Source organism: Poecile atricapillus, chromosome W (assembly GCF_030490865.1).
Source record: "Poecile atricapillus isolate bPoeAtr1 chromosome W, bPoeAtr1.hap1, whole genome shotgun sequence".
In the NCBI taxonomy this organism is placed as follows: Eukaryota; Metazoa; Chordata; class Aves; order Passeriformes; family Paridae; genus Poecile; species Poecile atricapillus.
This window is the reverse complement of record NC_081288.1, coordinates 8490111-8778468: the sequence shown is the minus strand read 5'-3', so window position 1 is coordinate 8778468 and position 288358 is coordinate 8490111. Positions and strand designations below refer to the sequence as shown.

General features: G+C 38.9%; 2 protein-coding genes across 5 annotated transcripts; one reads left to right on the top strand and one right to left on the bottom strand.

Moving 5' to 3' along the window:
* Positions 1–64929: 64929 nt before the first annotated feature.
* LOC131592053 (semaphorin-3D) lies at positions 64930–199920 on the bottom strand. 4 transcript variants are annotated; one of them, XM_058863308.1, is made up of 18 exons: positions 199804–199920; positions 158652–158842; positions 140382–140542; positions 128076–128138; positions 126330–126449; positions 121914–122007; positions 118524–118652; positions 112606–112748; positions 100584–100698; positions 100072–100141; positions 98596–98740; positions 88126–88348; positions 84997–85085; positions 83156–83197; positions 81781–81938; positions 79703–79767; positions 77399–77538; positions 64930–67778 (listed from the first exon to the last, which is right to left on the bottom strand). In XM_058863308.1, the coding sequence occupies exons 2-18, from the start codon at positions 158764–158766 to the stop codon at positions 67365–67367; spliced, it is 2286 nt and encodes a 761-aa protein (XP_058719291.1). In that variant the 5' UTR covers positions 158767–158842; positions 199804–199920; the 3' UTR covers positions 64930–67364. The 4 variants fall into 4 exon arrangements, with proteins under 4 accessions (XP_058719291.1, XP_058719290.1, XP_058719292.1 ...); XM_058863307.1 differs by having other exon boundaries at positions 199776–199914; XM_058863309.1 differs by having other exon boundaries at positions 199841–199859.
* An 84052-nt stretch (positions 199921–283972) lies between these two features.
* Positions 283973–286331, top strand: LOC131591567 (uncharacterized). Its single transcript, XM_058862384.1, has 2 exons — positions 283973–285745; positions 285794–286331. The coding sequence occupies exons 1-2, from the start codon at positions 283973–283975 to the stop codon at positions 286310–286312; spliced, it is 2292 nt and encodes a 763-aa protein (XP_058718367.1). The 3' UTR covers positions 286313–286331.
* The last annotated feature ends 2027 nt before the right edge of the window (positions 286332–288358 follow it).

The window sequence follows — 288358 nt, the reverse complement described above, 5'->3', positions numbered from 1 at the left end:
CAGGCCAATATTAAAATATTCACCATTGGAGCCAAGCTTTAGTTAGCACAAAACCAGCAAACTAAACCTTTCATTCCTTAAGTGCTTTTTTTTATCTATGAGACTAAAAAATGTCTTTTTAGCTGGCACCAGTGGCTTTGGGGAGTATTTTGCAGCACATTTTTGCAAGTGCTTATTTCAGGTTTATTGGCCTCACAGCAGAGGTTGCAGAAGACCACACAATTGGAATGATCATTTTTCTTTACATTAGCAGCTTACATTTAGAATGGCAGCAGCTAACCTTAGAGGAACCTGGACTAATGAAAGATGCTTCATGGAAAATGATTCAACATTTAAGAGGGAGTATGGAGGAGAATCTTCAAAAATAAAATTAAAAAAAAATTACAGTGAAAACAAATTAAATTGTGCTCCATTTTACCTGTGTTTGGGTTTTGATCTAATGAGGCCCTGTTTCCCCAGCTTTAATAATTTGTAACCACATTCTATGGATAAAAAAAAAAAAAAATTTTTTAATAGCTCATGGATAAAAAACTTTTCAGATGCAGTGAAACAGGTGTCAACACATGAGAGAGACTTTTCTTGTCCTAGTATTTGGAAAAATGTAAGTTTAAGCAAAGGATACATCCACAAGAAATATAGATCCTAAAACTCCTTCAGCATTTAAGAGAAGCTTGTGTTCTCCTGAATTGATGTGTATGTATGATGTGATTTCTTTTTCTGCATTCTTTGAAAACATATATGAACAAAAGCTATTCCTTTAAAAGCTCTTTTTTTTTTTATTATTTATCTTTTGGCAGCTCACTTCATAATCACATCATAAAGTATCATTGAACTAGAGTTAGAAAAACTGTTATATCATCTCTTTAATCCTCTTTCAAAGTTAGCATGTGATACAGTTCTCCCACAGAGACCAGCACAGACAACTGTCTTTTGCAGAAATTATGTGAAAATATAGGAACATGGGTCAAGATCATCCATATTCATTGCCTTTCTAGGCACATCTTACACAAGGAATGAATTTGGAGCCGTAAACAGTAGTTAAAAATAAATGCTTAAAATCCAGCCCTGTATACTTTTTTCATTACATGTCTCAATAACACAAAAACAGGGAATGAAAACGCAAAGCATATTGCCATGATCTGCAAGTAGCACTGTTTATTAATACAGTCACTAAAACAGTTCAAACAAACTGTCAGCCAGCCAAGAACATCTTCAGTGAAAATACAAAAAACACTACCCCATTTTAAATAAAACAAAAAATTAATCTATGGGTGTTCTGTATGATGTCTCACAATCTGGATTAATGAAAATCAAAAGCTAAAGAATTGGAATCACTGAATTATATGAGTTTTCCCATCTAGAAATCTCAGACACACACAGAAAAGGAAATAAGATAAATCTAGAAGCCAAAGACTTTGTCAACCCAGTGCTCCACACAACAAAGACTGGATAATTTCCACAGTGAATAAGCCTGTTCTGTATGTTCTGAAGAGTTAAAAAAGTGTCTGAAAAACTTATATTTGCTCAATGCTTTTTTGATGTTCAGAACAAACTAACCCTAGTACATACACAGCTCTTTAACAAATAGATCACAAACATTCCACTGTAATCATCTAAAAATAGTCCATAGCCTCTGACATCAATCCCTTGTGCAAGTCAGTTTGAAGGTTTGGAGTAAAGACATCATATTACACACTAAATTGTGTAAGTAGAACTTCCACCCACTCTACATTGTAGTAATTAATTGTTTTTTATACAAGTAATTTGATTATGATTCCAATTTGATCACACTAAACTCTTAGAAATCTTCTTCTCAAATGAGGACAGATCATCCTAACAGAATAAAAGATACCTCTTTCTTTATGTTAAATTGTTCCTTGCTCTCTGGTGAGACTGGGAAGATGATAGTAACATCTACTTCCATTTAGCTCCCATTTGCTTCCCTTTGGAGATTAGGGAAAAGGATTATGAAAACCATATTGTCTGGATGATGACTTTGAGTATTCAGAAATATTGATTAAAATAAACAAACAAAAAACAAAACAAAAATAAAACAGAAAACCCCATAATAAACAAACAAAGAAAAAAAAAAAAACAAAACCCAACCAAACCACAAAAAAACCCCAAATCCAAAATACCCACAACAGAAACCTATGAATTCAACATCAGTCACTCACTTTATTAGTCATCTTACCAATAATAATTCAATAAATATTTTAAAAGCACAGCGCATGATTTTTCTAAACTTAAAAAAAAAAATGTTTGTACAGCAAAATTAACTCAGTTTGTGATTTTGCAACTCTATGAAAACTACATTTATGTCTTAGGAACTTACATTTTATTACTTACGGTTTGCTATTTCTTTAAAAACTAATGCCGTGTAATACCCATCCAGGCCATATATAGGTATTTGATCTAGATCCATCTGTCAAAAAATAATCATACTAAAAAAAACCACCTCAAACCCTAATACTTAAGGTATGTTGAAAGATAAAATAAACATAAATGTATTTTGTGAAGCTATATTTTAGTTCATGAGCAGAATTAATATGACACAGTGAGATTTAATTGTCTGTTTCCTATAATTGGCAGCAGTTGAAGAAACAAAAGTAAGTTCACAACTTTCTTTGATTTTCTGTATACTAGGGACAGATCAAGTTAGGATTACCAGAAAAATACGGCCAAATGAGAACTAGTGTAATTCCTTTAACGTTAGGACCATGACTTTAGGCCATTAATGAATTTTAAATACATTTGAAACAGAAATTTCTGTGTTTATCATGGAATCATTTTTGCTTCTATTTTCATAGCACTCATAACCTCTGTTTATAAACTGAAGAAGCCAAGGAAAAAATTTGCCATATTTCTCAAACAAGCAATAAAATTATTCATTTCAAAAATCTAAGTTTTTTCTAGCATTGAAAGTCATAGTTAATCAAACTTTTGGAGTTCTTGCTTTAAATCCAGGAATTATAGCCTGATCTTTTTCCTCATGCAAAATATTAACCTTTGCCAAGTACATAAGATGATAATTAAAACCAGGTCTAAATCCTTTATCAATCAAGATTTCAAAGATGTTGCAGCAGACAGATGCTATTTCAAGCTAAGATGAAAGTGTCACATTATCACGATCACAATTTATGCAGTATATGGCTCTACAGCCACAGTTATACTGAGGGAAGATCTAAAAATTGTGGCTTTGTTTGAAAAAGGAGAACTTGCTCCCTGCTTGCAATTAGTAGGTGAAAAGCCAGGAGAAGAATTCTGCTGATCCATGCTTTGAAAAGGTGCCTTACATCTGTAGCTGCTAGGCTGGAAGTGAATCAAAGAACCTCCAGAGAGAACAAGTGGTTGTGCTTGAAAAATGGTCGTGATTCCTCAAGGGAATGAACCTCTTCCAAAGACTGTTTTGAACTGGGGTGGCCAATAGGCAACAGAACCTGGAAATACAGGGGTGTGGAAGCTTTTTTATTTATTTTTTTTTTTTTTTGCAGGGGGGATTGGGGGGTTTCTTTGGTCTCTATGACCTTCTGATTTAAACTGTAAATCAAGAGATGATAAAGAGCACCCTTCCACTTCAGGAATCAATATTAAAAAAAACTTCATGTAGCTTATCAGGTTATTTTATATCCTTTAAGGTTAATAAATACCTCTTTTATTAATTTTTATACATTATGCATTTCAATATTGATGATAAAGTTAATCCACCCATGGCTCGGTCATTTAGCTATTGGATTCTCTGATGGCTTGATTTAAACTGGAATTTTTATTTCTGTTCAGCTTCTGTGACAATTTATTGCAGACTTTAAACACAGTTTAAATAAAATATGTCTGTAAAAATAGATTTCAAAAATGTAGGGCTGTTTTGTTAATTTGTCATTATAGTTTGCCAGTCGAATGCAAAAGTAATTAATTTGCTTTAAAAATTTGTGGTTTATTTCAAATTATGAAATAACATTTACTAGATTTTCTGAAAAATCCTTGAGCACTGTATGAACTGCTGTCCTAAATTACCATCTCCTGATGATACCACGAACAAAGCACTGTATCTGTTGTCTCACTTCTCTCTGATAATTTCTGTCTTAAGTATCTTATTACTATTTCATTGTTTAGTGTTTTAAAATATAGACAAAAGTTTTTTATTGAAGTTTTAAAATTTGTTTTATAAATTTTTAATTCCAGAATGAGTTTATAACACGACTGTTTCTTAGTATTCAACCCTAATCCCTTCTGTTTTGTAGGGAAAGGGAACATTTTTAACATTTACGTCCCTAGAAGAACTTTTTTCTTTACTTAAATGTGACAACAATTTGCATGATTACCAAGGCTGCTATGTACAGGTTGACATTATTCAGTATTCAGATAAGGTAACCCATTTATCACATTGTTGAGCTCTTCAGCCAGTCTACAGCTGAGCAAATTTCTTCGGCCTGCTTTTCCCAGGACGATTATTCTAGATATATTGCCTTCATGGGAGATGTTAACCAAAAGCACTGCTTTCTTTCAGCCTTGCCCTGAAAGTCCCTCTTGGCATATAAGAAATATGAAACACATTGTTTAGATTTCACCAAACCTAAATCACCACAAGAAGGATGGAAGGGGCAACTCAAACACTGACTAGAAATTTAAGTTAAGAAAAGGCAAACCACCCAGGAGGGAAGCTTTCCTTAGATATTTTAAAATAATAGATAAAGAACTACTCTCTTATCAAATGCAATTCCTTCAGCTTGCCAACCTAACAAAGCATAAGAATAATACAGGTGGCTCTTCAAATCTCATACAGTTTGAGAGTTGTCAAATTCAAGCTTTCTAATCCTGTCTAGAGCTGCTGTCTACCTGTGAACCTGTTATTGAAAGGAGATCCAGAGGGACCACCCATCCAGAGTCTGTATCACCAAGCAGGGAAGCGCCATATTTAGCTCTTAGGGGAGCTTTTTACCCCCACAGCATATCCTATGCTTCCATCAACCTGCAGGATTGAGTGACAAGAGATTTAATGTTTTGTAATGAGAGGCTAATTCTTCAGGAATTATACTTGAGGGGCAAAGGGGTCTCTACAGCAGAGCTGTGTCAATGAAAATGCCACAATGGTGATATCACATCCAGGTTGCTAAGATTACCACCTACTGATGTCCCAAAGGTGGGGGCTAAGGAATGGAGTTCATAGATTTAGCCATGAGTTCATGTTACAGAATGCAACCATATGTTGGCACTTAGACTGAGGAAGCAAAACTCCCATGGAATGAACTGATAAGACAAAGTGGGGAAGACAGAGATGTACAGGTATAAGAATTTCAGTCTTAAATTTACATAAAGGTCAGGGGGGAAGATTCATTGGATTTTTCAGAGTGAAAGCACTTTTCACTTAAATATGTTGAAACACCCACATACCAGATATTCTAAAGATTTTAATTTGTAATTTATTATTCAGTATATAGTGTCACATGGTAAGCAGAGGCTAGAAAATAAAGTGTAATTTCCTGTAATTGTTTTTAGCATGATTTTTTTTTGCCTAGATTAAACATGTAGAAAATTATTTATGATGAAAAACGTGTTGATGGTAAGTTAAATGCATGAGTACTCTGGTTGCCTCAGGGTGGGGTGAATGACTCTATTCTCACACACCAAAGTACTTGACCCAGGGAACGCATTCAAAAATTGGGGTCAAATGTGCACCGGCTGAGTTAATTTATAAAAGCTTCATTTGTCAAAAGGAAAAAAAAAGAAATCAAGAAAATGATGGGAGAGAACCCCCAAAACTGATGAGATCCTAGATTTGTACAATAGCTTCAGGTGTAAACAACAGCTGCTAAAGCAAAGCATTTCACTATGTCTCAGTAACAGAATGTGCTTTAAATCTCCTCAAGTTCAGTTGAATACTCCAGTGTAAAATTCATTACTGAAAACAATGTCAAGCTTTTGTTTCAGCCAATTCTTCCTTAAATGTTCCATGAACAGTTCTCTTATTTGGTGTTTAAGTTTAGAAAAGAGATCTATGAAAGGTTGGTAAAGGTTAATTAATAGAACGGTGTTGCCAACAGGGCAAATACATGGAACAAAAAGAAAGAATGAGTTTGGAGAGTATTTTTGAAAGCCTTTGATTTTGTAAAGAAGGTAAAATCAGAGCAGCAGAAAAGGTTACAGAATACTTTTTTTTTTACAGAATACAGAATATAGAAAGGAAAGAGGCACTGGACAGTCATAGTGACTCTTTTTCTGTCCAATAGGGTTAGTGAGTCCTTATTTAATATGGAAATATAATCATTAGTAAAACCCATCAGCTATGACTCATGTTCGTCTGTTTACGTATGTGCTTTAAGGCATGAGAGGACACTTCTTGCAGGGAATTAAATTCTTTTTGTACACTTGATCACATTTTTTCTGACTTATTTATTCTTCTGGGGCTCTGAATAAAAGAATCACTGCCTAAAATCTATAAAAATAGAGCTGAAATTCATGAGATCTGAGTTAATAACATTCCCTAATGGCTTAAGGGAGTAATACTTTTCTAAAATTACATGAATGCTGAGAATTCAACATCTTCTGGTGACCACTGCATGCTTTGTCTGTGGTATTTATACCAAATTTTAAGATAAATTCTTTGTGACTCTACCCTGTAACATTTTCCCACCTATACAATGAAACCTACGCAGAAATGCCCCCATATTATTTCCACACAGCATGCTACACACAGTGAAGTAAATTTCAGTTAAAACAGCTTTATTGTTCCTAAAGAGTGTGATAAAATTGCACAGGCATCAATGGGTATGATTTTTTTTCTTGTGAAACAGAATGAGACAGAATCTGATTATTTTACTTCTACATTTTCTTGCCTGGTCATAATCCAGTTGAAGAAGCATGAGATAGGTGCATCTAGCATTTTAGACAGCTTTATTCTAGAAAATCAAGGTAAAAGAAAATCTCAATCAATAATATTTAGTTCAGGTCATATTTATATGTACATGTTTATATATATCTATATGCTCACACTGCAGCAGTTACTGAAATGCTAAAACTAGACAATAGTTATACTGAAAATAAGTACACATATATTTCATTTGTTCATCTAAATTCGCTGTGGAAATAGGCTGTTGTTTTCAGTTTGAATATAGTTCTCATTTCTTGATCCTATCAAAATTTCATTTTTTTTCTCTTTTGGTGGGTGAAAATAGCAATAAAACTGAAACACAACTACATGCATTTCAGATTAGATGTGGGTAGTGTTGCTTTCACACTGAAATAATGCAGAAAAATATACTCAGGAGGACTTGATTTTATGAAGATAACTGTGCTATAACTCATGTCTTCTATGGATTTTACACATTTCTCCTCTTTCTCAAGATATTTATGATTTACAGGGCACTATAACTCCCTTTGGATTCGTATACTTCCAAATCCATCAAGCCTGAGAGGCCAAATTTAATGCATTACTTCCAGACCTAGTGTATTCAGCATTTAAGCGGGATAAAGGAATAAGACAAAAGGAAATATCATCAGTGACATTGTACAAGCAAAGGACCTATAGCCTGGCCAGGGTGTGAGTGATACTGCCCTTCATCAAGCTATTGAATAATATCAAGGTCAGTGCCCTGATTCAGGAAAAAATAACCATCAATAGAAAAAAAGTGTAATTTTAGGACAATGAAGGGTAACACAGGTGTTAAAATTGCAACAGAATATGAAAGTAAAATACCTAATCACCATATTCATCCTGCATTCTGGATTCCAGAGAGACAAATAATTATTCTGTGCATCTGATTGTGGTACCACCTCATCAGATATCTATTGGAAGAATAGACTTTTATAGAGAAAACTCATTAAAGCCCAGGGACAATGCAAAGCTCTTTGACATCTCTACCTATTTTACTACAAGCCATGGCTTTAAGGACTCAGTACATCCACTAATCTTTTAATTTTACCCTGAAATTACTTTCTTATTACTAAATGTTCTAAGAACGTGCTAGAAGAGTAATAATAGTTTTGAAGATGCCCCTGTTGTGTTTGCTGACCCTATGAGACTTTAGCCCATTCTCTCCTCTATTTGCAGAGGCTTCTCAGAGTTCACGAGAATCTTGGTTCCTTAGAGTACCCTCCAAGGACAGAAAAAGTCTTTGAGCTGACGACTCAAAGGGCAAAAGGGAGAATATGTGCTGCATCTCTTCAATCATTACCAAGATGTCTTTCAGCCATGAATAAAGTGTGAAGCCAAATTTACTGTCTTATTAAGTACTATTTATATTTACTGTACATTTAGATTTAATATATGGTGATGTGAGAGGCTTTATTTGTATCTGTTCTGAATTTGCATAATTGACAATTGCAGTTTGCCGAAACACATAAAAAGCAGTAACAATAAAATGATGAACAATAATTCAGTTTTGTAAAGTTAGAATTAAGAAATGTGACTTTGGAGGTAGAAATAAAGTTTTAATTGGTTTAGAATAGCTCATAAGAAACACCAGGTTTACTATTCTTTTTCTATGAATAGACAAACATGCTTACATCTAGATCTACAAACCTTTTCCTATATTAATTTAGTGCTATCATCTCAAGGAAATGCAAAACTGAAGATGAAAATTTGTGAACTTTATTGGTTGTATAAAACAAGCTTTTTTTTCAAAAAAAGTATTTCATATTCTAGTTGTATCTGAATTAATTTATTAAGATACTAACTTTTGTAGATGAGTACTGGTATAGCAAAAGGTACAAGGGTTTTATATTTAACCTCAATAACCTTTACTGCTAATGTTCTTTTTACAGTCATATCTGAGCAAAGTTGTCATTACATCTTCTCTTGCAATAAAGAGTGAAGAGAAGCAGAATATCACAAACAATTATAGAAGCTCATTTTAAAGTCATAAGGTAACATTTTGAAGTTTGGTAAGTTATAGGGTAAAGCCCAGTCTTGCTGAGGACTTTTGCATTTGGCTTCAGAAGGAAAGAATTTAATGCCAGACCTTTTACAGATGTCTATGTGTGCTACAAATAAAGAGAAGAGAGAATAAAAACAGCATAATCCTTTAATTAAAAAAAAATCACGTTTTGTGAAGGAAATGCAAAGGTTTATTTGTTAAATTCCTTTTCAATGTCCATATCTGGGTTTTGGAGAAGTGTTTATGACAATAAGCTTTTGATCTATAAATGCTTATGTAAAATTCATGTCCCTGTTTTTTTGGTTTTTTTTCCAAAAAGCAATAAGAAGAAGCAAAGCAATTGATTTTTAATGTTCAAGTGCAACAAAAACTAAATAATTTGAGGTTAGGAAAACATCCAGATAATTTAGTAACTATTCAAGTTTGCAAACTTCTTTTATACATGGACCTGTGAGGTTTTTTTGAAGGTAAGTGTAAAGGCTTCTCTTAGGAGTTTCATGCACACTGAATACTGCACAGCATTGTTGTTACCTATTGTAGACCCTTGAAATGCAACCCACTTAATTTCTCCATATCTAAAAACATACTGATAAATTAAATGGTACCAAGAAACATTTCCAAGCTCCATCATTTATGCTGTTAAATTTTCAAAACTTGATACGGAGAAGTTAGAACTTCCCAAGTATCTCCTGAGCATAGCTCAGAAGACAAGATAATGTAATATTTCTAGTTGGTATTTTACAGTCAGGAACCTTAAGACAATGAGATTTTTTCTTAGTATTGATGGAAGTATTGATGCAACTAGGACTCAGGACTAGAGAATCATCTCTCCATATTTATTATGCTGATATAGAGAGAGTTTCAGAGTCTTAACATCAATTGCTTCAACTGAAAAAGGGATATAATAAAAAATAACTGATGTAAAAGTAAATCTAGCAGTCTGTTCTACATTGATGGAACAATGTCCAAAAAATTTAAAAAAATAAACACATGGGATGGTACAGAGTAAGATAATGAAATTACATACCAAATGGAATCACAATGTACAAATGCCAGTTTTTACAGTTCTAAGTAAATAATTAGGAATGTCTTTTGGAGAATCAGACTTTACATGGAATAAATTATGAGCAGGCTCAATATGAAACAAAATATTTTCCCTGTGCTCCAAATTTTATTATGAATCTATTCATAAACCTTGTTTTTACAGTCACTCTCAAGTTTGAGGGGATCTGGGTAGTTTTCAAGGGCTTGTGTAGAATAAGAATTTTTGAACAGACAGAAATTCTACTTGTATGTTTCAAAAAGCAAAGAACTTAAAATTGGCATTTAGGATCCAACAGAAACTGAAAAATATGCTGCATAGAAAGAAATTCCCCCCAAAAAAAGATGGCTATCAGTTAAAAATATTGAAATTGTTTTGAAAATCAATTAAGGGTTCCAATCAGTGTCTAAAGTCATTGTATGTCCATCAAAAAACAAATCTCATGGAAAAATATGTAAACTATTAAATGACCTTTCCCTTTGTACTCTCCCAGTTTGTGGCTGTCATCAGTTTAGAGTATTTTCCACAGGGCTAAATTTTGGTTATAACTGTATTAGCTGAGAGTGCTTCTGACAGGACAGCAAACTGCAGTCAGCTGCCAGATGTTGCATCTCCTGGTTTTGTACAGGCTATTGATGACTTCTCTGACAGAAATCAGTCACCACCAGCTACAGTTCACAGCTTTTAGAATTGCTTGTACAAGCTTTTAGCTTGTAGATGCTTCCAGACATTACCTATATTTTTATTTTTTCTAAGGTAGGTTTTTTTAAAAAAATGTCTGGGTGAATAAACATGTTTATGTGTGCCTGCCCATAAAAAAAAATTTAAAAAAAAAAAAAAATTCAAGAAACTATCTTGCTATACGGTTATCTGCAATTTCTTGTTGTAAGAAATTGGGCTGAATTTTCTATTTTTTCTTTCTGCATCCTAGACTATCAACATCAACTTAAAGAAGGAGCTTCCTACAATCCTTCCATATAAAATTTCACCTTTCAAGGAATATTTTCATATTAGAACATTTAATGCAATACATGACATTACCAACTAATGATCTATATTGCTGCTATAATGATCTATATGCTAATGATCTATATGCTGCTGAAGGCACTATGCCTAATGCAAATGAGAATAACATCTTGACTTTTATTCTGAGTTGAAGTAATAGAATAAAACTTTTCATCACTATTAATTTTAATTAAGCAAGTGTTAGGTAAGGTGTCTTCCTGGAACCTATCTATACTTTAAAATTTACCATGACAGTTTACTGTGTTTGTATGTGCTTGGACTCAATGATCTGAAAGGTCCTTTCCAACTCAAATGAATCAATGATTCTACACCTGACTCTTTGATTCTGAATTCAAATTATTTACACATTAAATGAAATAATGCTATGACACCTCATAAAAAAATCAGGGAAAACTCTGATTGTGGTTCTTTGTGAAATTTATTCTCTCAGATGCAATGATCTGGAAAAGGAAAAAGTAGCAAGGTATAATTTCTGATTATCATAAGAATGTGATTTTGTTCTTTAACACTGACCAGCTTGTATGTTGCTATCATCTCAATTCATCTTCATTAATTGACTCTAGGCAATTCATAATGCGTTACATAAATAAAACCTATTAATGACTTGGACACAGATTCTTAAAAGCACTTAGGCAAGTTAAATCTTCTGGATTGCAGAGGGAACTGCTATTCCTTTTTATAGTGCTGAATAAATAATTGAAAAATTAAAAAATTTTGAATGCCTACACAAATTTAATTTGCTTTTACTTCCAAACCACACCTTCCATTAACTCAGCTAGAGCTGTGCACGTGTAACTACACCAGTGGTTTGCATCTACACTATCAAATAGGTATGTATTGTGATGAATTTTGGATTATTCCTTCCTTACATAAATGGATGCAGGGAGATAGAATGTGTGAATCAAAACTGGTGTAATCTCTGACTAAACCAGAATTACAGCAGTGAGATCAACATACACTTTATGGGAGATTTGGGTGATAAACAAGAGTTCAGAATTTTATTACCAGAAATTCAGCAGAGGCCTTTAATTCTTGTGAAATGATACTATGGTACTTCCTCAACAGGGATGAAACAAATTGATGTTCAAATACAGCAAAGTGGTTGTACTTCAACGCATGCTCTGTGCTAGAAGAGTGCACATTAGCCAGCTAATCAGAATGGAGATTTTGACCTTGATATTCTCTCTCTAATGCAGAAAATAATGAATCTGTCATATGAACTTGAGTAGAGAGGTTAAATCTCAAGCTTATTCCATATGTTTGTTGCATATTCCAGAGGGAGTTGAGATAAGTAGCTTTTGCATATTACAGCCAGATTCCATTTCACCTAATCCAGGTTTTGTTTGTGCTAAAATGAGAAAATCCACATCTATTTGCCCCGGTTGTCTCTAATTTTATCTGAATCTATTTCACTCTCATCATCCGTCTTCAGTCAGTGCTCCCAAAGGCCAGAGCACATCAACACTGTAAGAGCAGTGTCTTGCAAGGTCTACAATTATCCAATGACTTGGTATGGCAGGCTAATCGCATTAAATTGCAGCTATATCCTTTCAACTGGATTCCCCAGCTCCAAATAATCAACATCAAAGAGGGTCAGGTTCTCAGTCTTAATTCTCTCTGGGCAGTCAGAATGAGCTCTGTATCCTTCTCAGAGCACAGTATTTAGCATAACTCAGTGTTTGAAAACCCCAGTATTTTAAAACAAGTTACTTTGATTCTTGGGCTTCTTACTACAACAATACACTTCTTTCATCCTTAATTGGTAAGCTAATTACAATTATGACTTGGCCAGGCTATAAAATGGCCATTAGACAAAGGATGCATATCCAGAGATAAGCTTGCCAGCAGAGGAATGAGAAGCAGAAGCAGGATTCATACAGCACCTGAGAAACTATTTCCAGCTATTACACATGTATCTCTAATTGATATTTTAATCTCTAAGACAGTCTGCTATTGTTAACCTTTCAAAACTTCCAATTACTCTATAAAAAGATGTAAAGAAACAGAAAAAATGTTCCAATTCTTGCAAGTGAATAATTTAGGCATTTTAATACAAAATAGAATCACAATAAATTTGAAGATTTCCTTGGAATATTCCGGTAACTTTGATATCCAACCTATTTTCCAGGAAATATGAAATTAATATATGGTAAATTAGATCTCTTTAGTAGTCCTAAGCCATCTGCTTCACAAAATCATTCAGAACAACCCCTAAGTACATGGGATTAGTATTTAAAAAGTTCTGGATAAATTATGAGTAAACAGTAAAAAAATTATACAAATGAGTAGGCATCTATCAGCAAACTGCTAAACAGAAGGTTTTAATTCATTTAGGCAGACTCCAATGCATTAGAAATTTTGTAGCACATTTGTTATTTTTAAATTACAATTTTAAGAAATAGATATACTCTGAACTAAGGTGATTGTAGTAGTGATATTAAATTAAACATCTGAAACGCTGCCACACATGCAAAAAGATTTTAAAATTTTCTCATAGAGAACATTCAGTGGTGCTGTAGAACTTTTGGGCATTAATTTGGGGATACTCAGAATCATTTACTGAGTGTCAATCAGCAGTAAAAAGTTTAATATTGTCATTTAAGTGTTCAGCAGACTACTGAAAAGAATGAACGTAACTTATGCCTTCAAATATATAAGATGCCTTGAGGAAATATTATGCTTAAATCATTTCAGAAAAAAATGTCTCTTTCTTCCCCAAAACAACCTCAATTACTAAAAAGCACTACAACAGAACCAAAAGATTTGTTTAACTGCTGAGATATTTGACCTTACAGATGTATTTCTAAACTGCTTAAATACCTGTGCACAAAGTAAACCCATTCTGCATCAGCAGCACCGAATAGAAAGCACAGGACAGCAGCAGCATCATTTCTCTCACAGCCAGACATGCAGAAAATGGCAATGACAGAGAGTTTTGCTTCTCTTTAGCAAGGTGAGGTTATATCACTGCTGTAGGAAATGGGTACTCAGCTTGCTTTGGGCTTTTTCAACCTCCAAAAGATGAATGCACATTTCTTTCACAATAAGGGTGTTCTGCAGGTTTATGGGTTTAGTTTCCAAATGTGCTAGCTGGATACATCCAGTTGGTGATTAATCACTGTATTAAGAAAAAGAAAATTGCAGAGCAGGGAGGGAGATGAGCCTAGAACAGGGCCTGGAAGAAAACAAAGAGAACATGCTCCTATATCATATTTAGCTTCTTTGGGAGAGAACTGCCTTGACTTAGTGTTGTTTATGCAACTATTTTCTTGTTTGTATTTCTAAAATCCACAATAAATAAAAAATCACTAAAACATAGGCCAGAACAATATGGTATGTATATACATAGCAAATAAAGGTCTCAGAGGGATTAGAAATAAAGCAGTAGTACAAATCACTTGACATTATTTTTTAGCAGGACCTTTTTTTGAGTGTAAGAAGGTCTGAAACAGCTTCATTTAAAACACAGTTGATTCACTATGGCAAAAGATATTTTCACATCACTCAAACACTCATACATCTTCTAGAAAAATAATGTCTTGATGGCAGCTGTTACCATTGAATGGTATTATGACATTAAAAATGGACAATTGAATTAAAATATCTGTTATTCCCTTTTAGCAACTACTTGGCTACCTGGAAAACCTCTCTAAGTGATTTTCTCATTAATCTTACTGTGAAAAGGGAGATAAGGAAAATAGGAAACCCACACACCTGTATTCTGGAATTGAGCTGTCTAAAAAAATGAAGGGAAGAGCAAATAGCAGCTACAAAGCAGGAGAACTCCTCTTCAATTATGTAATAAATTCAAAGAAAATTACAAGAGGATGAGAGGCTGAACAACTCAGGAGGAAGAGATAAAACAAGAAAAGCAAGAAATAAAGACATTATGTGACCATCTTGGTAGAGGTATGTTAACACCTTGGGAGGAGGAAGGAAGCATTAAGAATCATTCCACCCACTAGCATTTATTTCTCAAATTGCAGGTTTGGTGTTAAAGGAATTTAAAACATCCATTAGCTCTTCACAGGAAGAATAGATACTGAATTACAACTGCAGGGAAAGCAGTGAAAGGAAACCAATATTTTTAGACCTAATTTAAGGATTTATGCTATAATTCAGGTCATAGAGCATCTTACACTGGATGAATTAAAGATGTAGATTTTGGATCTTCTTATTCAGGCTGATTAATATTGCCTCATTGAAATATGTAGTGCTATTAGGAATTGTCATTTATATTTTTAGAATTGGAGCAAATAAAAACTAAATAAAATTGCTATTTTCACTCAAGGGGTACCATAGAAACCTTTCTATTTTAACACAGCAGTGTTGGAAAAGCATACATAAATTTCACTATTGAAGCAATTTTTAATTTTTTTTTCTGAAAAAGAAAAAATATGTCTCTAATGGCTCACTGTAATGAAAATAGACACAAAAATAAATATTTGACCAAATTCTTCTGTCACACTGACCCCACATAAGTGATTCTAGTGGGGGCTCTGCTGCAAGAGACAGAATTTAATGCATTACACTAATGAATGATAGAAATTTTCTTCTCTTCTCCCTCTTGTTCTGCTTTTGTATTACTAAGGCTTCTGGTTCGGCCTTTTCCATTATTTTTCAGTCTTTGAAAACACCAATAGAGTTTGCTGAGAAAGCAAACTCTGCAACCCCACTTCACTATTCACAGAGAAAGTAGATTTGTAACATCTCAGCAAATAAAGATTCAGTATTTGGCTCAAGCTATAGAGTTTTTGGTTTTTTTTCTAGTTCTTAATGTGCTGAGTTTGCTGCCTTGAGTGGTGGCTGTCAAGCACATGGGGATTCTACATTGTAAATCAGGCCCAGAGAGAAAAGCAAGGACTACTAGCTGGCAGATTGCATGAACAGAACTGTTTAGCTGCCCTAAACTCTTCAAAAGAGATTTTAAATTCAACCCCAGTTATGTGTTATCCCAGCACAGAAGAGTGAATTTCACCCTCAGGGAGTGTATACTAGCTCATATAGTAGTCTTATTGTGGAAAGTTCACTTCAGACTCAATTTACAGTATCCCCTTCTCTCTTCTTGTCTCCCCTTCCTATCCTCAGGCCAACAAAAGGAAATCTGGTTTGTATTTCTCAGCACAAGATTTGTTTTCACCTCTGACACACACAGAACAATCCCTCCATGCAAAGGCGTGTTTCGGCAGTGCCACACTTCTCGCCTCACGGGCTAATCCCTCATGGTCTGCAGTGCCTTCTGCCCAGCTCTCAGCCAAATCAGCCACACCTCTCCTGATAAAGGCTTATCAGCAGTTTTATTCAGGAAAATGAAAAAATCATAAAGGATCATATTTCTTGACTTAAATGGAATTTTATCTCCCCAAAATTATAAGGCACACTTTCCTAAAGTGGATGATTTCTGTTACACATCCCTGTGTAACCAAGTGTCAGAAATCAAAGATAGAATAACTTTCTCTAAACAGAATCAACTTTGCTTCAGCAGTAAAACTTTTAAAATGTAACAGCTGAGTTAAACATAAGCAAATGGAAATTATGAGTGAATTAAGCTTCTAGGAATAATCAGTGATGGTGTATTAAAGGAAACTAAAAAATTATGATAAACCCTATGAAAACTTCAATTTCAAAGGTATCTGAGCCCACAGAGGTGTGTTAATTGAAAAGTCATGTTGATGACTTGATCCACATTGGATCCTAATGGAATTTACCTTACACTCCATAATGAAAGTGGTGCTCCACAGGCTTCTGTTATGTGTTTGAAAAGCAAACACATATGATTCTGCAGAATCACAAACCTGTGAGTTAAAAAAACATTCATGTCACTAACAATTCAAGATAGACCCTATTTTTGGTTCATTATAGGACCATGCTTATCCTTGCCTCAGCACAGAACCAGCTTCCAGATAACCCCAGTGTAGCCATTCCAAATTTTACTCATTTTATGTTGCCTTTTCAGGCATTGGGAGGCTCAAGTCCCATAAACTTTTATGCTCATGCGTAGTATTCTACAAATGGCTTTGTAAATGGCCTCTCTGAAACAATTCCTATTTTTAAAACTCTGCATGGTAATGCAGTTGGATTAAATATCATTGTTCTAAACACTATACAGACAATTCCTCCTCAAGGGTATATAAGCCAAATAGACTAAACAGACAGTCTTGGAGGGGAATCAGAGGCATAACAACCTGTATTTAGCTTATAACAGTGCTACATTTCCATCTATGAAAGCTTGACTTGTTTTTCTTAAGAATTTTTAAGCATTGGTCTAAAGCAGTCTGACTACTGTCAGAAAACTGTTTGAAAGTAGAATCAAGAGATTTTTCCAAGTTTCTAAAGCAGCTCCCTGGCACAACTGGGAACAAGACTGAATTTCCTGGAGCTCTATTTTATTAGTGTGCTCCCAACTTTGACAAATTACTGTTCTGGTGATAAGAACTGAAATATTAAGCAAATGCATTTTTGTAGGAGCAAAGCCTTTTATAATCTGAGACCTTCCAGTGTTATTGATATTAATCTTGCCACAGTGTCTCCAAGTCTACAGCATCTTTCAGTTGCATTAGCCTTACATTTTCATCCCTCAGATGCTGACTATGCATAAAAGTGACTCATCTTTTCCTGCATGTGCTGGGTTAATTCTGGCCAACAAACTCCCAAGCAATTGCTCCCTCTCTTTCTCCCTCAGCAGCAGCAGGCAGAAAATGGGAAGAACATGGAAGAACAAATCCATTAATTGAGATCAAGACAGGGAGGTCACTTACCAGTTACTATCAAGGCAAAAGAGAGTGATTTGGAGAAAATTAACTTTATTGACAATTAAAATAATAGGTAATAAAAAGACATTTTCCCTGTTTGGCCAAGGGGCTCAGCTGTGTTCTGCTGTGTCCTTTGAAGCTGACTGGGATCAGCTGACTCTGCTGCAGGACAGCCCCATCTTCTCCCCAAAGAGACTGCAGGCCTGCAACCCTGTTGAAGTTAACTTTGAGATGTGTCAGGTCTACTGCAAACTTATGACAAAGCACAAATAAATATGTTCTTCCAGCTAGTTCACCCCTTTGTACACTGTGCAGTCAAGTTATACTGAGATCAATTAGATAGTTTGGTAGGCCATTTGATAAACACCTTTGTATTCTACTTTTATAAAAACATTCAGAAGACCCCTTCCAACAAACCCCTCAAAAAAAATACCAAAAAAAAATCTAAGCTGAAAAAAAAATTACCTCAACCAACCAAATAAAAAATTCATGACCCAAAAATCTGTTTTAAATGAGTGCAAATGTTGAGGATTTTCACCGGTCTAAACAGACATCTACATACCAGTAGCTGAAAACCTGGTAATGTTTTCTACAACTAAAACTTGCTATTGTACATCATATAAGACTGACTAGATATAATGAATAAATTATTCAGAAAACTAAGATGGAAATGACAAAGAAGATCATTCAAAGACTGAATATGATGTAATTTTCTTTCAACTCTGTTTAAAAGTTTTAACAATGCAGTGTTAAAATGAAAGCAATCTGATCTTACACGTGTTGAACTTTTTGAGATAATGAATTCATTAAACAGAAATTGCAATACTGCACTGTTGACATATGATCATAAATTTGATGCAACTGAAAATACACCATGACATAGCTGAAAACAGACAAAATGTTTCATTTAATTACATACATCAGCTCACAAATACTCTAATTTATGTTTCACTTCAGTAAGACCTGAGAATTTCATACTTCATGTTAGAAATAAATTGATTTTTGAGAAAAATTCCAGTATTTTCAAAATGTTTCATCAAAAACAGATATGAAATCTTTATTTGAAAGGCAATCTGTCTTGTTTCAGTGACTCCATGGTTCTTACAATGTAGGTATTAGGAAATGAGATGATGTACTTTCTTCAAAACCTTTCTCCTCTTTCTTTTTTTCTAATTTTTTTTCTTTTTTTAATGATGGTATTTATGCTATCCTAGCTAAAGCAGTGGAATAGATATTTGCCTTTTCTAAGTAGGCTTGAATAGATCACAAAAGCCTTTCAAGGACTGAATTTTCTAGACTAGGGCCTAAATTAGAATTATGTCAGTTTTATATTTAAATCTGTCAAAAATAAAGAAGCACTGAAATGAAATCCACTGTACCACAAATGTTATTTTAAACACAAGTCTGTCTGAATAATGCTGTTCATGTCAAGCAAGCAGAACTATGACTATAAGACAAATATACACAATTTATTATTTATTATACACAATTTATTTTGTGTTTTCCCAAAACATTAATTAAAATACAACTCTATTTCTTGTTTTTCATTAAAAAAATAACTCAAAAAAAAAAGCTTCCATATTTGGCCATTGAATCCATCAACCAGACCCAGAAATACCATAATTTCCCAAAACACTTTGTAACTAATTATTGCTGCTATTTTACATTACACAGTTATCAAAGATTGAGGGGGTCTGAGGGGAGGAAAAGAGTAGAGATAAATGAAGGGATATGAATAAATGAATGAATGAATGAATGAATGAATGAATGAATGAATGAATGATAAATGAATGTAGAAACAAGTGTCCAGGGCTGCTTTTTCCCATGTCAGTGACCTCTTAGCTGTTCTGACATCACAAATCCCATAGTCCTTTCTGCAGAATACTCCACCCAGAATGGGACCCTGCAGAATGTCCCTGTTCAGAACAACCCTTAAACATCAGCACATTTTACATGGATTTGGTCAGGAGGGCATCAGCCCCTTGTCTCAGTGCTGGATAAGGACACCAAACACCAAGCTATTATGGAGTAAAGTGGTGGGTTGATAACATGTTTTAAAATAAACATCCTGGCCTGCACTTTCAAAATTTAACTGCAGTTCTCTTTCCTCGGGAGACATTTCCCTACTCTTGTCTCACATATCCTGTTAGGCTGCATAACCAAGGGAGAAGGAGTCAAGAATCAAGGCACAAAACTTTGATGCTGTGGGTGCATTTGATAACAAATGGTCTTAAAAGGCAACTTTGCAAGGATGGCCCAGCAAAGTGGAAGGAACACCTCAGTGAATTTGAGATTCTGCTGCTGCCACTCACTGTGAAGGTTGTTTGGCCCAAATCCACAAGGATATTGGTTTGATTCCCATTAAAAAAACAACTGTTTTAAATGATGACTAAATGATTGAATCCTTCTGCAGATTTGGGACCCCACTTCTTCTAAGTGTTTCAGCCTACCAAGCATTGATTTATGATAGCTGAAATTTTATTGGATTTTAGACCTAATACCCTACTAATAGAATTAAATTTTGTCAATATATATTAATTCATATTGCTTTCCACTGAAGCATGAATTATATGGTAAATATCACTTCTATTGTTAACATATTTCTATATGCTAAATGCTGTCATCCCACTGAGTATTTGCTGTAGGTTTCTAACTTCTTTTACACAGCAAGAGATGGTTTCCTCAAAAACTGATATTAATTTTAGAGATTAGAGCACCCGTATGTCTATGTAGGCTCAAACTTTTTATGTTTTCATTCTTCAGCATTAAAGGAGACATCTTCCAGCATGTCCTCTGGAGTCAGGCAGAAAGTAGGTCTAATTCTCTAACAGAGGGAAAGAACTGGCAAATAACCACAGCCATGTCAGCAGATTCAAGTCCTAACTTTCCAGGCTGCTACAACAACTAAAAACAACATATCCATTTCACCCATGCTCTATCCTGAAGGTTCAGGAGGTGAGAGGCAAATCTTGCTATGTATAAACAGTCATCTACAGTATATTTGACAAAGAAATTTTATTGTCTTAACATGGCTTGGCTTCTACCACCCACAGTGTAGAAATACAACAGTGAAGCTTGTAAACCAGCTTCCATCCTGTTCTAATGATAGTTTAACAACCAGAAGAACTATAATGTTTAAATATAGAATTATTTCTGTTTACACGTTTAACTATCCCTGGTGTTATGGGGACTTTGGCAGTTTACATAATATCCTCGGAACAATACATATGTGCAGCCTGAACTGAGTGAAATGATACAACCATCCTTTAAAGGATTAAAAATTGTAACATTACTGCTGATTTTTTAAATGACAGCTAATTCTGTCTTTGATATGCAACGCCTGTGTTGGCAGCTTCTTGATGCTGACAGCATCTAGATTCAGTTCAGGATCTCCAGTTTAAATTTGATGCTCCATCCAGACTTAGAGGCACCAGGCACTATGGTGATGTCTCTGCTGGTAAATAAAGCAGGGTACAATGCCTGCAGAGCAGTGGGTATTTAAATAAGAAATGCTAAGGTGAGTCATGCATCTGAAATGCTCCCTTTGTCCCTCATGGATTTAAGTTCTAAATATAAATGCTCCTATATTATACCAGTGATAAGAAAAGGGATTCCCTCCTGCCCTTTTGGTACCTCCTGTCCAAAATTAGTTACTTCCTTTAAGTGTGACTGGCTAATAACATATTTAGCTATTACTTAGTAACTTTCCCTGGAGATTATCAATGGTTTGGTTTTTTCTTTGAATTGCGTATAAAGCATACTCACAGTTAGACTGAGGCTTAAATGTTCTTATTTCCTCGAAAATTCAAAGCACGATTTAGTTTGACTTCTTTGAGCAAAAAAGAGTTGAACCAAGACTAATTTTTTCAAGGAAAATTGTGCTCTGCTTTTTTATGTTCATAGAATTATATTGTACTCTATTTATTTATAGCACTGACTGGATGAATGACACATCTTTAATAATATTGTCTTCAGTTCACAGTAGGGTTTTTTGTTTTGATGATATTTTTTGGTTTTTTTTTCTTCCCAGCTTTTATATTGATGCTGATCCTTCACAGATGCATTCAAAAGTACAACCAGACTATCCCATTGCTAAACTGATAGGAAAATAAAAGCTTTTATTGTTTTTCTCACTTTTGAGAAAACCTATACTGGATGAGTCAATTTCATGATTTCCTTATAGATGTATGAACTGTGATGCTTGAAATATGGTCCAAGGTCATGTGAAGCACAGCCAAGTCTCACAGCCTAAAGGGTCAGAAGGTCAATCTGAGCCTCCATCCTGCTCAACAGAAACCTGAAGACTCCTGACTATCATTGAACTAAAACTTTGACATCCTTTTTGACTCAACCCCCAGTAACTACAGTTGGAGTATGAAGTAAAGCCCTTTGAGAATTGGCTTTGCTCTCTTTAGTCATCTTTTCTAAACCCTTATGGGTTCTCCTTGGAACACCAGGGGCACACAAGGTATAGGTTGAATGCCACTAAACTAAAATGAATCTTCAACACGAAAGGAAATCAAAACATGAACCAGTTTTAATTTAAGGAATCTGCTTTCATTTTCAGTTATTAAAAAATCCCTAAAATATGGATGATACTTCCTGTCTTCACTTCTCACAAAAAATACTTCAGAGAGATTAAAAAGAAAAAAAAAATCTTCTAAAATTATATGCATTTTCTTCAGATTGTTAAAGTAAAGTCAAAGTTCTTGCATGATTTCCAAATCAACAGTGACAAAATTTTCTTTAGAAATTAGTCAGTTTGGGATCTGTTCAGGCACTGTGCTACATAGCACGGGTAAAATGCATTTGGCCTACGTGTGCTCTTGGTTTATATCAGCACATATATTCTCCAGCACTAAACACAGCTGTGAAGTAGTGAGTGAAGGAAGAAGGCTGTGTGGTAGTGAGAGCACTTCTCCATTTCCTAACCCAAAGCACATGTTTGCCTTGAGCACTGCTAACAGGCAACCACAGCTCCATTAGCCACTTCTTTCTCCTCATGCTTGTTGGGTTCTTTTTAGGGATGCCTGAGAGATGCAGCCTAATAAAGGAGCAAATGAGGAAAAAGAAAGAAAACAACAAAAACTGTTCAGAAATTCAGTACAAGAAAATGTGAGGATAGATTTCTGTCTCATGCCCTAGTAAAGCTTATTGCCACAGGTCAAAGGTGGAGTCATTTAAAATTGTGATTTTGAAGGGTGGTGACAATTTTGTATCTCTGTGTTTATCACTCATACATCTGGTTTATATCTGGGCATGGTTATAATTTGTTAGCATCTTGAAGTATTTTTCTTTTCTTTATTATACTTTAGTACACTGTGTACTAGATGGATGTCCTGGCAGTTAATTGACATAACAGAAAGGATTGCAAATATTAACATAAAACAAAGCAATATATAAACTAATCCTAGGAATGTAAGGAAGTTGTCAAAGATTGTTAAAATGCAGGGTGAATAAAACGATAAATAGACCATAGGACACATTTAAATTTGAAAATAACTTGATACAGAAAATATATAATTAATCAGTCACAACTAAACTGCAAAAAATTGAGTTATATCTAGTTCTTTCTTGTAAAGAATACTTTCACTTTAGAAGTGTCTACATGACTGCAGTTAATCTCAAAGATGGCAAGGAATGTATATTTTTAAGGAAGGTTTATTTAGGGGGTACACTAAAGACTTGTAAGATAAATTTAGTACCTAAATCTGTGAACATAACACAAACTCAACAAAATCTCTGTGTTGTTACACAGCAGTGTGACCTAGCAATTAAGACGTTTAAATTATGAAATTGGGAAAACCAGTCTGTCTTTGAATTTGAAGACATTAAATCTCATATCTAAACTTTCTGCTAAAGACTTTCTGGGGTAGAATATCTCTTTGTGTACCCACTACACATCTGAGCCACCACATTCGAACCAATAATACTTCTCAGCTCTTTAAATTTTGCTATATGTCTAGTCCAAAAGCTCAGTAAAAGCTATATATATATATTTTTTCCCTTATATGCACTCACTGTTCATGTTTTTAAGAACATGCAGTAAAATTACGGATTATGACACTTTTCTATTCTCCTTGAATCCAGTGAATATAAAAAAACGAGATCTGGCAGGGAATTTGGTGTTGATTTACCAGGTAATATTCTGACACATATTTCTGAAGTGATTCTAGATTATTTTGAATGTAGGGAATATGTGTTCTAAAAATTGTATAGCAAAGGCAAAATAAAGTAAACCAAAATTCTGTTACCTAGAACAAAATCTTGTACAACTAAATACACTTTGTTATAGGTCATTCTCATTTATTTATTCCATACAAATTGACATATTGATTGCAATAACCAAAATGATGTAATAAAAGTTTGTCCTCTTTTGAGGAAGAATTCAGTTATTATAATGAACTAATTTTTGAGTAAATATGTCTTCCCATTACATCGTGCAAGTTATTAAAAGGTCATGCAGCTTGTCAAAAAAGATATATAATGGATGTTGCTTTAAAATCTAAAGTACCATATACATAAAAAGGTTTAAAGTAAAAGTTGGAAATCCTTAGCTTTCTGGTAAGTAAAAAAATATAGCCAAACCCACTGGCTCCTCATTAATCAGCCCTAAACTCCACTTTCTCTCACAGTTACAAAATTCAATATATTTTCAAATAATGCCCCCAGAAGAATTTATTGCTGTTTTGTCTATCCTCATTTTTAGACTGGTGTATAACATACACAGTCTTAAAATACAGTAAATTTTGAATAGAGTATAGAACTCTTGCATCTTATCAGAAAGCTGTCTGCATGTTAGGTTTTTTTCCCTTTCACTCACTGATACTGTATTGCCAGAAATGATGTCATGCTATTCATATCACATCTCACAATAACACTTTTCTAGAGTAAACCTTAATCTCCTAAATCCAGTGTACAGTGGCTGTCCAAACAGAATAGATCTCTCTCTTTTTTTATTTTTTTAATAAAAGCCAGGTGATAAAGTAAGTGCTTCTGATAAATGAGAACCCTGCAGTACTGTGGATCTAATCCTCCCATAGAGAGAAATATTTGACCAAGCATAATGTGTTTCTTATGAGGAAGGTATCTTTCACAAAGGAAACAAAGCATGGAATTTCTGTAACATTCCTTGCATAAATATTCTTATAAATATAATGCATATGGAAATAATAATAGAAAAACCCAGCTATTTTCATCACTCTTTTTGGCCCAGGAAACAATAAATAGGTAGGAATCCTGGCCAATTTTTTCAAAGCTTGATGTCTGAAGGTAGCCCTATAAATTTTATCTATGTGAAAGCAATTTTCAGAGGTACTGAGAATTCACAGTTCTCACTGATTCCCACATGGATATAGGTACTTATTTCTGAACACACAACTTTGAAATTTTTTGGCATGTAATTCAGCTATATAAACTCAGGATTTCACCCAACAAAAACATGAATGAGATTCTCTTGATATTTACTGTCTCTATCTAGCTACTAGTATGGTCCCATTAGTACAGGTTTTGAGCACCACCCAAGATTTAAAAATTAAAACCCATAAATCTCTCTTTCTTATTTCCTGTCTTTCCAGTCTAGAGAGCATGGTTTGATTCATTTGTTTGGCCTTTTTTTTTCTTTTTGAAGTTTGCTTGAATAAAAACTCAAGGAAAAAAAAAAAAGAAAATATGCTCCTTCTGAAGAATAATTTACAGAGACCCAAACTAGTTTTTAAACAAGCTGGAGGCTGTTATGCACTCCTGAGAAGCAGAGCTCATACCTCTGAGTTGCATCCTGCTGTGGCCATGCTGTCTCATGCATGAATTGGTTCCTTTACAGCTACCTTGGGCTAATCCTCTTCTCCAGTGTGGCCTGTAGAATAGAGAAGCCATAAATTAAATAGGGGAATTTCAGTGTTTTGTTCCAAAAGTGATGAGGCCTGCAGCCGTGTTCTCCCAGGGGGTGAGCCGCACACACACATCTCTCCCAGACTGATCTTGCCTGGACCAGATCCACTCAGTGGAGTCACATCCACTGGCTCCTGCCTGGCCAGCACCACTTCCTACTCCACACCTTGCTAATCATCTTTCAGGGATATTTCTTGTGCTGGGGGGCAGACAGGGATTAGGAATTTTTCCGGAGAGCTGAAGGACATGAACCCCAAAGGAATGTCCTGTAGCTAAGCAGAATGCTCTGAGGTGCAGCATCATTTCTTGCTACAACCTGTCTCTTCCATCATCAGGGAATTTTTCCTCAGTTTTCACTGATTTCCTCAGTCTTCTTTTGTCTTTTTTCCTCCAGAGATTATAGTCTCTATTTTGGAAAATTACAAACATTCACAGGTACCTTATAACCAATTAATTTTCTATGAAAATGATAATAATTAATCAAATCAACAAACCAACTCTTGGTTTGTATGTGTACATGAAAACCTCATGAGGGAGGTCCTAAATATGTTGCTGTGATCAGCATGATCAGAGAAGAACCTGGTGGTGTGTTCAGGGTAGCAGGTTGCTAAGCAGAGCCTGCTGTTGTGCTTCAAACAAATATTGCCTTCCTTCCTTCCTTCCTTCCTTCCTTCCTTCCTTCCTTCCTTCCTTCCTTCCTTCCTTCCTTCCTTCCTTCCTTCCTTCCTTCCTTCCTTCCTTCCTTCCTTCCTTCCTTCCTTCCTTCCTTCCTTCCTTCCTTCCTTCCTTCCTTCCTTCCTTCCTTCCTTCCTTCCTTCCTTCCTTCCTTCCTTCCTTCCTGCCTTCCTGCCTTCCTGCCTTCCTGCCTTCCTGCCTTCCTGCCTTCCTTCCTTCCTGCCTGCCTTCCTGCCTGCCTTCCTGCCTTCCTGCCTTCCTTCCTTCCCTCCTCCCTCCCTTCCTCCCTCCCTTCCTGCCTCCCTCCCTCCCTCCCTCTCTTCCTGCCTTCCTGCCTCCCTCCCACAAACCTCCACTGACAAATGAACCCTTTTTAGATATCGATAACAAAATAATAGAGAAAAGGATGCACAACTCAGAATTTACTAGCACATAGCTCTCTATATAGCCATGGTTTGTAGAGGGTTTTTCAGTAGTTCAGCAGTCATCTTTTGTTCTCTTTTTCAATAATCATAATGTGAAGAAAATCTGCTATATTTTACTTGTCCCTGAACTGATTTTACACCAATTTTTAGTAATGTCTAGAATTTTAGCAGCAATATTTAAGTAAGAAAGGTACCAAAAGGCTCTTTGCAAAGCAGTGAGAACATCTAATGTCTTACTAAACGAGACAAAACAAAATATAGATAGGAAAACAAAAGGATGTGACATTTTGTCTAAGTGTTGAAAAATTAAATCTAGAGACTGCACCACTGCAGCCATCAAGCATGTCCAAGACTCTCTATTAATTTTCTACCTTGTGAGGGCAGGAGAGCTTGGCTAGATCTCAGGGACACCAGCGCTCCCACACCAGGTTGCTAAGGGCAATACTGAGCTGTTTATGCAGCCACAGCCATGGGCAAGTCAAGGATCTTAAGAGGAAAAAGACCCAAGAAACATTATTTTCTGAATTTTTCCTATATTGCATGTGAAGCTTGAGGCAGAGTCAAGATTTTTTATCTCAGTCAATACATCTGTTTGCTACCTATTTTTTTTTTCCTTAAACTCCATAAATATTTCTGAGATACACTCTCCACAATCAAGATACTTTTAATGGAGTTACACAACTTGCTAAATAAGGCAAGTACCTGATGGATGCTGTATAGTAAAATCTTCTGTATCTCATATTTTGCCATATTTAAGTATGCAAGTATAACATATTTAAGTATGTTTAAGTATTGCCTGGTATAAGAACTTGGATTCATTCCACATAGATTTCCACAAACTATTTCTCCCTTTTCCTATATTTATTTTTTTTAGCCAGCCTAGAAATTTATAATATTTTCCTATCCACGGGACTTAAGCCAGCACTGGACAATATTTCATCACAATAGCAGATCATGAAAAATAATGGTTGTGTCAATGTTTGGAAATGGCACATTTGAAAGTGAAGTCATTATTTATAGGATCAAAAGGTGTCCATATACAATGATCTCAGAGTTAGAATGCAAATTAAATAGGTATGGGGTGATTTTCTCTGATGTGATGCCCTGAAGCTCAGAGAGGATAAAGCAAGCCTCTTGCCTCCACATTGAAATACTTCTAAGTAAAATCATGGGCAGTCAAGACACCAACTTTAAAATTTTCTCCATTTTAGTTAGATTCGTCCTTGAGCCATGCATTATCCTGAGTATGCTTTTGAAGATCTTAATGGTCTAACTGGCAGAGGCTCCACAATACATTATACCTGTATCCTCAAACACCTATTTCATTTCAACAAGCTAGGGAGACAATTAGAATAAATATTTTACTAAAAATGTTCTAAGCTAAATAGCTGTCTCTGCACTATTCTTTCTATATATGGCTTCCTAATGAACATTAAGACTGTGCTGAAAGTATTCCAACAGATGGATCACAAGTAAGTTCTGTACATAATTTACATTAGAATGCTTAAGTTGTTCACAGCAAAGCAAAGATTTCCGAAAATACAAGTATTTATTTTATTTCTTAATATGAATTTTTTGTGTTGTGGAAATCAGTCTTTCCAGTTCTTGTGATTTTACTTCATTTCTCATTATAATTGTCGGTCAGTCAATTTGGCTGCTCTTAAAACAGAGGCATGCAATTAACTCACTTTTCACTGAGAAGGAAATAGAGAAAAAGGAGGAAGAGGTGATTTTACCTCCTCCTTGATTGGAAACAAACATCAAAGACTCAAAAATCAGGCAACACATGTATCTATATCTTGAGAAACGACTGTAAAAGTCAATCTTTTATTGCTAAGAGTATTTCAAAATGCTGTAAATCTGAGAACATTTCATGCTTACACTGAGGATGGTAAAGATTGTAGAGTACTAGGGCTCTCCAATATTACAAAAAGCAGCTTCATGTCTTTAGGGAGTCTGAGTATGTGCCAAACAGAGACCAGACAAAGTCAGTAATTACTGTCTTGTCTCTAACAACTGATTTTTTTTTTTTAATTGGCCAACCATCATACATTGCTGGGGAAATATCCAGCATATAGGTAATTCTGTGGATTTGACTAGGAAAACAAGAAGAAACCATAAAATCAGAAAATTAATCAGTCAACCACCATTTTAATTTGAGAAACTTCTAATTGTGACAGTGACTCACTGTAATTAGCAGCCTTTTCCTTAGTTGTAAGAATGGCCTACAAGCAAGAAGACTGATTCCCTGTTCACTGAATCATCATGCAGTGTTTTCAGTGTAAGGCTGAAGAAAACCCAGTGCATTCCCTAAGCATAGAATTCCCTGATTCCTTCTGAAAATAGATGTTTACAATGAAGCAGATGAATTTGTCCCTAAAAGACCCTAAAAGAGCGTATTTCTGTCCTCTCACATGACCTTGACCCAAGAAGGAGTGTCTCAGGAGGAGATGTGGGTGTCTGTAGTAATGAGGCTGCTCCTACATAGCAAAGTCTTGTAGACTTGTGAGAGACAGGCCTGTGCAGAATACTGTGCCCTGTTTTTTGGTAATAATGATGCTTCTGGTACTTGAGTTAACACTAGTAAAGCTGAGCTGTTTTGCATCATGGATTGTTTTTATCATTTCTGTGAGTAAAAAAAAAAGAGATAGGTCTTTTCTCCCAGGAAAAGCTGATAGGACAAGAGGAAAATACCTCAGGTAGCACTGTGGGAGGTTTAGAGTGGGTATTAGGAAGAATTTCTTTAGAGAAAAGGTGATCAGTCATTGGAACAGACTGGCCAGGGAGTGATGGAATCACCCTCCCTGGAAGTGTTTAAAAAACATGTAGATGTTGTACTCAGAGATATGATTCAGTGGTGGCCTTGGCAGTGCTGGGTTAATGTTTGCACTCAGTGTTCTTAGAGGGGTTTTCAAGCTTAATGATTTTATCATTCTGTGGAGGTGGAGAATCATCCTCAACAGGGGTACATGTAGTTTCCCAGCAGCACATGACATCTAAAATCTAAAGGAGCCGGAGACTGAGTGGTTTCTCATGCAACTTTACACCTTGGAAAGTCAGGATATTTTTAACAAGATACCAGTATTTTCAAATAGCTGTTTCATATCAAACACCTATCATTTCTATGTTGGCCTTAGTTCTTTCAAACAGATTGTGAAATAGAAATAGAGAATAAGTTTCATGCCAGCTAAAATGGCTGTTGACATAGAATAACTCAGGAATGTGCTTTTGGCCTCTGTTTTATAGTGTAAATGTGTGATTCATTTTGACAATCTAAGTAATCCTTTCATGATCTTAATTTTTTTTTGTCCTTTATGAGACTGATCATCTTCTCACTTGTTTTGATCAAAAGCCTAAAAGGTATGTTCTTTATTTGTTTTAGGCAGTTTGGCCATCTTCTCAAGTGGCCTGGGAAAAAAGAAGGAAAATCCTAGCAGTGCAGGGAACTGACAGATGGTTACAGTTTCCTGACAAATTATTTATTTGAATTCTTAAACACTCAGCTCTTACTTATAACTTCTTCACTTCAGTTTTAAGAGTCCATTTATCAACAAGAATGATCACATATTGACCATACCAGGATTCAAAAGAAAATGTATTCATTTGTTCGCTATACGGAAATGAGTTAGTGACACGTGAACTGATTCAGACAAAACACCCAAACTAAGGCCCTAGTCCAGCATTTGAACTCAAAAAAAAAAGCTTGTGTACATCCTTCCTTCCTGCCTTTTTCTAAACCATGCTGTAGGCCCTTACTTGATATCACATTCCTTCATGTGGATTTTTCCTTTCAGAAAACCGATTTTTAAAAATCTAAATTTCTTTATATCTATTTACACACACCAAGATCAATTTTTCCAAATGTGGTGTTTTCAACAGGAAAAACTTTCAACATGCAATGATTTTTCATTTAATGAGAAATTTTGCCACTGGATTTGAGGAAAAAAGTGGTGATCATTGGCTGAAATGTTTGCAAACTTTTTTTTTTAATGAAAAGATTTGACTTTTCACATACAAAAATAAATTTTAACTGTTAAGATGAGTTTGTTAAAAATTTCTGTTCCCTCCCTTCTCTCTGGTAAGTGACATCTTTGTACTTGGCAAGTCCAGCAATGCTAACTGGTGCCCTCCTTGCCCTGGTACTCACGAGTCTGTGCCTCAGCCAATAGCCAGATATTTCAGATGAAAATAGTAAAAGTTGAGCCTTAAAGTACTTCAAAGGTAGGTTTCTTCATTATTTATTCTGCAGTTTAACGTGACCAAATCTCTCAACTTCTTGGTGTGAAAAATTTTTTAGAGGTAAAATTTTATCTTTGCATTTATCTTTGCACTGATATTATAATTTTAAGTGAAATACAGTTTACCAGGCAGCATCCACTATAGAACTGACAAATCTGTGGATTTGTCATATTTTCCTTGCCTACTTTCTTCTCCAGTACAGTGAAGTTTTGCTGTTTTTTGCAGGCATATGGTTCAGTGTTTATTTTGTAAGTGTATCCAAGATCCATTTGGACCTTCAGCTTGTATTTTATCTCATTAGACACTGGTTGCAAATACACCAAATTCTCACGCTACACAAATGGAGTATCTTCTGTCTCCCAAATGGAAACATTTGGGGGTCTAAGCTGGAAGCAATCTTTCCTAAATGTAATGTTAGATGAGTGAATGTGTGTGTGTGTGTTTTGTCCTAGGCTGCTGTCTGTCGTAGGATGTGAGCTGTAGTCTCTTTGTTCCTCGAAGCCTCCATGAAATCTGCAGTAGCATGAAACAGATGAAAGAGATTTCAGATTGAGGGGCAAAAAAAGGTGTTCACTATGAGTGTGCCAGTATCTTAAAAACTAGGTCCTCCAGATGAAAATTTGTCTCACATAGTGATGGCCATAGCAGTGAAAATTAAAGGCTTGTCAAAGACATCCAAATCCTCTCAGCCTAGTAACAAAAATATCCTTTATTGACTCTGTGAGTAACCAGCATTTCAGCAACACAGGACCCTAGCTGCAGAATCAATATTTAGAGCATGATGGATGTGCACCAAACTAAGAAAACACACCAATCAGCCCTGCATCTGAAGGTTTTCTCTAATGGAAAAAATAACCAAGTGATGTAAACAGAAAGGGCAAACCAAGTGACAATCTACAAGACCACCCATCTGGGCTAGGCAGTGTGTTTCAGGGTTATCTGGCTGCTTCCTTTGTGCTGGTTCACACAGTGACTATTGCTCTAAGTTTTGTTGACAGTGACCACAGCACTTTCTTTAAAAGTAAACATTCCCAAGTTCCAAGACATAGTTCTCAGTGAGTTTGCTAGAAAACCCCATATCCCCATAGATGGCTTAACTATTGCATTTCTACAGCACAACCTTCTTTTGGAGTTTCTGCCAGCAGAATATGAGCCATAGACTCATATTTATTTCTGTAGTATACTTTTAGAAAATTACTTTTAAAACAGTGCTACATATTTTTGATGAGAATTAGACAAAAGTATCCAATGTCAACTCAAAAAAGAAAACTAAGCAAAAGTTGTGTGCAGCCAGTGTAGAAGAGGTACATCCCTGTAAGCAAAAATAAGCATACTAAAATATTTAATTGAACATAAAAAACATTGCTAATCCTCTTTACGGAATATAGGGCTTTGAAATAGAGTGATCAGAGGACTTGAATAATTTCTTTTTATTGTAAGCAATCAAAAATTCAGCCATATGAGTCAGACTCTTCACAAGAAGTAATACTATGCTTCAGTAATAGACCTCACTATTTCAGTGGCCTACTTTTAGAGAAAAAAGTACTCAGCATGCGTCACAAGCCCTAAATAATGCAAAGAGCTTTTGCATCTCCTGCTTTTAGGTATTTGCTCTCTTCCCTAATCTCAAGTGCTGGCTGCAAATTGCTGGTGAACACCTGAGCTGTCCATAGCAGATAGATCTGTTACCAGCAAAATGCCTCATTCCTTCCTTGAAACTGTTGAATTATTACCTTTACTTCCACCATCTGGAGCCCAAGAAAAGTGCTAGAGGGTAGTGATTGAAAGCTCCAACAACCTATTTAATTGTTAAAAAGCACAATAATAAGGGTCTTGGGGAAGATAACTGCCCCTTTTTTTACAGTTTGGGAAAGTCCTTCCTTAACAGGCTCCAAACTGCGTTGTTACTGACTATAGAGGGGTGACCCATAAATGGTTTTACTGATCACTGGTTGAGAGCTAAGCTATACAATTTTTCCTGTGTCTCCTGAGGCAAGCACACAAGGGAGGGATCAGCAGTACACTAGGAGCCAAAGTAACGCCCTTCTCCTTTTGAGAATGATATCCATCTCCGACAGCAAATATAAAAGCAGTTGAAACAAGATTTCATGGGCCTCAATTCCCACAGCTTTTTCTGGGCATCAGATTTGATCACCATTGTAAAACATTCTGTGTGAGTAGCAAGAAAAAAATCCCAAACCCCTTAGTTCTGTTTAATTTAGAAAGTGGAATGAATCAGTTTTGTGGACGACATTTTGATGTGAACCAGAAAGCTTTTAAATCAGTTTTTCACTAAGTAAAGAGAGGATACTACTCCTCTTTGTTGACTTATTACACAATTCTTTTACCCTGATCTATGTATTGTGACTCCACTTCTTTTCAATTACTAGAAGAGAATAGTGGCTACTATTTAAACCTGGTTGAAAGTCCAAAATCACTGTAGGGTTATAAAAAGAAGGGAGCTGCCTTAGTATAAAAAAGTTTTAGGAATATGACATGAAAGAAATAAAATACCATTTAAAATAGTTTTTCACAGCCAATATTTCTGTTTGGTTTTTTTTTATCTTAACAAAGCAAGATTGGAAAGCTTAGAAAATCTTCATGAATATTTGAATTGTTCTTTCTTTTCAAAATACATAAAACTGAAGTTTAAGCCCACAGACTCCATATGTGCATTCATTCCTGGGCCAAACACACAGATCATTTTTTATTATTACCAACATGTATGCATAATGGATGGCTATGAGACAGTCTAGACTCATGTCAGTGACAGATGTCAGCATAAAAATTCAACTAGGTTAGCCTTACCACATTAAAAAAGAATTTTTCAGTTTACAAAACATCACAAGCCATAGGCACTTCAGAATATATTCCTGCAGTGTATAAAGCAGAGTGGAGATGTATCTACAGCTCACACATAACTCTGGGAATGTTCTCCAGTTCTCTAAATGTCTTACAGACATTTAGTATGTCGGGAAAAAGGGGAATGTTCTGCAAAAGAAGGGTGCAGGGGATTAGAGGCTTTCACATGGCAGGCATAGGCAATTACAGAAATATTTACTTGATTTATGGCTGGACAAAACTTCTGGGTACTCCAGGCAAATGGGCTCAGCCTGAAGAGCTCAGCCAGGTTTAATACTTCACTGAGTCATGTACAGGGGTTTCTATCATGGTGATACTGACCATCATCCTCCAATAACTACATATGTTCTACATCAAGGTCATCTTTCAGCACAGATAAGATTTTGACTTACTGCAACAGTAAACAAGAGGTTAAAGATAAAAGCTTTTCAGTCCTTAAATTAGTGCTATTTCCACTTCACATCCACTCAAGCACCAGAGATTTCTCTAAAGCTGCCAGTGCTATTCTGCTCTACTGAGCCATAAGTAGCTGAAATTTGGTCCTACTCCAGTGTGTGATTTAGGGGTTACCCTCTCACTTACAGATAGCATGTGGTCTTTTTTTTTGCCATAGAACTCCCTTAGCAACCCACACTTCTCCTCTGCCAGGCTTTCTCTTGTGGATGGTGAGGGCTTCAAAACACACAAAGTCAAAAGCTTGGAGTTCAGAGTTGACAAACTGTAATCAGCTGGGCATTCAATTTTTTCTGGAACTCCAGAAGGTGAGTTTGTCTTTTAAATTCCTTGATTTCTGCTGAGTTTTGTAGGGAAACAAGTAATTTCTCTACATTTGGAAAAATATAAACATTTATTTTCCTTTCATCTTTGTGAAAGTGAAGTCTTATTTTCTCACAAGGTCTTATGGGATTGTTTCAAGGTAAAAGCAACATTTTGTTTTTTGATCATTTCATAAGGTACTCTTGTTATATTATTCCACCAGGCAATTTAAATTTCCTGCTAAGATGCATAATTAATATTTAGACTACCTCTAGATACCTTGCAAAACTTTGGGTGTATGACACATATTCTTGGTAAGATATTATCTTCAAGTTCAGAGAACAAACACTACCATAGCCATAGAAGGAGCTGCTGGATAGGGTATTCCTACAGCTCGTCAGAGTCTGGATTTACACACTGAATGCATACATAAACCTACATAAGGAGGCATATTTTTGTTAAATACTTATTTGTTTTCAAATTCTCCAGAAACTTCAGAGAAAGGTTGACAGGAAACTTCCCCAAGAAGTCATCAATTGTCATCAGTCAGCAGTACCCAAATTGGCCTATCTGCAAAAACTTGACTTTTATTACAAAGAAAACGACCTCTGACACAAAAGTCTGGGTCCATACACCGTTGGACAACCAACTTTTTAGCATGCAGCAAGGGCTTTGCTGGCCCATTCCTCTGCCTAGGCACGAGGTAGGGGAGAAGAATGGGTGTTCTCCCACTGGTGTGGAGCTGGAATGCTCTGAGCACGCAGCACAGTGCAGGAACTGGGAGATGCTCCAGCATCCAATGATATTAGGCAGAACACAACCATGTCTGCTCTGCATGTTTACTGCTTAAGAAAATATAAGAATTGTTTTAAGACTGTTATTGCTTTGAGATTATCAAGACCAAAAGTCTTCTGTGAATTTATCATACTTCTGTATAATGGTGAAACATTTTTTTTCTCCAGTTGTGTGCACCTAGTGATGCAGTAGCTGACATTCAGGGAAAAAAATATGCTATATACAATCATGCATCTCTAAGTAGCTGAAGTTCCCATGTGAGAACCACACAGCCAGCATCTGCAAAAGTGATCATACTTAGAAATGTTATAAAACATAATACAGGTTATATGGTCAGGGGGTTATTTAAGACTTCTTTGTTATTCAAAATTCTATTGTCTTTAGTAAGCAGTTCATAATAAGAAAAAAATAAAAAAAGGATAAAAGCTTCCTCCAAATGAAAGTTAAATTATTCAGGCTAAATCCTGGCACAAATTAAGTCAGTAGTAAAATTCCCGCTGTTTGAAGATCATACACAACCTCAATTTTCGAACATTTCTCAGTCTTCTATTTATTTAGCTTTACAGTCTCCTGCTGAGGCATAGAACAATGTCGATTTTACAGATGGGAAACTAAGTCATGAAGGATTCAGTTAACTGGTCCCACCTACTGAAAATTAAGTATTTAGTCTAACCTGATCTCTTGTGCTGCTCTGGTCAACAGAAATAGATTTTTCCTTCCAGTAGTAAAATTAAAAAATATAAAAATAATAATAACAATAAGAAAAATAATCAAAAATACATAAACAGAAAGGAGACTGGTTTAAACAGGGAGAATTTCCTTTAGGAAGTGACTCTGACATAGCACAGCTATCCTGGGATGTGGTCACTGTCCCCTGGAGCTGCGTGTCTGTCTCCACTGATAATCTGAAGAGCCCTAGATGAATACTGTTCAGAAATTAATGTTAAAATTGAGGAATTAAGTTAAAATCTGAGTCTGCAGAGGAACGTAGAGATTCTCCATTTGCTGATACAATGCTTAACTTCAGATCACTGTATTTAATGGTACAAAACTTCTAAGTGTGTGCCTATGATGCAGTCTGTGGCAAGACTTTGGTTAGATATTTGAGTTCTGTGTACAATGCTCCTCAAGACAAGTGCAAAAGCCATCTTAAATCACCAACCAAAACAGACAGCAAGAGATATTTAGGAAGAGACCACCAGAGCCTCCTAAGGAGGCTCATATTCTATGTTCATGATGAAATTAATCGTAATGTTCAGAGCTCAGAGTTTGGATTTGTCTCCTGGGGCTGCACACTCAAGCTGTGTCTTAAAGCAGAATATAATCTCTTATCTTCCTGTCCAGATAATTCAGGGCAGAATCACAAAACCTGTGTTCAAAGCTCATCTTCTCTCAAAAATTATTGATTACAAATCCACACCTCTCACACCCAGGCAAGAATTGTGAAACTGTGTTTCAGGTGAAAATACTGACTTTGTTCCACTCCTTAGAAAAAGACTTGTGATCCAGTGAAGAAGAGTGATTGGACAGTCATTAGGCAAAGTGGGGACCTGAACTTTGGTCCCTGCTTTCTGACTTACAGGTTGTCCTACTCCAGAAGCAGAAATCAAGTTTCCTTGTCTCAGGTACCACCTTGCTATTCTCTCCAATATTGTTCCATATCTAAGGTATTGTTAAACTTTCTGGGGTGGATTACAGGTCTCTGAGACACAAAATAAAGAACTATACACCTTAGAAAAACCCCAGAAATATTAAAAATGTCATTAAAGCATTTTCTCTGGAAAATAATGTGCTGAATCTCTCTCCTCTGCCCATAAACCTTTCCAACAGTGCAAATGCTTGTAATTTTAATGCTCCAACATAGACAATAGCAACTGTTTCTTCTGAATTACGTGTGTTTGCTAACTGGTGGCTGCAGGCAGATGTGCTCACCCCATCAAGAAACCAGTGAAAACTGGCCTGGAGGTTTATTTTCCAAGGTGATTGATAACCACAAACACCTGTATTTAAGCCAATAGTCAGCATAAGAATTATGTGAAGTAATGAAGAGGCAACAAATCATATCCTTTCTGCTGAACTCCTTGACAGTTTAATTCTCTGTGTTATTTTAATCACAAGACTGGGTGAACCTGGCCAGACAAAGAAGAGGGTCATCTTATATCAGTTTTATTCATCTATGACACCAAAATTACATGTTTCTTCTCACCTGCACAGGTACAGTAGCTTCCTAGTGTTACATTTGACTTGAAAAATAAGAAAGGAAAATCTAAAAAAATCACATATGATTGGTTATGTGGACAAGTACACAGCCATCAACAGCTATGAATTCAGAGATATTTGTCACTGAGGATAAGGTGCAGTTTGACTACTCATGAAAGTCCTTGGGTTAGTGCTCTATCATTCATGCCACATGTTTTAGTATGGAATAAATTAGATTTTTGTCTAATCTTTTTCTGCTATGTCATGCATAAATGTTACATATACAAAAGATAATGTAAGGCTAACATTTAAAAAAGAAATTGAAATATGGGCAGTAAGGTGACTTTGCTCTATGTCTGTTATTTAATGGTGGGAAGAACATAACACATAAACAATCTCACCAGCATCAATGTATCAAACTTTTGCTTACAGGACAACTATGGAGTGGTGAAGGTTCTTTCATTGCAATTTGATACTGAAACAGCATTAGGAATGCAAGGCCTATCCAACTTAATAGCTGGAAAACTTATGTGTTACTATGATCCATAATTATCTATGCAATCAGAGCTTTAAATTAAGGTATTCTATTTATAAGGCAAGTACACGAATGCCATAATACAAAGACCAGACACTAGGATACAGTACAAACACTATCGTTATTTGTCACTGGAAAAATTTCCCTAGGATTGTGGTAAAGTTTTTAGAACATTAAATATAAAGTAAGAACAAGAAAAAACATGTGCTTGGGTTGGACATGGTGGACTTTGCAGGGCAATTTGTAAATAAAGTGAACACCAGAAACACATGACCATAACTCCTCTTTCTGGTTATAGGACCAGGAGCCAATAGGCAGCTGTCCTGGCTTGACTGCTCTGAGGATGCTGCCTCCACTGCTTGGTGCAAATGGGGTAGTTTGTCTGTTTTTCACTTAAGTAATTACTTGGTTTGGATATCTTAATGTGAGGAACTGAACAGGGATTTTACCACTGCCACACAGACTTTTAAGTAGACACCAAAGTAAGAAGTAAAAAATCCACTGTCTGTCACTACTGATTTGGTTTAGAGTTGAATTAATTACCTTTTGTATAATTCATAAAGTACATTAGAATATTAAGTTAATGTAATGCTCTGCTTTCCTGATTAGAATATTTTGTCAATCTTTCCTTCATCTAGGTTTACAGAATCAGGTATTCCAATCAGTGACATTTAAACATGACTAATTTCAACTTCGATGTGCAATCAGTAGTTTTTCACAAGCAATCACACCAGTAGATTAAAGAGGCTGATTCTCTTCGGGAATTCATTTCCTTCTCCAGCATTTTCTGAGAAACAATCTGGTTTGAGGGTAAAGCAGTATTTTGAATAAAACCCAGTAGTCTTGGCCTCTGGTATTTAACTGGAGTGTAATAAAAACAGGTGCTAATGTCAAGCACATTATGTACTCACTCCCCTGCAGTTGTTAAGGTGATAGATAGTGTGGCAGAAAGCACCTCCTGGCAGATGAAATTTCCTGAAATGTCCTTGCATTCCACACCAGCTGTGTAAAAGTGGGGTCAACAGCCATGCCCTCTGGGCTGAGATGAGCAATTCAGTTATGAATTTCTCAGCTACAAAGCTTGGAGGCCAAAGTAAGAATGTGAAGAAGAGGGTGGAATCCTGGCCCTGGAGGATTCCAGGGGAGGGCTGCTAACAGCTTTAGGAAAGACCAGGATTTCATTCAGAGTGTTTTAGTAACTGAAGTCAGGTAAGGGATTCTCAAAAAGATAGAAGCTAAATGAACTATTTTGTTGGTTACAGGGCAGTAGTTTTTCCACTGAAAATCATTCAAAACATTACTGTGGAAAACCTTTATCTTCTTCACATATTTGTAACTTCTAAACCTGGAAATAGCATGAACTAAACCATGATTATATTAAAATTCATTCTTGTTTCATCCACAAGAAATAATGACTTCAAAATTTCTGCATTATACAGTTTGGCATTGGGCATTCTGGGCAGAATCGGGGCAGGTAAGGAAGGATCCATGCTGAGAGCAGGAAAGAGCAGCTTATGAGCAGAATTGCTGGAACAGTTGCATGGAGCAAACGAGCTCTCAGATTGCAAGGTCGGTGCCAGGCTGCCTCTCATTTCACATGAAGGGTGGTACAAGGTCACTCCTCTGTCTTCAGGCTGCTGCTCCTGGTGCAGGAAGCACCGATCCCTGCTCTCAGACACTGACTTCTCAGGGACACAGAACTGAGATCAGAATGCAGCTTTCTCCTGCTTCAAACATTAACACAGCTTTGTCTTACCAGTTATGCCATGACTGGAGCGGGGGCTTGCATTATTGCACAACACAAACACCGATGGTGGAACTTGTTCAGCTTTTCTGCCCCTATTCTCTGGCCTTTCATCAATGCTTGTGTCTAAAAAAAGGAATATGGACAAAAGTGTGCCTCACATTCACAACATTAATTAAAAATATCCTGTATAATAGAACAAGGATGCTGTTTCAGAAGACATTTATACTAACGGAAAAAAAATAAAAAAAATAAGGACAGCAGATAGGTTCCTTCCAAGGTATGCCTGCTGAGAAGCTATTTCCTAAAATTTGTATTCTAGAAAGAATATTCATTCAATATCTCAGCAATAGCTGGAGTTTTTGAAGTATCTGAGAAAGGAGAGGTGGGGCAGCGGCATTCAAATCTAGAACATATTCCTTTACAGAACTGATTGGTGGCTAGAATATTCAGGATATCAAAGCTATCTTGCCTGAGCTTTAAATAAGAGGACTCATTTGACCTTTCACAGTTTATTTTTACTGAGCCAAAAGCTACAGTACTGCTCCATGAAACAGGGATTTGGGTTTAGTATTCACAGCCCTGACCCTGTGGCTTGCACATTTGTATCATGAGTGACTCTTCCATTACATGATCACATAACAAATTCACACCCCTGTTCCCTTTAGATAATTTGCAACTGTTTGAACCCGGGAGCTGCTCGCTCTTCCGCCAAGCCCCGTGCCAGCCAAGCACAAGTGTGCCCCACTTGAGCAGCTGAGGCTATTCCTGCTCTGCTGGCTGCTCCAGGATGCTGGGATCCCCTCTGCAGGCAGCATGTCCTGCTCTGCACTCGGGTACCTCGGCTTTCAGATGCTTGGGCAGGTGGTGTGGTTATGGCCTGTGAAGCAATTGTGCGTCCCTGACTAACAGATCATAAAATGTGAGGTTAATAAAGGCATAAGAGGTGTTGTGCTGGCAGTATCAGTGGGAAGGGGGCTCGACAGGAGTCCAAGGTGTGACCATTGTTTAAAGGATATTAAGTGGTTTGTGAGGCTTATTAAAAAGTAAGAACTGTGTCTCAGTATTTCTCTGCAGTTCTCTCTCACCTTTCCCATTGTCTTTCCCCACACTTCCCATGTATTGACAAAAGAATTTTATGACTATTGTGGCAGTTATAATATTTTTAATAGGTATTTAAAGCATAAAGCAGGCTTAGTTTGCATATTTACTTCTAAGTAATCTAGTAAGAAGCCTGAATGACCACTGTAATGTTCTGGTGCTTTCTCTCTTTTCCTTCCTCTTCTTTCCTTCTTATTTATTTCAGAAGTGAAAAGACTAAGCATCATGTAATGAATATAATTCAGATTAGATAGATAGGTAGATAGATAGATAGATACAGTAAAATTATTTGATAAAGTGAAATAACTCAGGATAGCAAGTAAGAAAATCCCACTTCATTACACTAAAAGTGAGTTTCAGCAGTCCCTTCCTGGAGTTCTCTTCAGATCTATTTATGCTTAAGAAATAGTTAATATCAATAACAGAAGCACTAGGAATTGATCATAATAGCGAATTAGATGTGAAGAAAAATGTGATTGTAATGGGAGACCAATGGCAGCAAACTCTGAACTGTTTACTGCAGTAGATTAAGGGTCAGATTTTGAAGTGGTGTAAACTCTCCTCATTTAACGGATTTTGTCTCCAACACTTTATTAGCTCTGCTTTTGTCTTTGATTCACAATTGGATTTATGGTAAATTTAATCTCAGTTTTTCTCTGCCTCTGTTCCATGGTTATTTCTGAAATACTGCTAGTTCAGTTAGAAGCTGTATATGCCTAAAGCTTTGCTGTGTCCAGAAAAGTTTCAGAAAGCAAATGAATACAGCAGTGTTTTATAGATTTTATAAGAGTCAATAACTCATGTTAAGCATCTCTTCTCCAGAAATGATTGAGCTTACTTTTTTTTTTTTTTTTTTAATGTACTCTATGGTAAAGTACAGATATATCATATAAAGATATACTAGAGGCAGAATACTATTAAAAATATTTAAGTTACAGGTTTGAGCACTCAGCTTCAGACTGGTACAAGCTTAAAGAACAACTTTAGACACTGGGACAGCAAAGGGATTAGATTTGATCTCCCTTTGGCTTTATAATTTAAAGGTGCCATCTTGCAAGTTTAAAGTCACAGGCAAGCAATAGACTCTTAACTGAATTAATTTAAAATGCATATTTAAATATCTTACTCTGAAACTCAAACCAGGAAACTTCCTTTAAGCTGAATCAGCAGCTACATCTATAAACTAATAGCTGGAAATCAGTCTTTGAAGATTTTAGGGAGCTATTAATCCACATCTTCTAATTCACTGGACACAAGAACATAATTCAATAACATTCCAGCTGACTCAGCAGTCCCCAGGAATGTGTCAGCTATTTGACTTTCAACCTTCTTAAACAAAAAAAAAAAATAAAAATAGGAAGACTTTTAGCTAAACATTTGATTTCAAGGCCGGCCAAAATACCTAGACTCTCTGCCTTCTCTCCTGAATTGTATTTAATTTAAAAGAGGTGACATGTTTGGAGTATCAAGTGTATCCTGCAGAAAATATATCTAATTACAGAAAGGGCCTGAAAGCTGGAGCAAAAACGACACCAGTTGACAGTCATTCCAGCTCCCTGGCTTTGACACAAGGTTTTACATTGTTCAAGTACTAAATATCAGCCCAGAAAACCTGATGCTTCCCCTTTGGACTGTGCAGTAAATGAGTTCCGTCCTCCAGCACATGTGCTCATGCAATGTTTTGCTAATAAAGTGTGTGAGTAATGGAGTATAAGAGTATCTCAGACATAAATCAAAGCATGTGCCCTCTCTATGATGTGCAATTTTGCCCAGACTTGAATGACCAGGAATGCCTGCTGGCAAGCAGTCTGCATTTTCGAGATAACACCAACTGCACATGGCATAAGTGGGTGCCACGGAGGGTATCACTTAACCCCACGTGGGAATAATCCAGTATGCAGCACATCATCTGAAACTTATTCCCCTTCAAGACATTGCACTGCCATTTTAGAAGGCTTGTTCTAAATTACTGCTAGAATGTAAAGATAAACTTTGAGACGGGGAAATGCGGAGACACGCGGAGCATGTTTTCCAGTTTTGACACTTTGCTATTTGGACAGGACACAAGAGATTATGGTCAAACCTGCTTGTTTTGCTTTCAGCAGAAGTTGTGTTAGGCCTGTGCTGATCGCTCCTGAATATTATCCCTCCTTTAACACCCACCTTTAGTACTTCTGGAGCGCAAAGTTCTCTCATTTGTGTTATTCTTTTTTAATTGCAGTGGGACCACATATCTTTTTACATGTTGATTAAAACATAACTGTAGGGCTTGAGAATGAATCTCATCTTTTCATACTTTCCTAATTTCTAGATATGCCACGGAGGTTGTAATGGGATGAGTCAAATGCATTACACCATACAGAATAGAAGTCTTAAAAATAAGTTAATTTTCACATGTCATTTGAAGAAAATCATGAAAAACACCTTCTGGAACTAGTTGAAAGGCTTTATGTTTTGGCATTGTTTCTTTTTCAATGGAATTTGGACTAACATTTCAACAATTCAGATAAAGGCAGAATACTCTTTACTTGCAAACTGCTTTGGATATCACCAACATTGCTACTTTATGAAACAGTTAAGCAAGAATAGACAAGTCCTGCCTGTATAACTTGAAGTGACTATTTAGATTTATGATTGATTAGTCAAGTTTCAAGTAATCTGTATTTTAACAAGAACATCCATGACAATAGCAATATAAATTTAATCCTTTTCACCATAGTTTGAGAGTCCAACACTACAGTGATCAGCATACAAAGTAGGCATTATTATTTTCCTAAAGGAACAGTTTTTTAGCAAAAGTGTTGATTAGATGAGTTTGAAAATTTCACAGGAACATGACATTTTTATCAACAATTTTTTTTGAGGATGACATCAGAACACTTGCTTTATCTGGCTAAATAACCTTTAAAATACAATCTACCTTAAAACATTTTAATAAGGTCAGGACAGAAATATTTCAGCAGTTTGTTTGACATAAAGTTTCAAACTGTTTGATATATTGATGTAACAATACAGAAGGAAAACAAATGTCAAAATGTCAGAATTTCCTGTGAGCTGGGACCCAGTTTTAGAGCCCAGTCTTAAGACAAGCATTTGCTGTAACTTGTAAAAATGAAGACTAAAGTGCAGTTTGGAAACACACCCTTCTGGATAAACGAGCACTCTTTTCAAAAGTGATATTGCGACCTGGGAACCACATACTGAATTAAATGGAACTAGATCACAATCATCCTTCAACTCCTTTGAAACTCTTGGTGACAAAGAACAAAGGAAGGAAGACCTTACAGCAGGTTGCACCCTCAGTTACAACAGATTGCTGAATTTTTGGCCCTAGAATCATGAAGACAAAAAAAACAACAAAAAACCAACATTTAATGTTCTGATTCCACCCAATAAGTAGAACAACTTCATTGACATTTAACCTTTATTCCTCTTTCATGTAGTGGAAACATGAGTAATTTCACAGTGTCACAACATTGGTTAAAAGAACATGAACATGATTCAGAACTTCAGCTTGAAATGATTGGAAGTTAATCCTTGGATTACTCAAAAAAAAAGCATATTTTAGAGTAGTTGCAGGGGTTTTTATCAAGTATAATTGAAGAAACTAGTAAAAATTTAGATCAAAATGTTATTAGGCTATTTTCCTAAATGATCTTATTTCTACTTTGAGGCTGGATTTTTTGATGGTATGTTTTGATTTTATTGTCTGCCTGCTTGTGTTTTGATTTTGATTAGGTTATTTTTTTCTTGTTATTTTTGTTGTTTTTGTTTTTTTAAACAAAATGCTACAGGATATTTGCTTGAAACAACAGATTTGCTGTGTCTGGCAGTCAGATGTAGCAGCATTTAGAAATATATTCTTTCTGGATCTTGAAAAAGAAAGTATTGAATAGTTCCAATCTGAATTCAATCCATAAGCCTCAGGGTATAAATTGATCACCAGATGGGGTAAGGAAGAAATATCCCCTGTTGTATAATATCACATGCACTAAGTGGGTTTAACACCTACTTCTGAAATATTCTGAATTGAGACAAGATGCTGGATAAGATGGATTTTTGATCTCTTCTGTTAAAACAGTTCCTCTGCTATTATACTCCTCACCCCAATGACTCAGTTTGTGCAATGGAATCCAGCAGCTCCAACTTGGGTGTCTTAAATAGACAACACAGTGAGCCATGGAAAGGGATCAGGAAACTTCCTTGCTTACTTCAAATGGGAAATTGTTACTTTTTTGATAATTTTAGAAACCATTAGGAACTTTATTAGCAGAAGAGTTAAAGCCTCCAGCTAGTGTCAACAGAAGCAGCAGGTGTTCAAGTCCTTCTGGAAATTCAACCCTTTGTTTGCAGCATGTGCTAATTATACTGTCAGGTGTTTGTGTGTGGGGAAAGCAAAAAGAAGGGAAAAAAACTTTTAAAAAGATAGAAATGTATCCATTTGTTTTCCACTTGTATATACTCAAGGATGAGCTCCAAATGGACATCACAGGGGCATCTAAGAAATCAGAAAGGAGACCTTCTCAAGGATCTAAAAGTTTATATCCCTAACTGAAGTTCATACAAAGTTTGAGGACATGGTCAACAAAGTTTGATGGCATGGTCAATGCTACCTGTAGCAGTCCCACTCTCTATTTTTCTTTCCAATTGCTGTCTCTATAGTCTTGTTTTCTCCCTTCTTAATCTCTTGACTTTCAACACACTCCACGTTGAACTATCCTGAGCGTGTATTTTGCTCCTATTATGTGCACAGGGAATTTGTTCTATTGCCTCTGATGGCATTAGAGTTTGAAGGAGCAACGATCTTGAGGCATTCCCCAAGACTTGGCAAAACCTTCAACTTCTGAAACCTCCAGCTGATTACACAGTTTGCATATACATAGACACATTAATTTGTGTTGTAAGGCCAGGGAAGGGAATCAAGTGAACTCTGAAGATACAACCAACAGCTTGAGAAAAGCTTTTCATTCTGACCTCAAAATTTTATCCAGTCCTGCAAAAGCAGTCTGAAGTTACTCCAATCCCACCCCTCCCTCCTAAGGACCCTGTGGAATGAGGGATAACTGCATAATTCATATGCAAAGTTTCATCTCCAACTCCAACAACTCCAACCATTTTTTACCTGCTTTCACATTACCCTTAACCTTCAAGCAATGCCATGTCTCTAGAACTGCTTTATTTTTATTCAAAACCCAGAAGGAGGACTGATATCAGACACAGGTAAATTGTACTGCATGAGCTATTAATTTCCTCCCTTCTGTTCTATTTCTCCCAGTACTTCTGACAGACAAATATGTTAGGAGCTGTTGAGGAATGTGTGATAGCAGCTTTTTTCTGAGGTTCTGTGGAAACCAGCATCCAAAGTACAGATCTGTACATTCAGGAACTTTATCCAAGATTCCATTCAGCTTGGCACTGATGTTGACTGATGTTGCCTGATAAGAAGCAGGACTGCAAAAATAGACATCTTCTTGCGCTGGGATATGAGTGCAGCCAACAGTTTTTCTGGTGTTCTGCAGCAGAACATCCTTGGCAATTGGAGTCACATTTGGTGTTCTGTGCTGGAACAAAAACTAAGACATTGTTTCTGATCTGACAAGCTGGAACTTGAACAGTTTTGCACTTCCTGTTCAACAGCACATCCAGCTTTCAGAGAAGTAAGACACTGGTTTGTATTTCATTGTAAAAAGGAGAATTCTTTAAATGCAAATCTTATTCGCTGAGGAGAAGAAAAATAGGAAAGAGGAGAAGCTTACTCACCTACTTTCTGTGGAATTGTTCAAGTAAAAAAATATTGTGGGAAAGATTTTCCAGATAAGACAGTTCTCCCTGTTTTTACACAGAGACCTTGCATTCCCATTCACATCATGCTTTTACTGAATCCCCAAACACAACAAATAACCATGCTTTAGTAAGCACCTGCTTGGCTTATTTGAAGAATCCTTCTGTGATGGCATTAAATCCTGACCTTTGACTTTTCCTGTCTGATGCCAAAATGATTATTTCTGCTGGTTCTCAGTTTGACATCAGGGAGCAATTGGTTAAGCCTCTGATCCTTCATCCTGTTATCTGCTGTTCTTATAGGTGTCCATCATGCTTCTGTATTCAGATTTATAAAGACAGATTTGATATTCCAATAACTATAAAAATGTGTCTCAGTTTCAACTGATATTAGCTCATTCAATGTAGAAAAGCCAATAATGCTCTTTTCCCCTATTTACCCACAAAAACTGATAAATGGCAAAAAGATCATTCAGTCCATTGAAGCCAGTCACAGACAAATTTGAAGCCTGTAGAGTTTAGTTTACCTCCACAGAGCAAACTGCTAATGAGGATTCTGTTATTGCTTGTCACACCTAGATTCAGATAGAAAAAAAATGAAAATATTTTTCTAATTAACGCATATTACAGATTTGTGCTGTCCTAAGTTATGAAAAAACCCTACTATTGAAAATTAAGCATTAAAAACATGAAAGCATTTGTTTCACAGGAAAACTTCCATTTTTCAAGTCACTGAGACATTTGATTTCAGATTTATATGTTAACAAAAGTGAGGTTAATGTATGTCATACCTTAGGTTAATGTGCATGTCTTACCTTATGTAAGTGTATACCTTAGAAATTAAGCATTTTTTATAAAGTAATTACTTTTAAATTGAAGTCACCATATTTTTTCAATCTTCTGTACCAAAAATGCTGACAAACTTTCTTCTAAAAAAAAAGTTCAAAAGTAACAACACAAACAACTAGTAATTTTGGTTGCTAATAAAAATAGAGCTCAGTAAGGACATGTGTTTTCTATGTAGCCAGAATTCTGTGCTAGCCCCCTTCTGCTAAAGAGGAGACCCAGACCAAAGACTTTGGCCCCCACAATGGAGCAAATAGAGCTGTCAGGGTCATGCTGCCAGAGCTGATAACCTTGTGCCTTCCTGGTGTCCCAGCAGGGACAGTGTGGATCACCACCAGCTCTGGCATCCTGTTACATGCTCCAGTGATGGGTGATCCATGCTCCAGTGATTGTGCATACCAGGGAGATTTCCATGAAAAGCTGCTGTTAGGAATGCTTGGGCCCTTGTAGGAAGTGGAAGTTAATAGGCTGAAGAGCTCAAACACACATCAAAGTCAAGAAGTTAATGCCTGGAATTAGCAACAACAATGGCATTGTCCTTGGTGATTTCCATTTGTGGTGATTTCCATTTGTTGTGCTGTGTTCCAAGGCAGATCCATTGTGACAATTTCCTGATGCATTCCTTCAGAGAAGCATAGGTTGTCTGTAATGTGACATTTTAATTTAAATTGTTCAATCAAATCACATTACATGTCATTTGTTGTTTGGACAGAGTGTTGAGGTTGTTTTTATCATTGCTGATTTCCCTCAAGTGCAGGTCACAGCATTAGCTGACATCAGTGCAGGAGGTCTATTTTACATTAGCACTTTTTCTTCTTTAAGAAAATGGATTTGTGCCTTTGTTTTTATTCCAGTGTTTTCTTCAGTGTTATAGTTGCTTTCAAACCTGCAGTGCTCTATCCCTCCTTTCAGGTAGGCAGATCTTTTATTCAGAATTTGTACCTGATTATTGTGGTTTATCCCAGTGTCCACAAGAGTAAAGTGTTCCCTACCAAATCAGCATATTTTTATTTCTCAATCATGCCTATACTAACAGAAATAAGTACAATTGATTTCAATATTCCACTGAACCTCTCCTCTGCAGGGCTGCTCCAGCACCCCATTGCCACTGTCAGCAGCCAGAACACCTTTGCTGTGCCACTTGACTGGCTGGAGAATCAGAATATTCTCTTACAAGTAGATGTTGATGCTCGTTTCAATCTCTTTAGTCCACCTTATCTTCTGCAACTACCTGCTGCCACTGACTCTCCATCCTGGATTGTACATTATTCCTTATCCTTTGGTTTAGATGTTTTTTGGGGCTTCTCCCTACCCTTCTCCCTTTTCTCTGGCATAAAAACTGCAAATTTTATTTCTAATGCATCGATTCAGCACTTTGTGAATTCTACTTGCACAGTAGCTTCTGGCCTAAGTCTGTTCCCACTGAGGTCAGCTGGCAGCTTGCCACAGATTTCAGTGGGAAGAGTCTCAAACTGTTAAGAGTAAATTCAGTCCCAAATCCGCAGTTTGAAGGATGACATTATGTCTCAGCCTCGCTCTGTTTGATCTGTTGATATTTTAGCCAGTTTAACATCTTATATCATGTTCTTGGCATGTTGCTCTGAAGCTGAACACCCCCCCATCTTTTGTTACCTTCGTGATTACACTCTCCATGGGTTCTTACAGTGCTCTCATCACTGTTGTATCTGAAGCCTTTCCAATTATTCATTGAGTAACTAGCATCGCTCACATGCAATTCATTTCTGGTCTCCCAGGAGGAGCTCAGTGGAGAGTTTTTCCATGGTTTCCTCTTCCCCACATCAAACACAGTCTATCCCCTGGCCTACCCATCAACTAAAAATTAGGGTTGGTAAGAACACACTGTCTAAAAAAATCCCTCTCCAACCATAATGAATGTTTCCAAGGTCAAGACATTGCACTGTTCCCTATGTAAGGGTATGTTTTTGCTCCAGGATGTATCCTGATACAGATGTCTGGGCTACCTAACTCTGCAGGAGGCCATCTACATTCCAGATGTGGATTCTTGTTCAGCTCATACTGGCATTACGTGCCATAGTCCTGACTGTTTCTCAGATGCAGCCTGAGGGATGTAGCATAAAACACTTAGAAGTGCTGAAAGAATGGGTTGCCTCACAATTTCAAGGATGTGCTTGTCTTTGTCCCCAGGCAACATCCTTGTCCCCCAAGCCCATCCACAGAAGTTTCTATTCCCTCACTGTCTTCACATGCCCCCCACTTCTATTGGCACAGCAGAGATCTGACACTGCAAAATGAAATAGTGACTGGCTCATACCACATCTCCTGCTCTGTATTGTCCAAAGGCTGGGAAGTAAAAGAAAGAAGAGAGAAATGTCATGGGTTAGAACAGCAAGTGATATAAAAATTAGAGCGCTTGTTAGATTGTGGAAAAAGTTTAATAAACTGTACTAGCATGTTTGTATCTATTAGGAAAATATTAATTCACTATAAAAATACCTTAGAGTCATTGAATAGTCCAAAATATAATTGAGTCCAGTGGGGGTAGGAAATATTCAGGATTGGGTCTATATGGGAGATAGGAATTGCCTCTCCTGATGTTGTTCACAAAAGTTTATTCAACATTAGAAAGGAAAACAATGCTTCACAGAAGCTGCAAAACTCCAAGTTGTATGAAAACAACACTTTGGAAATTAAATCTTTATGACCTTGTCTCAAAGGATGATTTCAAATGTTAGTCTGAACTGAATGTGCACATGGGGCATAGGATATGAAATATTCAGACTTCCAAATCATCTTTTTGGCTCTGCACACATGCAAGATCTGTCAGTTGAAGATGGATTAGATTGAGGTCTCATCCCTCATCAGTGCCATTGTGCATTAACACATAAGAACAGTAGGCAGAAAGAAAGGAGGGTTAAACAGACCTCTGCTTTCTTTTCTTTCCATCTAAAATCATCTTTTGTGAAAATAAAACTGAAATTGTTTGAAACTGAATAGCAAGGCTTTTCCATCTTAACAAAATATCATATTTTAACAAAAAAAAAATAATAAAAAAATGTTGCCTATCTCTTTGTGAACAATTGGCATGAGAATCTAAGGGTTGTTTTGATTTGGTTGTATAAACACCATGAAAAAAGTGAAACATATGAAAGTAAAACCCATAATTTTTAAACAGTTCATCATTTCACAAATTAATCATGGTTGTGATAAATAAAATACTTCTGGATGATCCAGTCTGTCCAAGGGAACAGCAGATGGTGTAGAATGTCACTTGTCCTGCTGGCCCTCAGAGGTGCCATATTCATCTAAAAGAAGATTGGTAACAGGGCAAATGTAAAATATTCTGATCCCAGACAGTCACCATATTGATTTACCAGTGGTATGATTCTTTAGAAACAGAAGGCCAAACCACAAACCAAACAAAAATCACTTGAAGAAGAAGTAGTGTGTTTTGAAGCCCTTTTATTTTTTTAAAGTATAAGCTGAAATTCTCAATATTTTACTAAATATCATGACTTTAAGAAAACATTTGATTTTGGGAATACCACAAGAAAATCTTGACAACACTGGCAAGTAAAGTGGAATAGTTATACTGGGAGTAAAATAATCAGGATTGGTTAGAGTAGAACATACTGGATACCCTGAAGGAAAACATTATTTTCAATAGAAGTTTTTATTTAAAATCTGGACAAGTCTAGGAGTGATATTTGTATAAAACTTTCATATGTTTCTTTTCATTAAAACAGTTGTAACCTTTCTCTGTCCCCAGTGTTTATGCTTTTAATGGGCCCCCTGAATAAAGCACTCAGATATTATAAATAATCACTTTTGCAATTAGCTTTCCAGCTTTCAAAGAAGTTATTGGATGAATTAGGAATGGAATGGGACCAGTTAAGTTATTATGGAATCATAATAGGCAAATAAATTCTGAAACAGCATGGGAATGAAAACTTCTTCTCTTTCAGAAATAGCCTTTATTTTTTTCTTTTTGCTAAAGTAAATTGCTTTAATGATTCATTCCAAAATAGTCAAATGTCTGCAGGAAAATATTGCCTTTGAGGGTTATCTAAATAGTTTCTCAGCTTAGTATAAGTTCACAGTGGAAGATGGAATCTACATTAATAACATGAATTATGAAAAAAACCCTGTCTCTGATCTATAAAAAAAATCTGTGAGTGAGATTAACTATCCTAGACTAAGAAGCTTCCTCTTGTTATAAAAATCAGAATGAAAATCCATACATATATCAGTAATGGAAAGTTTTTTGCTATTTATTATGGCACATAAATATAATGAATGTTAAATTTTACTCCTTTTGGAAACCCGAATTTTACATTTGTTCCTCTGAAATACTGCATTTCTGAGTACCTTACTGAGTTCTAGTACTTTCTCTCCACCTAAGTCCTTCCCTGCTCAAAAAACTTACTAGAGAGCAGAAATCCAGGGTAAAATTCATCACAGAGAAAAAAACCCAAAAACAAGCAAAAGATATTTTGTCTTTCTTCTGCTTCCATACTTTTACCTGATCTGTTTCTTAGTTTTTTTCTTTTTCATTGTCATTATAGCCACAGTGCTGGATTTTGGTAAAGAAGGCAGAAGAAAGGAGGACATTTAAATAAACTTAAAAGTATTCTTTTGAGATTTATTTTTCACATTATTTTTGCAACTAACTCAAGGGACATTTTTATTCTTGTAGGAATTGCCATACTAAATTGATTAGCCACTCATCCTGACGTTGTTCTTCGTCTCCAGAAGTTGAGGGGTTTAGTAAAAGGAACTCATTAGAAATGCACTTTACAATTCCATACTATTTTATAGAAAGCAAACAACAAAAAGACTTCTTCTATCAGCCACCATTTATCCTGCAAGGATAGTAGGAATTAGTGAAATTGTTCTATATTGGATAAAGACAAGTCTAATTACTAAATTATTCTCTGTTACTGGTGGACATTTGGAAAGACTACACACTAATGCCTGGTCTTTTTCTATTTATAATATGTACTGATATATCACCATGCCAGACTCACAGCTACATAAGCTGAGAAAATTGCACTGTTGACAGTCACATCTTTTACCAAGTAAGAGCAGAAATTCTACGCCACAAATCCAGATTCAAGGGTTATATACCCAAACCTTTCTGTACCATATGTTTCGCCTGAGATTTTGATCTAACGCAGTGACAGTTGGATATAATCTTTATTGGTCTTACCTTTGCAGAGGTTAAATGCACAAATGAAACCAACCTGTGTGGATTTAACTAGATTTTTAAAATTATATGAACAGGGTGGCAAAATGCACACACAGAAAATACAAGCATCTTTCTTTTACTGACCCAGGTTTGATTTGATTCAGCACAGAAGCATAGAAAATGTTAAAGGTCTGGGTTATGTTTTTGAAAGAAGACTCCATAGAAAATATGCACACAAATTACTATAATGAAGGACAGTTGGCAAAAAATGATAAGAATGATAAGGGAAAAAAGTGAGCATATTTCAGTCTGAAATAGTCTTTCGCTATCACAAACCATCTGTTTCCACAAAGAGTTGGAATGATGCTTAACCATGTTTTCCTAGCTGGAAATAAGAAAAAGGAAAGTATTTCTGTCAAATCCCCATGATCATGCTAGCAATTTTTTAATGCCATGGTTCTGAAATTCTTTTCTTTGAAGTCAGACTCCCTGGTAGCACTGAATTCATAGTTTGTGGCAATGTCTTAATGTAAATCAACAAATCATTCCCCTGGATTCTTACTCTTGCACTCCAGAGCAAATAGAAATATTCTGTGTTCAAAACAAAATCACTGCTTTTAGGAAAAAATAAACAAAAACATGAAGAAAGTGCTTCAGAGCAAGCTATTTTTTGATCAGCAAATGAGAGATTAGTTTTTACAATTTTCTTCCCCAATTCATCCCAGGCAACACAGGAGCTGTTTGATTTTTAGACTCCTTGGCATGTAAAACAATGAAATAATGAAGCACAGCACATTTAAAATTTCTTCTGTAGGAGGAGTTACAAATTTAAATTGTTAGCAAATAGTTTTAAGTAATTGGCAGGAAATTATTTTTTTAAATTTTTTTCTGGCTACATAGTTCAATCTGAAGCCTTTAAACTGAAATTGGATGTATCTACAGTTTGTGAAGTAATAATCCTAACTCTAGGTTTAAGTTCAGCTGAAATTTGTCCAAGGCTTTTCAAATGCTGCTATAGGAGAGAAACTGCCTCATTGGAACTATTTTCTGATGCAGAAGCTACTTAGTGAGGAATAATGTCAGATTGTGACTTATAACCCATTTCTTCAATGCCACTTACATCATCTCGTAACTAATCATGGAGAGGTCAAAAGATTTCAAGAAGACAACTGACTTAATAGAGTCCTATTAGCACAGGTCAGACAGCAAAATGGGATTCTGAAGTTATGCAGTCCAAGTGTGTCTTTGGTCAAGTCACATGGAATAGATGTGCAGCTCTGGGCTTTTTTCCACTTTCAAGCAAAATGAATTTATGACCATGCCCATGTGCTGCATTATGTATTAAATGAATGCACCAAGCAGCAATCTCTCAGTAGCACAAATAATTCTGTACTTTGCTGACACATACTGCCTTAAGGTGGAAGAAGAATGTTCTCTTAGCTGATAGGGGCTACAGGTGTATTACATATTGCAAGCTCTCTTAAATTACTTAAAACAATTAATTTGGAAGGAATTTTGAGTAATAAAAGGACATTTCTTTAGTCATTTGTCCTCAACACATGATTTAGGTAATTTTGGTATGAAGTCTGAGAGATCACTGGTTGTGTACAGTTAACAGGCAACCACAGGCAGCAGCATCTGGCCATTCTCAGCAGATTTATGTGTCATTCAGGCATAAATAATGTTCACTGGTACCTCAGGGGTGGGTTCATCAGGAGAAGGTTTTTGAGTGAAAAAAACTGAATAACCATTTTGGCTAAACAGAGCAGATAAATCTGTATTGACAGCAGTTATCAAAAGCAAAGTTGTTGATAGGTATATCCAAAAGATTCTTCAAAGCTCCAAAACATCATTTTAAATTCTGGGAGTTTAGGATATTTATAAGGTTGGACAAGTGGTTGGGGAGAGGGACAGACAGTTAATGGCTGTTGAATTGGATGAAGTTTCAGATAACCTGGTGAATCACACCAGGGATTGGGAAACTTCCCTTCTTGTGGCTTGAATTCTGGCTGTGTACTATATCACTCACACAAATCAGAGTGCAAAAGACCAGATTTTTGGTGCTGACTCCACATTCTCAAGCCAAACTCTAAATAAAGTTTTCTTATTTAGAAAATGCTACATACAGGCGTCTTGGAATTTGAGAGCAGATCAACGTGGCAACAGAGAAATAACTTACACTTTCCAGTGACATTCAAATTCTTTTAGTCTGTGACCAACTTCCATGTGGCTGTTTAGTGATGGATTCAGTGCTTAGTGTGGCAGATTTCATAGCTATGATTCTTCAAACTCAGTGACACACTCATTTTAAGATTAAACAAAGCAGTCTTTGCAGCACAGCAGTAAGCTAAAACACGAGCCAGACTCACATGTACCAACACAGCACCAGAATGGAGCATCAATGCAAATAGGCTATTACAAAAAAAAAAATAAAAAATTAAGGAGGATGGGAATTTTAGGCATGCCTTGGAAATTTCAAGTGGATCAAACTGAATTTACTGAAGCTGGAATTCAGTCAATACACTGGAGGCATATCAGCCTGGCCTAAATTAAGCTAACTATGAATGATTTAAGAAACTGACCAGGGGTTGGGATTGTACTCCATCACATTTCTGGTACTTTCAGATATATCATTTATGATAAGCAAGTGGGAATGATGGCTGTTATCCTGTGATCAGTGAGCAGATGGATCCCATATTTCAATAGGAAGTAAAGCTACAAATGACACAGCCAGATAATGATGGCTTTTGCCAATAGCCTTTGATACAATATCTTTTGTAATAAAATAAGATCCTTGTGTATGGTCTATAAAACAGCATTTCAGAAAAGGCTTTGAAAGATTTTTATTTTTTCCTTTTAAATAATGTGCTTCTGCAACAATATCTACAAAGACACAGGCCAAATACTCAACATCTGTATATCTTATTTCTTATTTTGAACAGACACTTGGCACATTCACAGATGTATTTTCCCCCAAATAATACAAACCAGAAAATGTATTATCATTTCCATTAGTTCTTTATCAAGAGAAAGAAAAAAAATTCTATAATTTTCATTTCAGTGTAAAATTTTTTATCCATTCTTCCACCCTTAAGACACTAATGTTTATGACACTCATTACAACACAGTCCTAGTCACTCAGTTAGTTTAGGACTCACCTTGTCCAAATTTATTTTAGGATCTGTCAATAAAAGTGTATCACACATTTTCTCTTATTGTTCCCCAAAAGCTGTGATCGAGGGTCCACATTTTGGATTTCTCTCTCATGCAAGTATCATATATCAAGTCACTGGCCTAGAGCACTAAATCTTAAATCTTCTCAACTTTCCTAACACATATATTGCTGTCTCTATGTTCCCAAAGCTGCTCTTGTTATTGCAATTATTTATATTTGTGCCTCAGCCAAAGTTCAGATTTGTGATTAAAGGTATTATGCTAATGAAAAGATTCATCTTTGAAAAATCGTGGTGTATGACACAATGCAACATAGTATGAGACATGAAGCTGCCTTCCACACATGCTTTCCTGGTCTTTGAGTTCCTGTAGCTTCATTTAACCAACTGGTTGCACATTGCATAAAACAAGCTTCTCGTGTTATGTCTGAAATTTTGTCAGTTTCTTAGTATTGTTTTCCTCTTCAAATAATGTCTATACATGAATGTAATCCTACATTCTGTTATGAATAAAAAAGGTCTCCTTCCAGTCTAAACAAAAGCAGAACAAATATCACAAACAACAAAAGCTAGAAAATAAAACCCAGAAGTTTTAGTGTTGTGTGTGGAGAAAAACACTCATGATGAAAAAATTCTTTTAATAGGAACAGAATGGAGTTGCATCAGTGCATAAAATAACATGTGCTTCCTACCACTCACATTCCAGAGCATTTTCATTTGTCAAAGAGGACCTTCACAGGCCATTTTAGTGACATGGAAAAGGAGGCAAGATGAAGTATGCAACAAGTGAATTACGAATTCCTGAGATAAAGGCACCTCTACAAAATGGAGTTTAGACTGTATTAAGTGAAAACGTTGTTACCCTCTTCAATGTGTTTTAAGTCCTGCAATCAGGAATGCATACTGAAATTTACCCCATGTGAGAATATGACATCTCCTCAGAAACAAGTAAGAGAAAAATATAACAAGAAGTAAAAATACTTACCAGGTGGAAGGAAAAGATACAAAGAAAACAATATGCAGATGCAAGTTGATTGTTGCCTGTTCCTGTTCTCCCACTATTTCTTTTTACAAAAAATAATATGAAGTGAAAGGTGCAATATGCCCCAGCTGAAACCAGCACAGCCTGTTTCATGCAACATACTTTACTAAAAGTACATTCCATGAGAATATGATTATGATTTGCTGACCTGGCAGCAAATATCTGACGTGTATCAGATTAAGAAACAGGGAATTTCTAGTCTTCTCTTCATTAAAGGAGAATGATCGGGGTTTCCCTCAACTTATCTACTATATACTAATCTGGAAAACCTTTCTTTGAAAAGTGGACTGCAGTCCACTGCAGTGCTTAGGAAAATAGAGCAGTTTACCTCACTGTTGACATCTGAGGGCTTTTCCTTTAAGGACAGCAAAAATTTCATTCTGCTACCCGTATTCCCTGTATGGCAGCATCACCCAAATATATATATTACTTTGATTTAATTAAAAAAAATTGTGTTTCCATAACTAATAAACCATAATTACAATGACTCTCATGTGAGTGCTTTTTAAAGCCTCCTATGTGCCCAAGCTGTCAACTTCCAAATCTAAAACAACAGTTTCAGTGCTGCACATGCCAACACCTGTGCTCAGCTTGAAATCCCTGACACTGATCCATCCACAGAGACAAGCAAGTCTAGTACGTGTTAGTAGATACAGTCCAAACACTGAGTGTTTATGGTTGTTTTCTTCATGAAGGAAAAAAACAACAGCCAAATTTTCTTGAGAGAAGGTTAAGAACCCCACCTAACCATGAGAGAAGCAGAGAAGAAGCAACTTGGTCCTTCCTTCATGTGGAAGTGCACCCAACACTGGAAGATGTAATGAAATGTAATTGCAACACTGGAAGATGTTAAGAAGGATAGCCATTAACACTTTTATTGCAAGGGAAAGAATCAAACTTTGGCCAAAGAGTCAAGATTTGTCATTTCCTGTCCTAACAACACTTCAGTTTCATCTAGCAACTCTTAAAACTGCTTGCTAACTTTTTCCGTTTATATATTGTTACAAATTGTTATAAAGAATTTAAAGAAAAACCAGGGAGAGAGATAATGTGTATTAGCAATTCATAAATTGTCCTGTCTAAGCTGGTGTGCATTTTTATTCAGTATTTGATGAGCATTCCTGCAGAAATGTGCTTGGGAACTGCATATTCTGTCATTCTGCAACACTACCCCTTGTTCCTCTGCACAGTAACTACGTGGACGCAGTGGTGGAAAATATATGAACCCCTAAGTATCCCCTAAACAATGTTTTACACTGCAGAAATATAAATGATTATGAACAGCCTGTTAGCTTGTTTTCACGGTACACATGGACCTTGTGTGTGAGCACGTCCCAGAACACTTCCCGCCATTTGAATCATGAAGGGCCGGATTTCACCTCATAGCTCTTACTTTAAGCACAGATTTCCTCAGCTAACAGCCCTCCTGAATTCCAAGGGCCTGGAAAGAGGCGTCACACGTGGAAAAAAAAGTAGAGCAGGGGGAGCTCAATCAGCGCTGGAAATGTTTCTGAGCAGCTACAGAAGAGCTTGCGTGCATCTTCCTGAGACTCATCACTAATTGTCTTGAAGTCTGACCCTGCTAAACTCTTACAGAGAAGATGACAGATTTCAGCTTAATTAGCTTTTGTTTCCTTGAGTGCACACAAACCAGTGCTGCATTTAAGCTCTTACCGAGCCTGTGGTGTCAGAAGGAAGCTGAAGGATTTCTCTCGTTCTTTCTCTCCCTGTGACACCCGCCTCTGCTAATGAACACGGCTAATCAGCCAGGCTGTGCGGAGCACCTCTTCTCCTGCAGGAGCTGCAAGTGCTTTACCAGCTGGATCTGCAGAGCCAGATCTGGGACACGCTGGCAGAATTCCCACTTACTTCAATGGGACCAAGATTGATCCTACATGAGACATTATCAACTGCAGCCACCTGCGGGGAGGGAGTGGGGGAACACAGGGGAGGGAGAGGGGGAGCACAGCAGCTGTTTAGCAGCGCATGCTAACACAGAAACAAGAGTTCAGGCTCGGAAATGAAGAATGCCGTATCCAATTGCAACTGCAGGTGGAATTTAGGTGAGCAGAATGCTACTGCCGCAGTTGGGATTTGGCATCAGCTTTCAGGCCAGCAGTACCCTGAGACCTTTCCCAGCAAAGGGTCAGGAGCACAGTGGTCTAATGGACACAGCATGGGACTGGGAAACAGGCATCCTTGAGAGCAGCGATGCGGCTGTCCTTGGAAATAACACGCTGACCGTCTGTTAGCAAATTAGCCTCTTTAACCTTCCATAAATCCCCTGAAACACAGGGTGCTGTGCTGAGGGCTAGAACAGGAGGTGGACCAGTCAGCCTATTTATTTTCCTGCCTAGAGATATTTTTTTTCTCGAAAAATTACTTTCTGCCTGTAACTGTGGACAGATGCAGCAATGCCTGACTGAAAAAATGAACAAAACTTCCTTCCCCCAGTTACCTCCATCCTGAAAACACTTTGATGGAGACATTCACACTCTAGAGCCAAAGGTGCTCCAGGGACAGCCCAAGATGGATGGGTGATCATTTGGCTTGAGGCTAAGTTTAAAGCACAGTGTCAGAGTAGACTTTAAGGACAATGACTGTTGCTAATCATCTAGAAATGCATGCATTAAAAAGCTATTATTTAATTTAAATTAATAAGCACAGAGCTACCTATTGTGTATTGCTCTGCATCGACCACTGTGCAGCTCAGAGCTTCTTTAAGCTGTCTGTAAAGTCACTCTGTTGGCCTTAAGCACATTCTCAGTGGAGTGGTGGATCTCACTCAGTCCTCATTCAGGAAAGACTTCTAAGAAAGACACTTCAGATTACTGAACCTTGCCTTAACACCCTTGCTAGTTCCATAGCATGCCATGGACCTTGTTTCTCTGAAATCTTACATTTTACACTGTAGTTCTATATGGGTTTAAAAAAGAGGCAAAACCTCAGATTTTTCTGTTTATTAGAGTACTGATGAAACATACATTTGCTTCAGCTACCTTTGCATGTAAAATTGAAATATGTAATAAGCCAGAAGGCATGGCAAAAATATAGATTATTTAAGCTGTATTTCTGTAATAATGTCAACTCAATGAGCTGCAACATGTACAAATAGATACTTCAGTCTTATTGCTGTATAAATTGCTGTATTATGGAGTGAAAATCACCCTAACTCTCAAAATAAACCTGAGAACCATTCATGATTTACAAATTAAAAAAGAAGCCCAATGGCATGCAAGTCCTGTGCTGGGAAGAGCGACAAAATTCACTTTAAGTGAAAACATAGTCTTTCTTGGTCAAAAGTGAGATATTAATCATAATCCTTGCAGCCAGTCCATTTAATGTGACTTTTCTTTTTTGGAATTTATAATTTGGAGATAATATCCAATCTCTTCCTTTCTTCCCAGCCAAGCAACGTTCTGAGACAGTCACTGGGGAAGATGGGATGGAGAGGTATCAGCATCAAAACCAAAAGATAGTGTAAATATTTGGAAATGTTTTGAATTTTTTTCATTTGTATTTTTATAGACTCATATGCTTTGCCTCCAGATTTACAGCAAAGACATGTTCACAGGCAGTCTTAATATATGATTATTACAATTAATTTCTACAAAAACCATCCTGGGAGAAAGTTACATGAAGGAGGATAGGAAAAACCTCTGATGCTGATTTGTCTTTGGGCTTCTGGCAATTTTTTTAATTTGTTTGTCTTGATTTTTTTATTTATTTTTTTTTGTGCAAAGAGACGTCTGAAAGGGCAGATTAAAAAAATATCTTAAGAAAAAAAATCATAAATTAAATAATATACCTTCTATAAATCTAACTGCAGTTTCAACTCAGGCCAGGGAAGTTCACTATGATCTCTGAACTCTCAGCATAGTCAGTTAAGCCTTAAGATTCTGTGTCTTGCAAATAGACTGTGCTGTCTCCATACCAAAATACCTGCCAAGCCTTCTGCTCCTCTTATTGCTCTGTCATATAGTACAGCACCAGAAAGCATCTGGCCTTGGGCATGGTCCCTTTTAGTAGGAGAAATAACATGAAAGAACAAAAGAGCAGAACACAAAAAGCAGACCAAACACACACATGCACACAAAATAAAGCAAACAAAAAACAACCAACCAAAACCCAAAAAGTCTGAAAAACCCAGCCCACTAAAAGAGGCCCTCTCAAAAAAATCAAACTGACAAAAAACACTCTACCACTAAAAGAAAAAAAAAAAAAAAAAAAAAAAAAAATCCCAAAATCCAGCTGAAGCACTTCTATACCACAGAGGGAAGGGAGGATATGAAATACCACCAAAACTGAATGTGTCTGGGATCCTTACAGATATCACAGCCATCTGTTTGGACACATTATTTTCTTGGCTTGTACTATCTGAACAAATGCATAGACATTGGACCAGCAGCCCATATCAAAATAAAAAACTAATCACCTGGAAATGTTCTTTTGTTTGGGTTTTTTTTTTTTTTACATCATGTGGAAAATCTTATGCTTTTAAGCACAAAATACTTTAATTTTAAATTTTACACAGCAACCACATGAGCAAAAAGAGAAAGGAGACCTCTCAGCAACAGCCCCAAAAAATTTCTTTGTGAATGAAAACTCCATCTGGTCTCCAATTTACCTCACAGTGTCTGGTTTGCATCTGAACTGAATGCTAAAGTTAACGCTAAGGAAAGTCCTCACCTGAAGGCAGACTGTGATACCATGACTGTGCAGGGGTGTTTATATGTCACAAAACACCTGATTCCAAAGTTCTCCTCCATGTAAAAGTGCAGTTATCTGCTAGACCAGAGTCTGAAAGGCAGGAGACAATGGACTTACTGGGAAAAGATCAAGCAAGTAAAAAATGAGCCTTGCCACAGCTGTCATACCAGCTGTTTCAGACACACACTGGCAAGTGAGACCCTCAAGGTTACAATTTGTTATCTATCCTTACCTGCACAGAAAGGGAAAAAAAATACTGGTTTTTCTCACACATTTTACTATAACCACTATTTTGATATATGGAAATTAAATCTTATAAATCTGTTCTGTAGAATTAATAATTTAACTCTTTTCATACAACTTCATTTTTTCTACTGTAATGAATTTACTTTACAAACCCCAAAATCTAGATTACAACTGCAAAGAACGTCACACTTCAGCTAATGACAGCAGCCCAGTTCGGGGTAACATTAGCAGCACTACGGCAAAATATTACCAGAGAGACCATTTAAAGTTTATAAAATGCAACAGAATATATTAGAGAGACATATGGGCTTAATTTTCCATTCAGGTAGTTGTAATTCCTTAGACCTCCATGTCTCATCTATAACTGTGTACAAAAAGAACCAGGCCAATATATTCCACAGAGCAACACATAGATTTGGGATTTGACTACCAGATTTTAAATAGATTCTAGTGTACTCAGGCTTCAGTTCCAGACAGATTTTAATCTCTGCTGTCAATGGAGGCTGAGATGAACCTTGACTCTTGAAATCACATTTGCTTTTTGCAAATTAACCTCTGTTACAAAATAAACAGAAAATAAGACATTTGTATATGCACTCCTGTACACATACGCTTGTACGAAAAAATGTCAGCAAACTCAATTTCCATTAGGTGTTATTAAATATTGAGACATTTTTATGGACACAGGCTGATTACACAATCAATGAGTAATGATAACAAATAATTATTCATTATCTGAAATGTTAAATGAAGATCAATATCTATAATGGTTCGAAAAGCAGTTCATACCATTTGAACTGTAGGGATCTTCTGATCTCAAAAGCACATGAACCAGTGTATATCTGTTGCATTTAGCCTAATTATTTCATTATGAATGACATAAGAACAGGGGACAAAATCTACATATGAACTGGAAAGTGCTCCGGTTCTTAGATACCTCAAGCAGCTTAACTGCTTAGAGGGGAAAGTATTTGCTTATGGCACACATTCACACCTGTTGTTGGAATGGTTTCCAGTAACAGAACCAGTTTATCAGAGTAAGTGTTAATACTTTATTCCTTTTTCTGCTAATCCCATTTTCTGGTTTATTTTAACTGACTGCAAGATTGCTGCAAAGTTTAGAGCCCTGTTGGGCTTTAAAGCTTGTATCAGTTTTCAGCATTTTTATAACTACAGCTCATATTGTGTTGGTTATTCTAAGAATCTGCTTGAAACCACTTTGGTTCAGTCAAGCACTGACCTCTTGCTGAAGTACGGTCAACAGAAAGGTTTTGTCGAATAAAAAGATAATGTATTAATAACTGTAATCCCTGTTGAATGCATATTCAAATAATTATCCTATATCATATAGAAGCAAAGATTAGAATCATAGAACCATGAAATGGGAAGAGACCTTTTAGACCATTTAGTCCTGCTGTCAGCCCAGCACTGCCCCTGTAACCCTTGAACCACTAAACCACATCACCAGATGTGCCAGATCCAGGTGCCTCTTGAACACCTCCAGGGATGGTGACTCTACCACCTCTCTGGAAGCCTATTCCAATGCCTGACCACCCAGGCAGCAAAAACATTTTTTCTAATATCTAATTTGAATTGCCCCTGTCTCAGCTTAAGACCATTTCCTCTTACCCTCTCACTTGCACGCACAGCAGAAAAGGCTCACCTCACTACACCCTCCCTTCAGGAGCTGTGGAGAGTGAAGGGGTCCCACATGAGTCTCCTCAAGACTACACACTCCCAGCTCCCTCAGACATTCCTCAGATGTTCTGTAGTAGCTTCACAAGCCCTGCCCATTGCTGGACACACTCCAGTATCTCCCTGTCCTCTGCAAACTGGGGGGGCCAAAACTGGACACAGTACTCGAGGTGCAGCCTCACCAGTGCTGGGTACAGGGGAAGATTCTCTTCCCTGCTCCTGCTGACCACACCATTCCTGATCCAGGCCCGGAGCCACCGGCCCCCTTGGCCCCCTGGGAACATGCTGGCTCATGTTCAGCCACAGTGGACCAGCATCCCCAGGTCCTTTTCCACTGGGCCACTTTCCAACTCCTCTACCCCAGACTCAGCACTGCAGCGGTTTTTTGTGGCCAAAGTGCAGGACCTGGCACTTGGCCTTGTTGAACCTCATGGCATTTGGATCAACGCACTAAGGGATCTGTTCAAAAGCTAGTTATTAATGTAGAGGCAACTTTTTTCCACTCTGTACCAAAAATCCATTCAATTTAAACTTTTACAGTGCTCTTGAAAGAGGCAGGGCTGAGTTTCATTTTCACTACAGGCCTGTTGTGGCTCATAGTACAGCTCACAGCAGCCCAACTGACCCCCAAATCATCAAATTGAAATTCAAGCAGACTTCAAGTTGAGCCTCTAAATTACACAAAAGATGAAACATTTTTGAAAAGTTGGGGGATAGTCCTCTGTTACAGTTTCTGGTCTAGCTCATCTGAACTCCCTCTGGGACTGAAGGTTGTGGAAAAGACTCCCTGCTCCTCCTGTTCCTGGGTCTGCCTTGCTGAGTCCTGCCCAACAAAACCCTGCCTTACCTCCAGTAGTGACTGAATCTATCCCTCTTATTCCTGGGTCTCCAAGGTCCTCTGGCTTCCTTGCATGTGTATTACCTGCACTGTATGAGATGTGCTACCCCTGGCAGCTACAGCATTCATTTTACCCAGTGTATCAAACCACAGATTTTTATCTATGCGGATTATTAAATATATTCCCCAGGGTGGCATGAACCCAGTGCAACACACTGGTTTGGAGAATATTGAATTTATTTCCCATGATGGAAGAGGTCTTATATCTCGCTTGGGCTTTTATGCTACCACTGTATCCCAGACTGATGAGGTCATTTCTTTAAGAAGAATCTCATTGCAAGAACATTTGAAATAAAAGAAATGAAAGTAGTTTTTAAGAGCAATAACATTTTAATTCAACCATTTAATTCGAATGTTCCCAGTACTGAGACCCTTATCCCAGATTTCTACTAAAGTCAGTTGGAGGGGGGTTCATTTGTAGAATACAAACAGCAAATCATACCCAAACAAAAATCAGATTATTTTGTTTTCATGGAGGAGAAAAAGTATGAAAAAAGACCCTGCTTTGCCTTTTTTATGAAGTAGGCAAACACGTGATGGGAGCTGTCAACTGATGTACCATGTCACCATTGATGAGAAGAGTGGACCCTTTGCCAGTGCCTGTGAATGCAGCCATTCCATAGCCTTGGTGCGGCTCCACTGATTTCCCTTATGCCCAAGCCAGTAAAATGGGACTTTGTGGAGTGATAAAAATCTAATAAGGAATAACTAGGCAGGTTCTGTATGGTGACAGCATAATCTTCTAGCCAAGAATATTAAGTATCCCTGCGTAGTAGTTTAATACCCCCCATACCTTCCCTAAGTAGTCTTAATTGGCCCTAAAATCAAGGTACCCAAATTGCTGAGCCTCTTGTGAAATGCCTGGTCTACATTATTTGCAGCAAAAATGCCAAAAAGTTCTCTGCATGTTCTCAAAGTACTGTATGACTGGTTAGTATCTTCAGCATCAGTCTTTCTGCTGATTAAAGGTCCTGTGCTGAGAAATTCCCTCCTCCCCACAGATGTATTTTATAATATTTAGCACTCAGTGCTTTACACTATCAAAGCATTGTACGCATGCTATCTAATATCTCCTAATTAACTCATACATCTCCTATTAAAAAAGCATCTAAAATTAATGACATATGGTATCGCTGGCTTTTGTACAACACATGCAAATGCAGCTTTTGGGTTTTACAAGAAATGTGGGTAAGCTGAGATTCCTTTCTGAAATCTGATGAACACTTTGCCATATCCGACTTTCAACACAGAGGAAATGAACAACGATGCAAATTGGACCTTCACAATTTTAGATCTGTGACTGTATGCACACGCAAACACCAGCACGGGCAAGGGCTTCAGAGCCAACAGTTTTGGTCCCTTAATGAGGTGCACATCAATTGCACGGGTTTCCCACAGACTTTGCTCTCAAGATCTGTAGAATGCATGAGAAACAAGTAAAGTCTGTCATTTTGGTATCCATCAAAGCTGTCTTCCATGTGAGGAAGTGGTTAATTTGTCATTTCACACTCAAAAAGGCGTGAAAGGCAAAACGGAGGGAGGTTAGATGGAAGAGAGGAGAGGGGGACTGTGACTCATGAGAGAAGAGAGTAGGACTGATTTTGAGCTCGTGTTTGTTGCTGCATATCAGGAATAAAATTAATTGAATAATATTGATGTAAAACAGACAAGGATGAGGCCAGAATTTCTTGCTTAGGTGTAAAAATTTACATTATTAAACCCAAAATATAAACCAAGGAACAAGGAACACTTTACAAATGAAATTATGGTATACAGCAAATTTCTAACTTACAAGTTTTATTTACACGTGGACATCTCTTATTTAATTATAATAAAAGTATTAATTCCAACAATGCAAATTTTCAACTTAAAAATACATAAGACCTTTGAGAAAAAATCCCAAAGAATACACACATCTGAGGAATGTCAGCTCTGTGTCAAGAGCACTGGTCTCAGCCACTACATATTTCCCTCATCGTCTTTCATTTTAGCCTTGTTGTTGTCTTTTAATTTTCTTTTCCTCTGCATAAAACCAAGCCAGCAAAGGGCCAGAGAAACAGAGTCAAACCTTTAGAGACATAAAAGAGGTGCAGGCAAGAGTCCCATTATTTGTTAATAGGATTTGTGCACATACCTCCCATGGACCACTTAGGAAATTTACTCCCAAGCATCTTGGTGGCAATTTCAATTAGAGTCAACATTTCATTTCAGCAGATGGACTGCAAACTGGTGGCTACTCAAACACTAACGAGTAACGCTTGGTAATTCCCCTCTCTTAAACTATGATTATACTTTCTCTTTTTTATGGGGAGAATGAATGCTGTGCCTAAGCCAAAACTTAATTTGATTTTTTGCTGTGCCTCTCTGTGCTAGCAAACCCTACCCGCGTGCCTGTATACAGGCCCAGTGGGTAAATTAGTGGGTATTTTTGCAGATCTGTCACACATTTCTACCATGTTTCTTATTCAGAAAGATGCCAAAGAACTAGAAGTACATCTGCCTTCCCCTGAAATGTAGCCACCTCTGGGGTGGAATGTGGCAGCAAATGTTAATATGGGAACACAAACACTAAACCCTATGTGAAAATTATGCAGGAAGTAAAGAACACAGCTCACACCATCTAAGGCTACCCAGAAATTAGCTAAAAGTGTACACTTTTTCTTTTTTAATGAATGCATTTGAAATTATTGCCTGGCTTGTGGCATTCCAATAAGGAACATGTCATTTGTCATTGAATCCCACCGTACATTCTCACACAGATTAATAGTGATGGTAAGTTTTCTGATTTCAAGAAGAAGCAGTACTAATTCATAGGCAAGATGCACAAAACCAGAACACAGTATTTTTTTTTTTTTAATGGAAAATGTCCTTTCTTTAAATAGCATTTACAAACTACGTCGATGGTGGCCTGGCTGGCTCATGGTGCCTTCGGTTTCGCTTTTTTTTCATCTCCTGCACATGCTTCCATTTGGCACCACCTTTGTTCCGCTGCCGCCGCTTCTCCCGGTGCCACATCTGTTCACAGTACTCATCCAGGCTAAAGCTGGGGCTGCTGACGAGCTGGATGTAGTCCTTGTACCTCAGCCGGGACTCCGTCAGCAAATCCCTCACCCGGCCCTCCTCGTCCTCAGTTTTCTGAGTGCTTTCCATCTGTCCATTCTCGATGACGTTTAAATTCAGCTTCACGATGGTGTGGACAAAGGTGTGCTCCTGGGCTTTGCAAAAATAGGCTCCCGCGTCCCTCCTCTGCAAGCTGCGGATCAGCAGCCCATGCTCCGTTTTAATGATCCTTTCATCAGCCTTCAGCTGTGGGGTTGGAAAAAAAAAGAACACAGGAGGTGAGTCTCATTGTGAAAATGAGATAGATGTGTGTCAGTGGCTGGGACATGGAGTGACCCATCCCCAGGGGCCTCTGGGACAGATACCAGAAGTTCCTTCAAGGCCCAAGTCCTGTTCCTAACTGCAACATCTGGATCACGGACACTCAGCAGGCAGTAGCAAAAGACACATGCTGTACAGCTGACAGGACAGACAGCAACACTCATCACACCACAGTGCAGTGAGTGTGGCTGCCTTCTCCAAGGAAGGGGAGCTATGTACTGCCACAAATCCCATTCATTCTATTAACTGCTCTTTTTAAGGTATCTGTAATACACCCAAAACACCAGAGTGCTTGTATATATCTGCAGTGCTGAGGCCCTGTTACAATGAATATGAATACTACTACTGATTTTCCAGTGAAATGCTGTGTTTCTGATCTTCAACCAAGTTTTACAAAAGGAAGTTGATCCTGGCTTTGACTCACTGAGATGTGATTAAAAGCAGGCAATAAGGCTGGATGGATACAACAAAGTACAGTTCTTTCACTGCTAAGATCTGGAAAATAACTTGGAGAAAAATAAGAATTTAAAAAACCCTAAACCCTAAACAAAAGAATAAGATTGTAAGTGGGAGCTGAAGTCTGACAGCATGGAGGTGTAATTTAATTTACGAATAGAAATATTTTTAAAAATACACGTGTTAAAAAAACCCACATGTTAAAAGTAAGGTGTACCTTAGATGACTAATACTGTCAGGTAAGTTACCTTTCTGGTAATCTGAAAATTATTTCTAAAATAACCTAAATCAAAAAATAGTGTCCCCCCCCTCAAAAAAAACCCAAACCAAAACCAAACCAAAAAACGGGACGGGGCACTTGGCACCTAAGTATTTTTGCATCTGGGAAACATAGAAGGTAAGTGATTTGCCAAAGACCATATAAAGATTAGGAGCAGCGGTGGAAGTAGAAAGCAGAGCCTTTACTCCTGACGTCCAAGAGCAGCATTTCCTTTGAAAATGATGCCGGATTGTCCCAGGCTGTTCCCTCCCAGGCGCGCTGTGTTCTGCTGCCACACAGAGGCTGCAGCACAGCTGGCACCCACAGACCTGCGCTGCTGCTGGAGGCAGCCTCGGCTCTGCCGGTGGAATCACTGCCAAGGGGGAAAACTGGGAAAACTTGAGCTTAAGGCTGGGTAGTGGGTTTGAGAAGGGGGGGTCTGGGGGCAGAAAGAACCAACACAGAATCTGCAAAATTTCCCCGAGTGCACATCTGACCCTCCAGCAAACTTCAGAGGATGAAGATCAGGGAGGCATAAAGATGACTAAATTAGATTTATTCACAGTGGGTAAGCTACACACTGTTTCTTTATGTAAAAAATCTGCACACAATTCCCTCTGCTACTCCATGGGAAAAAATTTATACATACATATGATTCTCCATCTGTTATGATTCTAGCTCACTAGTACTTTATCATAATAGAGTCTCTTGGAGCAAAGAGATGGATGAGATGACCTTCCAGGGCTTTTAGCTTTACCCTTTTCTAAGTTTCTATGACAATGACTTTGAAATCATGAAAAAAGTGTGAGAGACCATATTGAAATCTCCAGAAAAAACAATACACATAAATATAATACAACCTGAGACAGAGACCATTGTTTCCTACTGCTGCAGCTGTAACAATCTTCAGTAACGGATTAAACAGGTATGTAGGCAAGTCATCTGCATGGATGGATACAGGCCTGTGTACTGCCATGGATATGAGAGAGGCAGACACAAGAAATCAGCTGCTACAAAAGAAGGTCAGATTGCAGCTCTGGTTGCCTGTCTCTCTGGCCAAGTATTTTTTGGCTCCTGACCCCAGTTGTTGGTGTTGGGAGCTTTAGTTTCATTGTTTGTAAACTGTATATAAGCATGTCTACTCAGTACCCAGAGGGTGAAATGATACAAATTTCAGGAAATTCCTGGAAAATCGATTGTCCTGACAACAGGTGCCAAATGAGCACAAGCTACTTCTGATTTATCACACTGTGTTTAAACCAGAGGAATTATGGTCAAGCCACAAGCACTTGCACAGAAGGTAACAGGGAGACAAACTAGACTGCTCTTCTTTCACAGAACCCATGGAACAGGGCACTAGTCCTCAACTGAATCAGCCAGTGACACTTCACTCCAAGTAAACGTTCCTCTTCTACAGTAAAAACAGGAGCATAAAATTTACAAAAGAACCTGCAAATAAGGAGCTCTAGGCAGAAGTATGTCTAGGGCAGGTGTTTCCTTGTGGTGCTGTACTCCACAGAGAGTAGCAGGAGCAGGGGCCAGGTGGAAGTGCTTCGAGGCCTGGCTTTTGCAACTCGACAAGGAAATCCCTTTCTTCTGCCCAGACTTCACGTCAACATGAAGATCTGAGTTTGCGAAACAGAGGGAAAAGCATGGGAAGAAGCAGCTAACTTCCAGACATTTGGGTTTCATAAGCATTCTGCAAAGACCAAGTTCCCACATTGTTTGAGTGAAAACAGGACTGATGTCTTTGAGCTTGGGGCTTGATGCAATCACAGCAGTAGCATCTGCCTGCCGGTGGCTCTGCCAGTATTGTAGTCTAGAGCGTCTTGACAGCTGTGCACCTCCCACACTTGGAAGGGCTCCAGCTGGCTCTTCTGGCTGGCTGGGTGCCAGTCCAAAGTGCCCTCCCTAGGGCTTTGCCTCTTTTCAGTGAAAGAAAGGCAGAATAATGGCAGATCTAAACTTGGAAAGATTGCTGGACCCCCAAATCCAGCACCCTGCTACTCTTAACTCCTTGCCATTTGTGTGACAGTCATCACTTTTTAGTCATAAACGTGTTAACTGATGGAGCTGTCCCCCTCTCTGCCTTGGGATACTGCATAGAAAGAAGTAGAAGTCTAAATTGGTTATGTCCCTTAATCCCAGCCCATCATAACTCCTATTTTTAATGAAGCAGTGCTCCTACACAGTGTCCTGTGTTAACCTTGGACATTGATTTAGGGTGACTGTCACCTCCTTCTCTGTGCCCTCATTGTTCATTCCTTTCTTATCCTCTGGAAGGATAAAATTATGGCTCCGATTTCACACATATTGAGAAACACTTCATTACTGCTTTCCCCCCTCACTTCTCTTTTTGGTATCCTGTTTATGTTGTTTTACCCATAGGTTCAGAACTCCTCCTGTCTTTCCTCTATGCTTTCCTCCCCACAGGGCTCTGGAGTTTCATAAACACCTGGCATTTCATTACTTGGTAGTAGATCTTTAACCTTTCCCTTGAATGTTTAATGTGGTCTTTGGTTCCTGACCTATAGATGTAAAATGTACTTTATTAAATTCTGAGGAAAGTTAAAAGACTACTTAGATGAAAGAAATTTTATTTTGTTCAACTGTTTCACCCCCCACCATGTCAAAATCAGTAACTCTTCTAAAATATTTCTAAATAGGATTTAACAATTCAGAAATACACATACTTAAATTTACAGAAGCTTGCTGACATGTCCTTAAATTTGAGCGTACAATAAAACTTTAAGAGGAGAAACATAGTTTTGTTCCATAGGAAACAATTTAAAAATCACAAAAAATGAAGTAATTGATTACCAATAGCTTTCTTTTCTTACTGAAGTGGGAGCAGATTTTTGACGAGATTGTATCAACAAATTGTACCTTCATCCTTTATGAGAAGCATGTAAGATTTCCAAAAATTACATTACCTGAATTATGGCACATGCCATAGATACTGGCAATGTATAACAAAGGGAAAAGATCCCCATGCAAATCTAACACTTGATTTTCACAACCTGAATTTAACAATGGAGAAAAAAATAAGTACTGCCAATAATGAGGGCAAATCTTTAAGCAATCAGTAAGTTGGAAAACACCAAGGATTTGAAAGTGCTGTGGCACCAGGTTAGGTCAATGCTTTTTGTCCTTTGCTAATGATGTGTTTAGATGGCTCCCTCTTTACAAATAATTCACATGTCAACTCTTTCACAGTTAAAACACTGCACCTGTCTGGGAGAAGAAAGTGGCTTCAAAGCCTGCCTTTCCTCATTAATCAACATGTGAAAAAATGTTAGAGGTAAAGCTGGACTAATCATGGGTTAGCTGCAACCCCTGAACAAATTGAGAGAGGGAGAAAAGAAAATGAGGAACATTTGCAGATAATTCACATTCATCTTTGTTTTTCTATTGTTCTCTTTTACATCCTCATAATTTGACTGGAAATAAAGATCACTCTAGGGTTTTTCTGACATTATTGTTACACATGACTGTTTCTCTCGTATGGGAAAATAATAATTTAACTACAACACAGCTGTAGAGTTAATTTCTTTTTTTTTTTTTTTAACATCTTTTTTTATTTACCAACAGCCTCAGGAAAAATGAAGAACATGTTGCTGATACAATGTCATTATGGAAATGCATGATTCCTATTAGCTTCAAGGTGAAGTTTACTGCTTACTCTGAGACTAAACCTTAAACTACTCTATTCCTGTCACTCCTCCAATATATCCAAATCAAATCAGAAATGTCACCCAGTTCAGAGTTAGTTCTCTTCTTTCCCCATGAAACTGTCGAAAGTATTTGTCTGACTTAAGGCACTCAAGGTAAAAAAAATGCAATTAGTTATATAATAAAAAAAAGAATGAAAGCATGAGAACTGTAAGTAGTCCTTAGGCTGCAAAATCAATATATTTTTCTTTTTCCCAACTCTCTTGACTTTCTTTCTCATTGACCTAAAGATTCAAACATCAAATTACACTCCCCTGACAGAAGGTACTACTGGAATTCAGTCCTTGCTGTGCATCTTCTGCCTTATTCAGCCATCACCCAACTCTTAGATTTCAGGGCTGGCACTGAATCTATGGCCTTTTTTCTTAAGATTCTGCTAGGCCAGATGTTTATAACAAAGAAAGTTGCCATAATGATGCAAAAACCTCCAGATGCAAAAATATATGGAAACTTATGTCTTGGATAAACTGAAAAAAAATGCCTAAAATATGGAATGAAAAAACATCTCCCTGCTCTGATGGGGGAACTGGGTTGCAATGCTGTGTGCCTTGTAAAATGTCCTGTCCAAAAGTGGGTCCAGCTCAAAATATCAGATAGTCCTTATGCTTCGTCCAACAGGGAAACATAGTCTGAGCTGTGGGGCAGGAACGTGGAAAGGGTGAAGGAGAAACTGGAATGTCACCATGAATTTTGGTGGATTTATTTTCACCGCCAGGTGTGAGCAGAGCAGAAAGGAGAAACTTAAAAGTGGTCTGCACCTATTCTGTCACTTCAGACCATATGGTTTGTTCTGTCCCCTGCTGCTGGGGTGGCAGCTTGGCAGATCGGGAGCCACAGGAGACTCGGGGTGAAGTGCAGCCTAAAGCAGAGCTGCTGATGCTTTTCAGAGCAACAAGGCACCAAAACTAATGCCTTTGTAGGGAGCCACACACTCACTTTTTGCAGTCCTGACACTTATTATATACATAAAATAACACAGGACTTTTTCTTGAGAAATAACTAGTATCTGTTTAAAGCTTCAGAGAGCTTCAGCAGTTTAAGACACTATGAACAGATGACGCCCCCTGAGTTTTTTATGAACTCCAGGCACTGAAACACTTTTCGTCATCCCAGTGACTAACGCCGCACGCACAGGAACAAACATGATCAATTGCGTGAGCAACACTAACCACAAAAGCACTAGATATTTGACTCCTGACCTTAAAAGAGCCCTGAACTACAGGGAAATGTACTCCCACTGGCAGCAAAATGACCTGGTGACAGCTTCTGTACCACAGGAGATCCTGTCCCTCCCCACAGGTTGCTCTGCCTGGAAGTCACATTCTGAACCATGACCTTAAGGGTGAAATGTCAGGGACATCCTGCTGCACCAAATGCTTCCCATCTAGTCTGGACTTTGCCCTTTCCCTTCCCTCAGGAAGCTGCAGTGCATGTCTGGGACAGTGCAAAGCCATCTCTTTGTAAAGCCAAGTTTAAAGACTTGCTGAGACATTACAGTTCCAGCCCTGGAACTAAAAGTCCGTAACCTAAGTTCCAGGTGCATGGAGTCATTTGCAAAGCATGGTATCGTCATCACAATAAGTTACACTGCTAAGACATGCCCTAAAAGAATGCACAGTGTTATTTGAGAAATCTGCTGCAGGAAGGGAGACAGAGAGAGCAGAAAATATAATTGCAATGGGAAAAGTTATGGTAATGAATTGGTTGAGCAAAGATCAAGCTATACATTAAATATGACCTCACTGTTTCTGTCACATATGGTATTTTTGTCAAATTGACGTATTTTGAAAAGAAAGTCAATTACTCTGCTCTTTGGATTTTCTAGGAAGGTCTCCAATCAGGTTTTCATATTGATGAATTCATTTTCACTGGTAAGTCAAGTTAAAAAACCTGGAAACCTCAATTTTTGGATCTGCAAATTATCAAGGGATTAACATTTTAACCACTTCACACTTATTCCATCAAATAGGAGGAATGATTGTTCAGCATCTCTACAGACCTGGTCAATCATTTAGGGATCCATAAATGGAATTTAACTTTACACATTTGAAAACATGTAATTTCTACATTAATATAGTTATCTTAAAATATAAACAAAAACCTTTTTTTGTTTCTTCAAAAATGGTATCTAGCAATAAAATATATAAAAAACTAGTTTGTTCAGGAGTTCAATTTCTTAGGATCCTGAAACTAAGCTGGGTCAAAATATTAGAAATTGTTATTATTAGAATTTTCTGGCAAGCTTCAAACAAAACTTATACATTATCTTTAAGTGACCTAATCTAATCATCAGTGTGTGCATATGCATTTCTATAGGCTATTATCTTCAGACTGGAAAAAAAAAACCCCAAAAACCAACAACTTAAACCCCCTCCCAAAGGCCCAACACCCCCCCCAAACCACCCCAAACCACCCCAAGAGCTAATTTTTACAAAAACTAGATCACAGAGGCACTGTTGTGGCTTTAGGCACTGTGTGGCAAAAGCTCTTTGCCTACTTTTAACATTCATATTGTAGAAAATCTGTGCACATGTCTCCTTCAAATTTTCTACTAAATTTGCCTCAGAGGTTAATCCAGCCTTTTAGAAAAGATTTACTTTTCTCATGCAAACAAATGTCAGACTGTGTACACAGAGTAAGCCCAGTAAACATTTCTGTTAATGTGCTAAGATGAATTCTGTGTGTTTGCTGGGGCTTCTAATGCCACCACACATGTGCACACATTCCCTAACTCCCTCCCAACGTGAACATCCTTGGCATGCTGGGCAGTATCGAACATCACCAGGTCTGGGTAAGTGGCATTTGGCTCAGAACAAGTAAGGGGGCCAGGCCACTGCCACAAGAAACCTCTTGGAAATTCAAAGTGCGTCAAGAAAGAGCATAGCCTAAATTTAGGCCATGCTATACACATTAGTATGCCATAAATTTGCTCAAAAGTTGGTTTGACCTGCAGTTTGTTCTGCAATCAAACATGAAAGACAGCTTGAGTTTGGTTTCATGACCTTCAGAGGCCTAGCTGAACCTGTGATTTATGAGAAAATCAACTGATAATATCTTTTTGCTTAAATTGGCACAGATAAAGACTCAAAAGCTGCCCTTCAAAAGAGGCTTTTAAGTCTTGAAAGTGTAATCTATTATGATATAGAAATATTATGTTCTACACAAGGAACTGGCTCATTTACGCAAAGTTTGTAGCTCATGGTATAGCTGCAATACATTGTTTTTAAAATGATTGAGTCTTCTCAAAACTTGACATAACTTCTCATTCAGAAAAAAACCAAAAAACCACACACACAAGAACAGAAAAACAGTAACAAACAGCCCTCCCCCTGTCCTCCAAGTCAGAAACCTTTTAACTATCTGCTTAAATTTACTTTAAAATTAGTCTTAAACACAGAGTAAGGATTAAGAAAGTACTTTACTTGTTTCCCTGATCAAGTATCATTTACAAACTACTGCCTTAGGGAAGGTAAGCAGAGTCTCCTGTACAGGAGAGTAAAGGTAACTCCATTTCAGTAAAATGAATGACTGTAGGTCTTTAAATTCCAATACATTTTTAGCTGGGTGTGCATTTCAGCCTCCTGTGGCTGGGAAGGTGCTTGTCCATCTGATCAGAAGACTTTTTTTTTTCCCCACGTATGGGCTATAATGGGGGTTACAGGTATTATTTCAAAGTAGTAATCTCTTTCTTTTGGTGTTAATGCACCTGTCTTAAAATTAACTAAGCTTTTTTTTTCCCCCAGCAGAGGAAAAAAGTTTCATCAATCCAAAATAAGTGTAAGAGAAGTGGAATAAATTAAAAGTACTGAAGTTTTGTAGTCAATATACAGCCTTGTAGGTTTTTGTCTTATCTGGTAGGGAATCAGAAGTATCCCCTAACTCTGGGTTTCTGAGCCAAGACACAACCAGGGCTGAAACTCTGGGCTGACTACCATGTGTCACATCTCAGCCAGAGATGATTCTCTCAAAGACACCTGCCCTGGCCTGAGTCTCCCCAGCCTTTGGAAAGGACCAGAACGTTCTCTGCACTCAGGAAGTCTCACAGGATGAATTATCACTGAAAGTGGAAGATCTGTTGTATGTTTGATAGTTCCTGTCATTTTAACTAACTTCTGACTTGGATGAACATTTAACAGAAAAGCGTATTTAGCACCTGGGACCAGATCCTTTGAAAGGGCAGCTCATTTCCCTTCTCTTTCCCTGTTGCCATGGTTGCCATCACAGCAGGACTTGGCCTCAGACACAAAATCACTCATGTAAGAGAAAGGCTATGAAAACTCCTGAGGTTTGAAACTCACTCACAAACCCAGTCCAAACCAGTCCCAGGACACTGACCTTTTAGTCATGTTGGAGAGCCCCTTTGTCACTAGATTAGAGAGGAATCATCAGCAAATTGTGCAGGGGGTTTGCAGCAACCTGGAGGCTTCTCCAGAGCTTCTCCATCAGTGAGGACCCCAAAGCTGCATCTCAAAGGAATTAAGGGCCATCACAAATCTCACTGCTTTCTACACCAGATGAAAGGAGCAATCCTTAACCTGAATTCTCTGCATCAGTGCAGAGTGCCATTTAAGCAAAAAATCTCAAACTCCACTAACAAGAAAAAAGCAAATAAAAAGCCTTTTAACCACACAGACCATTCCTCCTCTGGGGAGAGATGGAGAGAAGCAGCAAACCATACATTTAATTCTTAGCTGTACTGCTTAACATGGTAAGGGAAAACCATGAGACACTAAACAGAGCTGAGATTTTATTGACAGATAGGGTTATGATCATACTTTTGCCTACAGAAGCAGATGTGTTAATTATGGGACAAAACTGCTTTGACTTTTCATCACTGATCTATATTATCTCCCTTTTTAATTTTTTTTTAATAGGATGAGCAGGTAAGTCAAAATAAATATCAAAATAAGCTTATGATACAGTGCAAATGGCTGCTCTCTTCCCCACTGCACGCCCCAAATGGTGATAGCAGAATGCTATGTGATACCTAAGGTGAGGCAGGGAAAAGTAAAACATCAACTAGTCCCAGTAATTCCTGCCTCTCAGTGCTCAGCTGAATTCTCTATGGAGGAAACCTGCCTTGATGATTATAACTTACCTCTTCTCGATGTTCTTCTCCAGAGCGCTGAACATACCACCTAATAGAGGCTTGCTGGGACTTAGGAGTACATTCCAGAAAAGTTGAATTAAATTCAATGCCAAAAATCACCTTTTCATCAGCAGTTTCATGACTAATGCCTGGAAAGCAAACATGGTACAGGAGATTAACCCTGACCTGCTTTTTAAAGCAATGGGAAAACAGCCTGATTCGGAACAGATGCTAAAAGAGTGAGTGAATTATAAAAACACAAAAGGAAACTTCACTTTTAGCTTAAACTATAACTATAAGGATTTAGAGGCGGCTGCTAACCTTCCTTCAGTGCAACTGGTTTTTAAAGAGGTCAATAAAATCTGTATCATGAGCTTGCTCCATTTTAAAGTTGGGGCTTTCACCTATGAGGAATTTAAAATCTGACCTGTATTTTTCCTTTAAGTAATGCAACTACTAAACCTGAGCTAAATCTGCTGAAGTTAGATTGTATGGTCTGGTTTGTTCACCCAAAGGAGTCACAGGGATAAAATAAACTCAAGTTTGCCTCCCTTCAGTGTATGTTTCAGAGCAAGCACTGAAGGAGCCATGAGGAGGTCTGAAATCCTTCCTTGGTCTTCTGTAACTCTGACTGCGTAATTTTTAATCTCTGCATCTTCATTTTTCTTTCTAGTCTGTCTCATCTGTGTCTTATCTACCTTAGCAAGAGACTAAAGCTGTTTCTTATGCCCCGTGAATAACAGAATGGAAGGTGAAAGAAATGGTGTCTCCTGACTCAAAAGTTAGCTCCATTTCAAAATTAAAACAATTTTGGAACATGCTTTCAATTTAACAAGTACCTGTATGAGATCTACAGAAAGTTGAGATCTCTGCATTATTTCCCTGTGCCACTAAGATTTCCGTAGAGCCAAACAACTTCTTTCAGCCAACAAAGTGTGGGAGAGAACCACACACAGCAGAGCACTGAATTTAAATAAGTTTGGGGGCCATAATATTACTAATTATAGCAAATGGCCTAAATAAGCCAAGAGCCTGGAGTGACAAAGGTCAGCTTCATGGGTTTACAGCACACAGGAATCACTCCCAGGTGGATAAAATTGCTATTTTATCTATGTCAGGGCAAAGAATTAATACCAATTTTTGTGCTATGAGACTGTAGGTTTGTCTACTAAAGCTAACTCTTCCAGTATCTATGCTTCCAGGAAAATGTGACACTTTCAGCCTTTCTGCTGGGGTTTCTATAACCCTGAGCTTTGCACAGTCTCAGATATCAGTGTTTGGAGAGTCATGGCAAGCAGCAAGCAAGGAAATTCTGGCCCTTGGGATGAACAGAGTTTTGTCATTGACTTTGATGGAAATGAGATCTTACCCTGACTTTTTAACTATGTCTGCAAGCACACACGTACAATCAGAGCCCTCTACACTGTACAACAGACTTGAGGCTTTGATCCTGTGGCAAGCAGCTCTGATTTCTGCACTGCCTCCCACTGAGGTCTGCAGCAGGCACCCAGCACCGCAGCGGCACAGAATAACCGGAGATCAGTGGGAAGGGATGGCTTGTCCCAAAGCCAGTGTTCAACGTGGTGATACAATCAATACTGTTTTGTCTGGACTGTTCACTTTAATAAGCAGCTAGAAGAACCCCAGACAAAGCCATGCTTGGGTCTGAATGCTACTCATTTATTTTATGCTGCCACAGAGATTGCTGTGTAACCACAGGGTTTCATACTGACAGTGCTCGCTGAGAGAGAAGGGCTGCAGATGCCAGAGGAGCAGCCAGACCCTTTGGCATCTGAAAAGAGGGAGTGGGAAAGGGAGGGGAAGAGGGCAGGGAGAAGGGGGTAGGTTCCTGTTAATAACAGGAGTATTTAAGTAGCTGTGGGAAGGGGAAGGGGCTGGTTTGGCAGCTGCATATCAGCCTTGGGGCCTGAGTGGCAGAGAAGAGATGGCATGCTCCCTGCCCAGCCCTGCAAGCTTCCTTGTGGGATTTGCTGCCCTGTTTCTGGATGGAACATCACGTGTATCCCATGAGCTACTTTCAGGGACATGTGTGATGTTTTGGTGTCAGGGGCATATCTCCCTGCCTGGTGTGAGTACTGGGCAGGATTGCTTATAAGGGATGCAAGGGTGAAATCCCATCCTGGCTGTCCCTTAGCAGCCCCAGCTCTGAAAATTTAACTATGGGATAATGGATATGGAGTGTGCCAAAAGCAACTGTTCTGTTTAGCTTAGCAAGTTTTTGTAGACAGAGACCCTCACAGCAAAATCTGCTGCTTAAGTGACAAAAGACCAAGAAAAGTGAAAAATACTCACTGTCTTCCACATCCCAGCACTGTGCAACTGGGTCTCCATACTTGACATCCTGCCTTCTGGCTCGCCTATGGGAAGAGCATGCAAACTTGTAACACTTCAGACATAATTGCTGGAATGCAACAACAAAATACAGAGGAGCTCAGCAGATGTGGACTTGCATTGCTCTCATCCTACTGCTAACAATTACAGTCTTAACTAAAACCAGTCTCACCCTCAAAGCAGCATGTGGCCTAGAGAGTTTTGTACAACTGACATCAAGAGAAGAGTCTGTGATTTGGGAAAACCAAATTTGATTTGGGAGGGGAAAGAGAAAAAGCGAGAGAAAAGTATCTGCCTAAAACAAAGTGTGTGTAATACAGTGACAGAAAGAGTGTCTAAACTTGCTTTAGAACCACAGGTCTCCTGGTGGGGTGGACTGTGTTGCAAATACCTAAAAACATTTCATGTTGTAGATCATAAAAGAGATCTGAAGTTCAACAGGTGATATTAAAAATAAAGCTCAGTACTAGCCCAAGGTAATACTAACTAATAAACCAATTCTTAAAATGAAGAGAGAAGAGCGTGTATTTCAGTTTGTTAACAAACAATTGACAAATCCGGTTATCTTTCATCTTTGTGGACTGAAAAAAACAAAAGGCAATGGTCTGAGATGATCTACTAACTTGCCTGCCAATCTCTGGGTGTTGCATGAACTCACCATGATTTACTGTCATTTCAGTGTAATAGCACTAAAAAGAAAGTAAACTATTCCTCTGTGTATGATTGCATTTATCTCACAAGAGCTATGAAAAAAATGGAAACTTTTCCCATTTTTCAGCAGAAGAATTGGACACCCAGGAAAGAACTGTTTCAGCAGTGGCATCTCCCGTGTGCAGAGCAACGCCTTGGAAGGAGAGCAGGTTGCCAGGGCCGATCTGTCCACTGAGCAAAAGCTGTAGACGTGCTGGAAGCACAGCCCTCAACACTGAAGGAAAACATTCAAGTAACTCATCTGCAAGATTCCCAGGGCCAGTCACCCATCCTTTGTTTTGGAGACACAGACTTTTGGCCTTCCCTCCAAACTGCACATCTGTGAAAAAGCACGGACCATCGATCTCCGTGTCCCAGCCCACCCCAGGCTTCAGCAAGCCTCACGTGTCACTGACTTTGCAGTGAGCCTGAACACTTGCTTTTCTCCTTTCATTTATGCTTCTCTGAATTTAGTTTGCTTTGGCTATGAGGGAGAACACATAAAGTTTCTTGACACCATGACATGATAACTTATGAGTCATTAACTTCAATGGCTGAGGACCCAGCCCTGTGACCCCTAAGGTAGCAAGTGTCATTCCAGAACCTGAGCTCAAACTGCAACCCCACTGCAAGAATTACGGTCAGGAGGACCTTGTCCAAAGAGGAATGAAGAGGCTGTGAAGGACTCTGGCTCTAACAAAATCAGCCATAAACTTCAGGAGACACATCTAACAGCTTAGGCGCTGTGCTGCTAGACCCTGCAGTGTGCTCTCCCTCCATCCAGATCCAAGGTGCTGTCCTAGCTAGTGGGTACAGAAAATTCAGATGAAGGTTCTTTCACTGTAGAAAGACTGCTGCCAATGTGGTCAAATCATGGTACTTAAATCTCTGTCTCCCTCTCATGGCTAGACCACAAATATAATTGTTGGGTTGGGTCAGGGAATTAAATATATTTTATTATTGACCACTCTGGGATGCTATGTTAAACTCTGCTTTCTAACTACTATGAAAAAGTCAGCAGCTTAAGAGAGGCTCTTGCCTCTCGGGCAGAGTTAGCCACAACCTGGACCTCCATCTGAGCATCTTGTGCCTTAAAACATTCAGCATAAAAAGGGAAAGTGATGGATTTATGATGTTAGCTGCAGTAGCCAAGTTACTGTCACACACACTTAAACAAAGCTATGTTGTCTTCACAGCTCTTTGAGCAGAAATGTGAAACACGGCCAGAGTATGATCACATTTTAAGGCAAATGATATGCTAAGTAAAAAGGCAACAAGTTATGAATTGGAACATCTAAAATTCTTGCAAGCAGCAAGATCTTTCACAGCACATCATGTTTTTTTCTTACCTTTTAGAAGTAGGGGCATATCTGGAACAAGAGTTTCCATCCCAGGCACAGTATGGGTCTCTGGCAAGGCAGCAGTCTGCACAAGCCTTCCCATACGTGTGACATCTGTGCAGAGAGAGCTGAACCAATCCATCCCTGGAACCAATGTACAATTGTTGCTGCAAATCAGGCAAAGCAAATTAATTAGGAATGTTCTCCAAGTAGCCAGTGTAAAAAGTTCCCTTCTTTAGTGCCACAGTTGCAGACTTTACCCCAAATTTTGTAAAACAAGGGAAAAATTCTTCCTTTAGTGTAAAATGTTTCTCAGGGCACAGTGTGAACTGGCCAGTACCCATCCATCCCAGCAATACAGCAGAGAGGAAAGGGGACTGCAGTCCTGGAAAGACACCAGCACTCAACACCCTCACACCTTTAGATGTGTGCTGTAGCAAAAGATCAGAAGCAAATCATGGAAAGAATGGCTTAATAACACGTTTAAAAACGAGGGGCTGCATAGTCATGATGTTAATGATCTGGGAACTAGGGGTGACCTTGTGTGAAAAAACTTCATGTTCTGCTTCTGATCCTGATGTAGGATGGAGATAAGGTTACTCCCCTGTCCCCAGTGTGTGAGTGGATTGCCTGTGGAGCCAAGGGTGGTCCAAGCTGGAGCTGGCTCATGCAACACTTCCATCTGGCCTGCCACCTTTTTTCATGGGAGATGGGACCCAGCTGTGCTGTGCGTGCCTGAAAGGCAAAATACCTCCTCCCGTGTGAGTGAGCTGTGTTGTGCCAGAGCTGCTCTGGCCACTTCAGCGGGTCAGGGAGGGGTGGCTCTGGTGTCACACTGCCTCCTGAACATGCACGGAGCCATCACAGAGCTTGGAGCTGCCATAAAACCGTTTTCCATCAGGAGATACCGCACTGGGACTGGCTCCTCTGCTGCCAGGGTTGGACCACCCAGATTCAGGCTGCAATTTTAGAGGAGGGGGACTGGTTGTGTGTGTACAAATTTTAGCGCAGTGAGGCCCTGATCTCTCCTGACTACTAATAAAAATAAAAACAAAAATAGTAATAATAATTTATTACTAGATTGTAAAGAGACAAGTATTTCTGGAGGCTGGAAAAAGAATGTGCACTGGCTTCACTTACAAATCCCACTACCATATGACTAAAGGTTTGTTTCCCTGAATAATTACCAGCCTGGGTACACAAATTACTGTTTGTAAGCAAATAGGAATTAAGCAGGCAAACAATTTCAAACATATCTCCTTCCTTCCAGTTACATTTTACGAGCTATCCATAGAAAGTTTGGCCACTAAGCAACAGGCGTCACATGAAAATAGGTGTTCAGTGCAACTCATATCCTCCAGTAGTTAAACAAGATTATGATTACCTGTTTCTGAGAAATCTCCATGGTTGAGATAACTGAAGGATGCTGAAAAATAAAACAGCAAGGTATATTAGTTTACAAATTCCCTGCTCTTAGTGAAAAAGAGAGCAAAACTCAACATATAATAAGCAAATAAAATTATAGGTTCATTTGCATGGTTTAGACAAATATTAATAAAACCCTCAAACAACAGAAAGTCAAGAAATTCGTGCTTCCAAAAAGAACTCCCATAAATTTCCCCAGCTGGAAGGAGGGAATTAGCTTTAATACTCAGAGTTTTCTGTCTACCCCATCCTGGGCAATGAGCCTTCATATCAACTTTAGTTCGTATTAAGCATTTGCTTTTGAAAGGCTTAGTTGCCATTTAAGGGATACATAGGCAGATCTCTACACCAGGATGTATTTCATGGCTATGAGAGACAGTGAAATTTTTGCCTATGATTGATGTAAAAACAGCATAAAGCTCAGGGTATTATCTATGACCCAGCAGAAGATTAATCTAAGCCTATTGTTTAATATTAATGCAGTTTGAGGAAATAAAGCATGTTTTTTCAGCCCTTCAATTTTCTGGATTCAAAAACATAGGGGTAGCAGTTATAAATGTTACCAATAAAAATGTGAAGGAATGTCTGCTGAGTAGAAAAAAAATTACCTCTTTTTTGTCTTAAATATGATATGGCACGCTTTCCCTTGACGTTATGTTCTAAGAATGCAACAAATTAGTGTGCATACAGGAACTGCTCATTATTTGGCAGGCCACGGAGTAATCTTGGTATTTTCTGAGTGATATTTATAATTGGTGTCCAAGACAGTGGGAAGAGGACATATAGAGCCTTTAAATCAAAGTTTCATCATACCATGACGTATCAAAAGGCATATGAAGAAATGAACTCTTTGAAATAATTTTTAATGATCCTGTGCTTACACTTGGAAAAGTTCCCAAAATTTATTCAGTATGGCATAAATTTGGGCTGTACAGCACATAGGAGAGAGGATGTGTGAGAAAGTCATCAAAATGTCATGGATAAAGACGAACTTTGATGGAAAAGCAGAGTGAAAACTGAAGAGCTGTGCAGCATGAGAAGAAAGCAAAGTGAGAATGCAAAGAACTAAGAAGAAACTAATAAATGAAAAACAAAATCATTAGGGAAGACAAAGGTTTCCATTTTTCTGATGTAAAAGTATGTTGATGTCAGCTCCTTTACCAGCACTGAAATTAGTCAGAAATTGTTCCTGTGCAACAAAAAGAATCTTGGGCTTTTTACAAGCTGTATTTATGAAGAAATAATTTGTGTTAGCAGGGTTCCAGTTACAGAATAACCAAATTGAAATGGTAAAAAATACTGAGTCACCCTTCCCCAGTACATTAAAGCACAGTGATAATCAAAACTAACTTCTTATTTTCCTTATGTTTTCAACTCCCAATGTTGCTATTTTAAAGGATTTCTCTGCACCCATGGAATTTTGTATGTTTGTATTTTAAAAAAATTTATTGTACGTAGAATACTGCCAAATGCCAATTGGGTCATAGAAAATTTTACATTAAAAATACAATACTACTATTTTAACATGTATAAATAATAAAAAAATGCTCATATAAGATTTTAAACTAGAACAAAGCAGGCTAAATGAGACTTTCTACGGGTTTGAAAAATCACGGTCTGTTTGGTTTTGGACCTTTTTCAATTGACTTGCCCAGAGAGTACCAAGGCATTTAAAAATTTACATAGTGTCCCTCTGGAAACTTGAACATGTTCCAGTAAACAAACAACCAGACTGACAAAGCCAGTTTGGGCCACGAAGTCCCCTGAATAATATTTAATTGATGTTGTATCATTGCTTACCTTGAATACCTGCAGCTCTTCCAGGACCACCTCCTCCTTGGTCCACTTCTCTTTTGTGATACTCACAACCTTCAGGACTGTGCCTACATCTGAAACAAATGTGCCTCATGTAAAACCCACAGGTATGTGGCTTTTACATTCATATGCATGGACCACTCCGTTTCCAGCCCTGTGGATAAAGCTAATCCACGAGGGATGTGTCTTTCCAACCACATCTATCCCCACTGCATCCACTGCTGCCTGCAGAGCTCTCCATACAGTGCATTTATGGTTTCACTCTATGGCTGAGCCAACACAGTCACAGGCTGCTCCTGGCAGGGATGGTCCAACTCTCCTGCTACACAAACACACAAACACAGACAAGCATGGCCATGCTGCCAGCTATGAGTTTCTACACATTTCCCTGAGCCAGAACTGGGCCCCATCTGACCCCAAAGAGATCCAGCTCAGGGAACTAAATTGGCAAAAAATTATTTCCTCTCTTTTATAGAATTCATTTGTTTCCAGCATAGCTCCTTAATCAGAAGTAAGCTTCATTCTGATGCAAGGAATTAAGCAATGTACTTTTAAAATTTATTTTTTCATTTAAGGAATTTTTAAAAAATAAAAACAAACCATAATTCAGCATCAAAATCTTAATTTACTCATTAATCCTTTGGAGTAATCTAGAGAATTTTTTTAAGTTAAATCTATTCATCAGTTTTAACATGAATTCTTGCTTGGTGAAAAAAATAGCTGCTCATTTCATGTCAGATTATTACACATTAGTGAACCTTGAACAGCCTTAAAAAGAACTCAGAAATTGCTCAGAAGAAGTGGGTTGGGTGCTGGGATGTGGGAATGACGCAGTGCAGCTTAGTCCTAAACTCTATGCATAATATCAAAATAATGAAAAATAATACACTATAAGGGAATGAATGAGATTTTCATTCTTCTTTTCCCAAACTACTGAAGTTCATATTACCAATCAAAGCCAAATTATTACAGTTTCCCTCATGAATTAGAGCTTTTTTTCAGAGTTTGTTTGACATAACTGCAAAAGCCTGCACATGTACAAGCTGGTTGTGTACATTCAAACATATAATAAGCTACTGATCTTCTGATGTTCAACATCTCCTGGGTTATTTTTTATATTCTTATTCAGTCTCTCTATATAATTGGAATTTTATCATTTATTTCTTTCCTTACAATGAGTTTAGAGGACAAAATAGAACAAAACCATGCACTTACAGAAAAGAAAATCATGTTTAAGGAAGGCATTGCAGAAAAATAAATGTTTGCATATTATGGAGTGCCATCTAGTGACTGCATGGTAACTGCCGGCCTTGACACCTCTAAACCTGACTACTTACACTTGAAGTGTTTGTCTTAGTGCCAGGTAGGAACAGCTAACCTCAGAGTACTCGACTGCTGGTCTTTCAATACAGATTTATTTCTATGAAAAACTTCAAAATGGAGGACAGCAAACATCTGAAAGCAACCTCTACAGCCACTAAAAGACTATTTTGTACATTTTTACAAGTGAACTCTTCTGGTAAGAGTGAGAAAAAGCAATTTGTAATTTAGCTGTCTGAGAAGATAAGTAGGTTTCAGTGAGCACTCTCAAATCCTAGGCATCACACAGTTTGGGAATGAGTTCCTTTTACTTTGTTGACTATATTAATATTGCTCTCACAAAGCAACAAGGATTTTCCATCATCATTCCTAAAGCTCATTCCCAGACTTGTCAGCCAGCGGAGAAGAAAACAGCACTTCAATGGTCTTTTTTAATGAAACTGTGCTTTTTTCTCTGATACCACTGTACTAACTTGGGATCACAGAGGGTCTGTGACATTGTCTTTTTTTGGAAGACAAAGGTTGTGAAACCAATTTTGCTGAAAGACATAGAAGTTCTGAGAGAGAGGCTAACTCTAGACTCCTGTGTATGGTAACACAGATAGAAAACTCTTCAGGGATGAGACAACCCAGATGTTACAAGAGATGATGCTCTCTGACAAGTCACTCCTTTCCTCAAATTACTTCAGAATATCCACATATATCAAATTGTGCTATATGACAAAATTTGCTCATAGGCCAGATAAAATGCTGGGCAATCCAATAGCACTGGGATAGGATTTGAACTGAAATCTTAATTTCCTTGCAGCTCATGGCAATAGCTCACCTACTGTACTTGGATAAAAATTGCCACCTCTATGTACCTCAGTTTCACCTTCCTTGAGATGGAGATAATGGCAATGACCTCCTTACTGAAGCACTCAGTGAAAAGTGCTTTATAAGACCTATACAGAATGAGAGTGAGAGAATGTTGAATTAGGGAATAAGAACAAAAAACCCCAGTGGAGTAACATTACTTCAGAAACGTTATGAATAGGTATATTCATACTACTTAGCATACCTTGCTGTAGGGTAAATCATCCAGTAATTCTAAATTTAATTACTATGGGAAAAGTAGACCTTTTCCTTAAGGCATTTATCTATTATAAAAATGTAAATAGATACATAATTATCCATAGAAAAACAGCAAAGCAGTTTTTTCCCTGACAGAATAGCTTGACCTCTCTCTGTTCAATCCTGCTTGTCACGTTTGGAGCTATCATGTTGCTAATTTGTATCTTTAAAATTAGTTGAGTGGAATTGAATTGTTGCCTTAGGCTCAATTTGAAATTCTTCTTAACTGTTCAGCATCACATGAGATAAAATGCTGAAGCACCCTGTCAGACTGATAATACGAAGTCCTCCTTGAAGCTATAAAGGTAATTTCTTTTCTTTTAATAGTTTTATTGATGTGCCTTCAGCAGGAAACAAGACTACCATGTTATGTAAAGACAGGTACTGAGTAGTACTTGGAGGGTAAGAAAGTTCAGGTACTCTGACCCCTAAATGTTTTATCACCTAGGTGGCAGAAGGTACTAAAATCCCAACAGCAGTGATATCTTGAACTGACAAATTAATTTAATGTAAGCATTTGCATGGAGACCTGGACCAGAGCCAGAAGCACCTATATGCTTCCTGAAGCTGTATGCATAGGAAAAATATATTAATCTGGAGTTTTATTATGGACCTACTGACTAAAGGTGCTCTAAAAGGATGGGGTTTGTGCAGAATGACACTGGAAGTTCTCTCTCATACCTGTTCCTAGGAAAATGACATCATATTGCCCGTCCTCTGCCATGACGTGGTCCACCACAATCTGAGTGAGACGATAGTCCACGTTGATCCGCGTGAACACCGGTGCTCCCGTCACTGGGTAAACTGATTTGTACATCAGTGGGTGCCGCCTAATGAAGCTAATGACTTCATCAGGGAAGTCTCTGGTAGACTTTATGAGCGGATCGTAGGTTTTGCTTGGACACTGAATGAGAGAGAACAAGAAGAGAGGAATTTTAGGAAAGAAGTACAACTTGAAATCAAGTTTTCCTCAATAACATTTGTAAAGAGAATAACAATCATATTTTGCAGTTATTCTTCTCATCCCAAAGCAGCACTTAGTCACCAATACCTCATTTTTTAACAGAATTTTTTCAAAACCAGAAAACCTCTCATGATGGGCTCAGTATGTGTGCAGAGAATTCTACCTCCTCGTCCCCTTCCACACTCACAGCCAAAATACCACACTTGGTATTTTACCCAGACAAGGAGAGTGAGACCAGAGGAAAGGAGACCTGTCACGCTCTGTAGGATTCACTTCTGGGCACAGCTAGCAGCACAGTTAAGTTTGCTGCAGGCTGCCTTGAGCAGAGCAGGAGCTGCCAAGAGCAAGCCTGGGCTGCCCTCCCGTGGCTGATGTACTTTAACTGCAGCATCTCAAGGGTTTTCTGCTTTTAGTGTTCCTGTTCCTCTTTCCAAAGCTGAATTTCTGCCTGAGTTTCTGCCTCTGGTCTGAAATCAGAAGCCATAACTTTTCCCCTGTATATGGCCTAATTAATAAATTTTCAGTGAACTGTACTTCCTACACATCACACGTATTTTTTTTTCTAAAAAAAAAGTGTATTGTTCAGATGTCAGACAATCCCTGTGGCTCATTATTTCTCAAAATTGACTTCCTTACTCATTCACTGAGCTGACACTCTTGTCACTGCTGCAGCATCCTTTTCTCTAGCTTTTAACAGCACAATCTCATCATTTTCTGGTCCTTCATGCACCTCCCCATGCTGGGGTTCACTCCCACCTCTATCAGACCCCTAGTGACAAACTGGTCACCCCACCTGTTTCTTAAGCTTACACAGAGTTGGTTCCTACACATCTTGCCTGAAAACCACCCTCGACCACTTCAACCTCCATCACATTTTTCTTTTCTATGCCTTTTGGGGTAAGCCCAAGTACATATGTGCAAGGTGGTTTATTTTGGTGACTCATGATCCTCTCATCACCTATCTCTGCTTTCCTTCCCACAGCTGTTTGCATCTCTTTTCTGTCCCTTCTTTCACAATTAGTCTCAAATCCAAGCCTGAGAAAATTCCTGTTTTAAATCTAGATGTGTTACCGGGGAACTAAAATTCTGGATATGATGAACGGGACACATTCTTCCAGTTGGTGACAACCTTTCACATATTAACTATTCATTGCTTCTTTTTAATAGTGTTAAATGAAGTAATCCCTGTGTTTACTGCCAGGTGGAGCTCTAAAACAGACTGTGAAGAAAGAAATGTGATCCAGTAATACTTCTGTATTCTATCAAGAGAAAGTTAAGATTGTGGCGAAATTGCTCTACAGTCCTCCTTCATAGCAATTTTTGACAGAGAATACTTTACTTCACATTCCCAACTATCCAGTTTGACAAGTGTTGAATCTATGGTGCCAGTTAAGTGCTTGTGGTTAGGATTTCTTCCACTATGTAAGGCAGAATAGCAACTAAACACAAATTTCTGACTGAAGGAAAAGCTTCACAAAAGTATCTGAGACTACCTGTATATTCAGAAACAAAACAGGCCAGCAAAGCACACACCAGCTGATGTTATACATCCACATCTATGGCCATATGTGAAATGCCTGTTGGGGTCAATTCCTGGTCTACCTAAGACCCCAAACATCACCATAGCACTACCAGGGGTAAGGTGCCACTTGGAGCATGCCTAAACTATGGCAAAGCCCATCTTAACATTAAACAAAAGAGCGACTAGGGGTCTGCACTTGAACCAGACCTCTGGCAGGTTAGTTAACAGAGCTGTAGCCCCAGTGATTTAAGAGACTGCAGCCTATTTCCATTCCTTGCTTGAACTGAATTTTATGGCTATCTAGAGAGCTAAGAGACTTTGTGCAAATGTCCACTTGCTTAGTGTTGTTTCAGACTATGAGAGTTAAGCCTCTGCATCCCCATCTTCATAACGGATCTGAAATAACTTATTGAAAAACATCTTAAGCTCCTAGATCATCTGATAGCTTTTGACAATTTCCCCATGAACAGTAAACCTGTTCCAATGTGAATTAAGATAAATTCCATCACACAGTCATTTTTGTTTCATTGTACAATTCCCTTTATGGCTGTAAAAAAACAGACAAGAAAAATAAATAAAATAAAAGGGTTGTATTGTCCTGTGATAACCACTCAAATGACTCTCCTTGAAGATATAGTCAAATACAAGTAAGAACGAAGAAAAGGAAAGTCCTGTTGAAAATACCTGTTCCACTGGAAACACATACTGCAGGGAGCTATCCCTAGGGGGTTTGTGCCAGCAGTCCTGCAAGAACTTCACCTTCTTGCTTGCTGGGTATCATCTCCCACATTCTGTTTTCTGCTGTGCTTTTACAAAGTCTTTGCAAGGTTACATCCTTGAGGTGGGCTGTATTCAGCTTGGTTTTTGAAGATAAGAGTATCAGGAGAATAATTTCACAAAGAAATATGACTTTGGGACAAAAAAAAGACTTTGGGAGTAAAAAAGGATGTTTACCTTTAGAGGTGTTTGTCTTTAGAGAACAAAAGTTTTTTTGGGGTAAATAGAGAGAAACATGTGATTGTTAACATTTAATTGTCTTTGAATCAGAGTTTTGCATTAATTTATTCTAAAAAGGATGAGAAACAAATTTGCCTCTTCAACTTCCCAACCATGCAGTAATTCATCTCCCCTTCACAGTGGACTACAGGCTGATTTTCCCCATATGTCCCTTTTCTGTAGTTCATGTTCTCACTCATTACTCAGACTGACCAACTGCATCTACTGGAAATGTGCTGACTGCTCACCTATTAACAACTCAATTCCAGAAGCCCATTTCTATGTGAAAGATGGGAGTAGCCCCTTCAGTCTTAAAAGATCTCCTGGGTTTTTGCCAAAAATCCATCATCAGAGGAAGATGAGAGCAGTGACATCACTTACTAAAAACCAATGGGATAAAATTTCTGACAATATGGAACTATAGATCTGCTCCATTAATCCCAAAGGTCCATGGCCTACCACGAATGATGCAGGGAAATCTTCTGCCAGTTTGCATAGTTAATTTAGTAGAAATAAGGACTAAGGGTTTGATCCAGAGATCTGCTACAGTCAACAGGGCCTTTTCCAATTATTTCAGTGGGCTTTGGACCCTATCCTAAGACAGCATGACCACCAAGAACAGCTGGGCAGGTGTGACTGTTATGCTTGGCCAAGGGAGTTATTTCCAGAGGCATCACTCACTGTGGCATGATGGATGGAACAGGGGAATGAGAAAGTCATTTTGGCCACCCTTTGGCAAAGTTCTCAGGCAGCTTTTTAAAGCTGTGTCCACCCATCACTGCAGAACAATTCCTGTAGGCTTGTGCTTCCTTTCCTAGCAATCAGTAGGATGTAGGATGGTCAAGTGGGTGAATGAAACAACCTTTCATGTCTGAAAATGTGAGTTCACATCCTGCTGCAGGTCTCATGATAGTGATACCGGTGTTCTCTGCCCAGTTCATAGTTCATTTATTCACATCATCAGCACCAGATGTTGTCTCACATATGTGACATCTTGGCTTTTATATCAAATGTCACGGGGGTAGGTTGGCAGAGTTGTTTCATGTGGACTACAAGAGAATCTGGCTTCAGAAAAGTTCTCATAACACTATCACTGTGCTCTCTCAGCACCTTCAGCTTTTGCTATAGGCAGGGATTCATCTCACCTGATCTAGATTCTTATCTTGGCTGCATGTGAACTGCACAAAAGAGAAGCCTATCTTTCTCTTTCTGATGGAGAACTCTAAACAAGCAGCTCAGATTTGATGTTTTTCTTCTGGATAGCTGATATCAAACAAAGTTAATCACATTAAATCAGTCAAATTAGTACCACTAAATAAGAATTTTGTAAGAATTTGAGGTTCAGAGGTCGCTTAGGCCTTTGCTGCCATGAAAGATAACTTGATAAAAAAATATGTGTCAAGAAATGAAGGATAAAACAAAACAAGACAGCCACCCAAAAACCCAATCAACAGAAACCCCAAACCCAACAGAAACAGAGTTGGAAGTGTTAAGGGCGTCTCTACTCCACTGCTGTAAAAACTCTGTGGCACAAATCTTTTGAAGAATCAATAGTTATTTAAATTTATTGAAATGCCTTCTGTGTGAGCTCAGTTTGACAATAATCACTCTGGACTAAGTCCTGATCCCAGGTGAACTGCAGAGATGCCTTCTATTCCCTTGCCTGTTATTTGTATCCAAATGTGGTCATACAGTGGTGAGTTAAGGCTAATCTTTTGCAAATAAAAGCAAATACACACTAAATTAACACCACCACACGTATTTAAGCTTTTCTCCTTTTTTTCACTTGTCTTATTAAATTTGCAGCTTAGCAGAGTGCTGGATGTATGGATGTTATACAATGCTGAGACATACAGTGTGACTGTGTTAACATTATATGAGAAACGTGGCCAAGTTTCTCAAAAGCTGGTGCCAGAAGCTGGACTCCTAAAAAAACCTCCAATTTGCCAAACTGGATAGTGCTTCACACCAGCCAGTGAACTCAGTAAGAGCTGCTGGATCTAACACCTATTAAAACTGTGGCAATTATTTGGGAATCTAGCTATAAGGTATGTAAACATATATCCTTTCCATTAATGACACATCTGTAGTTCAGCAGTGCTGATGTCTACTGACAAACTAAAAAGAGAATTTTGTTCACTGGGAACTTCAAAAGGGTTTATATTACGAGTGTGTTGAAAATCCCATTTTGAAAGTGTCTTGTCACATTTTTTCTGAGACGCACTTAACACTAAGACTCAAGCACCTACAGGGAAGGGGGTAGACTGATCGTACTGAGTGAAGTAGGCACCTGCTCACTTTTATAATGTCCAGGCTGGGAATTTTTCTGGATTTCACAAGGACAACTGAGAATCATGCCAGCAAGTCACTCTTGTAAGTAATGGAAGCATCCAGTATGAAACATGAAAGAGTGAAGTATTTCTTAAGCCCCTCCCATATCAGGGAATTAGATGTCTTAGTCTGGCCTTCCCTCCTTAAGGAGGTGTCCCTTGTCCTGGGAACGCCTTGCTCCTTCCTGTTGAAGGTGTTTTACTTTTCATTGGCTAATTACCTTTAATTTTAGCCAAAAACAATGAGTGTAAAGTCTTCCAGGCTCTAAATGAATTGTCTTATCACTGATTTATCAAGAAGGAAGCAGTTATAATAGAGGAACTACCTTCATCCTCTCACTTCTGCATTAGACGGGGACCTCAAACAGAGCCAACACACTGAAGGTGAAACGTGAGTTCCTGAGAGGCCTAAGTACCATGTGGCCTCTTTTCTGTAGACTGATCAGAGCTGCACAATCCACTTTGTATTTGTCTGCAATGTCTACAAAAACCCTTAATGCTCTCTACAAGATGAATGAGTTGTACCAGGAGGATTGATCTCTCAGTGGGGAGACTTTCATTGTAACCTTGAAGCTACTCATTGAGTCTGGAAGAGGGCTGGGGTGAGGGGAATAAATCAGGTTTGTAGGAGAAAAACAAATGGTGCCAATTTTAAATGGAATCAAACTCACTCCTCCCCTGCAACAAAAAGCACAAATGAGACAAACAAAAATTTTAAGTCCCCTATTATTTTTTTAATGGTTGTATCCCATTGCTTGTGCAAGATTTGTTCTTGGGTTTTTCTTGAGCACTTTGTATTGCTTTTCCATTTAACACACCTGTGCTGTTGATGGCAAAAGCTGAGAAAATTGAGCATTAATCTGAGGCTAACTGAGCTGAGATCAGATGGATGAGTGAACTTGACTCTGCAGGTGGCACTTTGCGCTTCTCTGCCGACCTTTGCCATGAGGAAAGGTGACAAGGTTTGCAGCACTGCGAAAGGATGTTATGAGCTGGAAAGTGATTCATGTTGGGGAAAACAGGTTGGTTAGTAACAGGAGGTGTAGGAGGCTTTCTGAGGAAAATAAAACCATAAAGTGAAACATTTCACTTAATTAAGCTGTCCCATTTTACAGTAGGGAGATCAAAGGAGAGAGGAACTGGAGAAGCAAAGAATGCAGTCTGTCCCATAAAAGATAGGTGAAAGGGGAACATAAGTCTAAAAATAACAAGGGAAACCTGTACCACCCTAAATGTTTTATGAACAAACTTATTAAAGCAGCAAAATGAACCAGAAGGGAGGACAAGGGAGGCTTTTTGGCAGCCAGTACTTCTCTGTGGCACAGCCAAGTCCCAATGGGACCAACACCACAATCTTGATCAGCCTGCACACTGGAATACCAGAAGAAATAAAGGAAGTGGCTTCACTGAAGAAAGGGAGAGAAAGCCTTTCTTCAGAGAAAGAAGAAAGAACTTCTCTCTTTTTCTGAGAGAGAAAAAGATGAAGGAGGATGAAGCTGAGTCAGAGGAGGTTTAGGTTGGACACTAGAAAAAGTTTTCTTCACCCAGAGGTTGGTTGGGCACCGAAACAGGCTCCCCAGAGAAGTGGTCACAGCACCAGCCTGACAGAGCTAAAGAAGCATTTGGACAATGTTCTTATGTACATGGTGTGATGCTTGGGTGTCCTGCATGGGGCCAGTAGCTGGACTCCATGATCCAGATGGGTCTCTTTCAACTCAGTTGATTCTATGATTCTAAGATTCCAAGATTACAGGAGACTCTGAGGGGTTGTGTAAGGGAACTCATTTAATAAAAAGAATTCAAGAGCCCAGGATTGTATTCAGATCTAGGGTAGAAAGAGGTGAGACATTAAGCTCTTCGCATGGACAAGAGTGATGTGCTGGGCTGCTTCTTGCGGCTAAGTGACTCAGACTGCCAGATTCTTACTTTGCTCATTCAGATGTTTATTTTGATCTTTTGACAAATCAGATCAGTAAGATATCTAGGCCCATCAAAAACATTTGCTGTTGCCTTGGCTAGCATTTAATAGTCCTACACTCTGCAGTAGATCAGACTGAGTGTTAATCTGCATCTTTAAACACTGACATTCCTCTAAAAATCTGACCTTAACAACATTTATTCACCACCAATGAAATGAGTATGACTCCTGTGTATGTACCCCATCAGAATTTCCAAACAGGCACTAAGAGTTGCTATGATACTGCAATTGTAAATAAACTAGAAAAATTTTCTTCTAATTCACTGAAAATCTTGTTCAAATGCAGTGTGTGATTTCTGGGAGGGTATTATGAAAACTCTGCTTCAGAATGCAGAACACACTATAAAGGAAGTTCTCCATGGTTTCTTTATTAATGGATAATTTCCTGAGTGAAACCCTAAGAGACTGGAAGAAAACTGGATTTGTTATCTGGGGACAGCTGCAGATATGCAAGTCCAATTTTTTAACAGCTAAAGCAGATAGAGCAAAAGCTCCCTTGGTTTTCAACTGGCTCTTTGTGTTGGGGATGTCTGCTTCCTGCTTTCTTTTCTGTCTCTTTTTATTTTCAGCTTCAAAATGGAAATAGATTTGAATCCTTACCTCTGTTTAATTCCCGTTGTTTCCACTTGCTCTTTAATACCATGGAGGGAAGTTAAAGAGCTGTATGTTCTGCAGTGACAGTGCTGTGGAGTGTGCCACAGCTCCCCCATCACCATGTTCAGGGGTGTTTTGATGACGGCAGAGGGCAGCCACAGCTGAGGGACATGAGCAAAGAGGGGCTGCTGTTGCCTGTTCCCCACTCAGCATTGTGAATGCATGATATCATGGTCATGTTGGGAGTTTATCTCACACACAAATTGCCACAGGAAGCATTTTGTCAAAATTTCAAAATCAAAGTAGTCACAGCCTCTATAGTGAGCAGCTTTATTTACTTAGGAGATAAAGGCAGCTGAGCAGAAAGTTAAATTAGGGTATGCAGTCTCCTGCTTCTGTATAAATGCTGAAAGGAAGTCAATGCATTTCTCAAAGCCAACCACCAAAAGAAATAAAAGCATTTCCTAGAATAGACATTTTTAGACTTTTCCAGTAACTTAAAATACAGGAAATATAGAATCTGAGCAGTGTTAGCTATGCCAACTGTAGGCAACACTTAGGAGGAGCTTAAATTTCAAAAATATTGTAGTAACTTAAAAATGGGTAGATTACTGTCTTTGGCTTTGTTCTGAGCATTCCTGAACCACCTCACAGCAGGCAAAAAATGATGAAATTAATCTTTAAGGAAGAGCATTTCAGCATTCACACTGCAGTGCTCTTCAAAGTTCATGCTGCTTCTTTTCCTTGCCTTTTAGCACCTTGCTGCTTTTCCAGATCCCACCCTAAATCCGTTCATAGCCAAGTTTGGCATAGTGCATCACAAGCCAAGAGCATGGCATAAATCTACTTATTTGGACACCCTACATCAAACAATGGACCCTGAAGTATTTTGCAGTCCAGCTCACTAAGAGAACAAATAAAAAGCAATGCAGCAATACCTTTACCTGATCAACTTAGCAAGTGATAAATACCTTTCTTCTGACAGCTTTCCTCAGTAAATCCACTTCCCTTCTCAGTCCTTGGTCACACAAACTCCTACAGAAATCCACTGACTATCAAGGTTTGGAGGACTTTTAAGATACTATTTTCGTTCTCACAGCTGTTTTCAGGTGCTTAAAGAAAGCAACTGGAGAGCTAAGGGTTGGCTTACGGAAAATATTTATCTTTAAACTTTCCAACTTTTACAAAATTAGCAACCATGGATATTCAAATCAGTGATAAAGATCAGCACTGACATGCTTCATTCAGCATGGCATGTTTCCTTCCTTGTGAATCCTAGCTCAACCATGTGATGGCTAATACACTCAAAAATGCAATGAGCTTATGACCCGTCTATCTGTGCAAAGTGTTCATCCTTATGGGGCACTCTGAGTTTTTCAAGAGAGTTATTTTAATCTCTTTAGATGCCATGGGACCAGCTATTGTTCTTGCTGGCACCATTTTTGTAGCTAAAATTAAATTCATCTGATCTTCTTAACCAGCCGTGGAAGTTTCACACACACACACAGAAAACTAATCTTTTTGGGGGCATTATGTATTTTGCATGACAGAGAGATGCATAAGCTGGCAATGCCTAAATTGTCCAAATAAGTAGAGATTTGCTCCATCAGGGCAGATCCTGGGCAGACCAAATCAGTCTCTGAGCTGTCCTGGTCTTTGGAGAGAGAGCTGCTCTGAGGGTCATCCTCAGATAAGAGAATGGAATCAGCACCTGCTGAGCCTTGGGACCACCACGTGTAACAAACAGAATCAGCCTGGACCATGCAGTTCAGTCCAGTGGAAGGCTGAAGAAGAAAACACAGAGACCTAAGGAGATGTGTGAAAAGATGAACTAAACTACCTAGATAATGTGGCTTGAGGCAAAGGTTACACCAGTGCTGAGGTCAGAGAAGTAGTGCAGAAATGGCCAGATGGCTTCTAGGCCACATCCAACATTGACAGCTCATGGCTGGCTGCCTAATACTTGTTCATTGAATACCTGACCAAGAGAATGAAGAACTATTCCAGATAAAATTGTTGCTCTTCTACATTTTACAGAGTTGCTTGAAGTTGTGATGATGTTTTTAAAGCTGATGTGGTTTTTGAAATTACCATTTTTTCCTCATCTGTAATGTCAGCCTGATTTTCCAAATTTAATACTGTGGCAGAAGTGGGAGAAGAAAACTTTAATGAGTTTTTCAAAGTTTTCTTCCTTGTTTTGGTCTGTTACAGCTGAAGTCTAAGAGACTAGGGTTGAAAGTATTTCCAGGTACCAAATTTCTCTTTTCTTCCTGTTACTTACTTTTTATCACATAAAATGTCCATCAATTGCCTCCTTATTTTACTTCAAAACACAACACATGCACAAATACACACAACAGAATCAGTGACAGTATCTCAATTATTATAACAGACAGAAGATAATAGAAATACAAATAAAAAAAACTTCATGATAACACTATATAAAGAAATGCGTTTGGTTTTTTATGAAACATTGTAGCGTTAGAGGTGATCCCAACAGACAGAAATACAGCTGTACAGTGGGAGACCACAATATGAGAGACAATCAGGAAATAGTCTGGACACAATGTTATCTCAGAGACATGGAAAAATGTATATTTATATACCTACAGGGTAGGTAGAATTCTGAGCTGTCAACAGAAGGGGAAGAGTCGAGGGGATAATTTGAAACATCCTGAGCAAAATATAAATTACCAGCCCGGGGAGGGGTGTGAAGCATGATTGCTTCTGAGTAAGAATAGAGGTGAGTAATGAAGGAGACACTTACTGTGCCCGGCCTGGGGTAGGGGATGCGGCCCTCGTACTGCACCCAGCGGTGATCCGCGCTCTCCTTGTGGGCGTAGGGGCCGTTGAACACGGCCCTGATCTCGGCCATGCTGTACACACACACCGCAGAGCCCTTGAACACGGAGCTGCAAGGGAAGATCACCCATGTGCACGCTGCAAACAGCCCCTGCTGCCCCAATGAACCACTGACAGAGCCTGGTGGGCTTGGGATCACCCCCATACCTGGCGGCTGATGTGCTGCTAAACATCATTGTACACAGGACTGCTAATTACAGATATTTAGTGTCACTAAAAGCTTTAAACTTTGCTGGGTTGAAACCTGGTTTCTCCTTTGGGACTACTTGATGGAGTGTCATTTTTCCTAGTGGCTGACAGTTTCCAGCTATCATTTACTAACTCTTTTGATTAGAATTTTACCAAAGTGAAGCACATTCATTTACATTGTGTTCACATCACATATATTAGTGATGTAGGTGAGGACCCTGAGAATTACAAGCTGCATTGGAAAGACAAAAAAACAAGATATAAAAATAAACACTTACTTAATTTTCATGCATTTTCCCTTTTTTAATGTATTTGTCTAAAAAAACCTAAAACATTCCGTTTTCAAAGAACACCATGCCAGGTTGCTAAGTAGCATGTACTTTAGTTGTTTCACAAACCATTTCATTTATTGTGCAATATTTACTTAAATTTAAGTCTTTTCTGTGGTTATATATTCTAGAGAGCTATTGTGGTAACTGCTTCTGAATTAAGGAGTGTCTTGGCAATTCCTCATTGTACTCATACTGGTCAGCATTTGGCTAGTCATTATTTACACTTAATTCAAAGGTTTTGCAGACCAGAATTATTAATTTTCCTTCTAAAAATTACTCAGAATTCTATAATATACAATAATATATACAATTCTATAGAGAACACCTCAATATTGATGTGAAAGATCACAAATTAATTAGTGCATCCCCCTGAGATAAAGTTGGGTTATCCTTTCATAAACTCTGGATTATAAAATCACTTAACTATCAGTTTAGAGAGTACTTTTGATACTAAGAAATAGCAGATGACAAAGTGCTGCTTACAGAAATGAGGCTTCACAACAATAATTTGCCTAAAATAGCAACTACTGGTTGCTCAATAAATATGATAGAAATTTACAAATTCAACTGGATGAGGTTGAAATAATTTAGTTTGCTTTTGATTGTTACATTACTTTTTACAATCACTCTCAAAAGTTAGCCACACAAAGGTTTAGGGACATAATTTATTATTTCCAGTTCTAAAATATATTGTCCTCAGTGACTACAGCCCTGACATTGGACACCTCATTCCAGCAGTTCCTAATTGCACTCAGGAATCAGGATCTAGTCTAGAATACCTGAGTATATACAAAAGTATAAAAGTCCTGAGTAAGATCTTCATCATTTGTATCCAGGGGAAACATGGTCCCAACACATACCTTGTTGTAGTGAAGACTCCATACACAAGTGGGTTCCTCTCATCTCTTGTAGAAAGTAAAAATATATCTTCTGCAATGAGAAAAATATATTTGGGGATTTTTTTTTAAGTTAAACATCCATTGACAATTTCTGCATTTACTATTTATAATGTGGAAATTTGCAAAAATATAGTAAAAGGTTTTATTTTGGTTGGAATTTTAATTTCTGCCACGTGAATTTGTAATGATACTCTGAAATGTGTTCATTTGCAGATAGTCTGGGTTTTATACTGAATCAGATTTTTACTTTCCAGCTTTTGGAGGGAAAGGGAAAAAAACCACTGTCATTCTGATCAGATCAACGTTAGTTACAATCAGGGACTCCTGATCAAAGTCAGAGGTATTCCTAGCATTGTTTGGAAGAGGAGTAAAATCAAAACAAGACATAGTGCTTCTATAATCCAAAGGTAAAAAATCCAGCAAAAGCTCTATTACTAAGGTCAAAATAGGCCATTAAAGATAAATCAACTTACGCAGCTCATCGAAATGTGTGTCTGCCCCTTCAGGACCAGGTATGGAACACACAAGTCTGGCTTTCAGAAAAGTTGTCCACTTGTTTATTAAGCTTCTTTGGCCTCCCATATCATTCTAACAAAAATAAAATGAAATTCTTGAATACTTAAAAAGTAATGGCTTTAACACATGACAGCACACTATGGACTGTGCATCTTCTGTCTACTTCCACAGTTTCCTCTAATCACAACAACATAAAAATCTTTATTTTTTTTTTTTTTTCCTAACAGAGTGTAGGAGAGCCTTTTTCTGAGAAGTTTCTGTAGTTTCTTATCAGCTCAGAGAGTGGGAAATTAAAATTTCCTAATTTTACCCACAACTGATTGCAAAGGTCCTTCACCAACTTTTTAACTGGAATGTCTATATCACATGATTTCTTGCTCCCTGTGAGGCTAATTTTTACAATCAGTTGTCCTTCAAAGTTCTTTACAAACCAAATAATAGAACAGAATATTTTGGATAGATTTTGCAAAAACAAGGAAATCTATATTCTTCAGCAGCTTACAATGTAAATACTGCACTGTTTTCTTTGTGTACACAGTACAGAGAAAAATGCATTCCAGGCAAAACCAGTCATATTGTTCTAATAATCATTGTTACAGAAATATCAATCTGTCCTCCAACAACAGGTATTTTTTAAATTTATTTTACTAAGCATTACCAAAACATAAGCACACTTGCCCAAATTTCCTTTAGTCACTGGAGAAAGGAAAAATCTATAAAGGGTCACTTGAAATTTGAACTACCTTTCTGAAGGGTAAGTGACCTTCTACTGACCTGGATCAGCAGAGGTGTATAGATGCATTGTAGAAGATGTAAATTTTAAAAAGTCAAACCAGGAGTCTGCTTATGTACCTCTTCCACAGACTACATGAAGGACCCTGCTGGTTCCAAACAGCAGAACTATTTAGGTTCTGCAAAACTCTTTGGGCCCCAGAACTCCTCATCCTAAAAATGGTAAGGGCAATAATATACCAGCAGGAACCAAGAATTGAAACACTTAGAAGAAATCTTATCACCAGCAGTAGCCTCCCAGCTGTAGGTTCTAAATGGTCCCATGGTCCCAGGGGGTGCCTACTTCTCTCAGTTATAAACTCTGAAGCTTAGGGTATCTGTGTTCTAAGTTTAAGGACCACAAATTTAGCCATAAATATTCAGCCCCTTCAGATTCATTAGGAGAAATAACTTTTTTGTTAATTCACTTTGCAATCTGAAGGCACAGAACCAGCCACAGTAGGAAACACGGTGGTGGGAATTACATGTCATCACCACAGATTGTATTTGGCCCTTCAGGGATGTATCATTCATACTACAGGCATTCAGAAAGATGGCTTTAAGTGCTGAAATCACTTCACAAGGAGTAACACTTCTTTGGTAATGCACTCTAAATCCTTTCCCTTTTCATGTACCTGCTACTTTCAAATAGATTAGCTCAGTTGGAAATGATTCCTGTTAATATATGGCCTTTGGAACTCCTGCTCTTACAAGAATTGCTGCCTCCTCTCTTGATTTCCTGAGGTTCTGCCAAGCCTGAAGCTTTACATCTACCCAACAGATTTATTACAAAGGTGTCAAAATTAGCAGCCTGAAGCCAACAGCTAAAAAAACCTCTGCATGTGTGTGTTCTGTTCAAAGGCAGAGCAAACAGACTTTGTGGTGCAGTTGAAACAAAACAACTACAAAGATGCAAGAAAGAATCTTAAAAAAGCAAGGACTGTTAAGCTTTTCCTTCCCCTGGCAATTCAGATTAGCTAAGCAAATCTCACATTGCAGGGCTTCCACTTTGATTTCTGGTGGATGCAGTGCAGCATCACAGCAGATGAGATGCCTCTAATTACCTGACTAAAATCAGAAAACAGGAAGAAAGCGTGGAGCAAATGATGGGGCTGGAATAGAAGAAGGACTCTTGTCTAGTTCCTACTCTAGTCACTGCAGCATTCAGCTTTTGCAAGAGATGGGAAGATATGTACTTTTTTTTACCAACCTTAAGTTGTGTTCCACCACAGCATTTTCACAAATTCTTATTTTAAATGTATCAGTAGTTCCACTGAGTTGCTAGAGAGCAGTATGAACAAAACACTGTGCTCAAATGAAGCAATCTTAGCAAGCGCTGTGTGCATTAAAGTATAAAATATATGGAATTAACATGTATCCATATTTCCTTGCTCTCAAGCCAGGACATGATGTTAACCATGTAACTTGAATTTAAGAGACATTAGAACAGACATTCACTAGGTGTGTTTTACATATCCAAAAGCTGCCAAAGTAACGCTGTACAATTATTAATGGAGCAAAGGGGATTCATTGACCAGTCAGCATTCCAAGAGCTACCAAGTCCTCCTGAAGCCAGAGAGTGACAAATTTATGGTGCAGAGAGACTGAAAAGACCTTTCACTGATTTACAGTTGCTCTTGTAATATGCTAACATATCCTTCAACATGCTTCTTTCGACTGCCATAGCTGAGTGAAATAAAAAGCACATTTTACTTAGAAGATATTTTTGTTTGTGGTTGTGAGGCTTTTAGGGGATTTTTTTGATTAGTACCCATATAGTACTCTTCAATTCTATGTGTCATCTCAGATTAATACAGTATCTTTCCTTTCCTACAACATGCCCAGGATTCATTTGGATTGACTGAGAATGTGCAGGAACTGACAAAGGCCATGATGATTTTATCTACATACAGAATTAGTTCAGACTAAGGAGGTTCAGAAACTATGAATAGTATAGGTATGTCTTTGCTCCTTAAGTCTCAAGCAGTATTTATCTTATTAAGCTCTGTAAATTTCTATTTTTTTAAGAAAGGGCACCCCTTCCTTCCTCATCCTATTTTTGGTGCATATTAACTTAGTCTTTGACTCATCTTGAGGCTTCAGGTGCTGGAGAATGTGCAGTTGCTCTCCTTTCCTTCAGACCATGTTGATGTATACTCACTCACTTTGCATCATATCTGCCCAGTCTGGCAGAGATTCCTGGGACCCTCACCATTCCTGATTACTGTCCTCTGAGAGCCTGCACAAAGGAAATACTGACCCAAGTTATTTTTGAGACTGGGCTGCTACAGAAAGAAGACAAGTCTCTTTTGCCAAATAGATTATTTAATAGTAGCGGTCTGGAATGAATCACTGATGTGCTCAGATGCTGTGAGCTGGCTGTGGAGCAGAACATAAATACAGCAGGATGTACAGGCTGGGTAGCCAGTGGATTAGAAGAAATGCATGGAAGAGTCAAAACCACCAAAGCAAAGTCCAGTTAGTGCACAGGTGGACAGAAGTAAGGATTAAACACAAAGCCATAGACTACTAAGGAGCCTATTCAGCTGATTTATACCAAGCAAAGGTTTGCCTCAAGCCTGTTTAAGTAATTAACTAGATATACTGAAATGATTTTTGACAAGAGATATGGTCTGAATACAAAGAACTCTAAATATTTCAGGGAGACTGGACAAGAAGACAGGATAAATTTAAGTGCTGAGAGAAGAAGGCAGCATGATCAAGCCTTTCATTCCAAAAATATGGCTAATCTTGTAACAGCCAACCAGCCTCAAGGATCTGAAATCTTATCTCCCAAAATATCACATCTAAGCACACTGGATTAGTTGTGTTTACTATAAACTCTGTTACTGGACAGAAGAAGGCACTTAGGACTGCATATTTCATTTTGAATATAAATAAAGCTTTAATTAGCACTTACTGCTTTGTAATCTCACAAGCTATAACAAATACCAACACTTCTGCCTGAAATACCTTCTTTTTAACAGAAAGAAGTGCCTGTAAAATCTTGGTTATTTGTGCTTGCCTGAGTTAGAAATGTAGATAATTGCCAACTAGAAGTGGGGCTGTTTGATCTGTTACCTGTTGAGGAAATATTACCCCAAAATACCACAAAAAATTCTAACTACAAATTACTTAGATAAATGGGGAAGTAGTCCAATATGACTTTAATAAATCAGGCAGACTCTTATTTACAGAAACCCTAAATTTGTTCCTTTTCAATGAGCTGGTTGCAAAAAACAATTTGCTGGAGCGAGAAATCAGGTTTCTACCAAATTATATTGAGAATTCAAATATCAGATGTCGCACTTCCATCAGCATAGGTCATTTCAGGAAGACTGCTGTTTAAATGGCAGAGTGTAAATTTTGTGAAGTAATTTAAGGTCAAATCATGCACCTCTCTTGGGAGTCTTCCATGGTAATTTCAGTTTTTTGATCTGCAATTTATATGCAGTTAAGCAAAACAACAGGATTTTCAAACCACCTAGCTAAAGATAAGCTCACATGAAAATAAAAGCCATCAGAAAAGATACTGCTTTATGATCAAGACATTTAAAAATCAACTTATATTAAAGACTTTCTGTCATATTTATTTTCTATTCTGTTGTATCTTATATACTATATAAATGTAGCTTCATTAAAATGAACAAATGTTAGTCTTGGAATCCAGTAGGCAGGAAAACAGATGGCAAGGAAACTAAAGAACATCTGCATCTTTGGGGATTTAAATCACTTATTTGCTTGTAAGTAACAGTGACAAATTGAACATTAGAACAAAAAGTGCAGTTATCTGAAAAATCAGTCTACATCAAAGATGTCAAACACTGTGATTCATAAAACTTTAAAGACAGTAATTATCCTGAACAGCCTCTAAAAGGGGGGGAAAAAAAGGAAGAAAAAAGAAAAAAGACAATGAGTGGAATTTCTAGAAGCAGGTTATTAATTACAGCCAGTGGCAAGATGTGCAAAAGGACTATCCAAAGAGAATTCCTGGCCTGAATAAAAGGAAATGTTGGAGAACAGAGAGGAAAAGTGCTGAAACTGCAAAAGGCCCTGGAGCCTTTCTCTTATTGAAGCTTAGCTATGTGGCAAAGCTACCAGAAACAAATGGCATCCCCTGAAGCAAAGACTTATATTATGGAGGAAAAAAACCTCCAACCCTGTAGCTGACTTTATAAATGGAGAAACAGCCAACAGTGTCCTTTCAACTTCTGTCTTTGGGTTCACAGTTCTTTCTATAATTATTTTATTTTACTTTATGTATTCTGCCCCCATTCAACTCTGTTAGGTGTCAACCTAACAGAAAAAAGTTAAATTTGTGCAAAATTTCTTGCCCAAATCATACTCACGTAGATGAAACTAATTTCCCCTGATTTCAGTCTATGTGTGAAAACATCAAGCTACATGTGAAGCGTGACTTGAGAGAGAATAAAAGCACACTTGCAATACAAGCAAGAGAAAGAAGGCACAGGAGACTTCAGAACTTCGACTGCTCTCCTATGGATACATCAAGTAAACTTGGGGAAGTTACTTCTCCTCTGTGTCTGCAGTTCCCATCTGTTCCTGCTCCTCAATCAGGCTTGTTTTTATTTCATTCAAAAAGTACTCACACTAAGCATGCATAATTGTTTGGTTCACTATGGAAAATGTTGATTTTTATTTTGGAAAGTATTTAAACATCACACCCAGAAGTTTCTACCAAATTATCTTTGGATGGGATCCACACTGGAAAATCTAACTACACATCAAAGAAAAATTCTGGACTGTTATAAACATACCATGAAAAAATCCCCCAAATCCAGAAACTAACAGGCTCAGGTAAAGACAACAAATAAAAGAATAAAATTAAGCACCATTTTCTTTACCTAGAGGCCATGCAGCAAACCTGCTCAGATTATCTCCAGCAGATGTGCCAGTATTAAGAATATTCCCTTAAACTCTCCAAAGGCTGCCACAAATTAAATGTACTCTACTACATCCACCATTAGGCTGTTCTAATTTCAGTGGGAATCTAAAGTTAGCAAAGTCTTATGGCTGAAGAAATAAAATATGTTATGGGATTCTCAGGAAAATCTACTTAAAATTTTGAGTATAAACTGTCCATGGTTTATTCCAGTATATCTGACTTGCTTTTACCTGTCTCTGATCTAAATTTTAATATTTACATAATTAAATGATAGACATACACAAGAAGGATATAAAAAGAGAACAGAACCTTCAGGTTATAAAAGGCATCATTCTTGATAATGAAGCTACAGGCAAGTCAAGTAATTAGATGCATCATGCAATTAATGTCAAACAGCAGATCAGAATTTATGTGATTTGAACAGATTGTCAGCACTGTGAAACTGAAGGAGTATGAGACCCAGCACTGGGATAAACTGGTTTCTTTATGAACAAATAAACTTGAATTTGCCATTCAGAATTTCACATTCTTAAATCAGAATGTCTTGAATTTCAGGTTCCAGGGACCCAGTAGGGCAGAGCTCCCTTTATAGTCAGTGGAAAATACACCCTTCAGAGAGTGATTTGGGTTGAAGATGGAAGGAGCCTTCCTCCAGAAACTAGTTATCTGCCTTTACTGAAGGAATGCCTGACAATTAGTTTCCTCACTTGGATATATACAAGTGCCTGAAGTCACTTGCATGAGATATTGTGACCACAGCATTGATAACCACAGGCTGAGAGCTGGGAAGGGCATGAGACCAAAGAACAAAGGCAGGTCATCATCTAAGAGAGTTCCTTAGTATCTGGAGTCCTGAAACATCTGCATTTACAACACTGTACTCAATAAACAATAGCAAAACTGCAAACCACTTTTTTTTATAGTAAATGTACTGACAGGGAAAAAAATCCCAGGAAGATAATTCAATCACGTGAGATAACTTCAACATCAGAAAGTCATGATTTGCTACTCTTACAGATATTTGAGCATCTGAGCCAAAGCACTCACAAGTCAGAAACTTTGGATTAGCCACAGGAACTTCACTCCAATTAACTCTAGAGGCTTCTACTTCATACTGACAGTGTCTTATGCAATGAGTCTCTCTAGAAACTAGGATGGCTTCCAAAGTTTGCTTCAGAGGTCGTGCAGCTGCATTTCCACAGTCCAGTTTTTAAAGGTCTATCTTGACACTGCAACTTCTTTCTCACTTTCCCTGAGGCTCAGTAAAATTCAGTCACACATCTTTACATATAAGCTACATATTTTTGCCTCATCTGTAAATCATGATTTCCCCCCCTCAAAACACCAATTATTGAAACACACCCACAAGGGACAGAAATTTACGAAACTTCCTACACTTATATAACCCTTGCCAATAAGGAAAGCTGGACCAAAAGACCTGACAAAGCCTGATGTTATATCTCTTAATCCATCACAGTTAGAAGCAGATACTCTATGGAACTGGCCTGTCTCCAACACATCAGCCCTAAAAAATGAAATCATCATAATGAGCATCTGCTTTTCTATACAATTTGAAAACTTTCAAATGGCACATAACGTGCAAATATCAAATTTGGAAGTCCAAGAGCAGCTGGCTGCCGAAAGACTCACAGATGCAAAGACACTCAGTGGGCAAATGAGGTCCGAAGTTGTTCTAGGGATGACTTCTTCAGAGGGTTCTTCATCATTAATATTGAGTAATCAAGAAAAAAAATATTTCCCATGGCTGGAGTTGTGGCTAGGCAATATTCTGGTGACAAAGGAGGTATGTAAGCATGTAACACAGGAAGTTAAATCTCGTCTGGAATGAGTTGCCTCCAGAACTGGAAGCAGGATAGCTGCACGAGCATGGCTCTGAGCCCAGACTAATTAGCCCTGCTGAGAACATGTGAACATGGCTATTTGGCTTCCGGGACCCGGCTGAACGGGAAAGCAGGACACTGCCAGGACAGCTCCAAGGGCTTCAGAGAGATCAATTATCTACACAATACCAAAATACCAATAATGATAATGGGCCAGTTCTCCCTAGTCACAGTAAAGGCATGGCTAGACTATATCCAGGACAAGAAAAACACCTCTTAACTTCTACATACAAGCAGCCCTGTGGCAAAGCCCACTGGGGACTCTGGACTTGGAGCTGCAGAGGAATAGCTCCCTCCTGCCATTCTGGGCATACAAATTGCTTTAAGCACCAGACAGGAGGCAAGGTCACAGCCTTGAACTCTGCTGATGTTCATGGCTTTGGAAATAAATTACATTACCCAGAGGTGGAATGCAGGGTGTGTCCAGGGCTCTTGACTAAAGAGCTCTTAAAATGATTACATTCCAGTGTGCTTAGAAAGTACAGTTTAACCAAGAGGGCTGTGCCTAATTGCAGTATTCTTTTCCCCAGGTACAGCTTGGTATATATAGGAGTAGAACGGTATTAAAAAAAACCCAAACAAAAAACAAAGAGCTCACTTGTTCCCACTAGAACAAAGGCTGCTTCTGGATACCAAACACTTTGGGAAATATGGGAAAACATCAGGGGCTGAAGTCTGATTTCTTGGCAGTTGAAGTCTCGGAAACCAGCGTCTAAGACTGCACACTTTAACTTTTGCAATACATCACCAAAACCATTAAAGAGAAGCTTGTAACACAGAAATGCAAACCGCTGTAATAATAAACAGGATTTTCATACTGCAGCAGAGAGACTACTGCTTTTGGCTAATTTCCACTTCATTCCAATAGGATGAGGTTGTAACCAAGAAAAGATGTGTTTCTATATAGATAACAAACAAACAAAAGCTCCAACAACTTTCCTCCCTCTTCAAAACCTTTTCTGTAACTCTGCTATGCTACATTTTTATTTCTCCCTTTATTTCAGTGGGGAAAATAGGAGGGAAAACTGGGTCTTTTCTAGGGCTATACTTGTACATATATGAGGTTGTCGATAAATAGAATTACAATTCTGCCATCATTTAGTGGTGAATATGTACAAAAATGTAGCTGACTTGCTACTGGACTGCTTAGAGCACAGTGTATGGATGCTGCAATTGTATTTTTTTTTCCAACTCTTCCTCAATATGTAATGACTGTGTCCTGTCTTTATCTGATGCAAAGTGGTTCAGCATTGTGGGCTTGAAGACAGTGTAGCTGTAAAAGCTCATGCCTGTGTTTCTAGAAATAGGAGTAAGTGGATCCATGCTCTTAAGTTAAGGTTTGTGTGATCATTTAATATACATATGTGTAACTGCATGCATTCTTAAAAAGAAATAAATTTTGATGGCTAATCTTCAACAGTAATTTTTATTTTTGGTTATGGCCTTACATGAAAAGAAAACCAAAAACCCCTAACAATGCAATTTATGTAAGTATGAATGCACCATAAGCAGTATCAAGTATCGCAGATAGGGCAAGGACACTTTTTCTGCCTTGCTCAAACCAAAAACAGGAAATGCCATTTGCCATGATAAATGACACAACTGGTTCTGAAAGTGCCTGTTGAAAGCACTTCCTCCCCAGTGCCAGTGATACCCTCAGTGACACAGAACAGATGATGTAAGCCCCAGTGAGGGCAGTGCAGGGGCTGCGCTCCTGCAGCTCAGGCTGCAGGGCACTGCGTGCGGATGGTCTGGTGAGCAGGACAAGTGACAGCTGTTGGACCCTGGGCAAAGAGCTGCCAGCAAGAGCACTGCAGTCTTCTGCGTCTGAAAGTAGCTGGGAAAAGGGAATGCTCTCCAGAGAAAATTTTCCCTAAGGGAGGGGATCACTGAGAGACCATATTGTTGAACCCTTGAAAACCAGCCAAAGAATAGGCTGCATTGACTAAGCTTCTTATTAAAAACAAAGCCTATTCTAATTTCAGCATGCGTTTCTGGCATTAATGGACAGGAGCCCTAAGGCATGGTGAGGCAGAGAGCAATCAAGTTCTAGTAGAAAAAAACTGTGTTTACACCAAGCAAACTACTTCAGAAGTTGCTGAGCTCCTCCCATTTACTGTTATTCTCTGATTAACAGGGAAAGAAGGCAAAGGCTTAACTTTGTGAAGTACAGATCACATTAATGAGACAGTGAAAGTAGAAATAGTTGTTATCAGTTGTAATCAAAGGCATTGTTCCCGTGTCAGAGACAATTAAGCACAGCAGATGGTTCCATACCACAGCACAGATCCAAAATATCTGAGTCCATGAACAGACAAGTCTATTTGCACATTTAATTTATATTAAATACCCATAATAATTCTATTTTTACTATAATAATTAGCAATGTATTTTTTTAATTTGTTGGTAATTACAAAAAATATCATAAAAAGCAGAAGTCTGGATTATCAAGAAAATTCTGCAACTAGTGGGAAGTGTAAATAAAGAAGATAGTGTACAACTATTAATAATAATCACCTTGCTTATCAGTTTTCATTGTTTTGGTTTGACTACTAAAAATAAAATTCATTACATTTTTCCTGTTAACATGATTACTCTACAAATTCATTCTCATTTGAGGTATGATTATACACAGTCATTAGGATTTCCTTACAATACATTTGCTTTTATTATGATAGCTTATCTCGCTTTTTCTCTAGGTAAAGGATGCTGGTTTTCTCTAGCCAATATATCTTAGTTTACTATACTCTCTCATGTGTCTTGGCTTGAAAATGTTGTCTATCAATTTCTCCTAATGCATTAAGTGCTTTCTCATAATCAGCAAATGCCATGTCTAGCAGCAAATCATAAATGTTTGCATTTCCATTCTACCATTAATCACTCTGCTGTGAAATACACACTGAAGATTATCCATTCTTTCATCTGACTAAAAACCTACTAGAGACCTGATTTATGAATGAATGTTTTGTTATCTTTACACTTTAGGTCAAGGACAGAAGTGTGAAATGGCTGTGGCCACTGAAATCTCAGCTGGAGCTGGGAGTTTGCTGGACTGCAGAGCAGCTGTAGATTTACACATCCGTACCCTTGTCCACTCTTCAGTGTGTGTCCATAGCTGAACGAGTGCTCCCAAACACATCTTACTGCAAATCACAAATGCTTTTTTTCATGTACTAATTTTCAAGTTTCTTGAGAAACTGCCAACAGAGTCACACTGCTCAGAAATTGCAAGTCACTTAAAGCTTCTGAACAAAATAATGGAAATGTACCTACCTGTGTGACTGCTGTGGTGTTGCTGATATCTGATTTATCACAAGATAAACATTTGCTTAAAGCTTATGTTTACTATGTTACTAATATGAAGGCAGCTTTCAAGTTCCATTTTCCTGACTTTTACCAGTAATTCTTGAGGACCCAAAGACAGGATGGGAGCACTTCTACTGACTGTTTCTGTTACCACAGAATAGAGGAACAGAATGTCTTAGGGCACAGGGGAGTGGATAGAGTGTGTTTGACACAGAAGTCTACTGACCCTTCTGCCATTGTGGGTAGAGGCCTCAGTAAAACCATCAGGCTGCTAAAGAGCAAACTACACTGACTGCTGTCTTCATGTGCAGGAATGGTTTTTTTCTTCTCATCTTTTGAGGAGGCTTCAGCACTTGACAGAGATCCAAGAAGAGTGCAGTTCGTGAAAGCCTGAGTCTGTATATACCATTGGGGCACAAATCTTTCATAAAGGGCAAACCCAAGCAGAATGAAGGAGAAAGTGAAGGAGTAATCATCTAAAAGAGGTCAGGCACCAGCCAAATGAACTTTTTACATTGCAGGAGACCCAGGGTCTGGTTCCTCCCAGTCAATGGGTCAAGGATTGCTCCTCTTTCCAAGGGAAGAAACCTCCAGGCAGATGTGGGTGTAGCTCAGAAACTGTATACTTTCTTAGCCTCCCCTCACTCCAGCAGGTTATCAGGAATGTGCAGAAACAAATCACTGACCCCAGCTCCCAGTAAGGCCCAGGAACGGTGTACAGAGCCAAGATGAAGCTTGTATGTCCATGCATCAGTGGGCACTTTCCACAAAACCTCAAATACCTTGCCAGTGTGTACAGTTTGACTCATCCGTCCTCACTGGAAGCTCATGAAACAAAGCACTACATTGTTGCATTGAAAGTCAACAGTTCACTGGTTGGACACAGGATTATAATTTATAAACATATTAACTTTTTACAAGAGGTACACCGTCAACATCAAGTCTAATTTTTGAAAAGTAAATTTCAATGTCATTAATAATCTATGTTCAGAAAAATTACTATAATGGCTCATTTGGTAACAAAGGGGAAAACACACTTCTCACAGAAATAAACCAAACTTGCTTAGTTTTTATCAAAAAGATAGGAGTCCTCACCTTACAAACTCTCCCAACTCTGGAAAGGATTGTCTTGTCAGATGTGCTACTATCCTGTGATATTTCTCGAAAAAAGAAGTAGATTTTATCATCATCTGGGTTATAGGTATCTGGGATAGGAAAAGTTCCAATGAATTTTGCTCCTAGAAATGAAAAAAAAAAAAAGGGGGGGGGGGTTAAAAATCTGAAGAAAAACCTTAGTACTTGTTAAATCTCTGCATTTATTGTTACAACTTCCAGTGAAATAAAACCATTATATAGATATGTAGCAGCGAGTTTCTTACTAACTTCAAGTGAAAACCCCCATGGAGTCTCAAGTATTTACTCTTAGGCTGATGTTTCTGTGTATAGATTTTATTACCACTTGCAAAAGTATGCAGCACTGGTTATCATTCTCTGTTTGGAAATAGAGAAACTCAGTACAAAGTACTGCCTACACAAATCTACCTTACTGCTCCTGCCACCAAAATGAAGCTAAGTAAATTTTCTGAAATCATTCGGTAGAATTTAAATTAATTTAAATACTCATTGCAGCAGTTATAAATACAGAGATATACTACTGTTTACTAGAGCTTGCAAAGAAATCCCATGTATCTGTGATACAGCAATCTTACTGACTATACCAAATCCAACACAGTGCCACGCTGGGCAGTTAGCAACAGTTAGCCAGTTATCACAGCAAACTTCAAAAGTGGTTGGTCAATCTTAAGGATGCAGTTCCTTGTGCTTGAAAACAGATTGGCTACATCTGTGTAATTGTTTGTCTGGGTTATTTAGATCTGATTTTTTGTAAAAAAATGCCTTGTCATGGCATGCTGGGCAATTACATTATCCCTGGTCTCTTCTAAGGCAAGCATAGCTGTCTGCCTGCATCTTACAGGCGTGCTTAGTGGCCCAAGACGTTCTTCATTGTTCCAAATCTCCCTCATCCATGGTCTGCAATCCTGCTGTATCTGCTCACTAGTTGAGTGCTTTTGTTTCCCTTTTAGTTTTGCACTAAAATCAGAAATTGAAGGGTCCATGACTGCAGCAGAGGATGCAACCCTGCCTTGCACAAGTGAACCAGCTATTTGAGGCAGTGATTTTTAAGACATTCCCCAGTGTGCTACAATAGATGAGCTCTCCTGAGGGCACTTGGATCAATGACGTTTTTCTTTAAACAGAAGTGGTTATACAAATACAGTGCAAAGAGACCCTTGACTCTAAAATACATTCTTTCAGCAATAAAATACACAGTCTTTGTCCCCCAGTATCAGGTAGGCTGCAGTAGAAAGCAATAAGGAGGGTGGTGTAAGAAGGCAGAGCAAACAGAGCACACTGCTTATATGCGGGAATACGATTATCAGCTTTCAGTATAGCTTCATGCCTTTGTCCTCTTCATAATGATTGTTACTTTATATTAGCCTTGAGGAATTTTCACCATGAACTCTACAGTACACATAGATTAAAAAGAGAGTCCTTGATTCAAAAGTTTGCAGTCTGAGACAAAGGGCTTGAGACAAAATGGGATGTGTTTAAGTGCTCAGTGTTTAAGTGTCACCTTTGTGACAAAAGAATAAATTTATGGGTGAAAATAGCCACACTGCTGCTTCCATTTTAAACCTTTCTGGCATTCATTCAAACCATTTCTAGAGAATGGTGTCAGCAGAAAAAATGAAATGGTGCAGCCATCAAGATCTATAAATTTAAGTTAGGATTTCAAAATGAGCTTGAGGGAAATATTCAGTTACCCCTCAGGGCCTGTAAGGCTACTTTGAAGATCAGATCTCTAAGCATGAATAAATACATAAGAATGCTTCCAGTACAGTTTCTCAAATATGTGGTCAGCAAATAGCCATTTAAGAGGATAACTGTGAAACTCTTCTGTACCATGTTTTTGAAAGTCACATCCCCTTTTTTCTTAATCTACATTCACTGTACAAAACACTGAATGTATGGGGGGCTGGAAATTAAATTTCATTGCTCTCCTTGGCAAGCCAAATGCAAAAATAAATGTCTCAATACCAATTCCTGGAACAGATTTAGAAAAATCTCTAACTAATTAAAGAAACACAAATATTTAACAATTTTAAATCACAATTGAAAACACTGAAGTTGAAAGTTAAATCCAAACAGAAATGCATTATAAAAGATATGAAGAAGTGAAAATAATTAAATGGAAGAGATGATGATCTCAAAAGCACATAATATTCTGCAGTTGAGTTCTTCGTCTCATCTTTTCTAACCCATCTATCCAACACATAAACGTGCATTTAAACTAACTGTGAATTAGGCTTTTGGATTCTTTGTATGGGAGAAAAAACTAATGATGATGATCTAAAATTAATGTTTGTTCTCCTGTAGAAAGAGCTATCCCCCCCCCGTCACTATTTGCTTCAGCAGATTTTCCCACATATTAAGTTCATGGCTACACTGCATGTAACCAACCCAGAGATTACAGGCATCATGAGCTCTGGCAATAGATGTTACACATGTTGCTTTTGCTTTTTTTGTGACCTGGTGGGAAAAGCTGATACAGCTGGTTCTTCACTGCTGGGTTAGCTGTTTGTTACCTGCTGGCCATCACCCGCTTCTGAAACCAGCAGTGATTTTTGGCAGTGCAACCTATGGAGATCTTAGGCTCAGAAAAAGAGAACCACAAAGGTTCTGGCTGTCCCAGAATATAAAGAAATGAAAAAGCAACCCAAAACAGTGGGAAGCAGCACCTCTGTGTAGCTGGGCTGCCAGAAATTTGTGGCATGACAGAATACAAAGGACAGTGCTTACCTCATTTACCATAACCACCTACAAGTCAAACTCCTAACCCATTCTCAGCCAGGTCCTCTCTCAGGGAGGGACAAAGTGACAATAAATAATCCTATTTTAAGACAAATTCCTACAATAGGTGGGTTGAATCACCCTCTGGAAGTGTCACTTCTCTCAGTAAATTACAGAGGCAAGCGAAAGGACTGAGCTCAGACAGGATGCTAGCTTTTGCCTTTTAGAGCTAAGGGAGCTGAATCACGTCCAAAGTTCACAGAATATAAAGAACTCATTGCCTCCAAGACTTTGCCCTGGAAAAGACGACTAAATTGCTATGAAAAAAGTGAAAAGGACAAAAAAAGAGATGAATGCAATTCAAGGAAGCCCTCGTTCAAGCTATGGCCTTCTCTTCCTAAGCAGGAGGGAGGAAGGCGCAGCTGTTCAGTGGATGCCTGTGGGCAGGGCTGGCGGGTGCTCTCCTGTGCCCACGGGGCAGACTCGGTTCCAGTGGGTGGCTTTGCCATCCGGACAGGCAACCCAGCCCCACGAGCCAGTCCCTGGGCGAGGCAGCTCCGGTGAGCAGCTGTGGGAACGCCTGATTCCCCAGCCCCACTCCCCTCTGCTCCAGTGCCGCTCTTGCGGGAGTGTGAGCACTGTGAGCCTGAGTCATGGGAAAGATTAGCTGCCTTCCTTCCTCCTGTCCCCCTCTGTGGAGCTGCTATTCAGTCACTGAGATTAGGACATGTCTTAATTAGTCAAGATAGAGATGCCCTGCAAGGAACTGGAAGGTATCCCACGCATTCTTCCCTCACGCTTTGTCTTTACCTCCCTCCCCTCAGGGAAGGATAATTTTGTTTCCAGAAACAGAATAAGACTAAACTTTAAAAATATTAAGGTGCATTATAGCATAACTTCCTTGGCCCTCTGGAAGAAAACAAGCTGTACATTTTATGCTTATCCTAAGTAAAACATGAGTCATGCATGGCAATAATTTATTTCCAATGGTACAATTATTCAAGCCTGTACAACTTTTCCTGGAGGTCTAACACTTGCTTGGTAAATGGGCAGTAGAATAAGGGAAGAGGGGATTTAGATGAGATGGGAGTTTTAAACCTGAAATCAAGTAAATATTTTCTTTATACCAATATTGGCTGAAAGCACAAAAGTATGTAATTGGTAACATTACACAATAAACTAGAAATATATTGGCCACCCTATGGCTTATTGCAGAAATGATGCCGTCATTTCAAGTTGCACTTAAAATTTTCTCCAGCCTTAAAAGGATTGTTTCAAAATACTGAAAGCAGCTAGTTTATGTCTATGCCTCTTAGTATAACACTGAATGGATTGTGTTTGTGAAGTCTTAGACAGAATTGTGGCTGTAGGGTTTTATATGGCTGGAAACAAGGTAAACCTGAAGAATATATAGGGTCTTCAGTGTTTATATAGTGTGGGGCAATTTTCACCTCACGGTCTAGCACATTAAAGCTGTTTTTCAGACCCAGACATATTAATATACTCTTTTCCTTAGAAAAGTTTCACAAATACAGACGCTTTAAGTGAAAACAGAATAAATCATGAATCAATCTAAATCAGAGAGGGAAGGCAGACTCCCCCCCAACTAAAACATCTAAATATTTCTCAAACCTACAGTTTATTCTGTTTTCTTGTACTGTTCCCTTGCCTCAAACTTCTCATGAAGAAATAATAAAAAGAGAAAAATATTTTGAACTGTATTTTTAATCTACCAGTTCTTTTGGACTGGGAACTGAACCCTGTAATGCTCATCAAGGTGGATCTACACTAATGATAACACCAGATGCCCCTCAAGGCCAAACCACAGTAAATCTTTGTTTTCAGCTTATTATTGCATCCCTTAGGAAAGCAGCTACCCAGCCACCTTTCCATGCTGAGCATCTGCAGGCCATCAGTGATAAAACTGGATATGCAGTTGCATGGCTAATTAGAATTAGAGAAGTGAATGCTGGAAGGACCCATCCTGGTCCATATCACCACCCATTTCTGCTCTGCACTGCACAAGGGCTGTGTGAAAACGAGAGAGAAATGAGATGGGAGAGGTGGGACAAGAAAGATTTTTGGCAGAAGAAATGAAAGTGGGATAGGTCAGCAAAGTCAGATATGAGATTCTTCTATCTCCTGTTTGGAGAGGTAAACATGGCTTTTAAGCGGCTTTTAATTTTTCTCCTCATCTCACTGCAAAAATCCTGGGGTTATGGAGGTACATCAAGATAGAAATTTAAGGCAACAATAGAGAAGAAGGAAGAGAAGGGCTAGGGAGAAAAAAACCAAAGACATTTCCTCTTGTCAGGGTCTCAAAGAGTTAAGAGGCAAAATTATCCTTTTTAGAAGTTGTCTGCTGGGAAGCCAACTTAACCCTGTGGTCAGCAGGCCCTGGCTTTACACTGCACCCATAATAGTTACACAGGCATCCTGAGCCAGGGCCAGTGTTGCCACATCTTTAAAGACAGTTGACAGCTAAAAGGGGGATGCTTTAATTGAGCAGGGTTAGCTTGTGAGTGAAGTTTTCCATGTTACTCTGTGTGTGGTTTGAGACTGGCTGGGTGCAAATGCAGCCAGTTTTTTAGAGGGTTTACTAGCTAACAATGTTTTTTAACGGGCAAGAAAAAGCAGTGTTTTGCTTGGGAAGCTATTTTAGTGTGCCCTTAGTGGTTTTAAAATGATTCTCAAAGCAACAAAGGGTATTTTTCCCCTAAAAAAGCAAAATAAAAAAAAAAAACCTTCTAACAAAAAATTCTAGTCTGTCGCTCCAACATACTATACAGAACAGCTTTTAATGAGTGATTAAAAAAACAGTTTAAAAAAATTATTCCAACAAGAGTGGATATAGAAGCATTTAAGTCATGATATTATTTCAATTGTAGGATTATACACAGATATACAGATCAAAGACAGAAGCTATGAATAGGTCTTATGCTCCCACTCTTCCCTTAATTAGCATTTTCACCTCTGTGACTTTTCTCAAGTGCATTTCTGTTCCGCTGAGCTTTTTTAAAAAAGTCTACGTAATCCAAAGACTCCATGATACAATATCTATATTTATAGTTACTGGACATATATTTATATAAGGAAAGAGCTATTAACTTCAGAGATGCAGGGACAATGCAAATGACAACAGCATATGTTTGGGATCTTACCAGTAAGCCAGTAATGTTCAGAAATGTCAGTTCTGATGTAATGGTGGTCGTGAGAAGGGCCCAGAGAACGTGTCAGAGCAGTGTCTTTGCCAAGGAAATCAGAAGCTGTTCCAGCATAAAGATACTCATCTGAAAACGAAAAAGAAATAGGGTTCCTACAGCTGTGGCACCAGAAAAATTAAGACTATTAACATTTTGTTGGGTGAACAACATCCTGTGTTTAATTGGTCAGTAAACAAATTTAATGCCTTAAAATATTATTGGTTCATATTTTAACAGGTTATTTTGGTTCTGTAAATTTACTTACATTTAAATGAGAGTGATATTTGTAATTATACGTCTGAGAAGTAACACAGTCAAAGTCTAATATTCAGATCTTTTAGGCACTCAGAACAGTAAATTTCCCAGGCTTTAATGGATACTGGGTTCTTAAGGGTATAAAGGTCTATTTAATCTGAACAGCCTGTCTCATGTACCTGGGAGCCATGGTGAGGGCATGGCTACCTGTCCATTCCAGCTACCTCCTGTGTCCCAGGACTGCCATAGCCCCAATGGCTTTGCTGCTCCTGAGCTAGAAAAACAGGATGGATGCTTCCCCACTGGAATGCTGCAGCTTGGCCCATTCCTGGAGCAAGGATCTCCATCCAGCATTTAATTCACAAAGAGGAATTCTGGCATTAACTCAGGGAATTTGTGTTAATAGCAGAAATATGGCTACAGACACAAATCATCATCATTTTAACACAGAGTGAACTTTCTAAAATAAATGACACATCTTGCTTGAATAAGGCAGCCAGAATTTGCCTCACAAGGACACTACATCTGTAACACAGTGCTTGCTGCAACTGCAGTCACTATTTTCTCTTCTGTCCCTTTCATGAGCAATGAAAATGCTAAGAAATGCACAGTATTTTCTGTTTCCCTTCAGATCTCAGTACTTTTCAAAAAGAACCAAAGAAACAGTATCACTGTGAAGCCTTTTTTTTTTTTTTTTACCATATAGTGCATTTTGAAATATTCCTCTTTCACTGTAAAATAACAAGCTTTATTTGTTGGAAGAGGTTTATTTTTTTGTTTAACGACTTGCAGAAATAAATCCCTTTAATTAATAAAAACAAAAAAGTTCATATTCATAAATTATGATCTTATAAAAAGCTATATGATACATAAAAATCCCCTTCCAAAAGTTCCTTATCCAGGTTTTCTGATACTCCTGGGTTGAAACATTTCACAAGATCTTTTAGAGAGAGGCCTTTGTTGAGAGTGAATGCAGAATAAATACCATTCAACACTGATGTTTGTGCTTTCATTTGCGAAAGATGTAAATGCACTTAAAAAATAAGATCAAGGGGGGAAAAAATCAACAAACCAACCCACAACCCATGATCTGCAAGCACTTTATTTATCCAAAAAAGATCTATCATCTTTCTTTTTACCTCATTATTATTGTTACTTCTGTATTATTTCCATGACAGTTGTGGAAAGCACATCTTTCAGACAGCATGTTGCCTTTGTAAAGAAACAATAGTGCATTCTGAAAGGTATTTGTCATAATGAGGAATGGGCAGGGTAATTGGTGTTTGCTAACTGACAGGCACTCTGTGATCGATACATCTGAAGGGCCAACAGAAATTCTCCATCCTTGCTTAGGCTCTGCTGACAAGGCATTTTCAGCACTTCTCTCAGCATTTGGTATCTCTCATTCCAAGTTCCTGTTATGTCCTGAACAGTTTTGGTGAGTGGTAGTTTGTAATAGAGGATGGATGATGAGCAGGTGATTTTTCAGTCAAGAAAACTAGTTTTCAAATTTATCCATGGGATTTACTTACATAAGTCATGTAGTACTGAGACCACTTATTTCTACAAAGAATGAGAATTACTCAGTTGCATTAACTTACACATATGAGTGAAAATATCGTCAGATATTACTTAGCTCATAAATGTAGAACTGAATAAGAAGTGTTGTCCAAAGGATGTAAGTAATCTTTATTGCCATTTGGCAGATAAACAAAAGTAGCTAGAGAGAAGTGACATGCCAAAGTTACTCTGCTCATTAGTGGCAGAGATGGGAAATGATCTCACCTGAGCTCCAGGGCAGCATCTTATGCATGAACTATACTGCTCTGCTAGTTCACTTGGGAATAAGGTAAACATCCAAAGATAAACCAAAAATACACTCTCTGGTCAGGCCTGTAACTCTTCACAGTGCTCTCTGTATGTTATTGTGAAGTACTTGATACCAGCCACAGACAAAAAAGGGATACTAGAATAACCTGACCATTAATTTCATCTAGCTCAAAAATTTTTATGTAAAAAAGTTCATGTCTTAGGTAGCTAAAAGACAGCAGCTTCTTCATTTCACAAGATTTAATAGAACAGGCAAAGCATGAGAGTGCTACTGAAATTAGGCAATACTATAATAAATCACAGAGTTCTACTGCTTGCATGAAAAAAAAAAAAGTAAAAAAAAATTAGTTAAAGTTTTCTGGAACCCCATTTTAAAAATAGACTTCACGGTCATTAAAGAGTACTAGGGGTCTCTGAGAAGAATAAGCACAGGCTTTAATCTATTGTTTTTAATAAAGGAAGTCCTGCCCCATCTGTAGGGTCAGAATCACAAATCATCTATCTTATTATCTGAGAATAAAGACTGAACATTAGTCATATTCTTTTTATAACACAGAGTGACCGATACTTCAAAGCATTGTCACCACTGCTCTTTGGCTGCAAATGAAAACGTCATGGTGCTTCACTCTTATCTTGTATTCATATGCTCGACAGACAAGTTAAATGAAAATTGTCCAAAGCTATGAACCAAACCATGACAAAAGTAGCTCTTATAGTGATTTGAAATCCAGAGGTCAAGCTGACATTCCTCGGCCCCAAATGTCAGACCACACAGTGCTGTGATGCACGCAGCAGGCGGAGTGCACTATCTTGTTCCTCGGCTCCCAGCTTCAGAAGTGGCTACTCGAGTAAATAGAAACCTCAGAAACGTATTTATGGAAATAGTGCATGTCAGCAGACTTCAAAGGGCAGAACATATTGATAATTGCAGAAAGAGGCCCACAAGGGCTTCAAACGCTCTCTGTCCATGTGGGTTTTTTTGTTATCCTCTTAAAGGAGCAATGACTGGGTGAGGTTGAAACCGCCTTCCTGAGTGGCTGACAGAAGCTTCACAGCCATTCTAATGCCTCTGTCTCCATTTCTGCCCTTCCAGCTCTCTGGTGTCAGCAGTCTGAAGGCTTCCCCAGCCCTGAGAGCACAGATCAGCTCTGGAAACGTGATCAGTGCCAGAGGAGCTTCAGCAGTGACATCTGCTGAGCTCCTGGGCTCCCAGCAGAGCCATCACAGGTCCGAGGGCAGCACCTGGCTCTGGTGGCTCCTTACCTGCCATCACCGAAGCAAACGGCTGCTGGGGATCGAACGGGCATTTCAACCTGCCAGACTCCAGGTTCTGGGTATCCAAACGGAATACCATTTCCTGAGAATAAACACAAATTCATTATCCTGGTGTGGCAACAGAGAAAAACTCACTTAGATGTTAGCCTGCTCTGCTAACGTACAAAGTGAAGGTGTGTTAGATCATGCAGCTGTCATCTCAGCATTAATGTTTACAGTCTGTGTCTGGTTTATATCTGGATTTTTTCACTCCGTGTTTTACTGTATCCTGGTCACTCTATCGTAAACACAAATCTTTAAAAAAATACAATTATTTTCAGAAAAAAAAGAGATGCGTTGTTCGTTTCTACTCCAATTAAAAGCTGGATTGTACTTAAAAGGCACTGACTTCTACTTGGGAAAGTGCTGATAGACCATGTTGCAACAGGAGACCCTGAAGGGATTCTGGCTGACTCTGAAATTTCTCCAGGGACTGCTGAATAATGTTCACAACAGACACAGTTCAGACCCTTTTAAAAGGAAAGCAGCATATGCTCTCTCTTATTATTTTTAACAAGGCTAAAGATACAAGAGCTATCAGAATAGTTTCTTCCTTGTCGTTTCCAAATACAGTATGATTAATTCCTGGGCCACAGAACAAGGGCATAGAGGAAGATAAAGAAAGTGAGTTATTAAAAAATTATTGCCAATATTTTCAGGGGACAATCAACAACTCGATTCCTATAGGCATCCACTTGAAGCTTTATTATAGTTTTGAATTGTCAAGAAGGAGTCTTTTACTTGCCCCTTTGGTTTCCTGAAAGTACAGTTAACCTGCAATCCATAGTGAAGGCAAATTGATAGCTCAGAGGAGTAAAGCGAACTCTCTGCAGGTATAGAGACTTCATCTTCAGAATTGTGCTGCCATTAAGAGAAGGAAGATTGCCTACAGAAGTGCTTTTAACATACTTTGCTTTAACATGCTACCCTACCTACGCTGGTATTTAAAATCCCACTAGTGCTCAGAAATCTAATCAATGTATGGTAGAGACAAAAATTTAGAAGCTAGTTAAAAAAAAATCAAAACATCTCCAGGATTTAAATTATTAAAAATGGGTGAAATGATTTTAATTATTTTAATTATTCCATATCTCTGCCTTGCAAGAGGCCAGGAGTATACAAATGACAAGCAAGTATGTCCAAAGATGGCCACATAGGATTAGACTTCACAACACATTAATTCAATTCATCCTTAATGCACATCAGATTATAAACGACCAAACCTTTCTATGTTATTGAGGTGTCTCCTAAACTCTCTGGGCTCAGAAGACAAAAGCCCAGGATATTGAATAATTAAGCTCCTTAAGAGAAAAGAAAAATCAATTCCAATCTAGGAACATAAATTCAATTTCCTCCAGCAATCCTAGCTCGTACAAAGCGGAATTTAATCAGCAAAAATCTTGTTCCCTTCCCAAACCTGTGGAATATCAGGCAAACCAAATTCTCAGGCTACTGAAGTGAGCACAGCAAGGACAAAACTGAACTAAAAATTAGTTGTTTTTTTCCTGACAATCTTTTTCTGGTGTCCCATTGTCCTTTGTTCTAGGATGTAGAACCCTGAGCTGCTCAGAGAACCCTTGCTTTATCACATGTGAAGAGGCTGTCTGCAAGCCCAGCAGTACTCAGGGGACCAAGGGAGTTATAGATCAACATCAAATATTTCAGAGCTCACCCAGACAAACTAATGGACACTACCAGGCATTCACACAGAATTAATCTCCTGCTTTCACTTTGGGCAAAGCTTTCAAAGAAAAGAGCAGCCCTTGGAGAGCTGTGGCTAACAGCACCAACCGGGCCAAGCCTCGTCTTCACCAGCCAAGAGAAGTTTTGGCAGCAACTCGAGCAAAAACAAGACGAGGACTTTAATCCCCTTTAATTGTGTGATCCCGTTGGGGATTTGTACTGCTTCAAAAGCAGTGTCTGCTGTGGTTTTGAGTCACCTGATCTACACTGTTTTCCTCTGTTTCCACAGCACTGGCACTGGCCAGGAGAGCACTGTGCAGATCCACCAGCAGCTTTCAAAGGTCAGCAGAGCACTGCCTGACTTCACAGCCTCCATGAGGCTATCTCAGGGCCTGGCTCTCCCAAGCATCCCACATCTTCCTGGAGAGGTTGCTAATTACCAGACACTGATTATCTGTTATTATAACGCTGCGTTTTAAATCTAAAAAAAAAAAAAAAAATTACAACGGTGAGGGAGAAAAAAGAATTCTGAGAGAATGGATTTCCTGGCTTCAGTTCCTACAAGGAGACATTTTCAACTGCCAGACAAATTCACATCTCTGGGCCTATCCTCAGCACCCTTCTGCCTTGTCATATTTATCTGAAGAGGTGATGGAAGGATGGTGGTTGAAGGGTGTTTGGGCCTCCAAGAAGGAAAGGGAAAATATGCCTGATGCCATTCAAGGCTGATAACTCAGTAGGAGGCTGTAGAAGAGGTGCTTTGTCAGAAGAGGCAGGAGCAGTGCTGAACACTGTCCAACCTACCACTGCAGCTGAGCAACCAGGAGGAATGTGGGAGAGGCATTACTGGGGGACAGTGAGGGGATTAGGAAATACAATACCAGGATTCTTCTTCCATTTCCTCTCACAAGGTAATTGGTCATGTCTGAGACAGACCCCTTGTCTAGACTGGCTGCCAGACTGAACAGTCAGACCAAATCCATAATTTCATAAGGTCTGGTGAAAACAACCTTCACAAATCAAGTAGATGAAATGAAGTAGGGCAATGGTAGAGTGAATAAGGAATCTTGCTAATGACCCAGAGGTAAACCAGAGCCTTACTTATACTCTTGCTGGGAGCTTTTCTGTTCCATTCAGCTGTGTATTTGATCATCCAGCTAAGAAATCAGCATGGTACAAGGGATCTAAAATTTCACTTGCTTCAACCAGAATATTTAAAGTAGCAAAGCAAAGAAGTCTACAAAATTATTTAATTGTAAGCCAAATTATACATCATATACCAGACAATACCAGGAGCATTAATGGTTTATTAGACAAAGAACACCACCATGTAGATTTCTTACAGCTTCAGTTTTCTGTTGCACAGTCAGCCCCTCTGGGTTGGTCATCCAACCCATAGATTGTAGGGTACATAATGATGGAGCTTAGTCTGGGCAAGCATTAATCCCTTTTTTTCTTCCATGAGGATCTTCCCTTGATTCCATGTATCAGTGATAGAACATGGTGGAATAACTTTAAATGAAATAGGGTAGGTTTAGACCTACCCTTAGACCTACAATATCTAAATATTGTGAAGAAATTATTCCCTGGCACCAGCATGGGTTACCCTAAGAAGCTGTGGATACTCCATCCCTGGAAGTGTTCAAGGCCAGGCTGGATGGGGCTTTGAGCAACCTGGTCTAGTGGAAGGTGTCCCATGGCAGGGGGGTTAGAACTGGATGATCTTTAAGGGCCCTGTCCACTCAAACCATTCTACGATTCTTATTCAGATTATTCCATTTAGTAATTTCAGATGTCATTTCTTATATTTTAGAATTTTATCCAGCCTTGAAGAAAAGAGAAAGCTATTTCTATAGCAGCATAGGAAGCCTCCACCACAGGCAAGCAGCCAGACAGGTCACATCTCAACACTGTCTGAGAACAGCGGCAGTGGGATAAATATAGCCAAGGTGTGATACATACAGGAGTTAAAAAGAGACTTGTGTACTAAGTGGCTGCTTGACACAACACCAAAATTCTTCTGTTGTAGAGGTTAGGTCTCAAACATTTACCACTTAGGATAGAGATTTCTTTGTCACCAGCAAATGAAGACCAATCAGCTGCTAACTTCAGCTCAGGAATATGGCACTAGTGATGGAGGACACCCAACACCTCTTTTGTGACCGAACTGCAACACATTGCAAAGTCCTGAGATGCTGTCCCTGCACTCAGGCTCAGAGACCCTTTTCAAAGTGTTTATTACTCTCATGCACAAGGCATAGGAATCGTACTGTGGACCAACAATATCTGTACATTAAAAGACAGAACTACAAGTTTCATCTTGAACTCTGACTGTATGTGCATACAGAAAGTATGTGCAGAAATGACTTACTAGAAAGGAAGACATCTGGGTTAGATGTTCTCTTCACTTAGTTAATCACATGGAAGTGTCAGTCTGAAAAACTTTGTGCATTAAGTTAAGCCTGAGGAAAGTATTTTGCTCAAAAGTGATATGCACATACCAAATGTGAGAACGAGAGTTCCCGTCTGACCTGCAGAATCCACCATTTACCCTGTTATTTATGCAGGCTGCTGTCAGGTCATTTTTTACACACTCACAGAGTATTTTCCAATCTATGATGAATGCTAAACAAGATGAGGGCTATTCCTTGGCACGTCACACCAGTGAGAAAGTTAAATTACCTCTTTGTGAGTTCCAAGTTCAATGTATCCACAAAGAGGATGAAATGCTCCTGTGCCACAGACATAAACATGGGTCCGGTTGTATGGCTGAAGAACACGGATAAAATTGGAACATTCTGTCTGTGGGGAAAAGAAAGATAAAGGTTACTTTTCATGTTTATTCTTGTTTTTCACATTAAACATTCTGTTTTTCACATCAAACATTCTACTAAGTTACAGCCATAGCACTGGTGTACTTTAACTCAAAACTACTGTAGCAGTGGCTGCTTACAAAGTAGTTCAAAGCTGCGACAACTAAAATTTGACCGTGGCTAACTACCAGGCAGTTCATCAATCAGACTTGCAAACCTAATTCTGCTGTAATGCTTACAGCCACAAGAAGCTGTGCTCACAGCTTGGTTTGAAGGGTATCTGTTCAGCCTGTGCTGTAGCAAACAACACCTGTCAACAACTGGGCAGAGGTCACAGAGCCTCTGGGTGTGCCTGGCTACCAGTCCTCCTGCCTTTGCTTCCCAGCTCGGGGTGCTGCATGTGCTTTAGCACCAAAGATTACGTGATTAAACTAACTGTGGTGGGCTGAAAGGCTTCAACACACTTCAAAGGATATGCTTTGTCTCTGCAGCAGTCACGTCTTACTGGTGACTTCTATTTGGTCATTTCTGAGTCTAGCTGGGTTTGGTCCTTGCTGGTAAGCACGGGCAGCTGCTATGTGCTCCAAAGATGATACATGGGCTGGAGAAAAAGACTTGCTCTAGCTTTCCCCAAAATGAAATTAATACAGAACACAAAACAAGTACTTCAGAGGGAATACACAAGATCTGTTCATATGTGCAAGACATCACCCTACACGTAAGTGAGAGTCCAAAACAAGTATTTATCTCCCAGGACTCTCTCCTTCTACTCTTATGACAGAAACAGAACAGCACAAATCTTACATATACACCAGTAAAAGAATATTCCCAGTGCTCAGCAAAGTTGTTGCTTAGGTTTTGATTGCTGTAAAGATAATGGTAGCAAGAAGTTAGAATACAAAGTTGAAATTCTTAATGCAGAGACCTGGGAGTGTTTTGAGCTGAAATCTACCTTGGTAACTGACATTAGGAGATTTTTTTTTGAGAGAAAAGAAAGAAGTTTTTATTTTAGTTTACTTTACAGCCAGGAAATGTTTACAATTGTAGTGGGGTCTAGACATACAATGTAATCTGGGGTATGCAAAACATATAAAAGTTGGATTGTATACACATATGTACCTTAAATATACTTCCTAAAGAAAATTTGTGGTTCCAGGGAAAAGCCATTGAGTCTCAGATTTTCTTTTAACCCTAACTGAAGCTGTCTGCAAGTTGAATTGATTTGTACACTGTTCTACCACTCTCTTTCTTTAATGAAGTTACATTCAGGACACTCCTAAGGAAAAAAGCATTTTAATGCAAAAAAAGTGAAAGTATTACATTATAATGGAAGTACTGCCTGGTATACATTTCTGAGGAAAGTTCATTCATCTCTCAGCTGCATTTATTACATTAAGGAACAACCTAACATGATTGCTGTCTGCAATGCTGAGTTTTTTTAAGTATTAATATTCAAAAAACAATAGAAATGTAGGGGTTTTTAATTAAGAAAAAACACTTAGGACATTAGTTCAGAAGTGTAACAAGAGCTTAATAATGTATTTTGTGCATTTAGTAAGAAATACACAGATATTCATAATTCTCAGCAATAATAAAAACTATACATCATACTTACATAAGCATCTTTCCCCGCTAATTTGCATAATTCTACCTTTTCTTTTGTTGCAGGCCAGTAAATCTGTAACATAGTTAAAATAAACCAAAGATTATGAAGATTATAAACTGTCCTGTGACTGTAGATTAATTATTCCATGAATCAACAGTTAAAACAGATTTATGCATGTTGAAGGACCTTGCCTGTAAATTGAAATGAACATGACTTCAAACACAAGATTCCATTTCAAAATTTAAGAGGTTTTAAATCAACCCCTCTGATCTTTGTTTATTTCTTCACTGGCTACATGTACTTTTAAAAATCATTCAGTTAATCTGGCCAGGGCACCTTGTCACCATTACGTGTTTCCCTCAAAGTTATGATGAGCCAAATCATCTGGAAACTAAAGTGATTGTAAAGTCAGGCAAATTACATTTGTGAAGAATTTGAGCCAGTGGACTTGGCATAACTGTTTTAAAAAAATACTTAGCTTTTTCTGATGATTTTCAAATGAAAATAATTAGGTACAAAAAACTAAGGATAGCTCAAGGGAAATTGGTAGAACAAAGAGTACATTTGACAGAAATCAACAGAGCATGGTTTAAAAATGTCACCCATCAACATTAACTGAGTTTACTCAGAAAATGAAACAGAAGTTTAGAGTAGAATCATGGACCTTAGATAATTGGCATTAAATATTTATACTGTTTATCTTTCTTTTTTAATCTGCCCTGAAGAATTCTACAAAATAAGTTTTGATGTAAATTAATTCAGATGACAAAATACTATCAGTTACTGTAATCCGAATTATGTTAGTGAAGAAATATCAAGGAACAACAGTTCAGGTTCTGCCTCATTGATTTCAGTTAAGCAGTCAAAACTGGGTATGATTGACTACAGTTTGATTTAAATTTAAAATAGAAGCTAAATACAAATTCTTCTAAAACCACACAGATAAAAATGGATATTCTGTACTTCTAATTTTGACTACTACTTCTCATAACTAATAGAAAAAACACCACAAATCACACAAATGCTTTAAAGTAGTCTTCAACCACACTTTACAAAATCTTAAACAGCAAATATATAAGAATGAAGAATTATTATAATATGTATTAGAAATTAAAACATCACCAAGGAAGGATGCACAACTCAATGGCATACAAGAGAAGTTGACTGCTGTCATATTCCCTTTGACCCAACTGTTGGCACCTTGTAGAATATGGTTTGACATACAAAAACTCAGTCCCACATGGGTAAGGAAAAAAGCCAATGTCCTGTGTCAAGTACCTTTATCACTTCCCAATACCTACAGTCACTGTTTCTCTCAATCTGGAAACAGTTTTGGCACTACCTCTTCCTCTCTCCTTCCCAGTGAAAATGGATGTATTGGATTTCTGGAAGAAAATTAATTTCCTCTCAAATGAATTTAGTTACCTTTCTGATAAAAACCTCTTAGCAGAGATAATGCAGTTTAAGTTACTTAAACCTTAACCCACTACAACAATATTTACACGGAGTCAGAGATAAGACAGTGTAACAGCATTGTAGCACTGGAGTACAAATTTGCTTTCCCAGAGCATTTTCTCAGAATGATGTGGTCATAGCATCCAGGTATGAAAATTCAATCTGAAATCAGCTGTGCCAGGGTGTGTGGGTGGCACAGCACACAGTGCCAGGAAGCACAGAGGAAAGTACTGGGAATACCATGAAGGGATGAAGGTAGGTCCAGTCTGGTCTCTGCCTGGGAAGAGTGGGATGAGTCTCGACTGCAACACAGCTTAAGTTTAAGAAAAAAAGCTGATGAAAAGCTATCAGTGAAGAAAAGCTGAAAGAAAAAAAAAACACATCTAGCCAAGGAGATTTGTCTGACCTGTCAGTTCTCTTGTACATAAACTTTATGCCCAATTCTGCCCAAGATCCCTGAATCATTTACAAGAAAGCCTAGAGGTCTTCAAGGAGTTTGAGAGATTTTTGGATTTTGAAAATGCCCAGCTCTCCTTGCCAACTACAAGGAAGAACTGGAGGAGTTAAAAACAGAGATGTCTGCTTCGAGGCATCAGAAGTGTTAATGGACTTGAGTTACCCTCAATTCTTCTACAGATTCCTTCATGGGAATCAGTGCTTGTCCTACAAGGCTGAAATACACACACCCCCACTTCTACGATAATTGACCACAGACAATTATATAAAAAAATCAATTGTTTTACTCTCTAGTTACTCAACAGCCTCAGTATTCAGCATTATATAAGGCCACATTAGACAATGAAAAGTGAAGCTAAGTGATCCAACATGAAAATCAATTTGCAATTATATATGGGAGAGTAAAAGTGATATTTATTTGCTTTCCATATGAGAAATGAGAGGTTCCCAGAAACTGTCAGTTCAACATTTTAATAGATCAAGAAAATTGCGTAATAAATAATGAGTCAAAGTGCTGAGCAAGAAAGCATAAATTTCATTTTTTATTACAGGACATGCTGTTTAACAGTACCACAGGTCTGGTTCCCTCAAACACTGACACAAGTAATGTTACACATCTGTATTGACTTTTCTATAGGGGGTGAAATTAAGTTTTACTATTATATCTTATTCCAATGAGTTACTTAGTTTTACAATATGTCAAAAAAGTAAGACTGAATGCTACTGTACTTTCTTTTAGATTTAAAATCATCGAGCTTTTAAATGATTTGGAAATTTGAAATTGGTCTTTTTTCTTTTTTTTTTTTTTTTTTCTATTTACATGGTTTATTCACAATGGTAACAGCTTATTAACAATTTTTTTTTTTTCCCAAATTACTCAGTAAGTAAAAACTTCAAGGAATAGGAACAAAAAAACAGCTAATCAGGCACTATATACTAAGGGTGACAACAACACTGACTTAAGTCAAAATCATTTTGTCTTAATCATTAAGTTAAAATCATTCATCTTAATCATCAAGTTAAAATCATTTTGTGTTGTAAACAGTACAGATTATATATTTAATATATTTTATAGTTGCATCTGTATCTGAAATCTATGGAGAAATCTCAGAACAGCTCAGCGAAGTTACTGAATTTAAGGCAAGAACACAAATAGTTGGAATATGTGAACTATATACTTAAATAAGATTCTTTTATTAGATCTTCCTAATCTTCAGTTTATTTTTCTTTTAAAATAACCGTATCAAAATTCCAAAGGTTAGCTACTGTCATGATTTCCAGATTTTCTTCTATTGCCCAATTAAAAAAGAAAAAACAAAAAAAATATTACCATTAGTTTTAAATCATTCTTCAAATATTTTCTTAAATTTAGCAAATTAAATTTTCCTAATAAATGAAAGTTAATAAGCTCTCCTCTATCAGAGAGAAACAAAACCTCCCAGGAGTACGAAATTAAGTAGTACATAAGCATAGGACAGATAAGGTATCACTTTAAAGGGTAGCTGGAAATTGATTTCTAATTAAAACAAAACATTTAAAACCACAGAGGTCTTTTCCAGATCAGGAGAAAAAGATTAATAAAAGTAACATTTTCCTGCCCTCTAAATATGCATTTTTTCTAGAAGAAAGGAATGAAAATTATTTTTTTTTAAAATGTGTACTTAAAATACATATATATTTGCAAATTAGTACATGGATGCCATATATATTATATATGTATATATATATGTATACATGTGTGTATATACCTATGTGTGGGTGCATATATATATATTAAAATAATATCTGGATCCACCTCTAAGAGCTTAATTTCAGCTGCCATCTGTCATGAATTAATAATACTGGTATTTTACTCATTTTTCAGTATCTATCTTTCTCTATAAGATTTTGTTCCTAAGCTAACACTTCTGACTATAAATCCTTAGGAGAAAGGATGCTCAAAAACAAAACAGTGAAGTCTGATTACAAAAAAAATGTTGTGTGAAAGTACATCTTTTTCAAGAATCACTTCTAATTAGGCTTCTAAATCTAGGATGGTGCAGGACTTCATAAAACAAGTGGAAAATGATATATATTGTCACAATACAAAAGAGGAAGATCATAAGCTTCCTAAACAATTTAAAAACCCATTGGTCTTCATCTGTTTGTAAGGTTTCAAAACAAGTTTTTAGTTAGGGAAGAAATAACACAAGTTTCCAATGAAAATAGAGTGTGGTAGAGAAGATAATATAACTTGGTAAACAGACATTAGCTCAGTCTAATATTGTATTTTAATAACCCAGCTGAATGACATGAAGGTGCTAGAGCTGATCTTCCACGTGGCTGCATTTAAGTATTTACTAAATTGTCACACAGAAACTGATTAGCTCAGCTGCAAAAAACAGGCACTACAAGAAAAAAAAACGGTCTGATAAGTGAAGAACTTGAGGTAGAAAGTTACTCATTAAGTTCCTCAAGAAACAGTGTCAGAGCTCATCCTATTTTATGTAACCCTCAGAAGCCTTGGTAAAAACCCAGAATTGCCACAACCCATTCAGGTGACAGAAAGTTGGGAAGCATTACTAATAGAAACGGAGTTAAGTTATGCAGAAAGAATCAAAGGGCTCTGAAGACTAGAATTATAAACAGCCAGAGGAAAAGGGTATAAACTGCTCGTAAATAAATATAGATCATAGATGGCAGATTTTAGCAAAAGTTAAATCTGAAACATCGGAGTAACAAGGACCTGTTCCAGAGCAACAACATTCCTAAAGAAGTTGCATGAAGTATCCAAAGGGCCGCTTACATCAGCTTTGGACTGGGTTATGAAAGGAATAACTGCTCCATGAGGTAGGTGGTACTGATAGCAGGGAGTGAGACCAATTGACCAATGTGACTCCTTCCAGTTTCAGGTCCCCAAGATAGCCATGCTCATGCCAGCAGCAAGCACTTGAGTGTCCCATTGAGGCTGCTGGCTTTCAGCAGCCCTGGGGCTTTCACTGGAGCCTCTCCTGTGCCTGATGCTGTGCACATGCTTCAGCACTTCTCTATCACAGCAGCCTCTGGTACCAGACAGCCCAAAGTGCTCTATTAGTGATGCATGGAGCACCAGCAGGGTGTGTTCCTACCAGAAGTGAAGGACACCAGCTGATCTGCATGTCTTTAAACACTCACACATTGAATCTGGGGCCTGTGATGACGGGGATTGCTCCCTTCCTATTTTAAAGGATTAAGAAGTGATAAAGCACTTAGATGAAAATGCAGATTTTTTAATAGCCACTTGATGCAGAAAGAAGGCCAGCTTTCTTCCCTTGTTTCATTCTATGTCCTAGATATTCATCATACTGATGCTTGAGGGAAGGTACACAATAAAATTACTTTCTGGGGATCAAAATGTCTTCTTAAGGCTTTGTGAAGCACGTGAACTATAACTCAGAAGCTTAGGCTTATTGGTATGGGTAAATTTCCCATATGACAGTCACAACTGCAGTTTTCAAAGAACAAAACCAGATTGACTTGTAAACCCTTTGTCATGCTGGCATATGCAATATACTCCCCCCAAGAAACTTCTCCATGAAAAACTATCCCCCTGTGTGGAGAAAAAAATAAAAAATATTCATGACTTAGCTCAATGGGACCATAAAATGAGTACAGTGAAGAAGGCAACATGAGCCAAACAGACTGAAGTAAACCAGGAGACAGTCTAATCCTAGTTTTGTTATTGCCTTACTATATGTGACAGTCAGGTCTCAATTTTCCCACCAGTAAAATGACAATAATGTGACTTTCTATTTTTTTAACTTTCTTGATTTTTTGAAGAACTTTGTAATTCATAGCTCAAAAATCAAAAGCAAAGAAAAACAGTAAGATCAAGGAGCACTGCAAAAACATACGACAGTGATCCAATAGGAATGTCACCCTGCTGCATAAGACAGCATAACGAATGTCAAGCCCCAATGCAATAGGAGTGGGTGTTCATGGATTGCATCCTGAGAACTAGGACATTTGTCACTGCTGTATACTGACCCCAGGTCACTTCACTGAAAATTACTGCAAGCACTAAAAATTTACTGAATTTCCCAGAAAACACTGGAAAGAATTAAACACATTCTCTGTATTATTTAGTGGAAAACAAAGAGTGTTACAATTATCACAGAATCACAGAATATTCTGAGTTTGAAGAGATCCACAAGGATCATCGAGTTCAACTCTTAAATTAATGGCCCATACAGGGACTGAACCTGTGACCTTGACATTATTAGCACCATGCTCTAACCAACTGAGCTAATTAATAAGAAAATCTAATTTTAGCACACCATATTCATGTACCAGTTGTTCTCTAAATATATCACATCTGCTGCATTAATGTGGGCAGTATGGAAGTCCATAGCTTGGGGAACTGCACAGATTGTTCTCACATACAAATCCTAACAGGAAAGTTACCCCAAGCAGGTCTCATAATGACTCCCACTGTAATTGTTGTACTCTGGAATTCAATATTTTAAAGTCATCAGCAAACAAAGGAAGCTGATACATAAGTTCCTCATCTAAATTCTCCCCGTATTTGAAAACTAATCAGGCTGTCCTTAGAGTTTTTTCATCTAGTTTTCTTTATATCAGTTTCATCAAGGTTTAGCTAACTCCCAGAAATACTTAAGAGATGCTCAAAAGCCAAGAATGTACCCTTAATCTTGTTTACATCTGCCACAGATCTTCACCTGTGGTACTATTTTCCATACCTACAAAACACATCCAGGAAATAAACTGACCAGAATTTCCACCTCCAATTATTTCTTAGTAACAGAAAATTGGATCTCTGATAGATATAATCTGATGTAACAGGAAGGGGAATAGGGAGAATATGAGACTTGTTTCAAAGTGATTTACAACACAGCAGGAATGCCAGTGTCAGTATATGGCATTTTTTATTTTCAGGTTTTGAACTGAGTAAAATGCACTGGAAGTCAGAGGAAAATAAAAGTTGTGTATTTGGAAGACACATTCACAAGATTTTGGTATCTTAAATTTTGCAGGTAGCTGTTGGAGTGAAACCTCATATTAGAACTAAACGGGCTTTAATTATTAATTTAATTATCCCATCTATCTGGGACAAAGCAACATCTCCACATGCCCCAGTTGTCCTCTTAAACTGTGATCTCCAACACAAATTAAGCAGCAGCCAATACTTCCAGTCTCAAGGGTTTCCTGAAAAGTGTATTTTCATGTGCATGTTATAAGCACTTGTGAAAACTTTAAGAAAATAGACCAGCTGCTAATTTCATTTACACTGGATTAAATCTTGAAAGGCTTCAGTGCTTCTACACGTCATTTTCCACAGTGTAACCACAGCAGACTTCTGACTACTGTCTGTTTCTCCCAAAAGAAATCCGTACACCAGGATTTTTAGGGTAAATGGCATTGCTTCTGACATGTTTATCATTCCAGACTAAAAACAAATCCTACCTTTGAAAAAGCCGATGACCAATATAAGCAAATGTTTTCAGAGGACAGGATACTAGCCATTCTTTACAGCTAAACACAAGGGTAAAATACAAAAATGACAGCGGATGTTTATGGAAACATAATTTATGGCAACAACGCAAAAGGAAATAAGAGAGACACCCTCTTCCACCTAGGACTGCTGTCATTCTGGATTCATACTGCATTCTTCACGTCTTGCTCCATCTGTTGTTTTGTGTTTGTAAACACTTTTCAAAAGCTTTCACTTTGTCTGCACAGGTACCTAAATTTAAGTCTGTCCAACAGCTTTATAGAGTAAATAGCTCAGAGGTCAGACCCCTCCAAGGGTCAGCAAGCACAAAGATATCACCTCTGCCTCTGGAAGCTCCTAACCTGAAATTTCACAGGGTTTATCCCAGATTAGCTCAGTTCTGATGCCCCACTTTCATAAGTTTAAATATCTCCAGTGGTTTCCACAGGACTCTTTAGCCTTCAATTATGTTTCCTGGCAAAGTTTCTTCTGACAGGTCAAGAAAGCTTCACTCTCAGACTGTCTGCAGTTTTGCTGACAGGCAGGAAGCAAACTTCCTTTGAGCTATAGAAAAAGAAGCGCATATTTTTTATGTAGGGCCAATCTTGATATTACTGTGCTTCAAGGCTGCAATAAACACCTCAGACTCTCTATGTATTCCTGAGGCTCAGCCTGATGGCAAGAACCAAAGACTCCTTTCAGTACTGGCTAAATTCCCAGTGGGTTCATTCCTAATTGAGACCACGCTTATATAGACTGACAGAAAGTTTCTCAGAGCAATGAATGTAAAATTCTTCTTCTGTATCTCGAGGGTGCTATTTTACATAAATATGCATATGCATTTGCATATACGTTCCCCTTCCTGCAGAGATGGGCGGGTCACATTGCAAATAGTGCTGAAATACAAGCCCACATGAACTGTTGGCAGGCACTGGAGTTACAGAAAAAAATTATGTGCAGCTATTTCGTAAGCATTTCCCCAGCAGATAAATATATATTTATGCATATGTATATTTTTTCCCTCTGAAATACAGATAATAGTCCATACAAGAGGGCATTCAAGGATGTCACAAGACAGCTCACATGCCAGAAAAGCAGTAGCAACTACAAACCGAGGATGCTCCAAGCAATGATAATTTGTGACCCAGAGCCAGTGCACACTGGGACAGATGAAAACAACTTGTTCCAAAGCTGCTATTGGGGATCTGACATGTTTATCTATTTGGCCCACATGGGGCTGTGTCTTCTAGCACTGACAGCTCCTGCAGGTTGGCAGCTTTTCAAAAGCTTGTCAGGCCTTGATAGCATTCCTATTCCTGCAGAGCTGGGCGGGTGCATTGCGATCACACCGTGATAATCGCGCTGACACGTAACCCTGCGTGCACTGCTAGCACAGCCACAGAAAGGGGCACCATTGCTTTGCAGCTATTTACCCACTGTTTACCCAGCTGACAGCATTTTGTATTTTCTATTTATTTAGTTTAAGGAGTAAAATAGAAAAGGCTTTAAGCAAACTCACAAGAAAATTCGATGAACTGAAATAATGTTTCCAGCAGGATGCCAGAGCCTGGTGTTCCTTCAGAATTTCTTCTCCAGCTTTCCAGCCTCTCATACTATTAAACATCTTTTTGTTTTACACTGCACTTCTGCTGGTAATGGCACAGAGGCTGTCAGTAGAACTGCTTTCTTTCACTGACCATCCTTATTTTACTCATAGGAAGAAATCACAATTCTTCTAGTTTGCAAATAGCTTGTAGAATTTGTCAGGTATTTGAGGATCTTTCAAAAAAAGACTATGACACTTGATAATGCCACTCCAGGAAAAGGAGCTAAAGGCTTCTGTACAGCAAAAATTCAGAGAAAATATATCCCTACTAAAGAAAAATGATTATTCATTGCTAAACTTTATATATTTATTGACTATAATGACTTTAGCTTCCTGCATTTGCCTGTCATTCTGGAAGACCTGCTTATTACACTGTGGTACTTACTGTTGTTTTATAATGAGGTTTACAAGCACTGGAAACCGGACAGACTTTTTTTCAAACTGCCAGCTAAGGAAGCTATTTTCAACCTATTACACAATAAATTGAATAAAACCTACAATGATTTAAGAAACTAGGACTCCAGCAGAACTATTGATTTATTTCCTAAGGAAAAGTACACCAGGAAATAAAACCATAACTTAATATATGTAAGTCAAATTAACCAATTTAAGTAAATAAATAGGTTTTAAAAAAAGAAATTAAATTTTATATATATATACATTAGACAAGGCAGCAGGATACAATGCTTTGGATGCTTCTTCAAATGCTATTCCAGAAATGCCTTAATATAGAGCTTTAGACTGTAAAATATAATCTTGCCAAGTAATTATACCCACATATGAGAATAAACTATTGAGGATTCTGACTTGGCTTTTGGAGGTATCAGTAGCTCCTAACAAAATAAATATCTGAAATTGAGAGCTTTATTAAAATAAGATTAATCTACCCAGCACAGAGCATTCTGAAGTTCATGTTCAGCTTTGTTTTAAAGAAAGAAAACCCTAAACTATGCACAATCTTGCATTCTAGTCTCAAAGTTGTTATGCTTCTCTCACCCCTTCAGCTTGCTTTTAACTTCTTCCTCAAAGTCATTAATAAACACATCATTTATAGGCAGAAACCTAATATTCTAATCAATTTCTACTCATTTTAGTGGCTGTGTGTAAGCAGATTATTTTTTCCAGATGACTCGTACTCCAGAGGAGTACAAAGGACACACTTCAGACCCTTGTAGTCCCAACATGTGTGGCTTCCTCACACTGGGAAAGCCTGGAAGTGAGCCGCCTGGCCTGGTGCCAACCCAAACTCTGGTCAGTCTAAACACAGCACCGGCAAATGCTACTTTCTGACACTTCTCTGCTACTGTAGAGTATCCTCTAGCATCCTCCTCAGCGATTGAGATTTATACACAGTTCCTCACACAACTTCCTTCATGTCATCCCTTCCCTCCACTCACAAGATTCAAGCAGCCAAGCACAGTGGAATTATAGAAAACACTTGCATGAGGTTGCCTGGTGTTACCTGGGCATTTATGCAAGAAGATATGTTTATAAAGTTGTTGAATGACCATGGAGGCCTTGGAAATCATCACACCAGGATGTGCTGCAAGGCTTCTCAGCCAGTTCTTCCCAGTTAAATATATCTTGCCTCAAGTGTTTTGTTTTGTTTTTTTTTTTTCTGGTAAGTTTATTATCTGAATAGTTAACCTATTAGTTTACTACTAAATGAAGTAGAAGTATTTGAACCTGCACACATATTTAGTTTATATATGCAAGTGGTTAAGAATTTTATTTCCTCTTTTCAGGTTATCATAGATATGTAAGCACACATTCTCTATTCATCTTAGGCAATGCAAATTATCCTTCCAATACAAAGTGAGTCTTTTCTCTGTAACATCTATACCACTGTCTGATTGCAGGTTAAGTTCTCCTGGCTCTGTCTGTGTTCTGCTCTTCTTGGAAAGCACACGGGCCATAATGATCAGTGGTGGTTTGGCCAAAGGGAAAATGTCACCAGCTTGGACTGAGAGGCAGCTCATGCAGGGTGCCACCACCTCCAGCAAGGTCTGGGCTCATAAAGCCCCACTGAGCATAATGGAAGGTGACAGCACTCAGCATCCCTCAGGAGGCAAGCAGCATCCCACAGAAACAGAAGTCAGCTTTTCACACAAACAAAACTTGCTTTCTTCAGAAAGCCTACACCAAAAATCAATTTGCAGTCTGAAAATTCGCAATTATAATTAGCAAGGCTGTTATTAACGCAATATCCTGAGGGGGTGGTGGATTTTGAGTCAATTATTGAGATGACAGAAGCAAGGTAAGTGCTTGATAAAGCATACCAGGAAAAAATTTTCTGAAATACTCAGAATCCGATTTTTATAAAAACTGGCATGTGCAGCATTGCTGAAGTCAGGACGAGGAACAAGATATTCTGCCTGGTACAGTATCTCTTCTATACAATGACAGCAAGTGTTGCTCTCAAACATGTGGGCAAAATAGTCTCTTGTTCCACCTGTTCAGCCCCTGCCTGCAATCACATTAATTCAGGGTCAGTTACCTCTTCAGAGCTGGCAGCAGAATGCAGTAATTTAAAACCCCCCTCTGGTGCCTAAAGAAAATACCAAACACAGCTGAGAATTCAAATTTTCTTCGTATCTTGAAGAAGCAGGAAACCAGTTTTCATATGTTCCTGTGCAAGCATCTGGTTCTCACTCATAGCAGTCAACTGTGCTTACCAAAGCTGCAGTTCACCATGTCTGCTAGAAATATTGAAGGCTAAATTGTCATCTTATTATCTCAAGTTAGCACATTGTCACCGGGCACAGGCAAGGGACTACTGCAGATCCCAGTGGAAGCATTTCCTATCACTAGTAATTCTAGATATTAACTGAAATGCTAAAATTGCCACTTACATTTTAATATAATTTAAACCATCCAAATTGCCTCTGCTCTGTTCAGTATTACAGTAAAGCAATCCCAGTGATGCCAGGAAGCAATGAAAGAGCTGTCTTCAGTTATTTCCTTCCAAATGCTTTTAAATGAGGAGGGTAACCATGACCAGAGGACTTGAACACTCTTAGCTACATTTTTCCTATTTGCTGATACTTTTATGCTATTTTCATGCACTGCAGGGCTCCTCCACATAGCTGATCTCTTGCAGGTCATCAGTCACACAGGACATCATATAGCATGAGAAATTCAACTGATTAAATGTAATACATATAACTGTGGGAGGTGAGATTATCAAATCTTGGTAAATTGCACAACGAAATCTGCAGTTACCCAGTGAAGAAATGAATAAATAAAAACACAAAACAAAAACAAACAAACAAAAAAGAATTTAACAAAATTTAATTTTGGAGATAAACTCCATGGAAAATGCACTGACCTTTTTTACATTTTTGTTTATATCAACCAAGTTGAGCAGGAAGATGTGGTCCTTTGCCCCAACGAGCAGCCGGCCCCTCTCCTCATCTAGCAGCAGGGTTCGAAAATCAAGCCCCTCTGTTGAGCCCAGGAATGGGATACAGCTGTTTGAAAGCAGCAAGTCTGTGGGAAAATGAAAAAAATCTTTATAATCAAAATGTTTATATATGACTCATCAGTGTCTTTTATAAATATATGCAACCAGCATGGAGTATACCAGTGAGATAAGTGCAGCCCTGAAGCATGCCTTTCCAGATTCATAATACAGTTCCTGTTAACTCTGGGGTGCTCTACTAGGTTTTTTTTACTTTCAAATTGGGTAATATTTACTTTCACAAAATATTTTTCTATGTAAAATTTTCTAAATAAATTATCAGTGTGGCATAAAACAATCAGAAATTCAACATAAATTAGAAACCATGAAAGACAGATCTCTGCAAAATGTGTGCTATATCTTTCCTTCATTCTAAGAAAACTAATTATGTTTATATTATTGTGTTCATGGATACATATGCTCAAGGATCAATAAATACCTCATCATATTTGGCACACCAAATGTAAAGCAGCAAAGAAGGTCAATGCCAGCCAATAATAATTAGGAGCAGGAAATAGTGGGTAGGGACATTTGAAGATCATCCAGTTCAACTCCCTCAGTATGAGGAGGAACATTTTTCACTAAATCAGCTTGGTCAAAGCTCCACCTAACATGGCCTTGAACACTTCCAGAGATGGGGCATCCACAATTTCTCTGGGCAACATGTGCCAGTTTCTCACCACTCTCATAATAGAAAATGTCTTTCTTATATCCAGTTTTTATCTACTCTCTTCCAGTTTAAAACTATTGCCCCTTGTCCTGTCACTAAAGACTTTGGTAAAAAGTCCAAGCTCATCTTTTTTCACAAACTGCCTTTATATATTTTAAAGCTGCAATAAGGTCTCCTCAGACCCTTCTTTTCTCCTGGTAGAACAACCCCAAACCTCTCAGCCTGTCCTCATATGGAAAGTGTTACAGCCCTCTGACCATTATCAGGGCTCTTCTCAAGATTCATTTCAAGGTTTGTGTCTTTCTTGAACTAGAAACTAGGGTGCCCCAGAATGTAATGTTGGACTGCAGGGTCTCACCAGAGCAGACTGAAGAGGCTGAATCCCCTCCCCCTACCTGCTGAACACACTTCTCATGGGACAGCCCAGGGTACAGCTGGCTTTGAAGGCTGTGAGCACCCACTGCTGGCTCATACCCATTTTTTCATTCACCAGTATCCCCATGTCCTTGTCTGAAGGGCTGAAGGGCTGCGCCCAACCTATTGATCACACAATCCATTCATGATCCAGTCTGTGTTGATATCAAGGATTGCCCTGACCCATGTGTAGGATCTTGCACTTGGTTTTGCTGAACTTCACATGGTTTACATGGGCCTCCTTCTCCAGCCAATCAAGGGATCATCAAAGATAATTTATTCCAATTCAATGAGGATAGTATAGTAAGGGGAACATCCAGTAGTAACACTTCTAAGATACCTATTAAAATCAAAAATTTGACACTAAAATTTACTGTGAATTAACAGCAGCTTCAACTCTCTTTTAAAAGGTAATTAAGAAAAAAAAAACAATGCTCTGTGAAACTAATGAAAGAATCTATAATGCTGCAAAAAAGCTAAAGGGCTGTAAAATAAAAATTCTGTAACATTCTGTCTAATGAATACTCTCTGGATGCAATCCTGGATGAGGACACAAACAACATATAGAAAAGAGCACAAGGATAGTTAAGTCTCGTTGGGTAGTCATTACTTTGGGGAAAAGAAAATAAACATGTGAATCAGTTCTTCCACAAGCAAACTCTCCAAGCTAAACTATTTGGAAATCATCAGACAGAAAGAAATTCCTGTATTTAACTGAACATAAAATTAAGGGTATTTCCACCTTCCAGGCACTGGATGGACAATGTAGCATTCCTGCCAGAAAAGCCAGACTTACTGCAAAAGTTATTTGTACATCCTCATCATGATGAAAATTAGAGTCAGTGTTTTGGAGAAAAAGTCCTGAATGAAATAAAGGGGAAAAAAAACCCCACCCAAACATTTTTCTCCAAGGTATCTCACAAACCATGTGAGAGGCAAGAAAAGATTAAGTTCTGGTGCTGGCTAATAAACAGCACTCTGTAAGGAAAAATATTTTATCATTACTAATCTGACTAACAGGAATATAGTTATGAAAATTATTTTTTGGCTGTCAAAAGTCTACTTAAGTTTGTGTGCATTTGTCTGGCTCAGTGCAGGTTGTTGTTAAGGTACAATCTGAAAACAAATTGTCATGCATTGACACTCCTATTCCCCCAGGTGACATTTATTTGGCAGTACTTTGGAAAAAAAATCCTGCTTCACATTGAAAAATTATATTCAATGCTGGGCACTACACTGTTATACACGAGTACCGTCCTTTCATACATATTTTTTGTGAAGACAAAGATGTCAGGGTTTGTTTTCTAAACTAGTAACACTTTAAAAGATCTGTTTATTAATTGCCAGCAAGATCACTTAGGAGCAGCTTATGGTTAACATGGTGCTATAAAAAACTCAGTCCTCACCTGCAGGACACAAGCAATTAACATACAGAATATGAGGAAAAATTCCTCCCCATCTACAGCCACAGGAATTTGATCTAAGGAAGGATAAATTATATGCTTGTGCAAATACTCTAAAGCACTTTCCCTGCTTAAAGCCACAAAAAGCATGGGCCTTTGCAGGAGTGTCAATGGCAAAAATACGTGGATTTGATTCTCCACATACGTGATGAACTAGGACTGCTCTCTACTTCCCTATTTCCTTATTTGAGGGGAATGATCTCTGAACAGACCACTCCAAATGGACATTTGTCCTCTGTTGTTTCACAGTTCCAGTATTTCTCAGTAAAAAACCCCACCTAGAACAGCTACAACAGTGCAGGAAAATGCTGCCTCATGACTGAAATACCCAAATGGGAATGAGCCCTGTCTGATGCCTTGTACAACCATTTATGTCACTACAGCATAAGGAAAAAATCTGGAGAATATTCCAGATTGAAATGACAACACTGCACACTCCCTTTTTACTGACACAGATGACAACACAAGTTGCAAAGTGGTGAAAATCAGGTTTGGTCAGTTATTTACTATTGAAAACAGCTTGGAAATAAGACCCTGAGTATGACCATTGATAAGATTATAACTGTAACATGACCTAATAAAACCTCACAAGTAAACATTAACAGAGGGTTGATTAAATTGCAGCCAAATTAATCATTGTTCTCACTCCATAAAACAACACAATCCTATCTCATGCGCTGAAATTTCCCTTCACAGTGAGACATATTTACTATCACCAAGGATATTACACTGGAAAAATTTACTGTGAAAAGCACATTTCCCATGATTTTCAAGCTTAGAGCAAGCTGTTGATTTGAATCACTGCATCTCTGAAGCCTGGCTAACACAGAACCAACATTCTCAAAAGGCACAGTAACAAAGTTAGTTACAGGGATGGTTTTCATGAGTACACGTTCAGCACTCAGTTTTATAGTCTCTATTTGCTGTTTTCCTCAAAATGAAAGAGTTTTTTTTTCCAGCCTGGTGATTAAATAAGCATCCAGCTAACTCCCCTTCTGGGTTAGTATTTCACTGCTGAGTGGTAGAAGCTGGAATAGTGACTGGGATTTATTCATTTACCACAGTATCTTGGTTTACAACACCATGATCATTGCTTACTTAAAAAATCTCCAGCAGCAGAGCCACAGCAAAAAGTCTTCAAAAGTAAAAATTTTATTTTGTTCTGTGTTGAGGGTTAGGTGTTCTTTTTTTTGTTTGTTTTATTTTTGTGTTCTGGCCTGCCAGGGAATTTTTACCCATTATGTGCTGGGACAACCTAACTACCGGTACTTAGGGGTGCTCACAAAGGACAAAGAGTGGCCGGGCCCAGGGTGGGGGGGGAAGGGGGCAGAAAAAGGAGGGTGGGGACAGTTTTTAGCTGGCTTATCCTCGGCTTCGGGGAAGGACGTTCGTGTGCTGGGTCGCGGAGCTGCTGCTTCTCCTTCTCCCCTCTTTGTTGGTGGCCTCGCACCCCCTGTCCTGCCAGGCATCGCCGTGGAGCTGCTGATACACCTCATCCACCAGCCCAGGATCTCAGCTCATCCCTGCTGCTCCACCTCATCCACCAGCCCAGGATCTCAGCTCATCCCTGCTGATCGACCTCATCCACCAGCCCAGGATCGCAGCTCGTCCCTGCTGTCCCAGCCGACTGTTTCCTCGGAGCCCTGCAGGAGCACCGGGACTGACTGCCCGAGGGGTTTGTGAAAACAAAGCCTCTCCTCCATCCTGTCTCAGCCGAGAAAGCTGTCCCGGGGTCCCTGGTTCTGTTTTCTTGTTATTGCTGTAGTTATTGTTTGTTTGTTTGCCTGGTTATACTAGTAAAGAACTGTTATTCCTATCCCCAGATCTCTGCCTGAAAGCCCCCTTGATTTCAAAATTATAATAATTCGGAGGGAGGGGGGTCTACATTCTTTCATCCCAAGGGAGGCTCCTGCTCTCCCTAGCAGACACCTGTCTTCTAGAACCAAGACATTCTGATAATATGTATTTGCATCTATAAAACATGTTTAGACTTCTTAGCATCAAGTCATGTGTGGTGACCACGCTACCCTTCCTCAATTCCAGCATGGTGTAAGAATGCAGCAATGTGGAACCAACTTGGCTGAGACTCAGAATTTCCTTTGCGACCAATTACCGACTGTGCTGGTTTTAAGTGATATTTGGTGAGGAGGGAAGAAGCCACCCATGAAAATGATTTCTCTGAGAGAAGCTGCTAAGGGCTTCCTCTGTACCTGGAAAAAAACAGTGTCTGGCTAGCTCTGAAAATTGACAAACTATTAAACCATTTAGAAGGTAGCTCCATCTCTGTGAGATTCACATTTTAAAGACAGGCAGGCCCAGGAAATCTCTCTCTTGCTTCTGGCCTTGAAGAGGTAACTGGGCACCGGTGGAGCCGGCCCCGCTCTGCCATGGCCCCTGCGGCCTGCTGGGGCTGGGCTGGGCCCCAGTGGCTCTCAGCCGGGGGCCAGGAGGGCACAGGCCCCAGCCGAGGCTGGGCCGGGCAGCAGCTGTTAACATCTTGTCCACACTAAGCCTTTCCCCGCTGCCAGCCCATGCTGAACCGGGGTACGGCCCGATGGGCCCTGGCAGCAGCTCCAGGCCGGGACAGACTCCCTTCTCCATGGCCTGCATGGCCCCAGTGGCTGCTGGGCACAGGGAGGGGAAGCCATCAGCCTGCAGCTGAAATTGAACGAAGCAGGGGCTGGAGACCAGCCATGCGGCCACAGGGGCCACCACCATTCTGGCTGGGCCCCCTGAGATCTTGGTACAGCCCCAAGTACAGCCTGAAATCCATCACTGTGACTGCTTCGACCACTGCCTGGCAGAAACCATCTTGACAATCCGCAGGCCCTGGGCAAGGTATTAACTCTTTCACTGCACAGAGGAAACTTGCAAAATATTGATCCTCTCTCAAGTAAGAGAGAAGGAGAGAGTGAAGACATGTAGAAGACAATAAGAAGACACCAAGGTCAGTAAAGAAGAGTCAAATCCCAGATGGAAGGAGAATGAGGAGATGCCTTGATATTGGGCTAAAAGTTCTTTTGGTAAGGCCACGGAGATGGACTATGATACACTAGAATATCCCCTTTAATTCATGAGAAGGTATGGGGGCATAGAGTGTTCAAACTGTAGACACGAGCAGAGGCATCCATAATGAAGCAAAGCAGATGTTGAAGTAGCTGTGATTCCATGAGAAGCTTGAACAGACAGAGAGATAAGATTGATGAAGACCCTTTGCCCCCAGGGAGAGAAAAAGACCTCTGTTCCCAGAGATGAAGATGATCTCAGAGATAGATGAAGAGAACCTTTGCTTTTGAACAGCTCATCCTGAAAATAATACCCCATAAGTTGACATGGCCCATGAACTCAGCTGTGGGAAGGCTGTGAAAATGGGAGGAACTTCACAATTGCAGATTTTCTGGGCAGCTGCTATTCATGGAAATTTAAAAGCAAAAAGAGAACTGTTTCTTGTGAAGAACTCTCCATGTTATGGTGAGAGAAGTTCCTCTCCCTACAAGAACTGATGAAAGACTATTGTAGATGTGGTAATTGATGGAAAATCCCAGGTTTTGTGTCTACATTGTCAGCTGGGAAAGAAAAGAGGTTGTGTAGAGGGGAGAAGTGTTTCTGAAGGTTTTATTTGGATTCTTGTTATTCTTTTAGGTCTGTTAATAAAATTTTCTTTATACTTTTTAAGCTTTAAGCCTGCTTTACCCTCCTCCTAATTCATATCTCACAGCAGGAAATTAGTAAATAATTCTAGTACATGCACTGCCAATTTTAGCCAGTGATAAACTCATTACACAGACTTATTTTAAAGACAAGCCACACCTAAATTAGCAGACATCTCAACCTCCTTCAAAACAGTTACACCTAAGGACACCTTTGAAGGACTCTGAAATTAAAGGCTTTATAATTTTCATATACAGCGAACGAAGATCGCATCCTTTTGCTTTAGGTAGAAGCAAGTCCTTTCTCATGTTGGAGAATACACATGAAGATTTACGTGGGCATTGTAGAAATTCTCAACCAAACTTCTGAGATAAGGAAAGTGTTTATAGTATGATTACAGCAATTTATCCAATTCCTAAGGTATTCTGAGTTTCAAATTGACAAGTTGACCCCAGATACATTGGTATGAAGGCAAAGAGAATAAATAATTCCAAACTAATATTAATCTCTACTATGCACAGCAAGAAGTAAATTATATTTTGTTTAGCTGCATTTCACCATGGACAAAGCTGTGCATGCGAAGTGGCTCTCATTGCTATACAATATTATGAGGCCTGGTGGAAAAGGCAATATTCACAGAACAGTAGAGCCTCTCAGGATAACCAGGATACAGATAACCAGGAATAGAGAAAACATGTCCTTCTGTTGTCACAATTTTTTGTCCAAACCCTGGTTATAAAAAGCCAAAAAAGAACTATGTATTAAACCACATGTTTTGCAGTTAGGGACTTCGCTGTTCATCTTTTAGAACTGAAGTGTTCCCCAGGAGCCTGTAATAGTTGACTGTAAAGAGAACTTTTCCAAAGATTTCTAAAAGATTCAGGAATAGTCAGCTGCAAAATTTCAGGCACTTCAGGGCATTTTCATATCAAGCTTCAAGCTTTTCTATGGAAATGCTCAAAAGACAGCATACTTAATATATCAAACATCTTTGTTTGCAAAAATTGATTATTTCAGGAAGCAGTATAGGAAGGATGTTCTCTAAGATACAGAGGGTTAAATACAAAGAATGACACATTTCAGGCAATTTGAGAAACTTTTATCCTTTTATTAATCCTTCCAACATAGATATCTAAATATTACTGAAAACCAAACAGATACAGCAGGATAGTTCAATCTCCTAAACTAAGAGTAACTTTGCAAAATAGTTATACACTGACAACACTAAAGGGCCTCGGGAAGGAATGCTAATGAACAAGTCCAATGGACTATTCTCCTAGGTTTCCGTCTTTGAGGTATTTCAAGCAACGTCTATCAGCTTCACTGTCTTCTGTGGGGATGTGTAAGTGGAGCCAGTTTCTGCCTTGTAGACTGAGGGAACAGCATCATTGTAACCGGAAGGTGAAGGGCAAGGCAACTCAGAGATGTGTGTCTGCACAAGGAATCCATGTGCTGCAGCATCTTCATTCCACAGGAGCAGGAAAGCAGCTTCAGGATTGCCAGTGACAAATGCAACAACTGTGCAGTGTTCACGTGGCTGCCATCGGATGTGAGCCCCCCCCAGCACAGCTCTGTGCAATGAACTGCTCTCAGTGGCTGGAGAGCAGCATCCAGAGGCGAAATCGCAGCTGATCATAAGCTCGCATCGCCTCTCTGTGGGCAGCCGGATTTTGGGCCAGGTGCTCAAAGAGGTTGAGTGGCTCAACCCCTTGCATTGCTGGTGGCAAGCTGATCTCTGCAGGAAGCCTCTCGTTGCCAAGCACAAAGTGCTCCAGGCGTTTCAACTGCAGGCAGCGGCGCAGGTATGCCATGATGTCCCACAGCCGCCGCGCAAATTCCCTCCTGCTCCACCGGGACAGCGGTACAGTGGTCAGCACGTGCATGACCACAGTCTTCCAGGTAGAGCTGGAAAAACCTGTGCCACTCAGGATGCAGGTGAAGACCTGCAGACATTTCAGGTGCAAATTCTCACATGGCATCTGGCTGGCAACGTGATGGAAGAATTTTGCCTCCGCCACAGCGTATGTCTCAGGCCACGCTGTGCTTGCAATGAAGTTGGCCTCAGCAGGCTGGCTGCTCACAAAGATGCTGGAGCTGCCTTTCTGGGCCTCTGTGGGCTGGCTGACCACAAAGATGTCAGAGTCCCCTTGGCGCACCCCAAAGAGCATCTCCACCGTCAGGCTCTTCTTGCCTTTGCTCAGCTGGAATTGGCAGGACCGGCTGCAGGGCTGAAACACCAAGTGCCAGGAGTATGACTGAGGCACATGCAGCCAAGAGGACCTCACCAACTGGCGGAACCAGCGGGAGGTTTTCTCCACATCCAGGTAGGAGCCGGTGCAAAGTGTCTCTAGGAGGCTGCGCTTCCGCTTCCGCCGCAGCTCCTCCTGCGAGTGGTGCACGAAGCACAACAGCTGCTTGCCCAGCTGCTCCCTCTTGCACGTGCACACCAGCTCCACACGGACACTGAAGGTCCTTGCTGCCACCTGCCCTGCGCTGTTAAGCTCTGGGTGGAAGGCATGCCCCGGCGGGGGATTCAGTGGGATCAGAACCCGGTACATCCCATCCCACTCACGGGGACTCCAACCCTCAAAGGCACTGCCCACTCCAATGGCTTCCTGAGGCACCGGGTAGAAACTATTTCTCACGCTGTCCACAAAGACACGCGTGAAGCTTTCCATCAGCTCAGCTGTCACTGAGCGACCTCTCTCCAGGTCCTCCACAGGCCACTCTATGTGATCTACTAAAAGGATGCCTTGCGTATACCCAGCATCTCGGCCGTCTTCTCTGTCTTCAATTCCACGACTGCTGCTTTCTTCCTTGCCACCATCACTGCCTTCTTTTTCACTGGCAGCCACATTACCTTGTTCGTCTTCTTTTCTATCCTTGTTCTTGTTTCCCTCCACATTTACACCACCCTGTTCTTCATCCTTGCTTCGAACATCATCATCTTCTTTTTCAATTTCCTTATTTTCTTTCTCAGTTGCAGGAAAACCACTATCATCGACTTCATTCCTCCGATCAATTCCACTGCTATCTTCCTGCCCAGTCCAATCACTGCTTCTCTGTTCACTGGCATCACTGCTTTCCTGCACTTGCACATCCACGTATTCTTCCTTTCCATCTACATTGTCTTCACCTTCATTTACATCTCTGTTGCCTGCCTTCATATTTCCACCATTGTTTTTTGCTTCATTTCCATCTCCTTCTTCTTCCTTTCCAGCGTCCTTGTCTTGCTCCACCTGCACATCCTTGTTTTCTCCTTCATTTGCTTCATATAGTCCTGTATTTCCAGCAACACTGCCAGGTTCTTCTTCATTTCCTTCAGCAGTATTGTCTCCTGGCACATTCTCATCACTCCATTCCTCATCTTTCATTAAGTCATGGCCATTGTCACTCTTAACATCGCTGTCTTCCTTCCCCTTCACCTCATCATTGTCTTCAATGGCATCATCATTGTCTCTCTCATTTGAAGCCACAGGACTGTCTTCTCTGTCATTTCCACTGCCTTCATCGTCTGCCTCCACAGTCACGTCCAAGTTTTCCTCGCCTTCCCTTGAATCAACACTGTCTCCTTCCTGTTCTTTTCCTCTCTCATCTCTCAAGGTCTTGCAGCTCTGGTCCTTGCTGCTGCTGCTGGCTTCACGGCTCCTTCTCCTGCAGCTAAACCACAGGCCCAAGAGGAGCAGGACTCCAGCAAGAACCCAGAATGGCCACTGCTGCAGAGCACCAAAGAGCACGGCTCCCCAGCCCTCGTCCTGCTGCTCCGGGGGCCCCTGCTCCAGCTCCTGCAGCAGCCGAGCCATCTCGCGGTCCAGCAGCTCCTGACGCTCTTGCATTCGCCGGTGCGTGACCTCATCCAGCCCATCCCCAGCCGGCTGAGGGTACTGGATCAGGCTTTGCACGAGCACGAAGAGCAAGGATAATAAAGCCATGGTCTGCAGGAGGACACACAGAAGCTGTTCAGTGGGACCAGAATGGAGACAGACAGTGGGGGGCAGGAGCCGCAGGGATGTGGGGGCAGGAAGGAGAGGGCCCCGGCAGCTGGCAGGCGGCAAGGCCTGCATCGCTTCCCCACAAGCGCCGTGCCCCGAGCAAGGCGCTCCCGCCAGGGGCTGGGCCCTGGATGCAGGGACAGAACTCATGCCCTGGGTGTCAGCGCTTCTGCCCCAGCCCAGCCCTCCTCCAGCCCTGTCCCCCCACGGCGTGTGCACTCACCGCTTGCCCAGGCTCTACTGGGGCAGCGGGGCTCGCTGGGGCCGTTTATAGCTGTCCCCATTGTGACACGGCCCCTGTGCTGTCACAGAACCCAGAGCGCATCACAGGCCAGCCCCACCCGCCATCCCCAGCCCGGCTCAGGGAACTCATCATGGCCCTGGGCACCCAAAGCCCCAACAGACACCAAGTGCAGACCCATCACTTGGGAAACTGGCAACTCCAGAGCTTCTCTTTACAAAGCAGCCACAAGCGCCCTCCCACACAACCGTTGTCAAATATAAATTTGAGTGACAAGACCCATGGATGTTCTCAGCATTCAGGCATAGGCTTTTATTTAATATTGGAGGGGGACATTTTTTATTATCAGTATTTATACTTATTACTTTTGGGGTAGGATGTCAATAGGCTAATGTTTTGTTACAGATTGTTGTGGTTTTAAACTAGTAACTAAAAAATTATTTATTTCTTGCTGTGAGATATGGATTAGAACAAGAGCAAAACAGGCTTAAAACTTAAAAGGAATAAAGACAGTTTATTAACAAACTACAAGAATAAGAACACCAGAATAAACTTTCAGAAAACCCTTTTATCTCCCACTACTTGACCATTTCTTTGTACACATGATAACATAGAGACAAAAAAACTTTGGAACTTTGGTGGTCAAAAACAGTCTCAATTCTTGCTAGAGTCTTTTCACCAGTCTTTGTAGAGAAACAGAAGTCTCTTTCTGCTAACTTATGGAGTTTTTCACAAGGAAACTATTTCTGTTATAGTTTCTATGGCTCTGATGTCAGCTGCCCTGAAATCTGTCATCAGATCTTCTCCTCCCATTTCACATCACTCTGAGGTGTGTATGGGCCATGAGTTTAGGGATGTCATTTTAAGGATGAATTATTCAAAGGCAAAAGTCTTCTTCATCAGTCTCTGTGAGCTTTCCTGGAAAGCAGTTTTCTCTTTGCCCCCCAAGGCTTCAAAATCTTCACTTTATCCAGTTCCAGCAACCCACAGTATCACAAGTACTCTCTCTTTTTCTCTCACCACTTTGAACACTCTATTCCTCCCAATAGTCTCTTATGAATTAAAGGAGTCTTTTTTAAACTACTATTATCCATCTCCATAGCTTTAACAGAAAGATATTTCAGCTGTAGAGCATCTCCTTATTCCCTCTTTCTTATTTAAACTTAACTCTTTTCTTCATTGTTTTTGGTGGTTCTATGATGCCTTTTTCATGTTGATTGTCTCTCTTCCTCTGTCTTTCTGAGAAAAAGGAGTAATCTGTATGTTTATCCAGGTAGTAAAAGAATTAAAAACTTTAAAAAAAGCTGTAAGAGTTCATAGTGTCAGGTTTCAGTCCAGCAGCAGCAGTAACTGAGCAGCTCTGCTTTCTTTTCCTCCCTCCCCCCCTCCCCCCCCTTTCATCCTCTAAGGCCTTATCCAGCCGAGGGAGAGGTGGGGGGGAAAGAGGAGGATACGACAGGGCCTTGTTACCTTCTCAAAAGCCAGAAACAAAAGAGGACAAGAGACCTCTGACTGTACATCTTCAGGGGGTGGTCACAGGTTGAATTCACTTTTTAATGGTCAGACCTGCTGTCAATTTTAGAAATGACTGATAATTGGTCAGGAGAAAAAACTCCCATCAGCCACCAGCAGTTTCAACTTCCTTAGCTCTCAAAACCACCTTAAAGGTAAAGCCACCCCATGACACAGATTTAGTGAGAAATTTTTCTGAAAGAAATCCAGGTTGCTTGGATGATACACAGGAAAGTTTACTACCATCCTAAAAAGGCCAAATAAGTTAAGTACAAAATATCAGTGTGTTCAATAGCCTCTTAGCTCTCAAATTTTATGGTTCAACACCATGGAAAATTCTGGTTTAGCCAAGATTTTGTTCAGAAAGTAGAATGTCTGTTTTTTTCAAATTTGTGCACAGATGTACCTCTGTCATTCCCTCCATCTTCAAAACTGTCTCCCTTAAATAGAGTTAGCCAATCTCTCTGACTGATAGAGGAACTTCTGTCTCTTTCTGCTCTTTGTGTATTTGTCTCCAAAGGACTGTGAGTACAGGAGAGATTATACTCCTCAGCCCTTCTTTGGGGAACTCATCTATAAATGAAACTGCAGAAATGGGGATGGAGGAAAGTGAAACAGGATGTGACTTGAGTACCTGCATAGTGATCACAGATGTCCACTGCTAGACAGACACTGATGTCAGGCAGATCATGCCCTCCCATCAGTGTGTAGGAGAATAATGTTGGGATTTCTGAAATTCTTCTGAATTGCATTTGCTTACCAGATGTTATTAGTAAAAGCAGTTAAAGAAAGAGTTTTGAACTCTCTTCTGAGCTGATGCCACTTATCATGTATCTTCCCTGCCTTCTTCTAGGGAACCTGTTTTTGATGTTGTCCCATCCTTCTTTTTACAAGGGAGCAAAAATTCTTTGCCAAGTATCACCCTTTCAGTTTTGTTTCCTCTCATCTTCCAAGATTTAATGAAGTGAACATTCAGCAGAGTAGTTTTGTATCTTTTGAACACAATTCTTTTATCCAATTGAGGCCCTTCTATGACCATGAAAAAACAAAAACTGTTGTGAGCTACAGTTTACACTTAAGGGGTTGATATGGGTCAGTTCTCCAAGGTTATTCTTAGTTCAACTGCTATGTAAACTGTTGATGTCAGTGACTGGAGGCTGCTCTCCAGGACATTATATATATGATAATTATATGACAGAAAATGCAACATATAGTTGGATCTGACCTTCAAGTTCACTAGTTTAAAAATGGAAAAAAAAAACGTCTGTAAGAAATTTGCTGGTTTTCCCAATATTAAATGCCTTCACATTTATATTTAGTTTACTGTATATGCAAGAGACTTTCCTTGCTTGGTCACCAGTGGCCATCCATCGTCAAGCTCGGGTATATTTTAAGTCTCAATGATCACTGCCTCCAGAAAGCATTTTTGAGACAAAACAGGCAAAATCTTTTGTGTAACTATACAACCATCCAGTACTAGGATCTTCACTCTCACATAAACACTTCATGTTTTTCTGCCAAGGAATCTGAGATAGATTTTTCTGAGAAATAACAAATCATCAAAAATTAAATAACAAACAAGGGGAAAACACCACTTCCTCACTCAGGACATTTTCCTTGATTTTCGTAAGCATTCAGGTTTACAGCTGCTGCCACTACCACAAGAGCAGGTTTTTTTTTTCTGGTTTTACTTTCTCTTTACACAGCACAGCTGCAAAATGCAAACTCATTTCTAGGCTCTCTTCTACATCACCAGTTTACCACATTCCAACCAGTCATAGTTGTGCAACACCCCATCAGGGTACTGGGATTACTGCAGTGTCACAGACAGTTTAAGTGAGGCTCAAGGAGCTGTACAATTTTAACTATGTTTTATATGTATAATTAAATGATGAATGACATGGAAATAAGCCAGCTGTATTGAAACTCAACAAACTAACTGGTCTGATGCAACAGTTAAACATCTCATCAGTTATAAAATTAAACAGGTTTAAAGCAAAAACAATATAGGGAACAGAATGCCTGACATTGTAAAGCAGCATGTTCAAAGGACCATTTTTGAACATTAAACAAGTGTACTCATCCAGTCAGAATCTCAAAAGAATTCCTGGCACCAAAATATTCTCTGTTTGCTTTTTCACCATGTTTACAGAATGGATCACTCTTAGGGGGAAGAAAATCCTGTGTGCAAAGCACTGCATGAACCTAAACAATCCTTAAAATGTGGCTAATTTCCATGTAGAGCTGATGATTTAGCACTGTCATCCTTCAGCAGAGGAGAAAGAACTGCCTGTCTTTAGTTTACTTATGTAAGATGAAAAAAGTGAAGAGTGTGAATTTGATCTTGCTTCAATTTACTTCAGTGGCCAGACTCTTGCCATGACTCCAGTGGGAGTGAAACTGCATCTAAATTCATTCAATGTGGAGAAAAACAAATCAGCTGAGAATAATGCCCTTGTTTATTAGATTTAAATTACTACTACAGTTGTTTTTAACAGTGCTAAGTAAATCCTGTTTTAAAAGACAAAGGTTGCCTTCAGTCGTGCTTTTTCCCATGTACTGTGTCACAATGCAGGATTCCTGGTCCTCTGACCAAGTCCCTGCTGTTCACAGCAAGCATGGCTTGCTCTGGGCCATGGCCACATTCCCACATGGGAATGATATATGTTTGTGGATGTCACTGATGACAGCATCAAAGTCTGGGCTGGGGCATACCCCTGAGCCAATAAACCAGGTTGCACACTTTTGTAAAATGAATGCATTCATTGAGAACAAAGACTACACTTACTAAGATGTCCATGAAAAGCAGCAAAGTAAATCAAATCAGTAGGGTTAAATTTGCAATTATGAATCTGCAATTCTGCAGGGAAATTTTAGGATACACACAAATTGAAAAAAGTTTGGGTTTTTTTTTCCTTTTCCTTAGAAGGCAAACAACCTTCTGGTTTGACTATTCTCTACCCTATAAAGTAGAACCTAGAGAAACACGTAGAAAATATGTTTGGAAGAACCGCTCAATAAAAAACATTATTACTCAGAAGATAGAAACGAGACTGTCTACACTGTATGAATTAAACATATATGAATTAGGACACAGAGCCTTCCATCCTTTAGTAACAAAACTGATGCTGTCCTGAAAATGACATTAATGAATGAGACTAGTATATGAAAACTTTCTGCATTTTCTCTAGAGCTTGAGGAGTTCTAGAGATTGTATGAAGGTCACAGGTTATCTCCAGCTGCATGAAAATGAGTGATAAATACAGTTTCTCTTAGATTGAAAGCAGTGCTAGACAAAGAGTATTAAAATATGGAATATTACTCAAAAATCATCCCTTCATTTTATAAAGATGGAAATCTTTTATTAGAAGACAGTTTGTTACCTCCTCCATATACTAAAGCTATAACATAACCATAAAAGCACCTCAAACTTGTAGGAGTATCTCAGATACACAGATTAAGTAAGATCTATGCAGTGAGAGCACCCTAAAAGCATCACAAGAACAGTGACAATTTCTGGGATAGTAATGACATGAACCAATATCTAAAAGTCAAGTCAAGTGAAGAAGATAATTTTTCAACTAATGGATCTAGGAAAATGTGGGAATAAAGGATGACATGTATGATTAAAGCTCATAGTGTATTATATTAACACAGGTGCATAATGTATGACTTTGATTCTGTATTACAACATATTTCAACTGAATTGTGTGTAGTTTTAGTTTTATACATGCATGATTTTTTAGAATATTTTTTAGAATTTGTAGAATTTTTTTAGAATTTACAATTTTTTTATATTTTTAGACTCGGGCAAACAATAAAGGAAATCCATTGTGTAACATTGCATTGATCCTCATATTACCCACTTGAATATCTCAACATTTCCAGCACAAATTCCCACTTCTTAAGATGAAAACCCAAAGACGATGAAAACCTATAATGGCCATTAAGAGAAGGTCTAAAATTTTAATTGCTGTCTGAACACAAAAAAGAGCTGTGACATGCTGTGGTTTATTGAGGCACTCCCACAGTTATAGACACATCTTTAACTACCCCACCCTCTCCCTCTTCCCCCATCCACCACTGACTGATGCAGCTGGGAGATTCAGTAACTGCAGAGCAAAAGCCTGTTTACTTTCAGCTCTCCTGCCCCAGCAAATGCCTAGCTCTTCTGGGAAGATGGACCTATGCCATAAACACAGTGCACCAAGAAGGGAATGAAACCTTCCTTCCAAAGACGTGTGTGACCAGGTTTTTGGAACTGCCTGATGTGGCCAGTTTTCATCTGTTTTCCATAAAGAAGGGCAAGAACCATGTATTCTCCTCCTCATGACATTTCAAGTCTTAATTCCAAAGAACAGAGATGCCAGGACTTGTCAGTGACATGACTAACAATTTTATGAGAACTGGCAAGATAGTTCATGTCTCCTACATCTTACTCACACAAACCTTGGAATTATTTTGTCTGAAACACTTGGGGGAAGGAAAGAAGACTTAATTCTGACAACTTTATTAAATATTCAGTACATCTGACATCCTCTTATCAACAACAAAAATACAGTTTAATTATGATAAGCCATATTGGAGTCATTTATAATACGTAAGTGTGAAAAAACAGCAGTAATTTTTTTCTTGTTCCATGTGGAAAAATACACACCACCTTCCATCCCCCCAAAAAAGTAAGAAAAGGCACAATAAATTCTCATAATTCTCTTGCTTCTGGCTTTTCAGTTCTATCACAGCTCTCCAAATTAAGATTTATGTGCTATTTTGCATCAGTATCAGTTGTTGATTTTCCCCCCTACAGGGATATAGGTGGATAAGTTTGGACAGGAAACAGTATCCCTCAAGCCAAACTGAAAGGTTTATAAAGTTGCTAATAAAAGTTTGGGTCAGGGTTTAAATATCAATCATCTGCTCATTGTCTTTTTAAACGAGCTCAGGCATTTTCCCAACCACTCCCAGCAGGTCTCTGCCACTATTTTAGACTAAGATTTTAGCCTTTTTTTTTTCCCTGTGTTGACCTCAATAATTTTTCTTTCTCCCCCTCTTTACCTGCCAAATGCATCCATCAGGATTTTGCCAAAGGCTATCTGCTTTTGAAGTTGAGAGAAATTCACTAATCGTGAGTGTCAAATCCACAATAAATGCCATTGCCATATGGTATATGCTGCTTTTGGGAATTATCTCAAAAGGCTAGCTGTGAGAAGGCTGGCTGTATGTTAGGAAGGTTTTACTGCTAACTTTCATAACTCATGTCAGGTCTTTTCAGTTTCTGTATTCATTGGCTACAGTGAGTGCAACTGTTTCCTGAATTTATAAAAATGTTGTCAAGATCCCTTGATCTTGCTTCCTCCGTCTCTCTTACACAAACACATCCAAGCACATCTATACACACTGGAATAGCATGCACAGTGGCATGCAAATCTAGCAAAAGAGAAGCTTGTAAATAAATAGCATGTCATTCTGCTTACTCAATAAATTCCTCTGGGTGTTAAAATCATGATAAACATATCATAAGCCCCGATGAAGGCTTTACAGCCTGTCCCATCACACCATCCTGAGTGCAATTCTGCAACGTATAGGAAGACATGAAGTTTGAAAAATGGAGCAGAAATAGCTCCCATAAGGGAAGGGTGCTGACAGTTGAAACATAACTAACTGGAGAGTATTTCTTTTAGCTGAAGAAGACAGCATCAGTGACACATCTCTGTGCCTGTGGAGGCATACTGTACATTCAAAGCAACAAGAAATCTACCTCCTTTAAAAAACTGTCCATTAGTACATAAATATATCTGTGTTGAAATCCCTCAGATGGTGCCATTCTCAGCAAGAACTACACACAAGACTAAGAAATTCCACAGAGAAACACACTCTTGTGATCCAAAGAGGCAAGGAGAAAGAAAACCACATATGAAGAATTTAACATTCCAACGTAGTGATAGAAAAAGAATTACAAAAATAAAATAAAACACAAACAAATAAACAAAATAAAATAATAATAAAAAAACCAACACAACAAAAAAACCCCACAATTTAATACTGTCCCTAGGCAGAATTCATTCGTCCTTAAGGTTTCTATTATGTATTTCTGGGACAGTGTTTTGCTTTCCTGGTAAGTAATACAAATGAACTGCTGGCAACATCACATCAAAACAAAAGGGACAGAATCAGAAAAAATACTGAAAAGTTTACCTTTATAGGAAAGCTTCAGTCTTGGGATATTTTGTTTTGATGTTCCAGTGACTGGAAGGAACAGCATTACTAAAGACATCAGGCTGCAGGCATGTGGCACTTGCAAAGCTCTCATTCTGCTCTCTTCTTCTGTATCTTCTTTTGCACGATGGTGAAATATTGCCCCACTTTTCAAACAACCCAACTTTTATCTGGAAGAAAAAAAGGAAAACATCTGTGAACCTGCATTACTGCATAAATAATAACTCTGTAAGCAAGCCAAACCTATCTTTAAAGTGCAGCTCATTTAATTTCTTTGCTACAAAACTATTTTTTCCTCTTGTACAAGTAAAAATGTTTTGTTTCTTTAATATTAAATTTACACATTTTGACATTGGAAAAATATGTAAACTTTTCAAACACCAGTGGGTAGCATAGCTAAAGTTTAAGTATGAATTAATGAAGTATCCACAAAAAGAACATTTGCCATTCAAAAGTGACCATGCAACTTGTTAGTTCATACCAGTCCACTGGATATCTTAATGTTTTGTAACTCTTTTTATCTCAGTACAACAGCTATTTTATGTTTATGCTATGACTAGAATGAACTGTCTCAGATGCCATGGGGATACAAGCAGAGTTAACAATGAGCACATACCCATCAAAACTTTCATAAATAAACCAAGAAAATTGGATAGAACAAGCAGTTATGTTTAGTTTTAATAAGAAAAAAAAGTCAATGAGGATGATGGATTTAAAAGCATTTTCAGTATGATATTTCCAGCAGAATAACTGCCTCAACTCATCCACCAAAATGTCCTATAAACTTTAATGAGTGTTTCAGGCTGGGGTCAATAGGCTGATATGAGATTTTGTTAGCAAACTGTGCAACTAAGCCAGCTTTGCAGCACTTTTCACTTAATAAGTGTCATTCATGTTCCATAAATCTTGAAGTGTTTTACAAATGAAAGCAATTATCACTGTCCTTATTTTCCCTATGCAAAAACAGAACCATAAAGCTCCAGTGAACCTACTTCCTCAAGGTCACACAGCTAGCAAAGTAGTTGAAAAGAAAACAGCAACAGCAATCTTGGTGTCCTTTGTACCCAACTATCAAGGATCTCTTTTGCCCAATAACTACACTTTTTCACATGAAATTATTTGAAATGGCATCTTGAGTTCTGAAGGCAAAACTTGATGGTAAATGAATCACAGAGATCAGAGTATGAAAATATTTGTAAGATCAAATCCTTCCTCCTGCAAGTGCATGATGCTAGAGGTCAAGGGAGATGGCTGGTGAAATGACAAATATCAGTGTTTGAGTAATGCTGTAAAACCAAGGAGTAAAAAGTGTTATGGTTAGTCGAGAGATTAATGGCTCATGACTTGCCATGAAAATTCTTTTCTGAAAGGTACTGAAACTGCCTGATTGAAAGAGCAATCCTAGTGCCTACATCAGCCAGCATTTGCACAGACATCAAAGAAGAGGTTCCTTACGAGCCCATGAGAAATGCAGTGCAGCTTGTGGCCACTGGCTCAGGCAAGTCTGTGAGCTAAAGCAGCACCCAGAACCAATTCAGCACCTCCTGATGCAGGCAGTTCATCTTTCCTGGCATGAAAGGATGGAAACAGTTCTCTCTGAAAGAGGAAATCTCTCTCAGATGAAACTTGTGCTTTCTGAGCCTCCAGACCTTCTTTCAATAGTAAAAGACAGGGAAGTGTGCAAGAAGAGCACAATGGTGAAAGATGAAAGAGGGGAACAATTTGTAAAATGCCCAAAGCGTAGCTCCTATTGCCAAACACCGAGCTTCTTTCTTCTCAGTCCTCTCTTCAACACCCACATTCAGTTTCTGAATGTACTACTCCTGGCCATGTGTGAGTACATGTTCATGAGATGACATGGAGAGAAAAGAGACAAATGTTAAATGCCTGTTTCATCTTTCCCTTCCCTTTATTACAATATGAGATCCTAAGAGAAGACCCTTACTTCTGTGCCAACACGTCTGAGGGTGCACCACAATGGACAGATGTGGATTAGACTATCCCAGGGTTAAATTGTCTTTGAGAAATTTATTTAGGGGGAAGAAGGGGAAAAGAAGGGGAGGTGAGGAGGGGGAAGAATATATCAAGATGAGACATCAGCCCTGTTCATCTTCAGCAGGATGATAGTGACAAACCTTACTTCAAAAAGAAGCAATTAAGAGGGAGCCCGTCCCACTGCAAGTATGTTGAGAAGTCATGGCCCGAAGGTCTGGGCCCCAGCCAACAGGGAATTCACCAAAGGATTTGGGGCTCACTTTTTAGAGGCAAGTTACTGTGAAGAATCAAGACTAAATTTGACTAAAAAAACCAGTTGTGTCAATACACTGTCATTTGCAGAACTGATTGAGAATCAGCACCAAACTTGGGCCTTTGTCCATAGCTCACAACATCACTTTTTCACTTATGCTTTTTTTTGCTAATGGGAACCTTCCTCTTTTTTAATTTTTTTCTTTTTTGTTGGAGTTTTTTTCCCATTTCCCTTTTATTTGAATAATGTCTGTGAAAAACCATTTGCTTTCACAAGGCGGTTAGTTTACACTGGAGGCAGCTGCTCTGTGAGCTCGAGCCAACCCTGTCCTGTCTTTAGATTCATTGCAATCTGGCCAGATTGTCACATATATTTTTAGTTTATGATGATCCTCTAATACAATTCCAGCTTCCACACAGAGTCCTTCCAACAGTCTAGCTCAGGTTAATGAACTTCAGGCCAACTAACTTGACATTAATCTTCAGAGAATATCCTTCCTCTCTGTAACATATGCAATGTCAATCAGTGTCCTGTGCTGAAAAGACCCACAGTCACACTGATCAGAATAAAGCAGTCCCATAAGCAGAAATAAAACATAAAACCCAAAAGCAAATTTGACTCCCGCATTCTTTCTTCCACTCAAAAGTAACAAGAATTTGGTCAGAGAAAAAAATTACTGGTTTGTTTAGTCCTTTGATACTTCAGCTAAGGACCAACACATTCTAAAACTTCCTCACTATGAACAGATCCAAAATAAATGAGGAAAAAGAGTCTGAAAAGAAAAATGCTGAGGCTAAAGCTGCTTTCCCACCTTGGCTTCAGCTAGGAAATAGCACTGCACTGTGTTAATTATCACCTGCAGGACCGAGCAGGGAAGGAAGCCATGCATACACCTCGCTGAAACAGGGGCATTTCCAGTGGAATAAAGGAGCTTTTATTTGCCCCATGTAGGGGCGGGAGGCACAAGGCTGAGGAGGGGCTGAACAGCCTGGCTCCATCCTGCTAGGACCTCCCAGCGGGGCCCATAAATTCGGAATGGGCTGTGGGTTACACTGCCAAAAGACAGAAAGTTGAACTGCTGGTGCCCTGCCATCCTGACTGGCACATGCGTGATGTCCCATCCCTGAAACGAGGTGTCACCTCCCTGCAATCGGTCACATTTAGTGGAGCCCATAAAAAAGATTACTCCGAAGCTACTGTCTGAAACAAGAAAACCTGGAGCCAATTTACTAAACATAATTTATTCCAGGCCCTTTGTGGCAATAAACAGAGCTCTTCAGCCTTCTCAAACACACAGACAGTAAGGAGCTCTGTGCTTATGGGAGCTTTTGCAGATCCTTCAGCTCAAACCTATCTAAATGCAAAATCTTGCATGCACAAATACTGAGTAGTTTCCGACTTCTCCTGGCGTCACAAAGTCCAGAGCTGAAACGACTGTGACCCATCCGCAAACACACTTTTTAAACTGTATTCATGAAACTCTCAGTTAATTCTGTTAAAAAAGCCTTTATGGAATTGGAGGAGAATTCAAAACCTGCTTCCAGCACTAGTTTTCCAAGGTCATTTTAAAATTCAGCATTTTATATTCCAATAAAGAGTTATGGCTTGGTTTTAGTGAATCTAATAGCAATGCTGCAAATTGTGACAACTGAAAATATAGACCAACCTAGTCACTATAAGCTTATAAATTCATTATAAACCTAATGAGTAAGTTGCCTAGGCCATGTAGCCTCAATATGTAATTTCCTATTACTGATGTGAGAGTTTTTCTTTCTTCTTCTCATCTATCCTTGTTTGAGATCTTGGGGTTTTATTTTATTTTGGTCTATGGAGTCAGAAAAGAGCAAAAGATGTCAACTCATGCAACAAAATAGCATGAGTGGCCTGTCAGACAGACATATTGCTTTAAAAGATTTGAAATTATTCAGCTACAAGAAGAAGCAAAAATTTCCCCATCTACAATTCAAATTTCTGGAAAGGTACATTATCTCATTATCATCTCTTTATTAAGAATATGTACTTTATCTATATGCACACAAATTTAAAGCACGTTACTTTATGTATACAGATATATGCGTCCAATGCTTTATGTAGATGTCTCACCTTGAAATTACACAAATTCCAAAAGAAAAATTACTGTGCTTGTCTACTGTGTGGTTCAAAAACTATTATAATTATGAACTGGATATTGACTTGTCTTTGTTAATAAGAGGGAAAACTGTAAGCATACATGACTCAGATTATTAAATTAGAAAATCAAATGGACTAAAAATAAAATTATATCTTTAGACTTACTTATTTCTGCAATAACAAAGATGACATTTATGCAGAGCACAATGAAACTATGTTCTTGTACCCCTTAGATAGATGGTCTGTTTATTATTTGGCAAAAGACGCTTTTCTCTTCATTGTGAAATCTCAGTTAAAGCTAACTCCATCCAAGAACTGGTAAACAGTATTATTCCTCACTATTCTTCTACTTTTTAAGTAGGTTTTGTGTTATTTATAGTCCAGAAAATGTTCTCTTTCAGGATTGAGAAAAATACTACTTTTTACACCAACCCCAGATCAGCATTACCTCACTTTACAACACTAGGAGACATTAATTAATAAAAGGACAATAGTACAATAAAAAAAAAAGAAAAAAAAGTGAGCCTACAGTAAGTGATTTTTTTTTTTTTCATTTTGTTTTGTTTAAATCACTGGGTTTAGAGTACCTGGTTTAGATGAGGTTTTGCCATAGAGCAGTCTTTGCTATTATTAAATATCCAAATGATTAGCAAAGACTCATAAGAAACATAACCCAGCTTACAATGAGTTTTACAAAACTTTAGAGACTTTAACTTTTACTGAGCTCTTCACAGGATTTACCCACTATCCATTCAACACCAATGACTTGGCAGGAAAAATCACTGCTCTGATTCCCACTTGAGAAGAGCCAAATAGAGCAAAGAAAAATGAAGGGTCTGAGAGACAATGAGGATGCAACTGAAGGAAAAAAGAGTCAGCAAAAAATCTGGTTTTATTGCAGAGAACCATCTGATCATAAATAAAGCTGTCCAATAGAGAGAGAAAATACATTGGAGGATTACACTGGATTTTTTTGATGGGATAAAGTCAAGCTCAAGTAAAAATGGTTACTTAAGGAAGTGAAACATGAGAGAAGAAGAAGGAAGGAACTCCCTTATTTTGTTCACTTTTTCATACTTTTCAGCATCTTTCTGAAGGGAATCTTCTGGTGGAAGCATTTCTAACAGGCATGTAATCTGTTTGGAGATAAACACTGGTAGAAATGGTAGAAACTTTACAGAATGATCTGTGTCATATTGCTCTGAAGAGCTTATCTGACCCTGAAATTTACTGTTGGGCACCTAAAATTATACACATAGGAAATGATCACTTCATCCTTAAAAGATATCAGGATATTTTTCAGGTCAATGTCAGTGAGGTCAGGATTACACCCAGAGATTTCACACAGACACAGAAGTAATCTTTTGAGAAAGTGGCAGAGAGAGAGCCATGCACACAGACATGTCATGTACCATTAGAAACGGTGATCTGAGAAATTTTATCTGCAGTCTTTTGGCCATGTAACACATAAATCCAAGACTGATGATAAAACAAATGCTAATCTCTGACCTTAATTATTTTTCACATATTTTATATATATTTTATAGTATACTTTGTTTCCTCAAAAAAACAAATAAGCAATAAAAAAACCCCAGACTTACAGTTTTTTACATTCTACAGACTGTTTCTCAAACACAGTATCTATTGTTCAAGAAAAAGGATGGGATGGAAAGTAACTTGTCATCTGATAATGATATTGCCAAGAGGAGGTAGGCACCTAAATAAAATATCCCACCAGTCAGATGTGCAGCTGGGATCTTTGCACAGAAATATCAACATGCCTTTCACTCTAAAGTTAGAAGAATATGTATCTCTTAAGGATTCTTTTTCCTCTTGTTTCTTCATGTTTTCTTTTGGGGAAAGAATAATGACTTCAGGTATTATGTCCATAATAACAGTTTTCCACAGGCCCTTTATTTAGAAGGACATGAGAATGCCCTACAAGTCTGATCATAAAAAACAAACAAACAAAAAAACAAAAAAACCAAACCAAAGCAAAAAAAACCCCAAAACAAATTCCACAAACAAACACAAGCCAAAGAAGAAAGCAGTGTGTAAGGCACGATTTAGCAACACATAAGAATCAAAAGGAGCCCTAAGCCAAACCTCAATGTTACATTATTTTAAGTACAGCATGTTTCCCCGGCAGACCAAAAAAACCACTAACGCTATGAAAAGTGATTCTAAGATGAGCTTTGTAACTTTGGTATCCAAGAAAAGAAAAAGGCAGTAGCATGAAAATTCCTAGAGACATTAATGAAAAGGTAGACTAGATGGAAACCACTCTCTGCCAAGTACTGTGACGTCTGAAAGGTTTCAAAGAGAAACAGAGAATTTTCCTCTAAAATGTCTGTCACCACCTGCAGCACTTGGGGTGGTTTGGCTCAGCTCTGAGTGAAGGAGACAGGGAGACAACACTTGCAGGAAGCTTTGCCTGTGGAACAGCCTTGGTCTGCTCTTGAGAAAATACTGGGAAGCCAGAAAAATGTCATGATGGCCATCAGAGAAAATAACTTCTCATTTTGAGGAGACCTGCCTGAGCATTTAAACTCTAGAAGATTGCATTTGCCCTGCTGCAGCCTGAATTAACCCCAGGCAGCACTGTCAAGACACGTAAACCACTGACCCTGCAACCACCATTCTTCTGCTGGAAGAAACATAAACCTCCATTGGCCAACACAAAGGAAGGATTTCAGTCTCTTTTTCACCTCCAGGAATTCTTGCCAGTGTTTTGCTACGGAAAAACTGTTCTCTGTTATTTCCTTTCATAGGAGACTTTCCAACATATGCAGGAGTGAAGCATCAGTCCAGTAGCAGGGACCCAAAGTCTGAACTGGCTGGTATTTCTGGGTGTTACCAGGAACTACTGGCAATGGGGCATTCTACAGATTAATTACTTGAACTTGCCCTACCGTGACCTTTGTATGTTTGTGAAAAACCCAGCTTGATGGGAAGATAGTGCAGCACTCTGGTGAAATCTGTGATGTATCAAATCCAGACTTACTGCACCGCACAACACAGCAGCCAGGTGGGTAACAGCACATACCCTGAAAGGGTACAGCCAGCATCTGCATGGATAGCTCCAGAGATGAGAGAAGGTGGGGTTCTTGTGTCCTTGATCCAAGCAATCCAGCTCCTAGTGCTCCATTAACTGCACACTATACAGCAATGTATTACACATTTCACCCTTACATACATCTGAGGCACCACCAGCCAGCCAACTCTGTGTGCAGGCACAACCTGCACATCATTCACACAATCACAACCCAGCAGACCCTACTAAATCAAAAACTCAACCAAAACAAGCAGGAAGAAATAAATAAACAAATATTTACATATACATAAATATTTAAAATCTTAATTTCATTTCACAGCCAATGCTTTACTGTGCTAAAATTTGTAGCTAGATTATCTGATGTAAGCATTAATATATTGCAAAACAGTTTGTAATTTTCTTTAAATGCTTGCAGGCGCTCACAGATTCCCCAGCTGTATCTAAAGTCCATGAGACTCTCAGATAAAAACAGAATGTTACAAATGCACGTAAATGTTAAGTAGAGGCAACTGCATGTTGGCATCTTAATATAATTAAACCTTTTTTTATTATTATTTTTATCTTACAAATCCTGATGGGATGTTTCCTTAACTGCCAGTACTATTTCGTCAGCTGTGTAAAAGTCAAATCATAGTTTTCAAAATAATTCAGGCTAATACAGTTTAGCAATGGTTAAAAAATGTGTACTTCATATGGCAGCTGGGCTTTGATCAAATATGTTTGCTGTATATCCAATGGCATATTTTCCTACAATTCCTTTCATCAATGTAGGGCCTCATTATTTGCTGCACTGTCAGTGAACTCTGTACAGCACAGTCTGCAGGATTTAATGTATAAACTACACTATAGGGAAAGACATGCCGGAAGGATTTTAATTTACACTTCCAACAAATTGATTTAATAATTCATGACTATATGCTTGAAGTCTATTGGAGAAGGGTTTTTTTAATCCATTGTCCAACTAATTTTGGATCAACATTTTGTGCAGCCAAAATGTAAAGTGATACACATATGAACGTGTACACTGCAGAGCAGTGATCTCTGTTGGCCCATTAACCCAGATATTTTATTGTTAGGCTGAACACATTTGCTTTCTTCCTGTTTTTTTTTAACATTTGATTTCATTTAAATTTGGAGTATGTGTGACAGGGAATCAGCAGAGCCTCTATAACAAATCCCACTTGTGAGCTTACACAAATCACTGACTCAACACAGACCTATTCCTCTTGATGGGTTTCCCTCAGGTACTCATCAACACAGCATCTGAGCAGTTTAAAAGCTTTAATGCCTCTATTCTCTACCCTCTATCCTTGTCATTATGAATTAACTGGATTTATTTTAGTGCTACCGTAGGAGATGACACCCCTTGGATAAGATCACACTAGCAGTCAGGACCAGCACCCACATCCCTCTAGTCACACTGCCAACCTTCTCCACAGGGACAACCGACTTGTAACTCCTGCAGTGAGATCCATGACTCACATAACACTTCTTCCAGTGTTTTATTTGTGATTTAAGTGCTTGTGCAAACTGCAGAAAATTGCAAGCAATCACAGTTTCATTTTCTATAAAGAAGTTCACAGAGGAAATACACGCTGCCAGTGTGAGTTCAGACAGCAGGCTATCAAAGCTTTAACAGTCCTGTGTCCGCTGATCATGAATTTTACCATTTTCAAGGGTTACAACATGCTGCTATCAGACCCTCCAAGAACTTTCCATTTTGTGTCACAGCAGAAATTAATTCATATTTGGTGCAATAGTTGTTTTGCTGGTCTATTTTTAAGCTGCTTTGTGAAGGGTGCTATCATGACAGCTTCCTGGAATCTGAAACAGCCACACTGAAAAAGAAACTGAGAATTCAGGCATCACCTCCTCCATCACAGAAACACTTCCACTTTAGTTTAAAACCACAATAGCTTTCCTTTGTCTCGTGAGGACAAAGTGAGGACACAGTGTGCAAGGTGGAATCAGTATTTCACTGAAAAAAAGGAAAGATTTTTAGATGGTTAACCAGACAGTTTCCATAACCAGAAAACCAGTATTAGAAAGGTAGAATATAAAACACCACTTCTAATTTCCTTTTCCCCGGTAGTCATTTGTCCCCTAAGATGATGAAGCAATCTCAGTCTTGAGGGAGTTCATTCCCTTCAAGAATTGTCAACACTGGAACAGGAGCTCAGAGAAGTTGTGGGTTCTCTATCTTTGCAGACATTTGAAGCTTGACTGGACATAGCTCTAAGCAATCTGATCCAAAGCTGAAGTTATCCATCCTTTGAAATACAGACAAAACCATATGACTTCCTCATGTCTCCTCCAACCCTAATTTTTCTACTACTTCCTTTAGCAGTTAATGGACAAATGAATCACTGAACTGAACCACACACAGAAGGTCTTGTTCAACATCCAACACCCTTCCACTTAAACTTAGATGTCTGACAGCCATCAAATGACTTTGTCTACTCTAGTCATCTTACCTTCCCACTCTTCTGATAAGGGCAATGTCCACCTGATCTGTTTACAAACTAACTACTTTACTATTAAAATCTGACTGAAAACAGGATCACTTTTCTTTTATGAAACTGTCCAAAATCTGCAGCAATTCAAGAACTGATTCATAGACAGATAATAAACCCCTGTATCAAGAATAGCAATGTGTGCATTGGACAAGTGGAGTACACACAGCACAGGTGCAGGTTCTGCATTAGCTGTATAACTTAATTCAGCATCTCACAGCTTCCAGGTACTCTTTACCCACATGGTCCTGGTTTGCCCATCCCATGAAAACTAAGCATAGAACCAAATGTCAAAATTAACACAGTATGTGAAATAAGGCTTATTGCTGATGAGGCAAGAAGGGGATTTATTCTAGGATTCCTCCACTGTTTGAAGTTTGAAGAAGCTGGGTGAGAAGTGTCACTGGATGAACTGCAGACACCCAAACCATGTCAATGACTTCTGCTCACCCAGCACACAAGACCATCTGCGTGTTCCAGGCTGACCTCTCTTTTCCATGCAGATCAGCAACCCCTTCCTGTCACTCCATTATCTCCCAATGGCACCAGGAAGTGGAAGCCATTGCAGTTACCACATTAAATATTTCTCAATGTTGTGGGAAAAAAATGACTAGAAGGAATGTGGGCTCCATGCAGGCTTAGCTAGAAAAAGAGGTGTGGTGGAGAAGATTAAGTTGTGTTTCTATATCCACAGCTGAGCAGGTGGCAAAGACCCACCACAGGTGCTTGTCCCATAGAGGATTCCACTCCCTGGTAAAACAGCTACGCCTCAAAGAAACCAGGGCTTGAAGATATCCAGGACTCTTCCTGTCAGATGAGCCTTGTGTAAGTTTATGAAGCCTTGGGATCACCATGATTAACTACCTTCCTTAAGCCATTCCCCACCAGGCTTTAGTGCTTTTAAACCACTGACCCCTTGAATTAAAGAGGGAGATTTCTCTTTTCACAGCTGTGACTCAACACAGGAAGGAATTCAGAGACATCTGAAAACAAAGCCAGGCAGAATTTAAAACAAAATCCTTCAATGACAGATTTAGCAAGTGATGGGCACAGCTGGAACTTACAAATATAACTAAGCAAATGAACATGCATTATACAACAGCCTTACACAGACAGATCCTATGAAGGGCAACTTCCTCACAAGGAACTTCAAAAACCAAACTGCTATGAATAAATCATAAGAAAAATTAGATATTGTCTATTCAAAAGGAATCTGAGTCTTTGGGTCCTTCAGCAAACTAAATGGTAATCACCCCTAAAATGTGGTGTGTGACAACCAATTAAATACCTTAGGCCTTGATTTTTAGTTATTGTCTATTTAAACCACAATGCAAAATCAAAATCCTTATGCCTAGAGAATAATAAAACACTATTAAGATAGTTTCCAAAACTTATATAATAACTTATACAACACCTTTCATACATTCTACTTGAAATACAGTAACTACTACATACATCATTGAGTCATTGCAAGGGAAATGAATCCCTACTATTTCATCTGGGGAAGTGGGGAAGTTGATGCTAAATGTACTCAGTAGATATTCTAGGAGGAACTGAAGTGAAAAAAAGAGTGGAATTAGATACTAACAGCTAATTATCTGTGTCAGGATCTTAAACATGACATGCTTGTTTCCACTCAATCAAATGGGCTACATGACACAGTGTATCAGTTTTAAGAAGCAAGCACAAGATTGCAGATGAACTCTATAAATTGCAACAAATATCTTGAAGATAATCAAGCATGAGGAATAAACCTATTGACCACCTCCACACAGTACTGCAAAGCAAAACAACAATGAGTACTGCAAGTTCTGTTTCCCTTGTCTGCTCAGCTGGGGTATGTGACTTGCATTAATGGCACAGGGAATAATGTATTTGCACTCAGACCCTGGACTGACTGATGTCAAATGAAGTTCAACCATTCATATTAATGGGGATCAGCGTTTGTCTGAGGGAATGGAAGCCTCTCAGACCTCAGGGTCATGAATTGACAAGCTATCGAACATTTTCTCTGTAGTGCTGACCATCCTCCATCCCCAATGAGCTCAGCTGTCTAGACCCTTAGCCCCACTCCAGCTGCTTTGTGCTCCTCCTGAGGCACAGAAAGAGCTCATTACAGATTCTTTCTGTGTAATGTGCAATGTGGGCTGAGGTCTCACAACTCCCTTTCTAGGAAACGCAGAATAGTCACACGTCTCTGGACCCCAAGAAAAACACAGAGACATACATGCAAACTGTGAGTTTGTTATTCTGGAGATCTGTAATAGACTAAGCCAGATGGTGACAGAAGTGCCATTAATGCCAAAAAAAGAAAGAAAAAAGCCACTGAAAGTATCACCTCAAAAGAACAAAGATTACTAATAACTTGTACAAAGAAAATTATTGTTAAATTGCTATTGTCTCATGCCACTAATAAACTAGAACAACATAAAAAAAACAGTTTTTCTTACAGATGGACTTTCTGGAAAAATATCTTCTCACAGAACTTATTCTTAAATGGTTTCAGAGTATCTATAAGCATGTGGGTTGTAGTCATGCTAACGATCAGCAGGCAGTAACTTCAGACGGCTGATAAAAGTATGTAGCTGGTATTATCTGTCAAAACATTAAAATATGCAAGGAAAAACACTGCACCAGAGTTTTGGTTTTCTTAATATCAAGTAGAGCAATTTTGGAAGTAAGGACAATTTTAATTTTCACCATCATCATAAATCCTAATAACATTAAGAACAGCAATAATACCTATGATAACTGTAACTATTTTCCTAAACTCTTTTGGCAACAAAAATTCTGACAGATGCAAATTTAAATTTTATGGATGATAAGCAAGTCAGCTGTTTCTAGGGACTTTTACAAGTCCAGAACCCAGCTCTGGTAGTCAGGACATGCAGAGTGAATGAATTCAAAAAGCCCACTCAAACCCTGGCATCTCTGTTTCTTTAGAGGCACCTCAGCCACACTTGTTTTTCAGAAGTGCTTGTGTAAACATTCAAAACCACAAAACAATAAAAATATAAGAATCCAGCATGCAAGGCCAACCTCAACAAAAGATGAGACAAATGAAAAAACAAGATCAAAATAATGCCTTATGTGCATAATAAATTTCAGTATCATGAGTCATTAAACTGACTCATGAACTCTAACTTGACCATGCCTCTTTTAATTGTTCCACATAAGGATCCACTTTCTGAAAAAGTGTATCTTTTTCAGAAATGGTGCTACAGCTTGTTTTTTTGGTGTTTTTTTCTTTATCAATAGTGTATGTGTACTGTAGTGCAAGTTATGGAACTTAAATTTTGCTACAGGTTTAGAAAGAAGCATGTAGGATGTAGAAGACACACAGTTAGACCAGAAAATGTCTTCTATATGCACTTGGAGAATTAGCAGTAGAAATGACTACAAAAACAATGAAGATCTATTCCTCATAGTAATGTCAGGTGAAAAATAAAAGCTAAAAAGGCAAGGCTGCAAACCTGTGCAGTCAGTAACTGAGAAAGTAATCACATTTAATCTTCTTTCAGCATTAGTCTCTCGATTTTCTTTCCTTAGTAGTATGGATCTCGAAACATATTACTAATTTTCTAAATTTAAGCAGTTCTGGGTTTTCTCCACCTTCAACATTCATATCCTGTTCCAGAAAAATCCTCTCACACAACTCGTTACTTAAATAAGGCTATAAAAATGTTAGTAATGGCAAGACTGAAGGCTCATCCAGTCTAGTAGTCTCTCTTCAACAGTAAGAAGAATAATTATAGAACATTTATATATGACATTTCCTCACCCTTAGTGCTCCCCCTCTTCTCCATCTATTTTCAGCTCAGGAGATTTCCTAAGCCTATTGTGGCCTGTCTATTTTGTAACCCCCAAGTAGATATCACTTTCAAGTACTTGTCCAGCATCCCTCTGAGCCCTTGTAAAATTCTTGCATCTGCAACACCATCTGGCAAACAAGTTTATATGTCTGCTACCCAATGTGTGAAGAACCACCTCCAATACCAACAGTGCAATGTGATAATGTATTAATTTCCCCTCACACTGAAGCACCTTCATAATATTAGCCAGAAAGTATATCCCATTGGGCAATTAAAAAAAAGAAAATTCTGATTTAGTTGTGATGATCATCATTTTAAGATTAAGCTGCATTACACATGCTACCTCATTATTTTATTTTGTATAATTGTCTCATGGAGTGAGTGGAAAATTAAGTGAAAATTGGTCAAGAGAAAGTTAAGAAGGTGATAGTAGTCATCAGTTCTAATGAGTATTTGCTGCCAAAGAAAAAATATCTTGCTACGGTCACTGCACAAGATGAGATATAATATTTCACAACTAAATCTTTGGTGAGAATCCAGGACCAGCTTGGAACAAAGTAAGTTCAACTCAACAAAGTAAGTATTTGCTAAGGCTGGCAAATACATGGGCGGGGCAAAACCAGAGCTGAGATCAGAGAAAGACAAACCCTTCAGGTTTCACAGCCATCAGTGGCGCAGCACTGGCAGCAGAAGGGCTCCCACACATGAACTGGTGAATGGTAGGATGGAAAAGGCATCCCAGCACCCAGCAGTTGGGGAGATCTCTCACATCTTTCCTGGACAAGGCCCTTTGCCTCTCTCACACTGCATTAAAATTCAGTTTTAGTTTACTGAAATGTCCAGGTTTTCTCATATCCACAACTTTTACTCTAATAAAGGTGGCATGGGGGTAAAGGGTTTTACTTTGACACCAGTTGATAATGTATCTTTAAAATCTTCTGCTTTCATAATTACTGCATAAGAAATGTGCTTTAAGATTTATGCTACAAACTGACTATGAGGAAATAGAGTTATAAGCTCTATTAATCTTCATGCTTTAAGGTGTGAGTGATGTAAGAAATACCATCTTGCAATACAGAACAGTAAAATTGTGAAGATTTACGCCTTCCGTTGAAACATCTGGTCTTACCCACCCTTGGTGCCAGAATGGCAGCCTGGATGAGCTGCTTGTTTATTCCAGCCAGGCATTTCCCTGACTCATGGACTTTATGTTAAGACACGATGAACATCTCACTCCCACTGGAGAATTTTTACTCTCATGAAGTCAATAGGTCAGAAATTGAAATTTATAGCTCATGAAAGGGATTCCTTCTCTGAGTTTGTTAGATTCTAGTGCATCAGTAGACAAATATAAATAATTAGAACAATTGTACTTTATGTACTCCATACTTGTGCTTCATACAGGCATAGGCATTAATTTAATGACCTGTCAGAACACAACTTCTTTAGCAACAGAGTGAATCATGGGGGTAGGAAATATCCAAAAGGGTTACATCTCACAGAACTACAACAGTAAGCCCTATCAAAAAAGTTTCTTTCATTTCACAGCAACAACAAATGTTTCAATTCAGTATTAAAAACTTATTATTCCAGAGGAATTCCAGAGGATCAAATTAGTTATATTTACTTAGAATTCAGAATAATTCCATTCTTTTTATTATATCTATCAAAAGTCAAATTTCAAGTTAAGTTAGTATCTGCAGTGGATCATGATAATATAAAGGCATTTCTGCTACTGCCTGATGAGTTTCAGAATTGTTTCAAAAAATACACACATTCGGAAGTTTCATGACTTTATCAGAAACTAACATTGAAACAATGAGGAAAAGCATTACACTTCCTGAAAAAAAAAACCTCATTAGGTTTTAAAACAGAAAAGTTACACCACCTTTTTCAATTACAGCTACTTTTAAGATTTTCCAGAGGTAGCTACAGTTTGGCTTTGACCCTACTATTGCTAAGTGCCAGAAATACCAAATTATAGTAGGGAAAATATTGTGTGTGCACACATGTATGTGTTTGTCTACAGTCTGCATAAGTAATTGAAAAACATCCAACATATACACACAGCAAATCACATAATTAAAACTACTCTTGTGTAGAAGTAATTTGTCATTTAAGTACAAAATAATGGAAGGACAGCAGAGATTTCTCAGTACTAGAACACAATTCTTCATTTAATGAGTAATCCCTGGAGCATATGGGTGTTTACCTCACCCTGGGCAAGCTCAAGTGCATAGACAGACAATTACAGTGCTTCAGCTGATGTATGATAACTTGATCATGATGTTAAGCTGCTGTAATGCAGTGACACTCTTTCATGGCCTTACAGAGTGCATTTCTGTATTTTCTTCCATGCCAATATGACTTTTGTCTTTGGAAGATTAAATGGCTATAAGATGCATGCATGTTCAAAGATAGAATGCCTGAATGAACAAAGCCCTGGAAACTTAGAAAACTGGAACTTCTGTCTGCAGTCTCTCTGTGTATGGCAGGTACATTGTCTACATCCATTCTTCCTTCAAAAAAAATAAAATATTAGTAAATTTTAAAAAAAGCAGACAAGATTTTGCAATAGGAAAATCACAACACAGCTTGGTTGCACTGTGTCTTACATGAATAATGGCTGGACAGAAGACTTATTTACATGACCTACTGAATACAATTCAAAAAAAAAAATTTTAATATGTAGATACAGGCTGGAGATTAATAGTAAATGCTGGCAAATGGCTTCAGAATGGCTCCAAGTTTTGCCTTGGGAGAATGGCAAAAGGAGAAAATATATTGCTAAAGCCTCTCTTCCCACCACTTTTATACTGCTGCCTCTTGTCAGAGTGTAGGGTGCAAAATTCTGAGACTGGTATTTGGCAAAAGCACAGCTTAAATTATTTTTAAAAAAAAATAGGAGGAAAAAGAAAATCTAATGGAACAGCTTTGGTCAATCACAAACAGCTGTTGAACACCTTTAATGTCTTGACTCTTCACGAAATTTGTGAAAGCTGAAGACTACTTCAAACTATTAATTTTCTAGGCTTTTAGACACTGTATGAAAATCTTATTTTTCTATTCCATATTACTGGGCAATGAAAGTTAAAATACAGAGACATAAACTCTACTGCTTGGTAATATGGGAACTCTAGAATCTCAGAAATGCCCACACTTCTATATTTCTTTCCATGTATTTGATCGAAAATTTGGCTGTCAATGTAAAAGGAATTTTAAAGTGGTTCTAATGTTTGTCTATTCAAAGCAATCGAAAGATATAAAAGATGCATGATTCACAGAAAAGTAGCCCATGCACACTCAGATACAGACATACACATACAGATAGCTGTGCTTTGTTCCACAGAGACTCTTGTGATTCACAGCACCCAAGTATGAGTTTACAGGTCAATATGAACTTATTCCTAAATATTAAAAACATAATGCATTTAAGAACTTTTTTTTCTTTTTTTTTTTCCTATTTTTTTAAATGAAGCCAAAAGTAGCAATCAATGGTCATCTATGTTCTGGTTGGCATATTTCACACAAGAGACCCTTGATAATAAACCATGTCTGAAATATAAAAATTCTTTCAAATACTTATCTCTGTTTATGATAACTACAGCTGCACTCAAAATCTGCTGCCCTTGATATCACTTACATTCCCACAGGAATATAGATCTCCAGGTTTCAAAAAAAGTATTCGTTTCAGGGCTCTGGAGAAACACACAGAGTTTTTGTTTGATGCTGCCTAATAGTATTATTGGGTTAACATGATGAAAAAGACTTTCTTTTTTTTTTTCTTCCCCTGAAGCTTATCTAGTCTCACATTATTAATCTGAAAATAGGCCAAAAGAAAAAACAGGAAGAGAGATACAAGAAATTCAGAGCTCAAATATGGTCATTTGGGCCTTTGCAGATCTTCAATAGAAGTGATTTAGTCCAAAACATGGGAATATTGAAAAAGAAACATTATGAAGAGCAACTACTGAAGGCTGTTTCCTATCTGTTAGAGATCAAAGAGGATCAGAGCAAATATGAAATTGTCTTGTAGGTGAGGTAATAATGTACTTAATGATCCTGAAATGAAATGTTTAAATATCTGTATTTCTACCTTTTGTTTTAAAAAAATTGAATCCCATAAGTAATCCAATAATAATAATAGCAAAACTGTAACATAATTAAATTTAAAAACAAGATCTATTCCATCCTTGAATCAAAATTATTCATCACAGTAAAGTCCTCCTGTTCTTAAAACCTGGTGTCTACATTTATTTAATTTAATTCATAAGCCCCTGGTTATCACTGTAATTTTACTCATAGGTAGGTTATCTAACGTGCACTGCTATAGCTGTTTGAAGCGTATTTCCAAAACCAGAAAAGAGCTAAAACCCAGAGACACATCACCACCTCTTGCAGAAATGTCACTCATGCTATGAATAAAGCATAAGCTTAGAAAAATATCGTCACCCAGCAAACAAACAGCATTTGCTGAACCAAACCCATGTGTCTGGAGCTGTGCTCCCGAGCTAATTGGAGGCAGATTCTTGTGCCGTGCCACAGGACGCCGCAGCTGAGAAACCCCTCGAGCTGGTCATGGAGAGTTCAGCACGCTGAGCAAGGGCAATTGCCAAACTCTGGGGCAGGAGGCATGGCCAGAAATCCCAGAAAGCAGGCTAGGAAACAATGCTGTCATCTGTCACGAGCACCCCCGACGGGGAGAGGAAGGCAGCAAGGACAGGGACTGGGCGAGGCTGCTCTGGAAGCTGCAATGAGCCATTGCGAGGCTGAGCCCTGGTCTGGGGCATGGCTGGGGCTGAGAGCAGGGAGATGAAGGGTTGGTGACACCAAGGAAGGATGATGGCTCCTGAGCAAACCAGGCCAGCACCTGCTCCTGCAAGAGATGCCCCAAACTATCACTGCATCTGCATTCAGGTGTGTCCAGCTGGGCATAAATAATAATGGAATAAAATGGGACATCACAGAGGTTGGAATGGGTCTTCCTCAAAACTGGAGGAACACTTAGACTACACTGAAATTATTCAGTTATCTAAACAGCCAAAGTTGAATGAGAATAACTGCAGCTGGCAGACTGCCTTATCCAAGGACACTATCAAACTCAGTCACAGGAGACCCAAAACCTCTGTGCTCATGTTAAGCACCTAATTCTAAAGTGATGTTGAATTTAGAAAGGTAGGTAGCTACGTGTGACTCCCCAGTATACCCAAAGACAGAGGAAAAAGAAAACCAAAAAGCAAAACAACAACCAAAAAATCAACTGATCTCTCGATAAGTCTATTCTAGAAGCAAGTAAGGAAACAATGCTTACATTCACGGGGATCTGGCCCAGCCTCATCTCCAAGCTGGAGGACAGAGAATTTCGAAACCCTGCAACAACCCTTCTCTTCTTTCCTGTGTGTCAGACTAACCCCAACCCGGAGTGCGTCTTCTAGCTCAGCGCTGTCCAACATATGGTTCCAGGCAGGATATTGCTTGTAAAATGCTTTTGCACTAATTCCACTAATTAGAGCATTCAAAATAAAAGCAGAGCTTTCTGAGGGGGACCAAAAGGCAGTGGTGCCTCTCTGACAGAGACATGCCATCAGCCACAGGCAGGGCTGGGAACTCATGTGTGACTGAGGTACTGAGCCAGCGAGTCTCCAGGAACAGTGACCCCAGCAGCCAAGCTGTGGATCCTGATTCACCCACCTGACAGCCCTGTTCAGCCCTCCTGGGCTGGACTTTGCAGAGATCCCTGTGAGAAGCACCTGCAAAAGGAGGGGGAGGGAGGAACACTTTGGGCTTGGTAAAATAGGTTTAATAGAGCTGGAAATAGCTGAGGTGATTACCCTGTGTGAACTAACTAAGGAACAATACCCAAACAAAAGACAGTCTGACACAACTGTCACAACAAAGTCCGTTCTGAAAGACATGTGACAATGCAACATCTATTTTAAAAATCCTCAGGATATTAACTGTGTATTTATGTTTTCTATTAAGAAGACTAAACATCATGAAAACAGCTGAATTTAACACAAACAACAGGCCAATAAATACAATACTAGTGCTTTAAAATAATTAAATAACCATTTGTTCTTGCATTTATGTTGCTTCCAAACACTGGCAGGATTCCTTCAAATAAACAAACTGCTATGTTTTTTGGTTTGTTTTGGATTTTTTTCATTTTTAGAGATTACACGTGGGCAGTAATTTAGGCAAATCTGGACATTTGTTCCATTCATCTGAAGTGAAAAAAAGCAACACATCTATCACGTTGCATTTTCACTCTTCAGAAGCCAAAACTAGGGCCCTCCAGGGAGCAAGAAGTTTAACTATGAACTATCACTGTACAACAAGATAGATTCTCGGACCTATCTCTGGGAACACATTCAATACACTAAGCCAAAATAATCTGAAATGCAATTTTTTTCCTTTTTTTTTTTTGCAATGCAAGATGATGGTTCTTTTTTTGATGTAAAAGGAAGAAGTCAGCAAAATAGTGATCAATTGGAGATCTGCAAAGTTTGTTGCAAAATAATGTTCATAGTACAGTTAGTGATTCTTCAGAATCACAAGAATAGAAAAACAGAAATGGTGTCACTAACTAGCAGTCTATTTGTTATTCAGATGGTGCCTAAATTTGTGCTGTGTAATATTGAGAAAATGTATAGAGTCACAATGCAAAACCACATTGTAGTTTTCAGTTTCTATAGAGCTTTTTATAATTTTTGTATCAATTGTGAAAGCAGAAGAATTACCCCCACATCACTTTTTCCCTTTTCACATTCCTCCTCCAGCAAAAATAGGCAATTTATTCCATAATCTCCTGTTAGAAATATTTTTTTAATTGCACATGATGATTGTTGTTTCATTCTTTGCACAGAAAATTACCCTAATAGGAATTTTGTTAATAAATGACATTTAAATTTTAAAAACGTTTGAAACTATTAGTAACTGTTGTACAACTCAACAACGACTATTTAGCCTCATTTGAGATGATTTAATAAGGCTGCATTTTAGATTTCTGTTGTAACAGAGAAGAAAATGAGTTATGTCAATAACACTGTCACCAAGGTCAAGCCCCACAGGAACCCCTGTGAATTCTTTCTGAAATCCCGTGTAGATCTGTAAACTATGATCTTACCCACCACATCGGCGAAGCGTGGAGCTTATTTTAAACAACTGCACACTGGCAGCCTCACTCTGTTTTCACAAAGATGAACTGGATCTCTACAAAGGCACAGAGCTGTGGCATCACACGAGAGGTGCCCATCAGGTAAATTGATTCTCCTGAGCAAATGAGTTGCAGAAGTAAACATGAAAGCTTTGTACTGAATCTAATTTAGATAAATAAATTCTGAAGACCCACACATGATATTAAAAATAAAGATTAATTTATCTGCTCCAAGAGAGACGTCTACTTAGATCATATATATAAACTGGTATGACTACTATTACCCATGGTAATAATATTGCACATGTTCAGTATCTTTGAAGGTTTCCAGGACTCTTGAGATCATGAAACTTCTAAACATGATAAAATGAAAATGCAATTATTTTGCCTCAATAAAGATGTTCAGTACTTTAGAAAAGCTTACAGTTGCGAACAGCAAATATCTAAATACTCATTTTCCTTCTTCTTTTCCCAGCAGTTAACTTTGTGAATATCTCCACATTTTTCATGAAAGTAGAAGTGATTTATAGTAAATATCCATAACAAAGTCTCCACTACGGAGCTGTATCAGAGTAATGCAGAGAGGAATTAATAAGGCACGTGTTGGTGCGTGTCCACTGATTGCACTGAAGTTGCACTAAATGAGGTAGGAAAGGATCAGGACCATCATGACACTTTAATATCAGTGACATTTGTGGTCACTAGTACACAAATACTCGATTTCTGTCTTAGTTCCCGTTGTAAATTCTTTTGACAGATCATCAATTAACAAGCACATTCATTCAGACAATTTGAATCAAAATAGAGTTTGTCTTTGGAAACTTTAGTGCAAAAATATTTGATAATATCACAAAGTCTCAGATTCACCTCCATCCACTTTGGGTACCTGAAAAATGGAAGGTGGCAGTCTGGTGACTTGAAGCTACACACATAACCAACAGAGAGGAACAGTAATCACTGGAAAGTGAAACTACCAACCTGAGCTGCACAGTGTCTTCTCATCACTCTACTTAAGGTTCAGCTTCTACACAGCAGGATAAATGCTGCCAAAGTCAACAAAAACATTGCTGGAACAATTTCTTTTGCTTCTCCAGTTCCAAACATACATGTAATTACTCCATTGCTACATAATACCCTTTGCTGAACAATCACAAACACCCCTGACATATCTGAGCATGGTCCTCTGCTGAAGGAGGTAAAGAATCCCTTCAATAATAGTGTAATAGGTTCTTATCCTCCTGCTAATAAGTCAGAAAAGTATGTCAGTGATGTAAAGTGTACATGTCCTTCCTGTAGTGGTATTCTCACTTGAGAGGAAATGAACAAAAATGTCAGTTTGCACAACAGGGATTTCATCACAAATTAATTGAGAAGATTACATGGCCAAGAACTGAAAAGCTGCAAAAATTACAGCTGGAATGAATGTGATGGAAAACAATGTGATCCTGCCTCTTACAGTAAAACAGAGGAAAAAATCAAGGCAATGTTTAACTCAGCTCATTTAAAAATAACAAGACAATGTTTCTTCTTCCTTGGCGTTCTTATCAATGTCCACCCTCTGCAGGAATGACTCAGGAGTCCTGAGGAACACACACTTTCTGATTTGCATGACTGCAGGACCCAAAAGCGCAGCCTAGTGCATACACATTAGAGAGAGTGAAGGGATGGGAGAGCAGACAGTGATCTTTGGGATGCTGATAATGAAAGCTCTTGTAAATTACATCTCATTGTTCCCAATGAAGTGGGGCATGGCTGCAAATCATAGAAACCTGAGAGATCTATATGTCTACTGATTTATTATTACTATTGAAAACAATAGCAGTTTTATTCAATTATCTATATAAATATATCCTCTGTGTTCAAGTAGTTAAAAGAGGTTTGATTAGTCCTGTATACTACTGAGGGTTCCTCCTCTGCCTACTCTTGTCTTCTGAAGTATCAAAAGTGTTCTGAGCAGTGGTTGTCAAAGAATCAGACTAGACAACAGAATTGCCATGTCAGGTACCAGAAGTCTTCTGAAAAAGTGGCAGAATATTACTGTCCTGGATATACAGGAAATGGAATGGGGAACATGCACCAGTAGTAGATTAGAAGCTGAAGGTAAAAAAAGAAAAATTTCACATTTTCTTTCTCCCTACCTTTTTCATTTGCAAAATTTGTAATTCTGCTCTTTTTATATACATACATTTGCAAATGTAACTGAAATAAACTTATTAAAGGAACTGAAAACATATCACTACTGTTTTTTTAAAAGCTCATATTAGTCAAACCATCTGACTAGCTTGTGATACTACAGAGGTTTGTGTAAAGAGCAGAGCAGCTTTCTCCTGGAAGGGCCCAGGACATTTCATTTAATCTTCTGCCTCCCTCCCTGGGTCCCACTGACATATTTCAGTTTGTCTCCCTGTGTGGCCATACTGGGAGCATTCTCAAGCTAAACCCACAGGAAAGAAACAAGGAAGAACAGGAACCATGAAAGAGCCTGCCTGGACAGATTGAATAATGCTCCAAATTTGTTAAGATGTCTGAACTTCCCCAGTGTTATTGTTTCATCATTCCTTTGAAATCATAACTTAATACTTTTATTATCTGTGAACTAGTACACTAAACACAGTTACTTAATGGTGAAGTATTAGAAAAACATTATTGCAAACATATAATAATAATAATGTAAATGTACTGACATGTGCTTATGATTATTGTTATAAATACCTTTTGGGAAAGCCGAATCAAATTTATAAAATTCGGCTTTAACCATGGCCCAAAATTCAGGGTTCTGTTAAACACATTCGGCCTGAATCTTTCTGAGTCTCCATGTGAAGAAAGTATAGGCTATCAAAACAGACTGAGCCTGGCTGTAACACAACAGGATCAGAGACATACTTGTCCCGCAAGGAAAAGCACTTCAAACACCAGGGTGCCAGTCTGTCAGCACTTATCACTCAGTGGGTTATTCTATCTTTCCAGCAGATTCCCCTTCCAAACTTATACTTCATCACACTCCTGACCTTGCTGCATGTGGCCCCTTCAGCAGAGTTCAAGTCTGCCCCATGTAAGACAGGGAAAGTTTATTCACCACTTCTCATTATCATCTCAGAGACTTCTTCACTGTAAGCCAAAATTATTTACTCTGCTGCTTAGGGGGCATTCATGGAGAAGGAAGAGATGAAGAAAAGTCTAACCAAGAAAATGTTATGCTGCAAAGAAAATGAGCAAAAATCTTCCCTTTCAGAAGTAAATGGCTGCTTCTGCTCTTCTTTGGTGAGCAACTTTCCATCCAAAAATGGGATGGAAACTGAGGTGGCCAGACCATTTTGTGCTCCAGCTAATACAGTGTTTCAGATCAAGAAAAACAGGCAAGGCTGCATCACTCTGGCCTGCCTCCTATGGACTTTTTTTTTTTTTTTTTTCCCCTTTGAAACATTCCATTTGCTGTTCAAGCCAAGACAAGAAAAGAAACATTTCTAACCTTAAGGGTCTGACATAAGCCTACAAAATTAAATAGCCAGGACTAAAGTGAGGCAGGTTTTACCGTTCTTAAGAATCTATCCTTTGTTCCTTCTTTAACAGTACATTATAGCCAGAGAAAACTTTCCAAGCTGAAAGCAAACAGGCAATAGCAGATTCAACTGCTTTTATTTGAACTGAAATCTATGCGGGTCAGGACCACAAGGTACTAAATACTCTACAAATAAAGAGCAAGTATCAATACCTTCCCTGATGAGCTTGCACCTAGGAAGATAAAACAAACAGAAGACGGGTGGAGGAAAAGTCTGTGTAATTACAGGAATATGGTAGTCACCCCTAGAGCTGCTCAGACTTGAGCTTCCAGACCCCAAGTCTAAGTTTGGAGCAATAAATAAAATGTGCCAGACACTATTTGCAGACTCTGAGACAAAGCAGCCTGACACAGCTTCTGTCTATACAGCTAAGCACTCATTCCCTTCAAAACCAAGTGGTCTCATCTGTATTGTCTCCTGGGAGCCCTCGCATCCCCCCCAGCTCACAATTAGGCAGTTTGGAAATGTGCTCATTGACAAGAGCAAAAACCAGTCCAGTGAACACACTAACAAACACCACAGGCCAGTGCAGGCCAACACGGTCTTCTGGCCTTGTTTAACTTGCAAATACAGATGTGACTCATCTGTCTCCCCTGTGATCGGCCTCAAAGTCCCTGCACCCACAAGGGAAATGTGCCACTAAAGCCATCAGCCAGTGACAGAGCCAGAAAAACATCCCATCAACTTTTGGCACTTAAAAAATACTGCCTTTCACTGTGTAATTCCTGTGGAAAATACAAGACGTGGCAAAACCTTGCAAAATATTCCAACAGCATGAATACATATTGGAATCAGGCTCACACAGCCATCAGGTAGAAATCAAAAAAGGAAGGGGGTTCTAGGTTTTATCAGCGTGTGGACAGATAAATTATAGGTGACCTCTCTGGAAATTTAACTCTGTTGTTTGGTTTGGTTTTTTTTTTTTTAAAAAGGGCAGTGCTAGGCTAAAATATCAGATGGTTTTTTATGATCACTGAAGCCATTTTCAGAAAAGCTTTGACAGAACTAGAAAGAAACAGCAGAGAGCTGACAGCCACTGCAGTGCACACAAGTGTCCTCCTACAAAGTGCTGCTGGTTTTAGAGCAGAAGTTCACCGGCTTCTCCACATCCAGATGTGATTAGTTCTCCTCCCATGAGATACCAGCCTCAAAAGAGAGGGGATAAAAGCCCTGCAGACACAACTGTGACAGGGGGACACTGCTGATCTCCAGTGCCTGTCACAGCCCTCAGGCCACATGTCACCACCTCTTCCCTTTGCCAGAGGACCCATTCATGGAGTCCATCTCAGCTGCAGTCAGCACTGGCTTATTTATTATAAACACCTGACATTCAGTGCTGCTGTGATTGCTGGAAATGGATCTGCAGGTCTGAGGACAGAAGGCTTATGATTAAATGACAGTGAAAACACAAAATAACCTTTTAAGATGGCAGGGTTGCAGACAAAGAAAGGTATGTCATAAGTCCCTTGTTCTCTTCCACCACATGCTCAGAAGGAATTAATAATTGATCAGTTAAGAAACCAGCACAATTATTGCCAGCATCTCTTGTCATATCCAGATGAGATGCCTAATTTTTTTTTTAATTAATTCATGTGAAATAAAAACTAAAACAAAAAAATAATCAGCATGGATCTTGGAATATTTTATGTCAAAGAACAGCCCTTCTGCCAACCAGCTGTTGGGATTTTTTTAACAGTTTTTGACAGTTGAGCTTCTGCAGCTTCTTTTCTTTTTCTACTACTCCAGAAGCCTTGGGGATGTTTCTCTTCTAATTTTAAGCCCACTTCATGAGCCGGGAATTCTTTCCCCAATGTGTGAGTGTGAATGATATGAATGGAGACTACACAACTGCTTACCTCTTCTCTTGCTGCTTGCTATATGCCTAACTCTTCCTGAAAGCAATGGTAGAAACTTTCTCAAGGGTTTATCTGGACCTGTGCAAACCAAAGACACAGCTTCCCTACATGTATAAAGACTTCTTCAGAACAGAATGACTTTGTTTAGCATGAAGAAACTGAAATCAGGAGCCACCACTTTGTCTGATACAGAATTAGGAGTCTCACTCGCACAGTTCTTGGCACTTGCACCTCCAGGGATGCTTTAATAGAAAAGGACTTAGACAAAATTATCTTTCAAATTTAAGTGGATCAACAGTTTGAAAATGGTCTCAATTTCTCTTGAAAAGCATCTCAGAATTGGTGCTACAGGTTGAATGCTTTGCTCTCTCAAGAAACATATCCTCAATGGCCATGGGCTTGTCCATTTCCACCTCCCAAACAGCCATCAACAATCCCATCAAACTGATTGCAAGGAACTATTAATTACCTCTAACCATGCAAGAGCAAATCTCTGCACCTTCACAACTCCAAGCTGAATGAAAATAGTCCTACCTCATTTCTGAGGTATACTTTTGGTCTCTAACATACTTGCTAATTTCTTTCATCAGTTTCAATTCATGCTCTTTATATACAGCGAAGAGTCTAGTGAGGCTCTGAGTGCAGATGAATTTTAACACTGCAGGTGATAATACTACCTACTTTTGTTGTGTATTGCACTTGCATACCTCAAAAGCTGCATTTCTTAGTTGTTTTGCTTGATGTAATCCTACCTGGTGCAACATAAGCAGTTGGTGCTGTACCACAGGAGATGAAACTTCTCCAAGTGCCCAGGCTATTGCAGCTATTGCTGCAGTGAAATTTGGTCTGATTGCTTCAATTCCAAATTTTTTCCTTGCTTTTTTGCTGTTAAATCTTGGAAAGCCTCCAAAATAAAAAATGATAAAATCCTGAACACCACAAAAGATGTGTTCTTCCACATACTTGTAGATCATCTTTGGCTCGCTTCCTGATTTTAGCAATTACAGCGTTCCTCCAAGCTCCCTGCACACTGCCCATAGATACAAGGCTTTGTATGATCTGTCATTTAATTCAGAAAATTACAACAAGTTACTGCAGGAACCCTATGGTAGATAGTAGAGCAATTCAATACTAAAACACTGGTAGGTCTCTGTATGGTTTTCTTGATCAACGTTACACGCTGATCTATTTTTATGTATTATTTACACTGGGACAGTGCCTAGAGGCTCCAGCCAGGGCAGGACCCCATAGTGCTGCACATACTATCAAGTAGGATGCAAGGGCTTCTCCTCCTTGCCTGTAGTCTAAATCCATACTGAATGAGACCAGATGGAGAGAACAGTCAGAGGAAAAAGTGAGACAGTTGTTAGCAAGAGTGACAGGCAGAGCACAACAGCTACTTGGAAATATATAAGCAGTGCACAGTTCCTGTCACTGCTGTCTGTTTTCTCTCTGTCCACAGTACCATGGCTTTTTGCAACCTGCAGTGACCTATGGACAAACTCTCATACACAGACTCCTCATATCCAAGGCTCTGGGCACTTGTAAACATCTTTCACTGCCTGCTGAATTAGGGCACAAAGTGGGTGATGTGAAATCACAGGTTTGGAGTGACTCACAGGGGGATTGTGATTCTGGGGTGTCAAGGGAGCCCAGGAGGCAGCTGATGTCAGTGCAATTCACATAATCTCTGTCTTTATTCTCTTACACATTGCCTGCAGCGGGAACAGCCAAGAGTCCTTCTGGTGTTGAGAAACACATCTTAATTTAAGCCCAGGCTGTCCAGGGAACAAGCAATGGGTGCACCTCTCACCTAACTCACTAAGTCTCACTTTGGTTGAACATGGGCTTTTAAGCTCATGGCCTTGTGACCCAAATGCATTTATGAAATTAGGGAGTACTTATTCCATCTCCTCATCAGAGTCACGACTGCTTTACACATGGATAAAATCCCCACTGTGCTTAGGTCCTCTGTGCAAACCCTAAATCTCCCTCTAAGTTTTTAGGACTGTTCAGCTCTGATTTCCAAAGCAATGGAGTTGGGTCTGCAAGGTTAAATAAAAACAATAAATGTAAATTCTTGCAAACACTTCTGAATTGAGCATATTTTAAACATTCCCAAGCTTAAGTCTAGTCCAGTATCATACTGGAAATCCACAGGCTGACACCAGGGCCCTGTCCCTGAAGTGACTGATTGCTCACACAGCCCTGTCTCTTCATCACCAGATGAGCCAGAGGACAAGGGCTGAAGAGCAAAGGGATTCTCCCATTCCCTGGCAGAGCCAGGCAAGTAGGGAAGTGACAAGCAGTCGTGAGGGAAGTCAGATTCCAGCTGTGTGAAGATGAGCTCTGGAGGGGCTGGAGGTGGGAGCTATCAAAACAAGAGAGACAAAGCCTGAAATCAGCCCTCTTCTTTCAAGAGTGCAAATCAAAAAGAGCAAACTACTCACAAAGTCACTGCAGGGTAATGAACATGATAGTCCAAGGGGGGAAAGGACTAACACCAAGTCGCACCAACAACAGGATAAATTAAGCTCCTCTTTCTTTGAAGTGAGAATTTGTGCTACTGCATGGCTCAGCAGAGACCTCAGGTCATCCTGATCACGAATCTGTATTGCCTAGTCTTTTCTCAGATCCCCAGCATCCTACAACTGCTTTACACAAGCACCTCCAGTGGTGCCCATAGAAGCTCTCAAAATTTTTGTAACTCTTCTCTGAGTAACTTTAATTTTCCCACAATTTTTTTCCTTCAAATGTCCATAACTGCATTTCCTCTGAGGATCAGTCCTTTTAAAGGAGACAGCAACCACCTAGAGCTAAAGCAGCATTTCCAACTACTTAGGCTGTTGTATGAAAGCAAGAGCCATCAGAAACAGATTGCCGAAGAGTTTAGCTCCCATTTAGTTATTAACATCTGGATTTTCAAGTGCAGTGCTAGATAACATGGGACATATAGGCTGTACAACATTTTTAGTAATACACAGCACAGAAGCACTTCTTGAGATGCTGCTAGTCTGTGTAAGGACTGCTTCAAGTAAACAGGAAAAATGGGAGCTCTATCATGTACTTAGATATTAATAAAAGACTTCCTGAATGTTTTACAAGATATAAAAAGAAGAGAACACAAATTCTTTGAGGTGGTTTCTGTAATTGTTTTAAAAGAACATTTCAGCAAACGCATTCAATAAAGACATTTTTTTCCCCTTAAAATCAAGCTGAGTTGATTTTATTTGATACTTATATTCTTAACATTCCTCTTGCCTAATTTCAACCATCTAAAATTCAGGCACTGTCTTGGCTCCCTCCAGAGAGGGTGGAGGCAGGCACTGCTGAGATAATTCATCCCCTGGCTCAGATACTGCATTGCCCCAGGAGCACCTCATCCTGTACAGAAAACAGAGGAAGATTAGGTGACCATCTAACACTTCAGACAAGTGTAATAAATCCCATCTTAATTAGGTTTTACACTCACTGTACTTGCATTGTTGCAGTACCTGAACATTCATACTTTCCAAACAAGTAATCCTCACGCTCTTTCTGCAATAAATGGTAATTTTTACTCATTTACAGACACATACAGCTGAGGCAGGTAGAGGCCAAGTTCTAGACCTGCAAAGGTATTTAGCAAGTTAATTGTCTAAATTAGGTGTTTTTCAGTCAGCTGACAAATATTCAGTGATGTAGACAAAGCAGTGGCAGTTGGGTGCCCTGAGGAATTTGCTGGGATCTAAGCAGAATTGACTTGCCTTAAGGACATATGTCATGGAATTAACCCCAGGTCTCCTGAGCTGCTGTCCTAACCTTTGGAATGTCCTTAACATCAAGCAAATCCTCTGCTGTTTTTTGAATAAAACTTTTGAAGTATTTACAGTCATGTTGTCTTCTTTGTCAAACTCTAACAAGCTATGCACACTCAAAGCCTTTTATTCTACCTCATAAATCAAACCTGACTCCAAGCCTCCCTTCTCACTTTTACTGCTCTTCTCCAAGCTATCCTTAGATCTTAACTTAGCAGTAACAGCACAGTGAGGCAAAAATCCCAGGATTTTTTAGATGTTACTGTGACATGACTAAACACAGGAACAGCAGCCCAGAGTTGGATCTTGCACTAAAATCAGTTAAAACACCACATTCACTTCAGAGTTCTCCTCGGTTATGCAGCTTCTGAGCGCTCTGCATCACAGCACAGGGCATTGACACCATGTCTCTTGCACTTAGAGAAGTAATTGACCAAGACCTTAAAATTTAAATACTTGGGGCATGTCAGCATGAGAGTCCAGACACAGTAAAATCTGAATTAGCAGAACACTGGCTGCTCTGCAATCACATCACACAGAAGTGTGTATTAGAAGGAGGCAATTTACTTAATTTGGAAGCAACTTGCTTAATGTGAACAACAGCCTTAGGGCAGACCCCCTGTGCCAGGCCATGCAGAGTCACTGTGAGGAAGATACCACTCTGCACACTGTTATTCCAGTTGAACAGTAGCTGACTCCCACATGTAGACAAACTTTATCAGTCCAGAGCAGGCCTCAGCACTGGGTGATACGTGCTTTTTAGAATAATCTTGGGGAGAACTGCTGAATGCTAAGCATGTACTCTGACTTGCCTGGAACTTGCACCTGGGTTGCAATATGGGTCAATTTATAAACCAGATCCTGTTCCTTTCATTTGAAAATATTTTTTTTTTGGCAATTATCTCATTAAAGTGAAACAGAAAAGCCAGTTTCTGTAGAGTGTCAGCCCCATATTACTGAAGCAAATTACAAGATATAAACAGTATTTCTGGTACTAAACAAGTGCAGTTCTCCCCTTCTAGGATAGCTGCCTTGATTCCCAGTTAATCAAAACAATCCTCTATCAACCTTGAATTATCAAAGTCTAACCATGTTCTGTTTTCAGAAACCATGAGCATAGAGTATGGACTGCTTGTGGGAAACACACAGGTAAAGTACCATGCATCTTTCAAGAAAGATATTGAAATAATTATAAAATGTTTTTTGGACTTCTGATTATTAGAGGACTATTTGATATTAACCTTTATTAACTAGATCCCCAAAACCTTACACAGTTACCCTTATATTGAATCCAGTAACTTGTTTGTGGAATAGCTCTTATTGCCCAAATAAGATTCAGTGTCTGGGGATATCAAGAAAACAAGATTTTGCATGGAACTACCTCGTCCGTCTTCTGAAACAGAAGAAGTTAAATCTCCTGCACCAATATGAGAAAGTTCTGCCCAATCACCCAGCTTCAGAACAAGGAAACATGTTCTGTGTCAGGGTTTCCAACCTGTCTTGCAAAGCATCAGAGGAACAAATTACTTCAGAGTTTTACACACACCAGAGAATCCCACACAGAACTGTATCTCTGTAGGGGAATGAAGAGTAAGTGCTTAGGCAGCAAACACTGCCAAAAATTCAAATGCCTATTTTGGGACTTTCTCCCAGCCTAACAGAAAAGCAGGAGGTGGAAATGACTGCTACACAAGAAAAGACACTCATGGGACTGAGGTCACATCTTCAACTTGAGATGTCCAAAAAAGAGCTCTAGCAGTTGCTGCAGCCTCCACAGTATAGCTGGGTTCTCCTTCTGGGCAGTGGCACACACAGGCTAAGCCTGGGAAGATTTTCATAATATAATATAAGGGCATCTTAGACCAGATCCCATCAGTGAGATTTAGTACAACAAGTTGGAAAAAGGCCCTGATCTTCTAGGAGAGAATACCAGAGACACCGACTGAGAATCCTGAATCCTGAGCACAAGGCCCACAGAGTCTTGGTGGCTCTTCAGAACAAACTGCTCATTGTCAATCACTAATTTCTCCATCCTCCCTCAGCACCTTTTCAACTTTTCTAATTGCTTGTGATCACGTCTCTTCTCCCATGTGGCTCAAACCAGGATGAAGAGAGTCAGCACAATTTAAACAGGGTCATGCTTTCCAAGCATCAAACCAGTATTTTGCTGAGAAAAGAATGAAAACAAATTGTACACTGCCTACTGCAAGGCCTTGTGAGATTCCCCCAGGGCCAGCACAACAGGCCACTGTAATCTCTGCTGATGCTTGCACTGAAGATAACAATGCTGCTTGTTATCAAAGCCACTGTGTCCCAGTTATTCTGGCCTTACACACTACCTCTCTTATAAAGATGAGTGTAGCACTTTATAGATTGTCTAATACTTTATCTTGGACATGTCAAATCCCACTTTCCATTTTGTCATGTTGAATTCCTGGATGGAAAATAAAACACAACAAATCCACACACATTCCAAAATGCTTTTCTCACATCACTTCAGTGGCATTTACCTTGTTTGTAGGGGAAGGAAGGAAAGCACAGAAAGGGTGGAAAGTACTTTTTTTTTATTAACACCATTTACTAGAACAGATTTTATTACCCATAAATAATGGTAGTAAGCTAGGATAAAAATAGAAATAAAGCTTGTCTTCACTAAGAAAATGACTATCCATATTTCATCACTGACCAACTGCAGAACAGCTGTGCCTGTGATATCAATGTTATCACAAAGGAATTTCTGCCATTGTCCTGAAAACCTGGAACAAGACACGAAATCTGTCTGAATCTCTCCCTTTAACAGTTTAACACGCTACATGTCAGACTGCTAGAGTGGAGTCCCCCTGGGGAGGTGAGAGATTTTCATCATGTCAGGGGCATTTCTGGGAATTGAGAGGATACAGGAAAACTATGCCTGAAGCTTTGACACAAGCACGAGAGAGAGTTTAACTGTAGGAACAAGATGAAATTTCAGAGGGGAGTTTGGAAGCAGGCACAGATTGTCCTGTGACTTGAAACCACCTGGAGAACTGCTGCTGCTAAAAGTAAGGATGCTCAGCTCCTGTTAAGAAAGACCAAGCCTTTGTGCCACAGGATGTGCTGGCAGTAGCACAGACTCAGCACAGTGGGAAAAAAAAAGTATATACCACACCTTGGCTTTTAAACGGAAGATAACAATTGCATTCTGCTTATTTTCTTTTTTCTCTTGTTTTGAAAGCAAATGTTTGGGATTGAGACAAACTCCCTGCACTGTTTGCTGCACACACCTTCTGCTTTTCTGTCAGGTTGTGAAAAACCAGAGAAATTGGCACTGGATCTTTCAGTAGTGTATTGTGCCTCAGTACTCATTCTTCATCCTTACACATCAACATACAACAGCAACAAATACAGGAAAAAAACAAACCTTCCATCATTCCATCACTTAGGGAGCCAAAGCACAGTAACTCATCCTTCACCAAGTAGGAAGGATTTGATTTTAAGTACCATTGAGGAGATAATCGTCTGTGTTATGAGTTTCATAATGGTGCTTGTGTTGCCATTTAGGAAAGTAATGAGCTGTAGCAAAGTCACAGGAAGCAAAGGACACAGGAGCTTCAGTCTCCTGAGGACAACATAGCAATTTATCTCTACTTAGAAGTGTAAAACTCTTTAGAGAAATAAAACAAACAAAAAAACAAAAAAACCCCAAAAAACCACCAACAATAAAACCCTAAAAACCAAATCACAGACATGTAATCCATTTTTTATTTTTTTTCAGGCTGAGGCAGCTTTATGAGATGAAATATATCTGCTTTTTGTAGATGTTACTGAAGGACTCTGAACACCAAATTGTAACTCCAAAACAAACCTGTATACTACAAACAGTATTACCCAGGACATTAATCTTAAAAAGACAGGCAGCACACAGGAGCACAGCTAAATGCACCTTTTTTTTTTTTTTTTTTTTCTGGAAAGAGTACCTAAAAGACCCTTGGGCCAGAACAATGTTAGTAGCTTCCTTTTAGTGCAGATTCTCTCACTTCTTCCTCAGTTAGGTGGGGGTGACGTTTCAAGTCAGCTTTTCCTTAAAGCTTTGGGTTCAATTTGCAAAATAATAAATTGAGTCTTAAAATAAACACCTTGGATTTCATAAGGTCTGAGAAAAACCTCACTTCTGACAAGATTACAGATTGTATAAGGCATCAGATCAACTGACCACAATGATTCAGGCTGTAGTTATGTAAAGCATCCTTGCCTATTAAAATAGTTTTAGGAAAAAAATCAGATTAATAACAGAGATTTATGATACTAACTGACTCTTCAGTCAGCCAAGTTCAGCCTTAAAGACCAGGATAAAACTGTCTTTTGCTGTTTCCAGGCTTTACACGTAGCCACCCCTGCCCACAGCACCTGTGCCACAAGGTGCACACACAACAGAGCCGTGGCTGCTCAGTGCCTGTGGTGCTCAGGAACAGGCAGCTCACCTGCAGAGCTGGGCACATCTCCAAGTGTGCCCAGCTCTCCCACAGACTGAAAGGAGAAGATCCTCCTCTCCCAGCACTTTTCATCCAGCAGCTCCATGGATAGCACGCTCCTTCAGGAACAGGTAGCATTGGTGTCGTTATGATTAATTCAGTGGTGTGGCTCAGTACCAAATAGGAAATATCAACACTGATACCAAAATCTGGGGCAGATCAGTAAAAGAAGTCTCATCCCTGGAAGATGGTACAGCAGCCATGCAAAGCCAGTCTCTTTCTGTTGGGCCTGACAACAGAGCACTCGCTAAACCATGGAACTGAGGTGGCTGAGAAAGCCACGCTCCAGAACACCATCAACACCAACAACCCCCCTTCCAGGTCACCTCAGCACCTGAGCCCCTGACAGATGTGCTAAAGATTTCTGCTACAGTTTAGTTTTTATTTTAAATATTGGCAGAAGTAAAAGACTTGACCCTACCCGTATCTGTCTGCTGTGAGAGCTCATCATTGAGGATCCCAAATGAATCCCATGGCAGGGGCTTGGAACTTGATGATCTTCAAGGTCCCTTCCAACCCAAACCATTTTATGACTCTACAATGTCTGACAGACCCCTCCCAATACTACTACTGAAACACAGTTAATAAATTAATAAAAGCTTGTCTGAATGAGAAAAGGCCCACTCCTTGTAACTAATGACTATATGAACACAAGCGACAAATTTGTTCCTGTGTCTTCTCTGATTTCTTTTGAACAAAAATGGATCTTCAGAGATATATGACTGCTCTACTAGTAGAACATTATATAGTAGGAGCTTTGAAGATCTATTTATGTTCTTAATAAAGGTTTTCAGGTACCCACTTAAAAAAAGGAAATAACACATGAAATTAAGTAAAGAATTTATTTAAAGGTAATTTATATGCAGGTGGAACCTTTTATTCACAAGGTAAGAGAATGGATATGAGAATGCTACATTCTCCAAAGCTACAGATTATGACAGTGCAGAGAACTTTACAGTTAGAGCTGGTTCTTACTGTAAATCTTGGAGAAAAGGAACTACACTTCCAACAGCCTATTACTACTTGTCATTGCCCTTTGTTTTATTTCCTGCTCTCAAAGTGGAGCCTTCTGGATATCCAAGGATGTTATGAGCATTTTTCCTTTATTACACTGTTCTAAAGCCTTTTAGCATAAGCCTTCATAAAACCTAACACATATGCATTATACAATTACAGGGAATAAGTTCCATATGAAAAATTCATCATATTTCTTCTTACTATTTTTTAGCAGAGATTCTGACATTAAGCATGAGAGCAACAGACATTGTTTTAATTCTTCATTGTGGAAGGGGAAAAAAAATCAACTTTTTGCTTCTGGTTAAGAAAGAATTTTTTACATACTCCCTCTTTGCAGTCTCTCCCTTGCAAAACCAAAAAAGGATTTTAGACAGACAAAAAGTAACCACAATTATATGGAGTGTGTCATTGATAAATTCCAGGGGAATACAACAAGCTAGGTAGGCACATACCACTAGATCTAGCTATTCAAAATCCTAAAATTCTAGCCAAGATTAAGCTGGAGTATTTGACCACACCAGCCTTCAAGACTGCACTTAACTTTTAAAAGGTTCAATCCCAGTCTAGGCTTAAGACTTTAAGAAAGTAACTCTTTCAAGACAGCATTTTACACAGCAGCCTATCTTTAAACATGTGCTTAAGTCTCTTGAAGTCACTGAGTACAGACAGACTGAGAACAGGCCCAAGTCTTTCATTTTATGACAGCCTTAGTTTTGTATAATTTTAGTTAATCCTAGGCTTTCTGTTCCTAGTGCATTTAGGCATGAGTTATGCTGACACAAGATGAGATCAGACTTGGTGCTGCAGTGTCTTCAGGAATTTTGGAAGAGGATGTTCCAGGAAAATTGGTAACTTCTGCCCATCCCCTCAGAGAAAAAAAAAAAATAAGAAAGCAACAACAACCCAGCACGTCATTGGAGCATGTTTAGATGTTACAGAGGTTTTAGCCTCTCTTTTGCTGCATGACATCTGCTTCCTGCAAGTCTCCTGCTTCTCTGACCAACTAAATTGGAATTAGTTTAATTATGGTTATTTATTTTGCTTTTAAACTGACCACATTATAAGGAAATGCTCACACAACTCTTCTGTGTATAGCAGCACAGGAAGAAAAACATGCAAAGATGTACAAAAAAGGACAAGTGTTACTGAAAGCTGAGTAATACACACAGTGTGAAATTCATGCTGTGCAGAAAATCCTCACTAGTTACAGGTCTCCGTGCACATATAAGCTCTAAAGCATGAATTTGTCTTTAGCCATATATGTTCTGAGCTGTTTAGGATTTGTCCTGAAAATAAGCTTGAAATAAATGTCTCTAATGTCCCGTGCTGGATCTGACCAGGGAAACTATTAAGGAAACTCTCAGGTACCAACAGAGCTCTGAACATTAATCACATTTTCCAGTTACGATGTGGGGAAGTGCAATGACTTAGTTAAGACCAGTATAATGTCCCAGGCTTAAACTACCACACCCATCAGACTGACAGTCAGTTGAGTCAATGATTCAACCCAGATGGGAATCCAGGTTCTTCTTGGCTTACTGTTATCTCTTCTGCCCATTAGGTTATGTGACTTCCATAAATTATTTTGCAGTTCCCGTTAAAAAAATATAAATCCACATGATGCTAAATGCTGCCTCCCAGCTGTAATGCAAAGTGGAATTTTGGATCACAGCACTGTTTCCTGACTCATCCTGGATCCCCTCCATGTGACGTTGGATCCATCTAAGCTGGGGAGAGCAGAATAGAAGGGCTGTGCTTTTTTTTCTTTTTACTTTTTCTCTTTTTTTCTATCACCCACTGTCAGATAACACTTGCAGGTTCTCACAGCATGGCTCTAGAACATGGAAAAAACCCAACAATATCAGAGAGGGGCCTTTCTGAATACACAAGGATAGAAAGGAGAAGATAAAAGGGCTAAAGATTTATACAGGGATTATTTAAATAATGACTCACTGCCATTGCTGAGTTTATAAAATATATAAAACCCAGACAGAAATGTTGGGGCAGGGGGAAACTGTGTTGAGAAGTGTGACAGAGGTGCAGCACTATAAAAAAGCTAAAAATAGCACACCCATGGAGCAAAATTTCCTTCACACATAAATACAGCCACTAGGCTTCACGTCTCATGCACATGGCTTTACTGTGAGCTTCTCTGTTGCTTGTTTGCAGCTGGAGAAAATCCAGAAAGCAAGGAAAACAAACACACCGCATGTTCCCTGCGTGTATCTGATTTAATGACATTTAGCACACACCTTTGGCTCTTTCCAGGGGTTAAAAAGACAAAGGGCCAAATACAGCTCCGGCAATCCCGCAGACTGCCTTGCCAGGAGAGCGCGGTGGGAAAGCCTGCTTAACCAGCCCCAAAGGATTCCCTCACGGAGGAAACCTCAAAGCATACAGAGGTGGCTCAGTGGCCAATTCCAGCACCAGGGGTTTTAGCCAAAGAAATCCTGGCATGTGCTGGGAATTCAGCTGATTCCCAGCTGATGAATCAGCCTCTGGATCCACAGGTGACCGGCACGTCTATGTTGCAGTGACACACAATGAAGCGGCACCTGAGATTACAGCTGCTGGATTTTCAACAGCAAAAAGAATGAGGGGAAAAACAAAACAGGGATTAAAAAAGAATCCAGAAAGACATCATTATTTTGGCCACCCTGAGCTAACAGCAGGCTCACAGGGTGACTCCAATGATTATGGCTTTCTGCCAGGTAAATTGTAAAGATCCTGACTGTGTGGGGACATTGGCTCCTCTGCTTGTTTTGTGACATGGAAGAGAGGCTGAGCACTTACATCCCTTCCGCTAGGATCAAAGCAAGGATAGGTGCTGTTGGGAGTGCTTCCTCCTTTCCCTTTGCTCTTTACATGGTTATCTTCTTAATTATCATTACTTAATCTCTGAGTAATAAAGATGCAGTATCCTCAAACACTTTAAGGGGCTCTTTCCCAATGAACAACATCTATTTCCATTTAACACTCTAGCTTAATTAAAACTGCCCCCCCCCCCCCCCTCCAGCTTTGTTTCATTTAATTCAATTGCAAATCCCAGTAGAATGTCCAGGCTGCAGCACAATTTGCATAATGAACAGAGTGGTATCTGCAGTGAAAACATCACCTCTCAGAAAACAAACAAAAAAAACCAACAAAACAAAACCATTGGGAAGCAGAAGGAAGACCAGAGCAATTACAGTGCTTTGGAAGGTTGGTTGTGGCACAACCTGCAGTTGGGAAAGAAGCAGGCAAAGGCCAGTACTTAGGAGTGGGGTCAAAAAGAGCTATCAGTCTTCTGGGGATCTGATTATAGCTACTCCCCAAGATAAAGCTGAGGGCAGGAATACAACTTGAAATTATATCTTTCCCGTATTAGTCACCTTACTCAGTACTAAGTACACTTCTCCCTTCTTGGGATTACTGTCCTGAAAGCACCTACCAGCTTTTGTATTTTCAGACACAGAAGAGACTGGTGAAGCTGCTATTTCCATCTCTGGTTAAAGCACTCAATGGGCAGAGCCCACACACTGACTGTAGGAGACTGGGTTTCACAACACTTCTGCCTGGTCTAGAGCACAACTCTCAGTGCTTCAGCACTGCACTTACTGGGAGCCTGTTCTGCTGCCCACACCCTGAGAATCCCTGCTGGATCGATCCAGTCGTAAGAGGGAAAGCAAATTTAGTTCCTGGATCTCAGGCTAGTCTGGATGTCCAAGCCAAAATAAAGTTCAACTAAAAGTGAAGCCAAGCTGCTCAGCCTGATCAAGACGAAAATGGTTCAATTTATGAGACATCTCAGAGCAGGACTTGTCTTGGAAATTTTAAGAAAAAGAGGTGTGGCACCTGCTGAATTTGGATATCTCTGTTTGACAGCAGGTTTATAGTTATGGATTAAAATACTCCAATTCCCCTTTAGAAAACTATTTAGACATCCAACTTTCACAGAAGACTTTGGCTCTTGCACTTTCTAGGAGATGATGTGGTTTTTCTGGACCAAGATCATAATAACCTAAATAAACTAATTAAAAGGCAAAGATGAAAAATCACATCAATTATACTAATGAAGACTTGAAAAACAGTATAGAAGTAGCGTGCCAATTAGCATTAAACATCTCCAAATGGTAAACATGGAAATCAAGTCTCTTTTCTTGTCCCCCAGATTTGCAAGGAAAAGAGAGAAAGTGACATGCTACAATTCCTCAAGTTCTTGCCTGCACTTTCTGGCCTCTGTCAGAGATACAGACAGTGTGAACTGCTGCTTTCTCAGTTGCTGGTCCCATTTATTTCTATTATTTTTGGACAAGCTGCCCCAATTCAAATCAAAGTGAAGCTCTGTTTGAGGAAACATAGGTGGCTGCTTTGTGCTCCTGCAGCACAGTCACCGATTACCTAACGCGCTCAGGAATGCTTCCCTTCTACAAGCAGCAACTTTCATTTTGCAATATTCGCTGCAAAACAAGGAGCTTTCCACCCTGGGAGTTCCTTCCCAGAGTGAAGCATTAGTGCTCCCTGTAAGCAGGCGAATGATCTCCTTTCAGCGAGCAGCCCGGCCAGCCAGGTGCTCTGCGCTCCCAAGGGATGGACGCGCTCAGCAGCCGCGCTCACGGCGATGCTGGAGGACCGTGTAGAAAGGAAGGAATTCTGCCACCGCTTCAGCAAGGAACAGTTCTGCTGAGGAGCACGGGCTGATCGTGCCCTGCTGCCTTCCCAGAGCCCGGAGCCACCTCTGCGGAGCAGGAGCAGGGGTGCGGGGCTGAGGACACCAACTCCTCTCTCATATCACAGCCTCTACGCCCCGCTCCCCAAAACTAACTCCTTCTCTCCCTTCAGCCCCAAGCCGACCCCTGGCAGAGCCTAGCCCTTTCCTAAGCCAGCCCCATCTCCCCGCTGACAGCGAGGCAGGTGGCCCGGGGGCCGCCAGGTGCCGGCACCGCTCCGCTCCTGCCGGCGCCCGGGGCAGGGGCGAGCGGAGGCTCCGGGTCAGGCAGAGGGGACCCCGCTCCCCTTCCCACCCCGCCCTCCACCCCTCATCCGCGGCGGAAAGTGCCCCGGCTGCCGCGGAGCCGCGGGGCCGGCCGGTACCTGCCGGGGCCGGAGAGCGGCCGGAGCGCAGCGGGGCCGGGCCCGGGCCCGGCTGTCGGAGGCGTTCCGAGAGCGGCGGCTCCTCCCCGGCGGCGGCAGAGGGTCTCGCTCCTTCTGCGCCGAGTGTCAGACTTTCCCTCGGCCGCCCTCCCTCCATCCCGCCACCCCTTTCCACTCCCTCGCACGCACATGCACACCCCTCCAGCAAATGGGCTGCCGCCGGAGAGTGCGCCTGTGTGTCCGGGTGTCTGTCAGCCGGCCAGCACACACCCCCTGCTCCGCCGCCGGGACAGCGACCGCGGCGGCCGTGTGCCCACCCGGGGACCCTGAGCCCGTGTGCCTTCCCTGGGCTACAGGCACTGCCGGCTCACACACCTGCGAGCTCGCACCGCAGCATCCCGACCTGTGTGGGATCGCCGTGCGCGGCTGCTGCTCCTCACCCGCATGGCCAAAGCAGCCTCAGGTCCGCTCTCGCTGTTGCTCTGGGACAGAACTGCAGGACGCTGGCTTGCAGGCTGACTGGGTAAAGAAAGCCAGCTCGCCACACTCACCGATAAGTGGCCCGGAGCTCAGGGCTGGTGCGCGTTTAAGAGTTCGCCTATGTGCAGAACTGTGGCTGCCAGGGACGCAGCTGCCTTAACATTTATTTGTTTTGCGCCCGGAATGCGCTACATTGGTGGTTCTCCGGCTTTTACATGCTGCAGACCGCTTCCTAAGAGAGACTTTCTCTCCTGGACCAGCCCACTCCCACACCAAACCATTCTCTCCAACATATTTCCGTCTGTGGCTGCCCGAGGAAGAGCCTTCCTGCCCACAGGCTGAGAGCCATTGCACACACATGGCACAGACAGTATCAGACACTTCCAGAGACACACTGGGGCTCTTTCAAGAGCTGTGTTTCCCTCAGTGAAGGGCTCAGATTGAAAGTCTTCAGCTGGCAGCTCAGTACTGGAACAGACCCCGATTGTTGCTCCCGTGAAATAACAGCAGAACCAAAGAAGTCCAGAGAAATATATTGAAGTTTCCACCATGTAACTCACCTCAGCAGAACTTCATCCTCACCTGCCATTCACACAGAACTCAGATGGGTGGTCTGGGTATACAGGACAGGAGCTAAACAAGAGGAGTTTTTTAGGTTCACCAAAAGTCAACTTTACACATTTTTTAGCTACATTTTTAAACAGTTTGTTGCTACAGTACCAAACTGACATTGTTTTTATAAATTCTACACATTCAAATACAGACTGTACTTATCTACATGTGTTTTATATTCCCAAAAGACAAAGGGAAGAATCTGGGGGTAGGTTGACTGTTGACTTCTCCTGTTTAAGGCCTTCAAAAAAAAGAAAGGAAAACTTATACTGAATTTCCACATTTGTATCATTATCACTGGTAAAACTTTCCATTGCTTTAATCCCCACATGGTGCTGCTTAATACAAATATAATTGTGATGGGTATGATGTAGATTTGAGCCCAGTTTGTGTTTTGAATTTCTGCAGAATAATTCTTGCACTTTACCTCATTCCCACTCACTGAAGATCACAGGCTCTTTTCTGATAACCCCCTTCTGCAACTGAAGAAGCTCAACAAATAGAAAATGAGGAGCAGGTTGGTGGAAGAAAAATCTTCATATTTTGTTTTTATTCAAGCATTTATCAGAACTGTGGAATAAGGGTTTGAGGTACTCTGAGATCATGAATCTTGATAAAAAGAAAATGTGCTGCAAAGTTCTGTCTGTTTCATGTTCTGGAGATGCTTCAGACTCCCGTAAAAAAGAAATCAGCATGAATATCTCCTTTGTCTCATCTGTGGAACGGGTCTTCAGACTCTGTGAAATTTAGGGGGGGGAAAATAAATGTTTTGGAAATGGTTTTATTTTAGCAGCTTGGTGATGGGGGAGAATAAATAGCAGAAGATTTATCTTTCAAGAGTTATAAAAACGAATTTGTGAGATCTTCATGGAGTAGGGTAAAGCAGGAAAAAATCCGCCCTCTTGTGGCTGCTGGCTAAAGGAAAGCTGATAAAGTAACATTTCTCCGCAGACAGCAGGGAACCAAGGCGCTTTTGTGTGCCTCGCTAGGAAGGCGCTCAGAGAAGGTTACACGAGGTCATGCCATGGACACAGGCTGAGCAGGCATTCGCCATCTGCACAGTATCATTGTGAATGATCACTCGATGCATTCCCTGGCATTGTGTTTTAAACCACTGTTCAGAAATTCCCAGAGCAGATAAGTACAGCTTTACTGGGAGACTCAGAAGGAATTTTACCTTTCTCAGCATCATGCCACCTCTTTGAGTGACCTTTTTTCTCAGTACTGAATTTCCGCTTAACAAGGTGTTGGAAATACCCACCGAAAAAAGAATTTCTGCCAAATTTACAGAAATGGTCTAAAGTTTCCATAGGAAGAGAAAGGTTCCTTCCCATGTTTTGAAGATGTAATGATTATGATGGTGAGGATGATGCCAGTATTTTTCGTGCAGAAGGACACTGATTATTGTATGGAAGAAGTATTCAACAGGTCCTTTTAAACACGAATTTCAAAGGTGAGGGTGTTTTCTCTCTTTTTTTTTTTTTTCTTTAGTAGCTAATTTGGGGCTTCCCTAAGGCCAAATTCCACACCCAGTGCCCAGAGCAACTGTTCAAATTTCCTGTAAAGTTAAGTAGCTCATGAAAGAGCAGAAGTTGAACATCAGATACCTGCATTTTTGTTTTCTCATTGGGCAATAATACAAGCATGAATTAAATGATTAAGCAGATCTTTCATTACTAACTAAAATTAGGAAGAGAGGTCAGCAATTTTTGTTACTTGCCATTTGCTTAATTTTGTGCTTGGTCATTAATCTGAACAGTGTCCAGACACTGTAATGCCAAACTGGCATATTTCAGGCAAAACTATTTTCTTGTGAAATTAATTGTCATGGTAAAATAGACGGTCCTTTAGTAAAGACTGCAGGAGAAACACAAGACAGCAGCCTGCTGCCACACTGTAAGTGTTTATCTTTATGCTGAGCACTATTATTCCTTCTGTAAGCAGTGACAGAAATGCCTGCAGCATGATGCAATGCAATGGTGTTGCTTAAATCTCTTAAGGAGAGGGATTGTTTTCCAAATGTTGGGCTAAGTTGTGCCTAGTGAATCTCTTCAAGTTGAACTACTGTGCATTTGGTGACTCTGAGGGTCCTTCATGGGAAGGTCCCATAATTTGTGTCCAACTCTAAAAATTTTCAAGGGAACCTCCCACTCTTTACAAGCCCAAGAAATTTAAACTGCTTGTTCCCAGCCATCCATGCCTGCATTTTATTCCAGCAAAAGAAGAAAATGTTAAACATGATAAAGCCACTGAGGAGCAGAACTGATGTACCTTCATCTGCTGGATAGCTAGCTGAGCAGTGAAGGATCCCAAAGTGGGGAAGCCTGTGTAAGGATAAGGAGGGAGCAATCAGCTGGGCACAGAAATCACTTCATCCAGTCAGCCTCAAGTGCCTGTGTTTGTGACTCAGTCACCAAATTTGCTTCCCTGGGGAGGCTTGGGTCACTAAATTCCTACAGTTACTGTGCAAGCACATTGGCAGATTGAGTTCCAGACTTGCAATAAAGTCAAATTCAAATCAAACACTGTCCAAGAGTCTGGATCAATATTCTCTGAGGACGTAAGTCATATTTCCACTTCCAATAAAGGTACCTACACATACCAGAGAGTTTCTAGAAGGCAGGTGTTTTAAAGAGGATGAGTAAGAAAAAGGATAGTACTAGTGAGGTAGTACTAGTAGTACTAGTACTAGAATTTCCACCTTGCAGTCCATCAGGAGATAAAGGATCTTTTTCTGCACTCTTTCTGCACAGGAATGGCCAAAGTTTGTCCATTACCCTATGCTGATGCAGCTAGGCTGACCCTTGGGGGTCTCCAAAGAAAGACAAAGGATTCTGCTCTCTCCATCTCCCACCAATTTGGGAAGAGGAGAATCTGCTTTACTCCGGTGTTGGTAATCATAATGCAACACCTGCACAGTAATGCACACTGATTTCATGTCTCTGGAGAAAAAACTAGAAAACACCCTGTCCTCCAGCAAGGCTGTGAGATGGTACCAGTAATCCCAGGGTCCTGCCCATGTCTCTCCTGACTGCTGCAAAAATTAACCCTTTCCTGACCAGGACCTAGACAGGCACATAGTGCAGGTGGGATCTGGCCCAAATGTGGTTAGAAGAATAAAAATTTTGTCACCGGATCTGGGGTATTAATTCAGTGTCTTTAAAATAAGTAGTATGTTAAGAAAAAAGTTTGTTGCATTTCCACTTATGTCCAGAATAGAAAAGAAAATCAGTTTTTGAGACCCCAGATTTCTATATATTTTATGAGTCAGACTAGAAATTAATTTCCATGAAAAATTAACTGAAACTCATTTTCTTGCTTTGTATAAATTAAACTTCTATATTTCTACTTCCAATGAAATCAACTGTTGAACTAATTGGTTTAGGGCATTTTCCTGGTCTCCCTAAATGGCAATGACTGCTGTATTGATTTATGGGCTTCAGCACCAAGCAGGGGAGAGTAAGAATAAAATCAGCTCTGAGCTGTGTCCTGAGAACTTCACTTCCTCTCAGCGGTAGCTGTAGAAATAAGAATAAAAAACCCTCATTTTAATAAAACATGAGTGCTATTACATGAAATGGTACCATGTATTTTCTTATCTCAGAACACAGGATATCTAGTTCTGTTTATCCTTAGCATGAACAAATCTTTGTGAATGCCTGAATGTCACATTTTTCCAGTGAAAATATGTACTTGTGGTTAACAGATGACAAACATCCAAGCAGTGGTTCTATAGATAGAACTGTTCTTTTCTCGAAATGTCTCTAAAAGATAGCTTTGTCCAAAACACACCCTGTTTATTACTTATTCTTGCATATTTTTGTTTCCTACCAAACTTAGGGCAAACCTTACCTCAAAGTGATCACTTTTCAAGCAAAATAGTGTTAAATGGAACCACATGCCTTAGTGATTTACAGCATACATTATGTGGGCTCATGTTCACTGTCCTCAATAAATAACTATTTTGATTGTATTATATGATCACCTCCCTTAAACTCTTAAATTTGTTATGGCCTCCTCAGTGAGAACAGATTGTTGACAGTAGCTTAAGACAGTACGTTACTGGCCAAGTCAATATGAAATTTATCTGGAAGATGGGAATTTTCAGCACTGTCAGAAGGATGGAAACAGTAAGTTGGTATAGCAGGTTTGTTTACGTGCTCCCTCTGTTCTGTGTTTGTATTCTGTTTAACTCCTTCCATTATATATCTGCAACAGGTTTGAAGGAAAGGAGTCTTAACTTGAAGGTCACTCCTTCTAATGTAGGTAGGCCTATATTTATGGAAGTTGTGGACTTTGAGAGCTCTAGAAGAGAACTTCAAAGGTTTAAGTTTGAGTTTCTCTGTACAAGATACCTAGTCTAGCCGAAAGAGGTTAGTGAAGCATCTAAATCCCAGTGAATGGAAGCCAAATCCCAAAAGCTTAGCAAAATCCCTGCATCATCGTATTTTGAGTATCTCAACCATCCACAGCAAGCTACATTTTGAATTAGAAAAGTATTTTGTGGCGAGCTGTTGGGAAAACACCAGTACTATTTTTATTTTTCTCTTTTATTTTTAATTTATTTACAATTCAATAGAACTTTTTACAGGAGTACAACTTAATTCTTCCCACATGACCAGATGTAGATTTATAGTAGATGAGCCCATCGCCCCATCACCGTGGTCCTGGTCCATTTGATGAACTGTTTCCTTCTTGCACTCTACTCCCATTTGCATCACAACTGTGTCCAGGTCTGATTGTCCTGCAGCATCTGAGGCCTGTAGAGTGCCACTTTCCTGCCACAGGAGACATCAGTCATTACCAATGCATGCTCTGCACTAAATAAAGTGATGAATGTGGCACTGATTGGGTGTGTGCACAAGTAGCTCAGCTGACTGCTATGAGGACCCCAGACTTCGCTCAAATAAAAAAGAATTCACTCAGATTTTCAAATAAGCTTATTTCATAAAGCCAAGGTTTCAAATTGTAGCTGTTTCTTATGCAGTTAACAGAGATCGATGCCAGTCTCCCTCTGTGATGTACCCCATCATTTAAAATAATAATAATATATTAATAATAATATAATAATATTTTAAAAAATAATTTAAAATACTTCAGACAAGGAACACAACTTACTCCTTAGTGTTTTCCATATCTCTCCCTTGACTGCAGAGGGAGCCTCCATGTCTGCTTCTAAATGTCTAATGTTAAATGAGTGAAACCCACCCTGAAGTAGTACAGCTGAAGCCAACATAATTACATACAAAGTGTTTTCAGGATCAAGTCCAGAGGTTATTGAGGACTCTGTTATGAAAGGTGCTATTCATCTCAGCATTACAACCTGGAAACAGAGCTGCCACATGTTGGTGTTCCTTGTTGAACAAAATTACCGTCAGAGACTGATGGAAAGTTATTTTATTCAAACTAAACTAACAGATTGTTAATTGATTTTGTATATTTCTACTTTCAGTATAAATCATTTATTCAGCTTTATACTAAATATTATTCAGTTTACATCAGCAACATTCCTAGATGTGGCTATGCCTGGCTGCCATTCAGTCTTCAGGGTTTAAAAAATACAAAAAAATAACAACAACAACAACAAAATCTAAAAAGTTTAGCATCATTGAAAACATGTGTATCTGTATAAAATGCTGTTATATTTAGTGGCTCTATCATCTAAGAAGACTGTAACTTGACCCAAAATGGGAAGGATCCCAGTGCATTCAAGAGCCAGCATTTGGTACTTAGGTTTGAAGAGATAACTTTTGTCTTAGCAAACTGCAGACATGAGCTACAATGTGGAATATAGATTGGTTTGGTTTGCTGGATTTTGACATTATCTCTTTCAAATATTCTTCTTTCAGTGAATGAAGACTTTGGACATTGATTGCAATGAGAGCAGAACGTGAGGCCGTAGAAAAGAACAGCACTGCAGTTGCTGCATTCACAAAATGCTCTTGAAAACTGACATTTACACCAAGGGTATTTATGTGAAAAGATGCTGCATCTTCCAAGTCAATGCAAAGCTCCAGGTGCTTTCAGGTCACTGACAAACTTAAATAAACCAGAGCTTTATATTAAAAAGGAAGACTGCAATTTCTACAAATTGGGTACTTTTCAACAAGTTTTGTTCAGCACAGAAAAATATTATCAGCTGATTTTTTTCCGAGTTAAATAATTATATTGGAAGCAGAGAAAAAAGAAATTAAGTTGATATCTTAACTTAGATATTCTTTCATTGATCTCAGTAGCTATATTTCCATAATATATTATTATTTATTAATTACTTCAGTCTCAGCTACTTGGCAGCTACACATTAATGCCAGTTAGATGAGAAGACTTTATTTATGTAGAGAAGTACTTAAAGGCCAAAACTGTGATTTGATCCCTTATGTCTGACTTGACTGGGGAATTTCATTGGATGATCCCTGAATTCAACCTCAGGCTGAACTGGAACAGATACATAAGAAAAAATGCCAGTCCTGAGCTAAGTAACTGGGAGAAAGAGAAATAGCCACGTTACTAGAAAGATAAATCTCTGGAGAAATTGTTCCCATAGCTAAGAACCATGATCATTATCAAGATAACTGATTTTTAGGTAGTGTTAGATCAAATCCCATTGTAGCAGAATGTTTCATCATCCTGGTTTTTGGAAAGCAAAGGTACAATAGCAAATTATTTTGGCACATGAAGGTCTCTGAATACATGAGACCCAATAGACTATTTACCAGACATAAATATATTGTCGGCAAAACTGAAAAGCAGAGCAGATCCAGATGTAGGTTAGGGATTTCTGGGTTATGTCTAAACCGGCTAAAAATACCTGATAACTTTAGAGTTTACCTGGGAGTAATTACATGAGAGTACTTTCATCTTACATATTCTATATTTAGTGTACCTGTATACTTATATATTCTATATTTGGATGTCATAATGGATCAAAGAATCACACTTCTCTTTGTGAAGTTCTTGCTTGAGAAATTAAAAAAAAACCAAACATGATTAAAAATGCATTTCAATAGAAGAAAATAATAAAACACGAATAAAATAGAATGAGGGAGGCAAATGAAGTGACTGGCCACAATAGAAGCATCTGCAAGGCCATAAAAAGCTCAAATATATAACTGGGCTGTAACTTATGTGACCAAGGGACAGAGGCTGATCCAGCTTCCTACATTCTTCCAAGATGTATCTTGTAACACTGAGGATTGCTGCCAGAATCCTTCTGTATTACAGCATCCCTCTCCTAGAGAAGACCAAAAATAAGATAAAGAGGGAATATTATCATTAAATAAGGCATTTTAAAAAATACTGGTGAAAGTACACTTTTATTTCCTTACTTCCTATTTTTCAGCTTGTGACTTCTTCTGTTCCTCTCTTTGGGATATGCCTTGGTCATGCAGAGAGATCAACCATGCAAGTACAAGCCAAAAGTAAGACATTAATTATGATCCAGTCACCTGAGACTCCCAATTAGTCCAAGAAGGGAAACAGGCACCTCCAAAGAACACATGACCCTGCTCTAGAAAGGTCAGATGACTTTTCCTTTGGAGAAGCCCCCCAAAGGCAGAGCATGGTGACTAGTTCATTGTCTGAACTTTAATCTGCAGATATGTCAAGTCAGGTGAGGTGACTCTCACCCATAACTAACCCACAGGGGATATTTGTCTGTATAGTGCCATTCTTCTTATCATCTTTGATGGTCAGTTGCTAGTTTCTGATTAAAATCTGGTGTAGCCTAGGAAAATAATGGATTTTTCTGTGCATTTGTATAACATCTGATAAATAGATCTAACTCTTTCTGAAGTCTTTAGTTATTGTACCAATATTCAAGTTTTACATATAAATAACTGAAAGCAGATTGAACTGGAAATTGCTTTGAAGAACAGAGAGGAAATTTTCATCTGCATATTTTACTGGCATAAGAAAGTTTAAAAGCAGTGTGTGTCTTTGTTGATTAATGTTGGGTTCAATTCTTTCATTAACATAAACTAGGGATTTTTTTTTATTTAAATTTTACACTGATATATAACTTTGGAGATCACTGAGGAATGACATCCATGCTGTCTCATTCTCATTATTAGGTGCTAACTCGAGAATAAGTTTGGAGGGGAGTTTAATGCAATTCTATAATTTAAATTGTGAAGGCTGTCAGTCTGACTTATCAAAATCTTTCTGGTTTTAGTCAGAATGAAATCCAGACTTCTGACATTGATGGCAAAATGTTCATCCCAAATTCAAAAACCAGAATACAAGAGCATGACTCTGAATATTATCAACATCAAAGAGCAATAAGGATACCCATTTACCAAAAAACTTTCATAAACCATAGGCTCACACTTTTATTATCAATGAACAAACCCAGAGTAATAATGTGTCTAAAACCTTAGGAAGTTTCATTGCAAAAGGAGGGATCAATCTGCCTCAGGAATATTCACAAGCCTTTACCTTCTGGAGCAGAACTAAATGCCCAGGTTGGTCCCAATGTTATTTGCTTTTATTTTCTGTGGAATGAATTTTAATACAGTTTTCTTGGCCTGCAAAGCCTGTTTGGAACTTCAGTCTTTGATATTTTTATTCATCCCTTACACATAACATCATTCATCTGCCTGGTTTTATAAGATGTTGGCTGTCTGAAAGCACAAAAGCTGTTTCTTTTGGCAACATTGTTAAGGATCTCGGTTTCAAAAGAGGACCATAGCTAAGGAATATGTACTTTGTGTGCATGTAATGTAGTATTTTACTTTTCTAAAAGTCCAACAAATTTATATTGCAGGTGCAAGTTGTCAAAACTTGTGGTTCTTTCCATTCAGCCCAGAGACATAACTGTATCCATATTTTTATGATATACCAGTTGCATGCTCTAATTGTAAATTACATGCATACTGTTACATCTGATGGCCTTTTCTTTGTGTTTATTGACTCTAGAATTAAACTATAAAGGCAAACAGACTTGGCAAGGATCTAGGTGGTTTTTGGAGTGATCTGAAGCAACTCACTCCTGGTTTTTGTGGTGCTTGTGGCAGAAATGGGTTCTGTGCTCATGGCTTTGTGGAATATCTTTGGATGCCTATGCAGGCACACATTCTTCATATCCCAAAACTGTTAGCTAAGAATTCACTGAAAAATATCTAAGCCTTGTTTTGTGATACCACACCACTGACAAGGCAAAATACAAACCATGAATCAAAATGGTATTTTTGTAATGGACAATGTCCATTAGTTCTGCTCCTTTCATATGTGGCCATCAGAATCCAGTGCTGTGCATCAAGAGAAGCAGCTCATGTACGTCAGACTTATTTCTGGGATAGAACAATGAGAGGTTTAGCAAACCCTACACACACACACAAAAAAAAAAAAAAAAGTAGTAGCAGAAGTTATTATAATAATATTTCAATGCAAAACCAAACATGCACAAAAATAACAAAGGAAGGTCCCTCTGGGAACAGAATTTTATGTTTTACTTTCATCTGGAGACAATCAGGAGATCCAAATTTTCATCCTGTTCCACAGAAAAATACACCAGAAAAACAGGACAATTACAGAGATGCAATCTTTAGCACTCTATAGTTTTTCAATCTAGGACATGATTAGTTTTTTCTAAACTTCATTTCTGAAAGATCTATGCTGTAGCAGGGGCTGCAATGAGAAAATGACAAATAGCAGTGAAGGTGAGGAAGGAGGACGTGTGGGAGAGCAAACTGTGTGAAAAGGAGGTAACCTGGGGATGCACGAACACCTCAGCCAGGTTTAGAAGGACTGAAGAGCCCAGCTGTGGGAAGGAGCAGCTGGACAGAGATGAAGGTGGGAATTTCTGCCTTCAGTCACCATGAGCCCCTCTTCAGGCTGCTGCAGAAGTGTGTCTGTGTCAAGACTACATGGCACTCACTCACCAAAGGATCTCAAGAGTTTATTTTTTTTTAAGCAGGATATGCTGTAGCCCCATAATGCCACAGTTATTCCTGTGCAGTCCAGAGGGGAACATGGGCAGGTTAGAAGTCTGCAAAGCAATTAAGGCAAGATAGAAACCACCAGAGAAAATTCCCAGAGCCAGCCAAATTTCACTACTCCCCTGCAAAACAAGGGAGGTTTAAGACTTGTGAATCTCAGATCCCATGAGTCACAGGATGGATTCTTCAACTGCTAATCTCGACTTTGGGGAATAACTCTTAAGGTTTTGAGTAGTCACATCTTCAGGTTAGGAGAAACAGCAGATTCTTTTCTCAGGATCAGCCACTTAATTAAATATAGAATATCTACTCAGTGACAGTCATCCAGACCCACTGACCTCAAACTTTTAGTCTCACAGAATTCCTTTAAAGTGCAGCATCCTGTCCATGAACACTCAAGAAGAAAAATGTGATAGAATTTACAACTGTCATATTACATATGTTCTCCAAAGAACAGATAATCTTCTGGCAGACATAAACTCACCCATTTGTGAAGGAAACTGTAGTGCAAAAACCTCCCATCTTTTTCTTAACTGATACCCCACAATGGCACTAACATTTTTATAACGTGATATATACGAGGTATACATATATATATGTTAAAACATTATATAAATTTATTGAAGGATAATATGTGAAAGTAGACTTAAGGTTCAGTTCTACCATTTTTCATGGAGAGCACCATTCAAAAATGGCATATATTTTTATATTCCCTTCTAGCAGATTATTTTGCATGTGTCCTTTAGAGGAATCTTTACACCTTCCTCCGATACTTCAAAAAAAGTGGCATTTGCTGGAGCAAGGATGAGGAAAGTAAAAGATTTGTTTCTGCTTTGAATGGTTATGCTCTTTTTTCATTTCTGGAACCAGTAAGAGGGATTTTAAGTAGGTGCTTTAGATTTTCAGATCTGATGAAAGCATTTGATTAAATATACTTTTTCATTTAAAAAAAGGGCAAATATTTGTAATTTGTCAGTCTTTTTTCATGTCAAGTCTTTCTCCTGACATAAACAATAGAGGGTTTTTTTGTTTTAGTTTTGGTATCCCAGGTAGTTCTGCTGATTTCTTTATGTCTGTGTTTCATTATGTCACTTTGCCCTGTCCGTGACTTTTAAGCTGTGTTATTTTCTGTATCTGGTATGGCAAAATACTCCAAAACAAATACTAGTATGGCTTAGCGAAGAGTGAATTGTGAGCCATTTAAATTAACAATAACTGTAAAATTTTTTGGTTACAGGAGGTTTTTTGACTAAGGACTCAAGCCTTTGTTCCTGCTTTTTCTTTATGATAGTTTTTTTTTTCCTGTCTCTGTGTGTTACACACTAAATTTTCAGCTCAGTTCAATAGCAGATCCTTGGCTGATGCAGCAGCACTGACCTCAGTGAAGCTGTGCTGAAACTTTGCAATGGACAGAAAATATGAACTCTGTTGTGAATTGCAAAATATCCTACCACTTACGCCAAGTAATACAGTCTGTTTTCTCAAAAAAGAGCAAGTGGTGAAATAATTTATTAAAATAAAATTATAAATTACTCATTTTCCATTGGCGGAGTGGGTTAGAGCTGAAGTGTATTAAACATGTTGGTCTTCTATGCATAGCAGCCATAGCTTCAGAAACTTGGTTTCAGTACAGAATGGCTAATTTGTGCTTGGTGTGGGCAGACCCCACTTGACATGTCAAGTGAAAGCAGTAAAATCTTTTAAAAGTGTCAACATATTGCAGTGAGAGGGGTTTTGGCTGGGGTTCCTTTGGGGTCTGTTTTCAGAATAAATTAAAACATGAACTTCAAAAACATTTTTACCTTGACAAACATTCATTTCCCCAGGATGACTTTTTTGCCTTTGGCTTTTCATCCTCATTATTGACTTCAAATTCTACACAGACCCTCATGAAGTTATGAGCAATCAATTGTGAAATATCAGCAGTGTTTACAACATATTACTTTTTCATATAAAAGCACTTCTGAAGTGTTCACAGACAAAATGTTTTTTTTGTTCCATACCAGTTTGGTCCTATCTTAGCTTTTCTTCTGTCAGACAAACCAACACCATCATCTCAGTTTTGCCTTTTGTCATTTTATTTTTCTACTATCAAACACTCGTGTGTGTAAGACTCAGTATTTCTGCTGTACATTGTCACATAAAAAGATATCATTAATAGGAACAAAATTCTATGTAAAATGCAAAGGTTTTCTGAAATATTTGATGACACTAAACCACTGTCCTGATTGATAATCCTGATTGGACTCAGCAGCTGTGAGAGGGAAAGACACACACAAAACACCCTGCACATTATGGTCATCACAACCAGGTGTTATCAGCTGCTGACCTGCCTGACTAAATGAATTGCACCAAGCACTTTTCATAGATATATATGTTTCCATTCCACTGTCTGACTCCATTTCTTAAAGGGTGAAAGAAATGCTGCATATATTTATCCTGCTGTGCACTACCAAAACGCAGAAATTCAAGTAGAGACTTGCTGAGAAGCCTTGCAAACTTGTGTCTTTCATTCCAAATAAAATAATGTGTAAAATTATACAAAACAAATTAAATTATATATGGATGGTTTGTCATTTTTCAGCCAGTGGGAGATCTTTTCTTTATAGTAAAAGATGGAGTTAAAAAGGTTTCTTGAATATCTCAACATATACATTTTGAAATGTTCTAAATGGCCCTCCCCAGTGCCTCACTAATTTTAAGATTGTCTTACCCTTTAAGTGACCTGATTGTAGTCACTTATGCAGCCAACTAATTCCCTGACTTGTTCATTAAGATTATTATTGAAAACTTTAAATATTCATTATGTGTGAGCACAATGAGAACAGGACAAGTTCTTGGCTCACTGCTAATAAAAGATAAGTTTATTTTTTACCTTGAAAGGGAAAAAAAAAAAGACTACTATTTCTCAATGTAAGCCTGTAAGAAAGATGATTTTTTAATATCCTAAATGTATGTACATAAAAAACCATGTCATTCCTCCATATGAAAAGGAATCTGTGAAGGGATTTTACTCTAGGGCATGAGTTGCTGAGTATATCAACTAAATTAAAATAAACCATAGGAAAAATATGGGATAAAAGACAAAGCAAACTCTTCAACCTTTGGGAAACGGAGCAAATCAGGCAGGAAGTTTTGTATACACAAAACTATAGAAGGTATAGTTTAAATCACTATAATTACAGGAGTTGATGCCCTGTGGAATAAACTTCTTCAGGAAGTTTGTTTTTATGACTTAAACCTGATAAAAATGAATTCACTAGAAGTTTTTAAGGTTCAAGCAATAACTGAAAGGTGAAGAAATAATGGTGGAAGACTTGGCTGCCATTATAAGAGTAGCTATATATCTACCTGCATATAGATATAGCAATGAGAGTAAATATGCACTAAAAGTGTTAAAGGGTGTTTCTGGACCTGTACAGAATTTTGAGCAGCCCTGAATTCAGTTTCCAGATTCTTTGCATTTTTATTATTACTTTTTATGTGATTGCATATGTGCTAGTTACAAAATTAATGAAATGCTATGCCAAAACTAACATGCAAGATGAAAAATCATAGCAGCTTACAGAGCACATTTTTTTAATGCATTGATAGATGAAATGTTCATTTCTTTAGATCAAAGAATCTCCTGCTGGAAGCAGTGTAACATTGCGTTAAAATATATCACTATTGATAAAACATCCCTTTTCAGATGAAAAGATGCTGACAAAATTCTTTATAACCATTTCTACACATGATGAACAGCTCTCATGTGCAAATCATCTCCATCATTTTCTTCTGTCAAGAAGAAGAATGAATTGTCCTGTGCAATGTTTTGCAAAGTGATGTCTTGGATTGATTTTGCTTGTTCTGTTTGTTGAATAGGTAAGCAAAATGTTTTCATTTTCAGAACAAGCAATGGTGGTGGTGTTGCTCAGTTTTTCTCTCATCTGGTTTGCCCTTGGTAACAGCAGGAGCTGAGTTGTCTCTGGATGGACTAACAGGTTAAGATTGGAGTATTTCTGCGAGAAAGTTTTTGGGAGAGGTTTCAGGGTAGTGGGAATAGCTCTGGCATACAGAGAGTGTGAGAGAAAGGAGAAAGTTGGCTGCTAGTTTTGCCCCTTCTAATTTCTTAGTGTAGTTTCATGATCTCAGGGAACTTTCTCTGTTTTGAAAAAAAAAATATATATTAAAAAGACTCTAGGTTTAGTTAAAAATAATCTTAGAAAAAAACTTTCTCCATGTTTCAAATTGGCAGGAAGTTTTGAAAAGAAATCTTTCTGTTTGATTTAGAAAGATGACAGGTCTTCTTTAAGAAAAGCCTCGAACATTCATCTCCCCATGATTTAATTAACCTTATAGATAATTATAAGAAAAACATGAACAGGTTGTACAGAAAATTACATTGAGCTTGCTGCTTGAATGAATAGTGTTGTATGTCATACAAAATCAGTTTTAATCTCAGAAAAAGGGAATTTGCAGCCTAGAAAATATGGAGTGTGTGGGAAGGCACCAGTATTGCAGTTACTGATCTGTTATGGAGCTGGACAAGCTGTAAGCAGGTCTGTTGGGTCAGACCATGCAGGTGAGGTAGGCAAAGCAAGAGGATGAAGTCATGCTGGAGGGTGAAGGCATGAGTTCAGCACCTTGCTCCTGGACATCCTCAAAACAGACATTTCCTGACACAGAACTGCAAATTCTTGGACTGCTCCTAAGCTGACCTGTAGCTCTGCAGCACAGAAGACACTGCAGTGTTTCAAAACAAAGACCCCTGAACAGTTCACCATAGATGACAGTCAGCCTGGGCCCCAGTTATCTTTCCCCAGTAAACAAGATTTGGGAGATGTCTGGGGGGTGCTTAAATCCCACTCTCACGTGGAGTTAGGACAGGCTAAGATTTACATTCAGTTCAGGAACCTTCTTCTCTGGAGTTTCTCAGTTTAGATGTCACGTGGGGAGTTATGTGGAATAATCATAAAGGATAACATGTGGGAGACTAATGTCCATCTTTTTATTCCCTGCTGAGAAAAAGGATCAGGTCTGAAGGGCATTTCAGAGCAAAACCCTCATACAGCCACTTGGACTCAGCCTGTAGGAGTTATTTTCTGTCCATTAATAACAGAACAAGCATTGTGAAGCTGTAGTTTTGTCACTGACACCTTAATCTGTTAATCTAGGCACTTAAATTACCTACAGGGTTTGGTGGCATTTTGATGAATGTCAGTGGCATCTAAAAGATGGCTTGGGATCCCTAATGCAGATCCCTGCCATCTCTTTGTAGCTGTGAATACTAATTTAAGGCAAGCTCTTCCTGTTTCAAATAGCATAGGCACTTTCATGGCACAGTTTTTCAATCTATGTGCTTCCTTATATTCATTTAATGACAAAATGACCTGTTTTTAGAATTTTGGTATAGTTTTGAAGCTTAAATAGTTCATATGTGTGGTTGGAAATAAAACTTGGAAAAATGTAGGAGAAATTATTAACATCTGAAGTTAAGTCATATTTGTCACACAGAAAACTTTCTATACAGCTGGAATAGGTCAAGACTGGGGCAGCTGTACACAAGTTTAAGGAGAAGGGAATACTGCTTGTACAAGAATGCAATCTGTTTTTAGCAAGAGATCAGTTTGTAGCTTTGCAAATGTGCTTAACTTCAGAAATGTTACATGTGGTTACTTCATAGCTCCACACTCTAAAGACACTTTCTTTTGTTCTTGCCTTCAAAGCTGAAAGCACTGTTATAGCACCAAGATTCAAACACCAGATGAGGTGGCTCACACTGGAGCACTGGACCCATAAACTATTATAGTTCAGTGGTCAGAGCAAGCCAGTTGTTCCAGAGATACAAAAATGGGACTTCAGAAGGCTTACTCCCTTTGACACATGCTAGCAAGTTTGGGAAGGAGAGGAGGAGACTTTTCTAAATGACCAGCTTCCTCCATTGGCATCAATGCTCTGTGGCCATCTGTCCAGTCTGGCTCCCAAGGACATGTCTGCCCAAAGGGCCCACAGCCAGGCTTTGTTCTGCTTAATTCACAGGCTGGGTTAAACTACCATATAAACTACCAGGGAGTCAGGATTTGAAGTATGCTTTAGAATTTTTCCCTGCTGAAGTTCCATCCTTCATGCCTTATCTGAACAGGAAGGCACCTTCTGATTTAAGACATCGAGTACCATGTCCAAACAAAAAAAAAAACAGCTTCACAGGACCTCAGAACAAATAGTCCTGGAACAGCCCAAGGACCCATCTGTATCAGTATCTGGTCTCCAACAGTAGTGATCACAGCAAAATAAAGGCAGGCAAGTGCTATTTTTATGCAAGAACACACTTGAATAAACCCTGCCAAAGACTTCATTTGAAACTAAAATGGCCTTCTCAAGTTTGGGGCAGTGTCTTCATGTAAGAAAACCTCCCACTGTTCCTTCCTTCCATGAATTGGTCAGTTTTGCCTTTTGATCTGATTGTCCACAACATTTTATGAGTTCCAGTGTTTAATTATATGTGAATAGATACCTCCCTTTGGTTGCTGGAGCACTCATCTTGCCTAGTGTTTGATGCCCATGTACCATGAAGCTCATGTATCATGACAACTTGCCAGCAGTCACTCCCTGCTCTCCTTTTCTCTTACTACTTATATTTTGGGGGTTTTCTGCAGTGTTTAAGTAACTGTATGAGTAGCAGGTACTTACCACCAAAAAAATTTGCTTTATGGTATTTATTACACCTTACCGATATAAAGCATTGGTGCAGCTATTTTCAACTAGGTGATATATCAGAGACTATGAGCAAGTAAGCAGAGGTCATGGAAAATAGACTAAAAAAAAAATTAGATTTTTTTCAGATAAGGCAGGTTTACAAATGGATCTAGAATGTGCAGAATGTGCACTTTGCAGACGGATTTAAGACAGAGATATTTTTAAATAATAAAAAAACCCAATCTTTCCTTCATAGTAAAGAAATACATTAAATTTTCATATCAGAAAAACCTATCAGTGGTGCTTATTTCTCTTAAGCCAGGGAAGTTTGGGCCAGATTCCTAATTATATATTCTTCTGGTATAGAATTTTAAAAACACATTTTTATCAGATTAAAACTCAGACAGTGGTTGTTACTCTCCATATCTATTTTTAAGTCACATAAATTTAATCTAGAAAGTGTATACTGAGGTAATGATTTCTCTGTATTTAATTCACAATTCTCTTGTGAGGCCCCACCTGGAGTGCTGCATCCAGCTCTGGGGCTCTCAGTACCAGAAAGAGATGGTCCTGTTGGAATGGGTCCAGAGGAGAGCCGTGAAATTCAGAGGGATGGAGCACCCCTCCTGTGAAGAGAGGCTGAGGCTGCTCAGCCTGGAGAAGAAGAGGCTTGAGAAAGACCTTAGTGCAGGTCTGTGGTGACAGGATAAAGGGCAATGGCTTTAAGATGAAAGAGAGTAGATATAGACCAGATATTAAGAAGAAATTATCTCCTGGGAGGGTGGTGACAGGTTGCCCAGGGAAGTTGTGGGTGCACCATCCTGTGTTTGAAGCCAGGTTGGGTGAGGGTTTGAGCAACCTGGTCTAGTGAAAGGTGAGGGGAGGTGGAACGAGATGATCTTTAAGGTCACTTCCAACCCAAACCATTCTGTGATTCTGAGGTCCTGTTTTCTCCAGGGGGGAGGCAATGGTTTAGAGAAGTACTAAATAAAAGCCTGCCTTGCATTTATTTTTGACAAAAGTAATTGGAAGTTTAAACTACTATTTTTGTGTTTTAAAGGGTATGGATAGTTACTCCTCTTTCTGACTTACCTATTGATACCAGTGAAGCAAATGACAGTTTTACCTAGAGGTTTGAAGGCAGAGTTTTAGCCTTAGAAAAGTCTTTATTTTAGGAGTTCCACAGAAAAGCTAAGTTGTTTTATTTCTAGCATTGGATATGCAAAAGTATAAAGAGAATTTAGTCTAAAAATTCAGATGCCTGTAAGAAATACAACTACTATATTATATTCCATTACATCATCTGAAAATTTGTTTTTCCTTCACATAATGTGTTCTTGCAAAACACACTTGATATACACAACTATTGCATGCATATGTCTATTAAACCTTCGTAAAACAGGTTTGTTTATGCAGTGCCTTTGAATCTCTGTTTAACTACAAAGCTTGTCAATCTCTGTTCCAGCACAGCCTTAGCCTCAGGAGGTATGGCATTAGCTCTAATTATTACAAAACAAGTCCCTATCAATCTTTTCAAGAACTAATTAACAGCTTTGTTATGTAAAAAATGTCTGCTTCCATCAGATAAAGGGAGAATGCAGATAAAGCTGTGAAATGCAGAAGTCATGCTGCAGCATGGAAGGGTTATCTAATTCAGTGAGGACGATTGCTACAGCCTGAAAGTCTTCTTGGAGACGATTATATGTGTCCAAACCCCCTGCTTTTCCAGAGTCACACATGGACTGAGAACATGCTCTGATGTGCAAAGGGAACTGGACCATTTTATGAAAGGAACATACCTTTGTTAACTTGTTCCACTTAAAAAGTTTGAAGTCTATAAATAGTGTTGTCTGGCAGTGCTATAAAATAAACTGTTGAAACAGATTGGAGGGTATGTTTTTGCTTATTCAACCTAGTGTTTTTTAATTTAATGTTCTTAAAATGCTCCAAGAGTTGCTATGTCCCAGTGCACCACTGTGCATACTGGCATTTTCAGATGCTAAAGGAAATGTCAAAATAATGGGAAACAATGCTTATTTCCTAGAATGTTCTTTTCAACTCTGTTGCCATCCTGTAAACAAGCTGTAACCGGGGGCTTTTCATGCTTCCTGCTAACCTTACTAATCTTTCTCATTTGAACTGACAAGTTTCATGCTCATTAGTTTTGTAAAATTAAATATAGGTCTCTCTTCAAGGGTTTATTTTTTTTTTGAGTACTCTGAACTCGAAGTGATAGCTTAAATGTAGAAATCTAGTGTTATCTGAGTGCTCTAATACACATCTTCATGTGCTGCCAGTACAGTGGCAACCTCAGCACACAGTTTCACAAGTAGGGATATACATATAGATGTCCAAATTTAGGTCTAGTCCGTGACCTGAAATTCATTCTGAAAGACAAAATAATTAGCTTTGCCTAGATTTTACCCAAAGTTTGCCAGCTTGTAAACATAACTACCCAATTATCCTAAATCTTTAAGTATAGGGCATGAAGTAAGGATATCGAATGAGCATCCCAACAGTTTAGATATCACATAAGAATCTATAAGTGTTCATATTCTTCATTTATCATAGAGAATGGATTGTCTGCCACAGAAGGAGTTTCATTTATAGTGAAAAGAACAGTGGAGGTCTCAGCACTCAATAAGAACATGGAATGGGAAACAAGAAGTTTAGATAATGGTTTAGCTCTCGGCTAGAATGCCAAACTAAAACATTTTGTAACCATTCTCATGGCAAACTGGCATCTCTACAAGATTCACAATGATAGGGTGTTTTGCTAGCCTAAGCAGTGTATTTACAGATTGGAAAACGTGTGAAGAGAATTTGATCCTATCAACAGATGCATATTGAACATTTCCAGGGAAAGCCAATGCTGCTGTTTACATATTGCAGCATATGTGCAGATTTGTCACAGGAAACCTGTGAGACATGTTCATCTGAGGAACAGCAGGGCTGTTGTCAGGCACACAAAATTCTCAGGAAAGAAAATGGCAGGACGTGTTTGCTATGGCTGAATGCTACTCAGCATCACTTTGCCGGGCTGGACAATCTGGAAACAATTCTGAGTGTACATCCACAGGAATGAGTGCTCTGCCTGCTATGCTGACCCAGCTGGCATGGGGTTTTGTGACTGGAATACCCAAACCCTATCCCTGACACCATCCAGGTGGTACAGCCAAAACATCCACCTGCCTTTTCTCTGCCACACACTTAAAAATCATTCCATGTGGTTTACAGAACATTCCTTCTCAGTGTGCAGAAGATCCAAGATTCCAGCTGTTTTGGCCACTGTGATGCAATTTCAGAGTGATGATGCTAAAGAACAGACTTTTCCTGACAAGTGAAAGTACTCACAGAGCAATTGGAACTGGAGGTCATGAATAAAGTCGTAGGATCCCAAATAGTTTGAACAAACAGTATTTGTGGGAGAGGTTGCTGATATAAAGGAAAGCTTTGAGGTAGCCTATGTTCTTTGTTAGTTACTTTTTTGGTAGTAGTTGTCCTTTAAGTTCTTTATCTGTTTTTCATACAGTTTATCTCTGCTACTCCTGATCACATCATATTGGAAATGGCTGTTTTTTTTTTCCTGTGATGCAAGAAACAGTTATGTGTCAAAAAAATTACCCAGTGTCAGGTCCCAGGGAAACATCTGCTCACACAGTGCTGAGTTAAACTGTGGTGTAGACTGTGGCATGCTGTGGTGGATGTCAAAAGCCTACAGGAATTAAAGATTAAACAGATGGAAAAGAAAACATAAAAATCAGGTTTATATTAATAGGAAGTCTCTATCACAGAAAAGTGATATCACAGTAAAGAAGTTCTTTGCCATGTTCAGGTGGAACTTTCTGTGTTCCAGTTTCTGCCTATTGCCTCTTGTCCTATTGCTTGGAACCACTAAGGAGAGCCTGGCTCCACCCTCTTCATCCCTTCAGATACAGACATCATGAGGTCATGTCTCAGTCATCTCTTCCCCAACCTGAATAAGCCCAGCTCCCTCAGCCTCTCCTCAAGCTTTTCTCCCTTTCCACAGCCACTGATGACATGAGATTCATTGAAGATGCTGAAAAAGGCTGTCCAGGAGCAGTTCCACACCCACCTTCCACACCAGCAGCACGAGTGTGAGGACACTGCCACCATCCCCACAGGAGCTGTGCAAGGAGAACACGGGGTCAGACACACCTGGGATGTGCATCCCTCCACTGCAGGAAATGCTTCAGACAGATTTGGAGTTGCACAGAACACTCATGATGTAGTTAGAGCAATTCCCTGATTTATTCTGCAGTCTATTCCCACAGGTAAAGAAATAAGGAAAAGTACTGTGCAGACAGAATTATTGCTATGAGGATGTAGGTTTGTCAATGGGATCCCAGTGCACACTTGGGATTTTCTGTAGCAACACCAACAATATAAAACCTAAATTCAAATTCACCCTCTTTAGGCTCTTCTTCCAACAGAAACTCCAATACGAAAAAGAATTTTACTGAAATATTTAGTGTCTGTCCTGTTTTATTTAAAAAAATTCCAAGTATGAACTGTTCAGTCCCAAGAGAATAATTTTTGTGATGAAACTTTCCCATGTGCCTACAAACAAATCCGGTAACTCTCATGTCTCATTTCATGCTTCCCAAAAGTGACAATGCAACAAACTGCTGTGTTAATACCATTATAAATGAAAATCAGGTTGAGAAATCCAGGACATACTTGCTAAGAACAATTAAAACAAACCACTTTGTACAAACCAGTGGCAGCTTTAATGTTCAAAGAATTCAGTCCTCATCAGAATTAATCCTTCACTTTCCAATAGCTGTCTTACTAGCTTCAAACTCTGGAGGATGAGATGCCTGTCTCTTTTAAAAATGTACACAAGTACATATTGTTGCTCATAATGCATATTATAGATTCCCTTTCTTTTGGTAGACATGTAAATCCAGAATGTGTTTGAGTTAAAATAAAAATAACAAAATTATTTAAGCTATTCTATTAATACTGAAATTTTGCATGTCAGTGCTTTTTGGACAGCTTCATAGAAACTGATATCTACATTACCATGAAGACTTTCATCACCTTCAATTGTTTTAACCTTTTGTCACTATTCCTAGTGATGGATTGAAATATAAAGAAATAGCAAAGGACTTCTGGGAAACATTAAATAAATCAATAATTTCAAATCCTTTTTATTTCTCTCTGCTTGATTTAATAAAAAGCATGAAAAAACAAAATAATTACGTGGGCTATAAAAAGTATTTGAATGTGCAAGCTGTCATTGTAGGAACATCAGCTAAAATTATCAAAGTTAGATGCAGAAATATGGGAGCTTACATTAGATTTCAAGCTGTCTCATTCAGAAATTTGAGTCTAATGTCAAGGGGCTATAATGTACTTTTAAGCATTTTTGACTATTCACCAGAGGACTGGTTCTCTGCAGCGTTTTTTCTTCCACATAATAACAGAGCCAGTGGAACCACTCATATGTGCAGGCATTCAGAGAAAATGTTTTAAAAAATGACATATTTTGATGTGAAGGAAAATGGAAAAATTATAATTCCCTCTCCCCATAGTCAGATCTGAAGAAATTCATAGATCACCAAGTGTAGGTGCAAGATATTCAACCAAGACAACCTTTATTGTGGAATGATTTATTTTTAATAAATTACTTCTGCATAGAATTTCTTCTTATAAGTTGTAGAGGTCACCCAAAAAGATTGAAATTGCAAGTAAAGCTAAGTTGTGCAAGCAAAACAAGGGGGAAAAGAGGTGTAAGGAATTGACTGTAAGCTCTTGTAAATCTGTTTAGTTCCACTCAGCTCAACTGACCCAAGTCAGTGTATGCCAGCCAAGGAAGTTGCTCTGTGGTTATAAAAAGTGTGAAGAGATAATGAAAGTCAATGTATCTGGTGTCTAAGTCTCTTTGTTACTCTTCAAAAATCCATCTGCTGCCTCAGTATGATGTCCTATTATAGTGGCTATTATGTATTCTGCATGGCTAATTGATTAGCTCTAATCTAACACCAGTTCCCCTAAAGCAGATTAATATAAATATTCCATTTTCACTGCAGAACTTCTTTTGTTCAGTTTTTAATTCTTTTATATGGCTCCTGTGAAACCAAGTATCTATATATTCCACCCAGGTGACCTCATATCTGGCATCACACACATTTCAAGGGCAGTGAAGGTGGGTGATGTCCTTAAATCCTTTCTCTCTTTTACTAAAATAGACTTCTATAACAAGTCTTATTCCATATGAACAGTAATGTTTAGAATCAGGAATGAAGGATAATATTCATTTAAACTGGCTCCAGGATCCAAACAACTTAGCAGGAGTTAAAATGGCCTAGAGCTTGCTGCAGCTCCTGATTCCCCAGTGCAAGAAGACGTGTTCTGCTCCCTAGAGCAGATCAGGAGATCAGTCATCATCAGGAGAAAAGAAAAACTGAATAAATCAAAGTTACTGTTGTGATGGCTTGGAAAGTGCCTTCCTGGTCTGTTGTTTTGTCTGTATTTGTCCTCAAGGTTTTGAGTGGGCTCAAAGACCTGAATCAGAAATTTTCTAAGAAAATTATTTAGGATATTTTGAGGAAAAAAAAATTATGCCTCTACATAGATACCAAATACTTGTGAACATGTATAATTTTCATTAATGTATTTGTAAGGAGGGTGAAGTATCTGATCAGAAGAATGCAGCCTGTCATGGTTAGGGCATCCATCAGAGATGATGGACAAATGTAATTCCATAGTTAAATCATCAGAAGTCCATCTGTGTAAACAAAAGTAAAAATATCACAAGTGGGTTTTATACTGTATTTTGTAAAAAGAAAATATCTGTGGTCTTCTTCTGAATGTAATGTGTTCATCTTGCATTTTCACCAATGCCCACATCTTATTTACGCCATATTTTGCATCACATTGACCTAAAGACCTTCTTTGTGATATAGCTGACTACACAGTTCCCAGTTTTGTATGACAAGAATCCTTCATCTTAAAATTCACTGACTGTAGTCTTTTGGTTTTTGCCAATTTATAACATTTTGGTCTTGCTTATACCAGATGTGGATTGGAAATTCAGGAATGCCCTATAACAGACATGCACCAAGGCTAATGGAATCTGAGTCACAAAAAGAGTTTGTTTTCCATCAAGGTTTCACATAAAGATTTGTTGTATTGATTCCTTCTTAAAACAAACTAGCTATCTGGGAATCCTGTCATTCTTTGCTGTTAAAAAAAAAAAAAAAAAAAAAAAAAGAGAAGAAAAGGCCATTATACTTTTAATGGCATTACTTAAGGCTTGAAAAAATTTTTGAAGAAAAGGAGTAATAAACACAAAATTAATTAGGGAAAAAAAGCAAAATTAAAATATTACAAAACCACAGATTGTTCCAGTTGTTTCTATTAAAAATACTCAATCTCCCTTTGATAAAACACTTCAATTTCTCATGAGGAAAAATGCAGTAAATATCTGGACTTCAGTAAAGTATTTGGGACTAGGTCACAGGAAATTTCTTGGGCTGGAGACAACTAATACAAGAACTGGAACTTGGCTAAAGAATTGTTTAGATGGAAGATGACAAGCTGTACCTAAATGAGAAGCCTTGGATCACATGGACATTGCAGTGGGATTTCTCCTGGACGGCAGTGGGATCAAACCTGGACTAACTTAATGTAATGTTTTCATTATGGCTTTGGCACAGAAACCCAGAAGTGAGCTAATAAAACATGACAACACAGCATTTGAAGTCATTGTCACCACAGTGGAAGATGGGGATGCCATAAAGAAAGAACTGGAAAGGCTTTTGTTAGAAAGATAGAAATGGGAGAAAATTCCATGCCGTGAAAAGTGAGAAGACTCCTTTAGGCAGTAATAAAACTTTCTGCTGGAGGGGTTGGATGCTGCGGGTTTGAAAGCAACATGGAAGAGGAGTAGAAACTCACAGCATGACTGTGAGCTGCTGGTGTTGCAGAGCTGTGTGAAGGCATATGGGAGCCAGAGAGAATGAGGGGAAAAAAAGCCCGGGTGCAAGGTCATGGCTAGACTTCATCTGGTGCAGTGCACATGTTCTGACACTCAGAAAGCGGGAATAAAATGGGGAAAATGCCAGGCAGCACCATAATATGGAAGTAATTTCAATACTTCTAAGTACTAGTTATAGAATAATATAATCTTAGAAAGGTTTGGGTTGGAAGGTTTTTCATGAAGATACTTCTAGCTCCAACCTCCTGACATGGAGAGGAACAATTATGGTTTGTTCTTTATTGTGACTGCATGTGGCAGAGCTAAGTCCTGTAGTTCAGCCTTGCTGCCTCTGCAGAGCCATGGCCAGGTGAGACCACTTCCAATAGCACAGAAACCTGACCATTAACATTTCTTCAAAGACACCACATTGTGATGAAAAATAAGCAGGAGAGATAAAAAAATAAAATAATAAATATTATGAAAAAAAACAACGTTAGTGTTTGAATAGCTTTCACTGGGAGATTTTCTGCACAAGCAACTTCACAACCTCATTGTGTCTGTGTGTTTTCTATATACAGCATCATGCTCTGTTATGATCTGACTTCATAAAATTGAGGAAATTAATGTGGTAGCAGTACATTCCAGTATTGCCTGAAAGCTCAGCCATCTCTGTGCTCCTATCAGAATTGCTTCTAGCTCATTCCCAAGCCAGACAGACAAATTCAAGTATCTTAGTTATGCTGTGGATGGAAAATGTTGAGAACCACCTTGCCCAACTTAGTTACAAAGACTACAAAAGCTTTCCATTCCAAATGACCTGCTTTTTCTATAAAAAAAGAAGTGAATAATTTTCTGCTGCTGGTACACTGTCTGCTCAATCCATAAAATTCTTGTCCCTGGAAAAAGAAGCTAAAGCAGCCTGGTATCAAAAATACTAATGATAATGATAAACTATAATAACAGTGATACAACAAAGGCTGTAATATTAAATTGAAGTGTCTGACAGAAGACAGTAAACCAGGACTTCAGCATTTCTTACATCCTTCTTTTCACTAAAGGACACAGAGCCCTTAGTCAGCCTGATTATTAGATTAGGCAATTATGAGAAATTGATCTGTCTAATGAAGTCCATATTTTTTTCATAGTCCTGTTCATCTTGCAGTAGGAAGTTTGCTGGTTCCTTTTTAGTGTTTTCTTTGGGAACATTTTTCATTATGTTTTGTTCAAAAGTGATTTTCCAGTGCTGGTTGATGCTTTTCAGTAAATACTTTATTTCTTAAAATTATTGCTTAAAAATAAATAAAATTTTAAAAATCCCAAACTTTAGAGTTACCAAATTAGGAAAAAGAATCTGAAAAATATTAAACAAAAAACCGGGAGGGGAAAAAGCCCATCAATTTATCTATTTGAGTAATAAGCAAATATGTTTCTAATTCCAGTTTGAAATTACATTCTACATCTCAAAAGTTGAATTAAATTTAAAGAAAACAAGCATGTTTTGAAAAGGACTCAAGAGCTAAACAGAACCTTCCTGGACGTCCCACTGTAGAGGTTTTTTGATCTGGGCACTTTTCCTACTTAGCCTAAAATTCAGATCCTGGACATATATTTTGATTTGTTTTAACATTTGGCTACTAACACCAGGAGCCCAGAGTTAGTCTGGCTGCAGTGACTTGGAGGCTCTTCAGCTGAGCAGTCAGTAAATACCTCAGAGCATTTCAGCCAGGGGATTACAGCCATGCCAATGTTTCCCAGAGCAGCTGCTGCAAGGAGCTTGTTTAATACCTGCTGCCTGTAAAAAGAATTAAGCAGTAAATGAGGGCCTGCCACAGGAGCTGTGTCCAGGTTTGCTGGAGAAGCAGAAACACAGACATTTTGCTTTCTTCAGGCATGTGTAAGCCCCTTAGCTGGAGTTAGCTGTTTCTGGGAAAAGAGGTGTTTAAGGGTTTATAAGAGGGAGGAGAGAAAACCTGCTCACACCACCGGTGTTTCTGTAACCTGTGCATGAACTTTTAAATCAAGTAGCTTTGTTCATAAGCCTTAGTTGTCTGGCATAGAGCAGCTTCATCACTAATGCCAAAAGAACCCCATGTGGTTTAGAAAAAGCAGTCAATCCCCTCAGTTCCTCACAGCCCCTTAAATACACTAATCCAAGAAATAAATATATAAATGTGCTATAAAAACTCATATTATCCAGAATTTGTTTTTAAAGGCCCAGTTGCTGAATAGTAAGGCTTGAGGATCTTTTTCATCAAAATGTTTTGGAGGGATGAAAGAAAAACAGGTTTTGTGTGTAGAAAGCAAATACCAAGCAGGGTGTTTCAAAAAAGCTAAGTATTTTGGTTTTAATAAAAACCTTTTGTGTTTTTCCTCAACTCAGAAATCACAGCAGGTCAGTTAAAAAGTCAAGCTACTTGCCTGATCGAAATAAAAGGCAGATTAATCTGCTACAACCCTGCTGTCTTCTTTGGGAAGAAGTAACAGTGCAGCTGAAACTTCAAGTGTAATCATAAGGAGATCTAGTTTTGTGAAAGGGAAGCAAAGAGTGAAATCCACCTGTTTGGGTTAGGAACAGTGTGTGGTCTGGTGATGGCCCAGGTTCAACTCTTTTGAAGACTTGTCCAAGGTAATCTATCTCTGTGTCCTATCTCCCAGTTTATAGGAAAGTCTAATACCAATTCCCTGGAAATTGTTGAGAAGATAAATACAAAAAGACTGTTGTAAGGAAGACATCATACAATTGCTTTAGAGTCACAATTCTTACAGTCTAATGAAGGACATGCAATGCATTTCATAGATAATGAGCTTTTTAAGCATCACTCTTGCAGTGCTGTGCTCTGGTCCCCTGCACATTCTGGGGTTTATTTCTTCTCTTAGAGAGGGGCAGCAACTGGAGTTGTCACTGTACCACACAATGAACTGCACAAAAAGGATCCCAAGTGATGAATTCTTGGGTCCTGACAAACTGGTATGGTCTTCTCTTTGGAGCAAGGTTTTTATGGAACAGGTCTTCAGTTTTGCAGTAACACAGTTGGGTCATTCGGGAAGGGAACATCTCAAGGGATCTCCAAATCACGGAAGCAAAATGCCACACAGTGGTTTCTGACCTGCCTCTGTAACTTCTAGACTCATCATATTATTTTAAGACTTGAAATAGCTGGCAGATTTCTGAAAATTCAGCTCCAAGCTGTGTGTTCATATCAGATCAGTTTCCATTAAACATAGATAGAACATCACCTTACAGGCTATGGCAGACAAAAGATTGGAAATTCAAACCATAGCAACTTCAGCAATAAAAAGCAAATAGAAGATATCTGAAAACTATGCCTGGAAGATATTATAGATTTTGAGTTTCATGTAAGCCAATGACTGATTTTTCAAGTGTTTGGGAATGGCAACAATTAATGTTGCCTATAGAATTCCTGATAATATTACTCAGTATATGTTCCTTTGGAACTCCTGAGGGATATTGTCTCATCCTTGGAATTTGTTCCTGTTTATTTTTAAATAATTCTTTGTTTCTAGGCCTTGACCAAGCAAAGCACTTATTAAATGAATACTATTTGAAAAAAGATTTATGCAGATGACGTTGCAACACCACTCAAATGAAATCCAAATATTCATATTAAAAGCAATTGGTCATAAAGGAATATTTAGGCCAATCCAGGGTAGTACCATTGGTACTCTACCAATTTATTTTACTGAGATTCTTTTAGTTCCTTAAATTCACATTCAAAAGTGAACTTGTTTATATTATTTTGGCTCCTACTTAAAAGATATGTCCCAGATTAATATCAGCCAGAAAAACTAACTTGTGATTTCAGAGATTAAAACTGTTTGATGGCTGATAATCAACTTGAAATCTGCTGTCATGGACCTCTGCTAACACAGAGAATGGGAAATCACTGCATGCAAGGACTCAGGTAATCAAGTCTTTTCTAGGAATGGAGCAACCAACTCATTTGGTAATAGAGTTTCCCACAGATGATATAAATCCTGGTTATGTCTGAATTTAGAGTTAGCAATGAAGCTTATACCTGTCCCACCTCAAGGGTGAACAGAACTGAACAGAGATCCCTAAGCCAGAGGCCAGTGCTGGAATGAGCATCCTTTTCTAACACACATGGTTTCCAGGTGCATCACTCTTGTCTTTTTTCATTTAGTATTTATGAGTGAACTGCTAAGTCAATCCTTTTCCATCACAATTCTTTTTTTTTTCTTCAAAATATAGTCTGTTATTCAATTTGTGGACAGTCTAGAAAAATTCCTAGCACTAATGAGCTTTTTAGACATGAAAATATGCCACATTTTCTAAATTGAGGAGTTACATTTCTTTAACAGGATATTTGAACTAGGTGACTCATATGATCCAGAAGCATTTTCATTATGAAAATTTAATCATGAAAATAAAATACAAAGTTTACATGCATATGGCAAAAATGAACAGATAAAAATCCATATCTGTCAGATATCTTATTATAAGCCATGTAGTATGGTGCTAAATTCTAAGCCTGGACTTGGCTAAATCTAGGCTGTGCTCCCACTTCTAAATGATTAATTTTTTGGCATGTAAAGTGTCCTATTGAGCTTCTCAGGTTCTCGGAATGATGACATTTTTGAGGGAATATCTGATCCAGGCTTGTCCACTTAACTTTCCCAGGATTTTTATTATTATACATCGCTCTATAGTAAAAGACATGCATCAGTTCTTTTGGCATACAAAGTTACCAAGAGATTGACCTGAAGTTTACATTGATTTGTTTTAATGAGACTTTACCATGCTTAAAGTATGGTGTGTTGAGCAAAAAAGTGAAGGCCTGTAATCCAAATCAAGTGTACTGCAGTAAGTGAACAAGGGTATCATGTAAGAGGGGAGAAAAGACAACAAGGGTTAAAAGTTACTTTGAATATTTGGATTGAAAAATATGTTAACAAAGAGAGTTTGTTTTAAAAAGAAAGGATTTTCAGTCTGAGTGGGTCCTTTTGTGGCTGCAAAGATTTATATAGTTTAAAAGCTATTTTCTAGCATTAAATGCCTTCTTACTTAGCATGACAAGAAGCAAATAAAAGCTGTCTGATGTGCTCAGCAAGAATTTAATCCAGCTGGACAGAATGAGGTACAAATGCAATTAATATCTCTTTACCAGCAAATATATTATGTTTTATAGGGTCTTATTTTTCAGAAATTATTCAAGTAAAGCATCCTGATCAGTATCTAGCTACAAAACAAGATATTTTTTAACCATTAGGAATCCTCTGAGCAATTCAGTTTGCATTTTGTAGGCTCAGCTGATAAAACTAGCTGGAGATTTTTGATTCTACCTCTTAGATATCTCGGTCAAAAACTGATTTTCCAGTGATTATAACTCCTTCAAATTATGTCTCCATTAAAATTACACAAGCTGGACTGGAAACCTCCTTCTCTTGTGATCTTGGTTTTAGCAGCTTTCTCTGCACGAGGAGAGCTCTTCTAAAGATAGTGAGGATGTTGCTGGCCTTTCTTTTGCACTGTTTTGAACAGAACCCAAGAACTGGCATGATTTCCACCTCTATGGATATGCCAGAGGATGCCAAAGATCAGCTCTTCATGAATAGTCTTCTTTGGTTATTCTATTGCCTATCCTGTCTCTATGGCCCCTGCAATACACTCTTTTTCTGTCTGGACTTTCTCCCTAATGCTACTTCCTGGAGGAAGAAGGTTTAAGGATACTGAAGGGCTTGAGAAGAAAGCTAATGCTGAGAAAGAAAGAAAAAGGAAATATGGTCTCTACTCTAAAGCTTTGAGTATTTTCCTCTTCTTTCAAAGGTTTGAATGAGACCTTGGCAAAGCTAAAAGGCTATGAAGCGACAAAAGCCACTTCATTTTTGTACTGTTTCTCTGTGTGTTTGGGGTTTTTTGGGGTTTTTTTAATGCGTTTCAGATGATAGTCCCTTAATAGGAAAGGCTGATGGACTTTTTGTCTGGTTGGATTTTTCAGGTTCAATACTCTGTACCAGCTCTAGTACCTGTGGAAAAGGAGAGTAATTTTTGCAAGTCAGCAGTGAATGCTTTTATTTTTTTTTGCTAAATACATTTTTAACAGTGTGTCATATCTTCAGCAGACATCGACAACATGACTCCAGGAACAAATGTAACTTCAGGAATTTATATCAGATCAGAACTTAGGCATCTTCCCTTCTTCATCATTTTTCCCAGAAGCATCTAGGCATGTGGCTATAAAACTAGGAGCCAGGGGATTATAAGTACTAATTTTCACTCTTTTCCTCTGTAACTGTGGGTATTTGGAGGCAAGCAAGCCTCAAAAATCAGCAGTAACTTTCAGATGTTACTACTCTGACACAGAATATCATAAGATGATTTTTAATTCTCATACTTTTTACTTGTCAAGCAAAGACCAGCCTGAATTTAACATTCATAAACTACAGATTACAGCTATATATGGGAAAAAAATCATATCCACACACTGTATGTTATATTCTCTGCACTTTCCATTTTTTCTGCCACTTAAGATAGGATTTCAAAGTCACATCTAACCCTTCATTCACAGGGCTTATGCAAGCTTGCATTGATGGATGAAACTCATACTCACCATGTGTATGGGAAAAAGCACTTTGTGTAATCCTCATAAATCCTGTAGTGATGTGAGTGCAGTTTCAGCTGGGATAGTCCAGAGGAAAAGGGAAGATCAGATTCCAACTGCATGTGTTAATTAGATAATATTCCTTTCTGTGCAACTGTTATCTCATGGGATTCATATAAGGATAGACAAATGTGTAGCTGATTGGGAAATTCACTGATTGTCTCTGGAGGCCCAAGTCCTACCAAGAGTCACATGGGTTAAGTTATCCCTCTTAATTTGCTATTAGATAAAACCATGACTTAATGTGGCAGAACTGGCTCTTTCTGTTCCAGGAGAGGTCATGGGCTATACTGAGAGAGAGGCTGAAGGTCAGGCCTGAGATGTGCTGGAAGGTTTGTGAGGAGGAATCCAGCAGAGCTGCTTCTCCTACTATGCCCTGCTTAAGCAAATGCACCTCCGTGGGGTAGTGAGGAGAAAAGCTGGAAGAGCACCAGCAGTTATTTACACAACTGGAACCATTCCATCCTCAGTCAAGTGAGGCAAATAGCTGTAAAAGCATTCTCTATTCCAGCCATCCAAGAACAACACCACAAAGTGGACATCACGAGAAGGCAGTTGCCATGGGCACACAAGTGTCTAACCGGGAGAACACCCACAGAGACTGAACTTTGGTTCAGCAAACCCCAACTCCAGCTCTCTTTAGGGCAAGTGTTGTTGTCATTGAGCTTTGAAAACAACTTAGGAGCTTCAGAGGAATTATGTGGAGGCACTGGACAGGCCCACCTCTGAGACAAGGCAGGAAAGAGGCAAATACAACGTGCAGTTTAGACAGAGGTGGGATGTCCTGTTCTCTCACCCCAGGCTCCACAGACACTGGTGTCACTTGATGAGCTCTTCAAGTCTGTGTATCTAATCTAACACAGCCTGCCCAGTGCACAAGTCTCAGGGAGTCTTTAGATGATTTCTGATTGGGATGGAAAATTGTAATTAATTTGAAAACCATAACCAAAGACTTGAGTGACATGGTCTCTGGAATCACACCAATCTTTTTTAAAATCTTATCCATATTTTTTCAGTTTTGAACACAGCTAGCAGATTTCTTCCTCTGCTTGACTAACTATAAAGCCCAAGGGCAACCAAACAGAATTTGACCAAACCAGGTGGACAGTAAGTTCCTACTTTTACACATTATTAAAGCTGGACTAAATGAAAGAGGTAATTTTCCTTGCATATGTTCCTGAATGTTCTTTTTATTTTAGAAACAAATTGTTAATTTCTTTTTTTTCCCATTTGAATGGGGCATGAACATAAATTCCTATAACGACACAGCCATTTGGTGCCAAATGCAATAAAATGTCATGACAACAAAAGAAATTATTATTCATAAGTCATCATTTAGCTCTGTTGCCTCCCTTCCTCCCAAGTAAGCTTCCTTCTCTCTCTGCCTCCAGCCTTCCTTTCTACCCCTCATAAAAGAATTGATTGGAAAAGAGATTGTTAATTCATGGCCAATGCCTTTCCACAGGCGTTTATTTTTATTTTTATTTTTATTTTTATTTTTTTCCTGGGCTTGCATGGACTTTCTGAAGAGCCCAATCCTTTAGAAACTGCCAGAGGAGAGGTTTTATCTCAGAGTCCAGTGATCTAAACTGAAACACATTCACCTAAAGAACGTGCTCCACAATAGCCTCCCACAACAATTTCATGACCCAGCCAACAGAGGTCAAGACTGTTGCTCTTTGGAAAACATGACCTGCATCTATGTTAGTTTGAGAAGTGATCTCCAAAATAAGCAGTTCAAGTATTTAATCTAGGAACACCTATTTATTGCAGGGTTTGGTTTGGTTTTTTTTCAGCTTCTCTCCAAGTGAATTCTACATGTATATTCAATTTTGGCTTTAGGAAACACTGTACCATAGGAATTGTATTTCTTCAAACAAAGTATATCATAGCAGATGCAGTGCAGAACGCAGTCTGACTGTGATGTCACCAGGCAGTAAAAGCAATATCCTCTACCCAAAATATACTTTGTCACTTACTGGTAGGGCTTCTTCAGATTTCTCCCTTCTTGCATTCCAAAAAAATCCTCGTGTGCCTTCCATCAAGAATTATTGTCTCACCATATCAGGAAGCCCATGCATCAATAACTACAATAGTAATTAGAAGATGAAGAGAATTTTCAGAATAAATAAATGGCAAAATACTGATGTGTGAACACAATAATGAGACCCTGAACTGTGTGGTGCATCAGAGAAAATTGAGAAGCTTGGACTAGGTTAGGTTAGATTAAATCTAAGAATAAGATTTACTCAGAAAGCTGGGTAATTTGGAATATTTTTTTTTTCCTTCTTTTTTTTTTTTTGAGAAATAGTAGCACTCTTGAGTTCTTTTTCCAGGAAATTTTATGAGTTTGGAAGGAAAAAGGCTAGTTTCTTAAGTCTGCCTTAAAGAGAAACAGAAACAATGTCCTCATTTTTACTTAATAATAATAGAATTAATGCAGAATTTTGGAAACGCATGATCAAATTTTGTTTCTAACAACAAAAAGGTAATTTAAAACTTTCTCCTCCCACAGCAATCCTCTCATCACTCTCAGTCACTGTTCAATAAAACAAAGTATGATTTTAAGTGAGCATGGCAATCTTATGTCAGAAATGTTGGAGGTTCCTCCAGTCTCTCCTTTGAGAACTTTGATTTAAATATATATCATTCCACATAAAAATATCAGCACTAGTTATCCCTCACTTTTTTTTGGGGGGGGTGTTCACTTGGGAAATGGTGGTTATGCTCCAATTTTTTGGATCTTAATCTAGATAAAGTGAAAGAGCTGAACCATAATGCTGCACTTATGGCATTCTTTGAGGTGGGATGAAGTAGGTTGAAATATCCTCAGCAGAGTGAACCTCACCCTAAAGTCCTGTCAAGTCCTAAAAGCCTTGAATCCTGCCTGGGATTTGATAGCTTATTCTGACAGGATGTTGAATCAGAATGGTATGAGGCTGTTTTCCAGCAGCAGCTTTTTCAGGACTGTCTTTTAGGTTGGCTGATGGACAAAGGAACAGGTTTTCAATATTGGACCTTTCCAGACCTGAACTGATTCACCTCTTGCACACTGTCAAACACTGCCTTCTTTTTCTCCCCCTCTCCTGTTTATTCAGTTGTGGAACTAAAATAAACAATTTATAGGTCTCCTCTTTTCACAGCCCCCTCACAATCTGTGCCAGTTTAGTAATTGCTATCAAGTCTTTTGTGGTCCTCACACTTGAGACGACTGCAGGAAAGTTTGGAAGAAGGAGAAGACAAATACTGGCTGTGTCCATCAGCACACAAGGGTGGCACAGAGAAAACCCTGGGCTGTGTCACTCAGGATTGGAGTGACAGGCAGCAGAAACCCAAAGTGAGCAGGGGTAGGGCTGATGCTTTGACAGCAGAAAAGAGATAACAGGCACAGGATGACCTATCAATGCTCAGGCTTGGTGGACAAAAGGAGACCCTTCCACTGATGCCAGTCACATCCACTACCAGGCAGGGGTGACATTTTCATGTCAATCATGTGTTAAACAGGACTTTGGAGAAGCAATCCAGTACCTCTGAAGAGACTGCAGTGTTCAAGGATAATATGTGATATGTTTTACTGGTTTGGATGCTTTGGGGTACATCTGTAACTCAATTCCCCTCCTGTTTTTATGTAATATTTACTGGCTGTTTTCCCTTTCCCAACACCAGAATAATTCACATGAGAAGGCCAGCCAGTTTTTCTCTATAAAAAAAGAATCAAGATTATAAGAACCGTAAAATTATGTAAAATGCTCAGCCAAAATGTCTCTTGGTGATCAGTTTAAAATCATCTCCACAGTAAGAAAAGACATATCTTCAGTTCAAAGGAGACAAGGGACCATCTTGTACTATGCCTTAAAGAGCTGCTAAATCAGACTGGGTTATGATATTAACATAATGTTCACTTTTAATGTATATGCTGCAGTAATTCCCACGAGTTGGCCTATAAATTGCCTCAGCTACTGTAGCAGAACAAACTAGTACAGAAACAATGAAGGATTTTCACATACTACACTTTCAATGACTGTGGCACTGGTCTCATCGCAATAAACACAGCAAGGGTCACGGTCTTGGTCTGAACAAATTTGCTGGTTAATGACATTGCAACTATTTCTGTCAGAGAACACTGAATGGTTATTTTTTCATTTTATTTATTTTTTACATTTTATTTTATTTGGAAGTCACTGGGAAGACTGTGACAAGCCCTATCCCATTGTTACACTGCCATTAAGTCACATTAATTCCCTGGGGAATTTTTAAGAGCTTTGCTGATTCTGCATGCTCAGCTGTGTGAACAGAGCTTAAGAACTTGGGTTTCATGTGGAAAAAAATGTTTTTCTCCCATAGCTTTGTGGTAATTGACTTTGGGAAAAAGAGAACTTCAACTTTGCACATTTTAAGTCATATAAGAAAGCTGCAATAATTATATTGAGTAAAATTATCTGCTTCTGATATCTGCAATCTGGGAATGTTCTTAAAATACCCACAGTCTGAACAACTATGCTGATCATGTATTAAAGCTGTGTGGACTTTTCAAGCTATGTTTACATGTTAATTGACAAAAAAGTCAATATTCACAATGTATATAGACAAGACATAATGAAATCATGCTGCACTTTCCCTGCTTCATTACAAAAGTCTCAAGACACGGCAAAAATTGTTAAAGACTCAGTGTATTCTCTTTTCTCAGAAAAAAAATCTCTGGGGGAAGCCATACTGTATTGTTTTAAGGCACAGCTTTAATGAGTGGAAGTTCAGGCTATTTGGAGCCTACTGGGACTGTGCTGCTTGTTTGTGATCTTACCCACATTGCTGGTTTGGAGCAGCAAGAGATGGTGCTGCAGACAGTCCTGGCATTCATGTTACAGTTCGCTTCTTCACCATAGTAACTTAAAAAAAAAAAAAAAAGTAAGGAAACTTACTCTAAGTCCATGATAAAAAAAAAAAAAAAAGAAAAAGAAAAAGACAAAAAACTGTATGAATTCACTTAGAGATTTAAGGTCTCAAGTCCCCATTTTGTTTTGCATGTAAAATAAAGGTGGGACAGTTTCAATCTCTTTGCAGAAGAATGTTGCAATACTAATATCACAAGGAAAGTGACTTTGCTGGAGGTAGATTTATTTCACATTTATTTTCGCATTGAGAAAATCTGATCCTTCTCCTTAATGGTTTTGTCATTCAAGTTATTACTCTGTCGAGACCGCTGGTCTAAATTCAAGTGACAGATTTGACTTAGTATTTTGTACTTTTTTTCTGGTTTTATTCCCTTTGTGGATGCCTTTTCAGAAGGACATCAAGTACAACTTGCTTGTCCATATTTTCAAACTGTTATAAGTCTATTTCTACATATGGTTTCTCACATACCAAAGGAATGTCAAAAAGGAGATGTCAATCTCAAGTGTAAGGCATGGTAACTGACTTAACAGTAGTCTTCTCTGCAAAATTACCTTTCAGGCAATTTTTTTTTAGATTTTCCTAACCCATGGCAGAAAAATTAACATAATAGAGAGTATTGAACATTTTATGGGGTGTGTTTGAATGATTTTGAATGAGTCTGGGAAAGGTCAGGCTTCCACAAGGCAGATCAGCCACCTCTGGAGTAGGAGAAATGTGCTCTGCTTCATTTGTGTCCCACCTCATCATTCTTTTTTGGATGAGAGCAGAATTAGCTTGAGTGTCCTTTCTCCAAAGGAAATTGTGAAAGCCACCAGTATGGGCAGGGGATTATAACAGTGTGGCCAGTGGTAGCTTCTTCATAATTTTTAAAACTATGGTGTATTTCTGCCTAAAAATCAAAACTTAACAATTCTACCTTATTATCTATTCTCGACATTTAAGCCAGGCTTCATTATTTCTTTAATCTTGACCAACAAATTCTAGAAAAGTTCCTTTTAAATACAATTGAGGCTATGCCAGTATAGACAATGTTTCTGCAGGTGATGCCTCACAAAATTTCCTTTCCCTGGGCTGATTCTCCACTGTCTTCCCCTGTTGCCACTTTCCTTGTGCTTCAGCTGCAGACTCTCTGGCTGTGTCTGAGTGGTAAAAATGGTCAAAGACCATTCTGTGCCCCTGACCCCCCATGCTATGGCATGGCCTGACTTCACACTCTGGGTCTTGCTTCTCTCCAAAGAGCACCAGGATGAAAATTCCCAAACTGCCCATGGGAAAGAGGCATGTGCAGTCCCTTGAACTGCACCCAGGTGTTGTCTGGATAACACAAAATGGCACTAGGCTGAACAGTGGCAGGGATCATGGCAACTGATAAATAACAGAGATATTGGTGTGCTCATGCTCTGACCTGTTCATGGTCATGGTTTTGTACAGTGCCAGTGTATAGACAAAATCTCTGGGGCTGGGGCCAGCTTTTATTTTTGTTGGTGAATCAGTGTTAGCCCAACAGGTTCTTTATTACTGACAAAAGCTCTTTGGAATGATGGAAAAGGTATCCTGTTACTATAGTACACTTCAGATTTTCCTGGGAAACTTAGCTTGTGAAATTAGAGTAGGATGAAAACGACTTTGTAGTGATATTTTTCTGCATTTTTAAAAATTACTATTTTTCCTTCTGTAACCTGAAACAAGAAGTCTTGAAGTCTTCTGAGTGAAACTACTAAAACCATCTGTAATATTTTCTGTTCAGCTGGAAAACAGAGAATCATTTTTCTTTCTGAGTACTATCGAAAGTGTGGCTGTCCACACAACCTCTGTCAAGAAATAATATGGATGATCTAAGAGAAAGAAAAGCAAATCAGGAAACTGCCTGCAGAGATAAGAGGGAGGAGGATTTAAAAGGATAGTGTTTCCATAAATCAAGGCAACCGGTGACAGCTTTAAAGTAAGGGTCAAAAACATTGCGAGAGGTGTCACTTGGCTAAGAAGTTAATCCAAGTTTCCATCTCTCTGCCTTTAGTGCTTGTTCAAGTGGAAGTTAAAGATCTCATGGCATTATTTCGGGATCATAAGAGATTGATATCCTGCCCAAATTCTCTCTTTCAGGATCATCAGAGACCTTTGCACCAGTATCAATTCACACAGATTTATGTGATTGCAATAAACAAAGGGCCACATTTGTCTGCATACCATTGCTACAGTTTATTCTGTTCACGTGGCAAGCAGAGAATTTTAAATTGGCACAAGAATTCTGGGTAGTATGCACTGCAAAACCCATCAGGATGGATTTGCAATAAGAAAAAAGAAAAAAAAATAATATAACTCTCTATCAGAGCAATCTTGAGAACTGACCATCAGAGAGTCTCCCAATACCAACTGCACCAAATAAGGTTTGGCACAAATTTCTCAAAAATTCCCTGAGATACACTGTCTGTGGAAAGATGCTGTCACATCTTAATAGAAATTACTATTTCCACCTCAAAAAGGTGGAAACAGCTCTTGGGAGTCTGAAACTAAAGAGCTTAAATGCCAACATTATAATTTAAGGACTGTGATTTTTCATTGCTTTACACAGAGTAAGTAGCCTTTACTCAAGAGACATCCTTTAATGTAGGATTATTTCCTTGCAAATGAATTCGGTTGGTAGGTTTTGAAATGGAAAGTGCATGAGATAATTGGCCTGAGGAGGTGGCAAATGGTTCTTGTGTGTCAATGAAGCAGAAGTCAAACACCTGTGCTGCTCCCACAGCAAATCATCAACAGCAAAGATATGATGTAAAAATGCAAGTTAAAAAAAATCTTTAAAATAATATGCTGTAAGTCAACTAAACTAAGTTTAGATATGACCCAATCCTGAATCATCCTTCCTTAATTTTACCAGCAGCCAGTTAAACTGCTAAAGAGCTTTAATAAATAAGAGATCTATCCAGTGAGTAATTTTGAAAGTAAAGACTTGATTTAATATTGCTCTGTTTAAAAATAGGGAAAAACCAAAAAAACAGTTCCATGTTCAGAAAAAATAGATATGTACAAAATCAGTAGGGAAGCATGGTGCTCAGGAAGGGGAAACCGAAGGCAGTGATAATATGATTTCATTGCTGTAATGCTGCCATGAGTCTTACACTTCTATTTGCATTACCCAAATGGAAAAGGGGGGAATGAAAAAGGTTGAGGAAGTGACATTTTTCAGTATTAATAGCAAAAAAAGGAAATTAACTGAAAGGCACTTAATAGCTGGAAAAAATTGAAAATTCTGAGTCTGATTTTCCTCTTACACCAGTCTTATACCAGTAGACTTCTGGAAAAGTCTCAGGGCTTGATTCCCAGAATGATGATGAAGTGGAAAGGAGTTTCTTTAGGTGACTGAGTTCCTGTCTGAATGATTATTTGAATGCTAAAGAGATTTTGGTTTAAGTGGACTTTTGGTAATCTGCAGTCTTGCAGAGAAGCCCTTATTACTCAAATCCAAATATAATAAGTCTTTTTTTCAAAGACTCCTTTGGCTTCCACCAACTATATTCTGACATATCCCCATGGAGTGAAAGCAGTTCTTCCTAAAGGGAGCAATATTGCAGGTGTAAGGTGGAATTTAAGTGGCTGCTCCAAGGGAACACACAAGCTGGAGAGGTTATGATGGGGGATGCCAATTCACACAATCCCTGGGGAGGCAACAAGGCGATTTGCATCTGTATGAGATGAATTCAGTTTTAAAGTGAAACACATGTGTTAGTGAGTTTGAGGCAAACTGACAGTATCTTTGTAATAGAACTGGAAATTATGAGCAGCAGGAGTGGCCTGACCCTACAGAGTGCTAATGTTTAATCTACTTATCGAGATAACAATCAAGGAAGAATCAATAACATAAAAACAGAGGGGTTTCTTCCTAGGTAACAGGCAAATAAAGGAGAAAAAAGGCTTCCTGATTGATGCTTCAGTGATTCCCCAGACCATGGTAACTGCCTTTGCTTTGATGGCTAATTCCTGGTGGGCACTGGGAGGTGGCTTTTCTAAAAAGGTGTTGAGATAGCAGAAGGGCTTAAACATTTGAAGTGTTCAGCTGCAGTCATGACAACTAAATGCAGATTCAAGACTATGGTTGAAATCTATGCAATACTACTATGAAATCAATGATTTCTTACAGCGAGAAAGCTGTCAGGATTAATTCAGAAAGAAAGCAGAACACAATCCAAAGGGTCATTACTGCATGTTTCGAGTCATTAGAAAGCAAACTAAGCATAAAATGATATTTTAAAATATGCAAATCCTGGCCATTAATAACAATTTTGAGTTGTAATGGAAAATTGCTAGTTTAGTCAGGGAACCTTTACATTGCATGGAGATTGTAGCAGTCTGCTGATACATGAGTATTGTTAATGATCTTTAAAATAGTCATGGGCAGTGCAGCTGGAGAGAGTAGGCATCACAGCTGCTTGGAAATTTATTTAAGCTCATGTGATTGCAATGTGTACCAAAGTGGCTATTGCCACCTCACTGATGAATGTCTCACTGTAAATAAAACCCCTGTAATTTCTTAAGTGTTGTTTTCTGTTATCCAAGAACAGAGGGAATCAGAAGAGTGTCAAAATATCAGTGGGATGCCAGAAAGAAAATATTACCTGTCCTATCTAAAGAAATAAATTACGTTTTATAGCAATACTGTGTTAAAAAGTGATTCTTCAGATAAATTATGTTTCTTTTAAAGCTTTGGAAAAGCATTGCAAAAGATTTAATAAGATGATTCACATGTTTGAATAAATGAAAATTAATATAATAATATTTAAAAATTAATTTTATTTGGGATAGAGCTAAAAAATTACTTACTGATCTGAGAAAAGAAGTTTTATTCATAAATGGAAGCAAAAGCTCTTTTGAGAAGGGAACAAAGAAATCAATAGTTCACAATTAGCTGTAGATTGCAGAGCACTTTAAACCAGAACCATAATTCCCATATTGCAGGTAGGGTAAATTGACCTCATTCTCTGCAAGTCCAGGTGGGAGCAGAGCTGGAACATGTTTGGTCTCTCCAGGAGAACGAGGCCAAGCTGCTTTCAGTACATGGAGGTGCCTGTTTCCTGTGACAGGGACACCTCTGTGGGCTGAGGTACCTTGCAGGCTGGAGATCTCCCACCACCCTGCAGATCCCAGCACAGACTGCAGGTTCCACACGGAAAACTACAGCTTCAAATCACAGCCTGCTGTCTTCCCTCACTGCTGCTCTGGAAATTTTTGTGCCAATTTGGGTTCTTGGTCATGAAGCTGTTACATTTTCAACTTTACACTTGAGTTTGTATCCCCAAGCCTCTGTGTGCTCCTGCCTCACATTTGTTGGGCACAGACCACTCCTGCTCTCCTGCACTCCTGCTCTCCTGTTCCTCGTGGGGACAATTGCATTTCTGGAAGATGCTCAGGCTTTGTGATGAGGAAAAGGTCAAATTTTGCCTCCCTCATCACCAGGTGGGTGGGAATGGATGGCAGGCAGCTCTCATCTCTACCAGCCAGAACTAAGCAGTCAATGCCTGTAAGAAAAAAGGCATCAATCATTTTCATGCTCAGGGAAAATGTGGACCAGCTTGACTCCTGCCCTGCCCTGGGAGCAGCTATGCACTGCTCCCTGCTCAGGCTCACGTTGGCTTTAAAACTGAGCTCAATTCAAACCTTTTTCTTTTTTTTTTTTTTTTCTTTAATAGTATCTTTTGTAAAATTCAATTCCATTACTCCAGTTCCTATTTTCCACGACAGTTCAAGTGTTCTGGCTGCATTACTCAAGGCAGGCTTTGGTTGGTTGGCATTTCTGTCCCTGGGGCGTTTTGCTGGATTATCCCTCTAGTGCCTGTGCTGCTGCACTGTGGGGACAGAAAAGTGCCAGAACAAATGCAGGAAGATGTGCCAGCTCTTGGTACACAACAAAGAATCCTGAAGCAGCAACAACATTTGGCAGAACCAGAGACATTGTTAATAAAGCAAGACACTAAAATCTGTGTTTAATCACCAGAGCACCATCTCCCCACTAGTGAGAGAATTTTCAAATGAGAGGAAAACTGAAAAGACAGTTTAAAGTGTCTCACAGAGTGGGAACAAAGTATGTGATCAGAGGTTTAACTCCTTAAAGCAAAATTTTGCTTCTTAAGCCACTTTCCTTCTACAAGTTGGAAACAGATAATGTTCAGATGTGTTTTTATCACAATGTGAGTGAAATGGCCATATTTCAGTTAAGTCCCCAGATACCCACTAAACCATACTTGTGTTGAAAGATTTTTTTTTAAATATGGAAGTAAAAAAGACCCATAAATGCTACTTCTGCTGGTTGCCAGCACAGATTTCTTTCCTACAGATCATTATCTAGCATTTTGGGTGGGATAGCAGAGTCACTGACAGCTCCTTCTTTTTCTGTGAATAATGCACACTAACGTTCTGCCCCAGATTTGTATTTGTCTATAGGTCTAATTTATAACTTCCCACCACACATACCACTGAAAAGGAAGTTTCATACTTAGAAATTGCTGCAATAACATAGGAATGCAAAATAGTCAGTATGATATGACAGATATAAAGGCCCTACTGGCGTGTTTCTAATCTTCCTCATTTCACAAGAGTGTTTTGTAGGGGTATTGTTTTGTTTTGCTTTATTCCTTCCAGGTTAGGTAAGTCAGTTGTTGATTTTAAGGTATGCAAAACAGAAGACAAGCAGAGATGTGAATGTGCCACTCTAAACAGAAATGTGACCCCTAGTTTTCCATCCCAGATCTGCAACGCTATGACCACAGCTTTGGAGAATCACATACTCATCTGGGATTAATCAGTGTTGCTTACTGAAGATTGGTAAATTTACAACTGAGAATGGAGACCCTTTCCTAAGCCATTGGCAGTACAATGATTACTTTCCACTGAAACACGGTGTGCAGTTGTGAAATGTTTGCCAGGTAGAGTTGAAAAGAGTAAATAAAGTTATATATGTGTAATCCTTCAACTGGACAGTTTTATAGGCCAGGTAGGGTTTCTAGGATCACTAATAAAAACAACTTGTATCTCCCAATGAGTATCTTTGTAAAATTATAGTGAACTGTCAAGGTGCTCCTGCAATCAAGGAGACAAATACACCATTTTTTAAATGTGGACTTAGAAATGTACAGCAATAAAAATAACATTACATAAAATCAGAAGTTATTCTTTGCCCAAAGTACTTCCGAAAACATTTTAAGTCTTCTTTAATTTCTTGGGAAGCAACTGCTTGGGCAACTGGCTGCTTCCCAGACACTCCATATTAATGCTCCATTCACAATTTACAATTTCCAAGGCTTTGACAAGTCATGAAATTTAGTAAGGACACTTCTAAGTTCCAGCTGACCCAGAAATGTGAGCTGCCATTCACTGTGCTGAGTTCTCTTGCTCCACTAATCATCTTTATTTTCCAGTGATTTTTGCATTTTACTGAGAGTACATGTAGGATGAAGGACCAGGACCACACACAGTTCTTCCTGCTAGGAGGAGCCTTAATAGTCTCTCCTATGTTTCCTTATGGTTTGTGACTATTGCACCGCTGAGCCACAAAATGTTGCCTTAAATGAGGGCAACACCTCAGCCCAGGCATGCCTAAACATAATTAGCTTGTTCAGATTTTCACAGATGAATATTATTAAAGCTGTAATTTCTTCCAGGTTGCAACAAGCTAACTTAAACCAAAACGTTCCCGAGAAAAGTCCAAATTAAACAAGATTCAAGGTTTCTCCTCATCTTCGCCATTAGATTCCAACAGAGAGATCCTCCATGTTTTGTTTTCCTTCTCTCTGAATGTGTTCTACTCTTGTGGGTTTTTTTGGGTTTTTATTTGTTTTTATTACCATTTGGTTTTCAAACACCAGAGGTGCATTCATTGGAAATATCAAGCACTATTTCAAGGCAGACAGAAAGAGGCACAGAGAAAACTCAAATCACATCAAGCATTTCCAAACACCCCTCAGTGTTAGAAAGTAAACACACTGTGCTCATGCTGCTCAAAGAAAAGCTTGTAGTTCCTAAATGCAAAAAAAACAGAGGAACAAGAACAAATTCTTGGCCAATTTCTGTATTTTTCCCCCCAAGGATTCTGTGACCTTGCTGATTGAAAGGTGAGATTTTGGGGAATGGGGTAAAAAAAAGAGGGCAAAATTTTGACCCTTATACGCACCCCATTCAGCTGTAAAAATGCAAGGGATAAATCTTGTTCAGTTACAACAAGAGTGTTCATTGGTTTTACTGAGTTGCCTTGGTATTAAAAAAAATCCAGCTGGGCCTTGATGTGAACAGTTGTCTCCCAAATACACACTTTGCTTTCCAAAAGTTGCATTGTGTCCTTTTATATAGCTTTTCTCTTCAACTGCATAAATGCACATGAACAGAAAAGGTTTCATGCAAATTAAACTAAGAACATATGTTGCATCAACACAAAAATTGTGCTGGCCCATTTTGTTTCCAAAGGGATCTCTCCACACCTGCTATTACTTCCATCAAACTAAGACCAGCCTCCCATCGTGGCCTGGACAGCATTCACTTGGAACTGCTGTCTGAGCAAATCTTTAGGCAGCAAAATACAGCACTTTTGGACTGAGCACCTTCGGGGATGTTTTTTGACTGTGGAGCACAAAGCCAAAACCACAGGTCAGCTGGTCTCGAGGCTGTGAGTGTGGAGTGCTACCAGCTACTGCTGTCCGCTGCTGACTTACATGGATACACTCCCAGCTGTCCTCCTGGATCTGTCTGTTGGAACAAGGGTAGATGGAAAGTCTGTCCCTCTGCAGGGCTATTTAGAACTACCAAAAGACTGGCATAAATAAAATAAAATGTAGTACAGATTTTGCTTGTATAAAATGTGTCTAAATTTAGGAATATAGATGCAGAATTTTATATATTCAGTAGGTGTCTAAGATCTCATGATTATCAACAGAGATTTTGATATAACACCATTGACAGCACATGGAAAAGCCATTTAACTTCTGAGAGCAGGCATCTATGGCATGGCTCATTTCTGTGATGTTTATGCATCTTGTGCCACACAAGACAGAACAATGGGGAGATGTATGACAGTGACAACTGGAGCCTGGCTGAGATTCTGTGAAACATTTCAGATTGGATTGGATTGGATTAGATTAGATTAGATTAGATTAGATTAGATTAGATTAGATTAGATTAGATTAATTAGGCAACCTGGCTTTTGGCCAGCTGTGATCTCTAGTTTTTACTGTACTCAATTAATTTATCTAAATGTAGGCATCTGACACCAGTTGAAATGCTGTAGGGAGTCTGAGACTCACAGGACTGGGAGATACAACAAAAGATTTAAGGGGAGCCACGTCCTTCTCAATTGGCAGGGGGAGGCCAAGCAGCTGCCACAAGGAACCTGAAATGCCACCAGACACCAAACCAGACTAAAACCCGTGTTAGGTCGCCACTGACTTCTATGAGAGAGAGAACAATGTCTCTCACTTCCCTGAAGATATTTACATCACAGTCTTAAATTTAGGGGTCCAGATTTAGACCTGAGCCCTACAAATTGCTAACTGCCTAGTTGTTAACAGTTCTTGTTTCCTCACAGTTTTTAAATTCAAAGAAAAAAAAATATTTTTTTTTATTTGAGGTTGTATGGCACAACACTCTCCTGGTTTAGGCCATGGACATAACAGTAAGGAAAGCTCCATGATTTCTATTCAGAAAAATCTATCTATTAGTCCCTTTAAAAATAATTTCTTCTTGTTCTGGTATATATTTTCTTCTCTAGCTTTTCATCTTGATATAAGTAATACAATGATTTTTAAGGTGCTAAAGTAAAAGGATCATATCAAGATAAAAATTCAACATTCTAATTAAAAATGAATGATAGTAAAATATGGCAGGTGACAGCTGACAGATTGCCCATAAAAAAAAAGTTGTGATCATTGACAGGTGGTGGACCTCATACACAGGACTATGAATTAAGCCTAAGAGAAGAATGAGATCTGGAACGGAATGAAAGAGAATATTGTGCTGCTTGTCTCTAATGTGATGAAGTATGTTGGTTTAATAGTTTCCCTGAACAGGTCATCACCAGTGGAAAGAGAGATCTAAAAACATGAACCTTTGCTCAGGATTTAGTAGTCTTAATGGCTACAAGCCAGAATGGTCTGAAATCACTTTATCTAATTACAAGAGAGAATGTGACTTAAGTTTAAATTTTTCTAATATTAGCTGTAAACCTACTGTACAGCCAGATGTTTGCTATGAATATTCTTTGCTTTGCTGAAGCTCCATCTCTCCTTCCCTTATACATTCTAGTTACAAAGCAAAGTTTTCTGCTAAAGAACTCTCTCTAGTTACGGTGCTGTAAAGCTGCTCAGAGTTTTTCTACTTGCACAAAGTAAAAGTGCTGTTTACCACAAGAATTCTAGCTTTATAGAAATAATTTTCAATCGGTTTTTTTTTTGCAGCAGATGTGTTTATGTCCATAATAAAAAAATGAGCATGAAATTATAGGTGAGAGGCAAAGAAATTGGCTAAAGTCCTCAGCTCTTTATCTGAAATGTTCAGCATAGCAAGCCTGCAGATGCTGTACATCCCATGCAACACTTCTCAAATTCCCATTTGTTTGTTTCCATTTTTCTAACGTTTCATTATGTTTTGTTTACCTTAGATTGGTTTGTATGGATTTTTATCCATGTACCAGATAACAAAACTTTAGAGTGACCAGACAGAAAAAAGTCAGCCAAACTCTAGTCAGCACCACTGAGTGAAAAAAATTCTCCAAGTGAAAAGACCAAAATAATTGTTTCAGGCAAATGAAGCACAAAGCTAGCTTGGCTTGCTCTGCTAGATTTCTGAGGACCAAGTGAAACAATCTTAATTTAAGGAAAACAAGCCCATGACAGTGGAACTGCTTATCCAGTGACTAATAAGGGGCATTGGTTGACTCTAGACATGTACAGTAAGATGATGTGTTTCCAATGCTTAGATCTTCAAGACTTTCAGGTGTCTGTATTCATTAATCCTACACCTTTCTCTGTGAATAGAAAATATTTCATAACAAAGTAAAAATTAACTGAAGGTTTCCAGAGCCTCCACACTCAGAGAACCATCATTAAAAAATGTCTTCCTTTATAAAGACACTTGCAGCACTATTCAGTTTACAGGAATGTTTATGAGCAACCCTATAAACATACACACTTCTAACTGTAGTCTGACACCTGTATTAGGAATAGTCAGCCTAAACTCCCTTTATCTGTAACAGACTGTGTTCAATGGGTAATTTTGTAATGGATAACTTGAATCATCCTCTCATGCACAGAGGGAGTCTAGAGTACAGTATCTTTAAAATCCCATTATGTATGTGAGGTGAAAAAGGTAAACTTTCTCACCTCCAGCCTGGAATTCAGGGTCTCTCAGCTCTAAAGAAAGTCCTGCACACTTGATACTCCCTAAAACCACTATTTTTTAAAAAAAGAATAAGGCACAGAATATAAAAGTACTGATTTTACTGTAGGTGAATTTGTGGTGCAGATCCATACCCTGAGGATTGTGCATGGAGGCAATGTCTACTGCTAGTGACTAAGTTACCTGTGCTTCATATTTAAAAGTACTAAGCTAAAGGTAAACAAAAATACAGAACTGTGATAGCCATCATGATATGCAAAAATTAGGTTATACATTCACTCATAAATGAGGAACTGTATCAATGCTATTGTGTAAACATTTAGACAATGATAGGCTCTAACCGCAGAAGAGGAAAAATCAACTTCCACATCAAAAAACACAAGTTCCAGTTAAATGGCTTACACATAGATTTCAATTAATATGACCTTTGTAGGGTTTAATAGTTCAAGCTCTTCTCATTAAATTGTGTAGCATTTTGTTGTTACAACAGAGAATTCAAACTCCTGAGTTGCCATTGGAAGTACCTAAAGAGGCATTACCATTTTTATACTAAACATTTAAATAACCTCTGTAATGGGTCATTTGTTAGCTCACTGCTCAGATATCAGTCTGTTCCATGCTCTAATTACAATGAGCAAGGATCTGTTTTCCAAGCTTTTTCTGAGGTTTTACTGGGCCTTTGCAATGTACAAATCTTGTGACCAACACAGTGTTAAAGGCATGCACTTTACAAATTACCCATGACAAATGTACTTGATCACATCATGTGGGAAAAATAAAAAAAGAGATTTTGTTCCTTTTAGAGTTATTTTGTTGGACAAAAGTTTTGCTTTCAGTAAAGAAGTTTTCTGTCTCTTATTATTTGGAAAAATCTGCTATTTCAGAACATTGAATTTTTCATTTAAGCCTGCTTTTCACATTCTTGAAGAAGTGCCAAATGGACATCCCAGAGCCTGAAATATCCCTTTTATACACAATGTATACAAAAGCTTCACAGGCCTCCACAACCACATGACTCAGACTTGAGCCCTTCTCTACCTCAGATGTGCCTATGGTGAAACAGAAATGTACAAATACTTTCTGGAAGTACTTTGGATGTCAATGGAAGAGTATCTCTGGTATCTTAACACCATCCTCCTGAGGACTTACTCAGTGTGCTAGGCCAGCTTATGTCAACTTGAAGCCAAGTTGGCTGCACTAATCCTTTTATTGGAACTATTTAATTTAGGGCGTGCATTGTTGTATTGAAATTGGCACTTCAGAGAAAAAAGTTCCATGACACATTAAAATGTCTGCTGAAACACTAGTGGGTCATCTGATTTTCATTGTTTTAAAATAGGGACACAAAGAGAGTGTGAGATGTCAATGCTGCTAAACCTAGAACCTGAAATATCAGCTAGGTAGGTGATGATTGCTTTGATAATTAGAAGACAGAAAGTTCTTGAAGCTGCTCAATATCAGAGATCTTTTATGCAAATCAGTTAATTTCTATATATGGAACTGTGAAAGTCTCACTAAACCCCCTGAGTAGATAAAGGTTTTAATAATTCTGAAGAATATGTAACTGCCTAAACATGTACACCCAAGTTCCTGACTATTGTTCCAAGTTCTACCGTGTTCCAAAAACTTTGTCGAAGAAACTGTGTCATTAGCCACAATTGTGTCACCTGATGAAAGGAAAGGATTGTAAAACTCCTCCACAATGATGGGAAGAGATAGGAATATTTCTAAATTGTTCTATAAATACAGAGTATTATCAGTGACCTTTATAGTCACTTCTGCTCATTACAGTAAAAGCCCACCTAGTTGTATACATTAGGAGGAAAAAAGCATCTTTAGCCTTTAAGATAATATTGTTCAGTCACTGAACCTCTTTTCTGAGGCTTTTATAGTGCTTGGGGCACATTAAGACCCTTAACCTTCCTCCACTGATGATTATATGAGCATTGTCCTAAGTGATTAAGACTCACAATGATGCAGGGAAATGCACAAATAATGTCTGACAGATTGGAAGAGAAAAAGTCTGGGTTGGAGGAAGTGCCTTATCACAGCCCCTCCCTGAATACAGGCTTGGAGTGCCAGCACCATATTCCAAAAGAGTTCTGCTTTGGGACAAGCATTCTAGGCAAGAAATGCATTGTGGTATTTTGTTGTTTTTTTCCACTTCCAAGTGGTTTTTATACACTTGACATTTAGTCTGGTTTATGAAGAAAGACAAAGCAACACCAAATGAAGTAAGAAAGGAGAAAAATTCCCTCATTTTCTCCTACTTTCAGACACAGGTAATGTGTCTGGGACACTACCTTGCTGAGCAGATCTGCATTTGCAAGTTAATGCACTGAGACAATTGGTGTGATTTGCCTTTTTCTTTATGCAAAGAATCTGCAATTCCACATTATACCAGACAATTTAAAATTACATTTAACATTAGACATTGTGGACATTTACAACCTACTTCTCCTGCAATATGTGAAATTTTGCTCTGTGCCCCCTCAATGTAAATAGGAGCTTTTAAACAATTTATAGAAAATAACAAAGGATGAAATTACTCCTGTTGATTAGAAATTCCAGCAGTGGCTGAAAGGATATCCAAAAATAAAAATACCTTTTGATTCACAAAGCAACACAGTAGTGATGCTTTAGGCACTCAAATACAACTGCAATCAAACTAGAGCATTTGTAAGTTTTTTTTAGGGAATTCTTGTATTCTATTTTAATATTTCCTACCAGGACTTTTGTATGAAAACAGAACATGTATGCTTATTGTGGATTTGGACATGCTTGAATGACAGAACAGGTTTTCCTCAGGCCTTTAGTGGGAAATGTTTTAACACATTGCACTTTAAGTGCATTTAAATAGTTGTGTGCAATTCTGTTTATTCTTCTGAAGACAAAAAAGGGAGGTGGGTGATGATTTCAGATCTGTATCAACTCAGGAATTAAAAGGTGTTGTCTTCTGTGTAAGTCCTTTGAGAGAAGGTAATCACCACCAAACCCAAGTTTCCAGGGCTGGATTGAATACAAGCTCACTTCCCTCATTTCTTTGGGACAATTTCAATGAAGAAAAGAGGATTTAGAAAGTTTACCTGCAGGCCTATCTTAGCAATATATAAAATAGAATCATTTTCTATGGAAAAAAAAAAAAAAATCAGTCAGGTCAGACTAAGTACATATTGTAGTCCATTTAGAAAAAAGCAGCAAGTATTAATGCTATGTGAACAGTGACTATTTGGCAGCAGCATGGGAAACAGTAATGTATATTTTTCATCAGTTACATTACAATTCAGTCATTGTACCAAAATACAGGTTCAATTCAGAAACTATGGTACTCAATTTAAACACAGTAATTTAAATATTGTTGTTTAAATCCTCTTCAACTCTAAACTTTTGAAATTCACAGTTGGGACATTTTTGTTCTTCAGTGCACATGTTGCCATTCTTGGGCATCAGGCATCAAGAGCCCTTGCATCACAGGACAGACTTCACCTTGTTGAATTCATCTCCTGCACATCTTCACCTACGCTTTGTCACTTCTCCAGCTCCATTTGTCTGGGCTTTTTACATCACAGTCTTGCAGCTGCAGCACTTTTCAATGCAATGAGCAGTTCAGGATTTATTTCCCTGGGACAGAGTAGTTCTAAGTCATGAATTGCCTATTACCATCTAGGAGCAATTCCTGTTTCCTTCAGACCTTGACCCAAGCAGTGGAATTTAGCAAGAGCACACCATTGCTTTCAATCCCCTAATTCCCCTCAAAATATAGACCCTGCAATGAATTACTTGCAACACTGATTTATTTGGGTTTTTTGCTTGAACATGTGTTATGTACTCCCCTCAGATTTATCTAATCACTTTGAATTCTGGACTTAATAGAAGACGAAATGTATTCCAGCTAGGCAAAAGAGTAAGATAATTAATTACAAAACTGGAAGTACCTACAAATTAAATTGATAAAAAAAGGGAAAGAATCTTAAAAATGTATCTTATCCAATCTGTCATATGGGAGGGTATTTCTAAACTGTGAACTGAGGGGTTGCTGAATGAATTTATTCTTCAATTGCATTTCTGCTTTTCACTTACATTTGAGGATTTTCTGCTGAGTGCTGACAAAGTTACAATCTATGTTTTAGGAATCCTTTTATTTCTCTGCTGTTTGAGAGCCCCAGGAATAGCATGGCCTTTGTTGAATCTGCTTGCTGTCTATCAGAATGCAGAAGGAATGTTCCTAAGCTCATTTGAGAATAAATCTCTTTAGGTACAGAGGAATCATGGAGTGCTGATTCTTCTGTCCTGTTTACCTTTTCCATCAGGAAATCAGCTGAACTGCAGTGATAAAAATGAGTTACAGTAGTAAACCTACAATGTACCATTCTGTAAGCTACATATCATGAGATGTTTTTGGCACAAGCAGCCATTTTATTTCTGGTTTACTGGCATATTATAGAGACTGCATATAATACATCAATACACTTTTGGGGCTGGGTCACTGTGTCACAGTCCTATTCAGGGAAGCACTTAAGCATCTGTCTAATATGAATCATGTGCTTAGGTCCCACAGGTGCCAATGGAAATTAAGTAACTTCTCCACTGCTGACTTGAGTAGAGATTTATTCTTAAACCATGCTTTTATAATAAAGTATTTTTCCTTTAAACTAATCAAGGATGGAATAAACTAAAATTAAATGCTTCCCACACAGGATTTTAGCTGTTTTTGTCTGCTGTTTGCTTTGAGTTTGGGGCCGGGTTTTTTTAAGAAGTTTTTTCAGAGTATGTCAAAGTTTCCTATTCATTGAATGTGTTTGCAATTATGCAAATATTAACATTTACTTAAAGCCTCTGAGATAGATAACAGTTGCTATTTGTACAGAGATTAATCTGATAATCTTTCACTGAAATATTTTCACCTTCACATCTGAAAAACCTTGATTATCATCTCACAGCAAAGGCACTCCAATTAGTATCACCCAGTGAAGGTGAAACAGCTGTCTACAAATCACAATATCATAGCCGAGGTCTCTAATTCAGGTGCTCTTTAAAGCCTTACACAACCTCTTGGTTTTCTTTAAAAACCTGGGGTTTTTGGGGTTCAACCCTATTCCATGCCCAAGCCTGTCTCCAAACTTGTTTCATCTCCACTGTGAAATCATCCACAGCTCAGCCAAGACGCTGTGAAAGGTTAGACCAGAAACCCTTTCTGCCTCTACTCGCTTTCCCAAACTTTCTCCTTTCAAAATGGAGCAAGTCCTCCTTTTCTGAACAAAATCCTGGAAGCAGCAACCCAAAAATGTTTCAGTTTCCACTTTACAGCATTCTGTTTTCAGCTTCCCCTTTCAATAATCTCCCTTTTTCTCTTCCTGTCCTCCCATTTCCCTCTCTCGTTCAGTCCATCTCTCCTCTCAGACTTACAGAACTTTTCCATGAGGTCTCCATCAGGGAACTGGTTTTCTTGTTCTCAAGAAACAAGCACCAGAAAGTTGGCATTCTCCTGTCATGTCACCTCCCAATTTTAATCAAAAAAACTTTCAAGAATGTAAAAATGAAAGGAAAATGAATTATGTTTCCAACCAGAAGCCAGAATTAATTCAAGAACTGTATTGGAGAAATAGGTGGTTCTTATTCCATTTCCAGGCTAGCCACGAGCCTGGGTCTCATTTCAGAGCTGGTAATTTCTAATGCTTTTGGAAAAAACAGACAGCCTGCTGTTCCCAGTAATTTTTATAATATTTTCCAGCACTGGAAATTGTTGACTAGTATGGCCTTTGAACAAAAACATTCACTATGCTAAATTTAGGCTACAGCCCTGTAGAAAGTGTCTTTTAAAAGAGCAATTACTAGATCAGAACCAGTTCAACCACTAGCTAGATCAGAATGTCTTCTTTTCAAGACATTCAGAATGTGTTCTCTTCTGGAAGGAAAGATACAGGCAATTTGTCCAGCTGGTACCTTTTATCTACACCATAGATTGAGTGCTTTAGAGGAAATAATTCTGAGAAGTGTCTTTCCCTTGGTCTTGGCATCTGGCATTAAACACAGGAATTGCACAGGTTTAGAAATGGAGAGTTTGCCAGACTGGGGGAGACCAAATGAACAAATGTACAACCCCAGGAAGGTGTCTACAGAAAAGAAGAATTTTGGATATACATCTGAATAGAGTTAATTTTAATGGGCTCCAGGTAGCTCAGCACTCAGACAAATTTCACAGCAGTTTTTTTTGCCACAGATACTTTGTCTCTCCTTCTTAATGACAGAATAAATTTACATAATCTAGATTACCTTCTACATGCAAAATGTGGAATTCAGACTAAGGATGTAATTTAGCCCTCCAGTGTAATTTGAAATTACCTGAAGTGTTTCCTCAGAAGATCATTGGTAGTGTGTCAGATCTGTCAGTTCTGTCTCCATACTTGATACTCTCAAGCATCTCAAATGACTTTAGATGCCTAAATCTGAGATACTGAGCTGAATTTATTTTGTATCTTTAAAAGTCAATTGTATGGCCTCAAATCCTATTGATGTGTTGACTATATTGTTCATAAATAAGAAAGGATATTAAATACAGCACATGAAAATGTCATTCTTGTAAGTCTATTAATCTTGATCTAAATGCCCTGCTGAGTCTGTTTTTTAAAAAAGCCACAGTATCTACACTGAATGAAGAGAGGAGACCTACTGGACCTTGAACCCATATCACCAAAGACTGAAAAATAAATGTGGAAGTGAAACTGTCATGCTGAGGCAGCCAAGGGCTTTTAAGGAAATTAAACAATATTGGTCTATCTGGTGATCACTAATAGTGGCCAAAGGTCTTATCTTGATGTTAGCTTGCTTATTTGTAAGCAGCCCAGGGAATAATTTTAAGGAATGCTTTGAAAGTTAAAGGGATAGCCCTGTGGATGTGACATGAGAAGCAGCATGGACAGGAATATGAATGTAGTCTTTCTGAAGCTGAGCAAGTGACCATATTTTGACATGTTGGAAAGGAAAATATTTCTGTTCTTGTTAGGCTGAGGTTGGAGTCAGTTCCATTAAACAGAGCTACAAAAAGAATCCTTTAACAAATCATACAGTTTTCAAAAATGCATACATTCCAATCAGGCCTCTTCCATGGGATTTCTGGTATAAAGCTAGTAATTATATTGGAATTTCAGAAACAACTTGTAGAGCTCCCAAAACACAGGGAGGAGTCCCTCCCAGGGCTGGAATATTAAGTTGGCTGGAAGAGTTGTTGGCTTTACAAAACACCCAGGACCATATTGTGATCATATTGAGGTTTCCTACATTTTTTAAAAGATTTACATTAGAACTCTGCATGGATACAGGCCACTTATCAGATAACTCACAGAAAATAACTTGTTTAGTGTGACAGGCTTTCTCTGAGGCTGCCAGATATATTCCATGAGCACAAATTGCCTGACTTTTAAAAATGCAGTTTTTAAAACCTCATTAGCGGCTGGTAACTATGCAAACTATCATTGCATCATGAAAAATACAGCCATACCCTCAATTATTTCTGCACAGATCTATGTTTAAAACAAAAAAATCAAGTTCCATTTACTGTGTTAAGACATTCATTTCATACATCAGGCTGTACGGAAAGAATACAAAATGAAACTTCTTCTGACGAGTCAGTTTAATAGAATAAACCCTATCTAGTGTATACTTTATTCCAAGTCAGCTGTTAACAACCCTAGCCTGCAGCCTCAGGTATGAATTTTAATAGCATAATGAGAATTCATGGGAAAAGAGTCCTGGACACTGAAATTGTTTATGTGCTTTAAGGATATTAATGTTTCAGGTATGGATTCAACGCCTCCACAGTTCCCAATTATGAAATATTTGCTGCAGGTTACTGTAACTGGAACAGATTGCATCTTTTAATGATTCTTCTACAGGCAGCCAAGCAGGCTTAGGTTTAACTGCAGATTTAATGGAAAAACATAGCATGCTGGTAATTTCATATAGGAAGTTAGCATGCTTCCTTAAAAAGTCCCACCTTTCATGAGAACCCAACACCAACACCAGAATTTTCTTTAAACAGATCCCTTTTTGCTTCCCATTTAGACATAAGAGAAGTGTTTCAACACCAAGGAGACTCTTCTGGGAGCAGATAAGTCTGTTGGCTGTTGAGCAATCAAAACTCCTTCTCATTTCTCTTTCTAAATGGACCCTTTTGAGTACACAAAATCTGGTTAATTTACATTGGAAAGAAATTTATAAATGTGTTTTCCTTTCAGTTACTATCATTTAAAAGACCCAGAAACTGAAATATTTCATGTTTTTCTTTAAAACTTGCTGGAAAATTTAATTAACAGCATTAATTCAGGAGTGGCTTATTGAACTCAGATGGTTTTGAAGCATTTCCAGTTCAAGGACCATTTTGCTAACTCCAAGAAAGGGTTAAGTGGATTTTTCCCTAAGCTCTCCTTCCCTGTAAAAAAAACAGTTAAGTCACAGCTTCCATGGTTTCCCTTAGAAGAGTGATTCATTTGGAAGACTGTAATTCCTGATTCAATGACGTCCCAGAGCTTTAGCTGGGCTAAACTTTTAGAATTGCAGTGAGGAGTCCAGTGACCCTGAACCTCAGTTTTCCAGAACAGTCTGCATTTAATCAGTTTGTCATGATCTTTTATGGTTTTGTTCTCTTCAGGGACAGTCTTTCTTGAAGAGACATGCACCAGAATTAGTTTTAATGAAACTTCAAGACCTGTTTCCCTGTACATTAGGTTTTGTAAATAAGGAGGAAAAAACCCCAAAACCAACCAAAAAAACCCACTAACCCCCCCCCCAAAAACCCAGAAATTAACACTGCAAATTTATGTCCATGTGATACTTTGAAAGTCTATGATTTTGGCCTGATTAAATCTGTTCTTGAAGTAAAATATAACTTCTCAGAAACTGGCCTGTCTGCCATTTATGAATGAAGATTTCATCTTCAAAACTCATTTTGATTTGGAATGGGAAAATTGTCCTAGATGCTTTACAAATTTGTTTCTGGGTGAAATCAAGGTTATTTTTTCCATAGACATGAAAGAAGTACTGCATGCTCCCAAGTGTCTGAGTTTAGATCCAATGGCTCAGTGACTTGAGTACACAACCTAATTAGGATTTAGCCAAATTATTGCGCAATCGTATTTGAGCTCATTTGTCTAGATATTTGAGCTCATCCTCTTTTAGATGTGAGACAATGCAAATCAGTTTAAAATTATTTTGAATATTGGATAAACAACACACATGTATTTCTATTCCTTCCTTCCTTCCTTCCTTCCTTCCTTCCTTCCTTCCTTCCTTCCTTCCTTCCTTCCTTCCTTCCTTCCTTCCTTCCTTCCTTCCTTCCTTCCTTCCTTCCTTCCTTCCTTCCTTCCTTCCTTCCTTCCTTCCTTCCTTCCTTCCTTCCTTCCTTCCTTCCTTCCTTCCTTCCTTCCTTCCTTCCTTCCTTCCTTCCTTCCTTCCTTCCTTCCTTCCTTCCTTCCTTCCTTCCTTCCTTCCTTCCTTCCTTCCTTCCTTCCTTCCTCCCTCCCTCCCTCCCTCCCTCCCTCCCTCCCTCCCTCCCTCCCTCCCTCCCTTTTTTTTTTCTCTCTCTCTCTTTCTCACTTTCTCTCTCTCTTTCTCTCTTTCTTTCTCTCTTTCTTCTGTAATTGAATAAATCAAATTTTTTCCTTATCCTGTGTTACACACCTGAAGATGTGCAGTGTTCCAGAGGCAATGGTTTAATTGCTGCTGGATCTAATCTCCATACATCCAGAGAGTTTGCTTAAAACAAGGCATGATACATATTGCCTCCTTAATGCAGGTAAATTATACCTCAGAATGATGGTTGTTCTATTTTTGTTAATGTTTATTTCCCCACCACAGATTTTCCAAGGCTTTTGGGCATATAAATTAAAGCTTGCTGTCAGACACACCTTCTAAACCAAATATTTTCTTATCACATTTGGAAATCAGTCATTTTTCCACACCTTTCTTTCCTATTCTACAGAAATGAAGTTGTTACCAGTTAAAAATACATACTGTTTTCATGAAGTGAGATAAGATACACTCATGAAACTCCCTCCAAGCTATTGGAGTTATCTTTATAACAAATATAGCAAGACCTGGTTTGAATCCAAGAACTGTCAATTATCAACAATTCCAAAAGACACAGAAAGAACCACTTGGCCCTCTTTTGCTTTTGATTTTATCTTCTGTCATCCTGTTGCGTTCTCTGCTGCAACAATTAGTTTCTTTACCCTCTCTGATCAAAACTCTTTGTCTTCAGCTTAACTGCTTTAAATATCAGGAGGATTTTTTTAGTATTTCGAGGAGTTCCATCCTTTTTGAGCCTTACTATTGCTTGTTTGCTTTCTTTCATGACTTTTCATGTCAGGCAGAATACTTGTTATAATGTAACATTTCTTCCATTGTTGAGTCCAGCCTGTACTACTGACAAAATGTGAACTTGGTGCTCATTAGCTGTCATGCCAGGCTGCATTGCCTTCTCATGGATTTTGCAATCAGCACACATAAACCTGTGTCCTTGTGTGTGTCACTGGAATCCCAAAGTCAGAGAAAATAAAATTATCATAGCTCCAAACTGAATTTTTATTTTTTTTATTAATTCTCATTGTGGAATAAATACATCTCTTCAATAGCTGGGCAGATTTGGAGTAGAGGCCTCAGGAATGTTCTCCAATCACTTCAGTGCTATTTGCGAGTTCCTAATCAGATCTGACAATGGAAGTATAAACACTTGTGCTCGGATTTCTGCAGCAGACATCAAGAGCTGAGTTTGCAAATGTCAATAAATGGAAATAAGGACTTCCAGGGTGTGATACACTTGACCTATTTTTGACATTTATTTTAAGATGTGATGAAATATATCTCTGATAACTAGCTCTGCTGTGTGCAGAGAGAGTCTCAGGTGACCAGCCACAGGTTTTGATGTCGAGAATTTGTCAGTTATCGCATACACTTACACTCTGCATGAATAACTTGAATCCTTCTCACATATAAAGGCAACACAAAGTAAAATATGATTTTAAGCTGTATCCAGAAGAGATCAAATCATTAGAAGCTACCAAGAACACACCATGTTGTGTTGATGATATTAATGAATTTAACTGGTGGTATCAATCCAGTGTAAGATCCAGAGTTTGAAAAAAAAGTCTCAGAATGATCAGCCAGATATTAGAAATTTGGTTGTTTTACAACCAGAACAGTATTTCTTCGGAAGATTCATTGTTTTAAATCCCCCAATAACATCTAATAAACAGTCTTTTATTTCATCAAAGAAAAAAAAAACAATCAAACAAACATTTCTTTAGTACAAGTCCATTTTCTCCTGACATATGGAAGATCATTTCAGAACTTTACTGTCTACTCTAATCAGAAAAAATAAATGGTTTGGATAAAAAATTCCAATATTCTACTCTCAAACAATTATCTATTTGTTTGTGTACAAGTCAAATTATAAGGTCTGAGATGTATATTTATATGAACATAAGACTTTTACAAATGTCTTCTTGCAGATAAGATTCACTCAAAATATTTATTTGAACTAACACATCCTATTAGACACTAACCAAATTTAAAGTACATATTAAGCCTGGTTCATTGTCATTTTTCTAGACCTGATAACAGCAATATAAAACTGAAGGACAGTAACAGTTTAACTATTATTTTTATTTCTTTATTTTTGATCAAACATGCTTTACTAATTACATATCCCACCAAAGCTTGCATTTTAATTCATCCACCCTCAGCCACAGGAACTCTAAAACATTTTGTTTAACTAAAAAATGATCAAAGATAGAATGGCTTGTTCACCTCAGTTTAACATAAATCTAGAAGTGTTCCATGAGATGAAATGAATGCTGAGCAGATAACATTTGTGGAACCCGAAAGCTTTCTCCTAACCAAAACCAAGAGTCTCAATTCATTAGAATTCCAGGATAATCATGATCGTTCCAGGCAGATTTATATTTATTGTGTTATTAGATAGCCCATTTCCACTAGCAGGATTTTTAATGTTTCCACTGGGACATGCTCTGAAAATGTAATGCCCTCTCTTGCCCGTGATTGTGAGGGTGATTAAAGTGTGGCCAGTGTTGGGAGTGCTGGATTGGTTTGAGTGGGCTTTTTATCCAGCCTATTCAAAGCAATGACACACACAGAAATTTATTCTTTACAGTGATAAAACCCAAAGATTTATTCTCACAAGCAAAATGAGGGTTAAACTGGGTTAAGTGCATCTGTATTAGACATTTCCTCCTTTTGTCCATGAAGATTTCAAGTTGGCAGTATTTTAATGAGCTTAATTTAGTCATATAAGCACTTTCAGTCACATTGAAAATGTCAAAATCTCAGTATTGTGTGTAATGACTGACAGCATAATTGTGCAGTATTAGACACAGAAGGTGGAGTTTGGGCTTGGTGATTTTCATGGCTGGTCAAAATTATCATCCAAAAAGAGTACTTTTATAGAAAAGCATATGAATGTGTCTCAGAATTACAGCATTCACAATGAAATTTATCATCTCCAATATCTTCCAGTGGTTTCTTCTTGAAAGGTCAAAATATAAATTTTATGTTATTTAAAGAGATACGTTTTTGTGGATAAAGGTATGAATTTGCCTAGTAGAGTATTTTTGCTTCATCTGCTCACATTAAATGGATGAAAGATTCATTTGTTTTTCACAATTTTAAGAGTTTAAATAGATCTAAAAATATCAATGTGCTTTTTTGTTATCACTACTATTTAATTATCTCAGGTCTTTAGTTGTACTGCACTTGCTAGTACTTAAATTTCAGGGAATGTGTTTGTTCAGCATATGAATTTTAATTGAATATCCTTTTCATCAAATGGTAATTCTACCTTAAAAAAAAAACAAAAAAACAAAACATCTGGAACCAAGAAATAATTTAAGAAGCCAAATGATATTATCCTAATTTCAGAATATGGACATGAGCATTCAAAGGTTACCTTCTGTTTCAGCTAGTTCTAATCTCTGCCAGGGCAAAGGCAAGAGAGAACCAGCTCCCCTCTGAATAAGCTTGTTTGGTCCATACCAATTATTGCAGACAGTCAGGTAATTAATCCCAGAGAATTTTCCCCTTCTCCAGAATTCCTGCTTATCATCCTTCTCTGTATGTGAAGGCTTTCTGGCCAGGCACTGCTGTAGGCAAGCCAATGTCTATAAGGTCATTACTTTTGTCAGGAAAAATGTCAGGGAAGCTCTTGAAAGCACTTGCATAGATCATAAATACAGAATCATATCTATTTCCCTAAACTTTTTACTATATTTATCCTGAAGCATTTTTCAGTTGCTTCTACTTTTTGACAATACTTGATCACTTAATACAAATGCTTTAAATTGTGTGATTATTTGGTGATGGACTTGTTTAATTGTTCTCTGTACTGGGTCTGCCTAGGATGGCATTAACCCACCACACTGTTAACTATGTGGACCAAGAAACACCTGATTAAGTGGAGAATTCATTTAAGAAAAATAACTTTTCTGAGTCCAAAACAGTCATAGGCAAGGCTCCCCGTGACTGCCTGGTTTAACTTACAGAGAATTGTTTTTCAAGACAGAGTAAAGAAGAAATTATCTTTGGTAAGAGGATTTACAAGGGTAGTAATATACAAGGGTAAGTATCTTCCCTTTTTTCTTTAAGCTCTTGTTTTAAACCTTTTTATGGAAATTTCTATTTAATTCAAGAAGATCCTTTCCACTTTGATGGTATGTACTGCCTCTTAGTTGACACCAAATAAGCCAAAACCTCCGTATCCCAGAAAAGTTCCATGTGTGTTTAGAACACCTGACAGTTTTGGCAAGGGCTGTAGCCATCCATGAGTAAATAAGTGATTTCCTGGCAAATAGAGATGCCATTCAGAACATGAGGTTACTTTTCAGAACACTGGATCTGTGCCAGTGAAAAAGTACGACAACATTGCAATGGCTTCTCTTAGTGTTAAAACAAGAGTAGTAGAGGTAACATAGGGAAATGAGAGAATAAAAAGAGGTTATTCCTTTCCTCCCCCACCCTCCCAAGCTGTCAATGTAATATCATTAAGATGAGGGAGGAGAATTTAAAAGACAAAAGGAGAGGGGAGAAATAAAGACACTACCAAACCAAAAGGGCTGAAATGATTCACCAGATCAACTCCAAAGTCCTCAAGGAAGTTGAAAACTTCAGGAGACCACTTAAATTGAGTTTAAATTTAAAAAAAATACACATATAGATACATATAAATAAGCAAAATCTGTCTTAGGATTGAAGTACTCAAACTAGAGACAAAGAGAATGGAAGAGTGGGCATATTGCCAGGCAGATCCCCACAAGAAGCAGTGGCAGTCAAGAGTCAAGAAGTTTCTATCTGTCCTAGAAGTAATTTTGATTAGGGGCACAGATGGACCGCACACGCAGAAGCAGAAAACAAGGACTGTAGTTCCTGGGAGCCATAGAGCCAAATAATTATTACTGTGTCCTATCCCAAGACCCCCTGTTGAGAAGCAAAGGAAAATTAGTTTGAGAATCACTGACTTATCTGGAAAAAAATTTGTGTTATTGCTGCCTAAAGAATAATTCCTCCAGTACCCGCCCCGCTGCTGCCTACAGGGAAGTTGTTTGGTGGTGAAACTGGGTGGCCCAGAGCCTAATAAATTACTAAAAGCCTAGAGAAGAGGACTGTATTTTCTTTGAGTTATGCCAAAACTATTAAACATTACGTGAATAAGTTACCTCACCTACCAGTCATCATAGCAAGAACTATGCCACCAAACAAAAATTCTCTCCTTGTCACCATTACAGTTATGTGTCTTAGTAAATACAAGTCCTAACTTCATGGCTTTCTTCTAAGCTGAATATTTCCTTATTCACCTGTGATACATCCAGTCTTCCTTGTCTTCTGACATTCTCTCCTGTTCCAGCTGTGTATTTCTGGGCCTTTCCTTAAACCTCATGGCACACGGTAAATAAGCTGTAGTAGTCACTCTCCATGGTGCCTCAGAGAACAGATTATGTAGTAAAAAGCTCTTATTCATGGCAAAAGCAGGACTCAGCTGAGGCTCTGAACACCTAGAGGTCCAAAGTATTTCCAGGGAAGCATATTAATGTGTCTATAGCTACTATGCACAGCAGCAGTGTACTATATTCAGTGCTTCATTCAAGCTTCTCATTCCCCTTCCATCCTTGCCCAGGGCTTAAAAGATAGGCAAAACTTTGACAATTTCCGCTACTGCATGAGTGTTATCCAAAGTGTACAACATAAATCAGAGCAGGGGATGAATAGGTTATTGTCTCTGTTCTAAATATTATCCTTTCAGAAGTACAGAAGAGGACTTCAAGCCCTGGGGGACTCTTCAGCCATGATTGTTGCAAAGAGACATAGTCCTTTTGAGGAAACCAGAATGCTTCTATTAACTCGCCCATCTCTGAAGCTGCATCTTTATCAAATTTCCAAAGTTACATAATATCCCTTTCTGCTACTAAAAAAAAATAGATATGAATGAAGTTTTTGTGCTTTTTTTTTGTTGTTGGTTAGGCCAATATCCCAGGAAATACAAAGGTTGAGTGTATCTACCATCTGAGCTGTGTTCAGGAAACTATAATTATTTGAGGCCATACTTTTCCCAAGTTAGTCAGAACCCTTTTACTGCCATTAGTGAGAGGAAAACTAGATGAGGGCTGGTTATGAAGTGGTATAAAGCACAATGAGTTGAATTGTGTATTTTGTACCGCCTCACATAAGTGATGGGAGAACAAAAGTGGCTTTAAGTTACTTTGGTGCTTTTTATATACTAGACCCTGCCAGAGAGCTGATTAGTCAGAAATGAGTTAGAACCAAGTAAAAGTTGTATGCAAGAGTAAAGTTAATGCACAGGTTTCTTGTCTGGAGCTACTGTCAGTTTCAGTCAAAAGGGCATTACACAGCTGTGTTAATGTAGTTTGTGTGTGTAAAGAGAGGTTATAATCTAAAATATTGCAGTATATTTAATTTAACATGCTTTTTTCAGATATTTGTTCTGAATTTGGCCTGTGAAAACACCTAAGAGATTCCATGGAAAGTTAATAAAACCTAACAATTCACTAAGGATTTTGACATATGGTATAATGAAAATAAATTTAAATTATTCATTATACTATTCACAAAGTGTATTTTATACTCAAATTTTCAAAATTCTTAACATGACTTCCTTTCCAGTTTTAGGACATGGTCAGTGACCATTGCCTTGTGTGAAGAACTGTATCAGAGACCAAATATATCATCTCTGAAGGCAGGGGAAAACCAAAGGGGAAAACATGGGTGATAGTGCTTCAAAGAAGAGTCTAATTTTCACTGTGGAGTAGGAAATTCAGTTCAGCTATGGTGTTTGCTAAAGGTAATCTTACTTATATATAAATTATATATCAATAATTACATATAAATTATAAGATCTGCAAATAGTAAAGGAAGTTGAGGTCAAGCAAATGTGTCCTACTGACAGAAGTCAAATTTATTTGTATGTTGCTCCTGCAATGTTCTTTGGCATAAACAGAGCAATCACAGGTCAAACAGAGAGCTTCTGCCTCCCAGGCACAGGTCTTGAATTTATGGCCTGCCCAAAAACCAAAGCACTGAAAAAGTTAAAAAAACCCTGAACCCCTCTAGGCATAAGAGATCACTTTTTTGAGTTGCCCATGGAACAGGCAATTTTATAGATCCTAAGGGTGACACATCATTTGAGCCTTCACATAGATCTGTAATGGTTCTGTAATCAGCATAAACCAGGCTAAATTTAACATCATGTTTCCTAAGACTTTGGGCAATATTTTGGCATTTGCCCTATCCTTGCTAATCTCATGATATATCTTATGTTATATTATGTATTAAAATTATTTATGACTTCTTTTGTATACATAAATCTAAAAGAAAACTGACCACATATATATACATACACATACATAAGAATATTACATTGACACCAAATCTCACATGTACTGAGTCAAGAGTCTTATAAAAAATACAAAATTATGTTGAAATTCAATTCCAGATTCCAACAAATAAAAGACAATACCAATGTAACTCTAGATTCCAAAAATGAATAACTGAAACATCATTTTGACTAGGATTGCTCTGTCTTGCAAATGAATCCAAGTCATACATTCCTCTTATGTCTTCCTGGAAAATATTTCTTCTAATTTAATTAATTCAGAAAAAGACTTTAATCGCTGAAAAAAGAGGTTGAGCAATTTCTAGAAAAAAAAATCAGAAATAGAGAGGAAATGTAGAAGAGAGAATTTCTCCAGCACAGAAGGTATTAAATGAAATTAATTTTTTATTTATTTCTTAAGTTTTTCTAATATCTTTTGTTATCAGTCTCCTAATTCTTGCACATACTTGAGTTGAAATTTAATTTACTTTCCAAAGTGTCTGAAGTAATTTCCATCTGTCTTTCCGTCTAGAAGTGGTTCCAGTTGCCCTTCCTAATCTTCTGCTGCTACTTTTATGCTTCCTCACAAAACTGGCTGCTTCTCTGCTGCTGTTCAGCCTACACCTAATACTTGCTGCTGCCAGAAGGAGAGCCTCCATCAATCTGCCACTGAAATACCTGTGCATAAGTATGTGCCTAGTGATCTACAGCTGTTCTGGAAGGTATTTTAACCAAAGATAGGTGAGCACTATAAACATATGAGATCTTTGTTTATGCCTTGGAATACATGTTTTTTCTTGTTTCAACTCCCAGGCACACAGATTTTATCTGCACTGAGTGAAGGTTTAATGACTGACAAACCTTGGCAGTAGAACTTTTACCCTGAGTCATACGTTAGAAAAAAACCTCAGCTATTGACATTTTATTTTGAAGAGTTCATGCACCCAGAAGTTTTACTGCCAGTGACTAAGTTGTTGGATATTCCATTTGGAACAAGAAAACAAAACCTGTATTTTGGACAAGAGAAAGTTTCAGAGGAGACATCCACACACACAAACACAAGCATGCAGTGTGTCAAAGTCTGTGTTTACCTTCATCTCTCTGCAGGGAGTAGTCTTAAAACACATCCCAAGACCATTCAGTAAATATGGTTAATTAAATCCTTTTAGAGCCAAGGTTTCAAACGATGCTAATTTGTAGTAATATTTATCACACTGAGTTCCCTTCATGGATGCCAGATGGATATGCTTTAGCACACATGGAACTGCTCAGACAAAATATCTTCTCCAAAAGGTAAGAATTTAACTGTCTTCTTAGACTGATGAGACAATAGAAGACTCAAACTGTCTTGGAGATAACTGAGCTAGTCTGGAAATACACTTCTGAAACAGCCCAATAAAGAGCAAAGAGCACATATGATACAAGACTCACTAATTAACATCTGCTCTTGGATAGCACAGTTTGTGCTTTCAATCAAATATCTTAGACTACCATATAAAATACGAATTTTTACAACATATTTCAGTGTACTGTGTCTGCAATATGTCGTTTTTACAGATGCTAAACCACTCTGGGATTTATTTGTCAGGGAAGCCTTGGAGCTGGATTTAAATGCTGAAATGGAAGTACAATTGCAATTGGAAAATGTAGGCTGATTTTGAAAGTGTAGTTGGATAGCAAGGAAAGACTTCATCAAGATAGCCTCAGGATATGAAGGCCATCACAAGTCACTTGAAAGGCAATGGAGAAAACAGACATTCCTGAGGAACCATAAAGTCATAGAATATCTGGAGTTAGAAGGGACCCAAAAGGATCATCAAGTCCAACTCCTGGCCCTGCACACCAATCACACCCTGTGCCTGAGAGCATTTTCCAAACACTTAGTGAACTCTATCAGGCTTGCTGCTGTGAACACTTCCCTGGGGAACCTGTTCTGGTGCCCAACCACTCTCTGGGTGAAGAACTTGTCCCTGATATCCCACCTAAACCTCCCCTGGCACAACTTCCATCCATTCCCTTAGGTCCTGTCAGTGGTCACCAGAGAAAAGAGATGAGTGCCTGCCCCTCTGCTTCCCCACATGAGGAAGTTACACACCATCATGAAGTCTCCCCTCAGCATCCTCTTCTCCAGAACAAGCCAAGTGACCTCAGCTGCTTCTTGTATGGCTTCCCTTCCAGGCCCTTCACCATCTTCACTTACCCTTATTCACAAAATGTCTTTCACACAGGAGGTATTTAATTAATTTCTAAAATGTAGTTAACAATAGTTAGGAATTGAGAAATTGATTACAAAACTTGGGGTTCCTGGATATTCATTAGATGGGTCTAAAAAGTCATGACAGGGCTCTGATTCAGGTATGCCTCACCCTTAGTATCTGCCAGTGATGCTGGAGCCTTTGTGCCTTATTCCTGTAAGAGCATACTGGTATATTTAATAACCCCTGTGCTGTAAGCATAACATCATCTCTGGCAGAACAAATTCCTGAGCATCCAACTCTGCTTTTGATTTGCTTCAGAGTGAAAAATGCAGTGGTTTTTTGACCTTTTTTACTAGCAAGTGAAAGAAATCACTTTGAAAGAGCTGTTTTGAGGTCTAGAATTGCATTGTATATCCAATATGTATGCAATGACCTTCTGCAAGAGAACAATATGTTCTTAAGCATTATACAAGACTGGGCACATAATCAACACCCAGAAGAGAATAAGAAAGAGCAGAAACATCCTGACCTAGCTGCTGCGTGTTGTGCAGATAATGACACAACACATCTATCACAGGCTCTAGTGCAAGAAACAAAGCAGAGGTCATTTGTCTGAAAATCACCTGGGCTTTCCTCTGGTTTGAGAGCCTGGTACACAGGAAGGTTTACATTACATATTAGGAAAAATAATGTTCACTGAGAGGGTGGCCAGATGTTGGAATAAGCTGCCCAGGGCAGTGGTGGAAGTGCCATCCCTGGATGTGTGAAAGAAAAGTACATGGATGTGGCAGCTGGGGACTCTATTTAATGGTGAACAGGGTGGTGCTGGATTGAGAGCTCTACTCCATCATAGAGGTATTTTCCAACCTTAATGATTCTAGGATTATGATTTTAAGTGCATCAGTTTTGCTCTCTGTACTACTATTAATGTTCAGGTGCCTGTAAAGATAGCAGTGGCCTGGAGTGAGCGAGCAACTGATTTACCTAACTCTAACACAGGCTCTAGAAGCACCTTGCTTCTGCAGATCAAGAAATCTGAAGGAGAAAAGGTGATAAGAAGGTCATGGAACAGGCAGTGAGCAGCAAGACTAAAGATGAAGAATGGCCAAGCACAAGGAGAAAACCTTCACGATAAATGAAGAAAGGGCTTTTCTCCTTTAAGATATTCACAACAGGACTGCACTGGAGTCCTTTTTCTGTTGTCAACTAGAGTCTCATAAAAACCTTTTGTAACCCTTGGTCAGGAAAATCATCTGTGTAGGAGCCATTTTACCTGTGACAGTCTCCCAGTTCATAAGCCAAGATAGTGCTACTCGTTTAATGAGAGCAGAGAGAGTAATATTTAAAAGGATTAAAAATGAAGGTGAAAACAACATTCAGAGGAGACATTTTTTGTTATTTGATGTTTTGAAAGAAAGGAAACTGGAAGATGTGAGTGAACTTCTTAAACAAAAATCAGAAAGCATTGGAATAAGTTTCTTTAGCCTGACAAAAGTAATGGAAAAAGAGGGGTCAAATTCTGTTTACCACAAAGCAGTATCTACAGCAAAAAGAATTTAATAATACATTTCTTAAAAAAAAAAACAATTGGAACACATAGAAACTGAAAACTGAATGAAGCCAGAAAATGAAATGAAACTTTTTTTTTTTTAAGTTGTTTTGAAAGACTAGCTTAATTTCCATTTCCTAAGTATTTCTGGGGGCTTGGGGTTTTTTCATTTAATGTTTGCTGCAATGCATATTTTTCCCTTTTTAAACAGAGGCTTCTGGCCACTTAAACAAAACTATTATATTGCTCTGCTGATGCTAAGAATACTTATAAGCAGACTGACCTGAAAAAAAAAATAAATCTGTGTTTTCACAGATTTCAGATTGTAAACAGTGTTTCTCTTCTGATGGCGAAGGAAGGGAAATCAAACCTGGCAAAACTTTTTCAGAGGTAAGGGAAGGGAGACAAGGAATGTGAGAGATAGAGGAAAAAGAGAGGCCTAGAGTAGAACTGCCAACAATGTGGAGGATAAGCTCTGCATCTGGCATGTAAAGAGCCAAGGCTCGTGTTCCTCTTCTGAATTGGGCAGATTGCCCCAAGTTCTGGCCTTTTTGGGTTTGGCATGCCTACCCAAAAATTAAATCCTGAACGTGAGAAGTAGTTTCAACAAAAGTTTTGTCACTTCAGAGTAAGAGACAGACCAAATTATATACTTATGTTTTGAGGATAATAATCTTTATTTCAAGATGTGTGGAAAATCAAGGTATTTTCATTTAAATGCTAAGGATAATCAGGTCATTTGTTTCATAGCAGGACTGGTAGAGGACAAGGAATAAAGAGGTATCTAAACATTAGGAATATACCTTGAGACTTCTTCAATGCAAAGATTTACTTAATAGCCACTCTATAAATTCTGTTTCTGGCTGCCTGGACAAATGTGTGCCTTTTGTGAGAAATGCATATTTTATACTCTGTAATATTTCTCCCCACCCAGCCTAAATGACTAGTTCAGGTGAAGGTGTTCCTATTAGGCACTGAAATCTGGTGAGCTGCATCCAATATTTAATTATCCTCTAGTCACTGAATAGTTAGCAAATCCTCCTTTGAAAGCCAGTTTCAAAGGAAAATCTAATTTAGAGATTCAGAATGACCATCTGGAGGATGACAGTCTTCTATGGGTTTTGCAGATAACCCAGGAAGACTTTTGATAAGTTATATTTAGATTTTTTTAAAAAATTTGGATGTCTAGAAAACCAACCAAATAAACTAATAACCATTAAAAAAAAAAACCAAACCCAAAAGCCTACCCATGGTCAAAACAATACATTTTAACACTTTTGATTATACCAATTATACTGGCTAAAACTTTTCACCATCTGTAACATTTTTAGCTAAATAATTGAGAATTATGCTAGAGGAAGACAGGGCAGACTCTTTTCAGTGTCTCAAATAAAGTTTCAACACCTTGTATGCCACCTAAAATAGTCCTCCATGAAATCAATCACCTCCAAGAGCTCATCAATCCATCACCTCCAAGAGGTGTGCAAGTACTACAGTAATTTTACAAGTAGTTATTCAAAGGGAGAGAGAAACAGATCAAACAGCTTATTTCAGTGCCTAGTCCATCCTGATGCTTTGTTTTTACCACACAACTATCCTTTCACCCTGTGTTACTTTAAAACATGCATAGCTGCACTCCCAGCTGGAGTTGAAGCTGCAATGAAATATATGTTTGTTATAGTCAGAGTTTTATGCAATTCCTATCCCTAAAGCTACACAAATATTTCTCTGAGACCTCTTTCAATTCCATTTCCCTCTCTGCTTTAATTATTCCACCTGGAATAACTTGTTTCTTCTCAGTCCAAGTAGTAGTCCAAAATTATTTTTTTCCTTGAAAATCCAATCTTCAAAAATAATAGATGGCATTTTGCATTATTAGGAAGGCTTACCACTGAATTTCAAACACATCATGACTGAAGGATTTGGATGGCAGACACTTGAAATGTAACAGACAGGTCAGAGACCTGCTGGCAAACAAGTGCAAACTTCACATATTTCATATCAGCCCACTTCTCAAGCCTGTCAAGGCCAAATTTTAGCGATACTGGGGGATGTCAGACATTGCAGAGTTCTTCATAACGACGCTGCAGGAAAGTTAACATATTTTCCGGTAGAAAATTTGCATTGCCGGCAAGAAGAAAAGGCCTCCCCATTCTCCCCTGTGAATGAAAGTTGTAGTGGAAATGGAGCAATTAGAGCACTGTGAGGATGGAGCAGCATTAGGTGAAAAGGCTGGGCAGCTGCTGTATCCCAGTGCTAGGAATCAGCAAATACCAGAAGTGGTGAACCCCTTTTTCCATATATCTGCTTCCTTTCATGTAGGACTGGCTAATGGAAGCGGAGTCCTTTAGCTGTGAAAGGCAGTACCTGGCACCCCAGTGACACTTTTACCTATTTTGTCACTGTCCCAGTGTTGAATCATAGAATTCATTCTATCATTTCACTGCTGTCCTTTATCCAGGCTACTGTTCAATAATTGCTCAGAACACAGAGCCACAAAGCGGAATTTCTTCTTTCCTCTACCATTGCACAATTCAACATAGCCACTCTGAGTCCTTCCCAGTGACACTGGGAAAGAGCCATTAAATCCCAGTGATTTTAGCCCTGCAGTTGGGTTTTGCTACATGAACCTACTGAGTTCCACTGTGCTCACAGGCAGCTCCTTGCTGAGCAGGGAGTGGCAAACTTAGCACTGTCCTGCAATGATATTTGCTAGTCTTGGTACTCTTACATTCATTGCAGAGACCACAAGGAATAGGGGTTTAAACCACCAAGAACAGATGAGATTAATTGAATTAGGGCACTAGAGTGCAATCTGAGAGAGGTGGATGTTTTTGAGCCCTTGGAGTTTGCTCCTTATATGAAACAAAGAAAGTGGCTTAATCTCTTCTTTTTCTGCCAAATGTGTATAACACTTTTTTACCCCAAATTGGGAGCTAAGGAGGAGTTTGTTCTTGTTGAAGATGTGCACAAATAGTGTTGCAGTAAGAGTCAGAGGGGCAACAACAAACAAGATTCCTCTGGAAACTTCTGACAGTGTGGAGTAAATAAGGCATGGTTTTATACTGAGGGGTAACAAATGGAATGGAATCTCAGCAGTGTCACTCATGGAATACTGCCCATCCTGTGCTCTGATGGATGCAGCTGTACTGTGGGAAAGAGAGGCTCACACAGTAAAATAGGATTGCAATACACTTGTGCAAGGGGGCATGTAATGATCTGATTCTGAGTCCTGCTGACACGTCAAAGCAGGGACTTGGGATGGACCGTGTTATTTCATACTTTTACTCTCTCTGGTCATGCCTACAACCCAGAGCAGTTTAGTACTTAGGCTGGTTTATTATTTTTGCTCTCAGCCCATGAAAATGTTTTGCAATATTATCCATTTTTCTTGAAAATAATGTTAATTTCCAGGTAATTATGAGTAGTTCTTTGAATGTAGTATATACATCCAGATGGAGACGTTTTCTTACAGTGATTATTTCATACCACTTATAACCAGATTTTGTTCTGTTTTACTCAATACAGAAATTAGGTAAAATACAGCATTCTTCTTACATCTTTGTTCATTGGCATGAATAAGAGTTTTCTACACACAGGTAGATCAGGAGTCAGACCTTGCAAAAATAATAACATGAGTAAAAGCCCCATAGGAATTTGCAGTGCTGTTGAAGTGTTTGCTTTCTGATTCATTGGCAATGTAGAAAACATAAGCAGCTAGGCACTGGCTAAGGATTACAGGTCCTATTACAGGCCCTATTTCTAAACTACTGGAGTAATCTAGGAATTTAAAATATTGCAAAGAACACATTTTCTTCTTTCCTTTGATGGCTGCAAGTCTCCAAGTACTCAATCTGCCAGTCAATAATTTATTTTCTTTTGAAGTCTATGACTTCATTAGAATGGTTATAATATTTTTAGCTGGTTACATTTTTTTTCTAATTCTTTAACTATTATTCTTCATCTAGCATGACCTTTGAGTCTAATCAAGCTTCTGTTGGTTTGTTTTTCAAAGGCAGTTGACCAAGGCCAGACTTCCTAAAAAAAAAAAAAAGTAATAATCAATTTATGCTGGTTTTTTTTTTTTTCATTTTTCTCATAAATATAAGAAAATAAATTATTACCTTCTTAGTCTGTACTTTCCTAAGTCAAAACTGGAGAAATGGAGAAGAAAAAGGGTATAAAACTTTAAAAAAATCCAGTTGCAGCAAGTACTTGCAGATACATACTTCAAAATTCTCAGTGAATCCAACACATTTTTGAATTAGCTCTGCTTTATAATGCAGGAAAAAAGTTTTAGTGCCCAATTATACTTGTATTTGAATTCAACTCGGGATATTACCCAGAAATCCAAAACAAGTGTGATTATTGATAGTCTCAGCATGTGTAGAGGAAGACAGCTGTGTGATAATGGATTTGTGTATATTATGGTATCTCATCGAGTAGTATGGTACCTCATCAAATATTGGATGTATCTGTGCCTCATGCTACTTATCTCTGGCATGTCAAAAAACCATCTTGAGTACTTTAAGATGTGAAGCGTGATGTGTGTATTTCCTCTCCAAAGAGCATGCTTTCCTCATTAGCATGAGGAGCACTTGCCACATGCATGGGGAGGGATTCTCAGGATCTCGGTCAGGTGGAGCTACACAGTTTTACACATTAACACTAACTGTACTGTACCATTCACATTATCTACAGCAAAATGATCACACTTCTCAGAGAGAGGAGAAGAAAGCACCACAAACCAGTATTTGAAGCATTAAAATCTATTCCTTTTGTAAATTAACAGATGAAATGACCTCTGGAGGTAACTGCAGCAAGAGATACAAGTAAGGATGAGTTCAAACAGGTACTTACCCATGTGCACTGGAGTGCTTTAGACAACACAGGGTGTGCAGTTTTGTCATAGGGATATTTCTCCAAATGCCTAAATGGTTCAATCAGTTTTTTCAATTTGACAAAATTCAGGTCTGCCTTTCAGATCAGATCTCTGAGATTTTCAAGATCTGCCATCACAGTGGCTATTGTGTACCCAAGCTGCAAGCACATCACTAGAAACTTAGGGCCTTCATGCAGGAAGACAAAGAGCTTATCATCCTTAGTCAGATCAGTATAAATACACTGAAAATTCCCATGATAATGTCATGGCAGATGGTTGTTTTGGAGATGAACGTGTGGCTTCTGGATGCTTGAAGAAACAGACAGCTGTGATCAATATGAATCCTATCTCTCTTGGAATATTACAGAGGTAATGAAGAATGTGTTGGAAGAGGATGTATCTGAGGGATGAAAAGTTTTAGGGAAAGGATCCCAGTTTTAATTTGCTGTGCTAGTACTGTCCATGAGACCCTTTCAGAAAAGCCCAGAGTATTGGCCCTGTGACAGGCCTCAGCAGCACATGCATGACCTCTGGTTTTCCATTCCTATACAATCACCTCTTTCCCCCAAGCAAGGACTGCCCACAATATACTCTCCTCCCACTTTCCACTATTCCAGTATTTATACCCCTGTCTGTAAATGTCTGTGGCTAGTACTCTGAACAGAGTAATAACAAAATGCTGCTACCAACAGATCAGTGATGGGACAGCCACGCCTGGGGCAGAATGGTATAAACAGTGTGGGTATGGAACATGGGAGTGGCAGCTGGGACTTGGAAACATTTGGTTTAAAATAGGCATATAAAGGCTACATTCTCCTGCTCAGCAGTGAACCAGCATCATGAAAGTGATGGGGTTCTGCACAGGAAGGACAAAACCTCTGTTAGAGTCCAGAGGCCACAAAGATGAGGAAAGGCTGAGAGGATTGGTCACCCCAGAGAAAAGAAGGCTTCAAAGTGATCTTACTGTAGCCTTCCAGAGCATAAAGGGGGTCTACAAGAAAGCTGGAGAAGGACTTTTTCCAAGGACAGGTAGAGATAGGACAAGGTGGGGGTGGCTTTAAACTGAAAGAGGGTAGATTTAGACAGATATAAGGAAGAAGTATTCTCTATGAGCGTGGCTTGGCACTGGCACAGGTTGCCCAGAGAAGCTGTGGAAGCCCTATCCCTGAAGTGCTCAATGTCAGGTTGCATGGGGTTTTGAGCAACCTGACCTAGTGGAAAGTATCCCTGTCTGTGGCAGGGGGATTGAAACTAGGTGATCTGTAATGTCTCTTCCAGCCCCAACTATTCTATAATTCTGTGATTTTAAAGTGTAGCTACTCTGAAAATAGTCACCAGTTTTTTTCAATTCCTTTTTCATTAGGATAAAACATAGAATATCTTTGTCCATATTCACTTCTCTTATGGGGGACAAGAGTGCAGATATAAAATCTACACAGCTTTCTTGGCCTCGGTCTGAGAAGCATTAGTAAAGAGAGCAAAGGAAATGACTCCTAGTTGAGAAGTGGGAACAGATTCCCATGTTCCTCTTCTGCTATCATACATAGGGAAAAGTACATTTTGATTCCTGGACCAATGACTTCCCAGGAGCTTATATTGATTAAAAACAATCGCTTACAGCGAAAAGAAATCCAAAAGCCTATAAATATTTATGTCAGAGTCAAAGCCACAGAAAGATGAACATGAAAGAAAGAAAAAAAAAAAGGCTAGTACAATGGCTGGCATATGAGGCAGACTGAATTCCATACTGCACACAGCCCCACTATGAGGATTCTGCAATAGGAAAAGCTGATGCAACAGAAGACTTTTGGAGAGATACCCAAAGGAAGAAGAGACCTTCTTGCTTTCTGTGTGCATGAAAAATTGTAGGTGATGCTTTTTCTACCTTCCCTGGATGGGAGAGGAGCCTCCCTGTGCCAAAGGTTCAAACAATACATGGCTGTTGGTGCAGAAGTACGTGCTGTTCTCAGGATGTCTTCTCTGCTTTGCTGCAGTACTGTAACACTCCGTGTTTTATTGAATACAGATAAACTTCTCTTAAAGGTATTTAAGTTACAGGAGAGGAGACAACAGTCATTATCGACTTTCCACAGATTTTCCCAATTCATGTTCTTCTAATCAAGACAGTTCAGCTTTCTTTTCTCTTCCACTGAAAGAAGAGATGCATCTTACTCAAGTGGCTGCAAATTTCACCCATTTAAAATGTCTTTACAGCTGTATTTTGTTTCTGTATAACCTTAAAAGGACTCCAGCTCACTTTCAATGTTCAGGGACAGGAGAGCAACACAGCAAAATAGCCCTGAGGTAGGCACTTCCAATGCATATTTTAATTTTACTAATGACATATACTGCTCAGAAAAAGGAATAAAATTCCATAATTTCAAATAAATGATGGGGGTTTTCCTTCCTCGAGACACAGAATTGTCACAATTACACCACATTAGCTACAACTTGGACAAAACTTGTCTTAAGATGTGTATTCAAAATTGATTTATGCATAATCTATGTATGTCAGGAGATTTCTGTAAATCTGATTTTTAAAATAATAAATATTGTATCTAATAATTACAGGCTCTATAAAGGTATGTAAAAGAAAAACTTCAGCAAAAATGAAACATTAATAAAATTAATGTTTTATGTGACTAACCCAGTGTAGAGACACCCACATGATGCATCTCATATTTGGTGTTATTTGTAGTTACACATATACAAAACACATTTTGGATACTCCCTACAGTTTGAAAGACTAACACATTTTAAAATATTTAGATACAGTCTGCTTCTCAGACATTTCTGAACAATAGAGAAGTACTAATCAGCCTAGCTCAAAGAATGTTTTTTAAAAGCTGCTGAGGATTTCACATTGTGATTAGAAAGGAATTCCCATCCCCTGCATCTTCATTAGTCATGGAATTTTGAGACTCTCACACTGTGTGCAACCCTGTGTTTAAGAGAGATTTCCTTCAGCCTAAACAGAGGATTTGGAAAGAAGAAGAGGTTCCATGTCTCCTGGTTAAGAAATATCTAACATATGGGAAAGATCTCAGGCACCACATTGGTCCTGTATTCTTTAGGCCCTATTCCCAATCCTCTCACTTGTCTGTATTTTCAGAGCAGTAGTATGGTAGCCTAAAACTTTTGCAAGAAAATAAATACTCTAAAACCAAACCATTTCCTGGAATGCACTGGAAGTCAAGGAGCCAATGGGCATGTGTTCAGGAAGACTGGTGAGCTGAGGAAAGCTGGACTGGTCACAGAGGTATAAAAACCACATGAGAGGAAAAGGAAACTGAGCAGCTATGAGGGCAGTCACAGACCTGCCAGGACAGGCTGCAAACGTGTGTCCTCCCCTCCTTCTAAACACAGGCTGAAGGATATCTGAGAAGCCCCTGTATGCCTAAAGGAACAAGGCATCTTTCATTGTGAGATAAATGATACAGAGAGAGGTCCCAGAAGAACTGAAGAATGGTAGTTGAAGACAGAGAAGCATTTGAACATGTATAATTCAAAGTCATATGAATGCTTGTCACATCATGTCCTCAAACCATACGATATTTTGTTGCCCTATTGCTCCATTCTTACCTGAGCGCTCCTTCAGTTTGCTGTAGCATTCAGCAAATCTCTGCTTTTGTGCTTCTTTTACAGTTCATTTATTCTCCCTCCTTGCTTCATTTCAGAAATGAGGAAGGAGAGGGGAGAGGGGAAATAAAAGCAAAAAAGCATATCTGGAAAATGCATTCATTGATCAATCAAATCTGATCAGGAATCCTTCAGGAAGAGGGGGAGACTGGAAAGTGAAGATCACCTCTTATGACCCACAGGTCAAATCTCATAAAGACAGAGGCAGATAAAGGCTGCATCTGCTCCGCTGTCATTGTGCTTCTTGGGTGTAAATGCAGAGAAAGACGTTCAGGCTGGCTGAGTCACACTGCTCTGCAGGAAGAATCACTGAGAAAGGGACATTGTGACAATGTGGATACTCATCCTTCATAACTTTGAGTGCCATAAAGGCAAGATAGCCATGTTGAAGATCTCAACAATCAGAGGTGTTGGGGTCATTGAAAACCCAGGCAGAAGGCTGTGAGAAAACACTTCTTTATCATGGAGAGAAAGACAGTACCCACACTGTCCTCTGTTCCATTGTATTTAAATGTTACTGGAGAGTTCTCTGTTTCCCCTACTGTTATTGGCTTGTATTTGCTGCAGTATTTTACATATTCCTAATTATCTTCCCCCATTGGGCCTTTACCCTCAGACTCCATCCCGACCCTAGTCTATATAAGTTGTTGTTCCACCCTGCCCCTCACCCTTTTGGTGCACCTTCTACTCTGTCCAGATTGTATGTTTGTTGTTTTTGCTATTGAAGCTCTTTGTTTTCAGGTTATCAAATTGAGCCTGTCCTTCTATTATTTTACCACCTTGTCTCCAGCTGGTCCATTCTTGAGATCATGTCCTCCACCATGACACAGAGGCCTTCAGATATTATTATGCCAGAATTTTGAAAGGGATAGGAAGCATGACAGCAACTCACTATTATATCTGCCATTTCCCAGCCTCCCTCATCCTCATTGTTCAACACTTTATCCAAATAAGGAGGAAGGAAGAAGTCAACACCAAATGGTTGATTTGGCAGCTTCTGGATGCACAGATATTTGTTCAGAAAGATCTGAGCATAAAGAATTCAACTAATACATTATTTTTCCCTACTGTACTTCAGCCTTGTTTCATTCCCATCTCCAGTATGGCCTGGAAGTTCCCTATATCTCCTTTTAGAGAACTTTTACTCATACAAACAGGCTGTTCAGAAATAGCAGAAAAAAACCCCACCATATTCAGGTTTAGTAGAGGCTGTTTTAGATCCATTCTAAAGGAGCAGGTTTCTATCCCAAAAGCTGAAAATATGTAAGCACAGCAACAAGGTGGCTCTTCTCAGACAATGAAGAAGGAAACATGCTGTCATTATTTCAAAGTAATGTCTCAGACTTGAATTTCTTTAAGCCTTAACCATGCAATTTTTTATCAGTAAATTAAACCTTTTCTTATCACCTTACCCTTCCTGGCAACTGTTTACATGCAGCACACAACATCACTGATAAAAGAATAGATCAGTTTCTGAAACAAAAATTTTCAGTGCATTCTCTCATGAAAACCCTGAAGTATTTATTGCCCTTGCATTCAGCAGGGAGGAATCAAGCTGCAAGAGAATGAGCCGTTCATGTAATGCTTCTCCTTAATGTTTTATTGGCTAGAATGGAATTCCCCATTTTTCCTTCTCCATTCCTCATCACTCAGCACAGCTTCTTAGGAGCCAAATCACTTAATCCAGAAAACTCATACCATCCCTAACACCTCCTCCTTTCTCTTCACACATTTAAACCTTCACCTTCATATTACCTCATGAGAACAATTTTTAAAATTTTACTATAGGTTTTATGAGTGATGAAACAAAGTTGCCATCAGGTTTTGTTCCTACAGACTCTTAAATCTTTCAGGTCTTCCTTTCATATGTTGATTTTATATTGTGGATTTACAAGCACTTTATTTTAGCTCTCCCATTACCATCATCTATATTACAATGCACAGACTCAAGGAGACCTTCACTGTCTTCATTGCAGCTCTGTAGCTGTTTGTATTTACTCTTAATGAAGTCAGATTTCAGGATCACAGACTGCAAAACCTGTTGGTCAGGAAGCTGTGTAGTGGTTCCCATGGAAGACTTTTCTACTATCTTTTTGCTTCTCTAGAAGCAAAAAAATGTATGTACAACTAAAATAGAAATTCACTGCATTTCAGGAAAGCCCTGAAAGTGCAACTTGTACTTTCCTGAGTAATTAGGAGATAAAACAGTCTTATGTTGTCTGCTGAACAACTGATGGCTATCAGAATTGTTAAGACAATTTTTATCTTTGTTTCCAGGACTACTGAACTAAATAAACTGTTTCAGTTGTGCTGAGGAAGAGAGAAAGAGGGAAAATAGAGAATAGTAAGGTAAGATTTTTCACCGACAATTTGTTTTCTGCTTATAATTTATAAGACATAAATAAAGATGAAAGGTGTTGTCATTAAGAATTAGAATGAGTGGGTTTCTTGGCAGAATCAAAGAAAAAAAAATATTAATATGCTGACCAATAAAATCTATAGGTAATAGTCTAAACACAATAAAATTCATTTGCCAAAATAGTAATAGATGTGGATGGTAAAAACAACCCATGCTTTTTGATTTTTGACATCACTGTCTTCAGCCAAGACCATGCTGTCCTTCATCTTTTCAATGGTTAAGGGATCTAATTTGAGAGTAACAATGGCTACAAAGTGACTACAAATTCATGAGAAACATAAATATAAAACAATGATTTACATTTTACTAGAAGGAAAAATTCACAAAGAATCTTACCAAAGAAAGCAAGTAAGGAGATGGTTTTAAATTGCATGTGACTACAATGAAAGAAACCCATCCTTAATTGGGCTGTTATGTGTGCCTTCAATACAGTGGTACCTGTTATCAATTCTTATAAAGTAGTGTCTGGAAATCTTTCCTTTACAAACCTGTTTTTCAGGTATATGCAACAGTGCTCTTAAATGGAATGAGAGCCTACAACAGACAGCTCATTTTCATTTGGTAAAAATACATACCCTGAATTTATTTTTTTTCTCATTTTTTTTCTCAAGGGCTGTGTCTCCAGCCACAGAGACCTGGGCTATAAGATATAGCAAAATCATCTGTCTTGCCTCAGCGTGCTGTGTTCATGTTCAGAGAATGTCCTGTTGTCAGAAACCTTTCTGAAGGTGCAGTTAGTTGAAAATTGCAGGTGCAGGTGCTTGCAACTACTCTAAGCATTTGTGCATCCTTCTGAGGTAAGCAAAGTCTGAAATGTAGGAGTGGCAGTATTTTGAAGGCAAGTGGAATATAATGAGGGTAATTTGTTTGGAAAGGTAGGGATAGCCTATAATTTCACAATGCATACTTTGAGAAAGGAAGAGCTGCCTGCCTTAAGGAGCTAAATATGATCAGCATGTTCTATTCTGAACACCTGGACATGCTTGCAAAATGCTGAACGTGTCTCCATCCAGGCTGGAAAGAAGAAACTCACTGCTGCAGGGTGAAATGGGTTCCTTTGTGCCAGTCAGCACAAGTCCCAAACCCCTGAGGTGGTTCTGAAGGTACACGACTCCTAGACAAGTTATTGCCAGAGTGTTTGGTTAGTGTTGACTGTTCCTCAGAGTGTGGACTAAACCCCACACTTCATTTCCCTTGTCTGTTTCTTTCATAAGACTCATGCCTTTCTGTTTGCAGGTCATGGGCTTATGCAGCTGAAGGTAGCTGGGTGGTCGCTGAGCTGAGCTGAGCTGAGCTGAGCTGAGCTGAGCTGAGCTGAGCTGAGCTGAGCTGAGCTGAGCAGAGGTGGTAGGCTAAGTGGAGCAGTTAAAGGGATTCACAGTCAGTGAGTTGACCTCAGGTCCTTCAAATAATGTAGTCTAGGAGGATTTTGCCAGTATTTCTACTGGAAGTCTACCATGCTTTTTCTGTGTTTCACTGGCTGGTGCATTGGGAGGGACAAGAGACTGGGAAATGGTTGACCAGGGCATGAATGAAATTGCTTTTTTCTTTAGTTGATCCTAGGCATTTCAGCCTGAAGTTCTAGGGGGAGAGAGTGGGAGTAGCAGAGCTCATTTAAAGCTGCCTTTTCCCCAGGGTCAACAAATTCATAGTCTCTTTATCACTCTGGGTCTAGTAATGTGGGCTTTCAGAATAGCTTCAGCTACAGGTGAGTCTATAAGCCATCTCCCTTAGAATAGGACAGAGTTTTTCTTGTCTGCTTGATGCTCAAGTGACTGGAGGTCAGAAGAAATTTTCCCTCCTATTCTTCATCCTAGTTGCTCATGTGCCTCAGGTGAGCACTGTGATGGGACTGGAACTTGTCATCAGAAGAGACTTAAAAGGAGCAGGGTGATATGGGTTGCTGAAACACAGTCGCATGTGAAATTCATGGCTCTTTCCTGTTTCTTCCTGGTGATGCCTGTGAATAACTGATCAGTGGCTGTTGTGATCCTGTCTTCCTCTGCTTCCCTCCCTGCGAGGTACCACTTGGGATGTGAAGCTGTTCAATAGCAACCTCATCTAGACAGCAGTATTTATAAGGCATTGATTGTTATTTTATAAGATGTTTCAGAAAATCGTGTTTTCTGAGTGCCTCCAGCACTTGTGTCATGAGTGGAGAAGAGAAAGGCAATTACTCAGACATTCTGTGCTCCATCAGCCCTCAACCGATAAAGAAATCATTCAAGAAGAATTTGAGAAGCCCAAGGGAGTGAAAATCTTCCACTGTGCTGTGATCAGCATCAGAGAAACTCTTCCCAATAAACAGCTCCATCATGCCCAGTAGCAAGGATCTCCAATCAGAAAAAAAGCAAGGGACGAGGTTTGTACTGAGGATAGTATCCAAATGCAGACATGTCTACACCCCATACAAAAAAGAGTTTCTCTCAGAATGGCTGTCACGCTAGAGAGCAGCCAGTTGCAGCAAGTGTCAGGAGGAGCACATCTTTATGTGTTGGGGGAGGGCATGTTAGAGTGGATTGAGCTAAGCTTCAGAAGTTCTGTGTTTTGAGGACTTTTCTTTTTCCACTTTAAAACTTGTATTTCATGACTACAGAAGTCCATTCTTCAGCCAGGCTGTTGATCAGCCATCTCTAGTGCAAGAAGTAGTTTGTATGGGCCTGAAGGTTTTTATGCTGCTGTGCAAACCATAAGTTGGTCATATGTGATCTTTTGTCAGTCAATAAACAGATCTTTGGAAGTGTTCCTAATTCAGGAGAGAAACCCTGACATCTTTGTTTTCACGAAAGATCTGAGAGGCAGGACTGTGCTGGTGTAAAAGAAGTGTAGCTTTAAGACTGGATGATGTCACAACTTCCTGTGCATCATTCAAGCTGTATAGATTTCTTTATTTCTCACTAAATCAGTAAATAAATGTTAGCTAATATGACATACTTCCCCCAAAGTAGTTGTCACGAATGAGTGTGCTTCAGATTGCCCAAAAAAAAGAAAGAGCTGATCCCAGGTGGCGTATCAAGGCTGAGGCCTAACAAGTATTTCTCAGATCACACTGCAGCCTGGCAAGGAGCAGGGGAGGGGAGATGCACCAGTACAGTAATAAATATCAATATTAATAGTAAAAAAGTTCCCCCTTGAATAATAAATAAAAGCTTACACCTGTATACTGAGAACATCCATGAGTCATACCACCCACATTTATATTTGACAAGGGCTGTGTAGGACAGCGCTTGTGCCTGCTTTATAAAGGGAAGCTCTGGGGTTCCCAGTATTATAAGTAGATCAATAGTTGTAACAAGTTGATTAAGTGTTAATTGTTAATTCATTGTTAGGTTGTAAGTTAATTGTTATTTACTATATGTTTTTAAATAATGGTTGGTATTTGTTGTTAGGAAGTTCAGGTCTTCATGGTTCTATAAGGGAAATGGGTAAAGTCTTGGTGTGGGTGCGGTCGTATGGAACCAGGGGTGACTCAGGGTGGCTCGGGGCTGACAGGGTATTGTTCAGCAGTATGGAGGACTCAGCAAACCCAGAGAACACTCCAGAACATGACCTCCGAGGAGTGACATCTGTATCGCAGATAACCATTGGTGGAAGAGGTGACCAATCATTCGATGCCCTGGAGGAATGATTGGTCTAGAGTGCACCCCATTAAGGACCAATGAGAGTTCTGGAAATGGGCCAATCAGAAAAGGGATCATAAACGGACCAATCCTGAACAGAGGAGTTCTATAAAGGTGGCCATGAGAGTTCAGTTGGAGCCTTCCTGCAGAATTCGGCCTCCAAGGGAGCACCTGGTGTACTTGTATGGCTGTTTGTCCAATTTGCTGAGTGGGGCTTGGGCTTATCCTGGGCTCGTGCCTTTGTTAGTGTTTCTCTTTTCTTTAATAAATGAGTTGACTTTTGTTTTCACCAAAACGTCCAAGCCTCATTTACAGCACAAAGTTCCCGAGTGATGGGTCTGCACTTGGTGTCTGTTGGGGCTTTGGGTGCCCAGGGCCATGATGAGTTCCCTGAGCCGGGCTGGGGATGGCGGGTGGGGCTGGCCTGTGATGCGCTCTGGGTTCTGTGACAGCACAGGGGCCGTGTCACAATGGGGACAGCTATAAACGGCCCCAGCGAGCCCTGCTGCCCCAGTAGAGCCTGGGCAAGCGGTGAGTGCACACGCCGTGGGGGGACAGGGCTGGAGGAGGGCTGGGCTGGGGCAGAAGCGCTGACACCCAGGGCATGAGTTCTGTCCCTGCATCCAGGGCCCAGCCCCTGGCGGGAGCGCCTTGCTCGGGGCACGGCGCTTGTGGGGAAGCGATGCAGGCCTTGCCGCCTGCCAGCTGACGGGGCCCTCTCCTTCCTGCCCCCACATCCCTGTGGCTCCTGCCCCCCACTGTCTGTCTCCATTCTGGTCCCACTGAACAGCTTCTGTGTGTCCTCCTGCAGACCATGGCTTTATTATCCTTGCTCTTCGTGCTCGTGCAAAGCCTGATCCAGTACCCTCAGCCAGCTGGGGATGGGCTGGATGAGGTCACGCACCGGCGAATGCAAGAGCGTCAGGAGCTGCTGGACCGCGAGATGGCTCGGCTGCTGCAGGAGCTGGAGCAGGGGCCCCCGGAGCAGCAGGACGAGGGCTGGGGAGCCGTGCTCTTTGGTGCTCTGCAGCAGTGGCCATTCTGGGTTCTTGCTGGAGTCCTGCTCCTCTTGGGCCTGTGGTTTAGCTGCAGGAGAAGGAGCCGTGAAGCCAGCAGCAGCAGCAAGGACCAGAGCTGCAAGACCTTGAGAGATGAGAGAGGAAAAGAACAGGAAGGAGACAGTATTGATTCAAGGGAAGGTGAAAACTTTGACGTGACTGTGGAGGCAGACGATGACGGCAGTGGAAATGACAGAGAAGACAGTCCTGTGGCTTCAAATGAGAGAGATGACGATGATGCCATTGAAGACAATGATGAGGTGAAGGAGAAGGAAGACAGCGATGTTAAGAGTGACAATGGCCATGACTTAAAGAAAGATGAGGAATGGAGTGATGAGAATGTGCCAGGAGACAATACTGCTGAAGGAAATGAAGAACCTGGCAGTGTTGCTGGAAATACAGAAGGCCTTGATGAAGCAAATGAAGGAGAAAACAAGGATGTGCAGGTGGAGCAAGACAAGGACGCTGGAAAGGAAGAAGAAGGAGATGGAAATGAAGCAAAAAACAATGGTGGAAATATGAAGGCAGGCAACAGAGATGTAAATGAAGGTGAAGACAATGTAGATGGAAAGGAAGAATACACGGATGTGCAAGTGCAGGAAAGCAGTGATGCCAGTGAACAGAGAAGCAGTGATTGGACTGGGCAGGAAGACAGCAGTGGAATTGATCGTGGGAAGGAAGTTGACGATAGTGGTTTTCCTGCAACTGTGGAAGAAAATAAGGAAATTGAAAAAGAAGATGATGATGATCGAAGCAAGGATGAAGAGCAGGGTGGTGTAAATGTGGAGGGAAACAAGAACAAGGACAGAAAAGAAGACGAACAAGGTAATGTGGCTGCCAGTGAAAAAGAAGGCAGTGATGGTGGCAAGGAAGAAAGCGGCAGTGGTGGAATTGAAGACAGAGAAGACGGCCGAGATGCTGGGTATACGCAAGGCATCCTTTTAGTAGATCACATAGAGTGGCCTGTGGAGGACCTGGAGAGAGGTCGCTCAGTGACAGCTGAGCTGATGGAAAGCTTCACGCGTGTCTTTGTGGACAGCGTGAGAAATAGTTTCTACCCGGTGCCTCAGGAAGCCATTGGAGTGGGCAGTGCCTTTGAGGGTTGGAGTCCCCGTGAGTGGGATGGGGTGTACCGGGTTCTGATCCCACTGAATCCCCCGCCAGGGCATGCCTTCCACCCAGAGCTTAACAGCGCAGGGCAGGTGGCAGCAAGGACCTTCAGTGTCCGTGTGGAGCTGGTGTGCACGTGCAAGAGGGAGCAGCTGGGCAAGCAGCTGTTGTGCTTCGTGCACCACTCGCAGGAGGAGCTGCGGCGGAAGCGGAAGCGCAGCCTCCTAGAGACACTTTGCACCGGCTCCTACCTGGATGTGGAGAAAACCTCCCGCTGGTTCCGCCAGTTGGTGAGGTCCTCTTGGCTGCATGTGCCTCAGTCATACTCCTGGCACTTGGTGTTTCAGCCCTGCACCCGGTCCTGCCAATTCCAGCTGAGCAAAGGCAAGAAGAGCCTGACGGTGGAGATGCTCTTTGGGGTGCGCCAAAGGGACTCTGACATCTTTGTGGTCAGCCAGCCCACAGAGGCCCAGAAAGGCAGCTCCAGCATCTTTGTGAGCAGCCAGCCTGCTGAGGCCAGCTTCATTGCAAGCACAGCGTGGCCTGAGACATACGCTGTGGCAGAGGCAAAATTCTTCCATCACGTTGCCAGCCAGATGCCATGTGAGAGTTTGCACCTGAAATGTCTGCAGGTCTTCACCTGCATCCTGAGGGGCACAGGTTTTTCCAGCTCTACCTGGAAGACTGTGGTCATGCACGTGCTGACCACTGTACCGCTGTCCCGGTGGAGCAGGAGGGAATTTGCGCGGCGGCTGTGGGACATCATGGCATACCTGCGCCGCTGCCTGCAGTTGAAACGCCTGGAGCACTTTGTGCTTGGCAACGAGAGGCTTCCTGCAGAGATCAGCTTGCCACCAGCAATGCAAGGGGTTGAGCCACTCAACCTCTTTGAGCACCTGGCCCAAAATCCGGCTGCCCACAGAGAGGCGATGCGAGCTTATGGTCAGCTGCGATTTCGCCTCTGGATGCTGCTCTCCAGCCACTGAGAGCAGTTCATTGCACAGAGCTGTGCTGGGGGGGCTCACACCCGATGGCAGCCACGTGAACACTGCACAGTTGTTGCATTTGTCACTGGTAATCCTGAAGCTGCTTTCCTGCTCCTGTGGAAGGAAGATGCTGCAGCACATGGATTCCTTGTGCAGACACACATCTCTGAGTTGCCTTGCCCTTCACTTTCCAGTTACAATGATGCTGTTGCGATGTTGCTTATGTTTAGGCAGAAACTGGCTCCACCTACACGTCCTCATGGAAGACACTGAACCCAACAGAGACTGCTTGGCACACCTCGAAGACTGAAAAACATAGCCTGTTAGGGAATTATTGTATTTATTTAGTAACCTGTATTCTTAATAGTTTTGTAAAGATGTAGTTTATCTCAGTATATGGAAATAAAGATAATAGTTTTACCTCGTTTTACCATAGAACACGTAGTCCAAGTTTTCATAGCAAGAATTGTGTTCATTAGCATTACCTCAAGAGGTCTTTTAGGATTGTTAGTGTAAAATGATGTTCCAGTTACAGTTAGTTTAGGCAACTGAATCTCCCTGGTATATGCCCTGTTGCTGCTGGAGAAGAATAGGCCACACGAACACAGCTCGAGGTGTGGTGAAAGGAAGAGAGTTTATTTCTTCTCCCAGGACTTAAAGGTTTCTGACCACAGCCAGGGACTGGATAGTCAGGATAACACCTTCCCAACCTCACTGGCCATGAGAGATGTCCATCAAAAGATGTGTATCAGAAAGAATGTACACATCTCTATGTTTACAGTTACTGTCCTGGGAAAGTCTTTAGAAATCTATCAGCAAGCTCAGAAGCTGAGTTTTCAGGGCAACAGTTGCCTTTCAGTAATATATACATATATATGTGTGTGAAGAAAAAATAAAAACAGAAAAGTTTCTCAAATTGCCTGAAATGTGTCCTTTTTATTTGACCCACCATTTCTTAAAGAATGTCCATCCAGTGCAGCTACCTGAAAAAATTAGTAAATGACTCAAACAGTGATTGTGTGCAGCAGTCAGGTCTTGGTATTCCACTTCTGTAGCACTTTAAAGCAGGACTCTAAATTTTGCCTCTTGAATTCAACCAGAAGTTATGATGGTCAAAATAGCTAAAATATTAATTAATCAGCCCTCCCACTGTCATTATGAAAGTCCTCCTCATTCAGAGCATGGAAAAGAAAGCTGCTGTGGCCTATGTCATAGAGAGAAGCCTGCTGTGGGGACAGGAACAAGTAGTTCCCCGTGGGGAGAGCAAGCGGGAACCTCCCAAAGGAGGATCACTGCCAACAGCAGAACTTGCTGTTCCACTGAAAGGGAACTGTGTTCACTGCGGTCACTGCCTTTTGCCTCCTTTGCTGGGCAGGCACTGCCCCCACCACAGCCCCTTTGGCCCTGCTTGTGGACAGAGGAGAAGGCCCTCCATGCTCGCCTCCCCCCAAACACACCCACCCACTTTTTTTCCCTCTCCTCTGCCCCCAGGTGCAGAGACTCCCCTTTCCCTTGCCCCAGCTCCAGTGCTCATCAGCCCCTCCACAAGGACACGTGCTCTCCATGGCAGGCACTCAGTATCTGTGTGTCACTGAGCCTTACAGCCTGGCTACACAGCTGTGTGGCCTCTGGAGCAATGCTTCGAGCTGGGGAGAAGCACGGCCTCCATGACTTCTTGCTGCACAATCCACCCAGGGCTAGATTGGCCAGGGCCAGAATTATTGCAGGTGGTTAAACTGCGGGTCTGGATCTGAGTTTTGATGCAAGTGCAAACATGCTGTGTGTGTGAGGGGCATGCTGAGGGAGGGGAAGGCTGGAACACACACACTCCATGTTGCCACTGAAACACTATTGTGTAACTCAGGTGTTGATTTTAACTGTTGGGTAGTATGCAGTAACACTAGGATGGAAATTGAAAGCAATGATCAATAAGAGCAAGCTTAGGTAAACAATCTGGATGTTTTTCTGTTGCCGAGCAGTTCTTTTAGGCCTTGAAAACAGGAGGCAGCCCACATGAAGTAACTAAGCAAGTCCACCTGGCTGGCA

Excerpts from the sequence above, each read along its gene's own strand:
- LOC131592053 (XM_058863308.1), bottom strand. The coding sequence starts at position 158,766 with ATGAGAGCTTTGCAAGTGCCACATGCCTGCAGCCTGATGTCTTTAGTA. Across the intron at positions 122,008-126,329 it reads AACTTGGAACTCACAAAGAG|GAAATGGTATTCCGTTTGGA; the intron begins GTAATTTAACTT and ends GTTTATTCTCAG. Across the intron at positions 118,653-121,913 it reads GTTTGCTTCGGTGATGGCAG|ATGAGTATCTTTATGCTGGA; the intron begins GTAAGGAGCCAC and ends TTTCGTTTTCAG.
- LOC131591567 (XM_058862384.1), top strand. The coding sequence starts at position 283,973 with ATGGCTTTATTATCCTTGCTCTTCGTGCTCGTGCAAAGCCTGATCCAG. Across the intron at positions 285,746-285,793 it reads CGGTGGAGATGCTCTTTGGG|GCCCAGAAAGGCAGCTCCAG; the intron begins GTGCGCCAAAGG and ends CAGCCCACAGAG.